This window comes from Oncorhynchus mykiss, chromosome 15, assembly GCF_013265735.2.
Source record: "Oncorhynchus mykiss isolate Arlee chromosome 15, USDA_OmykA_1.1, whole genome shotgun sequence".
NCBI lineage: Eukaryota > Metazoa > Chordata > Actinopteri > Salmoniformes > Salmonidae > Oncorhynchus > Oncorhynchus mykiss.
In genome coordinates this window covers 1,200,575-1,473,002 of record NC_048579.1, presented here as the reverse complement: position 1 = coordinate 1,473,002, position 272,428 = coordinate 1,200,575, and the positions used below count along the sequence as shown (strand labels likewise).

At 45.1% G+C, this 272,428-nt stretch overlaps 4 protein-coding genes across 9 annotated transcripts; 2 read left to right on the top strand and 2 right to left on the bottom strand.

Moving 5' to 3' along the window:
- The first annotated feature begins 449 nt into the window (after positions 1-449).
- Positions 450-40,642, top strand: LOC110489519 (LIM domain and actin-binding protein 1). 3 transcript variants are annotated; one of them, XM_021562232.2, is made up of 10 exons: positions 450-923; positions 1,632-1,812; positions 2,254-2,314; positions 2,415-2,894; positions 14,594-14,675; positions 25,763-25,905; positions 30,005-30,052; positions 38,177-38,307; positions 38,498-38,682; positions 39,786-40,642. In XM_021562232.2, exons 2-9 carry the CDS (start codon positions 1,676-1,678, stop codon positions 38,667-38,669), a joined length of 1,254 nt encoding a protein of 417 aa, XP_021417907.2. In that variant the 5' UTR covers positions 450-923; positions 1,632-1,675; the 3' UTR covers positions 38,670-38,682; positions 39,786-40,642. The 3 variants fall into 3 exon arrangements, with proteins under 3 accessions (XP_021417907.2, XP_021417908.2, XP_036801530.1); XM_021562233.2 differs by having other exon boundaries at positions 1,600-1,812; XM_036945635.1 differs by having other exon boundaries at positions 451-923; positions 1,600-1,812; positions 2,418-2,894.
- Positions 40,643-45,087: 4,445 nt separating this feature from the next.
- Positions 45,088-56,148, bottom strand: myd88 (MYD88 innate immune signal transduction adaptor). Of its 2 annotated transcripts, NM_001124421.1 has the most exon segments (9): positions 45,088-45,393; positions 45,802-46,090; positions 48,470-48,561; positions 50,448-50,628; positions 55,151-55,273; positions 55,600-55,679; positions 55,681-55,690; positions 55,692-55,708; positions 55,710-56,093. In NM_001124421.1, coding segments are annotated over 8 exon segments (849 nt in total). In that variant the 5' UTR covers positions 55,901-56,093; the 3' UTR covers positions 45,088-45,393; positions 45,802-45,935.
- A 12,564-nt stretch (positions 56,149-68,712) lies between these two features.
- map3k22 (mitogen-activated protein kinase kinase kinase 22) lies at positions 68,713-172,363 on the bottom strand. Of its 2 annotated transcripts, none has more exons than XM_036945633.1 (18): positions 172,213-172,363; positions 171,991-172,106; positions 152,202-152,329; positions 151,277-151,395; positions 127,241-127,278; positions 123,472-123,571; positions 119,893-119,997; positions 116,761-116,875; positions 116,457-116,590; positions 109,778-109,851; positions 99,416-99,480; positions 97,345-97,416; positions 88,933-89,100; positions 81,086-81,234; positions 80,853-80,984; positions 76,564-76,693; positions 70,035-70,212; positions 68,713-69,827 (listed from the first exon to the last, which is right to left on the bottom strand). In XM_036945633.1, exons 3-18 carry the CDS (start codon positions 152,218-152,220, stop codon positions 69,599-69,601), a joined length of 1,827 nt encoding a protein of 608 aa, XP_036801528.1. In that variant the 5' UTR covers positions 152,221-152,329; positions 171,991-172,106; positions 172,213-172,363; the 3' UTR covers positions 68,713-69,598. The 2 variants fall into 2 exon arrangements, with proteins under 2 accessions (XP_036801528.1, XP_036801529.1); XM_036945634.1 differs by having other exon boundaries at positions 80,871-80,984.
- Positions 172,364-184,263: 11,900 nt separating this feature from the next.
- Positions 184,264-245,163, top strand: LOC110489513 (1-phosphatidylinositol 4,5-bisphosphate phosphodiesterase delta-1). 2 transcript variants are annotated; one of them, XM_036945631.1, is made up of 15 exons: positions 184,264-184,573; positions 193,572-193,730; positions 208,427-208,655; positions 212,994-213,123; positions 213,336-213,564; positions 215,664-215,865; positions 221,712-221,856; positions 222,358-222,510; positions 226,159-226,326; positions 227,506-227,662; positions 231,159-231,275; positions 238,135-238,313; positions 241,523-241,658; positions 241,921-242,070; positions 242,220-245,163. In XM_036945631.1, the coding sequence occupies exons 1-15, from the start codon at positions 184,543-184,545 to the stop codon at positions 242,309-242,311; spliced, it is 2,277 nt and encodes a 758-aa protein (XP_036801526.1). In that variant the 5' UTR covers positions 184,264-184,542; the 3' UTR covers positions 242,312-245,163. The 2 variants fall into 2 exon arrangements, with proteins under 2 accessions (XP_036801526.1, XP_036801527.1); XM_036945632.1 differs by lacking the exons at positions 184,264-184,573; positions 193,572-193,730; positions 208,427-208,655 and adding an exon at positions 211,435-211,592.
- Positions 245,164-272,428: the final 27,265 nt, after the last annotated feature.

The window sequence follows — 272,428 nt, the reverse complement described above, 5'->3', positions numbered from 1 at the left end:
CTGCACCCCTGTCAGCTGACGATGCCCCTGACCATCTCCTGGATAGTAGAGGTATGGTCTGTTCCTGCACCCCTGTCAGCTGACGATGCCCCTGACCATCTCCTGGATATTAGAGAAATGGTCTGTTCCTGCACCCCTGTCAGCTGACGATGCCCCTGACCATCTCCTGGATATTAGAGAAATGGTCTGTTCCTGGGTCTGTTCTCAATTGATGCACCGGAGCTTGCTGATGCAGTGGCACTAGACTTTGACCCTGATTCATAGTCTGGGTCAGCACAGAGATGAGGCCGTGTGCAGCCAAAACCCACCTTTGAACCAATGGGGACTCATTGTCTTCGCCTCCCTCTAAGCTCCGCCCTTCACGGAAAAATAATGCCAAAACTCCCAATGGAAAAGACTGGCAGTGAAGAGCACATTTAAACCTAACCTCATTCATACCTTCCTGTTCAGAGCAGAGAGAGAGAGAGAGAGAGAGAAGGGCCCAAGGCCGTGACACGGAACTGCCTACTCAGCCGTCCTGCTCACCCTACCTCAGTAACTCTCTGTAACTGTACAGTACAGTGTCCCAATGGGTGCTTAAAACACCTCTCGTTTGAGGACCGGGGTCTCCACAACTCTACTTTTGATACAACATACTATAGTTGATGATAGTACCTGTATCAAGGTGAGAGGATCTTAAAAGAGGAAGCTTCAGGGTATTTTTTATTGCTCACCATCATAGTACATCTGCTATTGGACTGCAGAGATTCCATCTGTGTTGTAAACGTACAGCTATAAACATTCTCTAGTCAGCTGTAATAAGGAAGGACAGAGGACTTTGGTCCGAGACGCTGGTTTGAAGCAGTACGTAACGTGTGTCTTGTGATGAGCTCGACGCTCCTCTGACTGCGACGAGGAGAGACGACCAGCAGACTTCACTAAAGGTAACGGCTAGATTGATAATATATGAAATACAATAACAAATCCTCATTTGAATCAATGGACAAACAACTATCTGCATTTTTGATCTGTTTTGATGACGAAGTGTTTCACTCCGCTGCTGAACTCTGCGAACTCTGCTGTGTGTCTGAATGCGCCTGTCTCTTAATCATTCCAAATCAAGTAAAGTGGAGAGGCATTGTTTGGTCTTTGAGAGTTACATTGTAACATTGTAGTAGTAACAATATCATAGTAGAGTGACAAAATACTGTAATGTATTATATTCACACTGCTCTGGTGAATGGAGACTGATTCCTTCACACTGCTCTGGTGAATGGAGACTGATTCCTTCACACTGCTCTGGTGAATGGAGACTGATTCCTTCACACTGCTCTGGTGAATGGAGACTGATTCCTTCACACTGCTCTGGTGAATGGAGACTGATTCCTTCACACTGCTCTGGTGAATGGAGACTGATTCCTTCACACTGCTCTGGTGAATGGAGACTGATTCCTTCACACTGCTCTGGTGAATGGAGACTGATTCCTTCACACTGCTCTGGTGAATGGAGACTCATTCCTCCACACTGCTCTGGTGAATAGAGACTGATTCTTCTCCTGTGAGACTCTATCCTCAACAATGAGTGCTATCTATGACAGCTGACTCTTCCATGTCAATCAGGTGTTGAGGTTTGATGTCCTGTGTTTTGAGAGGTGCTGTGACATCATTAAGGGGTGCTGTGACATCAATATCGACCATGGAGGGGAGGAGTGTTCTGAGGCGTGCCCAATCTCTACGGAGCGTCTCTATGCGTGACGGAGACAAGCCCACCTGGGCGGAGGCGGGGTTTAGGGACAATATGAAGTCCATCTCCGTATCTCAGATGTTGACCAGGTGAGAGGAACCAGAACCAGAACCTTTACCATTTAACCAATTACAAGCTCCATAGGCACCAGGTTTTAAGTCAATTCCAATTGAAGTCAGTCAATTCAGGAAGTAGACTGAAAATTAATTTTCAGTTCAATGAAAACCTCCTTTTATTTTCAATGACTTCACAATAAACCGAAGGAGGAGAAACTATTCCTTTTATCACTTTCTGAATTTACTGACTTAAATGTAATTGTCTCTGACCCAGCTTTTAACACATGACCAGCTCCATAGGTACAGGGGACAAGCTGGCTTTTCTCAAATCCTAGCCTTAACCATTAGGTGAGGGAAATGCAACACTGGCGTATCAATGTCTGGGGTAAACTTCATCCCACACTGAATTGCTTGAGCATTGCAATGTCTGTTTTGGTGAATATTGATGAAGGATTTGTCTTGTTCACATAACAGATACCAAGCCAGCCCTTCAGTAGAGGTCCCTACCCTGAACCATGTGGAGCACAAGACTGAGGTGAAACATCACACCACATTTCATGTCATCAACTTCTGATTGTCGACTGTCTCAGGATGGACACTAAGCAGCCTCTATCTTCTTCTGATTCTTTCTCCAGCAGATAACCAAGAATCAGACCTCCTACTCAAACGTCCGTGAGAAAACAAAGAGACAACTGTCAGAGAGCGCACAGGAACGCAAGCTGGAGTCCTTGATGAGAAACAACGGAGTGAGAGAGACGACCAGGATCCAGCCCAGTGTGAGAGAGAAGACCCGTGGGTCAACTAGCCTGTTAGGAGAGACGTCCCGGGGGTCGGCCAATCTCTCCCGCAGTAAGTCCATGTCCAGTCTCCCTGGCCCCTCTCCCAGAGTCGACCCGGCCGGGAGTATCGGAGCCCTGAAGGCTCTCTTCGAGTCAAAGGTCACCAAGGAGAAGGTGAAGAGCATCATGGGAGCTGTAGGCCAAGCACCATCACGTCCCAAGATGGCAGCTGCGGCCCCAGCCATCAATGGGTTTGTGGAGGAGAGAAAGGGCCCTATAGAGGAGAAAGCTGTACCTTCACCTGCATCCCCGGCTAGAGAGGAGGTCACTACACAGGTGAGCCAAACAAATCAAAACAATCAAATCACATTTGATTTGTCACATGCGCCGAATACAACAGGTGTAGACAGTTACATGAAATGCTTACTTACGAGCCCTTTCCAAACAATGCAGAGTTAAAAAGTAAGACAAGAACATAAAGAAAATAGTAACAAAATAAAATAACAATAACATGGCTACAGGAAGTACCAGGTAATAACATGGCTACATACAGGAAGTACCAGGTAATAACATGGCTACATACAGGAAGTACCAGGTAATAACATGGCTACATACAGGAAGTACCAGGTAATAACATGGCTACATACAGGAAGTACCAGGTAATAACATGGCTACATACAGGAAGTACCAGGTAATAACATGGTTATATACAGGAAGTACCAGGTAATAACATGGCTATATACAGGGAGTACCAGGTAATAACATGGCTACAGGAAGTACCAGGTAATAACATGGCTACATACAGGAAGTACCAGGTAATAACATGGCTACATACAGGAAGTACCAGGTAATAACATGGCTACAGGAAGTACCAGGTAATAACATGGCTACAGGAAGTACCAGGTAATAACATGGTTATATACAGGAAGTACCAGGTAATAACATGGCTACAGGAAGTACCAGGTAATAACATGGCTACAGGAAGTACCAGGTAATAACATGGTTATATACAGGAAGTACCAGGTAATAACATGGCTACAGGAAGTACCAGGTAATAACATGGTTATATACAGGAAGTACCAGGTAATAACATGGCTACAGGAAGTACCAGGTAATAACATGGTTATATACAGGAAGTACCAGGTAATAACATGGCTACAGGAAGTACCAGGTAATAACATGGTTATATACAGGAAGTACCAGGTAATAACATGGCTACAGGAAGTACCAGGTAATAACATGGCTACATACAGGAAGTACCAGGTAATAACATGGCTATAGTAGGGTAGGTAGTAGGGTAGGTAATATAATGTAGGTAGGGGTAAAGTGACTAGTCAATCAGGATAGATAATAGACAGAGTAGCAGTGTTGGTAGTAAGGTAGGTAGTAGGGTAGGTAATATAATGTAGGTAGGGGTAAAGTGACTAGTCAATCAGGATAGATAATAGACAGAGTAGCAGTGTTGGTAGTAGGGTAGGTAGTAGGGTAGGTAATATAATGTAGGTAGGGGTAAAGTGACTAGTCAATCAGGGTAGATAATAGACAGAGTAGCAGTGTTGGTAGTAGGGTAGGTAGTAGGGTAGGTAATATAATGTAGGTAGGGGTAAAGTGACTAGTCAATCAGGGTAGATAATAGACAGAGTAGCAGTGTTGGTAGTAGGGTAGGTAATATAATGTAGGTAGGGGTAAAGTGACTAGTCAATCAGGGTAGATAATAGACAGAGTAGCAGTGTTGGTAGTAGGTAGGTAATATAATGTAGGTAGGGGTAAAGTGACTAGTCAATCAGGGTAGATAATAGACAGAGTAGCAGTGTTGGTATTAGGGTAGGTAGTAGGGTAGGTAATATAATGTAGGTAGGGGTAAAGTGACTAGTCAATCAGGGTAGATAATAGACAGTAACAGCAGTGTAGGTAGTAGGTAGGTAATATAATGTAGGTAGGGGTAAAGTGACTAGTCAATCAGGGTAGATAATAGACAGAGTAGCAGTGTTGGTAGTAGGGTAGGTAATATAATGTAGGTAGGGGTAAAGTGACTAGTCAATCAGGGTAGATAATAGACAGTAACAGCAGTGTAGGTAGTAGGTAGGTAATATAATGTAGGTAGGGGTAAAGTGACTAGTCAATCAGGATAGATAATAGACAGAGTAGCAGTGGCGTATTTGAAGAGTGTGAAAGTGTGTCTGTGGGTTGCATCTATATCTATGTGTGTGTGTTTTGTATGTGTGAGCGTATATTGTGTGTATGTGTGTGTGAGTGTGTATGTGTGTGTTGGAATGTCAGTGAGGTATGTGTGAGTGTGTGGGTAGAGTCCAGTCAGTGTGTGGGTAGAGTCCAGTCAGTGTGAGTGGGTAGAGTCCAGTCAGTGTGTGTGGGTAGAGTCCAGTCAGTGTGTGTGGGTAGAGTCCAGTCAGTGTGTGTGGGTAGAGTCCAGTCAGTGTGTGGGTAGAGTCCAGTCAGTGTGTGGGTAGAGTCCAGTCAGTGTGTGGGTAGAGTCCAGTCAGTGTGGGTAGAGTCCAGTCAGTGTGTGGGTAGAGTCCAGTCAGTGTGTGTGGGTAGAGTCCAGTCAGTGTGGGTAGAGTCCAGTCAGTGTGCGGGTAGAGTCCAGTCAGTGTGTGTGGGTAGAGTCTAGTCAGTGTGTGGGTAGAGTCCAGTCAGTGTGTGGGTAGAGTCTAGTCAGTGTGTGGGTAGAGTCCAGTCAGTGTGTGGGTAGAGTCCAGTCAGTGTGCGGGTAGAGTCCAGTCAGTGTGTGTGGGTAGAGTCCAGTCAGTGTGTGGGTAGAGTCCAGTCAGTGTGCGGGTAGAGTCCAGTCAGTGTGTGTGGGTAGAGTCTAGTCAGTATGTGGGTAGAGTCCAGTCAGTGTGTGGGTAGAGTCTAGTCAGTGTGTGGGTAGAGTCCAGTCAGTGTGTGGGTAGAGTCCAGTCAGTGTGCGGGTAGAGTCCAGTCAGTGTGTGTGGGTAGAGTCCAGTCAGTGTGTGGGTAGAGTCCAGTCAGTGTGCGGGTAGAGTCCAGTCAGTGTGTGTGGGTAGAGTCTAGTCAGTGTGTGGGTAGAGTCCAGTCAGTATGTGGGTAGAGTCCAGTCAGTGTGCGGGTAGAGTCCAGTCAGTGTGTGTGGGTAGAGTCTAGTCAGTGTGTGGGTAGAGTCCAGTCAGTGTGTGGGTAGAGTCCAGTCAGTGTGAGTGGGTAGAGTCCAGTCAGTGTGTGTGGGTAGAGTCCAGTCAGTGTGTGTGGGTAGAGTCTAGTCAGTGTGTGTGGGTAGAGTCCAGTCAGTGTGTGGGTAGAGTCCAGTCAGTGTGTGGGTAGAGTCCAGTCAGTGTGTGGGTAGAGTCCAGTCAGTGTGGGTAGAGTCCAGTCAGTGTGTGGGTAGAGTCCAGTCAGTGTGTGTGGGTAGAGTCCAGTCAGTGTGGGTAGAGTCCAGTCAGTGTGTGGGTAGAGTCTAGTCAGTGTGTGGGTAGAGTCCAGTCAGTGTGTGTAGGTAGAGTCCAGTCAGTGTGGGTAGAGTCCAGTCAGTGTGTGGGTAGAGTCCAGTCAGTGTGTGTGGGTAGAGTCCAGTCAGTGTGTGTGGGTAGAGTCCAGTCAGTGTGGGTAGAGTCCAGTCAGTGTGGGTAGAGTCCAGTCAGTGTGCGGGTAGAGTCCAGTCATTGTGTGTGGGTAGAGTCCAGTCAGTGTGTGTGGGTAGAGTCCAGTCAGTGTGGGTAGAGTCCAGTCAGTGTGTGGGTAGAGTCCAGTCAGTGTGTGTGGGTAGAGTCCAGTCAGTGTGTGTGGGTAGAGTCCAGTCAGTGTGGGTAGAGTCCAGTCAGTGTGGGTAGAGTCCAGTCAGTGTGCGGGTAGAGTCCAGTCATTGTGTGTGGGTAGAGTCCAGTCAGTGTGTGTGGGTAGAGTCCAGTCAGTGTGGGTAGAGTCCAGTCAGTGTGTGGGTAGAGTCCAGTCAGTGTGTGGGTAGAGTCTAGTCAGTGTGTGGGTAGAGTCCAGTCAGTGTGTGGGTAGAGTCCAGTCAGTGTGTGGGTAGAGTCCAGTCAGTGTGTGGGTAGAGTCCAGTCAGTGTGTGGGTAGAGTCTAGTCAGTGTGTGGGTAGAGTCCAGTCAGTGTGTGGGTAGAGTCCAGTCAGTGTGTGGGTAGAGTCCAGTCAGTGTGTGGGTAGAGGTCAGTCAGTGTGTGGGTAGAGTCCAGTCAGTGTGTGGGTAGAGGTCAGTCAGTGTGTGGGTAGAGTCTAGTCAGTGTGTGGGTAGAGTCCAGTCAGTGTCCAGTCAGTGTGTGAAAGCATACGTTACAGCTAGCTGTAGCTACAAAAATGTACCATGAGTGTACAATGAAAAAATACCATGGCAGGAAATGGCAGGAAAATACCATGGTACTAGCATATGTTTTCTGGTCACTACCATGGCAGGAAAATACCATGGTACTGTTGCAATACCATGGTATTTTTCTGCCATGGTAGTGACCCAAAAACATGATTTTTAAAAATTGTACTAGCTACCGTGGTACAAAAATGTACCATGGTAGTACAATAAAAACAACATGATTTTGTACTAGCAGCATGTAGTGAAACATGTCTTTGTCCCACCTTTAACTATGAGTTAATAGGGTACACTACACTACTAGACCATGTCTGTGTCCCACCTTTAACTATGAGTTAATAGGGTACACTACACTACTAGACCATGTCTGTGTCCCACCTTTAACTATGAGTTAATAGGGTACACTACACTACTAGACCATGTCTGTGTCCCACCTTTAACTATGAGTTAATAGGGTACACTACACTACTAGACCATGTCTGTGTCCCACCTTTAACTATGAGTTAATAGGGTACACTACACTACTAGACCATGTCTGTGTCCCACCTTTAACTATGAGTTAATAGGGTACACTACACTACTAGACCATGTCTGTGTCCCACCTTTAACTATGAGTTAATAGGGTACACTACACTACTAGACCATGTCTGTGTCCCACCTTTAACTATGAGTTAATAGGGTACACTACACTACTAGACCATGTCTGTGTCCCACCTTTAACTATGAGTTAATAGGGTACACTACACTACTAGACCATGTCTGTGTCCCACCTTTAACTATGAGTTAATAGGGTACACTACACTACTAGACCATGTCTGTGTCCCACCTTTAACTATGAGTTAATAGGGTACACTACACTACTAGACCATGTCTGTGTCCCACCTTTAACTATGAGTTAATAGGGTACACTACACTACTAGACCATGTCTGTGTCCCACCTTTAACTATGAGTTAATAGGGTACACTACACTACTAGACCATGTCTGTGTCCCACCTTTAACTATGAGTTAATAGGGTACACTACACTACTAGACCATGTCTGTGTCCCACCTTTAACTATGAGTTAATAGGGTACACTACACTACTAGACCATGTCTGTGTCCCACCTTTAACTATGAGTTAATAGGGTACACTACACTACTAGACCATGTCTGTGTCCCACCTTTAACTATGAGTTAATAGGGTACACTACACTACTAGACCATGTCTGTGTCCCACCTTTAACTATGAGTTAATAGGGTACACTACACTACTAGACCATGTCTGTGTCCCACCTTTAACTATGAGTTAATAGGGTACACTACACTACTAGACCATGTCTGTGTCCCACCTTTAACTATGAGTTAATAAGGTACACTACTAGACCATGTCTATGTCCCACCTTTAACTATGAGTTAATAAGGTACACTACTAGACCATGTCTGTGTCCCACCTTTAACTATGAGTTAATAGGGTACACTACACTACTAGACCATGTCTGTGTCCCACCTTTAACTATGAGTTAATAGGGTACACTACTAGACCATGTCTGTGTCCCACCTTTAACAATGAGTTAATAAGGTACACTACTAGACCATGTCTGTGTCCCACCTTTAACTATGAGTTAATAAGGTACACTACTAGACCATGTCTGTGTCCCACCTTTAACTATGAGTTAATAGGGTACACTACACTACTAGACCATGTCTGTGTCCCACCTTTAACTATGAGTTAATAGGGTACACTACTAGACCATGTCTGTGTCCCACCTTTAACTATGAGTTAATAAGGTACACTACACTACTAGACCATGTCTGTGTCCCACCTTTAACTATGAGTTAATAGGGTACACTACTAGACCATGTCTGTGTCCCACCTTTAACTATGAGTTAATAGGGTACACTACACTACTAGACCATGTCTGTGTCCCACCTTTAACTATGAGTTAATAAGGTACACTACTAGACCATGTCTGTGTCCCACCTTTAACTATGAGTTAATAAGGTACACTACTAGACCATGTCTGTGTCCCACCTTTAACTGTGAGTTAATAAGGTACACTACACTACTAGACCATGTCTGTGTCCCACCTTTAACTATGAGTTAATAGGGTACACTACACTACTAGACCATGTCTGTGTCCCACCTTTAACTATGAGTTAATAGGGTACACTACACTACTAGACCATGTCTGTGTCCCACCTTTAACTATGAGTTAATAGGGTACACTACACTACTAGACCATGTCTGTGTCCCACCTTTAACTATGAGTTAATAGGGTACACTACACTACTAGACCATGTCTGTGTCCCACCTTTAACTATGAGTTAAGAAGGTACACTACACTACTAGACCATGTCTGTGTCCCACCTTTAACTATGAGTTAATAGGGTACACTACACTACTAGACCATGTCTGTGTCCCACCTTTAACTATGAGTTAATAGGGTACACTACACTACTAGACCATGTCTGTGTCCCACCTTTAACTATGAGTTAATAAGGTACACTACACTACTAGACCATGTCTGTGTCCCACCTTTAACTATGAGTTAATAAGGTACACTACTAGACCATGTCTGTGTCCCACCTTTAACTATGAGTTAATAAGGTACACTACTAGACCATGTCTGTGTCCCACCTTTAACTATGAGTTAATAAGGTACACTACACTACTAGACCATGTCTGTGTCCCACCTTTAACTATGAGTTAATAGGGTACACTACACTACTAGACCATGTCTGTGTCCCACCTTTAACTATGAGTTAATAAGGTACACTACACTACTAGACCATGTCTGTGTCCCACCTTTAACTATGAGTTAATAAGGTACACTACACTACTAGACCATGTCTGTGTCCCACCTTTAACTATGAGTTAATAAGGTACACTACACTACTAGACCATGTCTGTGTCCCACCTTTAACTATGAGTTAATAGGGTACACTACACTACTAGACCATGTCTGTGTCCCACCTTTAACTATGAGTTAATAGGGTACACTACACTACTAGACCATGTCTGTGTCCCACCTTTAACTATGAGTTAATAGGGTACACTACACTACTAGGCCATGTCTGTGTCCCACCTTTAACTATGAGTTAATAGGGTACACTACACTACTAGACCATGTCTGTGTCCCACCTTTAACTATGAGTTAATAGGGTACACTACTAGACCATGTCTGTGTCCCACCTTTAACTATGAGTTAATAAGGTACACTACACTACTAGACCATGTCTGTGTCCCACCTTTAACTATGAGTTAATAGGGTACACTACTAGACCATGTCTGTGTCCCACCTTTAACTATGAGTTAATAGGGTACACTACACTACTAGACCATGTCTGTGTCCCACCTTTAACTATGAGTTAATAGGGTACACTACACTACTAGACCATGTCTGTGTCCCACCTTTAACTATGAGTTAATAAGGTACACTACTAGACCATGTCTGTGTCCCACCTTTAACTATGAGTTAATAAGGTACACTACTAGACCATGTCTGTGTCCCACCTTTAACTGTGAGTTAATAAGGTACACTACACTACTAGACCATGTCTGTGTCCCACCTTTAACTATGAGTTAATAGGGTACACTACACTACTAGACCATGTCTGTGTCCCACCTTTAACTATGAGTTAATAGGGTACACTACACTACTAGACCATGTCTGTGTCCCACCTTTAACTATGAGTTAATAGGGTACACTACACTACTAGACCATGTCTGTGTCCCACCTTTAACTATGAGTTAATAGGGTACACTACACTACTAGACCATGTCTGTGTCCCACCTTTAACTATGAGTTAAGAAGGTACACTACACTACTAGACCATGTCTGTGTCCCACCTTTAACTATGAGTTAATAGGGTACACTACACTACTAGACCATGTCTGTGTCCCACCTTTAACTATGAGTTAATAGGGTACACTACACTACTAGACCATGTCTGTGTCCCACCTTTAACTATGAGTTAATAAGGTACACTACTAGACCATGTCTGTGTCCCACCTTTAACTATGAGTTAATAAGGTACACTACTAGACCATGTCTGTGTCCCACCTTTAACTATGAGTTAATAAGGTACACTACACTACTAGACCATGTCTGTGTCCCACCTTTAACTATGAGTTAATAGGGTACACTACACTACTAGACCATGTCTGTGTCCCACCTTTAACTATGAGTTAATAAGGTACACTACACTACTAGACCATGTCTGTGTCCCACCTTTAACTATGAGTTAATAAGGTACACTACACTACTAGACCATGTCTGTGTCCCACCTTTAACTATGAGTTAATAAGGTACACTACACTACTAGACCATGTCTGTGTCCCACCTTTAACTATGAGTTAATAAGGTACACTACACTACTAGACCATGTCTGTGTCCCACCTTTAACTATGAGTTAATAGGGTACACTACACTACTAGACCATGTCTGTGTCCCACCTTTAACTATGAGTTAATAGGGTACACTACACTACTAGACCATGTCTGTGTCCCACCTTTAACTATGAGTTAATAGGGTACACTACACTACTAGGCCATGTCTGTGTCCCACCTTTAACTATGAGTTAATAGGGTACACTACACTACTAGACCATGTCTGTGTCCCACCTTTAACTATGAGTTAATAGGGTACACTACACTACTAGACCATGTCTGTGTCCCACCTTTAACTATGAGTTAATAAGGTACACTACACTACTAGACCATGTCTGTGTCCCACCTTTAACTATGAGTTAATAGGGTACACTACACTACTAGACCATGTCTGTGTCCCACCTTTAACTATGAGTTAATAAGGTACACTACTAGACCATGTCTGTGTCCCACCTTTAACTATGAGTTAATAAGGTACACTACACTACTAGACCATGTCTGTGTCCCACCTTTAACTATGAGTTAATAGGGTACACTACTAGACCATGTCTGTGTCCCACCGTTTGTCAGGTAAAGTGACCAAAAACATAGTAATTTATGGAACTCACAAAATGCAACATGGACTACTAGCTCTGCAATGGAAAAGCGTAGGCCTCGTACCCTCTCAAACACCTTTAACTCTTAGTGAAAAACCACAACAGACATGGTCTAGTAGTGTAGTGTACCCTATTAAACCTTGGGACCTGGATAGGGTATGGTGAGAAGAATGAAGGGAGTCTCTTCAATACAGTTTTCAGTTGTCTCTCTCTAAATCAACTGACTTGGCTACTCATTTACAATTGTAAATAACCAACATACCAAAACACAATGAGTAAAAAGGTATTCATTATCATCTGATCTCATAGATACATTTTCATCATGTAAATTCTCAACATATTATCCCTAAAACAGTTAGTTATAATGTTTACACCGTGTGGGACGTTCCTTGGTCCTGTCGCCATGACTACAACATGCTAGCTTGACTGGAGCTAACTTTAGCTGATGTTAGCTTCTATGCTAACAGACTTTTACATTAACACGTCATAAAAAAAAAAAGAAGATTATATCATTACACTCCACTTAACTTGGTGTCTCCTATCCTCTGCTTTATAATTCGCTCACCGTGATGATGAGGATGAGGATGATGAGGTAAAATTCAGTTGGCTCTCGTTCAACTGACTCACTGACTAGGCAGGTTAGTGTGAGAGTGAGAGTGAGAGTGAGTGAAGCAACCACTAGAGCGAAACAAACGCAACACCCCTTGACTGTAAATACTGTAAATGATTACAACATGCCAGAGATTAAGCTGGCATATATCTGACATTCTCCCACATATAATTAAGCAATAAGACACGAGGGGGTGTGGTGTATGGCCAATATACCACGGCTTCTTATGCACGACGCATCGTGGAGTGCCTGGTCAGCCCTTCATGTTATTATTCTAGTAATCATGTTATTATTCTAGTAATCATGGTATTATTCCAGTAATCATGTTATTATTCTAGTAATCATGTTATTATTCTAGTAATCATGTTATTATTCTAGTAATCATGTTATTATTCCAGTAATCATGGTATTATTGCCCTGCTAGAGCTGCCCCAGTCAACTGTATGTGCTGTTATTGTGAAGTGGAAAAGTCTATGAGCAAAAACAGCTCAGCCGCGAAGTGGTAGGCCACACAAACACACAGAGTGGGACCGCCGAGTACTGAAGCGCATAGCGCATAAAAATCAAGTCCTCGGTTGCAACACTCACTACAGAGTTCCAAACTGCTTCTGGATGCAACTTCAACACAATAACTCTTCGTCGGGAGCTTCATGAAATTAGTTTCCATGGCCGAGCAGGCTCACACAAGCCTAAGATCACAATGAGCAAAGGGATCATGTATGTGGCTGCTAAGAAATGGAGCTGTGTTTGCGTGTGATCAGGGGTGTATTAATTCCGCGGATTCTGTTGAAAAACATTTCTTAAATGGAAGCAAACGGAACCAAACGGGGATAAACATACCTGCATTTGTCCAATAGAAACTCTCGTTTGCGACTTGGATGAATGAAAACACCCTAGATCAACTAGATGCAAGCAAGAGTGTGCAAGGCGGTATTGAATGTGTCACCTTGATTACTAACATTTTTCTCTCGACCTGTGCAAAATAAAATCTAATATAACTCAAACGGAAAGCATTTGCATTTTTGCGCAGTAACAACCTCTTGATGGTTATACGGAAAATTTGAGTATCATGTAGTAGCCTAAACCTATCGATGTTACATTGAGCTGGGTGAATGGAATATGAATGACAGTCATCCAATATGCTGTAATAGAAATAAGGCCATGATCATTAAAACATGTCTCGTCCTCCCTGATCTTAAATGGCACGGTCCGCCACTGGTCTACAGGTGAGTGTGTGGAGGTTAGCCAATCTAAAGGTGCGTGTGTATTGATTAATCACTTTACTGGGTTAATTTGGCTAGCAGAGGACAGGGTCCATGGTATTATTCTAGTAACCATGGTATTATTCTAGTAATCATGGTATTATTCTAGTAACCATGGTATTATTCTAGTAATCATGTTATTATTCTAGTAATCATGGTATTATTCTAGTAATCATGGTATTATTCTAGTAATCATGGTATTATTCCAGTAATCATGGTATTATTCTAGTAACCATGGTATTATTCTAGTAATCATGTTATTATTCTAGTAATCATGGTATTATTCCAGTAATCATGTTATTATTCTAGTAATCATGTTATTATTCCAGTAATCATGGTATTATTCCAGTTACCATTGTATTATTCCAGTAACCATGGTATTATTCCAGTAACCATGGTATTATTCTAGTAATCATGGTATTATTCCAGTAACCATGGTATTATTCTAGTAATCATGGTATTATTCTAGTAATCATGGTATTATTCTAGTAATCATGGTATTATTCCAGTAACCATGGTATTATTCCAGTAACCATGGTATTATTCTAGTAATCATGGTATTATTCCAGTTATCATGATATTATTCCAGTAACCATGGTATTATTCTAGTAATCATGGTATTATTCCAGTAATCATGGTATTATTCCAGTAATCGTGGTATTATTCTAGTAATCATGTTATTATTCAGGTAACCATGGTATTATTCTAGTAATCATGGTATTATTCTAGTAATCATGATATTATTCTAGTAATCATGGTATTATTCTAGTAATCATGGTATTATTCTAGTAACCATGGTATTATTCCAGTAACCATGTTACTGTTCTACTCCTAATATACCGTATCATGTCTGGTGGTTAGCAGTGACATCATACAAACTTTGTCATGTCTGTCCCCCGAGGTTGGGAGAAAGACGCGCTCAGAGAGGAGAAAGACCATCAGTGGTATCAACCTGGAAAAGATATCTACAGCATCTCAGGATGGTGAGTAACTACAGAACTGTCCTAGTCATCACATCACGTGATTACATTTCATCAGCAATGTACAGCAATGTATATATCTCACTCATGTCATACAGACCCCCACAACAGTCAACCTACTGTATCTACACTATATATACACAAAAGTATGTGGACACCCCTTCAAATTACTGGATTCGTCTTTATCAGCCACACCTGTTGCTGACAGGTGTATAACATTGAGCACACAGACATGCAATCTCCATAGGCAAACACTGGCAGGAGAATGGACTTACTGAAGAGCTCAGACTTTCAACAAGTCAGTTTGTCAAATTTCTGCCCTGCTAGAGCTGCCCCAGTCAACTGTATGTGCTGTTATTGTGAAGTGGAAAAGTCTATGAGCAAAAACAGCTCAGCCGCGAAGTGGTAGGCCACACAAACACACAGAGTGGGACCGCCGAGTACTGAAGCGCATAGCGCATAAAAATCAAGTCCTCGGTTGCAACACTCACTACAGAGTTCCAAACTGCTTCTGGATGCAACTTCAACACAATAACTCTTCGTCGGGAGCTTCATGAAATTAGTTTCCATGGCCGAGCAGGCTCACACAGCCTAAGATCACCATACACAATGCCAAGCGTCGGCTGGAGTGGTGTAAAGCTCTCCACCATTGGACTCTGGAGCAGTGGAAACGCGTTCTCTGGAGTGATGAATCACGCTTCACCATCTGGCATTCCGACGGACAAATCTGAGTTTGGTGGATGCCAGGAGAACGCTACCTGCCCAAATGCATAGTGCCGACTGTAAAGTTTGGTGGAGGAGGAATAATGGTCTGGGGCTGTTTTTCATGGTTTGGACCCCTTAGTTCCAGTGAAGGAAAATCAATGCTACAGCATACAATTACATTCTAGACAATTCTGTGTGTTGTGGTAACATTCTGGAGAAGGCCTTGTCTTGTTTCAGCATGACAATGCCCCCGTGCACAAAGTGATGTCCATACAGAAATGGTTTGTTGAGATCGGTGTGGAGGAACTTGACTGGCTTGCACAGAGCCCTGACCTCAACCCCATCGAACACCTTTGTGATGAATTGGAACGCCGACTGCGAGCCAGGCCTAATCGCCCAACATCAGTGCCCGACCTCACTAATGCACTTGTGGCTGAATGGAAGCAAGTCCCTGCAGCAATGTTCCAACATCTAGTGGAAAGCCTTCCCAGAAGAGTGGATGCTGTTATAGCAGCAAAGGGGGACCAACTCCATATTAAAGCCTTCCCAGAAGAGTGGAGGCTGTTATAGCAGCAAAGGGGGACCAACTCCATATTAATGCCTTCCCAGAAGAGTGGAGGCTGTTATAGCAGCAAAAGGGGGACCAACTCCATATTAATGCCCATGATTTTGGAATGAGATGTTTGACAAGCAGGTGTCCACATACTTTTGGACATGTAGTGTATTATAGACTTGACAATAGGTATTGGTGGAAGCTCAGTGTTAAATTCAAATCTCCCTCCATCATATCTAATTCAATGTGACACACATCTCCATACCATCATATCTAATCCAATGTGACACAAATCTCCCTACCATCATATCTAATCCAATGTGACACAAATCTCCATACCATCATATCTAATCCAATGTGACACAAATCTCCCTGACATCATATCTACTGTAATCCAATATGACACAAATCTCCCTACCATCATATCTACTGTAATCCAATATGACACAAATCTCCCTACCATCATATCTACTGTAATCCAATATGACACAAATCTCCATACCATCATATCTAATCCAATGTGACACAAAGCTCTGTCAGGTTGGATGGAGAGCATCGCTTCACAGCTATTTTCAGGTCTCTCCAGAGATGTTAGATCGGGTTCAAGTCCAGGCTCTGGCTGGGCGAAGCTCTTACTCAGAAAGACTGGTGATTCTAACATGTATTAACTCAGGGAATACTTATATAAATTACATATTTTGGTATTTCATTTTAGATACATTTGCAAGAACATCTAAAAACATGTTTTCAACTTGTCATTGAGGGTTATTGTGTGTAGATCGGCAGGGTAGCCTAGTGGTTAGAGCGTTGGACTAGTTACCGGAAGGTTGCAAGTTCAAACACCCCGAGCTGTCTTTCTGCCCCTGAACAAGGCAGTTAACCCACTGTTCCCAGGCCGTCATTGAAAATAAGAATTTGTTCTTAACTGACTTGCCTGGTTAAATAAAGGTAAAATAAAAAAAGATGTGTGAGGGAAAATAAATCAAATCTATTTTTGAATTCAGTCTGTAACACAGTGTGGAATAAATCAAGAGGTACTTTCTGAAGGCACTTCATGTATTTCAGAAACCTATGTGATACTGGCTGAACCAAAGGGTAAACACTGCCTAGAAACCTATGTGATACTGGCTGAACCAAAGGGTAAACACTGCCTAGAAACCTATGTGATACTGGCTGAACCAAAGGGTAAACACTGCCTAGAAACCTATGTGATACTGGCTGAACCAAAGGGTAAACACTGCCTAGAAACCTATGTGATACTGGCTGAACCATTCAAAGGGTAAACACTGCCTAGAAACCTATGTGATACTGTCTGAACCAAATGTGATACTGGCTGAACCAAAGGGTAAACACTGCCTAGAAACCTATGTGATACTGGCTGAACCAAAGGGTAAACACTGCCTAGAAACCTATGTGATACTGGCTGAACCAAAGGGTAAACACTGCCTAGAAACCTATGTGATACTGGCTGAACCAAAGGGTAAACACTGCCTAGAAACCTATGTGATACTGGCTGAACCAAAGGGTAAACACTGCCTAGAAACCTATGTGATACTGGCTGAACCAAAGGGTAAACACTGCCTAGAAAGGCCCTTGTCTGAGAGGCCTCCGTCTCTCTCTTCTCCTCTGTTATCCTATTGGTCTTTATTCCATGTTAATGATGCAGGCTATAACTCTAACTTCAAGATACTATAGCATCAAATCTCATGTTACTGGTCACATACACATGGTTAGCAGATGTTATTGGTCACATACACATGGTTAGCAGATGTTATTGGTCACATACACGTGGTTAGCAGATGTTATTGGTCACATACACATGGTTAGCAGATGTTACTGGTCACATACACATGGTTAGCAGATGTTACTGGTCACATACACATGGTTAGCAGATGTTACTGGTCACATACACATGGTTAGCAGATGTTACTGGTCACATGGTTAGCAGATGTTATTGGTCACATACACATGGTTAGCAGATGTTATTGGTCACATACACATGGTTAGCAGATGTTACTGGTCACATGGTTAGCAGATGTTATTGGTCACATACACATGGTTAGCAGATGTTACTGGTCACATACACATGGTTAGCAGATGTTACTGGTCACATACACATGGTTAGCAGATGTTACTGGTCACATGGTTAGCAGATGTTATTGGTCACATACACATGGTTAGCAGATGTTATTGGTCACATACACATGGTTAGCAGATGTTACTGGTCACATACACATGGTTAGCAGATGTTAATGAGACTGTAGAGAAAAGCTTGTGCTTCTATTTCCGACCGTGCAGTAATATCTAACAAGTAATCTAACAATTTCACAACAACTACCTTATACACACAAATATCCACAAATGTAAAGGATTGAATAGAATATGTACATATAAATATATGGATGAGCGATGGCCGTGCGGTATAAAGTACAGTATATACATATGAGATGTGTAATGTAGGGTTTGTAAACATTATTTAAAGTGGTATTATTTAAAGGGACCAGTGATACATGTATTAAGTCCATGTATTAAAGTGGCTAGAGATTTGAGTCAGTGTGTTGGTAGCAGCCTCTCTATGTTAGTGATGGCTGTTTAACAGAGAGATTTGAGTCAGTGTGTTGGCAGCAGCCTCTCTATGTTAGTGATGGTTGTTTAACAGAGAGATTTGAGTCAGTGTGTTGGCAGCAGCCTCTCTATGTTAGTGATGGTTGTTTAACAGAGAGATTTGAGTCAGTGTGTTGGCAGCAGCCTCTCTATGTTAGTGATGGTTGTTTAACAGAGAGATTTGAGTCAGTGTGTTGGCAGCAGCCTCTCTATGTTAGTGATGGTTGTTTAACAGAGAGATTTGAGTCAGTGTGTTGGCAGCAGCCTCTCTATGTTAGTGATGGTTGTTTAACAGAGAGATTTGAGTCAGTGTGTTGGCAGCAGCCTCTCTATGTTAGTGATGGCTGTTTAACAGAGAGATTTGAGTCAGTGTGTTGGCAGCAGCCTCTCTATGTTAGTGATGGTTGTTTAACAGAGAGATTTGAGTCAGTGTGTTGGCAGCAGCCTCTCTATGTTAGTGATGGCTGTTTAACAGAGAGATTTGAGTCATGTTGGCAGCAGCCTCTCTATGTTAGTGATGGTTGTTTAACAGAGAGATTTGAGTCAGTGTGTTGGCAGCAGCCTCTCTATGTTAGTGATGGTTGTTTAACAGAGAGATTTGAGTCAGTGTGTTGGTAGCAGCCTCTCTATGTTAGTGATGGTTGTTTAACAGAGAGATTTGAGTCAGTGTGTTGGCAGCAGCCTCTCTATGTTAGTGATGGTTGTTTAACAGAGAGATTTGAGTCAGTGTGTTGGCAGCAGCCTCTCTATGTTAGTGATGGCTGTTTAACAGAGAGATTTGAGTCAGTGTGTTGGTAGCAGCCTCTCTATGTTAGTGATGGTTGTTTAACAGAGAGATTTGAGTCAGTGTGTTGGTAGCAGCCTCTCTATGTTAGTGATGGTTGTTTAACAGAGAGATTTGAGTCAGTGTGTTGGCAGCAGCCTCTCTATGTTAGTGATGGCTGTTTAACAGAGAGATTTGAGTCATGTTGGCAGCAGCCTCTCTATGTTAGTGATGGTTGTTTAACAGAGAGATTTGAGTCAGTGTGTTGGCAGCAGCCTCTCTATGTTAGTGATGGCTGTTTAACAGAGAGATTTGAGTCAGTGTGTTGGCAGCAGCCTCTCTATGTTAGTGATGGCTGTTTAACAGAGAGATTTGAGTCATGTTGGCAGCAGCCTCTCTATGTTAGTGATGGCTGTTTAACAGAGAGATTTGAGTCAGTGTGTTGGTAGCAGCCTCTCTATGTTAGTGATGGTTGTTTAACAGAGAGATTTGAGTCAGTGTGTTGGCAGCAGCCTCTCTATGTTAGTGATGGTTGTTTAACAGAGAGATTTGAGTCAGTGTGTTGGCAGCAGCCTCTCTATGTTAGTGATGGCTGTTTAACAGAGAGATTTGAGTCAGTGTGTTGGCAGCAGCCTCTCTATGTTAGTGATGGTTGTTTAACAGAGAGATTTGAGTCAGTGTGTTGGCAGCAGCCTCTCTATGTTAGTGATGGCTGTTTAACAGAGAGATTTGAGTCAGTGTGTTGGCAGCAGCCTCTCTATGTTAGTGATGGTTGTTTAACAGAGAGATTTGAGTCAGTGTGTTGGCAGCAGCCTCTCTATGTTAGTGATGGCTGTTTAACAGAGAGATTTGAGTCAGTGTGTTGGCAGCAGCCTCTCTATGTTAGTGATGGTTGTTTAACAGAGAGATTTGAGTCAGTGTGTTGGCAGCAGCCTCTCTATGTTAGTGATGGCTGTTTAACAGAGAGATTTGAGTCAGTGTGTTGGCAGCAGCCTCTCTATGTTAGTGATGGTTGTTTAACAGAGAGATTTGAGTCAGTGTGTTGGCAGCAGCCTCTCTATGTTAGTGATGGTTGTTTAACAGAGAGATTTGAGTCAGTGTGTTGGTAGCAGCCTCTATGTTAGTGATGGTTGTTTAACAGAGAGATTTGAGTCAGTGTGTTGGCAGCAGCCTCTCTATGTTAGTGATGGTTGTTTAACAGAGAGATTTGAGTCAGTGTGTTGGCAGCAGCCTCTCTATGTTAGTGATGGCTGTTTAACAGAGAGATTTGAGTCAGTGTGTTGGCAGCAGCCTCTCTATGTTAGTGATGGTTGTTTAACAGAGAGATTTGAGTCAGTGTGTTGGCAGCAGCCTCTCTATGTTAGTGATGGTTGTTTAACAGAGAGATTTGAGTCAGTGTGTTGGCAGCAGCCTCTCTATGTTAGTGATGGTTGTTTAACAGAGAGATTTGAGTCAGTGTGTTGGCAGCAGCCTCTCTATGTTAGTGATGGTTGTTTAACAGAGAGATTTGAGTCAGTGTGTTGGCAGCAGCCTCTCTATGTTAGTGATGGCTGTTTAACAGAGAGATTTGAGTCATGTTGGCAGCAGCCTCTCTATGTTAGTGATGGTTGTTTAACAGAGAGATTTGAGTCAGTGTGTTGGCAGCAGCCTCTCTATGTTAGTGATGGCTGTTTAACAGAGAGATTTGAGTCAGTGTGTTGGCAGCAGCCTCTCTATGTTAGTGATGGTTGTTTAACAGAGAGATTTGAGTCAGTGTGTTGGCAGCAGCCTCTCTATGTTAGTGATGGCTGTTTAACAGAGAGATTTGAGTCAGTGTGTTGGCAGCAGCCTCTCTATGTTAGTGATGGTTGTTTAACAGAGAGATTTGAGTCAGTGTGTTGGCAGCAGCCTCTCTATGTTAGTGATGGCTGTTTAACAGAGAGATTTGAGTCAGTGTGTTGGCAGCAGCCTCTCTATGTTAGTGATGGCTGTTTAACAGAGAGATTTGAGTCAGTGTGTTGGCAGCAGCCTCTCTATGTTAGTGATGGTTGTTTAACAGAGAGATTTGAGTCAGTGTGTTGGCAGCAGCCTCTCTATGTTAGTGATGGTTGTTTAACAGAGAGATTTGAGTCAGTGTGTTGGTAGCAGCCTCTCTATGTTAGTGATGGTTGTTTAACAGAGAGATTTGAGTCAGTGTGTTGGCAGCAGCCTCTCTATGTTAGTGATGGCTGTTTAACAGAGAGATTTGAGTCATGTTGGCAGCAGCCTCTCTATGTTAGTGATGGCTGTTTAACAGAGAGATTTGAGTCAGTGTGTTGGCAGCAGCCTCTCTATGTTAGTGATGGCTGTTTAACAGAGAGATTTGAGTCATGTTGGCAGCAGCCTCTCTATGTTAGTGATGGTTGTTTAACAGAGAGATTTGAGTCAGTGTGTTGGCAGCAGCCTCTCTATGTTAGTGATGGTTGTTTAACAGAGAGATTTGAGTCAGTGTGTTGGCAGCAGCCTCTCTATGTTAGTGATGGTTGTTTAACAGAGAGATTTGAGTCAGTGTGTTGGCAGCAGCCTCTCTATGTTAGTGATGGCTGTTTAACAGAGAGATTTGAGTCAGTGTGTTGGCAGCAGCCTCTCTATGTTAGTGATGGTTGTTTAACAGAGAGATTTGAGTCAGTGTGTTGGCAGCAGCCTCTCTATGTTAGTGATGGTTGTTTAACAGAGAGATTTGAGTCAGTGTGTTGGCAGCAGCCTCTCTATGTTAGTGATGGCTGTTTAACAGAGAGATTTGAGTCAGTGTGTTGGCAGCAGCCTCTCTATGTTAGTGATGGTTGTTTAACAGAGAGATTTGAGTCAGTGTGTTGGCAGCAGCCTCTCTATGTTAGTGATGGTTGTTTAACAGAGAGATTTGAGTCAGTGTGTTGGCAGCAGCCTCTCTATGTTAGTGATGGTTGTTTAACAGAGAGATTTGAGTCAGTGTGTTGGTAGCAGCCTCTCTATGTTAGTGATGGCTGTTTAACAGAGAGATTTGAGTCAGTGTGTTGGCAGCAGCCTCTCTATGTTAGTGATGGCTGTTTAACAGAGAGATTTGAGTCAGTGTGTTGGCAGCAGCCTCTCTATGTTAGTGATGGTTGTTTAACAGAGAGATTTGAGTCAGTGTGTTGGCAGCAGCCTCTCTATGTTAGTGATGGTTGTTTAACAGAGAGATTTGAGTCAGTGTGTTTTTAGTGACAGTCAGCTTTGAAATCAGCATATTTTGTGCTATGGTTTGGTTATCACAAATAAAGTACTACAGTACTGAAGTCAGCTGTAAGCTAACACAGAAAGTTAGACTACAATTAAAGCTGGAAGCTTCCGGTTTTGTCTTGCATTGGAAAGTGTTCTAGCCTGTTTTGTGAACAGTAATTAACAGTTCTACATGCTTTGTTGCATTATTCAAGTTTGTTAACTTGTGTACCACATGATTGGGGACTGGGGAGCTAAGGCAGGCCAGACAGCTGCAGCAGTGAAGTAGGTGGAGCAGGCTGTTGGTTCTATAAAGGGCCTGCAGCAGTGAATGAGTAGGTGGAGCAGGCTGTTGGTTCTATAAAGGGCCTGCAGCAGTGAAGTAGGTGGAGCAGGCTGTTGGTTCTATAAAGGGCCTGCAGCAGTGAATGAGTAGGTGGAGCAGGCTGTTGGTTCTATAAAGGGCCTGCAGCAGTGAATGAGTAGGTGGAGCAGGCTGTTGGTTCTATAAAGGGCCTGCAGCAGTGAAGTAGGTGGAGCAGGCTGTTGGTTCTATAAAGGGCCTGCAGCAGTGAATGAGTAGGTGGAGCAGGCTGTTGGTTCTATAAAGGGCCTGCAGCAGTGAAGTAGGTGGAGCAGGCTGTTGGTTCTATAAAGGGCCTGCAGCAGTGAAGTAGGTGGAGCAGGCTGTTGGTTCTATAAAGGGCCTGCAGCAGTGAATGAGTAGGTGGAGCAGGCTGTTGGTTCTATAAAGGGCCTGCAGCAGTGAATGAGTAGGTGGAGCAGGCTGTTGGTTCTATAAAGGGCCTGCAGCAGTGAATGAGTAGGTGGAGCAGGCTGTTGGTTCTATAAAGGGCCTGCAGCAGTGAAGTAGGTGGAGCAGGCTGTTGGTTCTATAAAGGGCCTGCAGCAGTGAATGAGTAGGTGGAGCAGGCTGTTGGTTCTATAAAGGGCCTGCAGCAGTGAATGAGTAGGTGGAGCAGGCTGTTGGTTCTATAAAGGGCCTGCAGCAGTGAAGTAGGTGGAGCAGGCTGTTGGTTCTATAAAGGGCCTGCAGCAGTGAAGTAGGTGGAGCAGGCTGTTGGTTCTATAAAGGGCCTGCAGCAGTGAAGTAGGTGGAGCAGGCTGTTGGTTCTATAAAGGGCCTGCAGCAGTGAATGAGTAGGTGGTAAATCAACATCCCGTGCAGATAACCAGGAGATGGACCAAGGTGGCTTTTTTACTGACTGAACATTTAGGGCCTATATAAGATCTCTGCTTTTTCATTATCAGCTAAGCTCTCAGCAACACAACTTAGAGTGTGCGGTCAACGGTTTTATCATTGCAATAATGAATCGATGTTGAATAAAGGCGATTGTTTGAATAATTGTCCAAGTTTCTCTCAGTACTGAAATTTCCACTACAGCTGATACAGACTTGATCCTCTCAATCACATGAGACACATTTGGCAGAAGTAAAGACACTACAGTATGAAGATAGGCAGAAACTGCTTGTCCAATAGAAATCCCCGATCACACTTGTAGGTGATGTCATGGCGGCGTTGGCTAGCTAAGCTCGTGCGTAGAAACAGGTCATCGGGTCTAACGGTCGTCTCGCGTTCGTGCAGGCCATCAAATCAAAGGCAGTCCGTCGATATAAAGCTGTTTTTGACGAAGATGAAAACGTTGGAGTAATAACACGTTCAACTACTGAAGACATGGGCTCCAATCAGGGCTGTGCCTTTAGATTTGGAGAAAATAAACAACTAAGGAAGAATTCTTCACTTCTCTCATTGACTTCTCAAACTCCAAACCGCTGCCTGGTCTGCTTGGTCTAAGGAAGAATTCTTCACTTCTCTCATTGACTTCTCAAACCCCAAACCGCGGCCTGGTCTGCTTGGTCTAAGGAAGAATTATTCACTTCTCTCATTGACTTCTCAAACCCCAAACCGCTGCCTGGTCTGCTTGGTCTAAGGAAGAATTCTTCACTTCTCTCATTGACTTCTCAAACCCCAAACCGCGGCCTGGTCTGCTTGGTCTGCTTCACAAGCGTTCCCGGAAGTCTCACCATGTTGCTACTCTGGGTTTAGAAATGCTGTGAGTGGACGGAGACGTAATAGGTTAGGGTTACACACAGTACATTAAGATACGCTATCATCACAATGAAGTCGATCCTCGACTTCGGCGATGTCATCTACAAAATAGCTTCCAATACTCTACTCAGCAAACTGGATGCAGTTTATCACAGTGCCATCAGTTTTGTTACTAAAGCACCTTATACCACCCACCACTGCGACCTGTATGCTCTAGTCGGCTGGCCCTCGCTACATATTTGTCGCCAGACCCACTGGCTCCAGGTCATCTACAAGTCCATGCTAGGTAAAGCTCCGCCTTATCTCAGTTCACTGGTCACGATGGCAACACCCACCCGTAGCACGCGCTCCAGCAGGTGTATCTCACTGATCATCCCTAAAGCCAACACCTCATTTGGCCGCCTTTCGTTCCAGTTCTCTGCTGCCTGTGACTGGAACGAATTGCAAAAATCGCTGAAGTTGGAGACTTTTATCTCCCTCACCAACTTCAAACATCTGCTATCTGAGCAGCTAACCGATCGCTGCAGCTGTACATAGTCTATTGGTAAATAGCCCACCCAATTTTACCTACCTCATCCCCATACTGTTTATATTTATTTACTTTTCTGCTCTTTTGCACACCAGTATCTCTACCTGTACATTACCATCTGATCATTTATCACTCCAGTGTTAATCTGCAAAATTTTAATTATTTGCCTACCTCCTCATGCCTTTTGCACACAATGTATATAGACTCTCTCTTTTTTTCTACTGTGTTATTGACTTGTTTATTGTTTACTCCATGTGTAACTCTGTGTTGTTGTCTGTTCACACTGCTATGCTTTATCTTGGCCAGGTCGCAGTTGTAAATGAGAACTTGTTCTCAACTAGCCTACCTGGTTAAATAAAGGTGTTTTCAACTAGCCTACCTGGTTAAATAAAGGTGTTCTCAACTAGCCTACCTGGTTAAATAAAGGTGTTCTCAACTGTCCTACCTGGTTAAATAAAGGTGTTCTCAACTAGCCTACCTGGTTAAATAAAGGTGTTCTCAACTAGCCTACCTGGTTAAATAAAGGTGAAATAAAAAATAAAATAAAAAGTGGGATAAAACTGTGAAATGGTATAAATTTGCTGTGCATCACAGCTAAGAATGTATTGTAAGATATCAATGGGAAAGTGTGTGCAAAAAAAAACTGTTTGTCCCTCTGATATTTCCGTAGTTGACAAGAGGAAGTCGATCTCAGACCTCAGTGACGCCGGTTCCTCCTCCTTCAGCCCAGAGAGGGAGAAACCGTCCGCTTCTGTCTCTGTCAGAGCCATGTCTGCTCTCTATCTGTCCAAGGTAGCAGCTGCAGAGTCAACGGTCAGTACTCCTTCCCTCGCTCCTCTGAGATGTGTCTCATTGGCCCTGGGGTTAGAGGTGTTACAGTATTTTATCTATGAGCTATAGAACTATGTCCATCTTATCTCAAGGATCTATAGATCAGGACTCTCCAACCATGTTCCTGGAGATCTATCGTCCTGTAGGTTTTAACTCCAACCATGTTCCTGGAGATCTACCTTCCTGTAGGTTTTAACTCCAACCATGTTCCTGGAGATCTACCTTCCTATAGGTTTTTAACTCCAACCATGTTCCTGGAGATCTATTGTCCTGTAGGTGAGGTGGAGTGTGCTCTCCAGGAACATGGTTGGAGTTATAACCTACAGGAGGGTAACTTTCCAGGAACAGGAGGAGGGGAGGGCCCTCGGAGTGGAGTGTGGTGTCAGGAAAATAACCTCACACTCAACGTCAACAAAACTAAGGAGATGATTGTGGACTTCAGGAAACAGCAGAGGGAACACCCCCCGATCCACATCGATGGAACAGTAGTGGAGAGGGTAGCAAGTTTTAAGTTCCTCGGCATACACATCACAGACAAACTGAATTGGTCCACTCACACAGACAGCATCGTGAAGAAGGCGCAGCAGCGCCTCTTCAACCTCAGGAGGCTGAAGAAATTCGGCTTGTCACCAAAAGCACTCACAAACTTCTACAGATGCACAATCGAGAGCATCCTGTCGGGCTGTATCACCGCCTGGTACGGCAACTGCTCCGCCCTCAACCGTAAGGCTCTCCAGAGGGTAGTGAGGTCTGCACAACGCATCACCGGGGGCAAACTACCTGCCCTCCAGGACACCTACACCACCCGATGTTACAGGAAGGCCATAAAGATCATCAAGGACATCAACCACCCGAGCCACTGCCTGTTCACCCCGCTATCATCCAGAAGGCGAGGTCAGTACAGGTGCATCAAAGCTGGGACCGAGAGACTGAAAAACAGCTTCTATCTCAAGGCCATCAGACTGTTAAACAGCCACCACTAACATTGAGTGGCTGCTGCCAACACACTGACAATGACACTGACTCACTCCAGCCACTTTAATAATGGGAATTGATAGGAAATGATGTAAATATATCACTAGCCACTTTAAACAACGCTACCTTATATAATGTTACTTACCCTACATTATTCATCTCATATGCATACGTATATACTGTACTCTATATCATCGACTGCATCCTTATGTAATACATGTATCACTAGCCACTTTAACTATGCCACTTTGTTTACATACTCATCTCATATGTATATACTGTACTCGATATCATCTACTGTATCTTGCCTATGCTGCTCTGTACCATCACTCATTCATATATCCTTATGTACATATTCTTTATCCCCTCACACTGTGTACAAGACAGTAGTTTTGGAATTGTTAGTTAGATTACTTGTTGGTTATTACTGCATTGTCGGAACTAGAAGCACAAGCATTTCGCTACACTCACATTAACATCTGCTAACCATGTGTATGTGACAAATAAAATTTCATTTGATTTGATTTGATTTGAACAGGGTTGGAGTTAAAACCTACAGGAGTGTAACTCTCCAGGAACAGGGTTGGAGTTAAAACCTACAGGAGGGTAGATCTCCAGAAACATGGTTGGAGTGTCCTGCCATAGCTCCATGTGTGTCTTCTGTAGGATCTATATACTGTATATATATATCTGTCTTAGACAGTGCTGTACTCTGAGGTCAGAAAACATGAAGACCTCTGGTCTCCACAACACACAGACAACATGAAGGCCTCTGGTCTCCACAACACACAGACAACATGAAGGCCTCTGGTCTCCACAACACACAGACAACATGAAGGCCTCTGGTCTCCACAACACACAGACAACATGAAGGCCTCTGGTCTCCACAACACACAGACAACATGAAGGCCTCTGGTCTCCACAACACACAGACAACATGAAGGCCTCTGGTCTACACAACACACAGACAACATGAAGGCCTCTGGTCTCCACAACACACAGACAACATGAAGGCCTCTGGTCTCCACAACACACAGACAACATGAAGTCCTCTGGTCTCCACAACACACAGACAACATGAAGGCCTCTGGTCTCCACAACACACAGACAACATGAAGGCCTCTGGTCTACACAACACACAGACAACATGAAGTCCTCTGGTCTCCACAACACACAGACAACATGAAGTCCTCTGGTCTCCACAACACACAGACAACATGAAGGCCTCTGGTCTACACAACACACAGACAACATGAAGTCCTCTGGTCTCCACAACACACAGACAACATGAAGTCCTCTGGTCTCCACAACACACAGACAACATGAAGGCCTCTGGTCTCCACAACACACAGACAACATGAAGGCCTCTGGTCTACACAACACACAGACAACATGAAGGCCTCTGGTCTCCACAACACACAGACAACATGAAGTCCTCTGGTCTCCACAACACACAGACAACATGAAGGCCTCTGGTCTACACAACACACAGACAACATGAAGGCCTCTGGTCTACACAACACACAGACAACATGAAGGCCTCTGGTCTACACAACACACAGACAACATGAAGGCCTCTGGTCTACACAACACACAGACAACATGAAGGCCTCTGGTCTCCACAACACACAGACAACATGAAGGCCTCTGGTCTCCACAACACACAGACAACATGAAGGCCTCTGGTCTCCACAACACACAGACAACATGAAGGCCTCTGGTCTACACAACACACAGACAACATGAAGGCCTCTGGTCTACACAACACACAGACAACATGAAGGCCTCTGGTCTACACAACACACAGACAACATGAAGGCCTCTGGTCTACACAACACACAGACAACATGAAGGCCTCTGGTCTACACAACACACAGACAACATGAAGGCCTCTGGTCTCCACAACACACAGACAACATGAAGGCCTCTGGTCTCCACAACACACAGACAACATGAAGGCCTCTGGTCTACACAACACACAGACAACATGAAGGCCTCTGGTCTCCACAACACACAGACAACATGAAGGCCTCTGGTCTCCACAACACACAGACAACATGAAGGCCTCTGGTCTACACAACACACAGACAACATGAAGGCCTCTGGTCTACACAACACACAGACAACATGAAGGCCTCTGGTCTCCACAACACACAGACAACATGAAGGCCTCTGGTCTCCACAACACACAGACAACATGAAGGCCTCTGGTCTCCACAACACACAGACAACATGAAGGCCTCTGGTCTCCACAACACACAGACAACATGAAGGCCTCTGGTCTCCACAACACACAGACAACATGAAGGCCTCTGGTCTCCACAACACACAGACAACATGAAGGCCTCTGGTCTACACAACACACAGACAACATGAAGGCCTCTGGTCTCCACAACACACAGACAACATGAAGGCCTCTGGTCTCCACAACACACAGACAACATGAAGGCCTCTGGTCTCCACAACACACAGACAACATGAAGGCCTCTGGTCTCCACAACACACAGACAACATGAAGTCCTCTGGTCTACACAACACACAGACAACATGAAGTCCTCTGGTCTACACAACACACAGACAACATGAAGGCCTCTGGTCTCCACAACACACAGACAACATGAAGGCCTCTGGTCTCCACAACACACAGACAACATGAAGGCCTCTGGTCTCCACAACACACAGACAACATGAAGGCCTCTGGTCTCCACAACACACAGACAACATGAAGTCCTCTGGTCTCCACAACACACAGACAACATGAAGGCCTCTGGTCTCCACAACACACAGACAACATGAAGGCCTCTGGTCTCCACAACACACAGACAACATGAAGGCCTCTGGTCTCCACAACACACAGACAACATGAAGGCCTCTGGTCTCCACAACACACAGACAACATGAAGTCCTCTGGTCTCCACAACACACAGACAACATGAAGTCCTCTGGTCTCCACAACACACAGACAACATGAAGTCAGATCACTGAGAAGCCAGTCGAAAAATATACAGTACTATAACTGTTATGTAATTATAGTGATTATCCTTACAAATAATAATAATTATATTAGTTTGTCATATTGAACTAATATTATGATGTTTCCCTGCAGGCTCAAGATCCATCCTCTCCAACCAAGAGAGGAGTGAAACCATCCAAGGTAGGCAGAGGAGTCCTGTTGTCCTGTTGTCACAAGGTGCAAGGTGTATTTTAGAAGGATTGTTTGTTTGGCTTGCAGGTAATGTTGTTTTGCTGTTGATTTTGTTGTAATATAATGGTATTTTGTCAAACCATAACCATACAAACACTGAAAAATATGAATAAGCCTGCTTTCACTGAGGAATGTAACTTACGGCACCGATTGTTTTGGAGTTCAGCTAACAGAATGTTTGGAGCTCAGCTAACAGAATGTTTGGAGCTCAGCTAACAGAATGTTTGGAGTTCAGCTAACAGAATGTTTGGAGTTCAGCTAACAGAATGTTTGGAGTTCAGCTAACAGAATGTTTGGAGTTCAACTAACAGAATGTCTGGAGTTTAGCTAACATAATATGACTTGGTTTGTAGAGGCTGTTTGCAAAGAAGTATCTTAGTGACTTGGTTGGAGCTGGGGTTGGAGTTGGGGCTGGAGTTTGGGCAAATGTGAAGAGAACATCAGCTTTGTTTGAGCAGCCATTGGATAGCCAGAACATTCAAGAGGAGAGGGTTAACGGGGCCACGGACAAGGTGGAGAGGGCTGATGCTGCTCATGGGGAACTTAGTGAGTGTGAGGAGGAGGAGTTGGTCACATTGGACGTCCAATCTGCTAAGAGGGTGTTTGAGAGCCAGCAGCACGACACCCTTTTGGCCAGCCGAGATTAACTTGTAGCCCTGAACAAGGTGCTCGTGTCGGAGGACAAGTGAGGAGCAGTTCCTAAGAGAAAACAAGTGTTTGAGAAGAGTAAGACAGTTCAGAGAGTGATCAAAAGCACATTTGTTTTACAAATCTTGATGTGAGTTCTCAATCCGGGGGAGAAGCTCTGGATGCCGGATATAACAATGCACACACTTAGTGAGGTCCATGAAGGGGTCTCCACAGTCAAACACGTCTTTGAGAGAGTCACAGTACGCTTCAACAGCAGACGTTGACATTGAAACTAGTCTAACAAGTCAAAGTGTCAGTGCACTCTATTTGAAAACAGTCCTTTCAGAGAAATGAACATAACAGGATGTCTATCACATCTGTAGGAACCAAAGCCCCAGAATAACCCTTCACCTCAAGGAGACTTAGCTCCAGACAGATGGGTTCAGGAGGAGACGTTGGTGTTAGAGGTTACTGTTAGGAACAGTGCTCAGCTGTTTGACTCTATGCTGTTTAACCTGATCAAGCACCAGAACAGAGTGGAGATAGAGACAGTTACAGAGAGCATCAACAACACAATGAACTCTCTCCATCACTTCAACGTCCTCCACTCCCACGGATCCATCATAGAGGCTAGTGAGACAAGAAGTGGTCAGAAGGCTAGGTATGGGCTGACCTCCGTCCCGAGACCAGAGATAGAACAGGATGAGGTGGCTGAGGGCAGGGTTAAGAACTTTATCCTCCAGCTGTTGCCCCGGGCAACCCTTAAGCGTCAGGTAGCTGGGGAATGTGGAGGTCACCATGGTGACAATACCTGTCTATCAGGTACATCTGGTTTTAAAGATAAAGAGTTCAGAACAACTAACATTCTCCAACTCATTGAGGTCAACAGGACAGCTCTCTGAGGAAAGTAGTAGTTATACAGGAGGATGGTCAGGAATGGGCTGAGGTCACAGTTAACTCCTTGTACAACTACTCTGAAGGAGAGGTGGAGAGGTAACTCCCACCCGCAGGAACAGAGGATGGAGACAAACGTCCTAGACGTAGCTGCAGGAGGAGACAAGAATAAAACAGAGACTAGTGATGTAAGGAGAGGCGATGTGAAGTCAACCGTCAGCCTTGTCTTGGCCACCAGTCAGAACCTCTCAAACCCAGCCTATTACAGACATGAGGTCAAGGGGAATGTCACAGTTATTTAGGAGCTGCATTGAGAAGGGTGATCTGGAGTATTTCAAGAACCTGCACGTCCAGCCAGAGGAGGAGGAGGAACTCCAGAACCAGACAGACATTGTAACGGGTGTCTACACAGAGCCAAAGACACATTATCTTCAACAACAACCAGAGGACCCTATGGAGCAGAATGATCCGGAGTCCCGGTTGATGTGAAGAAACTGAAGAGCATGTTCTCAGCCAACCAGAGCTGTGTCCAACAAAAGAAGCATCCACTTTGCCAAGGACCGGCAGGCCAAAGTACCATACCTGCAGAGAGGAATGGTTTTCCAGGATGCGACATCAACGCACCTAGACACTCACCTGGGCCGGTGAAGAATCAAAGCTTGAGACACTCACCTGGGCCGGTGAAGAATCAAAGCTTGAGACACTCACCTGGGCCGGTGAAGAATCAAAGCTTGAGACACTCACCTGAGCCGGTGAAGAATCAAAGCTTGAGACACTCACCTGAGCCGGTGAAGAATCAGTGCTGTTTTGAATTCAAAGAAAATTGTACCTACACACTGAAGAAGGCAGTAATGCCGAAACGTCTGTGTACCCTATCCCAGATGCACTAAAACATTTAAAACATTAAATAATAAAGTAAGCTTTATGCAACATATTTTTGAGTGCAAACCCATTAGACCTCTTTGAGGGAGATGCTAAGGCGTGATGCTGAAGCCTCAGGTTAAATACATGACCTTTAATGTAGCGTCCCAGAAGACACCTGTCCACCTCGAGAAACAGAAGGAAGAGATCGTTGTGGATCGTAGTGCTGGATGAGGAAGACAGAATCTCAAACCTCCAGGCTGCCATCTACACCCACCAACAAGCCACCATGAAGGCCAAGGCCCTTCAACAGGCAGTAGTTAGAGAAACAGGTAAAAGCTGTTCAACAGGCAGTACCAGAGAAACAGGTCAAAGCTGTTCAACAAGCAGTACCAGAGAAACAGGTCAAAGCTGTTCAACAGGCAGTACTAGAGAAACAGGTCAAAGCTGTTCAACAGGTAGTACCAGAGAAACAGGTCAAAGCTGTTCAACAGGCAGTACTAGAGAAACAGGTCAAAGCTGTTCAACAGGCAGTACCAGAGAAACAGGTCAAAGCTGTTCAACAGGCAGTACTAGAGAAACAGGTCAAAGCTGTTCAACCGGCAGTACTAGAGAAACAGGTCAAAGCTGTTCAACGGGCAGTACCAGAGAAACAGGTCAAAGCTGTTCAACAGGCAGTACCAGAGAAACAGGTCAAAGCTGTTCAACAAGCAGTACCAGAGAAACAGGTCAAAGCTGTTCAACAGGCAGTACTAGAGAAGCAGGTCAAAGCTGTTCAACAGGCAGTACCAGAGAAACAGGTCAAAGCTGTTCAACCGGCAGTACTAGAGAAACAGGTCAAAGCTGTTCAACAGGCAGTACCAGAGAAACAGGACAAAGCTGTTCAACAGGCAGTACCAGAGAAACAGGTCAAAGCTGTTCAACAGGCAGTACCAGAGAAACAGGTCAAAGCTGTTCAACAGGCAGTACTAGAGAAACAGGTCAAAGCTGTTCAACAGGTAGTACCAGATAAACAGGTCAAAGCTGTTCAACAGGCAGTACTAGAGAAACAGGTCAAAGCTGTTCAACAGGCAGTACCAGAGAAACAGGTCAAAGCTGTTCAACCGGCAGTACCAGAGAAACAGGTCAAAGCTGTTCAACAGGCAGTACCAGAGAAACAGGTCAAAGCTGTTCAACAGGCAGTACTAGAGAAACAGGTCAAAGCTGTTCAACAGGTAGTACCAGATAAACAGGTCAAAGCTGTTCAACAGGCAGTACTAGAGAAACAGGTCAAAGCTGTTCAACAGGCAGTACCAGAGAAACAGGTCAAAGCTGTTCAACCGGCAGTACTAGAGAAACAGGTCAAAGCTGTTCAACAGGCAGTACCAGAGAAACAGGTCAAAGCTGTTCAACAGGCAGTACCAGAGAAACAGGTCAAAGCTGTTCAACAGGCAGTACCAGAGAAACAGGTCAAAGCTGTTCAACAGGTGGCACTTCATTTCGATTGAGGAAATGATGACGTCATTTACATATATTTTTGCTCTGCCTTATCTATAACAAAAAACTCACTACAAGTCAGATTTGTGACACTGGGGACATGCCCGACGGCTCTGAGAGGCTACACCAAACGCTACCACGCAGCCGGTGCATAGCAAGGAACAGCCGGCGACCTGCCACTGACAAATGACCCACCATCACCCACCCCCCTGCGCTTCTCTCTCGCTCTTCACATTCAACGAGAGACAGACATGCTACCAGAGGTCTCTTCACAGTCCCCAAGACCAGAACTGACTATGTGAGGCGCACAGTACTACATAGAGCCATGACTACATGGAACTCTATTCCACAGTACTACATAGAGCCATGACTACATGGAACTCTATTCCACAGTACTACATAGAGTCATGACTACATGGAACTCTATTCCACAGTACTACATAGAGCCATGACTACATGGAACTCTATTCCACAGTACTACATAGAGACATGACTACATGGAACTCTATTCCACAGTACTACATAGAGTCATGACTACATGGAACTCTATTCCACAGTACTACATAGAGCCATGACTACATGGAACTCTATTCCACAGTACTACATAGAGACATGACTACATGGAACTCTATTCCACAGTACTACATAGAGCCATGACTACATGGAACTCTATTCCACAGTACTACATAGAGTCATGACTACATGGAACTCTATTCCACAGTACTACATAGAGACATGACTACATGGAACTCTATTCCACAGTACTACATAGAGACATGACTACATGGAACTCTATTCCACAGTACTACATAGAGTCATGACTACATGGAACTCTATTCCTCAGTACTACATAGAGCCATGACTACATGGAACTCTATTCCACAGTACTACATAGAGTCATGACTACATGGAACTCTATTCCACAGTACTACATAGAGACATGACTACATGGAACTCTATTCCACAGTACTACATAGAGCCATGACTACATGGAACTCTATTCCACAGTACTACATAGAGTCATGACTACATGGAACTCTATTCCACAGTACTACATAGAGCCATGACTACATGGAACTCTATTCCACAGTACTACATAGAGCCATGACTACATGGAACTCTATTCCACAGTACTACATAGAGTCATGACTACATGGAACTCTATTCCACAGTACTACATAGAGCCATGACTACATGGAACTCTATTCCACAGTACTACATAGAGCCATGACTACATGGAACTCTATTCCACAGTACTACATAGAGCCATGATTACATGGAACTCTATTCCACAGTACTACATAGAGCCATGACTACATGGAACTCTATTCCACAGTACTACATAGAGCCATGACTACATGGAACTCTATTCCACAGTACTACATAGAGCCATGATTACATGGAACTCTATTCCACAGTACTACATAGAGCCATGACTACATGGAACTCTATTCCACAGTACTACATAGAGCCATGACTACATGGAACTCTATTCCACAGTACTACATAGAGTCATGACTACATGGAACTCTATTCCACAGTACTACATAGAGCCTTGACTACATGGAACTCTATTCCACAGTACTACATAGAGCCATGACTACATGGAACTCTATTCCACAGTACTACATAGAGCCATGACTACATGGAACTCTATTCCACAGTACTACATAGAGCCATGACTACATGGAACTCTATTCCACATCAGGTTACTGATGCAGCAGTAGAATCAGATAAAAAAAACAGATAAAAATACACCTTATGGAGCAGCGGGGACTGTGAAGAGACAAACATAGGACAGACACATGCATACACACACACGATAACGTGCACTATACACACACACGATAACGTGCACTATACACACATACACATGGATTTTGTTTTGTAGTGGTGGAGTTGGGGCCTGAGGGCACACAGTGTGTTGTGAAATCAGAAAATCTATTTGAATGTTCAAAAAATTGCATAACTGCGTTCATTTTGCTGAAACCCATGAAGAGTAGCTGCTGTCTTGGCAGGAACTAATGGGGATCCATAATAAACCCCAGGAAGAGTAGCTGCTGTCTTGGCAGGAACTAATGGGGATCCATAATAAACCCCAGGAAGAGTAGCTGCTGTCTTGGCAGGAACTAATGGGGATCCATAATAAACCCCAGGAAGAGTAGCTGCTGTCTTGGCAGGAACTAATGGGGATCCATAATAAACCCCAGGAAGAGTAGCTGCTGTCTTGGCAGGAACTAATGTGTATCCATAATAAACCCCAGGAAGAGTAGCTGCTGCCTTGGCAGGAACTAATGGGGATCCATAATAAACCCCAGGAAGAGTAGCTGCTGCCTTGGCAGGAACTAATGGGGATCCATAATAAACCCCATGAAGAGTAGCTGCTGCCTTGGCAGGAACTAATGGGGATCCATAATAAACCCCAGGAAGAGTAGCTGCTGCCTTGGCAGGAACTAATGGGGATCCATAATAAACCCCAGGAAGAGTAGCTGCTGCCTTGGCAGGAACTAATGGGGATCCATAATAAACCCCATGAAGAGTAGTTGCTGCCTTGGCAGGAACTAATGGGGATCCACAATAAACCCCATGAAGAGTAGCTACTGCCTTGGCAGGAACTAATGGGGATCCATAATAAACCCCAGGAAGAGTAGCTGCTGCCTTGGCAGGAACTAATGGGGATCCATAATAAACCCCAGGAAGAGTAGCTGCTGCCTTGGCAGGAACTAATGGGGATCCATAATAAACCCCATGAAGAGTAGTTGCTGCCTTGGCAGGAACTAATGGGGATCCACAATAAACCCCATGAAGAGTAGCTACTGCCTTGGCAGGAACTAATGGGGATCCATAATAAACCCCAGGAAGAGTAGCTGCTGCCTTGGCAGGAACTAATGGGGATCCATAATAAACCCCATGAAGAGTAGTTGCTGCCTTGGCAGGAACTAATGGGGATCCACAATAAACCCCATGAAGAGTAGCTACTGCCTTGGCAGGAACTAATGGGGATCCATAATAAACCCCAGGAAGAGTAGCTGCTGCCTTGGCAGGAACTAATGGGGATCCATAATAAACCCTAGGAAGAGTAGCTACTGCCTTGGCAGGAACTAATGGGGATCCATAATAAACCCCAGGAAGAGTAGCTGCTGCCTTGGCAGGAACTAATGGGGTTCCATAATGAATAAAAATATATTATCAAGTGTTTTATTGTATCAGAAAATACCCTAGAATATTTATAATCAGTCAGTAGTGTTGTGATGGTATTGAATCAGTCTGTAGTGTTGTGATGGTATTGAATCAGTCAGTAGTGTTGTGATGGTATTGAATCAGTCAGTAGTGTTGTGATGGTATTGAATCAGTCAGTAGTGTTGTGATGGTATTGAATCAGTCAGTAGTGTTGTGATGGTATTGAATCAGTCAGTAGTGTTGTGATGGTATTGAATCAGTCATTGTCATTGTAAATAAGAAAGTGTTCTTAACTGACTTGCTCAGTTAAATAAAGGTTCAATTAAAAAAACAGAGAACAACTTGTCTTTGATTTGTTTAATTGAAATGCATTTCAATATCATCACAATTTAAAAAAATAACTTTTATGTGTTTCATTTTGATTATTTGAAGTGTGTGATTTAATTAAACATTTGTCTTCTTCTTTTTTTGGAAAGAATTGTAATAAGATGCTGTTGGTCAATTTCTGTCATTATCAACAACAAGCTGGATCGTCTTTGGCCTTATCATGTTGCAACAGGAGTCAGATCTCTATCATGTTGCAACAGGAGTCAGATCTCTATCATGTTGCAACAGGAGTCAGATCTCTATCATGTTGCAACAGGAGTCAGATCTCTATCATGTTGCAACAGGAGTCAGATCTCTATCATGTTGCAACAGGAGTCAGATCTCTAGTCTAAGAAAATATTCATTGTTTTCAGTCTTTGACTTCATCATTAAACAGTTAGCGTCTCTCTAGTTCAACTTGGCATGACAGCTGTTTGCCATGTAATAGCTCATATCTAGAGTTGTAAAATGACACTAACTTTCCCAAAATTATATTGGTTTCCAGAACTCCTGGTTGGAGGATTACAGATTTCTCTGCTTATTCCCTTACGACTCCGGGAATCTTCCAACCAGTATTTCACAAAAACCTGGGAATTTTAGTAAGGTTACCGGAATTTTGCTCCCCTACTCATATTAGTGTTATAACAGCCATCCCTGTCCCTCCAGTTCCTGCCATGTAAACAGGACGTGTGTTCATCCTGTCTGAAGCCAGTCTATCCTATGGAGAAAATGACCGCTGATAAATTCATATTTCACAAGAACTGTTTCTGCTGTAAACACTGTCAGAAGAAGCTCAGGTGAGACAATGAGATCAGATCAACATTGGAAACGAATCAAACATATATCATACACCTTGATTATTCACCCAACCCTCAGTGAATATGAATTCATCACCCACAGTGTGTGTGTGTGTGTGTGTGTGTGTGTGTGTGTGTGTGTGTGTGTGTGTGTGTGTGTGTGTGTGTGTGTGTGTGTGTGTGTGTGTAGCATGCATAGCTATGCTCCGCTGTACGGGGAGTTCTACTGTGTGTTCCACTACCAGCAGCTGTTCAGGAGGAAAGGGAACTATGACGAGGGCTTTGGCCACACCCAACACAAAGACCGCTGGCTGCAGAGAACCAATGAGACGCCGGGGTCTAATAGCGCTGATGTCATATAGAGCTCCCTGATTGGTGAGTTTAGTGTCCACACAGACAGTTTAGTGTCCACGCAGAGTTTAGTGTCCGCGCAGACAGTTTAGTGTCCACGCAGACAGTTTAGTGACCATGCAGACAGTTTAGTGACCACGCAGACAGTTTAGTGACCACGCAGACAGTTTAGTGTCCACGCAGACAGTTTAGTGACCACGCAGACAGTTTAGTGTCCACGCAGACAGTTTAGTGTCCACGCAGACAGTTTAGTGTCCACGCAGACAGTTTAGTGTCCACGCAGACAGTTTAGTGACCACGCAGACAGTTTAGTGTCCACGCAGACAGTTTAGTGACCATGCAGACAGTTTAGTGTCCACGCAGACAGTTTAGTGTCCACGCAGACAGTTTAGTGACCATGCAGACAGTTTAGTGACCACGCAGACAGTTTAGTGACCACGCAGACAGTTTAGTGTCCACGCAGACAGTTTAGTGTCCACGCAGACAGTTTAGTGTCCACGCAGACAGTTTAGAGACCACGCAGACAGTTTAGTGACCACACAGACAGTTTAGTGACCACACAGACAGTTTAGTGACCACGCAGACAGTTTAGTGACCACGCAGACAGTTTAGTGACCACGCAGACAATTTAGTGACCACGCAGACAGTTTAGTGACCACGCAGACAGTTTAATAACCACACAGACAGTTTAGTGACCACACAGACAGTTTAGTGACCACGCAGACAATTTAGTGACCACACAGACAGTTTAGTGACCACGCAGACAGTTTAGTGACCACGTAGACAGTTTAGTGACCACGCAGACAGTTTAGTGACCACGCAGACAGTTTAGTGACCACACAGACAGTTTAGTGACCACGCAGACAGTTTAGTGACCACGTAGACAGTTTAGTGACCACGCAGACAGTTTAGTGACCACGCAGACAGTTTAGTGACCACACAGACAGTTTAGTGACCACGCAGACAGTTTAGTGACCACACAGACAGTTTAATAACCACACAAACACAGTACAAGGTGTTTATCTATCATTTAATGAATGTAAGGTAGTAACGGTATAAAGTGTGGGACAGTTCCATTTTTATGGAGAGGATAACTGGTAAAAGTGTGATGTTTTGTGTGTTCTCAGCTGACGCGGTGACCATGACAACACTGAATCACAGCATCGTTGGAGTCACCTGGGTTATGTACTCCATGTACACACTGTATACACTGAGTCGCTTGACAGTAATCAGCACCAGAGTCCACTTTATGGACACAATTACAGATCAATTATATGATGTTTTATTTCTGAGACAAGATCTCTCCTGATTCTGATTTCATTTTTTCTATTTTAGCAAAATGATTCTGATTTCATTTTTTCTATTTTAGCAAAATGATTCTGATTTCATCTTTTCCATATCAGCAAAATATTGGGAATTTTGGTATCTTAGTAGGATCCCCCGTTAGCTGTTGCAAAAGCAGCAGCTACTCTTCCTGGAGTCCACACAAAACATGACACATAATACAGAACATTAATAGACAAGAACACTCAAGAACAGAACTACATCAATTAAAACATTTGACACGTGGCCTCCATATCAATACATACACAAACTATCTGGGTCCATTAGAGGAGAGGCGTTGTACCAAAGTAACTGGGTCAAATAGAGGAGAGGAGTTGCTTTATCTGTTTATCTGACTGGCATGCATAGTATGTACATCAGCCCTCTGATTACAATGAAGAGCAGTATGTGCCTCTGTTCTGGGCCAGCTGCAGCTTAACTAGGTCTTTCTTAGCAACACTGGACCACACGACTGGACAATAATCAAGATTAGACAAAACTAGATCCTGCAGGACTTGTTTTGTGGAGCACGCTGTCAAAAAAGCAGAGCATATCTTTGTTACAGACAGACCTCTCCCCATTGAATCTATGTGTTTTGACCATGACAGTTTACATTCTAAGGTAACACTAAGTAATTTAGTCTCCTCTACTTGTTCAACAGCCACACCATTCATTACCAGATTCAGCTGAGGTCTAGAACTTAAGGAATGATTTGTACCAAATACAATGCTCTTAGTTTTAGAGATGTTCAGTTCAGGAACAGACTGCAACTCTCTGTTAAGGATTTCAGTGACTTCATTAGCTGTGGTTGCTGATGCGCATATGGTTGAATCATTAGCACACGTGGACACACATGCTTTGTTTAATGCCAGTGGCAGGTCATTGGTAAAAATTTAAAAGAGTAGAGGTCCTAGAAAGCTGCCCTGCGGTACACCACTATTTTTATGTTTGACATTAGAGAAGCTTCCATTAAAGAAAACCACCTGAGTTCTATTAAATAGATAGCTCTGAGACCACAATATGGCAGAGGTTGAAAAGCCATAACACATACTTTTTCTCAACAACAGGTTTTAGTCAATAATGTCAAATGGCTGTACTGAAATCTAAGAGTACAGCTCCCAACTTCTTTCAACCAATCATCAGTCATTAGCGTCAGTGCAGTACATGTTGAGTCCCCTTCTCTATAAGCTGAAAGTCTGCTGTTAATTTCTTTACAGAGAAATAGCATTGTATTTGCTGTAAGACCATTTGTTCCAATAGTTTGATAAGAGCTTATAGGCCTACTGTTAGAACCAGTAACCAATAACTTTGGCTTCCCTCCAGGCCTGAGGACAAAGACTTTCCTCTCATCTCAGATTAGATAAAAAATATGACAGACAGGAGTGGCTATAGAGTTAACTACCATCCCCAGTAGCTTTCCATCGAAGTTGTCAATGCCAGGAGGTTTTCCGTTATTGATCGTTAACAATCATTTTTCCACCTCTCCCACACTAACTTTACAAAATACAAACTTGCAATGGTTTTCTTTCATTTTTTTTATTTTTATGCATGAATATGATGGCTCACTGTTCGTTGTTGGAATTTCCTGCCGAAGTTTGACCACTTTGCCAATGAAGTAATCATTAAAACAATTGGCAACATCAAATGGTGTTGTGATGAATAAGCCATCTGATTTGATGAAAGTTGAATTTGTCTTTCTGCCCATAATTTCATTGACAATTTTTTCCCCATCATTCTTTATTGATTTTGGAGTTGGATTGGAAATGAAGCGGTGATTTATGAAAACAACATGCTGGTGTTGTAACTTTTATTTCTCTTTTTATTTAGAAATGTTAACCGATATCAAAATGTTTTTTTGTGATGTAAATAATGCATCATTTCATAATTCAATTCATATTATTTTTCTTCAAAAATGTCTCTCAAATGATGAAGTTTGAGATCTGAATAACAATCTATTATCTTTATTGTTCCTGTAGTATATCTACACCATAGTACACCCCTTCAAATGAGTGTATTCAGTTATTTCAGCCACACCCATTGCTGAATAAAACCAAGCACACACCCATGCAATCTCCATAGACAAACAGTGGCAGTAGGATGGCCTTACTGAAGAGCTCAGTGACATTCAACTTGGCACCGTCATAGGATGCCACCTTTCAAACAAGTCAGTTTGTCAAATTTCTGCCAAATTTCTACTTCCAGATCAACTGTAATGTCAATGTCATTGTAATAGCCAATTTCTCCCCTTTCCAACAAAATAAATGACATGACCTAAACGCTGCCCGTTTCTGCATAATTCAACAAGGCAATGAGCCCCGTCGGGTCTTTTAAAAAATGGAGGGTGGGGAAGCGAAACTAATGTGTGATAGTGAGAAGGAGAGGAGATGTGGGGGAAAATAGCTTTTTTTCACTCGATCTGTCCAACTTATCACCTTATCGCCTCTAAAATGTAAATAAAACACTATAAAAAGAGTTTATATAACGTGTCATTATATAGCTATTTGAAGGTTTGTGTCGAATTTGAATCGTGTTTTTAGGGCAGTGCTAAAGTGATCTTCAGAAGTAAACAGCGGCTTTGAGAATGATGATCGCTTGCAGTGATGATGCAAAAAGTGACTAGGTATCCCCCCTTACGCCCGTCACTGTCCATGTCTTGTTTTTAAAGGATGAGAGAAGTGCTCCACCTGGTGGAGAGAGATTGTAAGACAGAAATAGTTGCTTTGTGCGTGCTGTACGTTACGACATGACACGTCACGATGTAATGGAGGGTCAGTTTTCTCATCTTTTCTCCAATACTATAGAGCCGTTACCATGTCGATCAACGCTTGTATAGAAACCTAGTTCACGCCCCCGATTTTGAAGTCAACACAGTCGCTACAGTCCCATTAGTTTTCTTTGTAGCCTCGTTTGAATGTCGCGGTTACGCACATTTGTACGGATTGGGGTGAGTTACCTTGCTTGAATCTGCTGGGAGCTAACCAACTAGCTTCAATGGTAGCTAGCTAACATTAGGCTCTAACTAGCAAAGCAAACGGTTCTGGGATACGAATAATAACATCATACACGTATCGTTAGCTAGCTAGCTAACAGTACACTTTAGCTTGAAATGAAACCACTTTCTGTCAAAATTAGAAACGTGTACTGTTGACTAACCCCATTCCGTACAAATTTGCACAACCGCAGCACTCAAATGAGGCTGCAATGAAAACTAATGGGACTGTAGTGACTGTGTCGGCATCAAAATCCAGGGTGTGAACTACATTTCTATTCAAGCCTTGATTGACATGATAATGGACCAATAGTATTGAACATGGAATCATGTAGTAACCAAAACATTATTAAACACATTCAAATACGGTTGAAGTCGGAAGTACATCATATTTTCAAGGTGTAATTCAATCACTCTCCTCTATGTGGTGAAAAACTGTATGAAACTTGGGCAACCTAAATATACAGTTGAAGTCTGAAGTTTACATACACCTTAGCCAAACACATTTAAACTCAGTTTTTCACAATTTCTGACATTTGATTTTAGTAAAAATTCCCTGTCTTAGGTCAGTTAGGATCACCACTTTATTTTAACAATGTGAAATGTTAGAATAATAGTAGAGATAATTATTTATTTCAGCTTTTAATTCTTTCATCACATTCCCAGTGGGTCAGACGTTTACATACACTCAATTAGTATTTGGTAGCATTGCCTTTAAATTGTTTAACTTGGGTCAAACGTTTCGGGTAGCCTTCCACAAGCTTCCCACAATAAGTTGGGTGAATTTTGGCCCATTCCTACTGAAAGAGCTGGTGTAACTGAGTCAGTTTTGTAGGCCTCCTTGCTCGCAAATGCTTTTTCAGTTCTGCCCACAAATTTTCTATAAGATTGAGGTCAGGGCTTTGTGATGGACACTCCAATACCTTGACTTTGTTGTCCTTAAGCCATTTTGCCACAACTTTGGAAGTATGCTTGGGGTCATTGTTCATTTGGAAGAACCATTTGCGACCAAGCTTTAACTTCCTGATTGATGTCTTGAGATACTGCTGGTACTGCTGGACCAGGCCCTACTGTGGTACTGCTGGATCAAGCCCCCCTGTGGTACTGCTGGATCAGGCCCCCCTGTGGTACTGCTGGATCAGGCCCCCCTGTGGTACTGCTGGACCAGGCCCTCCTGTGGTACTGCTGGACCAGGCCCTCCTGTGGTACTGCTGGACCAGGCCCTACTGTGGTACTGCTGGACCAGGCCCTCCTGTGGTACTGCTGGACCAGGCCCTCCTGTGGTACTGCTGGACCAGGCACTACTGAAAGTAACTGCCGGACCAGGCCCTCCTGTGGTACTGCTGGACCAGGCCCTCCTGTGGTACTGCCGGACCAGGCCCTACTGAAAGTAACTGTCATGCCATATAGAAGTAAGTACGCTGGTAGACATTAGGAAGCTTAATAAAGATGTTTTTTAATAGAAAAACAGTGCAGATGAAATGAAGAAACACAAAATATACATCCAGTAGTTACCAGAGAAGGGCGCATGAGTAACCCACTATGAGTCCATTAGGAAATGGACAGTTACATCACTGACAAAGTCCCTTATCACTTCCTGTCCTTCTCCCATTTCTTTACATTTTTTTTACAGTTTCGGTAGATTTTGGTATTGGTGGATTTATACAGCTTTATAAAGTGTGGTGAATGTGCCAGGTGTCAGTCTCTCCGCTCTGTACTGAAACAGGGTGTCAAGACAGGAGGAAGACATGCTGATATCTCTCATCTGAGGAGACAATATGGCCGCCATGACAGGAGGAAGTCACATGCTGATATCTCTCATCTGAGGAGACAACATGGCCACCATGACAGGAGGAAGTCACATGCTGATATCTCTCATCTGAGGAGACAACATGGCCACAATGACAGGAGGAAGTCACATGCTGATATCTCTCATCTGAGGAGACAACATGGCCGCCATGACAGGAGGAAGGAGGATGTGGAAACTAAAGAGCCGGCCCATCAGATAAACAAACAGCTAAATAATTGTAAAATGTGTTGCCAACCATGCAGACATCTGATCTATACAATATTCTTAACAGGTGAACAAATGTAATATAAAAAACCCAGCATTTATTCATTCAGGTTGATATTTGGTCCATATGAGCGATGGGGCTCAGAATAAAATATATTAAAAACATATAAAACGTTTTCGATGGAATGAAATCTCATATTAAACCCAAATCAATATATCAGTAATGAGTGAAGGAGCCATCAGGCTCTCAGTGATGAGGACAAAAGGAGGAGAGCACCCGGGAACTCCATCTGTGGGTTCAGAAAACTGCTACAATACACAAACTGTACAATTCACAAACTGTTCTAACTAAGAAATGAATCAATATAAAATATGAATCAATATAAAATATGAATCAATATAAAATATGAATCAATATAACATATGAATCAATATAAAATACGAATCAATATAAAATATGAATCAATATAAAATATGAATCAATATAACATATGAATCAATATAAAATATGAATCAATATAAAATATGAATCAATATAAAATATGAATCAATATAAAATATGAATCAATATAAAATATGAATCAATATAACATATGAATCAATATAAAATACGAATCAATATAAAATATGAATCAATATAAAATATGAATCAATATAACATATGAATCAATATAAAATATGAATCAATATAAAATATGAATCAATATAACATATGAATCAATATAAAATATGAATCAATATAAAATATGAATCAATATAACATATGAATCAATATAAAATATGAATCAATATAAAATATGAATCAATATAAAATATGTCAACTAAACTGTGGCGATCAACGGTCCCCAGTAAAGTAACAGTACCACCGAGCTGACATGTACTCTTTCTGTTCCCGCTGGAGAGGGGCAGGCCCCCTGTGCTGATTGGTTGCTGTAAGTCTGTACGATCCCTTCAGGGCAGGGAGAGGGCCTTGGCCAGCCGGACCCAGAACCAGGACTGTGTACAGGGTCGTGTGTAGTCACACACCGTCAGGAACCTCAGGATACTGGGGAAAGGTTTTTTCATAGACTTATACTTCACAGGGATCAGTCGCTTGCTCCGGGCACCTGGGAGAGGTTTCAGAGAGGAGATAGATGCAGTTAATATGACACTACAACCTACCATGACATTAATATGACACTACAACCTACCATGACATTAATATGACACTACAACCTACCATGACATTAATATGACACTCCAACCTACCATGACATTAATATGACACTACAACCTACCATGACATTAATATGACACTACAACAACCTACCATGACATTAATATGACACTACAACAACCTACCATGACATTAATATGACACAACAACCTACCATGACATTAATATGACACAACCTACCATGACATTAATATGACACAACAACCTACCATGACATTAATATGACAACAACCTACCATGACATTAATATGACAACAACCTACCATGACGTGAATATGGAGAAAAACAGGAAATGGAAAGAGGTCACAGACGCAGACATGATCTACCACCAGATCTTAAAATACCTACAGAGCAACAACATGTTGGGGTGGCAGCGTAGCCTAGTAGTCAGAGTGTTGGACTAGTAACCAAAAGGTAGTTCAAATCACAGAGACGACAAAGTGAAGTTCTGCCCCTGAACAAGGCAGTTAACCCACTGTTCCCAGGCCTTCATTCTGCCCCTGAACAAGGCAGTTAACCCACTGTTCCTGGGCCTTCATTCTGCTCCTGAACAGGCAGTTAACCCACTGTTCCTGGGCCGTCATTCTGCCCCTGAACAAGGCAGTTAACCCACTGTTCCTGGGCCTTCATTCTGCCCCTGAACAAGGCAGTTAACCCACTGTTCCTGGGTCGTCATTCTGCCCCTGAACAAGGCAGTTAACCCACTGTTCCTGGGCCGTCATTCTGCCCCTGAACAAGGCAGTTAACCCACTGTTCCCAGGCCTTCATTCTGCCCCTGAACAAGGCAGTTAACCCACTGTTCCTGGGCCTTCATTCTGCCCCTGAACAAGGCAGTTAACCCACTGTTCCTGGGCCTTCATTCTGCCCCTGAACAAGGCAGTTAACCCACTGTACCCAGGCCTTCATTCTGCCCCTGAACAGTCAGTTAACCCACTGTTCCTGGGCCGTCATTCTGCCCCTGAACAAGGCAGTTAACCCACTGTTCCTGGGCCTTCATTCTGCCCCTGAACAAGGCAGTTAACCCACTGTTCCTGGGCCTTCATTCTGCCCCTGAACAAGGCAGTTAACCCACTGTTCCTGGGCCTTCATTCTGCCCCTGAACAAGGCAGTTAACCCACTGTTCCCAGGCTGTCATTCTGCCCCTGAACAGGCAGTTAACCCACTGTTCCTGGGCCTTCATTCTGCCCCTGAACAAGGCAGTTAACCCACTGTTCCTGGGCCTTCATTCTGCCCCTGAACAAGGCAGTTAACCCACTGTTCCTGGGCCTTCATTCTGCCCCTGAACAAGGCAGTTAACCCACTGTTCCTGGGCCTTCATTCTGCCCCTGAACAGGGCAGTTAACCCACTGTTCCTGGGCCTTCATTCTGCCCCTGAACAAGGCAGTTAACCCACTGTTCCTGGGCCTTCATTCTGCCCCTGAACAGGGCAGTTAACCCACTGTTCCTGGGCCTTCATTCTGCCCCTGAACAAGGCAGTTAACCCACTGTTCATGGTTTGTCATTCTGCCCCTGAACAAGGCAGTTAACCCACTGTTCCTGGGTCGTCATTCTGCCCCTGAACAAGGCAGTTAACCCACTGTTCCTGGGCCTTCATTCTGCCCCTGAACAAGGCAGTTAACCCACTGTTCCTGGGCCTTCATTCTGCCCCTGAACAGGGCAGTTAACCCACTGTTCCTGGGCCTTCATTCTGCCCCTGAACAAGGCAGTTAACCCACTGTTCCCAGGCTGTCATTCTGCCCCTGAACAGGCAGTTAACCCACTGTTCCTGGGCCTTCATTCTGCCCCTGAACAAGGCAGTTAACCCACTGTTCCTGGGCCTTCATTCTGCCCCTGAATAAGGCAGTTAACCCACTGTTCCTGGGCCTTCATTCTGCCCCTGAACAAGGCAGTTAACCCACTGTTCCTGGGCCTTCATTCTGCCCCTGAACAGGGCAGTTAACCCACTGTTCCTGGGCCTTCATTCTGCCCCTGAACAAGGCAGTTAACCCACTGTTCCTGGGCCTTCATTCTGCCCCTGAACAGGGCAGTTAACCCACTGTTCCTGGGCCTTCATTCTGCCCCTGAACAGGGCAGTTAACCCACTGTTCCTGGGCCTTCATTCTGCCCCTGAACAAGGCAGTTAACCCACTGTTCCTGGGCCGTCATTCTGCCCCTGAACAAGGCAGTTAACCCACTGTTCCTGGGCCGTCATTGAAAATAAGAATTTGTTCTTAACTGACTTGCCTAGTTAAATAAAGGTTAAAAAAATGTTACTGAGTGATAGACTTACCAGGACAGAGACTGAGGGCAAACTTTGTCTGGAAGTCACAGGCATCACTGTCCAGGTACTCATCAGATATCACCACGACCATCCTTTTACACCTACAGATCAACAACATACAGTATTATCCAGCTATAACCACCTACAGATCAACAACATACAGTATTATCCAGCTATAACCACCTACAGATCAACAACATACAGTATTATCCAGCTATAACCACCTACAGATCAACATACAGTATTATCCAGCTATAACCACCTACAGATCAACAACATACAGTATTATCCAGCCATAACCACCTACAGATCAACAACATACAGTATTATCCAGCTATAACCACCTACAGATCAACAACATACAGTATTATCCAGCTATAACCACCTACAGATCAACAACATACAGTATTATCCAGCTATAACCACCTACAGATCAACAACATACAGTATTATCCAGCTATAACCACCTACAGATCAACAACACAGTATTATCCAGCTATAACCACCTACAGATCAACAATGTACAGTATTATCCAGCTATAACCACCTACAGATCAACAACATACAGTATTATCCAGCTATAACCACATACAGATCAACAACATACAGTATTATCCAGCTATAACCACATACAGATCAACAACATACAGTATTATCCAGCTATAACCACATACAGATCAACAACATACAGTATTATCCAGCCATAACCACCTACAGATCAACAACATACAGTATTATCCAGCTATAACCACCTACAGATCAACAACATACAGTATTATCCAGCTATAACCACCTACAGATCAACAACATACAGTATTATCCAGCTATAACCACCTACAGATCAACAATGTACAGTATTATCCAGCCATAACCACCTACAGATCAACAACATACAGTATTATCCAGCCATAACCACCTACAGATCAACAACATACAGTATTATCCAGCTATAACCACCTACAGATCAACAACATACAGTATTATCCAGCTATAACCACCTACAGATCAACAACATACAGTATTATCCAGCTATAACCACCTACAGATCAACAACATACAGTATTATCCAGCCATAACCACCTACAGATCAACAACATACAGTATTATCCAGCCATAACCACCTACAGATCAACAACATACAGTATTATCCAGCCATAACCACCTACAGATCAACAACATACAGTATTATCCAGCCATAACCACCTACAGATCAACAACATACAGTATTATCCAGCTATAACCACCTACAGATCAACAACATACAGTATTATCCAGCCATAACCACCTACAGATCAACAACATACAGTATTATCCAGCTATAACCACCTACAGATCAACAACATACAGTATTATCCAGCTATAACCACCTACAGATCAACAACATACAGTATTATCCAGCTATAACCACCTACAGATCAACAACATACAGTATTATCCAGCCATAACCACCTACAGATCAACAACATACAGTATTATCCAGCCATAACCACATACAGATCAACAACATACAGTATTATCCAGCTATAACCACCTACAGATCAACAACATACAGTATTATCCAGCTATAACCACCTACAGATCAACAACATACAGTATTATCCAGCCATAACCACCTACAGATCAACAACATACAGTATTATCCAGCTATAACCACCTACAGATCAACAACATACAGTATTATCCAGCTATAACCACATACAGATCAACAACATACAGTATTATCCAGCCATAACCACATACAGATCAACAACATACAGTATTATCCAGCTATAACCACCTACAGATCAACAATGTACAGTATTATCCAGCCATAACCACCACTCTCTTAGCTGTAACATGCTCTTGCATAGCAAAACCCGTCTCTTGAGCTAATAAAATTCTGAAAACACGAGGATCAGCCATTAAACAGAAACAGAACACAGCCAATAAGTGGCCGTGGATCTCCAAGACGCCACTGTGGCGTTGCCTAAAGGAGGCCTGAACCTGCCTCTTCTCGATGAGTTCGCTGGTGATGGTCCAGACACATGATCCAGGCAGGACATCCCGGTCAAACACACACAGCTTCAACTTGTGGTCCGTCTGCTCCAACTGCTGGATCATCTCATGGACAAAGTCAAAGTCACTCTGACAGTAGCAGATGAAGGCATCAAACAGCTCTGGTATACCCCCTGGAGAGAGGAGAGAGAAGAGAGGAGAGAGAGGAGAGAGAAGAGAGGAGAGAGAGGAGAGGAGAGAAAAGAGAGAGGAGGGAGAGGAGAGAGAAGAGAGAGAGGAGAGAGAGGAGAGGAGAGAGGAGAGGAGAGAGAGAGGAGAGAGAGGAGAGGGAGAGAGGAGAGAACATTAGGAGACAGAGGAGAGAGGACTCAACCTCAGGAGACAGAGGGGAGAGGACTCAACATCAGGAGACAGAGGAGAGAGGACTCAACATCAGGAGACAGAGGAGAGAGGACTCAACCTCAGGAGACAGAGGAGAGAGGACTCAACCTCAGGAGACAGAGGAGAGAGGTCTCAACATCAGGAGACAGAGGAGAGAGAGGACTCAACATCAGGAGACAGAGGAGAGAGGACTCAACCTCAGGAGACAGAGGAGAGAGGTCTCAACATCAGGAGACAGAGGAGAGAGAGGACTCAACATCAGGAGACAGAGGAGAGAGAGGACTCAACATCAGGAGACAGAGGAGAGAGAGGACTCAACATCAGGAGACAGAGGAGAGAGAGGACTCAACATCAGGAGACAGGAGAGAGAGGACTCAACATCAGGAGACAGAGGAGAGAGAGGACTCAACACCAGGAGAGAGTGGAGAGAGAGGACTCAACACCAGGAGACAGAGGAGAGAGAGGACTCAACATCAGGAGACAGAGGAGAGAGAGGACTCAACATCAGGAGACAGAGGAGAGAGAGGACTCAACATCAGGAGACAGAGGACTCAACACCAGGAGAGAGTGGAGAGAGAGGACTCAACACCAGGAGACAGAGGAGATAGAGGACTCAACATCAGGAGACAGAGGAGAGAGAGGACTCAACATCAGGAGACAGAGGACTCAACATCAGGAGACAGAGGAGAGAGAGGACTCAACATCAGGAGACAGGAGAGAGAGGACTCAACATCAGGAGACAGAGGAGAGAGAGGACTCAACACCAGGAGAGAGTGGAGAGAGAGGACTCAACATCAGGAGACAGAGGAGAGAGAGGACTCAACATCAGGAGACAGAGGAGAGAAAGGACTCAACATCAGGAGACAGAGGAGAGAGAGGACTCAACATCAGGAGACAGAGGACTCAACACCAGGAGAGAGTGGAGAGAGAGGACTCAACACCAGGAGACAGAGGAGATAGAGGACTCAACATCAGGAGACAGAGGAGAGAGAGGACTCAACATCAGGAGACAGAGGAGAGAGAGGACTCAACATCAGTAGAGAGTGGAGAGAGAGGACTCAACACCAGGAGACAGAGGAGAGAGAGGAGAGGAGAGAGAGAGGAGAGAGAGAGAGAGGAGAGAGAAGAGAGAGAAGAGAGAGGAGAGAGAGGAGAGAACATCAGGAGACAGAGGAGAGAGGACTCAACATCAGGAGACAGAGGAGAGAGGACTCAACATCAGGAGACAGAGGGGAGAGGACTCAACATCAGGAGACAGAGGAGAGAGGACTCAACCTCGGGAGACAGAGGGGAGAGCGGACTCAACATCAGAAGACAGAGGAGAGAGAGGACTCAACATCAGTAGAGAGTGGAGAGAGAGGACTCAACACCAGGAGACAGAGGAGAGAGAGGAGAGGAGAGAGAGAGGAGAGAGAAGAGAGAGAGGAGAGAGAAGAGAGAGGAGAGAGAGGAGAGAACATCAGGAGACAGAGGAGAGAGGACTCAACATCAGGAGACAGAGGAGAGAGAGGACTCAACACCAGGAGACAGAGGAGAGAGAGGACTCAACATCAGGAGACAGGAGAGAGGACTCAACATCAGGAGACAGAGGGGAGAGGGGACTCAACATCAGGAGACAGAGGGGAGAGGGGACTCAACATCAGGAGACAAAGGAGAGAGAGGACTCAACATCAGGAGACAGGAGAGAGAGGACTCAACATCAGGAGACAGAGGGGAGAGAGGACTCAACATCAGGAGAGAGTGGAGAGATGACTCAACATCAGGAGACAGAGGAGAGAGGACTCAACATCAGGAGACAGAGGAGGAGAGGACTCAACATCAGGAGACAGAGGAGAGACGACTCAACATCAGGAGACAGAGGAGGAGAGGACTCAACATCAGGAGACAGAGGGGAGAGGGGACTCAACATCAGGAGACAAAAAAGAGAGAGGACTCAACATCAGGAGACAGAGGAGAGAGAGGACTCAACATCAGGAGACAGAGGGGAGAGAGGACTCAACATCAGGAGAGAGTGGAGAGATGACTCAACATCAGGAGACAGAGGAGAGAGGACTCAACATCAGGAGACAGAGGAGGAGAGGACTCAACATCAGGAGACAGAGGAGGAGAGGACTCAACATCAGGAGACAGAGGAGGAGATGACTCAACATCAGGAGACAGAGGAGGAGAGGACTCAACATCAGGAGACAGAAGAGAGAGGACTCAACATCAGGAGACAGAGGAGGAGAGGACTCAACATCAGGAGACAGAGGAGAGATGACTCAACATCAGGAGAGAGAGAGGACTCAACATCAGGAGACAGAGGAGAGAGAGGACTCAACATCAGGAGAGAGTGGAGAGAACATCAGGAGACAGAGGAGGAGAGGACTCAACATGAGGAGACAGAGGAGAGATGACTCAACATCAGGAGACAGAGGAGGAGAGGACTCAACATCAGGATACAGAGGAGAGAGGACTCAACATCAGGAGACAGAGGAGAGAACATCAGGAGACAGTGGAGAGAACATCAGGAGACAGAGGAGAGAACATCAGGAGACAGTGGAGAGAACATCAGGAGACAGAGGAGAGAACAACATCAGGAGACAGAGGAGAGAGAGGACTCAACATCAGGAGACAGAGGAGAGAGAGGACTCAACATCAGGAGACAGAGGAGAGAGGTGACTCAATAGGTAAAAAACTGTCATAAATATTAACATTGGTGCATGATGGCCAGAGACAAGCTGCCACCATTGTATACAGAAGGCTGTTTGCATGTTCAGGGAAGAATATTCCATATGACTATAGTCTATCTACTTCGTAATGTTGTGATAAGCAGAGTTGATATAGTCACCATGCTACTGACCAGTGAATGTGATACTAGTGTTTTTATCATTTAGTTGTGTGGAGCGGCAGGTAGCCTAGAGGTAAAAGAGGAAGGCCAGCAACCAGAGGATTGCCAGTTCAAATCCTGGGTCTGACAGGAAGAATCTGTCGGGCAGTGAGCTAGCAACCATAGGATTGATGGTATCAAATGCTAAATGCCATTGCCTGCCATCGTGCCATTGAGCAAGGCACTAAATCTCCACACAACTACCGCTCCACGGGTGCCCAGTGTGTCTCCAACCTCTGTACAGTATACCTGTCATTCAGACGGGGTTGGCATAAAGTGGAAGTCGAATTTTGATTGGACCTTATTTGACAAATAAAGTAATCTCAACTACAGACCAATAGTGTGTAACACTAGTGTTTATGATTGGATAGTAATGTCCTACAGACCAATAGTGTGTAACACTAGTGTTTATGATTGGATAGTAATGTCCTACAGACCAATAGTGTGTAACACTAGTGTTTATGATTGGATAGTAATGTACTACAGACCAATAGTGTGTAACACTAGTGTTTATGATTGGATAGTAATGTCCTACAGACCAATAGTGTGTAACACTAGTGTTTATGATTGGATAGTAATGTCCTACAGACCAATAGTGTGTAACACTAGTGTTTATGATTGGATAGTAATGTACTACAGACCAATAGTGTGTAACACTAGTGTTTATGATTGGATAGTAATGTCCTACAGACCAATAGTGTGTAACACTAGTGTTTATGATTGGATAGTAATGTCCTACAGACCACTAGTGTTTATGATTGGATAGTAATGTACTACAGACCAATAGTGTGTAACACTAGTGTTTATGATTGGATAGTAATGTACTACAGACCAATAGTGTGTAACACTAGTGTTTATGATTGGATAGTAATGTCCTACAGACCACTAGTGTGTAACACTAGTGTTTATGATTGGATAGTAATGTCCTACAGACCACTAGTGTTTATGATTGGATAGTAATGTACTACAGACCACTAGTGTTTATGATTGGATAGTAATGTACTACAGACCACTAGTGTGTAACACTAGTGTTTATGATTGGATAGTAATGTCCTACAGACCACTAGTGTTTATGATTGGATAGTAATGTACTACAGACCACTAGTGTTTATGATTGGATAGTAATGTCCTACAGACCAATAGTGTGTAACACTAGTGTTTATGATTGGATAGTAATGTCCTACAGACCAATAGTGTGTAACACTAGTGTTTATGATTGGATAGTAATGTACCAATAGTGTGTAACACTAGTGTTTATGATTGGATAGTAATGTACTACAGACCAATAGTGTGTAACACTAGTGTTTATGATTGGATAGTAATGTACCAATAGTGTGTAACACTAGTGTTTATGATTGGATAGTAATGTACTACAGACCAATAGTGTGTAACACTAGTGTTTATGATTGGATAGTAATGTCCTACAGACGTATTTATATTATTACCTTCTGGGTCATCCTCCAGGGTGATGCCTTGTCTCTCCGGGGTTCTGGGAACACAGCTGTCCACCTCAGGAACCTGGACTGGGGGCTCATTCTGTCTCTCTATGTACCTCTTACAGTCCTCCTCTGTACACACACAGAGACACACCCAGACATACCCAGAAATACACACACACGCACGCACACACACACACACACACACACACACACACACACACACACACACACACACACACACACACACACACACACACACACGTCAAGTTACTCAGCAATTATTTCAATATTACGTCATCATAATTCATGACAGTTCAACTAAAGGTTATTTTGTAATTAATGCATAACATGGCTGTAACACATTTCAGAACACACACACACACATACAGGTTTCAGTCATCCTTTATAGATGATTACATGTCATATTATTTAGAAATAAAAAGCAGTTGGTTTACCAATGAGAACTCGGAGATCCTCCACAACGTCCTTTCTGTCCACGTTATCCAGAATTGAAACTAACTTTCCAACTTTGGCTCCGGGACAACGTGCTTGCCAGTCCTCTAGAATCTTCCGTGTTGGGTCCTGGCAATCCTCGTAATTCTTGATCTCTAAATAAGAGAAACCCATGTTTTCTGCGACAGACATCCAGTCTGATGCCACAGTGTTTCTCGGGTTTAAAAACAGTCCCAATCTTTTTCTCACGTTGATATTCAGCGCTCTCAGTGGAATATTCCACAGGTCTAAACTAGCTGACATATTCAAGGAAGTTGTCGTTTCTGGTTCTTCTGAAGGCGTAAATTTATACAAACCGAAACCGCTCCTTATACGAGTCAAATTAAGACATTTGATTTGTCATTTAATCCGAAAGAAACAGATGTGTCCAAACTAGAAGAATTGTTCCGTTTCTGAGGGCTTCGGTGGTTGTGCAAGTTATTGATTGCATGTACTAGAAATGACTGAGGCTTCTGTAGAGGCCTGACCAGGGGGATGGACTAGGGGAGGGACTGGCTGGCCCGGTGCCCCGGATGAGTGGAGATTTCCCTTATGGACCAATGGAATGTTCTAAAATGAACTAAATCTGTTCCTGGGGTACCGGGCCACGCAAAACGAACTTCCCATTGACAGAGAATGAGGAAACGCTTTATCAAGACCTGCTTGCGTCACACACGGAAGAGACATGGTTTATTTACCCAGATTAGAAAAAAATATGTTTTTCCCTGAATTATGGAAATATTGTTGTGTATGATATAGTTATATACAAATTATACAATATAATTAATGGGGGCTGGTGATATATATAAATGACATTTCAGCACAGGTAATGTGCTCGCACCACAGGCCCTGTTACAGCTATTCCCCCTTCCCTCAGTCGCTACATTGGTGGCAGCAGTGGGATAATTCCCTCAGTCGCTACATTGGTGGCAGCAGTGGGATAATCCCCTCAGTTGCTACATTGGTGGCAGCAGTGGGAAAATCCCCTCAGTCGCTACATTGGTGGCAGCAGTGGGATAATCCCCTCAGTCGCTACATTGGTGGCAGCAGTGGGATAATCATCTATAAAATATCCTCCAATACTCTACTCAACAAACTGGATGCAGTCTAGCACAGTGCCATCCGTTTTGTCACCAAAGCCCCATACACTACCCACCATTGCGACCTGTACGCTCTCGTTGGTTGGCGCTCGCTTCATACTCGTCGCCAAGCCCACTGGCTACAGGTTATCTACAAGTCTTTGCTAGGTAAAGCTCTGCCTTATCTCAGCTCAGTGGTCACCATAGCAGCACCCACTCGTAGCACACGCTCCAGCAGGTATATCTCACTGGTCACCCCCAAAGCCAATTCCTCCTTTCGTCGTCTTTCCTTCCAGTTCTCTGCTGCCCATGACTGGAACGAACTGCAAAAATCACTGAAGCTGGAGACTCATATCTCCCTCACTAACTTTAAGCATCAGCTGTCAGAGCAGCTCACAGAACCCTGCACCTGTACATAGCCCATCTGTAAACAGCCCATCTATCCACCTACCTCATCCCCATACTGGTATTTATTTTGCTCCTTTGCACCCCAGTATCTCTACCTGCACATTCATCTTCTGCCGATATACCATTCCAGTGTTTAATTGCTATATTGTAATTACTTCACCACCATGGCCTATTTATTTCCTTATCTTACCTCATTTGCACCCACTGTATATTGACTTTTTGTTTTCTTTTGTTCTACTGTATTATTGACTGTATGTTTTGTTTATTCCATGTGTAACTCTGTGTTGTTGTTTGTGTCGAATTGCTACACTTTATCTTGGCCAGGTCGCAGTTGTAAATGAGAACTTGTTCTCAACTAGCCTACCTGGTTAAATAAAGGTGAAATTAATAAATAAATAAAATCCCCTCAGTCGCTACACTGGTGGCAGCAGTGGGATAATCCTCTCAGTCACTACATTGGTGGCAGCAGTGGGATAATCCTCTCAGTCACTACATTGGTGGCAGCAGTGGGATAATCCCCTCAGTTGCTACATTGGTGGCAGCAGTGGGATAATCCCCTCAGTCGCTACACTGGTGGCAGCAATGGGATAATCCCCTCAGTCGCTACACTGGTGGCAGCAGTGGGATAATCGCCTCAGTCGCTACATTGGTGGCAGCAGTGGGATAATCCCCTCAGTCGCTACACTGGTGGCAGCAGTGGGATAATCCCCTCAGTCGCTACACTGGTGGCAGCAGTGGGATAATCCCCTCAGTCGCTACATTGGTGGCAGCAGTGGGATAATCCCCTCAGTCGCTTCATTGGTGGCAGCAGTGGGATAATCCCCTCAGTCGCTACATTGGTGGCAGCAGTGGGAAAATCCTCTGTGTTCCCTGTTGCATTTAGTCTGAGCATGGGGTGTTTAAACAGTATTTCAGTAGAAAGGTTTCGCTTCCCTATTCTGATAAACAGCCCTGAAATACAGAGCTGGCAGTGGGCCAGCTGTTATCCTTCACTTCCTTCCTCCCTGATAGGAAACATCAAGACACCTTAGAACATGTTACTTATGAACCATGATAATGATATGGCTGCTTTTGTAGAGAGTGAAAACACCAAATACAGCTACTACCTCGATTGGTTTTGCAGTTCTTCTTGACGTATCAGACATGACAAAACACCAACTACAAAATAGTCTTGTGAGTATCTTGGCGTGAAGACTGATCATTCAGACATGTCTATATTACCACATGATACATTCAGCAGTACATGGTCAACACAAACAGTACATGGTCAACACATTCAGCAGTACATGGTCAACACATTCAGCAGTATATGGTCAACACATTCAGCAGTACATGGTCAACACAAACAGTACATGGTCAACACATTCAGCAGTACATGGTCAACACATTCAGCAGTATATGGTCAACACATTCAGCGATATATGGTCAACACATTCAGCGATATATGGTCAACACATTCATCAGTATATGGTCAACACATTCAGCGATATATAGTCAACACATTCATCAGTATATGGTCAACACATTCAGCGATATATGGTCAACACATTCATCGGTATGTGGTAGACACATTCATCAGTATATGGTCAACACATTCAGCGATATATGGTCAACACATTCAGCGATATATGGTCAACACATTCAGCGGTATATGGTCAACACATTCATCAGTATATGGTCAACACATTCAGCGATATATGGTAAACACATTCATCAGTATATGGTCAACACATTCAGCGATATATGGTCAACACATTCATCAGTATATGGTCAACACATTCAGCGATATATGGTCAACACATTCATCAGTATATGGTCAACACATTCATCAGTATATGGTCAACACATTCATCGGTACATGGTCAACACATTCATCGGTACATGGTCAACACATCCATCGGTACATGGTCAACACATTCAGCGGTACATGGTCAACACATTCAGCGGTATATGGTCAACACGTTCATCGGTATATGGTCAACACATTCAGCGGTATATGGTCAACACATTCAGCAGTATATGGTCAACACATTCAGCAGTATATGGTCAAATCAAATCAAATTTATTTATATAGCCCTTCGTACATCAGCTGATATCTCAAAGTGCTGTACAGAAACCCAGCCTAAAACCCCAAACAGCAAGCAATGCAGGTTTAGAAGCACGGTGGATAGGAAAAACTCCCTAGAAAGGCCAAAACCAAGGAAGAAACCTAGAGAGGAACCAGGCTATGTGGGGTGGCCAGTCCTCTTCTGGCTGTGCCGGGTGGAGATTATAACAGAACATGGTCAAGATGTTCAAATGTTCATAAATGACCAGCATGGTCGAATAATAATAAGGCAGAACAGTTGAAACTGGAGCAGCAGCACAGTCAGGTGGACTGGGGACAGCAAGGAGTCATCATGTCAGATATTCCTGACACATTCAGCAGTACATGGTCAACACATTCAGCAGTACATGGTCAACACATTCAGCAGTACATGGCCAACACATTCAGCAGTACATGGTCAACACATTCAGCAGTACATGGTCAACACATTCAGCAGTACATGGTCAACACATTCAGCAGTACATGGTCAACACATTCAGCAGTACATGGTCATAACATTCATCAGTACATGGTCAACACATTCAGCAGTACATGGTCAACACATTCAGCAGTATATGGTCAACACATTCATCAGTACATGGTCAACACATTCAGCAGTACATGGTCAACACATTCAGCAGTACATGGTCAACACATTCAGCAGTATATGGTCAACACATTCAGCAGTACCTTCTCAAAACCAAAATGAACATGTAGAAACAAAAAACATGCCAATAAATAACCAGTTCTCTAAAAGGCAATGCATTTTGGGAAGTTGACCCTCAGACAAGGCCTTAGTGTTTCCAGTTCCCCCTTCTAGTATCAACTAAACTCTCTAACAGGATGACCACACCACACGCGTCGCGTGTGCGAGCATTGCAAAATAAATGTAGAAATCTATATTTTTGTCACGCCAGATTTCCTCCTCTACCTCTGAAGAGGTTTAACAAGGATCGGACCAATATGCAGCGTGGTAGGTGTCCATGGTTTTTAATAAGAAATACAAAAATAATAAAGTGAACTGGCAACGAAACAGTCCCGCGTGGCACAAACACTGACAAAGGAAACAATCACCCACCAAAGTACCCACAGAATATGGCTACCTAAATATGGTTCCCAATCAGAGACAACGATAAATACCTGCCTCTGATTGAGAACCAATCCAGGCAACCATAGACTTACATAAACACCTAGAATGAACACAACCCCATAAATCTACAAAAACCCCTAGACAGTACAAACACCCTAGATGAGACAAAAACCATACATCACCCATGTCACACCCTGGCCTAACCAAAATAATAAAGAAAACAAAGATAACTAAGGCCAGGGCTGCGCCATTTCCGGACGTTATCTATCCCATTATAACGTTATCTATCCCATTATAACGTTATCTTTCCCGTCATAACGTTATCTTTCCCGCCCTAACGTTATCTTTCCCATCATAACGTTATCTTTCCCGTCATAACGTTATCTTTCCCATCATAACGTCATCTTTCCCATCATAACGTCATCTTTCCCATCATAACGTCATCTTTCCCATCATAACGTCATCTTTCCCATTATAACGTCATCTTTCCCATTATAACGATATGAGGTTTACATCTAATTGCTGTATAAGATGAATGAGTGAGGATGATACTGTTTGTAAAATTGTGTAATGTAATTTTGGACTATTTAATGAAGGAAACTCCAATTACCTTTTGAGTTTAACTAAATCAGAGGACTTCAGGATGATTTCAGTTATGGTCGGGCATCCTGGGACAGGCCCTTTTCTGCAACTCCCAAATAAAACCCCAACTTTGAGAAGTTCTCAACAGACCATGTTTCTCTCAATCACGAGAGGACAAAGGTTGCAGACCAGCTTACCTCGATAACGAGAGGGCCAAGGTTTAAGTAGATGGCTGAATCTTTTTACCATACCACGTGGTTCAACTCTTAGACTATCGATACCGACAGAATAAGAACAAGTCTTTGATATTAATTACTAGTCTGCAGCTAGGAATTCGGTATCACTGAACGCAAAAACCGACAACCGCCGACATCTATCCATAACAACATGAATGAATGTCACTCTGAACTACCCATTCTAACCACGGCAGAGAGGACGGACACTCTCCAAAAGAAACAAACTTTTCAACAGAGACCCCGACGACACACTGAGCGTAAATATATATTGATTGCAATTGTTCCTGAATGAGTGAGCTTTCATGTGCAAAGGATTATTATTTCAACACAATTAGCATTGTCTTATCTCAGTCGACCCCCACTTCCCTTTTGTACACCAAGCCGCGATGCCGGTTTATCCCACCAGGGAAACTCCGTTATCATTTCCTTGTAACTATCTACTGTTTGTTTATGCATTTCTGTGAATTACTTAGTTAGTAAATAAATGATTTAAGACAATTGATGTATAGATGACTCATAGTGAAGACTGGGTTCGTGCAGATAACCAACAATTTACAACGTTTGGAATGAGACTAACGTGAGGTAAAGTAAATAATTAATTAATTCGAAGACTAATTGATCAGATATAAAATATCTGAAAGGTTATTTTAGGAAATGTATAACTTTGTAATCTGAATATTTTCCTTGGTGCCCCGACTTCCTAGTTAATTACAGTTACATGATTAATCAGTTTAATCACATAATACTAATTACAGAGAATCTTTGATGAAAAATAAGTCTTCATTTAATGATAGTAAAGAAACGACAACACCACCGTAGTCAAGAAACAAAGGCTATTAGAGGTTAGTGAAAAACACCAATTATTTTATAAAAATGTAGAATGGAGTCAAGTGACAAAGCAAAACGGTAAATGTGTAAAAAAAATAAGCAAAAAAGTCAGACAGACATCTTGGTTTTAGACATTTGACTTATTAACTTATATGTAAAATGTACAAAAGATCAATAACAGGACACGTTTAATTACAGGCTTCTTCATCAAGGGAATTCATTCTAAAGAAGCCCCAATCAAAAGCCTCTCACTGCAGACATACAGTACAGTCCACATATACAGTACAGACATATAGTACAGTCCATATATATACACTGCTCAAAAAAATAAAGGGAACACTTAAACAACACAATGTAACTCCAAGTTAATCACACTTCTGTGAAATCAAACTGTCCACTTAGGAAGCAACACTGATTGACAATACATTTCACATGCTGTTGTGCAAATGGAATAGACAACAGGTGGAAATTATAGGCAATTAGCAAGACACCCCCAATAAAGGACTGGTTCTGCAGGTGGTGACCACAGACAACTTCTCAGTTCCTATGCTTCCTGGCTGATGTTTTGGTCACTTTTGAATGCTGGCGGTGCTTTCACTCTAGTGGTAGCATGAGACGGAGTCTATAACCCACACAAGTGGCTCAGGTAGTGCAGCTCATCCAGGATGGCACATCAATGCGAGATGTGGCAAGAAGGTTTGCTGTGTCTGTCAGCGTAGTGTCCAGAGTATGGAGGCGCTACCAGGAGACAGGCCAGTACATCAGGAGACGTGGAGGAGGCCATAGGAGGGCAACAACCCAGCAGCAGGGCCGCTACCTCCGCCTTTGTGCAAGGAGCAGGAGGAGCACTGCCAGAGCCCTGCAAAGTGACCTCCAGCAGGCCACAAATGTGCATGTGTCTGATCAAACAGTCAGAAACAGACTCCATGAGGGTGGTATGAGGGCTCGACGTCCACAGGTGGGGGTTGTGCTTACAGCCCAACACCGTGCAGGACGTTTGGCATTTGCCAGAGAACACCAAGATTGGCAAATTCGCCACTGGCGCCCTGTGCTCTTCAGTGTGAACCTGCTTTCATTTGTGAGCACGTGACAGACATGACAGAGTCTGGAGACGCCGTGGAGAACGTTCTGCTGCCTGCAACATCCTCCAGCATGACCGGTTTGGCGTGGGTCAGTCATGGTGTGGGGTGGCATTTCTTTGGGGGGTCGCACAGCTCTCCATGTGCTCGCCAGAGGTAGCCTGACTGCCATTAGGTACCGAGATGAGATCCTCAGACCCCTTGTGAGACCATATGCTGGTGCGGTTGGCCCTGGGTTCCTCCTAATGCAAGACAATGCTAGATCTCATGTGGCTGGAATGTGTCAGCAGTTCCTGCAAGAGGAAGGCATTGATGCTATGGACTGGCCCGCCCGTTCCCCAGACCTGAATCCAATTGAGCACATCTGGTACATCATGTCTCGCTCCATCCACCAACAAACATTATATTGCTAGTTATAATCAAGCTCGGATCAAGCTAGTAACCTAGGTCACTTTATATATCTTTCAATATCCCCACACACCTATACTCCCTTCCCCCTCACAGCCCCCCCGCCCTTCCCTTCCCCAATCAACATCTGTTGATGTCTGTCTGTTGCACCACAGACTGTCCAGGAGTTGGCGGATGCTTTAGTCCAGGTCTGGGAGGAGATCCCTCAGGAGACCATCCGCCACCTCATCAGGAGCATGCCCAGGCGTTGTAGGGAGGTCATCACGGCACGTGGAGGCCACACACACTACTGAGCCTCATTTTGACTTGTTTTAAGGACATTACATCAAAGTTGGATCAGCCTGTATTGTGGTTTTCCACTTTCATTTTGAGTGTGACTCCAAATCCAGACTTCCATGGATTGATAAATTTGATTTCTATTGATAAATTGTGTGTGATTTTGTTGTCAGCACATTCAACTATGTAAAGAAAAAAGTATTTAATAAGAATATTTAATTCATTCAGATCTAGGATGTGTTATTTTAGTGTTCCCTTTATTTTTTGAGCAGTGTATATAGTACAGTCCATACATACTGCTCCTTGTCATGAGCCACTGTCTGGATCAGACAATCTCTATAGCATGGGAATCTAACAGGTATAATGAAATGTCATTTCATATAAAAGTGCAATAAAATATGTATTTACAGTACAATAATTTCTTTATTACAGGAGAACGCCAGCAAAGCCAATAATGTGCTCTGTGTACAACACAGCATCTAGACTCTGGCATTGTGCCGTCTGTCTCTCTACAACACAGCATCTAGGCTCTGGCATTGTGCCATCTGTCTCTCTACAACACAGCATCTAGACTCTGGCATTGTGCCATCTGTCTCTCTACAACACAGCATCTAGACTCTGGCATTGGGCAGCACAGGCCTACACTAACCCTACACTAACCCTACATTACATTAGAATGCACATTCCCCACCTATTTAAATGTGTTCCACCATCAGGTCGTTCATTAAATGTGTTCCACAGTCAGGTCGTTCATTAAATGTGTTCCACAGTCAGGTCGTTCATTAAATGTGTTCCACAGTCAGGTCGTTCATTAAATGTGTTCCACAGTCAGGTCATTCATTAAATGTGTTCCACAGTCAGGTCGTTCATTAAATGTGTTCCACAGTCAGGTCATTCATTAAATGTGTTCCACCATCAGGTCATTCATTAAATGTGTTCCACAGTCAGGTCGTTCATTAAATGTGTTCCACAGTCAGGTCGTTCATTAAATGTGTTCCACCATCAGGTCATTCATTAAATGTGTTCCACAGTCAGGTCGTTCATTAAATGTGTTCCACAGTCAGGTCGTTCATTAAATGTGTTCCACAGTCAGGTCGTTCATTAAATGTGTTCCACAGTCAGGTCGTTCATTAAATGTGTTCCACCGTCAGGTCGTTCATTAAATGTGTTCCACAGTCAGGTCGTTCATTAAATGTGTTCCACAGTCAGGTCGTTCATTAAATGTGTTCCACAGTCAGGTCGTTCATTAAATGTGTTCCACAGTCAGGTAAAGTGATTGTTTCCTGAACTAAAAGCAGTGTGAGACAAGGCAGTGGCATGGTGAATACTGTTGATCCATCAGTTTGCTCATAACTTAGTAACACTGTTATAAGGAGAGGGAGGATAGTCCTATAGCTACATGGTGATGCTGCCTGATATAGCAGTCTAGTGAGTGAACCACCCGCCCGCAGTATAGTGAGTGAACCACCCGCCGCAGTCTAGTGAGTGAACCACCCGACGCAGTCTAGTGAATCATGCTGACGACTGAATCATGCAATTCAAGGCAATATGGTGACAGTATTGAATAATGTTTGGTTTGATATGATGCAACGCCTGGACCTGTGGGATGTTGCTGCTCAATCTGAATGTTTTAATAGCTGGTCTGAACAGTCTTTACATCACATTCCCATTAGGTCCCATGCGGTAGCAAGTCTAGCACAGTAGCCTACAGTTTGCACCAAGCTGCCAGTCAACATCTGAGGACAACCTACAGCAGGGCCGTGTCCAGACCTTCCAGGGGGAAGGTGCTCAAAATGAAAAAAAGTACACCAACTTGGGGGCAAGTGGGTTCAGAACAACAACTGCATATAAAAATAATGATTATGCCACCACCCACAAGGGCACTTGGTGAGTGGGAGTGCAAAGGGGTATGTCCTCGGTACAGGGAGACTTCCATCTACAGCAAAGGGGTATGTCCTCGGTACAGGGAGACTTCCATCTACAGCAGAGGGGTAGAGGTCCTCGGTACAGGGAGACTTCCATCTACAGCAGAGGGGTAGAGGTCCTCGGTACAGGGAGACTTCCATCTACAGCAGAGGGGTAGAGGTCCTCGGTACAGGGAGACTTCCATCTACAGCAGAGGGGTAGGTCTTCGGTACAGGGAGACTTCCATCTACAGCAGAGGGGTAGAGGTCCTCGGTACAGGGAGACTTCCATCTACAGCAGAGGGGTAGAGGTCCTCGGTACAGGGAGACTTCCATCTACAGCAGAGGGGTAGGTCCTCGGTACAGGGAGACTTCCATCTACAGCAGAGGGGTAGAGGTCCTCGGTACAGGGAGACTTCCATCTACAGCAGAGGGGTAGAGGTCCTCGGTACAGGGAGACTTCCATCTACAGCAGAGGGGTAGGTCCTCGGTACAGGGAGACTTCCATCTACAGCAGAGGGGTAGGTCCTCGGTACAGGGAGACTTCCATCTACAGCAGAGGGGTAGGTCCTCGGTACAGGGAGACTTTCATCTACAGCAGAGGGGTAGGTCCTCGGTACAGGGAGACTTCCATCTACAGCAGAGGGGTAGGTCCTCGGTACAGGGAGACTTCCATCTACAGCAGAGGGGTAGAGGTCCTCGGTACAGGGAGACTTCCATCTACAGCAGAGGGGTAGAGGTCCTCGGTACAGGGAGACTTCCATCTACGGCAGAGGGGTAGGTCCTCGGTACAGGGAGACTTCCATCTACAGCAGAGGGGTAGGTCCTCGGTACAGGGAGACTTCCATCTACGGCAGAGGGGTAGGTCCTCGGTACAGGGAGACTTCCATCTACAGCAGAGGGGTAGAGGTCCTCGGTACAGGGAGACTTCCATCTACAGCAGAGGGGTAGAGGTCCTCGGTACAGGGAGACTTCCATCTACAGCAGAGGGGTAGAGGTCCTGGAGTGATAAAGTGGCTGAGAAATCCACGTTCTATTTGTGCTAATGTAAAGGACGTCATGCTGCTCCTCGTCCCGACTTGGCCCATACCTGGACTGAACTCGGGACCTCTGCCTTGCTAGCACGCGTGACCGACCGCACTCCTGAAGCATCTTACCAGTCGGCGCCATGTGAAAAGCTAGCTAATCGCTGGTGCAAGTGGGGACAATTCAGGCTGAAGAGTAAGTATCACACATCCACTCGGGTTACACTTACTTTCCACGCATTGTCATTCCAAACAACAGAGTACAGTTGAAGACGAAAGTTTACATCCACTTAGGTTGGAGTCATTAAAACTAGTTTACATCCACTTAGGTTGGAGTCATTAAAACTAGTTTACATCCACTTAGGTTGGAGTCATTAAAACTCGTTTTTCAACCAGTCCACAAATTTCTTGATAAAAAACTATAGTTAGGACATCTACTTTGTGTAATTGTTTACAGACAGACTATTTCACTTATAATTCACTGTATCACAATTCCATTGGGTCAGAAGTTTACATACACTAAGTTGACTGCGTCTTTAAACAGCTTGGAAAATTCCAGAAAATGATGTCATGGCTTTAGAAGCTTCTGACAGGCTAATTGACATCATTTGAGTGTGGATGTATTTCAAGGCCTACTTTCAAACTCAGTGCCTCTTTGCTTTGCTGGTTCATCTTTGGGAGCAATTTCCAAACGTCTGAAGGTACCACGTTCATCTGTACAAACAACAGTACGAAGTTTAAACACCATGGGACCGTCATACCACTCAGGAAGGAGATGCATTCTGTCTCCTAGAGATGAACGTACTTTACAGCAAAGGACCTTGTGAAGATGCTGGAGGAAACAGATACAAAAGTATCTATATCCACAGTAAAACAAGTCCTATATCTACATACCCTGAAAGGCCGCTCCGCAAGGAAGAAGCCACTGCTCTAAAACCGCCATAAAAAAGCCAGACTACAGTTTGCAACTGCACATGGGGACAAAGATCGTACTTTTTGGAGAAATGTCCTCTGGTCTGATAAAATAAAAAGAGAACTGTTTGGCCATAATGACCTTATGTTAGGAGGAAAAAGGGGGAGGTTAGCAAGCTGAAGAACAGCATCATGTTGTGGGGGTGCTTTGCTGCAGGAGGGACGGGTGCACTTCACAAAATAGATGGCATCATGAGGCTGGAAAATTATGTGGATATATTGAAGCAACTTCTCAAGACATCAGTCAGGAAGTTAAAGCTTGGTTGTAAATGGGTCTTCCAAATGGACAATGATCCCAAGCATACTTCCAAAGTTGTGTCAAAATGGCTTAAGGACAACAAAGTCAAGGTATTGGAGTGGCCATCACAAAGCCCTGACCTCAATCCTATAGAAAATTTGTGGGCAGAACCTACAAACTTGACTCAGTCACACCATCTCTGTCAGGAGGAATGGGCCAGAATTCACACAATTTATTGTGGGAAGCTTGTGGAAGGCTACACGAAACATTGGACCCAAGTGAAACAATTTAAAGGCAATGCTACCAAATACTGACTGTATGTAAACTTCTGACCCACTGGGAATGTGAAGAAAGGAATAAAAGCTGAAATAAATCATTCTATTATTCTGACATTTCCCATTCTTAAAATAAATTGTTGATCCTAACTGTCCTAAAACAGGGAATCTTTACCAGGATTAAATGGCAGGAATTGTGAAAAACTGAGTTTAAATGTCTTTGGCTAAGGTGTATGTAAACTTCAGACTTCAACTGTACATGGAGTTGAAAGTTATCACAAAACATGTTCTGGATTTCAGGCTGAGGACTGATTCACTGGCTAAGAAATCCATGTTCTAGATGGGGGAGTTATTTTTGTTTCCAACTCTGGGAAGAACAAGGAGCATTACTGAACTCTCTTCGGACAGTTCTGTGCTGGTGAACAATACACGGGGATAGAACGAAACATGGCACAAACGTGGATTTAAACAGGCTGGTCAGCGTAGGAGAATTGCTTGCTTATACACGGCGAGTAACCATTCACAACAATACAAATGTTTGGTATTTTTCTCCAAACAGTGGAATAAAAAGAAACATTTCTCTCATTATGAAATTATAAAAATGTCAAATATATTTACAGCATCTATTTTTTCCTGTTGATTATCCTGCAATGGGGCACCTACTGAATACATGCTATAAAATGTGCAACAGTCTCTTTCCGAATTAGAAAGAGTGCTAATGTTGTAGAAACAGGGTCATTCTGTAAATGTACACGAATGCTATTTTACAACTCGTCATTCATTGTAAGGCGTTTGGCAATTCAGACAAAACTAAATGTACATATCTCAGGTCAAAGTATAGACATCAACTGTTAAGGTAACTGCAAGTGTTCATCTAGGATGTATTACAAACATTGTTCACAATCCCCTTTGAAGCAGAATATTACTCAAAGACAACAGGGACACTAGATGACTAACTTACAGTCCTGACAGGTGGGATGTATTTTCAGAGTTTGCTCTTAACCTAACAGAATATAGAAGGTGACCACTGATCACAAGACAGACAACATATAGGAGAGATTAGGGCTCAGGTTATGATCAGGTCTGGGGTCAGTTAGCTGGTGAAGGAGAGAGACTGGGGCTCGGGTTATGATCAGGTCTGGGGTCAGTTAGCTGGTGAAGGAGAGAGACTGGGGCTCAGGTTATGATCAGGTCTGGGGCCAGTTAGTTGGTGAAGGAGAGAGACTGGGGCTCAGGTTATGATCAGGTCTGGGGTCAGTTAGCTGGTGAAGGAGAGAGACTGGGGCTCAGGTTATGATCAGGTCTGGGGCCAGTTAGTTGGTGAAGGAGAGAGACTGGGGCTCAGGTTATGATCAGGTCTGGCATCATGGTGCTGGGCCCTGGAGTGGAGTGGTGCTGGGCCCTGGAAGCCTGGAGGACTGGAGCTGTGGAGAGGCCTGGGAGGCAGGGTGGCCCTGGGGGTGTTAGAGGTCAGGGTCAGAACCCCCCTTGGACGAAGGGGTGTGAGAGGAGGTTCTCGGCCGTGGGACGCCACTTCTCCTCTATGAACACCTGGCGCACAAAGTCCCGGGCGGCCTCGGAAACACCCTCAGGGAGGAAGGGCTTGGTGGGCTGCGTGGCTATCTTAAAGATAGCTGCCATGGCCTCGTATTCCGCCCAGGGAGGCTTCTGGGTAAGCATCTCCACCACTGTGCACGCCACAGACCTGACAGACAAAACACTTTATGGAGACAGAACCACTTCATCTAGTACATCAGGAGACAAACATGAGAAATAAATCACCTTTAGTGTATATTCTTAAACAAGGCAAGAAAATCAGGAATTTGTTTCACAATTTGATATCGCAAAATGTTCTTGTAAAAGTGTGAATGGCACTAAAAAACGGACTGCATTATGAGTCTATGCTTTTTACCAGACATCAGCTTTGCGTCCGTATCCTTCTCCGTTGATGACTTCTGGGCTCATCCAGTAAGGTGTGCCGGTGACGGATTTGATGCCAGTTCCTGACATGCAGATGGTCTGGATGCGTTTACTGGCCCCAAAGTCCCCCAGCTTTATGTTGCCAGTGGAGTCTCTCAGGATGTTGGCACCTAGAGGACAACAGAGAGTATGAAGAAAAATACTACCACTATATAATACAACCACTATATATTATAACACTATTATAATACTACCACTATATAATGTAATACTACCACTATATAATGTAATACTACTACTATATTATACTACTATAATACTACCACTATATAATATAATACTACCACTATATAATGACACTATAATACTACCACTAAATAATGTAATACTACTACTATATAATACTACTATAATACTACCACTATATATTAACACTATTATAATACTACCACTATATATTATAACTATTATAATACTACCACTATATATTACAACACTATTATAATACTACCACTATATAATACTACTATAATACTACCACTATATAATAATACTACTACTATATATTATAACACTATTATAATACTACTACTATATAATATTACTATAATACTACCACTATATAATACTACTATAATACTACCGCTATATACTATAATACTACCACTATATACTATAATACTACCACTATATATTATAACACTATTATAATACTACCACTATATCATGTAATACTACTACTATATAATACTACCACCATACAATATAATACTACCACTATATAATATAATTATACTATAATACTAGCACTATATAATACTACTACTTCATAATACAAAATAATACTACCACTCTATAATACTAGCACTATATAATATAATGCTACTACTATAATACCACTATATAATATAATGATACTATAATACTAGCACTATATAATATAATACTACTATGATACTCCCACTATATAATACTACCATAATACTCCCACTATATAATATACTACTACTATAATACTACCACCACATAATATACTGCTGCTATAATACTAGCACTATATACTATAATACTACTACTACTACTATATAATAGTACTATAATACTAGCACTATATAATATAATTATACTATAATACTACCACTATATGATATAATACTACTATATAATAGTACTATAATACTACCCCTATAATACAACCACTAAATAATATAATACTACTACTATATAATACCACTATAATGCTACCACTATATAATACTACCACTATATAATACCACTACTATAAAATACTATAATACTACCACTATATAATATAATACTACTACTATATAATACTACTACAAAGATATAATATAATACTACCGCTATATAATATAATAGTACTATAATACTACCCCTATATAATACTACCACTATATAATGTAATACTACTACTATATAATACTATTATAATACCACCACTATATAATATATTACTACTATAATACCACCACTACATAATATACTACTGCTACTATATAATACTACTATAATACAACCACTATATAATGTAATACTACTACTATATAATACTACTATAATACTACCACTATATAATATATTAATACTATAATACCACCACTACATAATATACTACTGCTACTATATAATACTACTATAATACTACCACGATATAATATACCACTATAATACTACCACTATATAATACAATACTACTACTATATAATACTACTATAATACTACCACTATATAATACAATACTACTACTATATAATACTATATAATACTACTATAATACTATATAGTATATATATGATATAATACCACTACTATATAATACTACTATAATACAACCACCATATAACACTACTACTATATAATACTGCTATACTACTATCACACCATCACACCATAATATAATACTACTATAACACTACCACTATATAATACTACTATAATACTACCACTATATAATATAATACTACTATAATACTACCACTACATAATATACTACTGCTACTATATAATACTACTATAATACTACTAATACTACTATATAATACTACTATAATACTACCACTATATAATATGCTACTGCTATTATATAATACTACTATAATACTACTATAATACCACTATATAATACTACCATATAATACTACCATAATACCACTATATAATACAACTATATAATACAACTATATAATACTACTATATAATACTACTATATAATACTACTATAATACTACTATAATACTACTATATAATACTACCACTATATAATACTACTATAATACTACCACTAGTCTCGTCACACATGGACCATAATATTTCCACACAAATTAGAGAAAGTAGCTAAAAAAAGTGATCTGCCATTGACACTGGTACAGACAGACACACAGACAGAGACAAAGGGACGTATCACGGCTTAGAGGTCCTTCCTGAGGCCTCTCTTTTGCTCATCTCTCAAAACAAATCAAACTTGGTCACATGCGCCGAATACAATAGATGTAGACCTTACCGTGAAATGCTTACTTACAACCAACAATGCAGTTCAAGAAAGATAAAATATTTACCAAATAAACTAAAGTAAAAAATGAAGAGTAACCCAATAAAATAACAATAACGAGACTATATACAGGGGTTACTGGTACCGAGTCAGTGTGCGGTGGTTCAGGTTAGTCGAGGTAATTTGGACATGTAGGTAGGTAGTGACTATGCATAGTTAATAAACAGAGAGTAGCAGCAGTGTACAAAACAAATGGAGGAGGGGGGGGGGTCAATGTAAATAGTACAGTGGTCATTTGATTAGTTGTTCAGCAGTCTTATGGTTTAGGGGTAAAAGCTGTTGAGGAGCCTTTTGGTCCTAGACTTGGTGCTCAGGTACCGCTTGCCGTGCGTTAGCAAAAATAACAGTCTATGACTAGGGTGACTGGAGTCTTTGACCATTTTTAGGGCCTTCCTCTGACACCACCTGGTATAGAGGTCCTAGATGGCAGGAAGCTTGGCCCCAGTGATGTACTGGGCTGTACACACTACCTTCTGTAGTGCCTTACGGTTAGATGACGAGCAGTTGCCATACCAGGCAGTGATGCAACCAGTGCTCTCGATGGTGCAGCTGTATAACTTTTTGAGGATCTGAGGGCCCATGCCAAATCTTTTCAGTCTCCTGAGGGGGAAAAGGTGTAGTCGTGCCCTCTTCACAACTGTCTTGGTGTGTTTGGACCATGTTAGTTTGTTGGTGATGTGGACATTCACTCTCGAACCCCTACACTACAGCCCCGTCAATGAGAATGGGGCAGTGTTCGGTCCTCCTTTTCCTGTAGTCCACAATCATCTCCTTAGTCTTGATCACGTTGAGGGAGAGGTTGTTGTCATGGCACCACATGGCCAGGTCTCGGACCTCCTTCCTATAGGCTGTCTCATCGTTGTCGGTGATCAGGCCTACAGCTGTTGTGTCATCAGCAAACTTAATGATGGTGTTGGAGTCGTGCCTGGCAGTCATCCTTACTCGCACCTCCAGTCCCATACCTCTACCTCCACCTAGTCACATACCTCTTTACCTCCACCTACAGTCACTTACCTCTTTACCTCCCCCTCCAGTTACATACCTCTTTACCTCCACCTACAGCCCCATACCGCCACCTACAGTCACTTACCTCTTTACCTCCCCCTCCAGTTACATACCTCTTTACCTCCACCTACAGTCCCATACCTCTTTACCTCCACCTACAGCCCCATACCGCCACCTACAGTCCCATACCTCTTTACCTCCCCCTACAGTCCCATACCTCTTTACCTTCACCTAGTCACATACCTTTTTACCTCTACCTACAGTCACATACCTCTTTACCTCCACCTACAGTCCCATACCTCTTTACCTCCACCTACAGTCCCATACCTCTTTACCTCCACCTACAGTCACATACCTCTTTACCTCCACCTACAGCCCCATACCTCTTTACCTCCACCTAGTCACACACCTCTTTACCTCCACCTAGTCACAAACCTCTTTACCTCCACCTACAGTCACTTACCTCCACCTACAGTCCCATACCTCTTTACCTCCACCTAGTCACAAACCTCTTTACCTCCACCTAGTCACTTACCTCCACCTACAGTCCCATACCAATTTACCTCCCCCTCCAGTCCCATACCTCTTTACCTCCCCCTACAGTCCCATACCTCTTTACCTTCACCTACAGTCACTTACCTCTTTACCTCCACCTAGTCCCATACCTCTTTACCTCCACCTACAGTCCCATACCTCTTTACCTCCACCTACAGTCACTTACCTCTTTACCTCCACCTAGTCCCATACCTCTTTACCTCCACCTACAGTCCCATACCTCTTTACCTGCACCTCCAGTCCCATACCTCTTTACCTGCACCTACAGTCACTTACCTCCACCTACAGTCCCATACCTCTTTACCTCCACCTAGTCACACACCTCTTTACCTCCACCTACAGTCACTTACCTCTTTACCTCCACCTACAGTCCCATACCTCTCTACCTGCACCTCCAGTCCCATACCACCTACAGTCACATACCTCTTTACCTGCACCTCCAGTCCCATACCACCTACAGTCACATACCTCCACCTACAGTCACATACCTCTTTACCTCCACCTACAGTCCCATACCTCTTTACCTCCACCTACAGTCCCATACCTCTTTACCTCCACCTACAGTCACATACCTCTTTACCTGCACCTCCAGTCCCATACCTCTTTACCTCCACCTGCAGTCACTTACCTCCACCTACAGTCCCATACCTCTACCTCCACCTACAGTCCCATACCTCTTTACCTCCACCTACAGTCCCATACCTCTTTACCTCCACCTACAGTCCCATACCTCTTTACCTCCACCTACAGTCACATACCTCCACCTACAGTCACATACCTCTTTACCTCCACCTACAGTCCCATACCTCCACCTACAGTCCCATACCTCTATACCTCTACCTACAGTCACATACCTCTTTACCTCCACCTACAGTCCCATACCTCTTTACCTCCACGGGGAGTTGAGTGTAGCAGGGTGTTGCGTTCCCTCCAAGAGGCGTAACATAATGGGGGCTCATCCGGGATCATTAAGCCCATCGGACCCTGGTGCTCTGAGCTCTCTGTGATTGGTGATTGAGGTGTGATGGTGGGTTGTGAGTTTGGATGACTTGTTTAGTTTATGTGCGTGTTTAGTAGACTGCAGTGTACAAGATGGCTGCCTCAGCCATCTCCATCTTCATTGAAGCGCCCTCTGTTGATCGGTTGGTGGGGTTGCGTAAAGTAGACCTTTTCATCCCTGAGAAAGCCCTAATGGCTGAGCTTTTGGTGCTAGTCAGGGAGGGTTTAGTGAGAGAACGAATTCTCTTATTGAAAGATGATGAGGGGGAAGTTTCAGGAGAGGAGACGGGTAGACCTCCCGATGCCAAGTCGGAGGACAGGGCGGAGGAAGGGGTTGCTCGTACCCCCTTTATATTGCCCTGACCTTTTATCTTCTGCTTTGGGTCGTTCAGATGGGACCACTAGGCTGAAGGTGAGGCCACCATCCCCAAAATGAAAAGTTTGGGTTTAGTCAAGTCTTTGGCTCGTCTGTTGGACCGAGTTGATTCAACCGAGTTATTGATTCATTTGGGAAACCAGATCCTATCTATGCTCCGTTTATCTCTACCGGTTGTATTTCCTTAACTGGAGAACAAGCTGATCTAAAGCCCATACAAATCTTATGAGACACCAGGTCAGGTAACCAGTTCTTACTAACAATGATGTGCAGTGCCACTCAATACCCAGAGGCTATCCCTCTCCGTACTATAACGGCTAAGATTGTGGTGAAGGCACTAGTGAAGTTCTTCTCTACGTTTGGACTCCCCAAAGTAATCCAAACTGATCAGGGATTCAACTTTGTCAAAACTGTTCTCAAATGTGTTAAAGACATTGTGTATTTCCCATCAGGTCTCCAGCCCGTATCATCCAGAGAGTCAAGGGGCTCTCGAACGCTGGCATCAGACGCTGAAGGCGATGCTACACAAGTACTGCATGGATACCAGTACCGTTGGGACGAGGTCCAGTGCGCCCTGTAACTGGTAAAGTGGAAGCAATTGTTGCTTTTCCTGCTCCCACAACTCGCCGCCAGTTGCGCAAATTCCTGGGGATAGTAAGGTACATTCTGTAAGAATTTCTCGACGGTAGTAGCTCCCCTTTCAACTCTGCTTAGTCCCAAGGTACCATTTAAGCGGTCCCAGGACTGTAACTATGCTTTTGAGGCCGCCAAAGCTCCACTTTGCACAGAGATCCTTAGGCCCATTGGCGTGTCATTGATTTTGTTCAGTATATTCTCCTATGTTGTTGTCTCAGACCGGACAGACCTTCAGGAAGCATTTCACTCACTCTACACCGGTTGTTTAACAATAAAATGGGATATGATTTGACAGATACACACACACCATCCTGTAAGTCCTGACCAGACCGTTGATATCTCTGTTTACGATCATGTTGCTGTGTTTCAATATGACCAGACCTTTGATATCTCTGTGTACGATCATGTTGCTGTGAAGGTAGAAGACTCCCTGGAGGATCTGTCTGGTGTAGCGCCGCGTCACCTTCTCTGTCAGCGCCCCATATGCCTTCAACTGGTCCTTAATGGAACCCTGAAATAGACAGAGAAACTGGTCAGACCAGACGGAGAGACGGGACAGAGATACCGAATAGACAGACAGACGACCACAGACACACAGAGAGACGAGAAAGACACCAGACCGACCGATTGACGGAGAGACCAGACCGACAGAGAGGCCAGACCGACAGAGAGATCAGACCGACAGAGAGATCAGACCGACAGAGAGATCAGACCGACAGAGAGACCAGACCGACAGAGAGACCAGACCGACAGAAAGATCAGACGGACCGACCGACGGGGGGACCAAACCGATCGACGGGGGGACCAAACCGACCGAGGGGGGACCAGACAGGTGACCAGTTAACTTAAACATGTTTTATTATCACAAACACCAGATAGGTGTACTACTACTACTACTACTACGGCTGACCCTGTACAACAACATATTACCCTAGTAGTATGATAGGTGTTGTTCTGCAGGGTCAGTCATAGTAGTATGATAGGTGTTGTTTTACAGGGTCAGTCATAGTAGTATGATAGGTGTTGTTTTACAGGGTCAGTCATAGTAGTATGATAGGTGTTGTTGTACAGGGTCAGTCATAGTAGTATGATAGGTGTTGTTTTACAGGGTCAGTCATAGTAATATGATAGGTGTTGTACAGGGTCAGTCATAGTAGTATGATAGGTGTTGTTTTACAGGGTCAGTCATATTAATATGATAGGTGTTGTACAGGGTCAGTCATAGTAGTATGATAGGTGTTGTTTTACAGGGTCAGTCATAGTAGTATGATAGGTGTTGTTTTACAGGGTCAGTCATAGTAGTATGATAGGTGTTGTTTTACAGGGTCAGTCATAGTAATATGATAGGTGTTGTTTTACAGGGTCAGTCATAGTAATATGATAGGTGTTGTTTTACAGGGTCAGTCATAGTAGTATGATAGGCGTTGTTTTACAGGGTCAGCCATAGTAGTATGATAGGTGTTGTTTACAGGGTCAGTCATAGTAGTATGATAGGTGTTGTTTTACAGGGTCAGTCATAGTAGTATGATAGGTGTTGTTTTACAGGGTCAGTCATAGTAGTATGATAGGTGTTGTTTTACAGGGTCAGTCATAGTAGTATGATAGGTGTTGTTTTACAGGGTCAGTCATAGTAGTATGATAGGTGTTGTTTTACAGGGTCAGTCATAGTAGTATGATAGGTGTTGTTTTACAGGGTCAGTCATAGTAGTATGATAGGTGTTGTTTTACAGGGTCAGTCATAGTAGTATGATAGGTGTTGTTTTACAGGGTCAGCCATAGTAGTATGATAGGTGTTGTTTTACAGGGTCAGTCATAGTAGTATGATAGGTGTTGTTTTACAGGGTCAGTCATAGTAGTATGATAGGTGTTGTTTTACAGGGTCAGTCATAGTAGTATGATAGGTGTTGTTTTACAGGGTCAGTCATAGTAGTATGATAGGTGTTGTTTTACAGGGTCAGTAGTATGATAGGTGTTGTTGTACAGGGCCAGTCATAGTAGTATGATAGGTGTTGTTTTACAGGGTCAGTAGTATGATAGGTGTTGTTTTACAGGGTCAGCCATTTTGTCTGTGCACTGTTTGGACATCAGGGCCCATTTTGAGCAGTTTATTGTTTCAAAACAGAATGCCCTCAGAGGGCTTGCATTCCTTAACACCGTCGCCTGGCAGCATTCCCTTCTCTTCCTGTTTTCAGTCTTCTGAGGGGAAACGAGATCTGCTCAGTCACACCTGTGACGCACAACAGACAGACCCTCACCAGGGAAACCTAGGAGCAGGCCCCTTCCCTCTCTCCCCCCTCTGCTCCGTTCTGCCCCATTCTCCCCCCTCTGCTCCGTTCTGCCCCGTTCTCCCCCTCTGCTCCGTTCTGCCCCGTTCTCCCCCCTCTGCTCCGTTCTGCCCCGTTCTCCCCCCTCTGCTCCGTTCTGCCCCGTTCTCCCCCCTCTGCTCCGTTCTGCCCCGTTCTCCCCCCTCTGCTCCGTTCTGCCCCGTTCTCCCCCTCTGCCCCGTTCTCCCCCTCTGCCCCGTTCTCCCCCTCTGCTCCGTTCTGCCCCGTTCTCCCCCCTCTGCTCCGTTCTGCCCCGTTCTCCCCCCTCTGCTCCGTTCTGCCCCGTTCTCCCCCCTCTGCTCCGTTCTGCCCCGTTCTCCCCCCTCTGCTCCGTTCTGCCCCATTCTCCCCCCTCTGCTCCGTTCTGCCCCATTCTCCCCCCTCTGCTCCGTTCTGCCCCGTTCTCCCCCTCTGCCCCGTTCTCCCCCTCTGCCCCGTTCTCCCCCTCTGCCCCGTTCTCCCCCTCTGCCCCGTTCTCCCCCTCTGCCCCGTTCTCCCCCTCTGCCCCGTTCTCCCCCTCTGCCCCGTTCTCCCCCTCTGCCCCGTTCTCCCCCTCTGCCCCGTTCTCCCCCTCTGCCCCGTTCTCCCCCTCTGCCCCGTTCTCCCCCTCTGCCCCGTTCTCCCCCTCTGCCCCGTTCTCCCCCTCTGCTCCGTTCTGCCCCGTTCTCCCCCTCTGCTCCGTTCTGCCCCGTTCTGCCCCCTCCTCCCCGTTCTGCCCCCTCCTGCTCCGTTCTGCCCCCTCCTGCTCCGTTCTGCCCCCTCCTGCTCCGTTCTGCCCCCTCCTGCTCCGTTCTGCCCCCTCCTGCTCCGTTCTGCCCCCTCCTGCTCCGTTCTGCCCCCTCCTGCTCCGTTCTGTTCCGTTCTGCCCCCTCCTGTTCCGTTCTGCCCCCTCCTGTTCCGTTCTGCCCCCTCCTGTTCCGTTCTGCCCCCTCCTGTTCCGTTCTGCCCCCTCCTGTTCCGTTCTGCCCCCTCCTGTTCCGTTCTGCCCCCTCCTGTTCCGTTCTGCCCCCTCCTGCCCCGTTCTGCTCCGTTCTGCCCCCTCTGCTCCATTCTGCTCCGTTCTCCCCCTTTGCTCCGTTCTCCCTTTCCCCTTCACACTTTTGGTAAAACAGATCAATTACTCCCTGACTGGTGCCAGTCCCCCTCCACCCCTCCATCCCTCCACTCCTTTCAGAGGCTGATAAGATCCAGCAACGTAGCCAGACCTGACACACTGACTTGGCCCCAGGCCACTGACCAACACCCGTCTTCCTCTCTGCCAGCTAACCTCAGAGAAGTATAAACATGTCCCACGACCAGACAATGTGTGACTAAGACACTTAACCTCGACACCGCCTCAGTTACAGCTGGGATATTAATAACAGGGGCCACTAGGGCAGAGAGGACTGGGACAGTATGGGGAGGGGGCAGAGAGGACTGGGACAGTATGGGGAGGGGTAGAAAGGACTGGGGTAGGAAGGACTGGGACTGGGGTAAAGAGGAGGGGGTAGAATGGACTGGGGTAAAGAGGAGGGGGTAGAATGGACTGGGGTAAAGAGGAGGGGGTAGAATAGACTGGGGTAAAGAGGAGGGGGTAGAATGGACTGGGGTAAAGAGGAGGGGGTAGAATGGACTGGGGTAAAGAGGAGGGGGTAGAATGGACTGGGGTAAAGAGGAGGGGGTAGAATGGACTGGGGTAAAGAGGAGGGGGTAGAATGGGCTGGGGTAAAGACGAGGGGGTAGAATGGGCTGGGGTTAAGACGAGGGGGTAGAATGGGCTGGGGTAAAGAGGAGGGGGTAGAATGGGCTGGGGTAAAGAGGAGGGGGTAGAATGGGCTGGGGTAAAGAGGAGGGGGTAGAATGGACTGGGGTAAAGAGGAGGGAGGGTGACTGCTACTCGTTTAGTTCCCTGGTTTCCAGAGAACATGACCTCATAAACCATGGTGTTCTGCTGACAGGAATGACTGGATATGAGAGCTGGTGACACTGCGGTGTGCCGTGGGTTGATTTGGGTTTGGCAGATAAAATGTTCTGTCTGAAGGAAACTCGTCTACTTCTATTGTAGTCAATGTTCAGATGGTAAACCAGTCTGTTATAAAGTCTGGTCATCAGGCTAACAGACACCATCCCTGTCCCCCACCCACCCCAGCTGCCCCCTCACGCGCCCCAGCTGCTTCCCCACACACCCCAGCTGCCCCCCAGCTGCCCCCTACGCGCCCCAGCTGCCCCCCAGCTGCCCCCTACGCGCCCCAGCTGCCCCCTACGCACCCCAGCTGCCCCCTACGCACCCCAGCTGCCCCCTACGCACCCCAGCTGCCCCCTACGCACCCCAGCTGCCCCCTACGCCCCCAGCTGCCCCCTACGCACCCCAGGCATGAACTCAACAAAGATGGTGAGTTTCCTCTTCTCCAGGTCCCTGGAAGACCCGTAGTACTGAACGATCCGCTCATGATGCAGGTTCTTCAACAGCTGGACCTCACACTCCAGAGCATTCACCTCCTACACGGGGGAGAAAAACAGGGAGAGGGGGGGAGAGAGGTAAATCTGTGTTCTCAGGTAGCTCTGTGTTCGGACAGGTAAATCTGATCCCTCCCACTCACCTTGCTGGTTTCCTGACAGTCTGGGTCAAAGGGCACCTGTTTGGCGGCCAGCTCCCGTCCGGTGTCGGCGTCGTAACAGAGGTATACCTCCCCAAACGCCCCACGACCCAGCAGCTTCCCCTGACGCCAGTTCACCGGCGCCTGCGGAGCTATGAGACAGAACACACCACACGTCATAAACTAGGAGAACCCACCCCACGTCATAAACTAGGAGAACCCACCACACGTCATAAACTAGGAGAACCCACCACACGTCATAAACTAGGAGAACCCACCCCACGTCATAAACTAGGAGAACCCACCACACGTCATAAACTAGGAGAACACACCACGTCTCCAACACGTCTCCACATTGCTCGTCTAAATGTCTTAATTCCATTATTTTACTTTTAGATGTGTGTATTGTTGTATATTGTATATAGATATTATTATTTGATGTACCTTTAACCAGGCAAGTCTATGAACAAATTGTTATTTTACAACCCCGGCCAAACCCTCCCCTGACCCAGACAACCCCGGCCAAACCCTCCCCTGACCCGGACAACCCCGGCCAAACCCTCCCCTGACCCGGACAACCCCGGCCAAACCCTCCCCTGACCCGGACAACCCCGGCCAAACCCTCCCCTGACCCGGACAACCCCGGCCAAACCCTCCCCTGACCCGGACAACCCCGGCCAAACCCTCCCCTGACCCGGACAACCCCGGCCAAACCCTCCCCTGACCCGGACAACCCCGGCCAAACCCTCCCCTGACCCGGACAACCCCGGCCAAACCCTCCCCTGACCCGGACAACCCCGGCCAAACCCTCCCCTGACCCGGACAACCCCTCCCCGGCCAATTGTGCGCCGCCGCCTTATGGGACTCCCGATCACGGCCGGTTGTGATACAGTCCGGGATCGAACCAGGGTCTGTAGTGACACCTCTAGTACTGAGATGCAGTGCGTTAGACCGCTGTGCCATTCGTTAGGAACACAAGCATTTCACTACACCCACAATAGCATCTGCTAAACATGAGAGAGCAATCAGATTTGATTTGATTTATGAATAAGAATGCAGACGTGTTTGTGCTGAAGAACACTCTAAAGAGTTGAATTCATTCAGCCGTCTCAAAGTATATCTGAAACTGCACTGTTCACAAGTTCACCACCTTTGCAGTGAAATGCAGTACCGTGCAGTTCATAACGTCACCACTAGATGTCATCATGTGTATTGAGTATATTCCCTAGTCAAAAGTCATGTAAAGAAACATTATGGCAGCCTTGCAATGAGAGCCTGTCATTTTACCCCTTTTAATCCCCATGATATCCATATTGGTTATAGTCTTGTCCTATCACAGCAACTCCCGTCCGAGTTCGGGAGAGGCGAAGGTCGAGAGCTGTGAGTCCTCCGAAACACAACCCTGCCGAGCCGCACTGCTTCTTGACACAATGCCCACTTAACCCGGAATTCAGCCACACCAATGTGTGAGGAAACACCGTCCAACTGGCGAAGGTGTCAGTGACCCAGTACACTATAACTGAACCCAGACTGACTGTGTGTCAGTAACCCAGGACACTATAACTGAACCCAGACTGACTGTGTCAGTAACCCAGTACACTATAACTGAACCCAGACTGACTGTGTGTCAGTAACCCAGTACACTATAACTGAACCCAGACTGACTGTGTGTCAGTAACCCAGTACACTATAACTGGACCCAGACTGACTGTGTGTCAGTAACCCAGGACACTATAACTGAACCCAGACTGACTGTGTGTCAGTAACCCAGTACACTATAACTGAACCCAGACTGACTGTGTGTCAGTAACCCAGTACACTATAACTGAACCCAGACTGACTGTGTCAGTAACCCAGTACACTATAACTGAACCCAGACTGACTGTGTCAGTAACCCAGTACACTATAACTGAACCCAGACTGACTGTGTCAGTAACCCAGTACACTATAACTGAAACCAGACTGACTGTGTGTCAGTAACCCAGGACACTATAACTGAACCCAGACTGACTGTGTCAGTAACCCAGTACACTATAACTGAACCCAGACTTGACTGTGTGTCAGTAACCCAGTACACTATAACTGAACCCAGACTGACTGTGTCAGTAACCCAGTACACTATAACTGAACCCAGACTGACTGTGTCAGTAACCCAGTACACTATAACTGAAACCAGACTGACTGTGTGTCAGTAACCCAGGACACTATAACTGAACCCAGACTGACTGTATTAGACAAACCCCAGAGATGTTCGGACTCTGAGAATATCTCCCAAATCAAACGGCACCATATTCCCCACAGTGCACTACTTTGACCAGAGCCCCAGGGGTGCCATTAGGGATGTATCCTGACTCCTTGTTACCTTCCCTGTGAACAGACTGCATCTAACCCTACTACAGCATCCTGGTTAATCACTACCAGACCAGACTATTGAACTATTAAGAAGGGAATACCAAAAAACAGGAAGTCAAACCACATTCAGTTTATAGTTTCATGTTGCTCAGAGATTTATCGTAAGAGACAGAGTCTAGAGGGCGTCAACAGAGTTCACCTCAGCATCCTCAACATACTGTACTGTAATATAAATTAGTCTAAGTAATCTGTCAGAGAACCAACAGCCATCTCAGAGAACCAACAGCCATCTCAGAGAACCAACAGCCATCTGTCAGAGAACCAACAGCCATCTGTCAGAGAACCAACAGCCATCTGTCAGAGAACCAACAGCCATCTCAGAGAACCAACAGCCATCTCAGAGAACCAACAGCCATCTCAGAGAACCAACAGCCATCTCAGAGAACCAACAGCCATCTCAGAGAACCAACAGCCATCTGTCAGAGAACCAACAGCCATCTGTCAGAGAACCAACAGCCATCTCAGAGAACCAACAGCCATCTCAGAGAACCAACAGCCATCTCAGAGAACCAACAGCCATCTCAGAGAACCAACAGCCATCTGTCAGAGAACCAACAGCCATCTGTCAGAGAACCAACAGCCATCTGTCAGAGAACCAACAGCCATCTCAGAGAACCAACAGCCATCTCAGAGAACCAACAGCCATCTCAGAGAACCAACAGCCATCTCAGAGAACCAACAGCCATCTCAGAGAACCAACAGCCATCTCAGAGAACCAACAGCCATCTCAGAGAACCAACAGCCATCTCAGAGAACCAACAGCCATCTCAGAGAACCAACAGCCATCTCAGAGAACCAACAGCCATCTGTCAGAGAACCAACAGCCATCTGTCAGAGAACCAACAGCCATCTGTCAGAGAACCAACAGCCATCTCAGAGAACCAACAGCCATCTCAGAGAACCAACAGCCATCTCAGAGAACCAACAGCCATCTCAGAGAACCAACAGCCATCTCAGAGAACCAACAGCCATCTGTCAGAGAACCAACAGCCATCTGTCAGAGAACCAACAGCCATCTGTCAGAGAACCAACAGCCATCTCAGAGAACCAACAGCCATCTCAGAGAACCAACAGCCATCTCAGAGAATAAACAGCCATCTGTCAGAGAACCAACAGCCATCTGTCAGAGAACCAACAGCCATCTCAGAGAACCAACAGCCATCTCAGAGAACCAACAGCCATCTCAGAGAACCAACAGCCATCTCAGAGAACCAACAGCCATCTCAGAGAACCAACAGCCATCTCAGAGAACCAACAGCCATCTCAGAGAACCAACAGCCATCTGTCAGAGAACCAACAGCCATCTGTCAGAGAACCAACAGCCATCTCAGAGAACCAACAGCCATCTGTCAGAGAACCAACAGCCATCTGTCAGAGAACCAACAGCCATCTCAGAGAACCAACAGCCATCTCAGAGAACCAACAGCCATCTCAGAGAATAAACAGCCATCTGTCAGAGAACCAACAGCCATCTGTCAGAGAACCAACAGCCATCTCAGAGAACCAACAGCCATCTCAGAGAACCAACAGCCATCTCAGAGAACCAACAGCCATCTCAGAGAACCAACAGCCATCTCAGAGAACCAACAGCCATCTCAGAGAACCAACAGCCATCTCAGAGAACCAACAGCCATCTCAGAGAACCAACAGCCATCTCAGAGAACCAACAGCCATCTCAGAGAACCAACAGCCATCTCAGAGAACCAACAGCCATCTCAGAGAACCAACAGCTATCTCAGAGAACCAACAGCCATCTCAGAGAACCAACAGCCATCTCAGAGAACCAACAGCCATCTCAGAGAACCAACAGCCATCTCAGAGAACCAACAGCCATCTCAGAGAACCAACAGCCATCTCAGAGAACCAACAGCCATCTCAGAGAACCAACAGCCATCTCAGAGAACCAACAGCCATCTCAGAGAACCAACAGCCATCTCAGAGAACCAACAGCCATCTCTATCATAGGAAATTACAGGAAGATGAGTTCACTCTTCTTTGTTGTTGATGAAGAGTTAGATCGTGAGAATGTGAGTGTGTGCTTGCGAACGTGTGTGTGTGTGTGTGTGTATGCGTGGGAAATAACTCAGCGACTGGTAAACAGACCACAGACAAACAGCTGAGCCAGCCTGGTCTCATCCTGGGGTTGCTAATTTACCAGAGTTACTGTAATCTTCAGTCATTTTGGTAATTAACAGAAAATATATGGCAATCTAGTGAAACTTTAGTCATTTATACATGTTTTTATTCATATATAACATACGGCATATAACATGTATATAACATGTTTAGTGTCCATACAGAGTTTGTAACAGACTATTTTCTACAGAGCCACATGGTCTAATGGTGTTATTGTATTTACTGTAACCAGGAGGTGGTTAGAGGACCTGGTATGTCTGAATGTAACCAGGTGGTTAGAGGACCTGGTATGTCTGAATGTAACCAGGAGGTGGTTAGAGGGCCTGGTATGTCTGGTATGTCTGAATGTAACCAGGAGGTGGTTAGAGGACCTGGTATGTCTGAATGTAACCAGGAGGTGGTTAGAGGACCTGGTATGTCTGAATGTAACCAGGAGGTGGTTAGAGGGCCTGGTATGTCTGAATGTAACCAGGAGGTGGTTAGAGGACCTGGTATGTCTGAATGTAACCAGGAGGTGGTTAGAGGACCTGGTATGTCTGAATGTAACCAGGAGGTGGTTAGAGGGCCTGGTATGTTTGGTATGTCTGAATGTAACCAGGAGGTGGTTAGAGGACCTGGTATGTCTGAATGTCACCAGGAGGTGGTTAGATGACCTGGTATGTCTGAATGTCACCAGGAGGTGGTTAGAGGACCTGGTATGTCTGAATGTCACCAGGAGGTGGTTAGAGGACCTGGTATGTCTGAATGTCACCAGGAGGTGGTTAGAGGACCTGGTATGTCTGAATGTCACCAGGAGGTGGTTAGAGGACCTGATATGTTTGGTATGTCTGAATGTAACCAGGTGGTTAGAAGACCTGGTACGTCTGAATGTAACCAGGAAGTGGTTAGAGGGCCTGGTATGTCTGGTATGTCTGAATGTAACCAGGTGGTTAGAGGACCTGGTATGTCTGAATGTCACCAGGAGGTGATTAGAGGACCTGATATGTCTGAATGTAACCAGGAGGTGGTTAGAGGACCTGGTATGTCAGAATGTCACCAGGAGGTGGTTAGAGGACCTGGTATGTCTGAATGTCACCAGGAGGTGGTTAGAGGACCTGGTATGTCTGAATGTCACCAGGAGGTGGTTAGAGGACCTGGTATGTCTGAATGTCACCAGGAGGCGGTTAGCGACCTGGTATGTCTGGTATGTCTGAATGTAACCAGGTGGTTAGAGGACCTGGTATGTCTGAATGTCACCAGGTGGTGGTTAGAGGACCTGGTATGTCTGAATGTCACCAGGAGGTGGTTAGAGGACCTGGTATGTCTGAATGTAAACAGGAGGTGGTTAGAGGGCCTGGTATGTCTGAATGTAACCAGGAGGTGGTCAGAGGACCTGGTATGTCTGAATGTCACCAGGAGGTGGTTAGAGGACCTGGTATGTCTGAATGTAAACAGGAGGTGGTTAGAGGGCCTGGTATGTCTGAATGTAACCAGGAGGTGGTCAGAGGACCTGGTATGTCTGAATGTCACCAGGAGGTGGTTAGAGGACCTGGCATGTCTGAATGTCACCAGGAGGTGGTTAGAGGACCTGGTATGTCTGAATGTAACCAGGAGGTGGTTAGAGGACCTGGTATGTCTGGTATGTCTGAATGTAACCAGGTGGTTAGAGGACCTGGTATGTCTGAATGTCACCAGGAGGTAGTTAGAGGACCTGGTATGTCTGGTATGTCCGAATGTAACCAGGAGGTGGTTAGAGGACCTGGTATGTCTGAATGTAACCAGGAGGTGGTTAGAGGACCTGGTATGTCTGGTATGTAACCAGGAGGTGGTTAGAGGACCTGGTATGTCTGAATGTCACCAGGAGGTAGTTAGAGGACCTGGTATGTCTGGTATGTCTGAATGTAACCAGGAGGTGGTTAGAGGACCTGGTATGTCTGAATGTAACCAGGAGGTTAGAGGGCCTGGTATGTCTGAATGTAACCAGGTGGTTAGAGGACCTGGTATGTCTGAATGTAACCAGGTGGTTAGAGGACCTGGTATGTCTGAATGTCACCAGGAGGTGGTTAGAGGACCTGGTATGTCTGAATGTCACCAGGAGGTGGTTAGAGGACCTGGTATGTCTGAATGTCACCAGGAGGTGGTTAGAGGACCTGGTATGTCTGAATGTAACCAGGAGGTGGTTAGAGGGCCTGGTATGTCTGAATGTAACCAGGAGGTGGTTAGAGGACCTGGTATGTCTGAATGTAACCAGGAGGTGGTTAGAGGACCTGGTATGTCTGAATGTAACCAGGTGGTTAGAGGACCTGGTATGTCTGAATGTAACCAGGTGGTTAGAGGACCTGGTATGTCTGAATGTCACCAGGAGGTGGTTAGAGGACCTGGTATGTCTGAATGTCACCAGGAGGTGGTTAGAGGACCTGGTATGTCTGAATGTCACCAGGAGGTGGTTAGAGGACCTGGTATGTCTGAATGTAACCAGGAGGTGGTTAGAGGGCCTGGTATGTCTGAATGTCACCAGGAGGTGGTTAGAGGACCTGGTATGTCTGAATGTAACCAGGAGGTGGTTAGAGGACCTGGTATGTCTGAATGTAACCAGGAGGTGGTTAGAGGACCTGGTATGTCTGAATGTAACCAGGTGGTTAGAGGACCTGGTATGTCTGAATGTCACCAGGTGGTGGTTAGAGGACCTGGTATGTCTGAATGTAACCAGGTGGTGGTTAGAGGACCTGGTATGTCTGGTATGTCTGAATGTAACCAGGAGGTGGTTAGAGGACCTGGTATGTCTGAATGTAACCAGGTGGTTAGAGGACCTGGTATGTCTGAATGTAACCAGGTGGTTAGAGGACCTGGTATGTCTGAATGTCACCAGGAGGTGGTTAGAGGACCTGGTATGTCTGAATGTAACCAGGAGGTGGTTAGAGGACCTGGTATGTCTGAATGTAACCAGGAGGTGGTTAGAGATTCTGGTATGTCTGAATGTAACCAGGAGGTGGTTAGAGGACCTGGTATGTCTGAATGTCACCAGGTGGTGGTTAGAGGACCTGGTATGTCTGAATGTAACCAGGAGGTGGTTAGAGGACCTGGTATGTCTGAATGTAACCAGGAGGTGGTTAGAGGACCTGGTATGTCTGAACGTCACCAGGAGGTGGTTAGAGGACCTGGTATGTCTGAATGTAACCAGGAGGTGGTTAGAGGACCTGGTATGTCTGAATGTAACCAGGAGGTGGTTAGAGATTCTGGTATGTCTGAATGTAACCAGGTGGTGGTTAGAGGACCTGGTATGTCTGAATGTAACCAGGGGTCTATATTGGGGTGTAACTCACATCTGGGTACTTCCCTGCGGGGGCAGCTCTTCTCTGGGACTCGGCCCAGCGTACGGAGGTCGCTGTACTGTAGAGTGCTGTCTCCGTTGTAACTCCGGGTCTGACTGGATGGAACCAGCTGAAACAGGTTCTCCTGAGGCATGAAGCTCCGAGGGAACGTCCTCCGACCTGGACAAACACACAGTTCTAAGTACGTCAATGGATGTAAAAGCAAGCACACTACCAACTATCTCCCTCTGATGATGAAAGAGATTACGCATATTTTGGACATGTTGGAACTGATGGATATTTGGAGGCTTAAAAACCTTGGAGGCGGCTTAATTAGGAGATGGGAGAGGCTTGCAGTGCGATCTGCGTCACAAATAGAACTGACTTCAATTTTAGCCTTTAGCAACACAGACGCTCGTTGGTGCGCGCAATAATTTAATAATATAGATTTCTAAATGTATTTTGCAATGCCCACAACGCTAGCAGTGTAGTCAGCCTGTTAGGGGAAGTAAGGCCTATCTGAGATATCTACTGCAGCCCTCATCCTCCACGTACAACACCTATTCTGACAGTCACATTCTGTTAAAGGTCCCCAAAGCACACACATCCCTAGGTCGCTCCTCTTTTCAGTTCGCGACTGGAACGAGCTGCAACAAACACTCAGACTGGACAGTTTTATCTCAATCTCTTCATTCAAAGACTCAATTGGCCAATGTACTGCAAATTGAGAAATCATGTGACTAAACGTAATAAAACGAGGAAGAAACTATACTATGAAAAACTTACCACATCTTCAATCTAAACCAACTAGAGAGTGTGTTGCCCTCAGGCCTGGAGTAAAGCTAAAGTCATTATGCTACCTAAGAATAGTAAAGCCCCTTGTACTGGCTCAAATACCTGACCAATCAGCCTGTTACCAACCCTTAAACTTTTTGGGAAAATTATGTTTGACCAGATACAATGCTATTTTACTGTAAACAAATTGGCAACAGAATGTCAGCAGTTGCAGTCAGTTTCAGAACGGGTGGCAAGGAATAAGTTAGGCCTAAATATTTCTAAAACTAAAAGTATTGAATTTGGGACAAATCATTCACTAAATCCTAAACCTCAACTACATCTTGGAATAAATAATATAGAAATTGAGCAAGTTGAGGTGACTAAACTGCTTGGAGTAACCCTGGATTGTAAACATATTGACGCAACAGTAGCTAAGATGGAGAGAAGTCTGTCCATAATAAAGCGCTGCTCTACCTTCTTAACAACACTATCAACAAGGCAGGTCCTACAGGCCCTAGTTTATACCTTCTTAACAACACTATCAACAAGGCAGGTCCTACAGGCCCTAGTTTCTACCTTCTTAACAACACTATCAACAAGGCAGGTCCTACAGGCCCTAGTTTCTACCTTCTTAACAACACTATCAACAAGGCAGGTCCTACAGGCCCTAGTTTCTACCTTCTTAACAACACTATCAACAAGGCAGGTCCTACAGGTCATAGTTTCTACCTTCTTAACAACACTATCAACAAGGCAGGTCCTACAGGCCCTAGTTTCTACCTTCTTAACAACACTATCAACAAGGCAGGTCCTACAGGCCCTAGTTTCTACCTTCTTAACAACACTATCAACAAGGCAGGTCCTACAGACCCTAGTTTCTACCTTCTTAACAACACTATCAACAAGGCAGGTCCTACAGGCCCTAGTTTCTACCTTCTTAACAACACTATCAACAAGGCAGGTCCTACAGGCCCTAGTTTCTACCTTCTTAACAACACTATCAACAAGGCAGGTCCTACAGGCCATAGTTTTGTCGTGTTGTCAGGTGGATGTCGGGAAATTACAATTGCCTCAGAACAGGGCAGCACAGCTGGCACTTAAATGTACACGGAGAGCTAACATTAATAATATACATGTATATCTCCCCAGACACAAAGCGGAGGAGACTTGGATAGTTTCTCTGGACTAAAACCCAACTACGGACAAGCCAGTATGGTTTGGGTCTCTAAAAGATAAACTTTAAATTGGCTTCCCGATTAAATGGGCGGATGGTGAAGTCGATGTGCCTGGTGTACATCATGCCGGAAAACGTTGATAGAAAACTCAGCAAAATAGATATCATTTTTTAACCGTGAACAGGTAAACACATTTCTGGGAACATTACCCTGATTAATTCACAGGTCACATATTTATTCATGGCTCTACCCTGATTAATTCACAGGTCACATATTTATTCATGGCTCTACCCTGATTAATTCACAGGTCACATATTTATTCATGGCTCTACCCTGATTAATTCACAGGTTACATATTTATTCATAGCTCTACCCTGATCAATTCACAGGTCACATATTTATTCATGGCTCTACCCTGATTAATTCACAGGTCACATATTTATTCATGGCTCTACCCTGATTAATTCACAGGTCACATATTTATTCATGGCTCTACCCTGATTAATTCACAGGTCACATATTTATTCATAGCTCTACCCTGATTAATTCACAGGTCACATATTTATTCATGGCTCTACCCTGATTAATTCACAGGTCACATATTTATTCATAGCTCTACCCTGATCAATTCACAGGTCACATATTTATTCATGGCTCTACCCTGATTAATTCACAGGTCACATATTTATTCATGGCTCTACCCTGATTAATTCACAGGTCACATATTTATTCATGGCTCTACCCTGATTAATTCACAGGTCACATATTTATTCATAGCTCTACCCTGATTAATTCACAGGTCACATATTTATTCATGGCTCTACCCTGATTAATTCACAGGTCACATATTTATTCATGGCTCTACCCTGATTAATTCACAGGTCACATATTTATTCATGGCTCTACCCTGATTAATTCACAGGTCACATATTTATTCATGGCTCTACCCTGATTAATTCACAGGTCACATATTTATTCATAGCTCTACCCTGATCAATTCTCTAGTTATATCTCAGGTTACATATTTATTCATGGCTCTACCCTGATCAATTCTCTAGTTATATCTCAGGTTACATATTTATTCATGGCTCTACCCTGATTAATTCTCTAGTTCACTCAGCTTACATATTTATTCATGGCTCTACCCTGATTAATTCTCTAGTTCTCTCAGGTTACATATTTATTCATGGCTCTACCCTGATTAATTCTCGAGTTCTCTCAGGTTACATATTTATTCATGGATCTACCCTGATAAATTCTCGAGTTCTCTCAGGTTACATATTTATTCATGGCTCTACCCTGATTAATTCTCTAGTTCTCTCAGGTTACATATTTATTCATGGCTCTACCCTGATTAATTCGTGGCTCTACCCTGATTAATTCGTAGGTTACATATTTATTCATGGCTCTACCCTGATTAATTCTCTAGTTCTCTCAGGTTACATATTTATTCATGGCTCTACCCTGATTAATTCTCTAGTTCTCTCAGGCTACATATTTATTCATGGCTCTACCCTGATTAATTCTCTAGTTCTCTCAGGTTACATATTTATTCATGGCTCTACCCTGATTAATTCGTGGCTCTACCCTGATTAATTCGTAGGTTACATATTTATTCATGGCTCTACCCTGATTAATTCTCTAGTTCTCTCAGGTTACATATTTATTCATGGCTCTACCCTGATTAATTCTCTAGTTCTCTCAGGTTACATATTTATTCATGGCTCTACCCTGATTAATTCTCGAGTTCTCTCAGGTTACATATTTATTCATGGATCTACCCTGATAAATTCTCGAGTTCTCTCAGGTTACATATTTATTCATGGCTCTACCCTGATTAATTCTCTAGTTCTCTCAGGTTACATATTTATTCATGGCTCTACCCTGATTAATTCGTGGCTCTACCCTGATTAATTCGTAGGTTACATATTTATTCATGGCTCTACCCTGATTAATTCTCTAGTTCTCTCAGGTTACATATTTATTCATGGCTCTACCCTGATTAATTCTCTAGTTCTCTCAGGCTACATATTTATTCATGGCTCTACCCTGATTAATTCTCTAGTTCTCTCAGGTTACATATTTATTCATGGCTCTACCCTGATTAATTCTCTAGTTCTCTCAGGCTACATATTTATTCATGGCTCTACCCTGATTAATTCTCTAGTTCTCTCAGGTTACATATTTATTCATGGCTCTACCCTGATTAATTCGTGGCTCTACCCTGATTAATTCGTAGGTTACATATTTATTCATGGCTCTACCCTGATTAATTCTCTAGTTCTCTCAGGTTACATATTTATTCATGGCTCTACCCTGATTAATTCTCTAGTTCTCTCAGGTTACATATTTATTCATGGCTCTACCCTGATTAATTCTCTAGTTCTCTCAGGTTACATATTTATTCATGGCTCTACCCTGATTAATTCTCTAGTTCTCTCAGGTTACATATTTATTCATGGCTCTACCCTGATTAATTCTCTAGTTCTCTCAGGTTACATATTTATTCATGGCTCTACCCTGATTAATTCTCTAGTTCTCTCAGGTTACATATTTATTCATGGCTCTACCCTGATTAATTCTCTAGTTCTCTCAGGCTACATATTTATTCATGGCTCTACCCTGATTAATTCTCTAGTTCTCTCAGGTTACATATTTATTCATGGCTCTACCCTGATTAATTCTCTAGTTCTCTCAGGTTACATATTTATTCATGGCTCTACCAACTCCAGGAGAATCCTTTTTAAAATCATGCAAGAAAAAAATGGCACTTTATTTGGAATGGCAAACCAGAAAAGGTTCCAAGCATACAGTGCCTTGCGAAAGTATTCGGCCCCCTTGAACTTTGCGACCTTTTGCCACATTTCAGGCTTCAAACATAAAGATATAAAACTGTATTTTTTTGTGAAGAATCAACAACAAGTGGGACACAATCATGAAGTGGAACGACATTTATTGGATATTTCTAACTTTTTTAACAAATCAAAAACTGAAAAATTGGGCGTGCAAAATGATTCAGCCCCCTTAAGTTAATACTTTGTAGCGCCACCTTTTGCTGCGATTACAGCTGTAAGTCGCTTGGGGTATGTCTCTATCAGTTTTGCACATCGAGAGACTGACATTTTTTCCCATTCCTCCTTGCAAAACAGCTCGAGCTCAGTGAGGTTGGATGGAGAGCATTTGTGAACAGCAGTTTTCAGTTCTTTCCACAGATTCTCGATTGGATTCAGGTCTGGACTTTGACTTGGCCATTCTAACACCTGGATATGTTTATTTTTGAACCATTCCATTGTAGATTTTGCTTTATGTTTTGGATCATTGTCTTGTTGGAAGACACATCTCCGTCCCAGTTTCAGGTCTTTTGCAGACTCCATCAGGTTTTCTTCCAGAATGGTCCTGTATTTGGCTCCATCCATCTTCCCATCAATTTTAACCATCTTCCCTGTCCCTGCTGAAGAAAAGCAGGCCCAAACCATGATGCTGCCACCACCATGTTTGACAGTGGGGATGGTGTGTTCAGCTGTGTTGCTTTTACGCCAAACATGACGTTTTGCATTATTGCCAAAAAGTTCAATTTTGGTTTCATCTGACCAGAGCACCTTCTTCCACATGTTTGGTGTGTCTCCCAGGTGGCTTGTGGCAAACTTTAAACAACACTTTTTATGGATATCTTTAAGAAATGGCTTTCTTCTTGCCACTCTTCCATAAAGGCCAGATTTGTGCAATATACGACTGATTGTTGTCCTATGGACAGAGTCTCCCACCACAGCTGTAGATCTCTGCAGTTCATCCAGAGTGATCATGGGCCTCTTGGCTGCATCTCTGATCAGTCTTCTCCTTGTATGAGCTGAAAGTTTAGAGGGACGGCCAGGTCTTGGTAGATTTGCAGTGGTCTGATACTCCTTCCATTTCAATATTATCACTTGCACAGTGCTCCTTGGGATGTTTAAAGCTTGGGAAATCTTTTTGTATCCAAATCCGGCTTTAAACTTCTTCACAACAGTATCTCGGACCTGCCTGGTGTGTTCCTTGTTCTTCATGATGCTCTCTGCGCTTTTAGTGGACCTCTGAGACTATCACAGTGCAGGTGCATTTATACGGAGACTTGATTACACACAGGTGGATTGTATTTATCATCATTAGTCATTTAGGTTAACATTGGATCATTCAGAGATCCTCACTGAACTTCTGGAGAGAGTTTGCTGCACTGAAAGTAAAGGGGCTGAATAATTTTGCACGCCCAATTTTTCAGTTCTTGATTTGTTAAAAAAAGTTTGAAATATCCAATAAATGTCGTTCCACTTCATGATTGTGTCCCACTTGTTGTTGATTCTTCACAAAAAAAATACAGTTTTATGTCTTTATGTTTGAAGCCTGAAATGTGGCAAAAGGTCGCAAAGTTCAAGGGGGCCGAATACTTTCGCAAGGCACTGTATTTAGATAACAAACATACGTTTGGCAGATTAATATTTAATAGTTTTAAGGCATTAAAGCACACTCTTACAATGGAGGTTTTATCTAAATCCAAATGGTTTTCTAGCAAGCTATTAAGAAAATCCCCTCCTATGTTTAAGAGTAGGCTATTTGCCCTTTGGCAGATTAAAAGTTTACCTTTTTGGTGGATTGACAAAGAATCACCTGTGTAAAGTATCCTCCTTTTTAAATGAAGTCAGAGATGGCTACAATTTCAATTTCATCCTCCAGATCTAATATTGCAAATAATATGGCTGAAATCTAATATACTGACAGACACACAGCAAATAATATGGCTGAAATCCAATATACTGATAGAGACAAAACAAAAGGCAGGAAAAAATGTACAAGAAGGGTATAATATTTGTAAACGAGAACGAAAAACGAAAATCCGTTCTATAAATTCTGTTTCCTCTTGGCAGAGTCTGCACAATGCTGACTGTTCAATGCCTCATATATTGAGCATTCTTTTTGTAGCAAGTATCTTATATAACAGCTTCCATTTAAACGGATGGATTGACGTGTCTTTTATATGTCAGTTCATAGACCTGATGCCAAGGTATTGGGACATCAAAGACCTGTCCCCAACTGACTAGGATATTATACAGTATCGCTGTGAAACTGATACATTTTACGATTTTGAAAAAGAAGCAGTATAACTGTTAGTCCAATCAGGGGAGGGGAGACAGGAAGCAGTATAACTATTAGCCTGTTAGTCCAATCAGGGGAGGGTTGCTAGGGGAGGGGAGACAGAAAGCAGTATAACTATTAGCCTGTTAGTCCAATCAGGGGATGGTTGCTAGTGGAGGGGAGACAGAAAGCAGTATAACTATTAGCCTGTTAGTCCAATCAGGGGAGGGTTGCTAGGGGACGGGAAGACAGAAAGCAGTATAACTATTAGCCTGTTAGTCCAATCAGGGGAGGGTTGCTAGGGGAGGGGAGACAGAAAGCAGTATAACTATTAGCCTGTTAGTCCAATCAGGGGAAGGCTAGACAAGAAGCAGTAGAACTATTATCCTGTTAGTCCAATCAGGGGAAGGCTAGACAAGAAGCAGTATAACTATTAGCCTGTTAGTCCAATCAGGGGAGGGTTGCTAGGGGAGGGGAGACAGAAAGCAGTATAACTATTAGCCTGTTAGTCCAATCAGGGGAGGGTTGCTAGGGGAGGGGAGACAGAAAGCAGTATAACTATTAGCCTGTTGGTCCAATCAGGGGAGGGTTGCTAGGGAAGGGGAGACAGGAAGCAGTATAACTATTAGCCTGTTAGTCCAATCAGGGGAAGGCTAGACAAGAAGCAGTATAACTATTAGCCTGTTAGTCCAATCAGGGGAGGGTTGCTAGGGGAGGGGAGACAGAAAGCAGTATAACTATTAGCCTGTTGGTCCAATCAGGGGAGGGTTGCTAGGGGAGGGGAGACAGGAAGCAGTATAACTGTTAGTCTGTTAGTCCAATCAGGGGAAGGCTAGACAAGAAGCAGTATAACTATTAGTCCGTTAGTCCAATCAGGGCAGGGTTGCTAGGGGAGGGGAGACAGAAAGCTGTATAACTAATTGTATTGTTCTGGTGGTGTATACCTAAAGTATGGCTGAAGTGTCCTGTTGTTTATCAGTGTAAAAATCATCCAAAGTCCTAAGAGTTATATGAAGTAGTAAGCCTATATGGATACTAGCACTAGATTTCATCATAACTATTATTGTGCCTGTGTTAGAGGTTGAACTGAAACATATCTTCTATCTGGGAGTGATGGAGCAGCATCGTTCAGGAGAAAGCCCTCTTACTGTGTAACGAAAGAACAGCATTGTTCAGGAGAAAGCCCTCTTACTGTGTAACGATAGAGCAGCATCGTTCAGGAGAAAGCCCTCTTACTGTGTAACGAAAGAACAGCATCGTTCAGGAGAAAGCCCTCTTACTGTGTAACGATAGAGCAGCATCGTTCAGGAGAAGAGCCCTCTTACTGTGTAACGAAAGAACAGCATCGTTCAGGAGAAAGCCCTCTTACCATCGCTGTAGTCTTTGCTGCCATTGGACAAGTGGAATTGACGAGGGAAAGTTCCTCCTTTACTGTGGCGCCCTGCAGGGGGAGCAGAGACAGAGAGTCAGTCAGCCAGCCGGTCAGCCAACCAGTCATGTCCTACTAATGATTAGTTGAAGGCAGGAGGAAGGAGGGAGAACGTATTGCTGAAATAATGTTATGAAGCCTAACATCCCCACATCCTGGAGAGCTGAGATGACAAATCAAATCAAGTTTTATTAGTCACATGTGCCGAATACAACAGGTGTAGTAGACCTCACAGTGAAATGCTGAATACAACAGGTGTAGTAGACCTCACAGTGAAATGCCGAATACAACAGGTGTAGTAGACCTCACAGTGAAATGCTGAATACAACAGGTGTAGTAGACCTCACAGTGAAATGCTGAATACAACAGGTGTAGTAGACCTCACAGTGAAATGCTGAATACAACAGGTGTAGTAGACCTCACAGTGAAATGCTGAATACAACAGGTGTAGTAGACCTCACAGTGAAATGCTGAATACAACAGGTGTAGTAGACCTCACAGTGAAATGCTGAATACAACAGGTGTAGTAGACCTTACAGTGAAATGCTGAATACAACAGGTGTAGTAGACCTTACAGTGAAATGCTGAATACAACAGGTGTAGTAGACCTTACAGTGAAATGCTGAATACAACAGGTGTAGTAGACCTCACAGTGAAATGCTGAATACAACAGGTGTAGTAGACCTCACAGTGAAATGCTGAATACAACAGGTGTAGTAGACCTTACAGTGAAATGCTGAATACAACAGGTGTAGTAGACCTCACAGTGAAATGCTGAATACAACAGGTGTAGTAGACCTCACAGTGAAATGCTGAATACAACAGGTGTAGTAGACCTCACAGTGAAATGCTGAATACAACAGGTGTAGTAGACCTCACAGTGAAATGCTGAATACAACAGGTGTAGAAGACCTTACAGTGAAATGCTGAATAGAGGTAGAGGGGGAGACAAGGGGAAGTAGATGGGGAGACAAGGGGAGGTAGATGGGGAGACAAGGAGATGTAGATGGGGAGACAAGGAGAGGTAGATGGGGAGACAAGGAGAGGTAGATGGGGAGACAAGGAGAGGTAGATGGGGAGACAAGGAGAGGTAGATGGGGAGACAAGGAGAGGTAGATGGGGAGACAAGGAGAGGTAGATGGGGAGACAAGGGGAGGTAGATGGGGAGACAAGGGGAGGTAGATGGGGAGACAAGGAGAGGTAGATGGGGAGACAAGGAGAGGTAGATGGGGAGACAAGGAGAGGAAGATGGGGAGACAAGGAGAGGTAGATGGGGAGACAAGGAGAGGGTAGAGGGGGAGACAAGGAGAGGGTAGAGGGGGAGACAAGGAGAGGGTAGAGGGGGAGACAAGGAGAGGGTAGAGGGGGAGACAAGGGGAGGTAGATGGGGAGACAAGGGGAGGTAGATGGGGAGACACGGGGAAGGTAGAGGGGGAGACACGGGGAAGGTAGAGGGGGAGACAAGGAGAGGTAGATGGGGAGACAAGGGGAGGTAGATGGGGAGACACGGGGAAGGTAGAGGGGGAGACACAGGGAAGGTAGATGGGGAGACACAGGGAAGGTAGATGGGGAGACAAGGGGAGGTAGATGGGGAGACACGGGGAAGGTAGAGGGGGAGACACGGGGAAGGTAGAGGGGGAGACACGGGGAAGGTAGATGGGGAGACAAGGGGAGGTAGATGGGGAGACAAGGGGAGGTAGATGGGGAGACACGGGGAGGTAGATGGGGAGACACGGGGAAGGTAGATGGGGAGACAAGGGGAGGTAGATGGGGAGACAAGGGGAGGTAGATGGGGAGACACGGGGAGGTAGATGGGGAGACACGGGGAGACAAGGAGAGGTAGAGGGGAGGAAGTAGTCTCATTGAGATTAAAAACCTATTTTCCAAGAGAGACTTGGCCAAAATAGCAGCAAACAAAGTGTCAGACATCATTACAACATATAACACAAAGGACCAGAATCCAATAGCCTCCATTTACACATTGAGCAGGAAGGTCAGAATGAACCCATACCTCGGTGTCCTTCATAGTTGAGGCTCAGATAGTTGTTGTCTCGGTTGTTCTGGGAAAAAGGAGGGCTGAGAAAAAAAAGAGAGTAGAGAGAAACAAGAGACAGAAATGAGAGAGAGAGAGAAATGAGAGACAGAGAAATGAGAGAGAGAGAGAAACGAAATTGGTTATGTGAAATTTCCCAGAACATTCATTAGGTCGCAGCAAATGTTCTCATGACAAAAAAAACTGTTGCGCTGATGACTAGAGAATGTTTGTATAACACATTCGCTTGATGTTGCAAAAACGTTTCATAACACTTGTAATCTGTTCTTTAAAAGGTTCCCAGAACGTTTCATAACACTTGTAATCTGTTCTTTAAAAGGTTCCCAGAACGTTTCATAACACTTGTAATCTGCTCTTTAAAAGGTTCCCAGAACGTTTCATAACACTTGTAATCTGTTCTTTAAAAGGTTCCCAGAACGTTTCATAACACTTGTAATCTGCTCTTTAAAAGGTTCCCAGAACGTTTCATAACACTTGTAATCTGTTCTTTAAAAGGTTCCCAGAACGTTTCATAACACTTGTAATCTGCTCTTTAAAAGGTTCCCAGAACGTTTCATAACACTTGTAATCTGCTCTTTAAAAGGTTCCCAGAACATTTCATAACACTTGTAATCTGTTCTTTAAAAGGTTCCCAGAACGTTTCATAACACTTGTAATCTGCTCTTTAAAAGGTTCCCAGAACGTTTCATAACACTTGTAATCTGTTCTTTAAAAGGTTCCCAGAACGTTTCATAACACTTGTAATCTGCTCTTTAAAAGGTTCCCAGAACGTTTCATAACACTTGTAATCTGCTCTTTAAAAGGTTCCCAGAACGTTTCATAACACTTGTAATCTGTTCTTTAAAAGGTTCCCAGAACGTTTCATAACACTTGTAATCTGCTCTTTAAAAGGTTCCCAGAACGTTTCATAACACTTGTAATCTGTTCTTTAAAAGGTTCCCAGAACGTTTCATAACACTTGTAATCTGCTCTTTAAAAGGTTCCCAGAACGTTTCATAACACTTGTAATCTGCTCTTTAAAAGGTTTCCAGAACGTTTCATAACGTGTGTCATGGGTATGGAGGGAGTGTGTTATGGGTATGGAGGGAGTGTGTTATGGGTATGGAGGGAGTGTGTTATGGGTATGGAGGGAGTGTGTTATGGGTATGGAGGGAGTGTGTTATGGGTATGGAGGGAGTGTGTTATGGGTATGGAGGGAGTGTGTTATGGGTATGGAGGGAGTGTGTTATGGGTATGGAGGAAGTGTGTTATGGGTATGGAGGGAGTGTGTTATGGGTATGGAGGGAGTGTGTTATGGGTATGCTGGGAGTGTGCTATGGGGGGAGTGTGCTATGGGGGGAGTGTGTTATGGGTATGGGGGGAGTGTGTTATGGGTATGGAGGGAGTGTGTTATGGGTATGCTGGGAGTGTGTTATGGGTATGCTGGGAGTGTGCTATGGGGGGAGTGTGTTATGGGTATGGGGGGAGTGTGTTATGGGTATGCTGGGAGTGTGTCATGGGTATGGAGGAAGAGTGTTATGGGTATGGAGGGAGTGTGTTATGGGTATGGAGGGAGTGTGTTATGGGTATGGAGGGAGTGTTTTATGGGTATGCTGGGAGTGTGTTATGGGTATGCTGGGAGTGTGTTATGGGTATGGAGGGAGTGTGTTATGGGTATGGAGGGAGTGTGTTATGGGTATGGAGGGAGTGTGTTATGGGTATGCTGGGAGTGTGTTATGGGTATGCTGGGAGTGTGTTATGGGTATGGAGGGAGTGTGTTATGGGTATGCTGGGAGTGTGTTATGGGTATGCTGGGAGTGTGCTATGGGGGGAGTGTGTTATGGGTATGGGGGGAGTGTGTTATGGGTATAGGGGGAGTGTGTTATGGGTATGGAGGGAGTGTTTTATGGGTATGCTGGGAGTGTGTTATGGGTATGCTGGGAGTGTGTTATGGGTATGCTGGGAGTGTGTCATGGGTATGGAGGAAGTGTGTTATGGGTATGGAGGGAGTGTGTTATGGGTATGGAGGGAGTGTGTTATGGGTATGGAGGGAGTGTTTTATGGGTATGCTGGGAGTGTGTTATGGGTATGCTGGGAGTGTGTTATGGGTATGGAGGGAGTGTGTTATGGGTATGGAGGGAGTGTGTTATGGGTATGCTGGGAGTGTGTTATGGGTATGCTGGGAGTGTGTTATGGGTATGGAGGGAGTGTGTTATGGGTATGCTGGGAGTGTGTTATGGGTATGCTGGGAGTGTTATGGGTATGCTGGGAGTGTGTTATGGGTATGGAGGGAGTGTGTTATGGGTATGCTGGGAGTGTGTTATGGGTATGGAGGGAGTGTGTTATGGGTATGCTGGGAGTGTGTTATGGGTATGGAGGGAGTGTGTTGTGGGTATGGAGGGAGTGTGTTGTGGGTATGCTGGGAGTGTGTCATGGGTATGGAGGAAGTGTGTTATGGGTATGGAGGGAGTGTGTTATGGTATGGAGGGAGTGTGTTATGGGTATGGAGGGAGTGTGTTATGGGTATGCTGGGAGTGTGTAATGGGTATGGAGGGAGTGTGTTATGGGTATGGAGGGAGTGTGTTATGGGTATGGAGGGACTGTGTTATGGGTATGGAGGGAGTGTGTTATGGGTATGGAGGAAGTGTGTTATGGGTATGGAGGAAGTGTGTTATGGGTATGGAGGAAGTGTGTTATGGGTATGGATGAAGTGTGTTATGGGTATGGATGAAGTGTGTTATGGGTATGGAGGGAGTGTGTTATGGGTATGGAGGGAGTGTTTTATGGGTATGCTGGGAGTGTGTTATGGGTATGCTGGGAGTGTGTTATGGGTATGGAGGGAGTGTGTTATGGGTATGGAGGGAGTGTGTTATGGGTATGGAGGGAGTGTGTTATGGGTATGCTGGGAGTGTGTTATGGGTATGCTGGGAGTGTGTTATGGGTATGGAGGGAGTGTGTTATGGGTATGCTGGGAGTGTGTTATGGGTATGCTGGGAGTGTGCTATGGGGGGAGTGTGTTATGGGTATGGAGGGAGTGTGTTATGGGTATGGAGGAAGTGTGTTATGGGTATGGAGGAAGTGTGTTATGGGTATGGAGGAAGTGTGTTATGGGTATGGATGAAGTGTGTTATGGGTATGGATGAAGTGTGTTATGGGTATGGAGGGAGTGTGTTATGGGTATGGAGGGAGTGTTTTATGGGTATGCTGGGAGTGTGTTATGGGTATGCTGGGAGTGTGTTATGGGTATGGAGGGAGTGTGTTATGGGTATGGAGGGAGTGTGTTATGGGTATGCTGGGAGTGTGTTATGGGTATGCTGGGAGTGTGTTATGGGTATGGAGGGAGTGTGTTATGGGTATGCTGGGAGTGTGTTATGGGTATGCTGGGAGTGTGCTATGGGGGGAGTGTGTTATGGGTATGGGGGGAGTGTGTTATGGGTATAGGGGGAGTGTGTTATGGGTATGGAGGGAGTGTTTTATGGGTATGCTGGGAGTGTGTTATGGGTATGCTGGGAGTGTGTTATGGGTATGCTGGGAGTGTGTCATGGGTATGGAGGAAGTGTGTTATGGGTATGGAGGGAGTGTGTTATGGGTATGGAGGGAGTGTGTTATGGGTATGGAGGGAGTGTTTTATGGGTATGCTGGGAGTGTGTTATGGGTATGCTGGGAGTGTGTTATGGGTATGGAGGGAGTGTGTTATGGGTATGGAGGGAGTGTGTTATGGGTATGGAGGGAGTGTGTTATGGGTATGCTGGGAGTGTGTTATGGGTATGCTGGGAGTGTGTTATGGGTATGGAGGGAGTGTGTTATGGGTATGCTGGGAGTGTGTTATGGGTATGCTGGGAGTGTTATGGGTATGCTGGGAGTGTGTTATGGGTATGGAGGGAGTGTGTTATGGGTATGCTGGGAGTGTGTTATGGGTATGGAGGGAGTGTGTTATGGGTATGCTGGGAGTGTGTTATGGGTATGGAGGGAGTGTGTTGTGGGTATGGAGGGAGTGTGTTGTGGGTATGCTGGGAGTGTGTTGTGGGTTTGGAGGGAGTGTGTTATGGTATGGAGGGAGTGTGTTATGGGTATGGAGGGAGTGTGTTATGGGTATGGAGGGAGTGTGTTATGGGTATGCTGGGAGTGTGTAATGGGTATGGAGGGAGTGTGTTATGGGTATGGAGGGAGTGTGTTATGGGTATGGAGGGACTGTGTTATGGGTATGGAGGGAGTGTGTTATGGGTATGGAGGAAGTGTGTTATGGGTATGGAGGAAGTGTGTTATGGGTATGGAGGAAATGTGTTATGGGTATGGAGGAAGTGTGTTATGGGTATGGAGGAAGTGTGTTATGGGTATGGAGGAAGTGTGTTATGGGTATGGAGGAAGTGTGTTATGGTATGGAGGAAGTGTGTTATGGTATGGGGGAAGTGTGTTATGGGTATGGAGGGAGTGTGTTATGGGTATGCTGGGAGTGTGTTATGGGTATGCTGGGAGTGTGTTATGGGTATGGAGGGAGTGTGTTATGGGTATGCTGGGAGTGTGTTATGGGTATGCTGGGAGTGTTATGGGTATGCTGGGAGTGTGTTATGGGTATGGAGGGAGTGTGTTATGGGTATGGAGGGAGTGTGTTATGGGTATGCTGGGAGTGTGTTATGGGTATGGAGGGAGTGTGTTGTGGGTATGGAGGGAGTGTGTTGTGGGTATGGAGGGAGTGTGTTGTGGGTATGCTGGGAGTGTGTTGTGGGTATGGAGGGAGTGTGTTATGGGTATGGAGGGAGTGTGTTATGGGTATGGAGGGAGTGTGTTATGGGTATGCTGGGAGTGTGTAATGGGTATGGAGGGAGTGTGTTATGGGTATGGAGGGAGTGTGTTATGGGTATGGAGGGACTGTGTTATGGGTATGGAGGGAGTGTGTTATGGGTATGGAGGAAGTGTGTTATGGGTATGGAGGAAGTGTGTTATGGGTATGGAGGAAGTGTGTTATGGGTATGGAGGAAGTGTGTTATGGGTATGGAGGAAGTGTGTTATGGGTATGGAGGAAGTGTGTTATGGTATGGAGGAAGTGTGTTATGGGTATGGATGAAGTGTGTTATGGTATGGGGGGAGTGTGTTATGGGTATGGAGGGAGTGTGTTATGGGTATGCTGGGAGTGTGTAATGGGTATGGAGGGAGTGTGTTATGGGTATGCTGGGAGGTTGTAATGGGTATGGAGGGAGTGTGTTATGGTATGGAGGGAGTGTGTTATGGGTATGGAGGAAGTGTGTTATGGGTATGGAGGAAGTGTGTTATGGTATGGAGGAAGTGTGTTATGGTATGGGGGAAGTGTGTTATGGTATGGGGGAAGTGTGTTATGGGTATGGAGGGAGTGTGTTATGGGTATGGAGGGAGTGTGTTATGGGTATGGAGGGAGTGTGTTATGGGTATGGAGGGAGTGTGTTATGGGTATGGGGGGGAGTGTGTTATGGGTATGGGGGGGAGTGTGTTATGGGTATGGGGGGAGTGTGTTATGGGTATGCTGGGAGTGTGTTATGGGTATGGAGGAAGTGTGTTATGGGTATGGAGGAAGTGTGTTATGGGTATGGAGGAAGTGTGTTATGGGTATGGAGGAAGTGTGTTATGGGTATGGAGGAAGTGTGTTATGGGTATGGAGGAAGTGTGTTATGGGTATGGAGGAAGTGTGTTATGGGTATGGAGGAAGTGTGTTATGGGTATGGAGGAAGTGTGTTATGGGTATGGAGGGAGTGTGTTATGGGTATGGAGGGAGTGTGTTATGGGTATGGAGGAAGTGTGTTATGGGTATGGAGGAAGTGTGTTATGGGTATGGAGGAAGTGTGTTATGGGTATGGAGGAAGTGTGTTATGGGTATGGAGGAAGTGTGTTATGGGTATGGAGGAAGTGTGTTATGGGTATGGAGGGAGTGTGTTATGGGTATGGAGGAAGTGTGTTATGGGTATGGAGGAAGTGTGTTATGGGTATGGAGGAAGTGTGTTATGGGTATGGAGGAAGTGTGTTATGGGTATGGAGGAAGTGTGTTATGGGTATGGAGGAAGTGTGTTATGGGTATGGAGGAAGTGTGTTATGGGTATGGAGGAAGTGTGTTATGGGTATGGAGGGAGTGTGTTATGGGTATGGAGGGAGTGTGTTATGGGTATGGAGGGAGTGTGTTATGGGTATGGAGGGAGTGTGTTATGGGTATGGAGGGAGTGTGTTATGGGTATGGAGGGAGTGTGTTATGGGTATGGAGGGAGTGTGTTATGGGTATGGAGGGAGTGTGTTATGGGTATGCTTGTAATCGGCAATGACTGGAGAGTTTCAAGATAAAACAAATAAACAAAATAGAGCTAAGCACAGGCAGAGGAAAACCTGGTTCAGTCTGCTTTCCACCAGATACTGAGACATGAAGCACAGGCAACTTGACAGAATGAAGAATTTAGAAAAGAACCAGGGGCAAATATTGTACAGTCCCAGAGTGGAAAACTCTTAGAGACTTACCCAGAAAACTCACAGCTCAAATCGCTGCCCAAGGGGATTCTATAAAGTATTGATTCAGGGGTATAAATACTTATGTAAACTAGATTATTTCTGTATTTTATTTTCAATCAATTTGCATTTTTTTTTTAGAGAAACGAAAAACTTGAAAGCGAGAGAAACGAGAGTGAAGAAAAACGAGAGAGAGAGAAACGTCATTATGGGGTATTGTGTGTAGATAGGTGAGAAGAAAAACAACGTAATCCATTTTAAATTCAGGCTGTAACACAATGTGGAATAAATCAAGAGGTGTGAATACTTTAAAGAAACAGTGCATTTAGAAAGGATTCAGACCTCTTCCCCTTTTTCACATTTTATTACGTTACGGACTTATTCTGAAATGGGTTAAATAAAATAAAATCCTCATCGATCTACAAACAATACCCCATAATGACATCACAATACCCCATAATGACATCACAATACCCCATAATGACATCACAATACCCCATAATGACATCACAATACCCCATAATGACATCACAATACCCCATAATGACATCACAATAACCCATAATGACATCACAATTGGGGCGGCAGGGTAGCCTAGTGGTTAGAGTGTTGGACTAGTAACCGGAAGGTTCTAAAGCTGACAAGTTCTCCGAGCTGACAAGGTACAAATCTGTCGTTCTGCCCCTGAACAGGCAGTTAACCCACTGTTCCCAGGCCGTCATTGAAAATAAGAAATGGTTCTTAACTGACTTGCCTAGTTAAATAAAGGTTAAATAAAAAATAAAAAAATAAAAATACCCCATAATAACAAAGAGAAAACAGGTTAACATTTTTGCAAATGTATTAAAAATAAAAAACAGAAATACCTTATTTACCAATATTCTCTAATCTTGACACTAGGTGCTATACTGTAGACAGCACCAGCCCCTGGAGAGCCCTGCAGTTGCGGACGGTTTAATTGCTGTACCAGGCGGTGATACAGCCCGACAGGATGCTCTCATTGGTTTATCTGTAGAAGTTTGTGAGGATCTTAGGGGCCAAGCTGAATTTCTTAAAGCCTCCTGAGGTTGAAGAGGCGCTGTTGTGCCATCTTCACCATGTCTGTGTGGATGGACCGTTTCAGACTGCCAGTGCAGGTTACCACCTTGTCCAGTATGGCCCTGCTGATGTGGATGGGGTCATGCTCCCTCTGCTCCCTCCTGAAGTCCACGATCAGTTCCTTTATTCTGTTGACGTCAAGGAAGAGGTTATTTTCCAGGCACCACTCCGCCATGCCACTCACCTCCTCCCTGTGGGCCGTCTCGTCGTTGTTGGTAATCAGGCCTACCACTGTAGTGTCGTCCGCAAACTTGATTGAGTTGGAGGCGTGCATGGCCATGCAGCCATGAGTGAACAGGGAGTACAGGAGAGGGCTGAGAACGCACCCTTGTGGGGCCCCAGTGTTGAGGATCAGCGGAGTAGAGATGTTGTTTCCTACCTTCACCACTTGAGGAAGGCCAGTCAGGAGGTTCAGTACCCAGTTGTACAGGGCGGGGTTGAGACCCAGAGTCTCGAGCTTGATGATGAGCTTGAAGGGTACTATGGTGTTAAATGCTGAGCTGTAGTCGATGAACAGCATTCTCACATAGGTATTCCTCTTGTCCAGATGGGTTAGGTCAGTGTGCAGTGTGGTTGCGTCGTCTGTGGACCTATTTGGGCGGTAAGCAAATTGAAGTGGGTCTAGGGTGTCGGGTAGGGTGGAGGTGATATGGTCCTTGACTAGTCTCTCAAAGCACTTCATGATGATGGAAGTGAGTGCTACGGGGCGGTAGTCGTTTAGCTCAGTTACCTTAGCTTTCTTGGGTACAGGAACAATGGTGGACATCTTGAAGCAAGTCGGGACAGCGGACTGGGATAAGGATTGATTGAATATGTCCGTAAACAAGCATCTAACGCTGTGTGTGTGTGTCTGAACCAGTGTGTAGTGAGGCAGACGGCAGGGGAGACCCAGGATGAGAGGGCACGGCGCCCACTGGAGGGGAAAGTTCCAGCAACATATCCTGTCATTGTTCCCCTGTCCACTGTCTAGATAACACTTGTGTAGGTAGAGCCGTTTCCCTCTCTCTCTCTCAGTAACATGCTGACCACACCTCTCTCTCTCTCTCAGTAACATGCTGACCACACCTCTCTCTCAGTAACATGCTGACCACACCTCTCTCTCTCTCTCTCAGTAACATGCTGACCACACCTCTCTCTCAGTAACATGCTGACCACACCTCTCTCTCTCAGTAACATGCTGACCACACCTCTCTCTCAGTAACATGCTGACCACACCTCTCTCTCTCTCTCTCTCAGTAACATGCTGACCACACCTCTCTCTCTCAGTAACATGCTGACCACACCTCTCTCTCTCAGTAACATGCTGACCACACCTCTCTCTCTCAGTAACATGCTGACCACACCTCTCTCTCTCAGTAACATGCTGACCACACCTCTCTCTCTCTCTCTCTCTCTCTCAGTAACATGCTGCCCACACCTCTCTCTCTCTCTCTCAGTAACATGCTGACCACACCGCTCGTGTCCCAAACTTGGTTCTATTTGTGACGCTTGACACACTACCAGTCCTGCCTCTCCCACCTCCTCATTTACTTTTAGGAGCATAGACCCACGGGGGTGATTGAAAGATGAACTGAGGTCCACACTCCAGTCCAGTTGGTGGTGGTAATGCACCTTAAAGTTGGTTGCCAACTGCCAAATAAAGTCAGAAGAAGAAGAAGAAGCCTGAAGGAGGAGAGATTACTAGAAACGAACTCTGTTTACTGTTTTATCTGTTGATTAATTGTAGGAGTAGAGGACCTTGTGCATTTCAGGTAAAATAACAACCCAATGTTTATATCCCAGGACAAATTAGCTAGCAACAGCAACTAGATGGATAAATTGACAAATGTTTAATGCTTTTCGACCTGCCCCTAATGAATATAATTGGTTCAGAGTTCGTTTTGATATTTTAACCTGCATGTCCTGATCGCTTCTGGTGTCGGTTGACAAAATCAACATGCGTACGATGGTGCACGCGGACGAGCGGTCTGGACACTATATAATGGTCAAAGTCAATATTCATATTGTCAGCAGTCTCTCACCTTGAAGGTGACCTCTAAAGCCAAAGCAACAGCTGAACATCACCCACAGACTGGACACGACCGCACCTGGTCGCCCTCCGGTCAGAACCAACTTCAGTTCAAAACAGTTAGTCAACAGGTCAGTCTACTAACCAGTCAGTCAACAGACTCTAGTTAATAGACTGGTCCTGCTCTCTCACTCTGCCCTTTAGAGCTCTTCCTCTCCTTCTCCCCCCCCCTCCTCCTCCTCCTCCTCTCCCCCCCCTCCTCCCCTCCCACCTCCTCCTCCCTACCCCCGCTCCTCCTCCTCTCATCCCCCCCCTCTCCTCCCCTCCCTCCCCCTCTCTCCTCATCCCCCCTCTCTCCTCATCCCCCTCTCTCCTCCCCTCCCTCCCACCCCCCCCCCCCCCTCGCTCCCACCTCCCCCTCCTCTCCCTCCCACCTCCCCCCTCCTCCTCATCCCCCCTCCCACCTCCTCCCCTCTCCCACTCCTCCTCCCTACCCCCTCCTTCTCTCATCCTCCTCTCCCCCTCTCTCTCCTCCCCTCCCTCCCACTCCCTCGCCCACTCCTCCTCCCTACCCCCGCTCCTCCTCCTCCTCTCATCCTCCTCTCCCCCCTCATCCTCCTCTCCCCCCTCATCCTCCTCTCCCCCCTCATCCTCCTCTCCCCCCTCATGTGTTTCTGAACAGTATAATCACTACACACTCCACATTATTGACAACAAACATAACTAATTTACATACATAGATGTTTCATATCGCAGAGAAGTAAGGGTCTCACCTGTCCAATGCTTGGTCTATTGATTGACAGCTGCTGGACAGAGAGTTGCCTGCACTCCCAAAGGGCTCCAGCAACTGAAGAACACAACAGAATAATCACATTGTTAGCCTTACTATGACTGAGACAGAGATGTACGAGGGAACAGAATAATCACATTGTTAGCCTTACTATGCCTGAGACAGAGATGTACGAGGGAACCGACACATTTGACTGAGACAGAGATGTAGGAGGGAACAGAATAATCACATTGTTAGCCTTACTATGACTGAGACAGAGATGTAGGAGGGAACAGAATAATCACATTGTTAGCCTTACTATGCCTGAGACAGAGATGTACGAGGGAACAGACACATTTGACTGAGACAGAGATGTAGGAGGGAACAGAATAATCACATTGTTAGCCTTACTATGACTGAGACAGAGATGTACGAGGGAACAGAATAATCACATTGTTAGCCTTACTATGACTGAGACAGAGATGTACGAGGGAACAGAATAATCACATTGTTAGCCTTACTATGACTGAGACAGAGATGTACGAGGGAACAGACACATTTGACTGAGACAGAGATGTACGAGGGAACAGAATAATCACATTGTTAGCCTTACTATGACTGAGACAGAGATGTACGAGGGAACAGACACATTTGACTGAGACAGAGATGTACGAGGGAACAGAATAATCACATTGTTAGCCTTACTATGACTGAGACAGAGATGTACGAGGGAACAGACACATTTGACTGAGACAGAGATGTACGAGGGAACAGACACATTTGACTGAGACAGATGTACGAGGGAACAGACACATTTGACTGAGACAGAGATGTACGAGGGAACAGACACATTTGACTGAGACAGAGATGTACGAGGAAACAGACACATTTGACTGAGACAGAGATGTACAAGGGAACAGACACAGAGATGTACGAGGAAACAGACACATTTGACTGAGACAGAGATGTACGAGGGAACAGATACATTTGACTGAGACAGAGATGTACGAGGGAACAGACACATTTGACTGAGACAGAGATGTACGAGGGAAGACACACATTTGACTGAGACAGAGATGTACGAGGGAACAGACACATTTGACTGAGACAGAGATGTACAAGGGAACAGACACAGAGATGTACGAGGGAACAGACACATTTGACTGAGACAGAGATGTACAAGGGAACAGACACAGAGATGTACGAGGAAACAGACACATTTGACTGAGACAGAGATGTACAAGGGAACAGACACAGAGATGTACGAGGAAACAGACACATTTGACTGAGACAGAGATGTACAAGGGAACAGACACAGAGATGTACGAGGGAACAGACACATTTGACTGAGACAGAGATGTACGAGGGAACAGACACAGAGATGTACGAGGAAACAGACACATTTGACTGAGACAGAGATGTACAAGGGAACAGACACAGAGATGTACGAGGGAACAGACACATTTGACTGAGACAGAGATGTACGAGGGAACAGACACATTTGACTGAGACAGAGATGTAAGAGGGAACAGACACAGAGATGTACGAGGAAACAGACACATTTGACTGAGACAGAGATGTACAAGGGAACAGACACAGAGATGTACGAGGGAACAGACACATTTGACTGAGACAGAGATGTACGAGGGAAGACACACATTTGACTGAGACAGAGATGTACGAGGGAACAGACACATTTGACTGAGACAGAGATGTAAGAGGGAACAGACACAGAGATGTACGAGGAAACAGACACATTTGACTGAGACAGAGATGTACAAGGGAACAGACACAGAGATGTACGAGGGAACAGACACAGAGATGTACGAGGGAACAGACACATTTGACTGAGACAGAGATGTACAAGGGAACAGACACAGAGATGTACGAGGAAACAGACACATTTGACTGAGACAGAGATGTACAAGGGAACAGACACAGAGATGTACGAGGAAACAGACACATTTGACTGAGACAGAGATGTACAAGGGAACAGACACAGAGATGTACGAGGAAACAGACACATTTGACTGAGACAGAGATGTACGAGGGAACAGACACAGAGATGTACAAGGGAACAGACACAGAGATGTACAAGGGAACAGACACAGAGATGTACAAGGGAACAGACACAGAGATGTACAAGGGAACAGACACAGAGATGTACGAGGGAACAGACACATTTGACTGAGACAGAGATGTACAAGGGAACAGACACAGAGATGTACGAGGGAACAGACACAGAGATGTACAAGGGAACAGACACAGAGATGTACAAGGGAACAGACACAGAGATGTACAAGGGAACAGACACAGAGATGTAAGAGGGAACAGACACAGAGATGTACGAGGAAACAGACACATTTGACTGAGACAGAGATGTACAAGGGAACAGACACAGAGATGTAAGAGGGAACAGACACAGAGATGTACGAGGGAACAGACACATTTGACTGAGACAGAGATGTACGAGGGAACAGACACATTTGACTGAGACAGAGATGTACGAGGGAACAGACACATTTGACTGAGACAGAGATGTACGAGGGAAGACACACATTTGACTGAGACAGAGATGTACGAGGGAACAGACACATTTGACTGAGACAGAGATGTAAGAGGGAACAGACACAGAGATGTACGAGGGAACAGACACATTTGACTGAGACAGAGATGTACGAGGGAACAGACACAGAGATGTACGAGGGAACAGACACATTTGACTGAGACAGAGATGTACGAGGGAACAGACACATTTGACTGAGACAGAGATGTACGAGGGAACAGACACAGAGATGTACGAGGGAACAGACACATTTGACTGAGACAGAGATGTACGAGGGAACAGACACAGAGATGTACGAGGGAACAGACATTTGACTGAGACAGAGATGTACGAGGGAACAGACACATTTGACTGAGACAGAGATGTACAAGGGAACAGACACAGAGATGTACGAGGGAACAGACACAGAGATGTACGAGGGAACAGACACATTTGACTGAGACAGAGATGTACAAGGGAACAGACACAGAGATGTACGAGGGAACAGACACAGAGATGTACGAGGGAACAGACACATTTGACTGAGACAGAGATGTACAAGGGAACAGACACAGAGATGTAAGAGGGAACAGACACAGAGATGTACGAGGAAACAGACACATTTGACTGAGACAGAGATGTACAAGGGAACAGACACAGAGATGTACGAGGAAACAGACACATTTGACTGAGACAGAGATGTACGAGGAAACAGACACATTTGACTGAGACAGAGATGTACGAGGAAACAGACACATTTGACTGAGACAGAGATGTACGAGGGAACAGACACAGAGATGTACAAGGGAACAGACACAGAGATGTACGAGGGAACAGACACAGAGATGTACGAGGGAACAGACACATTTGACTGAGACAGAGATGTACGAGGGAACAGACACAGAGATGTACGAGGGAACAGACACATTTGACTGAGACAGAGATGTACAAGGGAACAGACACAGAGATGTACGAGGGAACAGACACATTTGACTGAGACAGAGATGTACAAGGGAACAGACACAGAGATGTACGAGGGAACAGACACATTTGACTGAGACAGAGATGTACAAGGGAACAGACACAGAGATGTAAGAGGGAACAGACACAGAGATGTACGAGGAAACAGACACATTTGACTGAGACAGAGATGTACAAGGGAACAGACACAGAGATGTACGAGGAAACAGACACATTTGACTGAGACAGAGATGTACAAGGGAACAGACACAGAGATGTACGAGGGAACAGACACATTTGACTGAGACAGAGATGTACAAGGGAACAGACACAGAGATGTACGAGGGAACAGACACAGAGATGTACGAGGAAACAGACACATTTGACTGAGACAGAGATGTACAAGGGAACAGACACAGAGATGTACGAGGAAACAGACACATTTGACTGAGACAGAGATGTACAAGGGAACAGACACAGAGATGTACGAGGGAACAGACACATTTGACTGAGACAGAGATGTACAAGGGAACAGACACAGAGATGTACGAGGAAACAGACACATTTGACTGAGACAGAGATGTACGAGGGAACAGACACAGAGATGTACGAGGAAACAGACACATTTGACTGAGGATGAGAGAAGGTCAGGGACAGAGAGAGAAGATAACATATACACAGGGTACCAGTACTGAGTAATGAGTAATGATAACTAGGTTATATACACAGGGTACCAGTACTGAGTAATGATAACTAGACTATATACACAGGGTACCAGTACTGAGTAATGAGTAATGATAACAAGGTTAAATACACAGGGTACCAGTACTGAGTAATGATAACTAGGTTATATACACAGGGTACCAGTACTGAGTAATGATAACTAGGCTATATACACAGGGTACCAGTACTGAGTAATGATAACTAGACTATATACACAGGGTACCAGTACTGAGTAATGAGTAATGATAACTAGACTATATACACAGGGTACCAGTACTGAGTAATGATAACTAGACTATATACACAGGGTACCAGTACTGAGTAATGATAACTAGACTATATACACAGGGTACCAGTACTGAGTAATGAGTAATGATAACAAGGTTAAATACACAGGGTACCAGTACTGAGTAATGATAACTAGGTTATATACACAGGGTACCAGTACTGAGTAATGATAACTAGACTATATACACAGGGTACCAGTACTGAGTAATGAGTAATGATAACAAGGTTAAATACACAGGGTACCAGTACTGAGTAATGATAACTAGGTTATATACACAGGGTACCAGTAATGAGTAATGATAACTAGGTTATATACACAGGATACCAGTACTGAGTAATGATAACTAGGTTATATACACAGGGTACCAGTACTGAGTAATGATAACTAGGTTATATACACAGGGTACCAGTACTGAGTAATGATAACTAGACTATATACACAGGGTACCAGTACTGAGTAATGATAACTAGGTTATATACACAGGGTACCAGTACCGAGTAATGATAACTAGGTTATATACACAGGGTACCAGTACCGAGTAATGATAACTAGGTTATATACACAGGGTACCAGTACCGAGTAATGATAACTAGGTTATATACACAGGGTACCAGTACTGAGTAATGATAACTAGGTTATATACACAGGGTACCAGTACTGAGTGGAGGTGCAGGGGTATGAGGTCGTTGAGGTAGATGTGTACGTATAACCGATGTGACCGATAATAAACAGTAGCAGCAGCGTTGTCCTGTCCTTCTTCACAACTGTGTTGGTGGGAGTGGACAATGATAGATCTTTAATGATGTGGACACCGAGGAACTTGAAGCTCCCTACCCATCCACTACAGCACCCATCGATGTGGATGGCCCTCCGTTTCCTGTAGTTCACAATCATCTCCTTTGTCTTGATCATGTTGAAGGGAAAGGTTGTTCTCCTGGCATCACACTGCCAGGTCTCTGACCTCTCCTTATAGGCTGTGTCATTGTTGTTGGTGATCAGGCCTACCACCAGGTCTCTGACCTCTCCTTATAGGCTGTATCATTGTTGTCGTGATCAGGCCTACCACCAGGTCTCTGACCTCCTCCCTGTAGGCTGTGTCATTGTTGTCGGTGATCAGGCCTATCACCAGGTCTCTGACCTCTCCTTATAGGCTGTATCATTGTTGTCGGTGATCAGGCCTATCACCAGGTCTCTGACCTCTCCTTATAGGCTGTATCATTGTTGTCGGTGATCAGGCCTATCACCAGGTCTCTAACCTCCTCCCTGTAGGCTGTCGGTGATCAAGCCTATCACCAGTGTCGGCGGCAATCTTAATGATGGTGTTGGAGTCGTGCATGGCCACACAGTCATGGGTGAACAGGGAGTACAAGAAGGGACTAAGAACGCACCCCTGGGGGGCCCCTTGTGATGAGCATCAGCGTTGTGGACCCAGGGTGGCTAGGATGATGGTGTTGATGTGAGCCATGACCAGCCTTTCAAAGCCCTTCATGACTACAGAGTGCTACTGAACTATAATTCAGGCAGGTTACCTTGGCATCCTTTTGGCACAGGGATGGTGCTCTGCTTGAAACATGTTGGTATTACAGACTGGGTCAGGGAGAGGTTGAAAATGTCAGAGAAGACATTGCCAGCTGGTCAGCGTATACTCTGAGTATGAGTCCAGGTAATCCGTCTGGCCCTGAGGCCTTGTGAATGTTGAACTGTTTAAAAGTCCTACTCATATCGGCAACGGAGAGTGTGATCACACCGTCGTCTGGAACAGCTGGTGCTCTCATGCATGGTTAAGTGTTGTTTGCCTCAAAGTGAGCATAGAAGGCATTTAGCTTGTCTGGTAGGCTCACGTCACTGAGCAGCTCACGAATGAGAGAGTACTACGTTGTCTCTTACCTTCTGATGCAGACCCTCAGGTATAAACTGTCCCTTAGTGACAGAGACAGAATAGTATATTGTCTCTGATCCTTCTGATCCAGGCCCTCAGGTATAAACTGTCCCTTAGTGACAGAGACAGAATAGTATATTGTCTCTGATCCTTCTGATGCAGACCCTCAGGTATAAACTGTCCCTTAGTGACAGAGACAGAATAGTATGTTGTCTCTGATCCTTCTGATCCAGGCCCTCAGGTATAAACTGTCCCTTAGTGACAGAGAATAGTATATTGTCTCTTACCTTCTGATCCAGACCCTCAGGTATAAACTCTCCCTCTGTGTGAATAGAGGTGAAGGAGCCCTGCCTGGCAATCTGCTGCTGCTCCTCTGGGACCGAGCCTGGAGGGGGGGACCTACGACCTGCATGGAGAGAACCTGGAGGGGGGAGGTGGATGTCAGCACAGGAAGTCATTCCTATAGGAGGTGGATGTGAGTACAGGAAGTCACAGAAATTGAGTGTAACGCTGCCTTGCTTGGCACCGAAAGTGTACAGAGCAGGGTAGTGCGAGGTGTGTGTGTGTGTGTGTGTGTGTGTATTGACTAACCTGTGGAGTGTTTTCGGACCCTCTCTGAGCTCTTGAGTATACAACCCTTCAGATCCCCTAGAGAACGGGACGACCTAAGCTCGCTCTGTTTGTCCCTACTGCCCACCTGTAGGAACTAGACACACAGGAAGTGGACGGGAGAGGAAGTGAAGAAGGACAGCTAAGGAAGTAACTGTTGTCAGTTAGTTCATCTCTGTGCACATCACAACAGATAACGTTGGGCTGGGCAATAAGGCCAAAACTTCATATCACAATATTTTTCACATTTGACGGTATATGTGATGGCAATTTATGTTTAAAATATATAGGTAAAAAAATAAATAACCAAGATATTTATCCTCTGAAGAGGGGGGGGGGAGTGGTGATGGGGTTAATATAAATGAATAATACAAGTAGTAAATCTGCTTTCTGAGTAGTTCATGACCTTAGGGTGGCAACACAAACATTATAAGTGATTTCAATGAGACTTTCTCCATGTCTACTGTTCAATCCACTCCACACTAAAATTATTTTCTCCACTTTTATTATTTCCACGTTGTGCCAAGCAGCATAATATATATTTATTGGACCTTTATTTAACTATATGGGCAAACACATCGAGGCCTAGTTAACTGAACTGTTGGAATCAAGGAAATCTGCTGATTATTCTCATTCTATAGTGGGAATGTAGTGGCTGCACTATATTACAAACTCTGCCTTCCCGGCAGGACCGGACAGCAAAGCAAGGGCACTAATAGGTCTACCGCTGGCTAATCGGATGGCTGAGACGACCGTGTCTGCAGAAACGTAGCAGGTGTAAAAGAAATCTACAACCATGACTAGAGAGAGACTGTCAAAGAACACAGCCTAGTTAATACAACGTTTAAAACCATGACTAGAGAGAGACTGTCAAAGAACACAGCCTAGTTAATACTGTGAGATTTCACAACGTTTAAACACAGCCAAGAGATGCTGTTTTTATGAGTGACTTCATGTTTAAAACTTCTCATGGCTGGGGGGCAGTATTGAGTAGCTTGGATGAATAAGGTGCCCAAAGTAAACGGCCTGCTGCTCGCAAAAACCTGAGGAGAAATCAAAACAGGAAGTGAGAAATCTGAGCTTTGTATGTCAGTCTGCTGCTCTCTCTCTCTCCGCTGAGACTGACCTGCAGTCTGCTGAGACTGACCCGCAGTCTGCTGAGACTGACCCGCAGTCTGCTGAGACTGACCCGCAGTCTGCTGAGACTGACCCGCAGTCTGCTGCTCTCTCTTTCCGCTGAGACTGACCCGCAGTTTGCTGAGACTGACCCTCAGTCTGCTGCTCTCTCCCTCTGCTGAGACTGTCCCTCAGTCTGCTGCTCTCTCCCTCTGCTGAGACTGACCCGCAGTCTGCTGAGACTGACCCGCAGTCTGCTGCTCTCTCTTTCCGCTGAGACTGACCCGGAGTTTGCTGAGACTGACCCTCAGTCTGCTGCTCTCTCCCTCTGCTGAGACTGACCCTCAGTCTGCTGCCCTCTCCCTCTGCTGAGACTGACCCTCAGTCTGCTGCCCTCTCCCTCTGCTGAGACTGACCCTCAGTCTGCTGCCCTCTCCCTCTGCTGAGACTGACCCTCAGTCTGCTGCCCTCTCCCTCTGCTGAGACTGACCCTCAGTCTGCTGCCCTCTCCCTCTGCTGAGACTGACCCTCAGTCTGCTGCCCTCTCCCTCTGCTGAGACTGACCCTCAGTCTGCTGCCCTCTCCCTCTGCTGAGACTGACCCTCAGTCTGCTGCCCTCTCCCTCTGCTGAGACTGACCCTCAGTCTGCTGCCCTCTCCCTCTGCTGAGACTGACCCTCAGTCTGCTGCCCTCTCCCTCTGCTGAGACGGACCCTCAGTCTGCTGCTCTCTCCCTCTGCTGAGACTGACCCTCAGTCTGCTGAGACTGACCATCAGTCTGCTGCCCTCTCCCTCTGCTGAGACTGACCCTCAGTCTGCTGAGACTGACCCTCAGTCTGCTGAGACTGACCCTCAGTCTGCTGCCCTCTCCCTCTGCTGAGACTGACCCTCAGTCTGCTGAGACTGACCATCAGTCTGCTGCCCTCTCCCTCTGCTGAGACTGACCCTCAGTCTGCTGAGACTGACCCTCAGTCTGCTGAGACTGACCCTCAGTCTGCTGCCCTCTCCCTCTGCTGAGACTGACCATCAGTCTGCTGAGACTGACCCTCAGTCTGCTGAGACTGACCATCAGTCTGCTGCCCTCTCCCTCTGCTGAGACGGACCCTCAGTCTGCTGAGACTGACCCTCAGTCTGCTGCCCTCTCCCTCTGCTGAGACGGACCCTCAGTCTGCTGAGACTGACCATCAGTCTGCTGCCCTCTCCCTCTGCTGAGACTGACCATCAGATGCAGCCCAGTATAATAAAAAGTAAATTATGTAAATGTCTGCTCACTCAGCCTCACAAGTAATACAACAACTTATCTATTACTGGTGTGATCATATAGTCCACCTCAAATGTTTAAATGGTATGAACAACAATGTTTGGCAGGGCAATTCAAGCAAAGCCAATATGCAGTGATAATGTATTGGGCCTATAGTTTACTGCACAAACCTCATTGCTACAGAACTGTTTTTAATTGGTTAATGTTGCAAAGGCGTACGTTTTTAAGTCATGTTAAAAAACAATCTGAGCGGTAGATCTCGTCCTGCATTTTGACTGAGTGACCTTGACTCAGGTCGGTGACCACTGCTCTGTCCATGTAATCACAATAATACACATTAGAGCATTTCTCACACCAAATTATAACACACAAATCATGGAGGTAAAACAGTGTAGAGAAGAGGGGTGTTATTTATTATTATTTATTTTTTTTACATTTTACCCCTTTTTCTCCCCAATTTCGTGGTTTCCAATTGTTGTAGTAGCTACTATCTTGTCTCATCGCTACAACTCCCGTACGGGCTCGGGAGAGACGAAGGTTGAAAGTCATGCGTCCTCTGATACACAACCCAACCAAGCCGCTGCTTCTTTAACACAGCGCCATCCAACCCGGAAGCCAGCCGCACCAATGTGTCGGAGGAAACAAATCGTTTGTAGAGGCTTCGTATTTGTTGCATGTATACTATATGCTTGAACAATGTCTTCTAAGGCGTGTGTGTGTGTGAATGTGTAAACTCACGTGGTTGTTCTTGGGAGTTTTCAGCAGTAGTCTGAGCAGGCTGCTAGAGCCCACGTTGAGCACCGCTCTGTCTAGATCCTCCTGGCTCTTTAGAGGAACCAGACGCTGCAGGGAGACATTTATATAACATTATAGTCTTATCCAGATCCACCAACCGTTATTAAGTCAGAGACAAGACACCAACCGTTATTAAGTCAGAGACAAGACACCAACCGTTATTAAGTCAGAGACAAGACACCAACCGTTATTAAGTCAGAGACAAGACACCAACCGTTATTAAGTCAGAGACAAGACACCAACCGTTATTAAGTCAGAGACAAGACACCAACCGTTATTAAGTCAGAGACAAGACACCAACCGTTATTAAGTCAGAGACAAGACACCAACCGTTATTAAGTCAGAGACAAGACACCAACCGTTATTAAGTCAGAGACAAGACACCAACCGTTATTAAGTCAGAGACAAGACACCAACCGTTAAGTCAGAGACAAGACACCAACCGTTAAGTCAGAGACAAGACACCAACCACGATCAAGTCAGAGACAAGACACCACCCGTTATTAAGTCAGAGACAAGACACCACCCGTTATTAAGTCAGAGACAAGACACCACCCGTTATTAAGTCAGAGACAAGACACCAACCGTTATTAAGTCAGAGACAAGACACCAACCGTTATTAAGTCAGAGACAAGACACCAACCACGATCACGTCAGAGACAAGACACCAACCGTGATCACGTCAGAGACAAGACACCAACCGTTATTAAGTCAGAGACAAGACACCAAATGTTAAGTCAGAGACAAGACACCAACCGTTAAGTCAGAGACAAGACACCAACCGTTATTAAGTCAGAGACAAGACACCAACCGTTATTAAGTAAGAGACAAGACACCAACCGTTATTAAGTCAGAGACAAGACACCAACCGTTATTAAGTCAGAGACAAGACACCAACCGTTATTAAGTAAGAGACAAGACACCAACCGTTATTAAGTCAGAGACAAGACACCAACCGTTAAGTCAGAGACAAGACACCAACCGTGATCACGTCAGAGACAAGACACCAACCGTTATTAAGTCAGAGACAAGACACCAACCGTTATTAAGTCAGAGACAAGACACCAACCACGATCACGTCAGAGACAAGACACCAACCACGATCACGTCAGAGACAAGACACCAACCGTTATTAAGTCAGAGACAAGACACCACCCGTTATTAAGTCAGAGACAAGACACCAACCGTTATTAAGTCAGAGACAAGACACCAACCGTTATTAAGTCAGAGACAAGACACCAACCGTTATTAAGTCAGAGACAAGACACCAACCACGATCACGTCAGAGACAAGACACCAACCGTGATCACGTCAGAGACAAGACACCAACCGTTATTAAGTAAGAGACAAGACACCAACCATTATTAAGTCAGAGACAAGACACCAACCGTTATTAAGTAAGAGACAAGACACCAACCGTTATTAAGTAAGAGACAAGACACCAACCGTTATTAAGTCAGAGACAAGACACCAACCGTTATTAAGTCAGAGACAAGACACCAACCGTTAAGTCAGAGACAAGACACCAACCGTTAAGTCAGAGACAAGACACCAACCGTTAAGTCAGAGACAAGACACCAACCGTTATTAAGTCAGAGACAAGACACCAACCGTTAAGTCAGAGACAAGACACCAACCGTTAAGTCAGAGACAAGACACCAACCGTTATTAAGTCAGAGACAAGACACCAACCGTTATTAAGTCAGAGACAAGACACCAACCGTTATTAAGTCAGAGACAAGACACCAACCGTTATTAAGTCAGAGACAAGACACCAACCGTTATTAAGTCAGAGACAAGACACCAACCGTTATTAAGTCAGAGACAAGACACCAACCGTTAAGTCAGAGACAAGACACCAACCGTTAAGTCAGAGACAAGACACCAACCACGATCACGTCAGAGACAAGACACCAACCGTGATCACGTCAGAGACAAGACACCAACCGTTATTAAGTCAGAGACAAGACACCAAATGTTAAGTCAGAGACAAGACACCAACCGTTAAGTCAGAGACAAGACACCAACCGTTATTAAGTCAGAGACAAGACACCAACCGTTATTAAGTAAGAGACAAGACACCAACCGTTATTAAGTCAGAGACAAGACACCAACCGTGATCACGTCAGAGACAAAACACCAACCATTATTAAGTAAGAGACAAGACACCAACCGTTATTAAGTCAGAGACAAGACACCAACCGTTATTAAGTCAGAGACAAGACACCAAATGCGATCACGTCAGAGACAAGACACCAACCGTGATCACGTCAGAGACAAGACACCAACCGTGATCACGTCAGAGACAAAACACCAACCATTATTAAGTAAGAGACAAAGTCCTTAGTCATTCTGAGACAAGGTGCTTTCATCATCTTGTCATGTCGTGTTGTGACATGACACCATTATGTCATGTTGTGGTGTGACACCATTATGTCATGTTGTGGTGTGACGTGACACCATTTTGTCATGTTGTGGTGTGACACCATTATGTCATGTTGTGGTGTGACGTGACACCATTTTGTCATGTTGTGGTGTGACGTGACAAAATTACATCATGCTGTGGCGTGACACCATTATGTCATGTTGTGGTGTGACGTGACACCATTTTGTCATGTTGTGGTGTGACGTGACACCATTATGTCATGTTGTGGTGTGACACCATTATGTCATGTTGTGGTGTGACACCATTATGTCATGTTGTGGTGTGACACCATTATGTCATGTTGTGGTGTGACACCATTATGTCATGTTGTGGTGTGACACCATTATGTCATGCTGTGGTGTGACACCATTATGTCATGCTGTGGTGTGCCGTGACACCATTATGTCATGCTGTGGTGTGCCGTGACACCATTATGTCATGCTGTGGTGTGCCGTGACACCATTATGTCATGTTGTGGTGTGACACCATTATGTCATGTTGTGGTGTGACACCATTATGTCATGTTGTGGTGTGACACCATTATGTCATGTTGTGGTGTGACACCATTATGTCATGTTGTGGTGTGACACCATTATGTCATGTTGTGGTGTGACACCATTATGTCATGTTGTGGTGTGACACCATTATGTCATGCTGTGGTGTGCCGTGACACCATTATGTCATGCTGTGGTGTGCCGTGACACCATTATGTCATGTTGTGGTGTGACGTGACACCCTTATGTCATGTTGTGGTGTGACGTGACACCATTATGTCATGTTGTGGTGTGACGTGACACCATTATGTCATGCTGTGGTGTGACGTGACACTATTATGTCATGCTGTGGTGTGACACCATTATGTCATGTTGTGGTGTGACGTGACACCATTATGTCATGTTGTGGTGTGACGTGACACCATTATGTCATGCTGTGGTGTGACGTGACACCATTACGTCATGTGGTGTGACGTGACACCATTACGTTGTGTGGTGTGATGTGACACCATTACGTCGTGTGGTGTGATGTGACACCATTACGTTGTGTGGTGTGATGTGATAGTGTTCTGTTGTGTTATTGTGTTGTGTTATCTGGTCTACCTCTTTGTCTGTGTAGAAGAGGTCCATCTGTTGTCCAAAGGCCTCTGTGACCTTCTGGAGCAGCTCCTTGATTTTCAGAGGTCGCTGGAACGGGATGATGCTGCGGAACAGAGGATAGAGGTCATCCTGAAGGTTGAGACAGAGACCCCGGCACAGAGACCCCGGCACAGAGTCCCCGGCACAGAGACCCCGGCACAGAGACCACGGCACAGAGACCACGGCACAGAGACCACGGCACAGAGACCCCGGCACAGAGACCCCGGCACAGAGACCCCGGCACAGAGTCCCCGGCACAGAGTCCCCGGCACAGAGTCCCCGGCACAGAGACCCCGGCACAGAGTCCCCGGCACAGAGACCACGGCACAGAGACCCCGGCACAGAGACCCCGGCACAGAGACCCCGGCACAGAGACCCCGGCACAGAGACCCCGGCACAGAGACCCCGGCACAGAGACCCCGACACAGAGTCCCCGGCACAGAGACCCCGGCACAGAGACCCCGGCACAGAGTCCCCGGCACAGAGACCCCGGCACAGAGACCCCGGCACAGAGACCACGGCACAGAGAGGATCTGTCAGAGGGTTAACATTCTGTTTCCAACTCCACACTCTTTAGTCAGTCATCTCTGATGTTGTGATGGTAACATACTGCTACAGGTGAGAGGCAGTGTCTGTTTGTCTACTGCTTCACGTCACTTGTTCCGCCACAATTACTGTATAACAATGTCCTACCATTAGGACTGCCACAATTACCGTATAACAATGTCCTACCATTAAGACTGCCACAATTACCGTATAACAATGTCCTACCATTAGGACTGCCACAATTACCGTATAACAATGTCCTACCATTAGGACTGCCACAATTACCGTATAACAATGTCCTACCATTAGGACTGCCACAATTACTGTATAACAATGTCCTACCATTAGGACTGCCACAATTACTGTATAACAATGTCCTACCATTAGGACTGCCACAATTACTGTATAACAATGTCCTACCATTAGGACTGCCACAATTACTGTATAACAATGTCCTACCATTAGGACTGCCACAATTACCGTATAACAATGTCCTACCATTAGGACTGCCACAATTACCGTATAACAATGTCCTACCATTAGGACTGCCACAATTACCGTATAACAATGTCCTACCATCAGGACTGCCACAATTACCGTATAACAATGTCCTACCATCAGGACTGCCACAATTACTGTATAACAATGTCCTACCATCAGGACTGCCACAATTACTGTATAACAATGTCCTACCATTAGGACTGCCACAATTACCGTATAACAATGTCCTACCATTAGGACTGCCACAATTACCGTATAACAATGTCCTACCATTAGGACTGCCACAATTACCGTATAACAATGTCCTACCATTAGGACTGCCACAATTACCGTATAACAATGTCCTACCATTAGGACTGCCACAATTACCGTATAACAATGTCCTACCATTAGGACTGCCACAATTACCGTATAACAATGTCCTACCATCAGGACTGCCACAATTACCGTATAACAATGTCCTACCATCAGGACTGCCACAATTACTGTATAACAATGTCCTACCATTAGGACTGACACAATTACTATATAACAATGTCCTACCATTAGGACTGCCACAATTACTGTATAACAATGTCCTACCATTAGGACTGCCACAATTACCGTATAACAATGTCCTACCATTAGTAGGGTAGGAAACAACACTGTCGTGAGGCTCTATGGGGCAGGAAACAACGCTGTCGTGAGGCTCTATGGGGCAGGAAACAACACTGTCATGAGGCTCTATGGGGCAGGAAACAACACTGTCGTGAGGCTATATGGGGCAGGAAACAACGCTGTCGTGAGGCTCTATGGAGTAGGACACTGTCGTGAGGCTCTATGGGGCAGGAAACAACACTGTCGTGAGGCTCTATGGGGCAGGAAACAACACTGTCGTGAGGCTCTATGGGGCAGGAAACAACACTGTCGTGAGGCTATATGGGGCAGGAAACAACGCTGTCGTGAGGCTCTATGGAGTAGGACACTGTCGTGAGGCTCTATGGGGCAGGAAACAACACTGTCGTGAGGCTCTATGGGGTAGGACGCTGTCGTGAGGCTCTATGGGGTAGGAACCAACACTGTCGTGAGGCTCTATGGGGCAGGAAACAACACTGTCGTGAGGCTCTATGGGGCAGGAAACAACACTGTCGTGAGGCTCTATGGGGCAGGAAACAACACTGTCGTGAGGCTCTATGGGGCAGGAAACAACACTGTCGTGAGGCTCTATGGGGCAGGAAACAACACTGTCGTGAGGCTCTATGGGGCAGGAAACAACACTGTCGTGAGGCTCTATGGGGCAGGAAACAACACTGTCGTGAGGCTCTATGGGGCAGGAAACAACACTGTCGTGAGGCTCTATGGGGCAGGAAACAACACTGTCGTGAGGCTCTATGGGGCAGGAAACAACACTGTCGTGAGGCTCTATGGGGCAGGAAACAACACTGTCGTGAGGTTCTATGGGGCAGGAAACAACGCTGTCGTGAGGCTCTATGGGGCAGGAAACAACACTGTCGTGAGGCTCTATGGGGCAGGAAACAACACTGTCGTGAGGCTATATGGGGCAGGAAACAACGCTGTCGTGAGGCTCTATGGAGTAGGACACTGTCGTGAGGCTCTATGGGGCAGGAAACAACACTGTCGTGAGGCTCTATGGGGCAGGAAACAACACTGTCGTGAGGCTCTATGGGGCAGGAAACAACACTGTCGTGAGGCTATATGGGGTAGGAAACAACGCTGTCGTGAGGCTCTATGGAGTAGGACACTGTCGTGAGGCTCTATGGGGCAGGAAACAACACTGTCGTGAGGCTCTATGGGGTAGGACGCTGTCGTGAGGCTCTATGGGGTAGGAACCAACACTGTCGTGAGGCTCTATGGGGCAGGAAACAACACTGTCGTGAGGCTCTATGGGGCAGGAAACAACACTGTCGTGAGGCTCTATGGGGCAGGAAACAACACTGTCGTGAGGCTCTATGGGGCAGGAAACAACACTGTCGTGAGGCTCTATGGGGCAGGAAACAACACTGTCGTGAGGCTCTATGGGGCAGGAAACAACACTGTCGTGAGGCTCTATGGGGTAGGAAACAACACTGTCGTGAGGCTCTATGGGGCAGGAAACAACACTGTCGTGAGGCTCTATGGGGCAGGAAACAACACTGTCGTGAGGCTCTATGGGGCAGGAAACAACACTGTCGTGAGGCTCTATGGGGCAGGAAACAACACTGTCTTCCCCTCCCTGGACATGAGAACTCAGTCATGATATAACACAACACCCCGCTTCTCCCCCTCCCTGGACATGAGAACTCAATCATGATATAACACAACACCCCCCTTCTCCCCCTCCCTGGACATGAGAACTCAGTCATGATATAACACAACACCCCCCTTCTCCCCCTCCCTGGACATGAGAACTCAGTCATGATATAACACAACACCCCCCTTCTCCCCCTCCCTGGACATGAGAACTCAGTCATGATATAACACAACACCTCCCTTTTCCCCCTCCCTGGACATGAGAACTCAGTCATGATATAACACAACACCCCCCCTTCTCCCCCTCCCTGGACATGAGAACTCAGTCATGAGATAACACAACACCCCCCTTCTCCCCCTCCCTGGACATGAGAACTCAGTCATGATATAACACAACACCCCCCTTCTCCCCCTCCCTGGAAAGAGAAGTAGAAAAACAGTGGAAGTTGCAACTCACCGTTTCTCTCTCTCATGCTCCAGCTTGACTCTTAAATCCTGTTGAAAGGAAAAATGGCAACAGAGAGGATTATAAAGGTTGGAAAGATCAAGTGAAAGAGATGTGATGGTGTCTGTGTTGATTATCCCGGGACAGAGACATAAAGTGGGAGTAATATAATACTTAATTTATTTGTCCGTTTGCACGGATACTGTTCATTGTTTTCCCTGTCACAATACCCAACCGGACAGCCACCAGGCTGGGAACAGAGCTGCACAGCAGCCCTGAAATACTGAGGGGTTAGTGCCTTGCTCAAGGGCACACCGAGGTGAGTTATTGAACCAAATGGATGTTATTAACTATGATGATATTATTACTGACCTTCTGTTGTTCACAGTTGATTACTACTTTACAAAGAAAGCCTATTACCCAATAACAGTCTCAGCCGGGGATATATAGGAAATATCAGGAAACATTTGTTATATAAAAAACGATGTATATTTAACCCCTTATTTTTGGCACTAAACAGTCTAAGCCAGGGAGGGGGGGGGGGGGGGTATATGGAATTGTTTTAAGGTCATACCAAGGATCATTTTCCTATTTGAACTTGAATTTTAAGACCCTTTAAAAAGGAAGTTTGTTCTGAAGTGTCTGTCCAATATCTGAAAGATATCAGAAAGACCAGGAAACAGTTGTTATTTCCATCGGATGTATTTCGGCACTAAACAGTCTTCATATACTGTATACTTCCATACATTTTTTAAACTGCTACAGGGGGATTGCAAGGAGATCAATATGTCCGTGTTCGTGAGAGGCTCACCTTTCCACAGAGGGTTCATTCATATTAAGGCGAAGGCCAAAGTGATCGGCTGCTACAGACAATTTTGATTTTCGGGATGTCTCATAGTCTGATAAATCCCGCTCTAGATATGTCTCATAGTCTGATAAATCCCGCTCTAGATATGTCTCATGGTCTGATAAATCCCGCTCTAGATATTTCTCATGGTCTGATAAATCCCGCTCCAGATATGTCTCATGGTCTGATAAATCCCGCTCCAGATATGTCTCATGGTCTGATAAATCCCGCTCTAGATATGTCTCATGGTCTGATAAATCCCGCTCTAGATGTCTCATAGTCTGATAAATCCCGCTCCAGATATGTCTCATGGTCTGATAAATCCCGCTCTAGATATGTCTCATGGTCTGATAAATCCCGCTCTAGATATGTCTCATGGTCTGATAAATCCCACTCTAGATATGTCTCATGGTCTGATAAATCCCGCTGTAGATATGTCTCATAGTCTGATAAATCCCGCTCTAGATATGTCTCATAGTCTGATAAATCCCGCTCCAGATATGTCTCATGGTCTGATAAATCCCGCTCCAGATATGTCTCATGGTCTGATAAATCCCGCTCCAGATATGTCACTTCTCACTGCGGTTGCAGAAGCGCCACATCGGCGGATTGAAAGAATCCAGTGTACAAAAACACCTCCAGCTTCAACTGACAGATTTTATGGAGATTGTTTTATTATGCTAATTAGATTTTCACGAGGGAGGGACCTCAACTCTAGTTAAAGTACTACCGCTGCCCTCATTAATACTACTACCACCACCCTCATTAATACTACTACCACCACCCCCATTAATACTACTACTACACCCCTCATTAATACTACTACTACCACCACCACCCTCATTAATACTACTACTACCACCCCCATTAATACAACTACCACCACCCCCATTAATACTACTACTACTACCACCCTCATTAATACTACTACCACCACCCCCATTAATACTACTACCGCCACCCCCATTAATACTACTACCACCACCCCCATTAATACTACTGCTACACCCCTCATTGATACTACTACTACTACTACTACTACTACTACTACTACTACCACCACCACCACCCCATTAATACTACTACCACCACCCCCATTAATACTACTACTACCACCGCCACCCCCATTAATACTACTACCACCACCCCCATTAATAATACTACCACCACCCCCATTAATAATACTACCACCACCCCCATTAATAATACTACCACCACCCCCATTAATACTACTACTACCGCCTACATTAATACTACTACTACTACCACCCTCAACATTGATGGGTCTTAGGGTAGGGCAGGGACAGGTTTGGTTAGAGGATAAAGAGTAGGATAGAGGCTAGGGTCCTAGGGTAGGGGATGGGGTTGGGTAGAGGCTAGGATAGGATAGGGGATGGGGTTGGGTAGAGGCTTGGGTCTTAGGGTAGGGGGGTGGGGTTGGGTAGAGGCTAGGATAGGGGATGGGGTTGGGTAGAGGCTAGGATAGGGCCTAGGTTAGAGGCTAGGGTAGAGGATAGAGGCTGGGATCGAAAGGTAGGGGATGGGGTTGGGTAGGGGATAGAGGCTAGGGTCTTAGGGTAGGGACTAGGGTCGAGCATAGGTTAGGGGCAAGGGGCTAGGGTGGGGACTAAGGCAGAGTCTAGGGTAGGGCCTAAGGCAGGGTCTAAGAGAGGGACAAGGTCTAGGGTAGGGCCTAAGGTAGGGGCAGGGTCTAGGGGCAGGGTCTAGGGTAGGGGCAGGATCTAGGGTAGGGCCTAAGGTAGGGGCAAGGTCTAGGGTAGGGCCTAAGGTAGGGGCAGGGTCTAGGGTAGGGCCTAAGGTAGGGGCAGGGTCTAGGGTAGGGCCTAAGGTAGGGGCAGGGTCTAGGGTAGGGCCTAAGGTAGGGGCAGGGTCTAGGGTAGGGCCTAAGGTAGGGGCAGGGTCTAGGGTAGGGCCTAAGGTAGGGGCAGGGTCTAGGGTAGGGCCTAAGGTAGGGGCAGGGTCTAGGGTAGGGCCTAAGGTAGGGGCAGGGTATAGGGTAGGGCCAACAGTAGGGGCAGGGTCTAGGGTAGGGCCTAAGGTAGGGGCAGGGTCGAGGGTATGGCCTAAGGCAGGGAATAGGGTCTAGGGTAGGGCCTAAGGTAGGGGCAGGGTCTAAGGTAGGGCCTAAGGCATGGTCTAGGGTAGGGCCTAAGGTAGGGGAAGGGTCTAGGGTAGGGCCTAAGCCAGGGTCTAGGGTAGGGCTTAAGGTAGGGGCAGGGTCTAGGCTAGGGCCTAAGGCAGGGTCTAGGCTAGGGCCTAAGGCAGGGTCTAGGCTAGGGCCTAAGGCAGGGTCTACCTAGGGCCTAAGGCAGGGTCTAGGCTAGTGCCTAAGGCAGGGTCTAGGGTAGGGCCTAAGGCAGGGTCTAGAGTAGGGCCTAAGGCAGGGACAGGGTCTAGGGTAGGGCCTAAGGCAGGGTCTAGGGTAGGGCCAGGGTCTAGTGTAGGGCCTAAGGCAGGGTCTAGGGTAGGGCTTAAGGTAGGGGCATGGTCTAGGGTAGGGCCTAAGGTAGGGGAAGGGTCTAGGGTAGGGCCTAAGGCAGGGTCGAAGGTATGGCCTAAGGTAGGGGCTAGGGTCTGGGGTAGGGCCTAAGGTAGGGGCAGGGTCTAAGGTAGGGCCTAAGGCAGGGTCGAGGGTATGGCCTAAGGTAGGGGCAGGGTCTAGGGTAGGGCCTAAGGTAGGGGCAGGTTCTAGGGTAGGGCCTAATGCAGGGACTAGGGTAGGGCCTAAGGCAGGGTCTAGGGTAGGGCCTAAGGCAGGGTCTAGGGTGGGGCCTAAGGCAGGGTCTAGGGTAGGGCCTAAGGTAGGGGCAGGGTCTAGGGTAGGGCCTAAGGCAGGGTCTAGGGTAGGAACTAAGGTAGGGGCAGGGTCTAGGGTAGGGCCTAATTCAGGGTCTAGGGTAGGGCCTAAGGTAGGGGCAGGGTCTAGGGTGGGGCCTATGGTAGGGGCAGGGTCTAGGGTAGGGCCTAAAGCAGGGCCTAGGGTAGGGCCTAAGGCAGGGCCTAGGGTAGGGCCTAAGGCAGGGTCTAGGGTAGGGCCTAAGGCAGGGTCTAGGGTAGGGACTAAGGTAGGGGCAGGGTCTAGGGTAGGGCCTAGGGTAGGGCTTAAGGTAGGGGCAGGGTCTAGGGTGGGGCCTAAGGCAGGGTCTAGGGTAGGCCCTAAGGCAGGGTCTAGGGTAGGGCCTAAGGCAGGGTCTAGGGTAGGGCCTAAGGCAGGGTCTAGGGTAGGGACTAAGGCAGGGTCTAGGGTAGGGCCTAAGGTAGGGGCAGGGTCTAGGGTGGGGACTAAGGTAGGGTCTAGGGTAGGGCTTAAGGTAGGGGCAGGGTCTAGGGTGGGACTTACGGTAGGGGCAGGGTCTAGGTTAGGGCCTAAGGCAGGGTCTAGGGTAGGGCCTAAGGTAGGGGCAGGGTCTAGGGTGGGGCCTAAGGTAGGGTCTAGGCTAGGGCCTAAGGCAGGGTCTAGGCTAGGGCCTAAGGCAGGGTCTACCTAGGGCCTAAGGCAGGGTCTAGGCTAGTGCCTAAGGCAGGGTCTAGGGTAGGGCCTAAGGCAGGGTCTAGGGTGGGGCCTAAGGCAGGGTCTAGGATAGGGCCTAAGGCAGGGTCTAGGGTAGGGCCTAAGGTAGGGGCAGGGTCTAGGGTAGGGCCTAAGGCAGGGTCTAGGGTAGGGCCTAAGGCAGGGTCTAGGATAGGGCCTAAGGCAGGGTCTAGGGTAGGGCCTAAGGTAGGGGCAGGGTTTAGGGTAGGGCCTAAGGTAGGGGAAGGGTCTTGGGTAGAGCCTAAGGGAGGGGCAGGGTCTAGGGTGGGGCCTAAGGCAGGGTCTAGGGTAGGGGCAGGGTCTAGGGTAGGGCCTAAGGTAGGGGCAGGGTCTAGGGTGGGGCTTACGGTAGAGGCAGGGTCTAGGGTAGGGCCTAAGGTAGGGGCAGGGTCTAGGTAGGGCCTAAGGCAGGGTCTAGGGTAGGGCCTAAGGCAGGGTCTAGGGTAGGGCCTAAGGCAGGGTCTAGGGTAGGGCCTAAGGTAGGGTCTAGGGTAGGGCCTAAGGCAGGGTCTAGGGTAGGGCCTAATGCAGGGTCTAGGGTAGGGCCTAAGGTAGGGGCAGGGTCTAGGGTAGGGCCTAAGGTAGGGGCAGGGTCTAGGGTGGGGCCTAAGGTAGGGGCAGGGTCTAGGGTGGGGCCTAAGGCAGGGTCTAGGGTAGGGCCTAAGGCAGGGTCTAGGGTAGGGCCTAAGGCAGGGTCTAGGGTAGGGCCTAAGGCAGGGTCTAGGGTAGGGCCTAATGCAGGGTCTAGGGTAGGGCCTAAGGCAGGGTCTAGGGTAGGGCCTAAGGCAGGGTCTAGGGTAGGGCCTAAGGCAGGGTCTAGGGTAGGGCCTAAGGCAGGGTCTAGGGTAGGGCCTAAGGTAGGGGAAGGGTCTAGGGTAGGGCCTAAGGCAGGGTCTAGGGTAGGGCCTAAGGCAGGGTCTAGGACAGGGCCTAAGGTAGGGGCAGGGTTTAGGGTAGGGCCTAAGGTAGGGGCAGGGTCTTGGGTAGGGCCTAAGGGAGGGGCAGGGTCTAGGGTGGGGCCTAAGGCAGGGTCTAGGGTAGGGGCAGGGTCTAGGGTAGGGCCTAAGGTAGGGGCAGGGTCTAGGGTAGGGCCTAAGGCAGGGTCTAGGGTAGGGCCAGGGTCTAGTGTAGGGCCTAAGGCAGGGTCTAGGATAGGGCTTAAGGTAGGGGCTAGGGTCTAGGGTAGGGCCTAAGGTAGGGGCAGGGTCTAAGGTAGGGCCAAAGGCAGGGTCAAGGGTATGGCCTAAGGTAGGGGCAGGGTCTAGGGTAGGGCCTAAGGTAGGGGCAGGGTCTAGGGTAGGGCCTAAGGTAGGGGCAGGGTCTAGGGTAGGGCCTAAGGTAGGGGCAGGGTCTAGGGTAGGGCCTAAGGTAGGGGCAGGGTCTAGGGTAGGGCCGAAGGCAGGGTCTAGGGTAGGGCCAGGGTCTAGTGTAGGGCCTAAGGCAGGGTCTAGGGTAGGGCTTAAGGTAGGGTCTAGGGTCTAGGGTAGGGTCTAAGGTAGGGGCAGGGTCTAAGGTAGGGCCTAAGGCAGGGTCGAGGGTATGGCCTAAGGTAGGGGCAGGGTCTAGGGTAGGGCCTAAGGCAGGGACAGGGTCTAGGGTAGGGCCTAAGGCATGGTCTAGGGTAGGGCCAGGGTCTAGTGTAGGGCCAAAGGCAGGGTCTAGGGTAGGGCTTAAGGTAGGGGCATGGTCTAGGGTAGGGCCTAAGGTAGGGGAAGGGTCTAGGGTAGGGCCTAAGGCAGGGTCGAGGGTATGGCCTAAGGTAGGGGCTAGGGTCTAGGGTAGGGCCTAAGGTAGGGGCAGGGTCTAGGGTGGGGCCTAAGGTAGGGGCAGGGTCTAGGGTGGGGCCTAAGGTAGGGGCAAGGTCTAGGGTGGGGCCTAAGGTAGGGGCAGGGTCTAGGGTGGGGCCTAAGGCAGGGACTAGGATAGGGCCTAAGGCAGGGTCTAGGGTAGGGCCTAGGGTAGGGGCAGGGTCTAGGGTAGGGCCTAAGGCAGGGTCTAGGGTAGGGCCTAAGGCAGGGTCTAGGATAGGGCCTAAGGCAGGGTCTAGGGTAGGGACTAAGGCAGGGTCTAGGGTAGGGACTAAGGCAGGGTCTAGGGTAGGGCCTAAGGCAGGGTCTAGGATAGGGCCTAAGACAGGGTCTAGGGTAGGGCCTAAGGTAGGGGCAGGGTTGAGGGTAGGGCCTAAGGTAGGGGCAGGGTCTTGGGTAGGGCCTAAGGGAGGGGCAGGGTCTAGGGTGGGGCCTAAGGCAGGTTCTAGGGTAGGAGCAGGGTCTAGGATAGGGCCTAAGGGAGGGGCAGGGTCTAGGGTAGGGCCTAAGGGAGGGGCAGGGTCTAGGGTAGGGACTAAGGAAGGGTCTAGGGTAGGGCCTAAGGCAGGGTCTAGGGTAGGGCCTAAGGTAGTGGCAGGGTCTAGGGTAGGGCCTAAGCCAGGGTCTAGGGTAGGGCTTAAGGTAGGGGCAGGGTCTAGGCTAGGGCCTAAGGCAGGGTCTAGGCTAGGGCCTAAGGCAGGGTCTAGGCTAGGGCCTAAGGCAGGGTCTAGGCTAGGGCCTAAGGCAGGGTCTAGGCTAGGGCCTAAGGCAGGGTCTAGGCTAGTGCCTAAGGCAGGGTCTAGGGTAGGGCCTAAGGCAGGGTCTAGAGTAGGGACTAAGGCAGGGACAGGGTCTAGGGTAGGGCCTAAGGCAGGATCTAGGGTAGGGCCAGGGTCTAGTGTAGGGCCTAAGGCAGGGTCTAGGGTAGGGCTTAAGGTAGGGGCATGGTCTAGGGTAGGGCCTAAGGTAGGGGCATGGTCTAGGGTAGGGCCTAAGGTAGGGGAAGGGTCTAGGGTAGGGCCTAAGGCAGGGTCAAGGGTATGGCCTAAGGTAGGGGCTAGGGTCTAGGGTAGGGCCTAAGGTAGGGGCAGGGTCTAGGGTGGGGCCTAAGGTAGGGGCAGGGTCTAGGGTGGGTCCTAAGGTAGGGGCAGGGTCTAGGGTAGGACCTAAGGCAGGGTCTAGGGTAGGGCCTAAGGCAGGGTCTAGGATAGGGCCTAAGGCAGGGTCTAGGGTAGGGCCTAAGGTAGGGGCAGGGTCTAGGGTAGGGCCTAAGGCAGGGTCTAGGGTAGGGCCTAAGGCAGGGTCTAGGATAGGGCCTAAGGCAGGGTCTAGGGTAGGGCCTAAGGTAGGGGCAGGGTTTAGGGTAGGGCCTAAGGTAGGGGCAGGGTCTTGGGTAGAGCCTAAGGGAGGGGCAGGGTCTAGGGTGGGGCCTAAGGCAGGGTCTAGGGTAGGGGCAGGGTCTAGGGTAGGGCCTAAGGTAGGGGCAGGGTCTAGGGTAGGGCCTAAGGCAGGGTCTAGGGTAGGGCCTAAGGTAGGGGCAGGGTCTAGGTAGGGCCTAAGGCAGGGTCTAGGGTAGGGCCTAAGGCAGGGTCTAGGGTAGGGCCTAAGGCAGGGTCTAGGGTAGGGCCTAAGGTAGGGGCAGGGTCTAGGGTAGGGCCTAATGCAGGGTCTAGGGTAGGGCCTAATGCAGGGTCTAGGGTAGGGCCTAATGCAGGGTCTAGGGTAGGGCCTAAGGCAGGGTCTAGGGTAGGGCCTAAGGCAGGGTCTAGGGTAGGGCCTAAGGCAGGGTCTAGGGTAGGGCCTAAGGCAGGGTCTAGGGTAGGGCCTAAGGCAGGGTCTAGGGTAGGGCCTAAGGCAGGGTCTAGGGTAGGGCCTAAGGCAGGGTCTAGGGTAGGGCCTAAGGCAGGGTCTAGGGTAGGGCCTAAGGCAGGGTCTAGGGTAGGGCCTAAGGCAGGGTCTAGGGTAGGGCCTAAGGCAGGGTCTAGGGTAGGGCCTAAGGTAGGGGAAGGGTCTAGGGTAGGGCCTAAGGCAGGGTCTAGGGTAGGGCCTAAGGCAGGGTCTAGGACAGGGCCTAAGGTAGGGGCAGGGTTTAGGGTAGGGCCTAAGGGAGGGGCAGGGTCTAGGGTGGGGCCTAAGGCAGGGTCTAGGGTAGGGGCAGGGTCTAGGGTAGGGCCTAAGGTAGGGGCAGGGTCTAGGGTAGGGCCTAAGGCAGGGTCTAGGGTAGGGCCAGGGTCTAGTGTAGGGCCTAAGGCAGGGTCTAGGGTAGGGCTTAAGGTAGGGGCTAGGGTCTAGGGTAGGGCCTAAGGTAGGGGCAGGGTCTAAGGTAGGGCCAAAGGCAGGGTCAAGGGTATGGCCTAAGGTAGGGGCAGGGTCTAGGGTAGGGCCTAAGGTAGGGGCAGGGTCTAGGGTAGGGCCTAAGGTAGGGGCAGGGTCTAGGGTAGGGCCTAAGGTAGGGGCAGGGTCTAGGGTAGGGCCTAAGGTAGGGGCAGGGTCTAGGGTAGGGCCGAAGGCAGGGTCTAGGGTAGGGCCAGGGTCTAGTGTAGGGCCTAAGGCAGGGTCTAGGGTAGGGCTTAAGGTAGGGGCTAGGGTCTAGGGTAGGGCCTAAGGTAGGGGCAGGGTCTAAGGTAGGGCCTAAGGCAGGGTCGAGGGTATGGCCTAAGGTAGGGGCAGGGTCTAGGGTAGGGCCTAAGGCAGGGACAGGGTCTAGGGTAGGGCCTAAGGCAGGGTCTAGGGTAGGGCCAGGGTCTAGTGTAGGGCCTAAGGCAGGGTCTAGGGTAGGGCTTAAGGTAGGGGCATGGTCTAGGGTAGGGCCTAAGGTAGGGGAAGGGTCTAGGGTAGGGCCTAAGGCAGGGTCGAGGGTATGGCCTAAGGTAGGGGCTAGGGTCTAGGGTAGGGCCTAAGGTAGGGGCAGGGTCTAGGGTGGGGCCTAAGGTAGGGGCAGGGTCTAGGGTGGGGCCTAAGGTAGGGGCAGGGTCTAGGGTGGGGCCTAAGGTAGGGGCAGGGTCTAGGGTGGGGCCTAAGGCAGGGACTAGGATAGGGCCTAAGGCAGGGTCTAGGGTAGGGCCTAGGGTAGGGGCAGGGTCTAGGGTAGGGCCTAAGGCAGGGTCTAGGGTAGGGCCTAAGGCAGGGTCTAGGATAGGGCCTAAGGCAGGGTCTAGGGTAGGGCCTAAGGTAGGGGCAGGGTTTAGGGTAGGGCCTAAGGTAGGGGCAGGGTCTTGGGTAGAGCCTAAGGGAGGGGCAGGGTCTAGGGTGGGGCCTAAGGCAGGGTCTAGGGTAGGGGCAGGGTCTAGGGTAGGGCCTAAGGTAGGGGCAGGGTCTAGGGTAGGGCCAGGGTCTAGTGTAGGGTCTAGGGTAGAGCCTAAGGGAGGGGCAGGGTCTAGGGTGGGGCCTAAGGCAGGGTCTAGGGTAGGGGCAGGGTCTACGGTAGGGCCTAAGGTAGGGGCAGGGTCTAGGGTAGGGCCAGGGTCTAGTGTAGGGTCTAGGGTAGGGCTTAAGGTAGGGGCTAGGGTCTAGGGTAGGGCCTAAGGTAGGGGCAGGGTCTAAGGTAGGGCCAAAGGCAGGGTCGAGGGTATGGCCTAAGGTAGGGGCAGGGTCTAGGGTAGGGCCTAAGGTAGGGGCAGGGTCTAGGGTAGGGCCTAAGGTAGGGGCAGGGTCTAGGGTAGGGCCTAAGGCAGGGTCTAGGGTAGGGCCAGGGTCTAGTGTAGGGCCTAAGGCAGGGTCTAGGGTAGGGCTTAAGGTAGGGGCTAGGGTCTAGGGTAGGGCCTAAGGTAGGGGCAGGGTCTAAGGTAGGGCCTAAGGCAGGGTCGAGGGTATGGCCTAAGGTAGGGGCAGGGTCTAGGGTAGGGCCTAAGGTAGGGGCAGGGTCTAGGGTAGGGCCTAATGCAGGGTCTAGGGTAGGGCCTAAGGCAGGGTCTAGGGTGGGAACTAAGGTAGGGGCAGGGTCTAGGGTGGGGCCTAAGGCAGGGTCTAGGGTAGGGCCTAGGGTAGGGGCAGGGTCTAGGGTAGGGCCTAGGGTAGGGGCAGGGTCTAGGGTAGGGCCTAAGGCAGGGTCTAGGGTAGGGCCTAAGGTAGGGGCAGGGTCTAGGGTAGGGCCTAATTCAGGGTCTAGGGTAGGGCCTAAGGTAGGGGCAGGGTCTAGGGTGGGGCCTATGGTAGGGGCAGGGTCTAGGGTAGGGCCTAAGGCAGGGCCTAGGGTAGGGCCTAAGGCAGGGCCTAGGGTAGGGCCTAAGGCAGGGTCTAGGGTAGGGCCTAAGGTAGGGGCAGGGTCTAGGGTGGGGCCTAAGGCAGGGTCTAGGGTAGGCCCTAAGGCAGGGTCTAGGGTAGGGCCTAAGGCAGGGTTTAGGGTAGGGCCTAAGGCAGGGTCTAGGGTAGGGCCTAAGGTAGGGGCAGGGTCTAGGGTGGGGCTTACGGTAGGGGCAGGGTCTAGGGTAGGGCCTAAGGCAGGGTCTAGGGTAGGGCCTAAGGTAGGGGCAGGGTCTACGGTGGGGCCTAAGGTAGGGTCTAGGGTAGGGCTTAAGGTAGGGGCAGGGACTAGGGTGGGGCCTAAGGCAGGGTCTAGGGTAGGCCCTAAGGCAGGGTCTAGGGTAGGGCCTAAGGCAGGGTCTAGGGTAGGGCCTAAGGTAGGGGCAGGGTCTAGGGTGGGGCTTACGGTAGAGGCAGGGTCTAGGGTAGGGCCTAAGGCAGGGTCTAGGGTAGGGCCTAAGGTAGGGGCATGGTCTACGGTGGGGCCTAAGGTAGGGTCTAGGGTAGGGCTTAAGGTAGGGGCAGGGACTAGGATGGGGCCTAAGGCAGGGTCTAGGGTAGGCCCTAAGGCAGGGTCTAGGGTAGGGCCTAAGGCAGGGTCTAGGGTAGGGCCTAAGGTAGGGGCAGGGTCTAGGGTGGGGCTTACGGTAGAGGCAGGGTCTAGGGTAGGGCCTAAGGCAGGGTCTAGGGTAGGGCCTAAGGTAGGGGCAGGGTCTAGGTAGGGCCTAAGGCAGGGTCTAGGGTAGGGCCTAAGGCAGGGTCTAGGTTAGGGCCTAAGGCAGGGTCTAGGGTAGGGCCTATGGTAGGGGCAGGGTCTAGGGTAGGGCCTAATGCAGGGTCTAGGGTAGGGCCAGGGTCTAGGGTAGGGCCTAAGGTAGGGGCAGGGTCTAGGGTGGGGCCTAAGGTAGGGGCAGGGTCTAGGGTGGGGCCTAAGGCAGGGTTTAGGGTAGGGCCTAAGGCAGGGTCTAGGGTAGGGCCTAAGGCAGGGTCTAGGGTAGGGCCTAAGGCAGGGTCTAGGGTAGGGCCTAAGGCAGGGTCTAGGGTAGGGCCTAAGGCAGGGTCTAGGGTAGGGCCTAAGGCAGGGTCTAGGGTGGGGCCTAAGGTAGGGGCAGGGTCTAGGGTGGGGCCTAAGGCAGGGTCTAGGGTAGGGCCTAACGTAGGGGCAGGGTCTAGGGTAGGGCCTAAGGCAGGGTCTAGGGTAGGGCCTAAGGTAGGGGCAGGGTCTAGGGTAGGGCCTAATTCAGGGTCTAGGGTAGGGCCTAAGGTAGGGGCAGGGTCTAGGGTGGGGTCTATGGTAGGGGCAGGGTCTAGGGTAGGGCCTAAGGCAGGGCCTAGGGTACGGCCTAAGGCAGGGCCTAGGGTAGGGCCTAAGGCAGGGTCTAGGGTAGGGCCTAAGGTAGGGGCAGGGTCTAGGGTAGGGCCTAGGGTAGGGCCTAAGGTAGGGGCAGGGTCTAGGGTGGGGCCTAAGGCAGGGTCTAGGGTAGGCCCTAAGGCAGGGTCTAGGGTAGGGCCTAAGGCAGGGTCAAGGGTAGGGCCTAAGGCAGGGTCTAGGGTAGGGCCTAAGGTAGGGGCAGGGTCTAGGGTAAGGCTTAAGGTAGGGGCAGGGTCTAGGGTGGGGCCTAAGGCAGGGTCTAGGGTAGGCCCTAAGGCAGGGTCTAGGGTAGGGCCTAAGGTAGGGGCAGGGTCTAGGGTGGGGCTTACGGTAGGGGCAGGGTCTAGGGTAGGGCCTAAGGGCAGGGTCTAGGGTAGGGCCTAGGGGCAGGGTCTAGGGTAGGGCCTAGGGGCAGGGTCTAGGGTAGGGCCTAGGGGCAGGGTCTAGGGTAGGGCCTAAGGCAGGGTCTAGGGTAGGGCCTAAGGCAGGGTTTAGGGTAGGGCCTAAGGTAGGGGCAGGGTCTACGGTGGGGCCTAAGGTAGGGTCTAGGGTAGGGCTTAAGGTAGGGGCAGGGACTAGGGTGGGGCCTAAGGCAGGGTCTAGGGTAGGCCCTAAGGCAGGGTCTAGGGTAGGGCCTAAGGCAGGGTCTAGGGTAGGGCCTAAGGTAGGGGCAGGGTCTAGGGTGGGGCTTACGGTAGAGGCAGGGTCTAGGGTAGGGCCTAAGGCAGGGTCTAGGGTAGGGCCTAAGGTAGGGGCAGGGTCTAGGGTAGGGCCTAAGGCAGGGTCTAGGGTAGGGCCTAAGGCAGGGTCTAGGGTAGGGCCTAAGGTAGGGGCAGGGTCTAGGGTAGGGCCTAATGCAGGGTCTAGGGTAGGGCCTAAGGTAGGGGCAGGGTCTAGGGTAGGGCCTAAGGTAGGGGCAGGGTCTAGGGTGGGGCCTAAGGCAGGGTCTAGGGTGGGGCCTAAGGCAGGGTCTAGGGTAGGGCCTAAGGCAGGGTCTAGGGTAGGGCCTAAGGCAGGGTCTAGGGTAGGGCCTAAGGCAGGGTCTAGGGTAGGGCCTAAGGCAGGGTCTAGGGTAGGGCCTAAGGCAGGGTCTAGGGTAGGGCCTAAGGCAGGGTCTAGGGTAGGGCCTAAGGCAGGGTCTAGGGTAGGGCCTAAGGCAGGGTCTAGGGTAGGGCCTAAGGCAGGGTCTAGGATAGGGCCTAAGGCAGGGTCTAGGGTAGGGCCTAAGGCAGGGTCTAGGGTAAGGCCTAAGGCAGGGTCTAGGGTAGGGCCTAAGGCAGGGTAAGGCAGGGTCTAGGGTAGGGCCTAAGGTAGGGGCAGGGTCTAGGGTGGGGCCTATGGTAGGGGCAGGGTCTAGGGTAGGGCCTAAGGCAGGGTCTAGGGTAGGGCCTAAGGCAGGGTCTAGGGTAGGGCCTAAGGCAGGGTCTAGGGTAGGGCCAGGGTCTAGTGTAGGGCCTAAGGCAGGGTCTAGGGTAGGGCTTAAGGTAGGGGCTAAGGTCTAGGGTAGGGCCTAAGGTAGGGGCAGGGTCTAAGGTAGGGCTTAAGGCAGGGTCGAGGGTATGGCCTAAGGTAGGGGCAGGGTCTAGGGTAGGGCCAGGGTCTAGGGTAGGGCCTAATGCAGGGTCTAGGGTAGGGCCTAAGGCAGGGTCTAGGGTGGGGCCTAAGGTAGGGGCAGGGTCTAGGGAGGGGGCTATGGTAGGGGCAGGGTCTAGGGTAGGGCCTAAGGCAGGGCCTAGGGTACGGCCTAAGGCAGGGCCTAGGGTAGGGCCTAAGGCAGGGTCTAGGGTAGGGCCTAAGGCAGGGTCTAGGGTAGGGCCTAAGGTAGGGGCAGGGTCTAGGGTAGGGCCTAGGGTAGGGCTTAAGGTAGGGGCAGGGTCTAGGGTGGGGCCTAAGGCAGGGTCTAGGGTAGGACCTAAGGCAGGGTCTAGGGTAGGGCCTAAGGCAGGGTCTAGGGTAGGGCCTAAGGCAGGGTCTAGGGTAGGGCCTAAGGTAGGGGCAGGGTCTAGGGTAGGGCTTAAGGTAGGGGCAGGGTCTAGGGTGGGGCCTAAGGCAGGGTCTAGGGTAGGCCCTAAGGCAGGGTCTAGGGTAGGGCCTAAGGTAGGGGCAGGGTCTAGGGTGGGGCTTACGGTAGGGGCAGGGTCTAGGGTAGGGCCTAAGGGCAGGGTCTAGGGTAGGGCCTAGGGGCAGGGTCTAGGGTAGGGCCTAGGGGCAGGGTCTAGGGTAGGGCCTAAGGCAGGGTCTAGGGTAGGGCCTAAGGCAGGGTTTAGGGTAGGGCCTAAGGTAGGGGCAGGGTCTACGGTGGGGCCTAAGGTAGGGTCTAGGGTAGGGCTTAAGGTAGGGGCAGGGACTAGGGTGGGGCCTAAGGCAGGGTCTAGGGTAGGCCTAAGGCAGGGTCTAGGGTAGGGCCTAAGGCAGGGTCTAGGGTAGGGCCTAAGGTAGGGGCAGGGTCTAGGGTGGGGCTTACGGTAGAGGCAGGGTCTAGGGTAGGGCCTAAGGCAGGGTCTAGGGTAGGGCCTAAGGTAGGGGCAGGGTCTAGGGTAGGGCCTAAGGCAGGGTCTAGGGTAGGGCCTAAGGCAGGGTCTAGGGTAGGGCCTAAGGCAGGGTCTAGGGTAGGGCCTACGGTAGGGGCAGGGTCTAGGGTAGGGCCTAATGCAGGGTCTAGGGTAGGGCCTAAGGTAGGGGCAGGGTCTAGGGTAGGGCCTAAGGTAGGGGCAGGGTCTAGGGTGGGGCCTAAGGTAGGGGCAGGGTCTAGGGTGGGGCCTAAGGCAGGGTCTAGGGTAGGGCCTAAGGCAGGGTCTAGGGTAGGGCCTAAGGCAGGGTCTAGGGTAGGGCCTAAGGCAGGGTCTAGGGTAGGGCCTAAGGCAGGGTCTAGGGTAGGGCCTAAGGCAGGGTCTAGGGTAGGGCCTAAGGCAGGGTCTAGGGTAGGGCCTAAGGCAGGGTCTAGGGTAGGGCCTAAGGCAGGGTCTAGGGTAAGGCCTAAGGCAGGGTCTAGGGTAGGGCCTAAGGCAGGGTCTAGGGTAGGGCCTAAGGCAGGGTAAGGCAGGGTCTAGGGTAGGGCCTAAGGTAGGGGCAGGGTCTAGGGTGGGGCCTATGGTAGGGGCAGGGTCTAGGGTAGGGCCTAAGGCAGGGTCTAGGGTAGGGCCTAAGGCAGGGTCTAGGGTAGGGCCTAAGGCAGGGTCTAGGGTAGGGCCAGGGTCTAGTGTAGGGCCTAAGGCAGGGTCTAGGGTAGGGCTTAAGGTAGGGGCTAAGGTCTAGGGTAGGGCCTAAGGTAGGGGCAGGGTCTAAGGTAGGGCTTAAGGCAGGGTCGAGGGTATGGCCTAAGGTAGGGGCAGGGTCTAGGGTAGGGCCTAAGGTAGGGGCAGGGTCTAGGGTAGGGCCTAATGCAGGGTCTAGGGTAGGGCATAAGGCAGGGTCTAGGGTGGGGCCTAAGGTAGGGGCAGGGTCTAGGGTGGGGCCTAAGGCAGGGTCTAGGGTAGGGCCTAAGGTAGGGGCAGGGTCTAGGGTAGGGCCTAAGGCAGGGTCTAGGGTAGGGCCTAAGGTAGGGGCAGGGTCTAGGGTAGGGCCTAATTCAGGGTCTAGGGTAGGGCCTAAGGTAGGGGCAAGGTCTAGGGTGGGGGCTATGGTAGGGGCAGGGCCTAGGGTAGGGCCTAAGGCAGGGCCTAGGGTAGGGCCTAAGGCAGGGTCTAGGGTAGGGCCTAAGGTAGGGGTAGGGTCTAGGGTGGGGCTTACGGTAGAGGCAGGGTCTAGGGTAGGGCCTAAGGCAGGGTCTAGGGTAGGGCCTAAGGTAGGGGCAGGGTCTAGGGTAGGGCCTAAGGCAGGGTCTAGGGTAGGGCCTAAGGCAGGGTCTAGGGTAGGGCCTACGGTAGGGGCAGGGTCTAGGGTAGGGCCTAATGCAGGGTCTAGGGTAGGGCCTAAGGTAGGGGCAGGGTCTAGGGTAGGGCCTAAGGTAGGGGCAGGGTCTAGGGTGGGGCCTAAGGTAGGGGCAGGGTCTAGGGTGGGGCCTAAGGCAGGGTCTAGGGTAGGGCCTAAGGCAGGGTCTAGGGTAGGGCCTAAGGCAGGGTCTAGGGTAGGGCCTAAGGCAGGGTCTAGGGTAGGGCCTAAGGCAGGGTCTAGGGTAGGGCCTAAGGCAGGGTCTAGGGTAGGGCCTAAGGCAGGGTCTAGGGTAGGGCCTAAGGCAGGGTCTAGGGTAGGGCCTAAGGCAGGGTCTAGGGTAGGGCCTAAGGCAGGGTCTAGGGTAGGGCCTAAGGCAGGGTCTAGGGTAGGGCCTAAGGCAGGGTCTAGGGTAAGGCCTAAGGCAGGGTCTAGGGTAGGGCCTAAGGCAGGGTCTAGGGTAGGGCCTAAGGCAGGGTAAGGCAGGGTCTAGGGTAGGGCCTAAGGTAGGGGCAGGGTCTAGGGTGGGGCCTATGGTAGGGGCAGGGTCTAGGGTAGGGCCTAAGGCAGGGTCTAGGGTAGGGCCAGGGTCTAGTGTAGGGCCTAAGGCAGGGTCTAGGGTAGGGCTTAAGGTAGGGGCTAAGGTCTAGGGTAGGGCCTAAGGTAGGGGCAGGGTCTAAGGTAGGGCTTAAGGCAGGGTCGAGGGTATGGCCTAAGGTAGGGGCAGGGTCTAGGGTAGGGCCTAAGGTAGGGGCAGGGTCTAGGGTAGGGCCTAATGCAGGGTCTAGGGTAGGGCCTAAGGCAGGGTCTAGGGTGGGGCCTAAGGTAGGGGCAGGGTCTAGGGTGGGGCCTAAGGCAGGGTCTAGGGTAGGGCCTAAGGTAGGGGCAGGGTCTAGGGTAGGGCCTAAGGCAGGGTCTAGGGTAGGGCCTAAGGTAGGGGCAGGGTCTAGGGTAGGGCCTAATTCAGGGTCTAGGGTAGGGCCTAAGGTAGGGGCAAGGTCTAGGGTGGGGGCTATGGTAGGGGCAGGGCCTAGGGTAGGGCCTAAGGCAGGGCCTAGGGTAGGGCCTAGGGCAGGGCCTAGGGTAGGGCCTAAGGCAGGGTCTAGGGTAGGGCCTAAAGGAAGGGTCTAGGGTAGGGCCTAAGGCAGGGTCTAGGGTAGGGCCTAAGGCAGGGTCTAGGGTAGGGCCTAAGGCAGGGTCTAGGGTAGGGCCTAAGGCAGGGTCTAGGGTAAGGCCTAAGGCAGGGTCTAGGGTAGGGCCTAAGGCAGGGTCTAGGGTAGGGCCTAAGGCAGGGTCTAGGGTAGGGCCTAAGGTAGGGGCAGGGTCTAGGGTGGGGCCTATGGTAGGGGCAGGGTCTAGGGTAGGGCCAAAGGCAGGGTCTAGGGTAGGGCCTAAGGCAGGGTCTAGGGTAGGGCCTAAGGCAGGGTCTAGGGTAGGGCCAGGGTCTAGTGTAGGGCCTAAGGCAGGGTCTAGGGTAGGGCTTAAGGTAGGGGCTAGGGTCTAGGGTAGGGCCTAAGGTAGGGGCAGGGTCTAAGGTAGGGCCTAAGGCAGGGTCGAGGGTATGGCCTAAGGTAGGGGCAGGGTCTAGGGTAGGGCCTAAGGTAGGGGCAGGGTCTAGGGTAGGGCCTAATGCAGGGTCTAGGGTAGGGCCTAAGGCAGGGTCTAGGGTGGGGCCTAAGGTAGGGGCAGGGTCTAGGGTGGGGCCTAAGGCAGGGTCTAGGGTAGGGCCTAAGGTAGGGGCAGGGTCTAGGGTAGGGCCTAAGGCAGGGTCTAGGGTAGGGCCTAAGGTAGGGGCAGGGTCTAGGGTAGGGCCTAATTCAGGGTCTAGGGTAGGGCCTAAGGTAGGGGCAGGGTCTAGGGTGGGGGCTATGGTAGGGGCAGGGTCTAGGGTAGGGCCTAAGGCAGGGCCTAGGGTACGGCCTAAGGCAGGGCCTAGGGTAGGGCCTAAGGCAGGGTCTAGGGTAGGGCCTAAGGCAGGGTCTAGGGTAGGGCCTAAGGCAGGGGCAGGGTCTAGGGTAGGGCCTAGGGTAGGGCTTAAGGTAGGGGCAGGGTCTAGGGTGGGGCCTAAGGCAGGGTCTAGGGTAGGCCCTAAGGCAGGGTCTAGGGTAGGGCCTAAGGCAGGGTCTAGGGTAGGGCCTAAGGCAGGGTCTAGGGTAGGGCCTAAGGCAGGGTCTAGGGTAGGGCCTAAGGTAGGGGCAGGGTCTAGGGTGGGGCCTAAGGTAGGGTCTAGGGTAGGGCTTAAGGTAGGGGCAGGGTCTAGGGTGGGGCCTAAGGCAGGGTCTAGGGTAGGCCCTAAGGCAGGGTCTAGGGTAGGGCCTAAGGCAGGGTCTAGGGTAGGGCCTAAGGTAGGGGCAGGGTCTAGGGTGGGGCTTACGGTAGGGGCAGGGTCTAGGGTAGGGCCTAAGGGCAGGGTCTAGGGTAGGGCCTAAGGCAGGGTCTAGGGTAGGGCCTAAGGCAGGGGCAGGGTCTAGGGTAGGGCCTAGGGTAGGGCTTAAGGTAGGGGCAGGGTCTAGGGTGGGGCCTAAGGCAGGGTCTAGGGTAGGCCCTAAGGCAGGGTCTAGGGTAGGGCCTAAGGCAGGGTCTAGGGTAGGGCCTAAGGCAGGGTCTAGGGTAGGGCCTAAGGTAGGGGCAGGGTCTAGGGTGGGGCCTAAGGTAGGGTCTAGGGTAGGGCTTAAGGTAGGGGCAGGGTCTAGGGTGGGGCCTAAGGCAGGGTCTAGGGTAGGCCCTAAGGCAGGGTCTAGGGTAGGGCCTAAGGCAGGGTCTAGGGTAGGGCCTAAGGTAGGGGCAGGGTCTAGGGTGGGGCTTACGGTAGGGGCAGGGTCTAGGGTAGGGCCTAAGGGCAGGGTCTAGGGTAGGGCCTAGGAGCAGGGTCTAGGGTAGGGCCTAGGGGCAGGGTCTAGGGTAGGGCCTAGGGGCAGGGTCTAGGGTAGGGCCTAGGGGCAGGGTCTAGGGTAGGGCCTAGGGCAGGGTCTAGGGCAGGGCCTAAGGCAGGGTCTAGGGCAGGGCCTAAGGCAGGATCTAGGGTAGTGCCTAAGGCAGGGTCTAGGGTAGGACCTAAGGTAGGGGCAGGGTCTAGGGTAGGGGCCTAAGGCAGGGTTTAGGGTAGGGCCTAAGGTAGGGGCAGGGTCTAGGGTAGGGCCTAAGGGAGGGGCAGGGTCTAGGGTGGGGCCTAAGGGAGGGTCTAGGGTAGGGGCAGGGTCTAGGATAGGGCCTAAGGGAGGGGCAGGGTCTAGGGTAGGGCCTAAGGGAGGGGCAGGGTCTAGGGTAGGGACTAAGGCAGGGTCTAGGGTAAGGCCTAAGGCAGGGTCTAGGGTAGGGCTTAAGGTAAGGGCAGGGTCTAGGGTAGGGCCTAAGGCAGGGTCTAGGGTTGGGCCTAAGGTAGTGGCAGGGTCTAGGGTAGGGCCTAAGCCAGGGTCTAGGGTAGGGCTTAAGGTAGGGGCAGGGTCTAGGCTAGGGCCTAAGGCAGGGTCTAGGCTAGGGCCTAAGGCAGGGTCTAGGCTAGGGCCTAAGGCAGGGTCTAGGCTAGGGCCTAAGGCAGGGACTAGGCTAGGGCCTAAGGCAGGGTCTAGGGTAGGGCCTAAGGCAGGGACAGGGTCTAGGGTAGGGCCTAAGGCTGGGTCGAGGGTATGGCCTAAGGTAGGGGCAGGGTCTAGGGTAGGGCCTAAGGTAGGGGCAGGGTCTAGGGTAGGGCCTAATGCAGGGTCTAGGGTAGGGCCTAAGGCAGGGTCTAGGGTGGGGCCTAAGGTAGGGGCAGGGTCTAGGGTGGGGCCTAAGGCAGGGTCTAGGGTAGGGCCTAAGGTAGGGGCAGGGTCTAGGGTAGGGCCTAAGGCAGGGTCTAGGGTAGGGCCTAAGGCAGGGGCAGGGTCTAGGGTAGGGCCTAATTCAGGGTCTAGGGTAGGGCCTAAGGTGGGGCAGGGTCTAGGGTGGGGCCTAAGGTAGGGGCAGGGTCTAGGGTAGGGCCTAAGGCAGGGCCTAGGGTAGGGCCTAAGGCAGGGCCTAGGGTAGGGCCTAAGGCAGGGTCTAGGGTAGGGCCTAAGGCAGGGTCTAGGGTAGGGCCTAACGTAGGGGCAGGGTCTAGGGTAGGGCCTAAGGCAGGGTCTAGGGTAGGGCTTAAGGTAGGGGCAGGGTCTAGGGTGGGGCCTAAGGCAGGGTCTAGGGTAGGCCCTAAGGCAGGGTCTAGGGTAGGGCCTAAGGCAGGGTCTAGGGTAGGGCCTAAGGTAGGGGCAGGGTCTAGGGTGGGGCTTACGGTAGGGGCAGGGTCTAGGGTAGGGCCTAAGGGCAGGGTCTAGGGTAGGGCCTAGGGGCAGGGTCTAGGGTAGGGCCTAGGGGCAGGGTCTAGGGTAGGGCCTAGGGGCAGGGTCTAGGGTAGGGCCTAGGGGCAGGGTCTAGGGTAGGGCCTAGGGGCAGGGTCTAGGGTAGGGTCTAGGGCAGGGCCTAAGGCAGGGTCTAGGGCAGGGCCTAAGGCAGGATCTAGGGTAGTGTCTAAGGCAGGGTCTAGGGTAGGACCTAAGGTAGGGGCAGGGTCTAGGGTAGGATCTAAGGTAGGGGCAGGGTCTAGGGTAGGGGCCTAAGGCAGGGTTTAGGGTAGGGCCTAAGGTAGGGGCAGGGTCTAGGGTAGGGCCTAAGGGAGGGGCAGGGTCTAGGGTGGGGCCTAAGGCAGGGTCTAGGGTAGGGGCAGGGTCTAGGATAGGGCCTAAGGGAGGGGCAGGGTCTAGGGTAGGGCCTAAGGGAGGGGCAGGGTCTAGGGTAGGGACTAAGGCAGGGTCTAGGGTAAGGCCTAAGGCAGGGTCTAGGGTAGGGCGTAAGGTAGGGGCAGGGTCTAGGGTAGGGCCTAAGGCAGGGTCTAGGGTTGGGCCTAAGGTAGTGGCAGGGTCTAGGGTAGGGCCTAAGCCAGGGTCTAGGGTAGGGCTTAAGGTAGGGGCAGGGTCTAGGCTAGGGCCTAAGGTAGGGTCTAGGCTAGGGCCTAAGGCAGGGTCTAGGCTAGGGCCTAAGGCAGGGTCTAGGCTAGGGCCTAAGGCAGGGACTAGGCTAGGGCCTAAGGCAGGGTCTAGGGTAGGGCCTAAGGCAGGGACAGGGTCTAGGGTAGGGCCTAAGGCAGGGTCGAGGGTATGGCCTAAGGTAGGGGCAGGGTCTAGGGTAGGGCCTAAGGTAGGGGCAGGGTCTAGGGTAGGGCCTAATGCAGGGTCTAGGGTAGGGCCTAAGGCAGGGTCTAGGGTGGGGCCTAAGGTAGGGGCAGGGTCTAGGGTGGGGCCTAAGGCAGGGTCTAGGGTAGGGCCTAAGGTAGGGGCAGGGTCTAGGGTAGGGCCTAAGGCAGGGTCTAGGGTAGGGCCTAAGGCAGGGGCAGGGTCTAGGGTAGGGCCTAATTCAGGGTCTAGGGTAGGGCCTAAGGTGGGGCAGGGTCTAGGGTGGGGCCTAAGGTAGGGGCAGGGTCTAGGGTAGGGCCTAAGGCAGGGCCTAGGGTAGGGCCTAAGGCAGGGCCTAGGGTAGGGCCTAAGGCAGGGTCTAGGGTAGGGCCTAAGGCAGGGTCTAGGGTAGGGCCTAACGTAGGGGCAGGGTCTAGGGTAGGGCCTAAGGCAGGGTCTAGGGTAGGGCTTAAGGTAGGGGCAGGGTCTAGGGTGGGGCCTAAGGCAGGGTCTAGGGTAGGCCCTAAGGCAGGGTCTAGGGTAGGGCCTAAGGCAGGGTCTAGGGTAGGGCCTAAGGTAGGGGCAGGGTCTAGGGTGGGGCTTACGGTAGGGGCAGGGTCTAGGGTAGGGCCTAAGGCAGGGTCTAGGGTAGGGACTAAGGTAGGGGCAGGGTCTAGGGTGGGGCCTAAGGTAGGGTCTAGGGTAGGGCTTAAGGTAGGGGCAGGGTCTAGGGTGGGGCCTAAGGCAGGGTCTAGGGTAGGCCCTAAGGCAGGGTCTAGGGTAGGGCCTAAGGCAGGGTCTAGGGTAGGGCCTAAGGTAGGGGCAGGGTCTAGGGTAGGGCCTAAGGCAGGGTCTAGGGTAGGGCCTAAGGCAGGGTCTAGGGTAGGGCCTAAGGCAGGGTCTAGGGTAGGGCCTAAGGCAGGGTCTAGGGTAGGGCCTAAGGTAAGGGCAGGGTCTAGGGTAGGGCTTAAGGCAGGGACAGGGTCTAGGGTAGGGCCTAAGGCAGGGTCTAGGGTAGGGCCAGGGTCTAGTGTAGGGCCTAAGGCAGGGTCTAGGGTAGGGCTTAAGGTAGGGGCATGGTCTAGGGTAGGGCCTAAGGTAGGGGAAGGGTCTAGGGTAGGGCCTAAGGCAGGGTCGAGGGTATGGCCTAAGGTAGGGGCTAGGGTCTAGGGTAGGGCCTAAGGTAGGGGCAGGGTCTAGGATAGGGCCTAAGGCAGGGTCTAGGGTAGGGCTTAAGGCAGGGACAGGGTCTAGGGTAGGGCCTAAGGCAGGGTCTAGGGTAGGGCCAGGGTCTAGTGTAGGGCCTAAGGCAGGGTCTAGGGTAGGGCTTAAGGTAGGGGCATGGTCTAGGGTAGGGCCTAAGGTAGGGGAAGGGTCTAGGGTAGGGCCTAAGGCAGGGTCGAGGGTATGGCCTAAGGTAGGGGCTAGGGTCTAGGGTAGGGCCTAAGGTAGGGGCAGGGTCTAAGGTAGGGCCTAAGGCAGGGTCGAGGGTATGGCCTAAGGTAGGGGCAGGGTCTAGGGTAGGGCCTAAGGTAGGGGCAGGGTCTAGGGTAGGGCCTAATGCAGGGTCTAGGGTAGGGCCTAAGGCAGGGTCTAGGGTGGGGCCTAAGGTAGGGGCAGGGTCTAGGGTGGGGCCTAAGGCAGGGTCTAGGGTAGGGCCTAAGGTAGGGGCAGGGTCTAGGGTAGGGCCTAAGGCAGGGTCTAGGGTAGGGCCTAAGGTAGGGGCAGGGTCTAGGGTAGGGCCTAATTCAGGGTCTAGGGTAGGGCCTAAGGTAGGGGCAGGGTCTAGGGTGGGGCCTAAGGTAGGGGCAGGGTCTAGGGTAGGGCCTAAGGCAGGGCCTAGGGTAGGGCCTAAGGCAGGGTCTAGGGTAGGGCCTAAGGCAGGGTCTAGGGTAGGGCCTAAGGTAGGGGCAGGGTCTAGGGTAGGGCCTAAGGCAGGGTCTAGGGTAGGGCTTAAGGTAGGGGCAGGGTCTAGAGTGGGGCCTAAGGCAGGGTCTAGGGTAGGCCCTAAGGCAGGGTCTAGGGTAGGGCCTAAGGCAGGGTCTAGGGTAGGGCCTAAGGTAGGGGCAGGGTCTAGGGTGGGGCTTACGGTAGGGGCAGGGTCTAGGGTAGGGCCTAAGGCAGGGTCTAGGGTAGGGCCTAAGGTAGGGGCAGGGTCTAGGGTGGGGCCTAAGGTAGGGTCTAGGGTAGGGCTTAAGGTAGGGGCAGGGTCTAGGGTGGGGCCTAAGGCAGGGTCTAGGGTAGGCCCTAAGGCAGGGTCTAGGGTAGGGCCTAAGGCAGGGTCTAGGGTAGGGCCTAAGGTAGGGGCAGGGTCTAGGGTGGGGCTTACGGTAGGGGCAGGGTCTAGGGTAGGGCCTAAGGCAGGGTCTAAGGTAGGGCCTAAGGTAGGGGCAGGGTCTAGGGTAGGGCCTAAGGCAGGGTCTAGGGTAGGGCCTAAGGCAGGGTCTAGGGTAGGGCCTAAGGCAGGGTCTAGGGTAGGGCCTAAGGCAGAGTCTAGGGTAGGACCTAAGGCAGGGTCTAGGGTAGGGCCTAAGGTAGGGGCAGGGTCTAGGGTAGGGCCTAATGCAGGGTCTAGGGTAGGGCCTAAGGCAGGGTCTAGGGTAGGGCCTAAGGTAGGGGCAGGGTCTAGGGTGGGGCATAAGGTAGGGGCAGGGTCTAGGGTAGGGCCTAAGGCAGGGTCTAGGGTAGGGCCTAAGGTAGGGGCAGGGTCTAGGGTGGGGCTTACGGTAGGGGCAGGGTCTAGGGTAGGGCCTAAGGCAGGGTCTAAGGTAGGGCCTAAGGTAGGGGCAGGGTCTAGGGTAGGGCCTAAGGCAGGGTCTAGGGTAGGGCCTAAGGCAGGGTCTAGGGTAGGGCCTAAGGCAGGGTCTAGGGTAGGGCCTAAGGCAGAGTCTAGGGTAGGACCTAAGGCAGGGTCTAGGGTAGGGCCTAAGGTAGGGGCAGGGTCTAGGGTAGGGCCTAATGCAGGGTCTAGGGTAGGGCCTAAGGCAGGGTCTAGGGTAGGGCCTAAGGTAGGGGCAGGGTCTAGGGTGGGGCATAAGGTAGGGGCAGGGTCTAGGGTAGGGCCTAAGGCAGGGTCTAGGGTAGGGCCTAAGGCAGGGTCTAGGGTGGGGCCTAAGGCAGGGTCTAGGCTAGGGCCTAAGGCAGGGTCTAGGGTAGGGCCTAAGGCAGAGTATAGGGTAGGGCCTAAGGCAGGGTCTAGGGTAGGGCCTAAGGTAGGGGCGTAAGATATGTACCTGTTTGTACAGCAAGGTCCTGGGCTTGGGTTTGTGGCTACTGCTGTCGTGTTGCTGGGCGTAGCAGCGACCCAGAGCTGCCAGGTCCTTCATGATGGAGTTCAGCGCCTCCTCGTCATCTAGAGGAACACAGGGAGACAGAGAAATGTTACAAACAACGCTCTACTACAAAGTCACATCAATTAGGGAACAAATAGACAGACAGACATGTTATAGAGATGTCCTACATACAGTTGAAGTCAGAAGTTTACATACACTTTGTCTTGTTAACATACTATGGTTTTGGCAAGTCGGTTAGGACATCTACTTTGTGCATGACACAAGTAATTTTTACAACAATTGTTTACAGACAGACTATTTCACTTATAATTCACTGTATCACAATTCCAGTGGGTCAGAAGTTTACATACACTAAGTTGACTGTGCCTTTAAAGAGCTTGGAAAATTCCAGAAAATGATGTCATGGCTTTAGAAGCTTCTGACAGGCTAATTGACATCATTTGAGTCAATTGGAGGTGCACCTGTGGATGTATTTCAAGGCCTACCTTCAAACTCAGGTACAAAAGTATCTATTTCCACAGTAAAACGAGTCCTATATCGAAAGTACCTGAAAGGCCGCTCAGCAAGGAAGAAGCCACTGCTCCAAAACCGCCATAAAAAAGCCAGACTACGGTTTGCAACTGCACATGGGGACAAAGACTGTACTTTTTGGAGAAATGTCCTCTGGTCTGATGAAACTTTTTGGCCATAATGACCATCGTTATGTTTAGAGGAAAAAGGGGGAGGCTTGCAAGCCGAAGAACACCATCCCAACCATGAAGCACAGACGTGTTTGTGTTGAGTGCGTGTGCTGCTGCATGGGATAACATGGGAAACAGGCTGAGTGTGTGTGTGCTGTAGGACATGTTGTTGTCATGCTACTCACCCATGTTTACTGTCATCATCAGGAAGTGATCTTGTTGAATTTCGTGCTCAACTCCTCCGGTCGGCTCCGAGCTCAACTCCTCCGGTCGGCTCCGAGCTCAACTCCTCCGGTCGGGTAAAGTCTTCACCCTGAGAGAAAGGACAAACCCACAGGTGTAAAGTACATGGACCACATTACAATACAAGGGTCTTTATCAATAGGATGCTCATCTCATGTCCTCTATCGATGTTCTTCAGCCCTACACTGTGTTACTAGTCGTCAGGCACTTCCATCCCTACAGGGATAACACGTCGTGGTCGAGCTGGACAATACGTCCACGGTGGCAGACATCGACCACCAAGGAGGAATACACTCCTGTCAACTTCACTTGCTACGGAGCAGCGATCAGAGGTCTCTCAGAGGTACACCTGCCAGGCAGACTGAACCGAGATGCGGATTTACTGTCGCGAGGGAACCCTCTGCCAGGGGTGTGGCGATTTCATCCCGAAATCGTCGAGGTGATGTGGGGGCGTTGACATGACCCCCCCCTCCTCCTTACTAGACATGACCCCCCCCCCCCTCCTCCTCTGGACCAGACATGACCCCCCTCCTCTGGACCAGACATGACCCCCCCCCCCCTCCCCTCCTCCTTACCAGACATGACCCCCCCCCCCTCCCCTCCTCCTTACCAGACATGACCCCCCCCCCCCTCCCCTCCTCCTTACCAGACATGACCCCCCCTCTCCTCCCTCCTTACCAGACATGCCCCCCCCTCTCCTCCCTCCTTACCAGACATGCCCCCCTCTCCTCCCTCCTTACCAGACATGCCCCCCTCTCCTCCCTCCTTACCAGACATGCCCCCCTCTCCTCCCTCCTTACCAGACATGCCCCCCTCTCCTCCCTCCTTACCAGACATGCCCCCCTCTCCTCCCTCCTTACCAGACATGCCCCCCTCTCCTCCCTCCTTACCAGACATGCCCCCCTCTCCTCCCTCCTTACCAGACATGCCCCCCTCTCCTCCCTCCTTACCAGACATGCCCCCCTCTCCTCCCTCCTTACCAGACATGCCCCCCTCTCCTCCCTCCTTACCAGACATGCCCCTCCTCCTTCTCCTTACCAGACATGCCCCTCCTCCTTACCAGACATGCTCCTCCTCCTTACCAGACATGCCCCTCCTCCTTACCAGACATGCTCCTCCTCATTACCAGACATGACCCCCCCCCCTCCTCCTTACCAGACATGCACCCCCCCTCCTTACCAGACATGACCCCCCTCCTCCTCATTACCAGACATGCCCCCCCCCCTCCTTACCAGACATGACCCCCCTCCTCCTCATTACCAGACATGCCCCTCCTCCTTACCAGACATGCCCCCCCTCCTCCTTACCAGACATGCCTCCCCCCTCCTCCTTACCAGACATGCCCCTCCTCCTTACCAGACATGCCCCTCCTCCTTACCAGACATGCCCCTCCTCCTTACCAGACATGCCCCTCCTCCTTACCAGACATGCCCCTCCTCCTTACCAGACATGCCCCTCCTCCTTACCAGACATGCCCCTCCTCCTTACCAGACATGCCCCTCCTCCTTACCAGAGATGACCCCCCTCCTCCTCATTACCAGACATGCTCCTCCTCATTACCAGACATGACTCCCCCTCCTCTGGACCAGACATGACCCCCCCCCCCCCCCCTCCTCCTTACCAGACATGCCCCTCCTCCTTACCAGAGATGACCCCCCTCCTCCTCATTACCAGACATGCTCCTCCTCATTACCAGACATGACTCCCCCTCCTCTGGACCAGACATGACCCCCCCCCTCCTCCTCATTACCAGACATGCCCCCTCCCTCCTTACCAGACATGCCTCCCCCCTCCTCCTTACCAGACATGCCTCTCCTCCTTACCAGACATGCCCCCCCCCCCCCCCCCCCCCCTTACCAGACATGCCCCCCCCTCCTTACCAGACATGACCCCCATCCTCCTCATTACCAGACATGCCCCCCCCCTCCTTACCAGACATGCCCCCCCCCCCTCCTTACCAGACATGACCCCCCCCCCTCCCCCCCTCCTTACCAGACATGCCAAACACCTTACCAGACATGCCCCCCCCCTCCTCCTCCTTACCAGACATGCCCCCCCTCCTGCTCCTTACCAGACATTGACCCCCCCCCTCCTCACCAGAAATTTCCCCCCCCCTTACCAGACATTGAACCCCCCTTCCTCCTTACCAGACATGACCCCCCTCCTCCTCCTTACCAGACATGCCCCCCCCCCCTAAAGGGAACACTTAAACAACAACACATGTAACTCCAAGTCAATCACACTTCTGTGAAATCAAACTGTCCACTTAGGAAGCAACACTGATTGACAATAAATTTCACATGCTGTTGTGCAAATGGAATAGACAACAGGTGGAAATTATAGGCAATTAGCAAGACACCCCCAATAAAGGAGTGGTTCTGCAGGTGGTGACCACAGACCACTTCTCAGTTCCTATGCTTCCTGGCTGATGTTTTGGTCACTTTTGAATGCTGGCGGTGCTTTCATTCTAGAGGAAGCATGAGACGGAGTCTACAACATGTAGTGTCCAGAGCATGGAGGCACTACCAGGAGACAGGCCAGTACATCAGGAGACGTGGAGGAGGCCGTAGGAGGGCAACAACCCAGCAGCAGGACCGCTACCTCCGCCTTTGTGCAAGGAGCAGGAGGAGCACTGCCAGAGCCCTGCAAAATGACCTCCAGCAGGCCACAAATGTGAATGTGTCTGCTCAAACGGTCAGAAACAGACTCCATGAGGGTGGAATGAGGGCCCGACGTCCACAGGTGGGGGTTGTGCTTACAGCCCAACACCGTGCAGGACATTTGGCATTTGCCAGAGAACACCAAGATTGGCAAATTCGCCACTGGCGCCCTGTGCTCTTCACAGATGAAAGCAGGTTCACACTGAGCACATGTGACAGACGTGACAGAGTCTGGAGACGCCGTGGAGAACGTTCTGCTGCCTGCAACATCCTCCAGCATGACCGGTTTGGCGGTGGGTCAGTCATGGTGTGGGGTGGTATTTCTTTGGGGGGGCCGCACAGCCCTCCATGTGCTCGCCAGATGTAGCCTGACTGCCATTATGTACCGAGATGAGATCCTCAGACCCCTTGTGAGACCATATGCTGGTGCGGTTGGCCCTGGGTTCCTCCTAATGCAAGACAATGCTAGATCTCATGTGGCTGGAGTGTGTCAGCAGTTCCTGCAAGAGGAAGGAATTGATGCTATGGACTGGCCCGCCCGTTCCCCAGACCTGAATCCAATTGAGCACATCTGGTACATCATGTCTCGCTCCATCCACCAACGCCATGTTGCACCACAGACTGTCCAGGAGTTGGCGGATGCTTTAGTCCAGGTCTGGGAGGAGATCCCTCAGGAGATCATCCGCCACCTTATCAGGAGCATGCCCAGGCGTTGTAGGGAGGTCATACAGGCACGTGGAGGCCACACACACTACTGAGCCTCATTTTGACTTGTTTTAAGGACATTACATCAAAGTTGGATCAGCCTGTAGTGTGGTGTTCCACTTTAATTTTGAGTGCGACTCCAAATCCAGACCTCCATGGGTTGATAAATTTGATTTCCATGGATCATTTTTGTGTGATTTTGTTGTCAGCACATTCAACTATGTAAAGAAAAAATATTTAATAAGAATATTTCATTCATTCAGATCTAGGATGTGTTATTTTAGTGTTCCCTTTATTTTTTTTGAGCAATGTAGTACAGATATATAGTACAGTCCATATATATAGTACAGATATAGTACAGTCCATATATATATAGTACAGTCCATACTATACTATATTGACCAAATACTTATTTTCCACCATAATTTGCAAATAAATTCATTAAAAATCCTACAATGTGATTTTCTGGATTTTTTTTACAGGTCTCTCTCATCTTTTTAAGTGGGAGAACTTGCACAATTGGTGGCTGACTAAATACTTTTTTGCCCCACTGTATATAGTTAACAGATCATGAGGTATAATGACACTGGTGTAATCTGTATTATACATATATATAGTTAACAGATTATAGGGTCTGACAGGAAGCATATGTAGGTCTAGAAGGGTCTAAAATGGCCACTTTCATCAGGATTTAAATGGTTTGTGATACAAGTGTAAAAGGCATTTCAAACATCCTTTACTCCCAATTAAGTTTGTGAGAGAACTGCCAGAACAATCTGAGATACCGAAAATATTTCCATCTCCAGCTGGCGTGGAATCGCCCAGATGTGACGCTAATCTGTATCAGCGTGGGCTTCACTTCCTGGAAGGAGAGCTGGAGAACGTAATGGAATCATTAGTAAGGGGTGTGGTTAGAACTCTGGCTACTCACGACCACCACTACCTCACACACTGACGTATGCCGCTTCCTTCCGCGCTGCACTCCGACAGCCAGGGATGACACCACCACTTGGAATGAGTTGTCATTTGAAGAAAGTGGTTTTGTTACGGGACATGAGAGCCTCTAACAGGACTGACAAAGTAAAAAGTGAATAGATTCACATGGGATTGATCGAGGGGGAATAAAAAGGTTTCACACACACGTCCCTCACATACACAAATGCATGGGCGCACGCATGCGCACGGTGACCAACACACACACGTTCTTTCAGCTCTCTTACATCACTCATTAAATAAACATTTCTTTATCTGTCTCTCAGGGTATTTCCCCACTCCTCTCATCAGAGCAGAACAGTGGAGAGGCAGACAGAGAGGCAGACACACACACACAGAGAGAGAGAGGCAGAGAGAGAGGCACAGAGAGAGAGAGGCACAGAGAGAGAGAGAGGCAGAGACAAAGAGAGAGGCAGAGACAAAGAGAGAGGCAGAGACAAAGAGAGAGGCAGACACACACACAGAGAGAGAGAGAGAGAGAGAGAGAGAGAGAGAGAGAGAGAGAGAGAGAGAGAGAGGCAGAGACAAAGAGAGAGAGAGGCAGAGAGAGAGAGAGAGGCAGAGAGAGAGAGAGAGGCAGACAGAGAGAGAGAGGCAGAGAGAGAGAGAGAGAGAGAGAGAGAGAGAGAGAGAGAGAGAGGCAGAGAGAGAGAGAGAGGCAGAGAGAGAGAGAGGCAGAGAGAGAGAGGCAGAGAGAGAGAGAGAGGCAGAGAGAGAGAGAGGCAGAGAGAGAGAGAGAGGCAGAGAGAGAGAGAGAGGCAGAGAGAGAGAGAGAGGCAGAGAGAGAGAGAGGCAGAGAGAGAGAGAGAGGCAGAGAGAGAGAGAGAGGCAGAGAGAGAGAGGCAGAGAGAGAGAGGCAGAGAGAGAGGCAGAGAGAGAGAGGCAGAGAGAGAGAGGCAGAGAGAGAGAGGCAGAGAGAGAGAGGCAGAGAGAGAGAGAGAGAGAGGCAGAGAGAGAGAGGCAGAGAGAGAGAGGCAGAGAGAGAGAGAAAGCAAGACAAAAAGGCAGAGAGAGATGAGATAGATTGAGAGAGCGACAGAGAAAGAACAAGTTAGTTCTCTCTTTAACTGCATCCCCCACCAGCTCTGAACACCATGACATCATGTTTACATAATTATTCTCAGAAGGAGCCACAAGAAAACATCTCTCCTCCCCTCCTCAGGAACCAAGAAAACATCTCTCCTCCACCAGAGCCAAGACAACACACATCTCTCCCCTCCTCCAGAACCAAGACAACATCTCTCCTCCCCTCTCTACCCTCCTCTCCTCCAGAACCAAGAAAATCTCTCCTCTCCCTCCCCCAGAGCCAAGACAACAGACCTCTCCCCTCCCTCCCCTCCCCTCCTCCAGAACCAAGAAAACATCTCTACTCTCCTCTCCTTCAGAACAAAGAAAACATCTCTCCTCTCCCTGCCCCAGAGCCAAGACAACACACATCTCTCCCCTCCCTCCCTCCCCTCCTCCAGAACCAAGACAACATATCTACTCCCCTCTCTACCCTCCCCTCCTCCAGAACCAAGAAAATCTCTCCTCTCCCTCCCCCAGAGCCAAGACAACACACTTCTCCCCTCCCTGCCCTCCTCCAGAACCAAGAAAACATCTCTACCCTCCCTGCCCTCCTCCAGAACCAAGAAAACATCTCTCCTTCCCTCTCTACTCTCCTTCAGAACCAAGAAAACATCTATCCTCTCCCTCCCCCAGAGCCAAGACAACACATCTCTCCTCCCCTCTCTCCTCTCCTCCAGAACCAAGAAAACATCTCTACCCTCCCTGCCCTCCTCCAGAACCAAGAAAACATCTCTGCCCTCCCTGCCCTCCTCCAGAACCAAGAAAACATCTCTGCCCTCCCTGCCCTCCTCCAGAACCAAGAAAACATCTCTGCCCTCCCTGCCCTCCTCCAGAACCAAGAAAACATCTCTACCCTCCCTGCCCTCCTCCAGAACCAAGAAAACATATCTCCTCCCCGCTCTACCCTCCTCTCCCCCAGAGCCAAGACAACATCTCTACCCTCCTCTCCCCCAGAGCCAAGACAAATCTATTCTGATTATAAAAGTTAACATGTTTGTCACAATTCCAGAACACTCTGTTTCCATTCTCCAATAAGGCAGCCTGCAACACACAAAACACACGTCAACAAACAGACCAGAGAGAGACAGAGAGAGAGAGAGAGAGAGAGACAGAGAGAGAGTTGACGCTAACCAATAAAACCAGGCCTCTTGTTGGGAGTGCCAGAGAGTTTTGCGATGAAGATTACATACAGATGACATAATTGGAAAAACTGGAGACCCACTACCAGTGTATTACAGACTGGAGACCCACTACCAGTGTATTACAGACTGGAGACCCACTACCAGTGTATTACAGACTGGAGACCCACTACCAGTGTATTACAGACTGGAGACCCACTACCAGTGTATTACAGACTGGAGACCCACTACCAGTATATTACAGACTGGAGACCCACTACCAGTATATTACAGACTGGAGACCCACTACCAGTGTATTACAGACTGGAGACCCACTACCAGTGTATTACAGACTGGAGACCCACTACCAGTGTATTACAGACTGGAGACCCACTACCAGTGTATTACAGACTGGAGACCCACTACCAGTGTATTACAGACTGGAGACCCACTACCAGTGTATTACAGACTGGAGACCCACTACCAGTGTATTACAGACTGGAGACCCACTACCAGTGTATTACAGACTGGAGACCCACTACCAGTGTATTACAGACTGGAGACCCACTACCAGTGTATTACAGACTGGAGACCCACTACCAGTGTATTACAGACTGGAGACCCACTACCAGTGTATTACAGACTGGAGACCCACTACCAGTGTATTACAGACTGGAGACCCACTACCAGTGTATTACAGACTGGAGACCCACTACCAGTGTATTACAGACTGGAGACCCACTACCAGTGTATTACAGACTGGAGACCCACTACCAGTGTATTACAGACTGGAGACCCACTACCAGTGTATTACAGACTGGAGACCCACTACCAGTGTATTACAGACTGGAGACCCACTACCAGTGTATTACAGACTGGAGACCCACTACCAGTGTATTACAGACTGGAGACCCACTACCAGTGTATTACAGACTGGAGACCCACTACCAGTGTATTACAGACTGGAGACCCACTACCAGTGTATTACAGACTGGAGACCCACTACCAGTGTATTACAGACTGGAGACCCACTACCAGTGTATTACAGACTGGAGACCCACTACCAGTGTATTACAGACTGGAGACCCACTACCAGTGTATTACAGACTGGAGACCCACTACCAGTGTATTACAGACTGGAGACCCACTACCAGTGTATTACAGACTGGAGACCCACTACCAGTGTATTACAGACTGGAGACCCACTACCAGTGTATTACAGACTGGAGACCCACTACCAGTGTATTACAGACTGGAGACCCACTACCAGTGTATTACAGACTGGAGACCCACTACCAGTGTATTACAGACTGGAGACCCACTACCAGTGTATTACAGACTGGAGACCCACTACCAGTGTATTACAGACTGGAGACCCACTACCAGTGTATTACAGACTGGAGACCCACTACCAGTGTATTACAGACTGGAGACCCACTACCAGTGTATTACAGACTGGAGACCCACTACCAGTGTATTACAGACTGGAGACCCACTACCAGTGTATTACAGACTGGAGACCCACTACCAGTGTATTACAGACTGGAGACCCACTACCAGTGTATTACAGACTGGAGACCCACTACCAGTGTATTACAGACTGGCGACCCACTACCAGTGTATTACAGACTGGAGACCCACTACCAGTGTATTACAGACTGGAGACCCACTACCAGTGTATTACAGACTGGAGACCCACTACCAGTGTATTACAGACTGGAGACCCACTACCGTATTAGAGACCGGAGACCCACTACCAGTGTATTACAGACTGGAGACCCACTACCAGTGTATTACAGACTGGAGACCCACTACCAGTGTATTACAGACTGGAGACCTACTACCAGTGTATTACAGACTGGAGACCCACTACCAGTATATTACAGACTGGAGACCCACTACCAGTGTATTACAGACTGGAGACCCACTACCAGTGTATTACAGACTGGAGACCAACTACCGTATTACAGACTGGAGACCCACTACCAGTGTATTACAGACTGGAGACCCACTACCAGTGTATTACAGACTGGAGACCCACTACCAGTGTATTACAGACTGGAGACCCACTACCGGTGTATTACAGACAGGAGACCCACTACCAGTGTATTACAGACTGGAGACCCACTACCAGTGTATTACAGACTGGAGACCCACTACCAGTGTATTACAGACTGGAGACCCACTACCAGTGTATTACAGACTGGAGACCCACTACCGGTGTATTACAGACTGGAGACCCACTACCAGTGTATTACAGACTGGAGACCCACTACCGGTGTATTACAGACTGGAGACCCACTACCAGTGTATTACAGACTGGAGACCCACTACCAGTGTATTACAGACTGGAGACCCACTACCAGTGTATTACAGACTGGAGACCCACTACCAGTATATTACAGACTGGAGACCCACTACCAGTGTATTACAGACTGGAGACCCACTACCAGTATATTACAGACTGGAGACCCACTACCAGTGTATTACAGACTGGAGACCCACTACCAGTATATTACAGACTGGAGACCCACTACCAGTGTATTACAGACTGGAGACCCACTACCAGTATATTACAGACTGGAGACCCACTACCGTATTAGAGACTGGCGACCCGCTACCGTATTACAGACCGGTGACCAACTAGTGTATTACAGACCGGTGACCAACTAGTGTATTACAGACCGGTGACCAACTAGTGTATTACAGACCGGTGACCAACTAGTGTATTACAGACTGGCGACCCACTACCGTATTAGAGACTGGCGACCCACTACCGTATTACAGACCGGTGACCAACTAGTGTATTACAGACCGGTGACCAACTAGTGTATTACAGACCGGTGACCAACTAGTGTATTACAGACCGGTGACCAACTAGTGTATTACAGACTGGAGACTAAATAGTTTATTAGAGATTGAAATCTAAATACTAAACTAAGTGTCCAAAACATTAGGAACACCTGCTCTTTCCATTACATAGACTGACCAGGTGAATCCAGACTGAACATGTGATGATGTTCCTAATGTTTTGTACGCAGTGTTTAATACTATATTACAAGTATAAATATTAGATGACCAATTCAGTTGTACGGCACAATAGTTAATCTCGCAGCGTTCATACGAAAACATAAAAACTCAGACTGGAGTAAAACCCATCTGTCAAGACGCAGACAGACTAACAAAGGAACCTAGTAGGCTAGCAGATCATCATAGTAACAGACACATTCACAATAATCACACCGACGTTCTCCAGTCAGATACAGTAGAAGATTGATCTGAGAACCCTGATAGAACCCTGCTGTCTACCATCTCTCTGGCTGAGTAGAAACATCTTTCCCCCCTGATAGAACCCTGCTGTCTACCATCTCTCTGGCTGAGTAGAAACATCTTTCCCCTGATAGAACCCTGCTGTCTACCATCTCTCTGGCTGAGTAGAAACATCTTTCCCCCCTGATAGAACCCTGCTGTCTACCATCTCTCTGGCTGAGTAGAAACATCTTTCCCCCCTGATAGAACCCTGCTTGTCTACCATCTCTCTGGCTGAGTAGAAACATCTTTCCCCCCTGATAGAACCCTGCTGTCTACCATCTCTCTGGCTGAGTAGAAACATCTCCCCCTGAGATGAAACTAACAGGCCATCTATAGATTAGAGCTGTTCTTTCCATTACACTAGGATGTTGGTGACATGTTATCACAAACACATTCATTGTGTTATTCCTCCCATATTAAGCTATGCAGAGCAGGACTTGGGTAAATTCCAGGTGACAAGAGATGCTAGTTAGGAACGGCACAGTCTCATGATTCGGTTTATTTTTGAAAGCTTCCTCATGGAAAAACACCCATCTTAGGACAAGTTATCTTCATCCTAGAGTCATTTCAGGAAGGTTAACAGAAATTCAAAAAATAAATATTTGAAAAAAAAGCGCCATATTTTTTCAATGACTTTTCAATAAACTGAAAAGTCAATTTCTGAAGTTTAAATTCAAATCACTTCTTGAATTGACCCTACTGCAGCGGCTTATACGGTCTCATCGCTGCTACTCCCCAACGGGCTCGGGAGAGGCGAAGGTCGAGTGATGCGTCCTCCTAAACATGTCCCTCCTAACCGCGCTTCTTAACACCCGCCAGCTTAACCCGGAAGCCAGCCGCACCAATGTGTCGGAGGAAACACTGTTCAACTGACAACCGGGGTTCAACCTGCAGGCGCACGACCCGCCACAAGGAGTCGCTAGAGCGCGATGAGCCAAGGAAACCCCCCCCTACGGCAAAACCCTCTCCAAACCCAGACGACGCTGGGCCAATTGTGGTACCGCCCTATCGGACCTCCGGTCACCACCGGTTGTGACACAGCCTGAGATCGACCGTGGGTCTGTAGTGACGCCTCAAGCGCTGAGATGCAGTGCCTTAGACCGCTGCACTACTCGGGAGGCCAGGTTGCTCCACTTTTATCAAGGGGCTCAACACGTGTGCCATGAAAACACCCCCCCCCCCTCAAACCAGGTGCCTCCTCCCACCTGATCTTGCCTACTCCCACCTGATCTTGCCTCCTCCCACCTGATCTTGCCTCCTCCCACCTGATCTTGCCTCCTCCCACCTGATCTTGCCTCCTCCTGACTGCCTTACAAGCTTTTTATTTTCATCGTTAGAGCGGCCAGTGGAGTATCTGGCCAACATAACGGATAGTCTGTGGCTCTAGTCTCTGCTGCTGCAGTGAAATTAATTTATAGAACAATGGGTTCCTTGTGGTTAAATGACTCCACAGCTCTCCAAAAGACAAACCTTTTTTAAAAAGTAAAACAGCCTTTTCTAAAGAACGTTATCTACCTTCCTGTTGTTTTCTGTAGCGTTTAATTATTTAAAATCTGTTCCTTTTCCCTCCAACATTCTATTAGGTTTGGCTTTGGACTGAGGGAATGCAAAATCAGAAATGATGTTTGGGGTTTTCAAGCGCAAATGAACGCTGTGACACCACTATTACGTCATGCTGTCATCTAGAGACAAATGGAGCTACCAGCTGCTTTCCTTGAAAAATAGTTGGCAACAGTGACTGAACTCTGCTGTGCTGAACTCTGCTGTGCTGTGCTGAACTCTGCTGTGCTGAGCTGTGCTGTGCTGTGCTGAACTCTGCTGTGCTGTGCTGTGCTGAACTCTGCTGTGCTGTGCTGTGCTGAACTCTGCTGTGCTGTGCTGAACTCTGCTGTGCTGTGCTGAACCCTGCTGTGCTGTGCTGTGCTGAACCCTGCTGTGCTGTGCTGAACTCTGCTGTGCTGTGCTGAACTCTGCTGTGCTGTGCTGAACTCTGCTGTGCTGTGCTGAACTCTGCTGTGCTGTGCTGAACTCTGCTGTGCTGTGCTGAACTCTGCTGTGCTGTGCTGAACTTTGATGTCCAAACTTGTATAACTTAGACATCTATGATTGGATCAGATTTGGTCTGGTCCGGACCAACCAAATGTGGTCATGTTTAGGGGCGGAGCTCATTAAAACAAGCCCGTGTGCAGAATAACACCGAAATTTGCAAAAGGAGGATATTGTATATTTCTACCTTTGTACCTATTTAGGAAGCATCACCACGAGGAGAATGACATTCATATCCATCATTATGTGTTGCTGTGTACTACAGATCAGGGACCCATGATGACATTCATATCCATCATTATGTGTTGCTGTGAACTACAGATCAGGGACCCATGATGACATTCATATCCATCATTATGTGTTGCTGTGAACTACAGATCAGGGACCCATGATGACATTCATATCCATCATTATGTGTTGCTGTGAACTACAGATCAGGGACCCATGATGACATTCATATCCATCATTATGTGTTGCTGTGAACTACAGATCAGGGACCCACGATGACATTCCGTTACCATAATTCCGTTAACGGGTGTAAAATCCACTTCTCTTACTGTAGTTCAGACATCTTTAAATTAATCTTAATTCGCAGCAAATATTTAAACTGGGTTTTTAGAAAACATAGACTGAAATTCTGTTATCAAACTTTGAATTTGCACAGTTCTTCAAGTAAATGCATTCCAGTAAAATGTATTTTAGTAAAATGTTTAAATTGTTAAAAGTCCTCCTTGTGCATGGAGTTGTATAGTTTGTTAAACTTTTAAATCAATGCCTCTTGTTTGGTGTCTCAGCGCAATGCAATTACCGTGGGGGTGGTGTCTGGTCACTAGGGACGAGCAGACTCCGGTGATGTCACCAGAGGAGAGGCTACAGTACCGGGGACACGCAGTAGAACTAAACACTGTTACCACGGAGACAGAAGCCTAAACACTCCAGCTCATGACTATCCTAACTCCTCAGAGGAGAACGCTCTCTTTCTCTTCCTCTGAATCAGATGGTTACTCACGCAGAAGCCACGGGGAGATTGTGGTGAGAGTTCATAGCAAGGCTAAAGAAAACACTGCTGTTCTCCCCCTAGAAAGTTAAGTGTCAGCGTCTCTAGAAAGACTAAATCTATTCAAAGACCCTGGAAATATACTGAAAAAAATAGCAATGCAACATTTAAGATGTCACTGAGTTACAGTTCTTAAGAAAATCTGTTCATTTAAATGCATTGATTAGGCCCTAATCTATGGATTTTACATAACTGGCGATACAGGTATGCACCTTTAAAAAATGGCATTGGCATGGATCAGAAAACCAGTCAGTATCTGGTGTGATCAGAAAACCAGTCAGTATCTGGTGTGACCACCATTTACCTTGTGAAAACCAGTCAGTATCTGGTGTGATCAGAAAACCAGTCAGTATCTGGTGTGATCACCATTTGCCTCATGAAAACCAGTCAGTATCTGGTGTGACCACCATTTACCTCGTGAAAACCAGTCAGTATCTGGTGTGATCACCATTTACCTCGTGAAAACCAGTCAGTATCTGGTGTGATCACCATTTACCTCGTGAAAACCAGTCAGTATCTGGTGTGACCACCATTTGCCTCGTGAAAACCAGTCAGTATCTGGTGTGATCACCATTTACCTTGTGAAAACCAGTCAGTATCTGGTGTGATCACCATTTACCTCGTGAAAACCAGTCAGTATCTGGTGTGATCACCATTTACCTTGTGAAAACCAGTCAGTATCTGGTGTGACCACCATTTGCCTCGTGAAAACCAGTCAGTATCTGGTGTGATCACCATTTACCTCGTGAAAACCAGTCAGTATCTGATGTGACCACCATTTACCTCGTGAAAACCAGTCAGTATCTGGTGTGATCACCATTTGCCTCGTGAAAACCAGTCAGTATCTGGTGTGATCACCATTTGCCTCGTGAAAACCAGTCAGTATCTGGTGTGATCAGAAAACCAGTCAGTATCTGGTGTGACCACCATTTGCCTCGTGAAAACCAGTCAGTATCTGGTGTGATCACCATTTGCCTCGTGAAAACCAGTCAGTATCTGGTGTGATCAGAAAACCAGTCAGTATCTGGTGTGATCAGAAAACCAGTCAGTATCTGGTGTGATCACCATTTGCCTCGTGCAGCGTGACACATCTCCTTCTCATAGAGTTGATCAGGCTGTTGATTGTGGCCTGATGTACCACTCCTCTTCAATGGTTGTGAGAAGTTGCTGGATATTGGAGGGAACTGGAACACGCTGACGTACACGTCAATCCAGAGCATCCCAAACATGCTCAATGGGTGACCTGTCTGAGTATGCAGGCCAGAACTGGGACATTTTCAGCTTCTAGGAATTGTGCCCAGATCCTTGTGACATGGGGCCTTGGATTATTATGCTTAAAAATTAGGTGATGGCAGCGAAAGATTGTTGTGCCAATGGACCTCAAGATCTCGTCATGGTATCCCTGAGCATTCAAATTGTCATCGATAAAATGCGATTGTGTTGTCTGTAGCTTATGCCTGACCATACCATATGGGGTACTCTGTTCACAACGTTGACATCAGCAAACCACACGCCCACACAACGCCATACACATGGTCTGTGGTTGTGAAGCCAGATGGACGTTCTGCCAAATTCTCTAAAACGACATTGGAGCCGGCTAATGGTAGAGAAATGAGCATTAAATTATCTGGCAACAGCTCTGGTGGACATTCCTGCAGTCAGCATGCCAATTGCACACTTCATCAAAACTTAAGACATCTGTGACAAAACTGCACATTTGAGAATGGCCTTTTATAGTCCCCAACACAAGGTGAACCTGTGTAAAGAGCATGCTCTTTAACCAGCTTCTTGATATACCACACCTGTCAGGTGGATGGATTATTTTGGTAAAGGAAAAATGCTCACTAACAGAGGATGTAAACAAATTTGTTTCACGAAATGTTAGACAAATAAGCTTTATGAGCATTTGAAACATTTCTGGGATCTTTTATTTCAGCTCATGAAACATGGGACCAACACTTCACATGTTGCGTTTATATTTTTGTTCAGTATACATGAGGGAAGGGACAACGGAGTCACATCCAGCCATTCATTTAAACAAGAAAAGATGACAAGGTCCTAACTATTAACTAGCCTAGAGCTAGTCTGCCCACCTCACTGAGACGAGGGAGTCTGGAGAACACCATCTCACTGAGACCAGGGAGTCTGGAGAACCCCACCTCACTGAGACCAGGGAGTCTGGAGAACCCCACCTCACTGAGACCAGGGAGTCTGGAGAACCCCACCTCACTGAGACGAGGGAGTCTGGAGAACACCATCTCACTGAGACCAGGGAGTCTGGAGAACCCCACCTCACTGAGACCAGGGAGTCTGGAGAACCCCACCTCACTGAGACCAGGGAGTCTGGAGAACCCCACCTCACTGAGACCAGGGAGTCTGGAGAACCCCACCTCACTGAGACCAGGGAGTCTGGAGAACCCCACCTCACTGAGACCAGGGAGTCTGGAGAACCCCACCTCACTGAGACCAGGGAGTCTGGAGAACCCCACCTCACTGAGACCAGGGAGTCTGGAGAACCCCTCCTCATTGAGACCAGGGAGTCTGGAGAACACCATCTCACTGAGACGAGGGAGTGTGGAGAACCCCACCGAGACCAGGGAGTGTGGAGAACCCCACCGAGACCAGGGAGTGTGGAGAACCCCACCGAGACCAGGGAGTGTGGAGAACCCCACCTCACCGAGACCAGGGAGTCTGGAGAACCCCACCTCACCGAGACCAGGGAGTCTGGAGAACCCCACCTCACCGAGACCAGGGAGTCTGGAGAACCCCACCTCAGAATGCTAGTCTGCCCACCTCACCGAGACCAGGGAGTGTGGAGAACCCCACCGAGACCAGGGAGTGTGGAGAACCCCACCGAGACCAGGGAGTGTGGAGAACCCCACCGAGACCAGGGAGTGTGGAGAACCCCACCGAGACCAGGGAGTGTGGAGAACCCCACCGAGACCAGGGAGTGTGGAGAACCCCACCGAGACCAGGGAGTGTGGAGAACCCCACCCCACCGAGACCAGGGAGTGTGGAGAACCCCACCCCACCGAGACCAGGGAGTGTGGAGAACCCCACCGAGACCAGGGAGTCTGGAGAACCCCACCGAGACCAGGGAGTCTGGAGAACCCCACCGAGACCAGGGAGTCTGGAGAACCCCACCTCAGAATGCTAGTCTGCCCACCTCACCGAGACCAGGGAGTCTGGAGAACCCCACCTCACCGAGACCAGGGAGTCTGGAGAACCCCACCTCACTGAGACCAGGGAGTCTGGAGAACCCCACCTCACTGAGACCAGGGAGTCTGGAGAACCCCACCTCACTGAGACCAGGGAGTCTGGAGAACCCCACCTCACTGAGACCAGGGAGTCTGGAGAACCCCACCTCACTGAGACCAGGGAGTCTGGAGAACCCCACCTCACTGAGACCAGGGAGTCTGGAGAACCCCACCTCACTGAGACCAGGGAGTCTGGAGAACCCCACCTCATAATGCTAGTCTGCCCTCCTCACTGAGACCAGGGAGTCTGGAGAACCCCACCTCACTGAGACCAGGGAGTCTGGAGAACCCCACCTCACTGAGACCAGGGAGTCTGGAGAAACCCCACCTCAGAATCTTTCATTAACAGTATAAAGCTGGACTTGGTCGAGGTGTGGCCTGCTCGGAGACTCTGTAGAGGTCAGAGGGTAGGGGACTGTCCTCATCCATCAAAACAGCACTAGAAACCTCTGTTTACATCTCTGTCCTAGTGTGTAATTGCAGACCTACCACTGTTATCAGCTAAATGAACTGTTTTGGTTGACATGTCACTTGACTGAGGCGGTTTGACAGTTCAACTCTCCATCCTGGACAGTTAACCAGCATCACTACTCTGGCTCTTGTTTTTTATTTAACTAGACAAGTCAGTCTTCAACAGATCGCTGTCCGCACCCTCCCGCCCGACTAACATCAATACTCTGGACGGTTCTGACTTATATGTGGCCAACAACAAATACCTAGGTATCTGGTTAGACTGTAAACTCTCCTTCCAGACTCACATTAAGCATCTCCAATCCAAAATTAAATACATGATTCCATATGTGTTATGTCATAGTTTGATGTCTTCACTATTATTCTACAATGTAGAAAATAGTAAAAATAAAGAAAAACCCTTGAATGAGTAGACGTGTCCAAACTTTGGACTGGTCCTGTATAATCATCTATAGGCCAGGCTCACAGTCCATACAGAGACACAGTAGGAAAAGGGTTAGACAGTTCTCAGTGAGGAGAGGAGACAGTAGGAAAAGGGTTAGACAGTTCTCAGTGAGGAGAGGAGTCAGTAGGAAAAGGGTTAGACAGTTCTCAGTAAGGAGAGGAGTCAGTAGGAAAAGGGTTAGACAGTTCTCAGTGAGGAGAGGAGTAAGTAGGAAAAGGGTTAGACAGTTCTCAGTGAGGAGAGGAGTCAGTAGGAAAAGGGTTAGACAGTTCTCAGTGAGGAGAGGAGTCAGTAGGAAAAGGGTTAGACAGTTCTCAGTGAGGAGAGGAGTCAGTAGGAAAAGGGTTAGACAGTTCTCAGTGAGGAGAGGAGACAGTAGGAAAAGGGTTAGACAGTTCTCAGTGAGGAGAGGAGTCAGTAGGAAAAGGGTTAGACAGTTCTCAGTGAGGAGAGGAGTCAGTAGGAAAAGGGTTAGACAGTTCTCAGTGAGGAGAGGAGTCAGTAGGAAAAGGGTTAGACAGTTCTCAGTGAGGAGAGGAGTCAGTAGGAAAAGGGTTAGACAGTTCTCAGTGAGGAGAGGAGTCAGTAGGAAAAGGGTTAGACAGTTCTCAGTGAGGAGAGGAGACAGTAGGAAAAGGGTTAGACAGTTCTCAGTGAGGAGAGGAGACAGTAGGAAAAGGGTTAGACAGTTCTCAGTGAGGAGAGGAGTCAGTAGGAAAAGGGTTAGACAGTTCTCAGTGAGGAGAGGAGACAGTAGGAAAAGGGTTAGACAGTTCTCAGTGAGGAGAGGAGTCAGTAGGAAAAGGGTTAGACAGTTCTCAGTGAGGAGAGGAGACAGTAGGAAAAGGGTTAGACAGTTCTCAGTGAGGAGAGGAGACAGTAGGAAAAGGGTTAGACAGTTCTCAGTAAGGAGAGGAGTCAGTAGGAAAAGGGTTAGACAGTTCTCAGTAAGGAGAGGAGTCAGTAGGAAAAGGGTTAGACAGTTCTCAGTGAGGAGAGGAGTCAGTAGGAAAAGGGTTAGACAGTTCTCAGTAAGGAGAGGAGTCAGTAGGAAAAGGGTTAGACAGTTCTCAGTAAGGAGAGGAGTCAGTAGGAAAAGGGTTAGACAGTTCTCAGTGAGGAGAGGAGTCAGTAGGAAAAGGGTTAGACAGTTCTCAGTGAGGAGAGGAGACAGTAGGAAAAGGGTTAGACAGTTCTCAGTGAGGAGAGGAGACAGTAGGAAAAGGGTTAGACAGTTCTCAGTAAGGAGAGGAGTCAGTAGGAAAAGGGTTAGACAGTTCTCAGTGAGGAGAGGAGACAGTAGGAAAAGGGTTAGACAGTTCTCAGTGAGGAGAGGAGTCAGTAGGAAAAGGGTTAGACAGTTCTCAGTGAGGAGTCAGTAGGAAAAGGGTTAGACAGTTCTCAGTGAGGAGAGGAGTCAGTAGGAAAAGGGTTAGACAGTTCTCAGTGAGGAGAGGAGACAGTAGGAAAAGGGTTAGACAGTTCTCAGTGAGGAGTCAGTAGGAAAAGGGTTAGACAGTTCTCAGTGAGGAGAGGAGTCAGTAGGAAAAGGGTTAGACAGTTCTCAGTGAGGAGAGGAGTCAGTAGGAAAAGGGTTAGACAGTTCTCAGTAAGGAGAGGAGACAGTAGGAAAAGGGTTAGACAGTTCTCAGTAAGGAGAGGAGTCAGTAGGAAAAGGGTTAGACAGTTCTCAGTAAGGAGAGGAGTCAGTAGGAAAAGGGTTAGACAGTTCTCAGTGAGGAGAGGAGTCAGTAGGAAAAGGGTTAGACAGTTCTCAGTGAGGAGTCAGTAGGAAAAGGGTTAGACAGTTCTCAGTGAGGAGAGGAGACAGTAGGAAAAGGGTTAGACAGTTCTCAGTGAGGAGAGGAGTCAGTAGGAAAAGGGTTAGACAGTTCTCAGTGAGGAGAGGAGTCAGTAGGAAAAGGGTTAGACAGTTCTCAGTGAGGAGTCAGTAGGAAAAGGGTTAGACAGTTCTCAGTGAGGAGAGGAGACAGTAGGAAAAGGGTTAGACAGTTCTCAGTGAGGAGAGGAGTCAGTAGGAAAAGGGTTAGACAGTTCTCAGTGAGGAGAGGAGTCAGTAGGAAAAGGGTTAGACAGTTCTCAGTGAGGAGTCAGTAGGAAAAGGGTTAGACAGAAGAGAAGAGTTGGAACATTTAAAATATATATATATATATATATATATATATATATATATATATATATATATATATATATATATATATATATATATATATATATATATATATATAACCCCACAGGGCAGGTGTTGGTTGGGGAACACAGCAGCCAATGACAACAGTCAACTGGTCCGTGGCTTGTGGAGGAGAGGTGAGGGAGGTGAGGTGAGGGAGGTGAGGTGAGGGAGGTGAGGTGAGGGAGGTGAGGTGAGGGAGGTGAGGTGAGGGAGGTGAGGTGAGGGAGGTGAGGTGAGGGAGGTGAGGTGAGGGAGGTGAGGTGAGGGAGGTGAGGTGAGGGCAATCTGACCCTAAAAAGTAGGAGGGTTGATTTCCATCCAGACTTACTAAACAAATAGGCGACATGAAAGATGGATATTGCAGACTGCCAAAGGCTACAGTTTTTATTCAGCATGAATGCTCACCTTGTTACCCGGGTGTCTTCATTCTTCTGAAAACACTTCATGAGGATTATCGATCGTATCGAATAAACCATTGCTGTTACAAACCACCATGGACAGACAGGAAGAATGGCGAAAACCTGCAGAGAGAAGAAGACCCAAACCCTAAACAGTTACATCCGGAAGCTGCGCTCAGTTCATGTACAGTTAACGAATAAAACTGCAAAACAAAAAGCTTCTATTCACCCTGGTAAAACGTTTAAATATAATGTGCTCTCTCCCAGGTAAATAAATAATCCACTGGTGACCTCTGAACGTCCCTCGAAAGCTTCAAAAGATCAGCTCTCTTTGAGAAGAAAGTTTCTATATCTCCCCGCTTGTCTTCTCTTCTTCTTCTACTTTTTTAAAGCTTTTATTTGGCGGACTACATCCGAAACGGTGTATTGCCGCCACCTACTGGATGGGGTAAAAACAGAACTCTTGTGTTCTCTTCCCTTTCTCACAACACAGAGCAGCAAGTCGTGCCGCATTCACATGCTAGTTGGAACTAGGACATTAGGAAAATTCCGACTTGCTGATTCGTTAAACGGTTTCCGTAATGAATACACCCCTGATGTCCGCAAGAACATGAATGGGTAATGACGACGTGGATGGATCCCCTTTGAGGACAAAATCCACAAACTGTGGTATCTGCTGCCCTCCATTGAATGCATGGCATGGGGCCCCAGACAGAGTAAAGACAGACACACATTTTAATTCAAGTTTAAGTTTAGACTAACAAGTCATTTGATCACTTTCTATTATTAATTTGAAATGCTATAAATTATTGGCCCATTTACATTTGGGACTGATCAAATCTAATTATATTTGTCACATGAGCGGAATACAACAGGTGTAGGTAGACCTTACAGTGAAATGCTGAATACAACAGGTGTAGTAGACCTTACAGTGAAATGCTGAATACAACAGGTGTAGTAGACCTTACAGTGAAATGCTGAATACAACAGGTGTAGTAGACCTTACAGTGAAATGCTGAATACAACAGGTGTAGTAGACCTTACAGTGAAATGCTGAATACTACAGGTGTAGTAGACCTCACAGTGAAATTATGAATACAACAGGTGTAGCAGACCTCACAGTGAAATTATGAAAACAACAGGTGTAGTAGACCTCACAGTGAAATGCTGTATACAACAGGTGTAGTAGACCTCACAGTGAAATGTTGAATACAACAGGTGTAGTAGACCTCACAGTGAAATGCTGAATAAAACAAGTGTAGTAGACCTCACAGTGAAATGCTGAATACAACAGGTGTAGTAGACCTCACAGTGAAATGCTGAATACAACAGGTGTAGTAGACCTCACAGTGAAATGCTGAATACAACAGGTGTAGTAGACCTTACAGTGAAATACTGAATACAACAGGTGTAGTAGACCTTGCAGTGAAATGCTTACTTACAAGCCCTTAACACACAATGTGGTTAAGAAAATAGAGTTAAGAAAATGTAAATAACCTAAAGTACAAAATAAAATAGCAACAATAAAATAACATTTTTTTTTTCTGTTATTTTACCAGGTAAATTGACTGAGAACACATTCTCATTTGCAGCAATGACCTGGGGAACAGTTACAGAGGAGAAGAGGGGGATGAATGAGTCAATTGTAAACTGGGGATTATTAGGTGACAGTGATGGTTTGAGGGCCAGATTGGGAATTTATCCAGGACACCAGGGTTAACACCCCCTACTCTTACGATAAGTGCCATGGGATCTTTAATGACCTCAGAGAGTCAGGACACCCGTTTAACGTCCCATCTGAAAAACGGCACCCTACACAGGGCAATCACTGCCCTGGGGAATTGGGATATTTTTTTTAGACCAGAGGAAAGAGTGCCTCCTACTGCCCCTCCAACACCACTTCCAGCAGCATCTGGTCTCTCATCTCCCGACTGAACAGAACCAACCCTGCTTAGCTTCAGAAGCAAGCCAGCAGTAGTATGCAGGGTGGTATGCTGCTGGTTTAGGGTGGTATGCAGGGTGGTATGCTGCTGGCTTAGGGTGGTATGCAGGGTGGTATGCTGCTGGCCAAATAACATGGCTATGTACTGGTGATATAGTACCGAGTCAATGTGCGGGGGAACAGGTTAGTTGAGGTAATGGAGGTAATATGTTAATGTGGGTAGGGGTAAAGTGACTATGTAAATAGTCTGGGTAGCCATTTGATTAGCTGTTCAGCAGTCTTATGGCTTGGGGGTAGAAGCTGTTAAGGACCCTTTTGGACCTAGACTTGGCACTCCGGTACCGCTTGCCGCTAGGTACCGCTAGTCTACAGTCTATGACTAGGGTGGCTGGAGTCTTTGGCAATTGTTAGGGCCTTCCTCTGACACCAGGTGGATGGATTATCTTGGCAAATTAGAAATTCTCACTGACAGGGACGTAAACAAATTTTGTGCGCAACATTTGAGAGAAATAGGTTTGTGTGTGTATACAACATTTCTGGGATCTTTAATTTCAGCACTTGAAACATGGGACCATCACTTTATATGGTTAGGCTTTTATATTTTGGTTCAGTGTATATCTAGGCCTAAATCTATTATTACATATATAATCTATATATATATATTATGTCTATTTCATACAATGTCTTTACGGTTCTCTACACACACATAGTCTAATCCGGGGCTGTAGAGAAGACACACATCTTCTAATCCAGGGCTGTATAGAAGACACACATCGTCTAATCCAGGGCTGTAGAGAAGACACACATCTTCTAATCCAGGGCTGTAGAGAAGACACATATTGTCTAATCCAGGGCTGGAGAGAAGACACACATCGTCATTGGAAAATGAAATAATGATTGTTAATTAGCCAAAGGATGCACAGCAGACTAAAAGGTAAAAAAGTCCATGATGTGTCTTTGACAAGCTACAGCATGCTACTACAGCATGCTACTAGAGCATGCTACTACTCAAACAACCCTGTTACTGCACACCTGAGCTAGAATTCCTTATAATCAAGTGCCGGCCATTTTACCGACAAGAATTCAGAATTCAGTTGTCTTGTTATGGCTTGGGGGCAGTATTTTGACATCTGGATGAAAAGCGTGCCCAAAGTAAACTGCCTGTTACTCAGGCCCAGAAGCTTGGATATACAATTGGTAGATTTGGATAGAAAACACTCTAAAGTTTCCAAAACTGTTAAAATAATGTCTGTGAGTATAAAATAACTGAAATGGCAAAAACCTGAGTAAAATCCATCCAGGAAGTGGGATATTTTTGATGTGTGTAGTTTTCAATTGAATGCGTATACAGTGTGTGTTGAGTTAGGACCCAGATTGCAGTTCCTAGGGCTTCCACTAGATGTCAACAGCCTTTAGACATTGTTTCAGGCTTGTTTTCTGAAGAATTAGGAAGAATGAGACCATTTTCTAAGTGGACTGTAGAATGAACCAGAGCTACAGTGGGGCAAAAAAGTATTTAGTCAGCCACCAATTGTGCAAGTTCTCCCACTTAAAAAGATGAGAGAGGCCTGTAATGTTCATCATAGGTACACTTCAACTATGACAGACAAAATTAGGGGAACAAATCCAGAAAATCACATTGTACGATTTTTTATGAATTTATTTGCAAATTATGGTGGAAAATAAGTATTTGGTCACCTACAAACAAGCAAGATTTCTGGCTCTCACAGACCTGTAACTTCTTCTTTAAGAGGCTCCTCTGTCCTCCACTCGTTACCTGTATTAATGGCACCTGTTTGAACTTGTTATTAGTATAAAATACACCTGTCCACAACCTCAAACAGTCACACTCCAAACTCCACTATGGCCAAGACCAAAGAGCTGTCAAAGGACACCAGAAACAAAATTGTAGACCTGCACCAGGCTGGGAAGACTGAATCTGCAATAGGTAAGCAGCTTGGTTTGAAGAAATCAACTGTGGGAGCAATTATTAGGAAATGGAAGACATACAAGACCACTGATAATCTCCCTCGATCTATGGCTCCACGCAAGATCTGACCCCGTGGGGTCAAAATGATCACAAGAGGGCCTCCCGGGTGGCGCAGTGGTTAAGGGCGCTGTACTGCAGCGCCAGCTGTGCCATCAGAGTCCTGGGTTCGCGCCCAGGCTCTGTCGTAACCGGACGCGACCGGGAGGTCCGTGGGGCGACGCACAATTGGCCTAGCGTCGCCCGGGTTAGGGAGGGCTTGGTCGGTAGGGGTGTCCTTGTCTCATCGCGCACCAGCGACTCCTGTGGTGGGCTGGGCGCAGTGTACGCTAGCCAAGGTGGCCAGGTGCACGGTGTTTCCTCCGGCGCATTGGTGCGGCTGGCTTCCGAGTTGGATGTGTGCTGTGTTAAAGAAGCAGCGGCTTGGTTGGTTGTGTATCGGAGGACGCATGACTTTCAACCTTCGTCTCTCCCGAGCCCGTACGGGAGTTGTAGCGATGAGACAAGATAGTAGCTACTACACAATTGATTGGATACTACGAAATTGGGGAGAAAAAAGGGGTAAAATTAAAAAAAAATAAAAAAAATAAATAAATAAATAAATAAAAAAAAATGATCACAAGAACGGTGAGCAAAAATCCCAGAACCACACGGGGGGACCTAGTGAATGACCTGGGACCAAAGTAACAAAGCCTACCATCAGTAACACACTACGGAAAAACAGCCCCAAAGCATGATGTTTCCACCCCCATGCTTCACAGTAGGAAGGGACCAAATGCTCTCTAGCAAACTTCAGACGTGCCTGGACATGTACAGGCTTAAGCAGGGGCACGTCTGAAGTTTGCTAGAGAGCATTTGCTAGAGAGTTTGCTAGAGAGCTAGAGAGCCTTCCTACTGTGAAGCATGGGGGTGGAAACATCATGCTTTGGGGCTGTTTTTCTGCAAAGGGACCAGAACGACTGATCCGTGTAAAGGAAAGAATGAATGGGGCCATGTATCGTGAGATTTTGAGTGAAAACCTCCTTCCATCAGCAAGGGCATTGAAGATGAAACGTGGCTGGGTCTTTCAGCATGACAATGATCCCAAATACACCGCCCGGGCAACGAAGGAGTGGCTTCGTAAGAAGCATTTAAAGGTCCTGGAGTGGCCTAGCCAGTGTCCAGATCTCAACCCCATAGAAAATCTTTGGAGGGAGTTGAAAGTCCGTGTTGCCCAGCAACAGCCCCAAAACATCACTGCTCTAGAGGAGATCTGCATGGAGGAATGGGCCAAAATACCAGCAACAGTGTGTGAAGACTTACAGAAAACGTTTGACCTCTGTCATTGCCAAGAAAGGGTATATAACAATGTATTGAGATAAACTTTTGTTATTGACCAAATACTTATTTTCCACCATAATTTGCAAATAAATTCATTAAAAATCCTACTATGTGATTTTCTGGATTTTTTTTCTAATTTTGTCTGTCATAGTTGAAGTGTTCCTATGATGAATATTACAGGCCTCTCTCATCTTTTTAAGTGGGAGAACTTGCACAATTGGTGGCTGACTAAATACTTTTTTTGTCCCACTGTAGTTTGCAGATGAGTGTGTAGATGACCTACCATGGTTTAGGTGTAGTGAACAGGTAGGTGACCCACCATGGTCCAGGTGTAGTGAACAGGTAGGTGACCCACCATGGTTCAGGTGTAGTGAACAGGTAGGTGACCCACCATGGTTCAGGTGTAGTGAACAGGTAGGTGACCCACCATGGTTCAGGTGTAGTGAACAGGTAGGTGACCCACCATGGTCCAGGTGTAGTGAACAGGTAGGTGACCCACCATGGTTCAGGTGTAGTGAACAGGTAGGTGACCCACCATGGTTCAGGTGTAGTGAACAGGTAGGTGACCCACCATGGTTCAGGTGTTGTGAACAGGTAGGTGACCCACCATGGTTCAGGTGTAGTGAACAGGTAGGTGACCCACCATGGTCCAGGTGTAGTGAACAGGTAGGTGACCCACCATGGTTCAGGTGTAGTGAACAGGTAGGTGACCCACCATGGTTCAGGTGTAGTGAACAGGTAGGTGACCCACCATGGTTCAGGTGTTGTGAACAGGTAGGTGACCCACCATGGTTCAGGTGTAGTGAACAGGTAGATGATGATTTATTTATAAAGCCCTTCTTACATCAGCTGTTATCACAAAGTGCTGTACAGAAACCCAGCCTAAAACCCCAAACAGCAAGCAATGCAGGTGTAGAAGCACTGTGGCTCAGAAAAACTCCCTATAACCAAAACCTAGGAAGAAACCTAGAGAGGAACCACTCTGTGAGGGGTGGCCAGTCCTCTTCTGGCTGTGCCGGGTGGAGATTATAACAGAACATGGCCAAGATGTTCAAATGTTCATAGATGACCAGCAGGGTCAAATAATAATACTCACAGTAGTTGTCGAGGGTGCAACATATCCGCATCTCAGGAGTAAACGTCAGTTGGCTTTTCATAGCCGATCATTGAGAAAATCTCTACCGCTCCTGCTGTCTCTAGAGAGTTGAAAACAGCAGGTCTGGGACAGGTAGCACGTCCGGTGAACAGGTCAGGGTTCCATAGCCGCAGGCAGAACAGTTGAAACTGGAGCAGCAGCACGGCCAGGTGGACTGGGGATAGCAAGGAGTCATCATGCCAGGTAGTCCTGAGGCATGGTCCTAGGGCTCAGGTCCCCCGAGAGAGAGAGAGAGAGAGAGAGAGAGAGAGAGAGAGAGAGAGAGAAAGAAAGAAAGAAAGAAAGAAAGAAAGAAAGAAAGAAAGAAAGAAAGAAAGAAAGAAAGAAAGAAAGAAAGAAAGAAGGAAAGAATTAGAGCATACTTAAATTCACACAGGACAAAACTACTGCAGCATAAATACTGGAGGCTGAGACAGGAGGGGTCAGGAGACACTGTAGCCCCATCCGATGACACCCCCGGACAGGGCCAAACAGGAAGGATATAACCCCACCCACTTTGCCAAAGCACAGACAAATGACTACAGACAGACAGACTGCAGGTCCTCTCCTCAGGCTCCTGACTGCCTGTCCTCTCCCCAGACTTCAGACTGCCTGTTCTCCCCAGACTTCAGACTGCCTGTTCTCTCCCCAGGCTCCAGACTGCCTGTCCTCTCCTCAGGCTCCAAACTGCCTGTCCTCTCCTCAGGCTCCAGACTGCCTGTTCTCTCCTCAGGCTCCAGACTGCCTGTCCTCTCCCCAGACTTCAGACTGCCTGTTCTCTCCCCAGGCTCCAGACTGCCTGTTCTCTCCCCAGGCTCCAGACTGCCTGTCCTCTCCCCAGGCTTCAGACTGCCTGTTCTCTCCCCGTCAACGAGTGTCTGCGTAGCCAGGCGCTAAAATAGAACTTGAACTCTCATATCTCCTCATTGGTTTTTAGGAGCACTGATGAACTGAGGTCCACACTCCAGTCCAGTTGGTGGTGGTAATGCACCTTAAAGTTGGTTGCCAACCACCTTTAAAGTCCAAAGAAGAAGAAGAAGCCTGAAGGAGGAGAGATTACTAGAAACAAACTCTGTTTACTGTTTTATCTGTTGATTAATTGTAGGAGTAGAGGACCTTGTGCATTTCAGGTAAAATAACAACCCAATGTTTATATCCCAGGACAAATTAGCTAGCAACAGCAACTAGATGGATAAATTGACAAATGTTTAATGCTTTTGGACCTGCCCCTAATGAATATAATTGGTTCAGAGTTCGTTTTGATATTTTAACCTGCATGTCCTGATCGCTTCTGGTGTCGGTTGACAAAATCAACATTAAAAAAACATTAAAAAATCAACACTATATAATGGTCAAAGTCAATATTCATATTGTCAGCAGTCTCTCACCTTGAAGGTGACCTCTAAAGCCGAAGCAACAGCTGAACATCACCCACAGACTGGACACGACCGCACCTGGTCGCCCTCCGGTCAGAACCAACTTCAGTTCAAAAAACTTGTTCACCTCTTGACCACAAACAGACTGTCAACCAGTCAGTCAACCTTGCAGTCTAACCAGTCAGTCAACAGAGCAGTCTAACCAGTCAGTCAACAGAGCAGTCTAACAGTCAGTCAACCTTGCAGTCTAACCAGTCAGTCAACAGTGCAGTCTAACCAGTCAGTCAACAGAGCAGTCTAACAGTCAGTCAACCTTGCAGTCTAACCAGTCAGCCAACAGTGCAGTCTAACCAGTCAGTCAACAGAGCAGTCTAACAGTCAGTCAACAGAGCAGTCTAACCAGTCAGTCAACCTTGCAGTCTAACCAGTCAGCCAACAGTGCAGTCTAACAGTCAGTCAACAGAGCAGTCTACTAACCAGTCAGTCAACAGAGCAGTTTACTAACCAGTCAGTCAACAGTGCAGTCTAACCAGTCAGTCAACAGAGCAGTCTAACCAGTCAGTCAACAGAGCAGTCTAACCAGTCAGTCAACAGAGCAGTCTAACCAGTCAGTCAACAGAGCAGTCTAACCAGTCAGTCAACAGTGCAGTCTAACCAGTCAGCCAACAGTGCAGTCTAACAGTCAGTCAACAGTGCAGTCTAACAGTCAGTCAACAGTGCAGTCTAACCAGTCAGTCAACAGAGCAGTCTAACCAGTCAGTCAACAGAGCAGTCTAACCAGTCAGTCAACAGTGCAGTCTAACCAGTCAGTCAACAGTGCAGTCTAACCAGTCAGCCAACAGTGCAGTCTAACAGTCAGTCAACAGAGCAGTCTACTAACCAGTCAGTCAACAGAGCAGTCTAACCAGTCAGTCAACAGAGCAGTCTAACCAGTCAGTCAACAGAGCAGTCTAACCAGTCAGTCAACAGAGCAGTCTAACCAGTCAGTCAACAGTGCAGTCTAACCAGTCAGTCAACAGTGCAGTCTAACCAGTCAGCCAACAGTGCAGTCTAACAGTCAGTCAACAGAGCAGTCTACTAACCAGTCAGTCAACAGAGCAGTTTACTAACCAGTCAGTCAACAGAGCAGTCTAACCAGTCAGCCAACAGTGCAGTCTAACAGTCAGTCAACAGAGCAGTCTAACCAGTCAGTCAACAGAGCAGTCTAACCAGTCAGTCAACAGTGCAGTCTACTAACCAGTCAGTCAACAGAGCAGTTTACTAACATGGTTCATTTCAAATGTTGGTAATGTTCTAAGGAATGTTCTTCCCGAACATGCCTTCCCGAACATGCCTTCCCGAACATATCTTCCTGAACATGCCTTCCCGAACATGCCTTCCCGAACATGCCTTCCCGAACATGCCTTCCCGAACATGCCTTCCCGAAAATGCCTTCCCGAACATGCCTTTCCGAACATGCCTTCCTGAACATGCCTTCCCGAACATGTGAACTTTCATGTGCCTTAATAACAAACCAGGTGTGAAAGTAGCACCTTACTCTTCTGTTTCAGGCAGCCAGGTAACTATAGAAAAGGTCTGGGTTTCTTTCCAAACATCTTTCATCGTTCAGCCACAAGGATGTCAATAATGTGTTTAATAAATGTGCACAAAAAAATGAAATACTGTTGCTGTCATATGTGGCAGTCATTTGCCAACCTAGTAAGTCCAGTGCCACTGATCAGGCAATCTATTTGCTTGACTAAAAGTGCAGGAATTTTGCAGGAATCAACTATTGTAGAATCAAGACATACTTGAGAGCATGTTCTCTGCAGCTGTTGTGGTTTCCAACATGATCCAGCACGCCTACTACACGGGTAACAGTTCTGGCATTCTGACCTACTCATACTCTAGCACTAACCCTAACTCTAACCCTAACCCTAACCCTAACCCTAACCCTGATTAAACACTGGGCCTCTTAACACTAACCCTAACCCTAACCCTAACCTCTAACCCTACTACACAGGTAACAGTTCTGGCACTCTGACCTACTCATACTCTAGCACTAACCCTAAACCTAACCCTAACCCTAACCTCTAACCTCTAACCCTACTACACGGGTAACAGTTCTGGCTCTCTGACCTACTCATACTCTAGCTGCCACCCCTATGATTAAACACTGGGCCTCTTACTTCACAATAGGACAGTGTGTCATTAACCGTTTATGAACATTGGGACTTCATGAAAATTAAAGCTCTTTAGGCTACATAGTTTATAGGCTACTGTGAGAGGAGTGCAGTGCAGCACCTAAAGCATTTTTGGTGTGTCTAAAACAGGGTGTGTCAGACACGTGTCACAGACTTTCAGAGCGCTTTCTATTGTGACTGTTGTGAAACAGCTTTTCCTCGACAGAGGAGGGTAGGTGGAGGATGTGCGTGACAAACAGCTCAGCCAGGCTGGTCTCAAAGGCTAGTCGTAACATAGTAAACAAAAATCAGGGACACTGAAATTAGTATAATAGGTTATGTTTAGTATGGTTACATAAGACTGAAGGTTGATTAAGGAAAAATGAAAAGGGGGTGACTAGCAATCCAAAGGTTGTGTGTTTGAATCTCATCACCGACAACTATAGCATTTGATCTGATTAACAACTTTACAGCTACTTAGCATGATAGCTAACCCCTCCCCTAGCCATAAACCTTCCCCTAACCATAACCCTTTAACCTAACTCCTAACCCTAACCCTAACCCTTCCCCTAACCTTAACCCTTTAACCCTTCCCCTAACCTTAACCCTTTAACCCTTCCCCTAACCCTAACCCTTTAACCTAACTCCTAACCTTAACCCTTTAACCCTTCCCCTAACCCTAACCCTTTAATCTAACTCCTAACCCTAACCCTAACCCTAACTCCTAACCTTAACCCTTTAACCCTTCCCCTAACCCTAACCCTTTAATCTAACTCCTAACCCTAACCCTAACCCTAACCCTAACCTTAACCTTAACCCTTCCCCTAACCCTTCCCCTAACCCTAACCCTTTAACCCTTCCCCTAACCTTAACCCTTTAACCCTTCCCCGAACCCTAACCCTTTAATCTAACTCCTAACCCTAACCCGAACCCTTTAACCTAACTCCTAACCCTAACCTTAACCCTTTAACCTAACTCCTAACCCTAACGTTAACCCTACCCCTAACCTTAACCCTACCCCTAACCTTAACCCTACCCCTAACCTTAACCCTCCCAACCCTACCCCTAACCCCAAATCACTGCAGCCGAGACATGCCTGCCTTGTCATTTGACTGCAGCTGAGACATGCATGCCTTGTCATTTGACTGTAGCTGAGACATGCATGCCTTGTCATTTGACTGTAGCTGAGACATGCATGCCTTGTCATTTGACTGTAGCTGAGACATGCATGCCTTGTCATTTGACTGTAGCTGAGACATGCATGCCTTGTCATTTGACTGTAGCTGAGACATGCATGCCTTGTCATTTGACTGTAGCTGAGACATGCATGCCTTGTCATTTGACTGTAGCTGAGACATGCCTTGTCATTTGACTGCAGCTGAGACATGCATGCCTTGTCATTTGACTGCAGCTGAGACATGCATGCCTTGTCATTTGACTGCAGCTGAGACATGCATGCCTTGTCATTTGACTGCAGCTGAGACATGCCTTGTCATTTGACTGTAGCTGAGACATGCATGCCTTGTCATTTGACTATAGCTGAGACATGCCTTGTCATTTGACTGCAGCTGAGACATGCCTTGTCATTTGACTGTAGCTGAGACATGCATGCCTTGTCATTTGACTGCAGCTGAGACATGCCTTGTCATTTGACTGCAGCTGAGACATGCATGCCTTGTCATTTGACTGTAGCTGAGACATGCATGCCTTGTCATTTGACTGTAGCTGAGACATGCCTTGTCATTTGACTGCAGCTGAGACATGCCTTGTCATTTGACTGCAGCTGGAGTCTGATGGACGAGGTATGACGTGAAACACCTGCTGTTGTTAGCTGTTGCTTTAGCACATACTTCTGCTCAGTTTGACTGAGTATGTAACCATGGTGACTCAGTATGTAACCATGGTGACTCAGTATGTAACCAAGGTGACCCAGTATGTAACCAAGGTGACTTAGTATGTAACCATGGTGACTCAGTATGTAACCAAGGTGACTCAGTAACCATGGTGCTGGATTACATCCACTCTGTCAGACAGACCAGACCTACAGGTTAAGACCACAGTCTTTTCCGTAAGACTGGCTTGTTTTAATAAGTGATAAAATAGTATTCATTCTCCATCATTACAAGTATTTAAAACGGATACATTTGGGAAATAAACATATACTGTATTTTACTGCATTAAGCTAGTATTCATGACCTCCAACAGCTCAGCCAATCAGCATTGTCAGACACACAGAGAAACTAAACATATGAATGGGACAACATATCAGAATGTCCCCAATGTCAGGAACTCCATGTAGAGGGTGTGGACCAGGCTGCAGAGTCAATAAGAGGACCCGTCAGACCGGTGTGGCTGTGATGTTGGTGTGGACTGACTGCGCGGCAGGTCAGGGCGCATGCTTGGTATTGGCTGTAGGCTACTGACAGCGCTGCTTGGTATTGGCTGTAGGCTACTGACAGCGCTACGCACTGTCTGAATCTCATCAGCAGCCTGAAGTTTGTAGCGGACTGATGGTGCGAGACCTGCTTTTTATAACCGCTTTGCTATTCGCATTTATCCATAGAGACCCTTAGACTTGAGCGTTTGCTGGGGGGAGTTTACGCACCTGCAACTTTGGACTGATCTGGTCAATTTGGGATGGAATCGAACGGTAAAGCAGAAAAACATGGTAAGTTGAACTGTAGATATATGGAATATGGTGTGAAATCTGTTCATATTGTTGAGAACCTTCACAATCTGTTAGGTGCGACTTCCATGCATGATCATTCGGCACCTCTTTGAGTGGATAGCATGACTCAAGTGCGCAATTTCAAACCATTTTTTTTAAAGAAATGTTTTTATGATCTACTTGTACCAAGGTAACATCCGTTTTGATTCCATTCCTCAATAGGCATTGTGATCATGCTTGAGTGGTAATGTGATTTGTTTGACTGTCTGAGATGGTTGTCCAGTGTCCTGTCTCTAGGGCACGTAACATTCTGTCTGAAAGTCATTATTGTAAGTATAAACAGAGGAAATGCTTTCTCCCGTGGGATGAACAATGTGCCTTATTATACAAAATGTTGGTGTGCAGCCAGATCAGATATTAGTGTCTGGAGGCAGGTAGAAAGGGGAGGAGACATCCCTGGAGCCAACTCCTTCCTTCACACCTTCACTTTCCTTTACCCCCGCCTTAGTTACCTGATCACCCAATCACGTCACTGTACCATCAAAAGGATAGTTTACCTGTTCCATAGGTAGCCTGTCTATCCCAGTTAGCAATCAGGTGGATTTAATGTGAAAATTATAGCTGTATAGATTTAACGGAAGTTAAATGCTGTTGGCCTCACCAGTATAAGATAATAGCTTGTTTCCTCTTGGCTCTACACTGATTTGATGCACTCTCATTCATATAGGGGCCCAGACACGGCCCCTATAACTGACTAGGATGTTAGCCTAGACACGGCCCCTATAACTGACTAGGATGTTAGCCTAGACACGGCCCCTATAACTGACTAGGATGTTAGCCTAGATACGGCCCCTTTAACTGACTAGCATTTATATGATTATGTGAAGGATAAGTAGTAAAGGGTAACTAATGAACAGGGATATATAGTAGATGGAAGATGCTATCCGGCATTCACAGCCAAACATTATGGACCTGAAAAATATTTAGACTGTAGGAGAGAGTGGTGTAAGTTGAGATTAATTTTTTTACATTCAGCATCAATTCTTCAAGGGAAATATAGTACTCTTTCTAACAAAGATATCTACATATATTTCAGGATGTTGTGTATCTGTCACGCCCTGACCGTAGATTGCTTTGTATATTTCTATTTTTTGTTTGGTCAGGGTGTGATGTGGGTGGGTATTCTATGTTGTATGTCTAGGTGTTGTGTTTCTATGTTTAGGCCTGGTATGGTTCCCAATCAGAGGCAGCTGGTTATCGTTGTCTCTGATTGAGAACCATACTTAGGCAGCCTGGTTTCACCCTTGAGTTGTGGGTAGTTGTTTTCTGTTTTGTACCTGACAGAACTGTTGCGGTTTGTTCTACTTTTGTTTCAGTGTTCCGGTTATAATAAACAACATGGACACTTACCATGCTGCGCATTGGTCCGATATTTCCTACTCCTCCTCAGAAGAGGAGGAGAATCGTTACAGGATGTTGTGTATCCCTGGAAATAATCAGATTTCATGCAAACAGTTTAGAAAACTGCTTGTCTAAAAAAAGAGCTCTCTTGTTACAACGTACCCGGGTATGGGAATACTGAAACAAGATGTCGTACACGCTGATCCAGAGCATCCCAAACATGCTCAATGGGTGACATGTCTGGTGAGTATGCAGGCCATGGAAGAACTGGGACATTTTCAGCTTCCGGGAATTGTGTACAGATCCTTGTGACATGGGGCCGTGCGTTATCATGCTGAAACATGAGGTGATGGAGTTGGATGAATGGCAGGCACGACAATGGGCCTCAGGATCTCGTCACGGTATCTCTGTGCATTCAAATTGCCATCGATAAAAATAAAATTGTGTTCATTGTCCGTAGCTTATGCCTGCCCATACCATAACCCCACCGCCACGATGGGGCACTCTGTTCACAACAGTACCATAACCCCACCGCCACGATGGGGCACTCTGTTCACAACAGTACCATAACCCCACCGCCACGATGGGGCACTCTGTTCACAACAGTACCATAACCCCACCGCCACCATGGGGCACTCTGTTCACAACAGTACCATAACCCCACCTCCACGATGGGGCACTCTGTTCACAACAGTACCATAACCCCACCGCCACGATGGGGCACTCTGTTCACAACAGTACCAGTACCACCAGCCTTTTATTGTCCCCAGCACAAGGTGTACCTGTGTTATGATCATGCTGTTTAATCAGCTTCTAGACATGCCACACCTGTGAGAAATGCTCACTAACAGGAATGTAAACAAATTTGTGTACAAAATATGAGAGAAACTTTTTGTTGCATCTTTCAGACACGGTCAGATACAACAAATGTAAAAGAAAACATTCTGCCAACCAAAATCATTTGATCAAGTTCACCTTGCTTTGAGGTCAGAGTTCAGGACAGATAACAGGAAACATGGGTATGTATGGCCGGTACCAGGTTAATGAATCTGAATCTTTTGGTCTTTTCAGAACCTCTGTAAGTACAGAGGTGGTACTAATTCATGACACTTCTACCCTCCTCTAGAAGCCTTGTAAGGAAACGGTGATCAACCCGTCTCTCAATAACAATGTCTTTAGACTGTTGCGTTGATGGTGGAAAACGTACACAGTTGTCATACTTGAGAAAAGTAAAGATACACTACAAAGTATGTGGACACCTGCTTGTCAAACATCTTATTCCAAAATCATGGGCATTAATATGGAGTTGGTCTCCCTTTGCTGCTATAACACAGCCTCCTCTCTTCTGGGAAGGCTTTAATATGGAGTTGGTCCCCCCTTTGCTGCTATAACACAGCCTCCTCTCTTCTGGGAAGGCTTTAATATGGAGTTGGTCCACCCTTTGCTGCTATAATAGCCTCCACTCTTCTGGGAAGGCATTCATATCGAGTTTGTCTCCTTTTGCTGCTATAACAGCCTCCACTCTTCTGGGAAGGCATTAATATGGAGTTGGTCTCCCTTTGCTGCTATAACACAGCCTCCTCTCTTCTGGGAAGGCTTTAAAATGGAGTTGGTCCACCCTTTGCTGCTATAACAGCCTCCACTCTTCTGGGAAGGCTTTCCACTAGATGTTGGAACATTGCTGCAGGGACTTGCTTCCATTCAGCCACAAGAGCATTAGTGAGGTTGGGCACTGATGTTGGGCGATTAGGCCTGGCTTGCAGTCTGTGTTCCAATTAATCCCAAAGGGGTTCGATGGGGTTGAGGTCAGGTCTCTGTGCAGGCCAGTCAGGTTCTTCCACACCAATGTCGACAAACCATTTCTGTATGGACCTCGCTTTTGTGCACGGGGGTGTTGTCATGCTGAAACAGGAAAGGGCCTTCTCCAAACTGTTGCCACAAAGTTTGAAGCACAGAATTGTATAGGATGTCATTGTGTGCTGTAGCGTTAAGATTTCCCTTTACTGGAACTACGGAGCCTAGCCCGAACCATGAAAAACAGCCTCAGACCATTATTCCTTATCCACAAAAACTTTACAGTTGGCACTATGCATTCGGGCTGGTAGCGTTCTCCTGGTATCTGACAAACCCAGATTCATCCGTCGGACAGCCAGATGGTGAAGCTTGATTCATCACTTCAGAGTCCAATGACGGCAAGCTTTACACCACCAGCTGACGAATGGCATTACTCATGGTGATCTTAGGCTTGTGTGCGGCTGCTCGGCCATGGAAACCCATTTCATGAAGCTCCCGATAAAGAGTTATTGTGCTGACGTTGCTTCCAGACGCAGTTTGGAACTCAGTAGTGAATGCTGATACCGAGGACATTTTTATGCACTACAGCAGTCTGCAGTTCCGTTCTGTGAGCTTGTGTGGCCTACCACTTTGCGGCTGAGCCGTTGTTGCTCCAATACTTCCACTTCATAATAACAACACTTGCAGTTGACCGGGGAAGATCTAGAAGGGCAGACATTTGATGAACTGACTTGTTGGAAAGGGAGCGTCCTATGACGGTGCCACGTTGACAGTTACTGAGCTCTTCAGTATGGACCATTCTACTGCCAATGTTTGTGTATGGAGATTGAATGGCTGTGTGCTCGATTTGTATAAATCTGTCAAAAACGGGTGTGGCTGAAATAGCCAAATACATTCATTTACTTCTGTGTACCTTAATATTAAATATTTATTTGATTTATTTAACCTTTATTTAACTAGGCAAGTCAGTTAAAAACAAATTATTATTTACAATTACTGCCTACCAAAAGGCAAAAGGCCTCCTGCGGGGCGGGGTGTCCATGATTGAGTCTTTGAATGAATAGATTGAGATAAAACTGTCCAGTTTGAGTGTTTGTTTGCAGCTCGTTCTAGTCGCTAGCTGCAGCGAACTGAAAAGAGGAGCGACCCAGGGATGTGTGTGCTTTGGGTACCATTAACAGAATGTGACAGGCAGAACGGGTGTTGCCTGTGTCACAGATTCGTCAAGTACTTGTTTGGGTTTGGCCGAGTCCTGAGAAGGTGACAACTGCTGGGTCAGGGTGTCACCCAGTAACCGTTCTGGACCAATCACAACTGCTGGGTCAGGGTGTCACCCAGTAACAGTTCTGGACCAATCACAACTGCTGGGTCAGGGTGTCACCCAGTAATAGTTCTAGACCAATCACAACTGCTGGGTCTGGGTGTCACCCAGTAATAGTTCTAGACCAATCACTACTGCTGGGTCAGGGTGTCACCCAGTAATAGATCTGGACCAATATCATTATGGAGTATTGTGTCTTCATTGGGTATTGAGTCATTATGGGGTATTGAGTCACTATGGGGTTTTGTGTCACTATGGGGTTTTGTGTCACTATGGGGTTTTGTGTCACTATGGGGTATTGTGTCATTATGGGGTTTTGTGTCATGGGGTATTGTGTCATTATGGGGTTTTGTGTCACTATGGGGTTTTGTGTCACTATGGGGTTTTGTGTCACTATGGGGTTTTGTGTTACTATGGGGTATTGTGTAATTATGGGGTTTTGTGTCATGGGGTATTGTGTCATTATGGGGTTTTGTGTCACTATGGGGTTTTGTGTCACTATGGGGTTTTGTGTCACTATGGGGTTTTGTGTCACTATGGGGTATTGTGTCATTATGGGGTTTTGTGTCACTATGGGGGTTTGTGTCACTATGGGGTATTGTGTAATTATGGGGTTTTGTGTCACTATGGGGTTTTGTGTCACTATGGGGTATTGTGTAATTATGGGGTTTTGTGTTACTATGGGGTTTTGTGTCACTATGGGGTTTTGTGTCACTATGGGGTTTTGTGTTACTATGGGGGTTTGTGTTACTATGGGGTTTTGTGTAATTATGGGGTTTTGTGTCACTATGGGGTTTTGTGTTACTATGGGGTATTGTGTCATTATGGGGTTTTGTGTCACTATGGGGTATTGTGTCATTATGGGGTTTTGTGTTACTATGGGGTTTTGTGTCACTATGGGGTATTGTGTCACTATGGGGTTTTGTGTCACTATGGGGGTTTGTGTTACTATGGGGTATTGTGTAATTATGGGGTTTTGTGTCATGGGGTATTGTGTCATTATGGGGTTTTGTGTCACTATGGGGTATTGTGTCATTATGGGGTTTTCTGTTACTATGGGGTTTTGAGTCACTATGGGGTATTGTGTAATTATGGGGTTTTGTGTCACTATGGGGTTTTGTGTCACTATGGGGTTTTGTGTCACTATGGGGTATTGTGTCATTATGGGGTTTTGTGTCACTATGGGGTTTTGTGTCACTATGGGGTATTGTGTCATTATGGGGTTTTGTGTCACTATGGGGTTTTGTGTTACTATGGGGGTTTGTGTTACTATGGGGTATTGTGTAATTATGGGGTTTTGTGTCACTATGGGGTTTTGTGTTACTATGGGGTATTGTGTCATTATGGGGTTTTGTGTCACTATGGGGTATTGTGTCATTATGGGGTTTTGTGTTACTATGGGGGTTTGTGTTACTATGGGGTTTTGTGTCACTATGGGGTTTTGTGTCACTATGGGGGTTTGTGTCACTATGGGGTTTTGTGTTACTATGGGGTATTGTGTAATTATGGGGTTTTGTGTCATGGGGTATTGTGTCATTATGGGGTTTTGTGTCACTATGGGGTATTGTGTCATTATGGGGTTTTCTGTTACTATGGGGTTTTGAGTCACTATGGGGTTTTCTGTTACTATGGGGGTTTGTGTCACTATGGGTTTTGTGTTACTATGGGGTTTTGTGTTACTATGGGTTTTGTGTTACTATGGGGTATTGTGTCATTATGGGGTTTTGTGTCACTATGGGGTATTGTGTCATTATGGGGTTTTCTGTTACTATGGGGTTTTGAGTCACTATGGGGTTTTCTGTTACTATGGGGTTTTGTGTCACTATGGGGTTTTGTGTCATTATGGGGTTTTGTGTTACTATGGGGTTTTGTGTCACTATGGGGTTTTGTGTCATAGGGTATTGTGTAATTATGGGGTTTTGTGTTACTATGGGGTTTTGTGTCACTATGGGGTTTTGTGTCATAGGGTATTGTGGGGCGGCAGGGTAGCCTAGTGGTTAGAGCGTTGGACTAGTAACCGGAAGGTTGTGAGTTCAAACCCCCGAGCTGACAAGGTACAAATCTGTCGTTCTGCCCCTGAACAGGCAATTAACCCACTGTTCCCAGGCCGTCATTGAAAATAAGAATTTGTTCTTAACTGACTTGCCTGGTTAAATAAAGGTAAAAAAAAAAAAAAAAAAAAAAAAATTGTGTAATTATGGGGTATTGTGTCATTATGGGGTTTTGAGTCACTATGGGGTTTTGTGTTACCATGGGGTTTTGTGTTACTATGGGGTTTTGTGTTACTATGGGGTTTTGTGTTACTATGGGGTTTTGTGTTACTATGGGGTATTGTGTAATTATGGGGTTTTGTGTCATGGGGTATTGTGTCATTATTGGGTTTTGAGTCACTATGGGGTATTGTGTCATTATGGGGTTTTGTGTCATTATGGGGTTTTCTGTTACTATGGGGTTTTGTGTTACTATGGGGTTTTGTGTTACTATGGGGTTTTGTGTCACTATGGGGTATTGTGTCACTATGGGGTTTTGTGTTACTATGGGGTTTTCTGTTACTATGGGGTATTGTGTAATTATGGGGTTTTGTGTCATGGGGTTTTGTGTTACTATGGGGTTTTGTGTCACTATGGGGTTTTGTGTTACTATGGGGTTTTGTGTTACTATGGGGTTTTGTGTCACTATGGGGTTTTGTGTTACTATGGGGTTTTGAGTCACTATGGGGGTTTGTGTCACTATGGGGTTTTGTGACACTATGGGGTATTGTGTCATTATGGGGTTTTGTGTCATGGGGTATTGTGTCATTATGGGGTTTTGAGTCACTATGGGGTTTTGTGTTACTATGGGGTTTTGTGTTACTATGGGGGTTTGTGTCACTATGGGGTTTTGTGACACTATGGGGGTTTGTGTCACTATGGGGGTTTGTGTCACTATGGGGGTTTGTGTCACTATGGGGGTTTGTGTCACTATGGGGTTTTGAGTCACTATGGGGTTTTCTGTTACTATGGGGTTTTGTGTCACTATGGGGTTTTGTGTCACTATGGGGTTTTGTGTCACTATGGGGTTTTGTGTCACTATGGGGGTTTGTGTCACCATGGGGTTTTCTGTTACTATGGGGTTTTGTGTCACTATGGGGTTTTGTGTCACTATGGGGGTTTGTGTCACCATGGGGTTTTCTGTTACTATGGGGCATTGAGTCACTAGGTTTGAATCACATTTGAAAAATGACAGTTAGCTTCTGTCCTCGCTATACACTTTAGATAGAACACAAGTACGAATTTTGAAACACAGGCAAAGACTGAATCACACAATATTAGCTTATCTAAGCTCATGTTTTGTGTTGATAATGGTATGGGTCAGAAGTGAGCAGTCCTGTGATCAAACAAGTCAACAACAACAGAGCTACTGAGTGAATTCAGGCTACGGTCCAAAACCCTACAGAGGCAGTCTGAAGCACTCAGCTATTTCCCAGTGCCCAGCCTTCCTCCTCCTCTCGGAATTCCTGCCAGCTAGATTCATAAACAGCCTCTGTCAGTCTGTTGCGGGACCTTGTAAAAATGTCTACAATGTTGTTGTTGTGCCCACGCCCCAGGAGTGGCGAGCACTGACAGGGTGGTTCTGAATGTGGACCACCCGGTCCAGCCCAAGCTAGCCCAGGCCAGTCCAGCCTAGTCCAGCCCAGTCTAGTCCCGCCCAGGCCAGTTCAGCCTAGTCCAGCCTAGTCCAGCCCAGTCCAGCCTAGTCCAGCCCAGTCCAGTCTAGCCTAGTCCAGCCTAGTTCAGCCTAGTTCAGCCCAGTCCAGCCCAGTCCAGCCTAGTCCAGTCCAGCCTAGTGCCTAGTCCAGTCCAGCCCAGCCCAGTCCAGCCCAGTCCAGCCCAGCCCAGTCCAGCCTAGTCCAGCCTAGTCCAGCCCAGTCCAGTCGAGTCCAGCCCAGCCCAGTCCAGCCTAGCCCAGTCTAGCCCAGCCCAGTCCAGTCCAGCCTAGTCCAGCCCAGCCCGCTGACTGCTGCCTCTAACTCCTGCTGCTCGTTGTACTACTACATCTTTCATTTTCATAGTCTATCTTGAGTGGTAGTGAGGAAAATATTTGGGGTGGAGGGGTCCTTTTGCTTTCACTTCCTGTCTGACTCGACTGACCTGGAATATTTGTCTCAGATGTTCTACACAGGATGCTTTGCAGAAGCGTGGTTGCAACCACGAACATGCACACACGCAAACACATGCAAGCAATACACGTACACACACGGGTTGTAAGCAGCCACTGGTGAGATCATCGAGCTTCATCTGACCATGTGAAAGCTCTGATGGAAAATCTGCAGCTTTTACAGTATACACCCTTCACCACAATTCCAACACCACACTGCTCCATCCCAACACATGAATACCTAAGGGCTTCCTTTATTACCATTCCAGATGGGTTTACCATGGTTACGGTAGTTGTGAAGAGTCCATCTGTCTGTGACATCTGACCTCTGTGTGACCCCACTAGGGTTAGAGAGAGATGCGGACCTCCAGTTGTTGCTGGTGGGGGGAGAGCTGCTGAAGGTAAGGTCCTCCTCCTGGAAGAAGAACCGCTTCTACAAGCTGCAGGAGGACTGTACAACCATGTGGCACGAGTCACACAGGACATTCAAGCGCAACCAGACCTGTGAGTACTGCTACTATATCAGAGTAACCAGACCTGTGAGTACTGCTACTATATCAGAGTAACCAGACCTGTGAGTACTGCTACTATATCAGAGCAACCAGACCTGTGAGTACTGCTACTATATCAGAGTAACCAGACCTGTGAGTACAGCCACTATGTCAGAGTAACCAGACCTGTGAGTACTGCTACTGTATCCGAGCAACCAGACCTGTGAGTACTGCTACCCTATCAGAGTAACCAGACCTGTGAGTAGTTCTACTGTATCATTAACCTAACGTAGTAGGCGTAGAAAGATGCCTGAGCAAGTTAGGTTGATGTTAGCGGATGTTAGCGTTTTATGGCGACTCTGCATAGGCTTCTGTACCATACACCTGTACCATTCATCTACATCAACATCTACATCAGAATTAACGTTGAAGGGCCCAACACATTTCCCTCCATTCTGATGTGAAACAACATATCCTCTGTTGTAGTGGGCCAGTTCCAATGTAAACAGGTTGTAATGTGTTAGGGTAGGAACCATGAGTTTTAGTTGTAGTCACGATATGGTTACCTAGAACTAAAAACATAGTTGTGTTTTGGGGGTTTTACCTATTTATTATTAAGTTACTTCCGGTTATCTTCTAAATTACCCACAATGCACTATGTCTCAACGTCATATGGAGAATCTACTCTGCGTTAGCTAGCGCAACCAGGATAATGTTGGCCACTAGCCATGCAGACCGAGTGTTGGCAGTGGTGAGCTATAATCCACCTATCACGAGGAGGTGTGATGTAAACAACCAATCAGATTCCGCATGATCTCCGTGAAGTAGGCTACCACAGTTTTTCAACCTTGGCTTAGTACTAGTGCACTACAGTAGCTGACTGACAGTGCTGTTGTGATCATTTTCATCTGTCTGGACCCTTCCTCCTATCACTGTCTTCAGGAAACTATACGTATGTCGGAAGTCACGACTTCACAGGAGAACTGTTTGAACTTAAAAAATATATATTTTATCAAAATGAGTTTTTTGGGCAGAAATGCCTTTTCGAACATGTTAACTTTCATGTGGCTTAATAACAATCTGTAAATACGAATGACATTGCTAAATGAAAAGCCTTGTTGGTTAACCCACAGAAAAAGTGAGCAACCTTCCCACTAGTCATGATTGCCTGAGATAACGAGTGGGCTGGACATTTTTATTTATTTTTACCTTTATTTAACCAGGCAAGTCAGTTAAGAACAAATGCTTATTTTCAATGACAGCCTAGGAACAGTGGGTTAACTGCATGTTCAGGGGCAGAACAAAATATTTGTACCTTGTCAGCTCAGGGGTTTGAACTGGCAACCTTCCGGTTACTAGTCCAACGCTCTAACCACTAGGCTACCCTGCCGCCCCACATGCTGAGACAGGAGTTTGGATTGGTCTGCCATATTGAAGGCTTCTGCCTATTTGAGCTGGTCAGTCTGTCTTGGTTATCCTGTCGAACGCGGTTTTAAAAGTGTATTGTGTATTTGAGCTGCATAGGTGTTGCTCTTCACTTTCTGGAGGATCAAGTTTGGCCTGTGTTAACTGCATATATTGGTAAGATTATTTGATAACTGGTTAGATGACATTATGTCTTTCCAAAACGTTGGTTTACTTAAATGTAGCTGTAAGCTAGGTTTTGACAGCAACTGGCTGACTCATGCAGTGCTAATGTAACGTTAGCAGGCTAGTAGGACTAACATTAACAGGATAGTAGGGCTAACGTTAGCAGCCTAGTTGGCTAGCAACCTTGCAAGTTGAATTGTAAATATACATTCATAAAGTATTTGCTTGTAAATTGTCAGAAAATGTAATTGAAACCAGTGGTCATGAGTGCAAACAATTTGATTTATTTTATACATTTGAAGTTATTTCTGTTGGACATGATAGAGAATAGTGTCACATCTGCTCCTGCAACGCCCTCTACGGCTCGTCTTGTGTCTTCTTGACCTGCCGTCACCCCACCGGGACTCTCTCCCTCCCCCTCTCTCGCTCTGTTTGTATGTGTGTGATTGTGTGGGCGGAGACAGGTGTGCTGGAGTCAGAGCAGATCCCTAGCTGCAACCTGTTCCATAATCCATAACCAAGACCTCTACAAATACTCAGCCCTGCCTCTTCCACTCTGCCATATCGTAATCTCTGCTCAGTCAGTCTACGTTTCTAGTCGTTTGTTACTATTCAGATCCTGTTATCCTGTTGTGCCTGTTTTCCTTGCCTGACGCTGTTTTCCTCTCCGCTACAGTTCTGCCCTCTCTGATTCTGGTCCCTGTCTCCAGTCCCATGTCTCGTCATCCTGCTACTCTATCCTGGATTCCCCACTCTACTGCTCCCTTGGATTCCCCTCCGGACCTGCTTACCCTGTCTCAACCCCTTTCGCTCCAGCCTCCATCTCCCCCTTGTTTTTCAGTAAATATCTTGGTTACTTCATCCCAGTCTCCTCGTCTGGGTCTACTCTTGGGTTCCCATGTTCCACTCCGCGTAATAGTACGATCTGGCCAAAGAGATGAACCAAGCAGACTCTACAACTCTCCACCAAACCCTCGTCGGCCAAGGCGCCCTGCTCGAGCAACATGACCGAACCCTGAAGACCCTTCTGGAGCACATCAAGGAGTTTTCCATCAATGAGATTTCACAGAGCCTGCATGACCTACAGGGCTGACCCTTTGCCCAGAGCTCACAATCAGTTCCAAGCCCTTCTCCGAGAGCAGTTTTTTCCGATTCCCAAGTGTTACGATGGCAACCTCGAATCTTGCAGAGCCTTTTTAGTACAATGTTCACAAGTATTTGAGCAACAGCCCTACTCTTATGCTAGCGAACGGGCCAATATTTCCTTTCTGATTGGCTGCCTCCATGGAGCAGCGCTTTCCTGGGCCACAGTGGTGTTGGAGAGACAGTCCCCCATCTGCTTCTCCTTCTTCAGATTCACGGAGGAGATGAAGAAAGTCTTCGACCACCCGGTCTGCTGTAAGGATGCCGCTAAACGCCTCCTGTCCCTCCGCCAAGGCTCCCATAGTGTTGCTGAGATGGCATGTGAGGGTGTGTCACCGCTGAGAGCGGCTGGAATGAGGAGCTTCAAGGAGCATTCCGGAACACGCTCACTGAGACCATCAAGGACGAGTTGGTGTCCAGGGATGAGCCTGATGGACTTGATGAACTCTCGCTATCCACATCGAAAACCGTCTCTGTGAGCGTCGGGTGGAGAGGGTAGGTAGGGTTGCATGTCCCATAACATCTGCTTCAGTGCCTTGTCCTCCTTCTCTCACTGCATCTCATCCCCAGGCTCGTCCAGATCCTGAACCCATGCAGCTCGGCCGGGCCCGTCTCTCTCCAGAGGAGAGGCAATGACGAATCGGCGCTAGGAGCTGCCTATACTGTGGCCAGGTTGGTCACTTTGTCTCCACTTGTTCCCTGCGTCCAGCAAAAGAGGGGGCTTGGCAGTAGTGGGGAATATACTGTTGAGCCAAATCGCCTGCCCATCTTCCCCCAGACCCCTGCTTGAAGGCAACCTTGTGTGGCAGAGCAAGGATTTTCCTCTGTCTGCTCTCATCAATTCGAGTGCCGACGAGAGCTTCCTGGACCGAGGTTTCGTTACCCAGTTGGGCCTGGACTCTGTTCCACTCGATTCACCCCTCGATGCCAATGCTCTCAATGGACAGCTCCTCTCCCGTGTCTTTGAGAGAACCGTCCTTGTCATCCCGCATCTCTCTGGAAATCACCAGGAAAAGATTCCTTTCCACATAATCGACTGTCCTTACTCTCCCCTAGTTCTTGGCCATCCATGGTTAAAGCTACACAACCCATAGATTGACTGGACCACCAGAAAGGTAACCACATGGAGTTTGTTATGTCACTCTAATTGTTTGCATTCTGCCCTTCCCCCAGACTAGTCTGTGCCCCAGTTCATTCCAGAGCCTCCAGACCTGTCATCAGTTCCACCCGAGTATCACAATCTAGTTCCTGTGTTCAGCAAGCATCACGCCCTGTCGCTGTCGCCTCATCGGCCGTACGACTGAGCCCTTGACCTCCAGCCTGGAGCTCCTCTCCCCAGTAGTCGGTTGTTTAACCTCTCTCGTCCCGAGCAAGAGGCTATGGAGAGGTATGTCCAGGATTCTCTGGCTGCAGGACGCCATCTTCCTCCCCGGTTTGTGCTGGGTTTTTCTTTGTGAAGAAGGATGGGTCACTGAGGCCATGCATAGACTTCCGTGGGCTGAATAACATCACTGTTAATAACAAGTACCCCTTGCCACTCAGCAGCTCTGCTTTTGACCCCCTCCATGGTGCCACGGTGTTTACCAAACTCGACCTCCGGAATGCCTACCACCTTGTCCGCATAAGAGAGGGGGACGAGTGTAAGACTGCGTTCAACACACCACTTGGTCACTTTGAATATTTGGTCATGCCTTTTGGTCTTTCTAACGCCCCTGCTGTTTTCCAGAACCTAGTCAATGACGTGCTGAGGGATGTGATTGGACGCTTCGTTTTAATCTATTTAAATTACATCGTGATTTTTCCCAAGGACCCTGAGGCTCACCAGCAACACGTTTGCCAAGTTCTTCAACGGCTGTTGGAGAATAATCTTTTTGTTAAAGCTGAAAAATGTGAGTTCCATGCTGCCTCAGTGTCTTTCCTGGGTTATATTATTACACAGGGACAGTTAAGTATGGACCCCGCCAAGGTCAAGGCATTCAGAGTGGCCTGTGCCTTCCAACCTGAAGCAACTACAGCGTTTCCTGGGGTTTGCACATTTTTAGACGTTTCATCCGCAACTACTGCCATCTGGTAGCACCTCTCACCACTCCGTTCCACTGGCAGAGGCAGCATTCCTGGAACTCAAGCGTCGCTTCACCTCCGGTCCTTAGCCTGCCCCAGGACTCCAGTTCATCATGGAGGTGGACGCCTCTGACACTGGGGGTAGGTGCTGTTCTGTCTCAACGTTCCCCCTCTGATCAGAAGGTCCACCAATGTGCATTCTTTGCCCGCAAGCTCTCAGCTGCAGAGAGGGAACTCCTGGCCGTTAAGCTGGCTCTGGAGGAATGGCATCACTGGCTGGGGGCTCTGTAAGCCCCTTCATCGTGTGGACTGGCCATATAAACCTGTCCCACATCCAGACTGCCAAATGCCTGAACTCCTGGCAAGCCAGGTGGGCCTTGTCCTTCAGTAGATTCAATTTCCTACTCATTTATCACCCCGGTTCGAAGAATACCAAGCCTGATGCCCTCTCTCGCCAGTTCACAACCAACAACACAGGTACCGAGCCAAAAGCCATTGTGCCATCCACCGGCATCGTTGCTGCCGTCACCTGGGAGATCGAGTCCCGTATCCACCAAGCTCAGCAGAACCTGCCTGACCTGGGTAACGGTCCTTCTGAGCTCTACCACCTACTCCGTCTGTCTGAGTTCTACCACCTACTCTGTCTGTCCGAGTTCTACCACCTGCTCCGTCTGTCCGAGTTCTACCACCTGCTCCGTCTGTCCGAGTTCTACCACCTACTCCGTCTGTCCGAGTTCTACCACCTACTCCGTCTGTCTGAGTTCTACCACCTACTCCGTCTGTCCGAGTTCTACCACCTACTCCGTCTGTCCGAGTTCTACCACCTGCTCCGTCTGTCCGAGTTCTACCACCTACTCCGTCTGTCTGAGTTCTACCACCTACTCCGTCTGTCCGAGTTCTACCACCTACTCCGTCTGTCCGAGTCCCACCACCTACTCCGTCTGTCCGAGTTCTACCACCTACTCCGCCTGTCTGAGTTCTACCTCCTACTCTGTATTTCTGAGCTCTACCACCTGCTCCGTCTGTCTGAGTTCTACCACCTACTCTGTATTTCTGAGCTCTACCACCTACTCCGTCTGTCTGAGTTCTACCACCTGCTCCGTCTGTCTGAGCTCTACCACCTACTCCGTCTGTCCGAGTTCTACCACCTACTCCGTCTGTCTGAGCTCTACCTCCTACTCTGTATTTCTGAGCTCTACCACCTGCTCCGTCTGTCTGAGTTCTACCACCTACAGTCTATTGTGTCTCCCAGCCCTGCATCTCACTACTGGTCAACCTGGGTTTTGGGAGGCAGTGGAATGTAAACTAAAACATCTCACAGATAGTCAAGAGAGAAATAACAAGAAGTGAATTCTGACCCACACATCGCTTCCTTTTGAACTGTCCAGACTGGTGTGTGTCCATTCCATCCCTGGCTTCCTATCAGACATCTCCTGGCACAGGACTGGCCATGTGTGTCAGCTCCAGGACCCAGCCTCCTCCACTCCCCTTCCTCTCCTTTTTGTAGTTTCTTCCTGTGGTCTTGATTGAGACAGGTTTACCAACGAGCTCTCATGTGTTTAGTCGAAGGAGAAGAGAACGTGGGAGGGTGTAACGAGTGCGCTGATAGTCGGGAAGCAAGTTCAGGGAGTGACTGTTTTAATAAATAAAATAAACAATGAACACGAAACACAAACAACACACCGACATGAAACAGAGTCAAGAACCAAGGGGAGTGACAGATATAGGGAAGATAATCAAGGAGCTGATGGAGTCCAGGTGAGTGTCATGAGGCGCTGGTGACAGGTATGCGGGATAATCAGCAGCCTGATGAACTAGAGGCCGGAGATGGAGAGTACGTGACAGAGGGTGATACTTTGTGTTTAGTAAAGACTTTCTCCCCAGGGAATAAACTCTGTTCTGTAACGTCAACACCCTGTCCCCAGGGAATAATGTAAAAGAGATAACCTGTTTTACCTGGTAATGTATACTGTACATATTTGACACTACAGCAGACTAAAGCCATATCTATCCACACTAAAACATCACCACTCCCTCTGTCTCATAGGGCAGTGTTTTGTTTACAATGCCTTTCCTGTGTTTACTGTCCACACCCTAACTGTGTGTGGGGGAGGGAGGGAGGGAGGGAGGGAGGGAGGGAGGGAGGGAGGGAGGGAGGGAGGGAGGGAGGGAGGGAGGGAGGGAGAGAGGGGGAGAGAAAGAGAGAGAGAGAGAGAGAGAGGTGTAGTAAGTTTTGAGTAACAGCCCAGGTCATATGAGGTAGAGTCTGTGCGAGGTAGAGTCTGTGCGAGGTAGAGTTTGTGCATTTCTCAGGCTACTGTGATCCCATGTAGCTCAATAGGTAGAGCATTGCGCTTGCAGAGTCAGGATTGTGGGTTTGATTCCCATGGAGGACCAGTATTAACAAGTAGGAGAATGTCTGTCTACTAGAACTGTATGTCGGTTACTGTTAACTCAGGGCTCCAGTCACTGAGAGGGGACCAGACCTAGTACTGTACTGTAGGTTACTGAGAGGGGACCAGACCTAGTACTGTACTGTAGGTTACTGAGAGAGGACCAGACCTAGTACTGTACTGTAGGTCACTGAGAGGAGACCAGACCTAGTACTGTACTGTAGGTCACTGAGAGGGGACCAGACCTAGTACTGTACTGTAGGTCACTGAGAGGGGACCAGACCTAGTACTGTACTGTAGGTTACTGTTAAGTCAGGTCTCCAGTCATTGAGAGGAGACCAGACCTAGTACTGTACTGTAGGTTACTGAGAGGAGACCAGACCTAGTACTGTACTGTAGGTCACTGAGAGGAGACCAGACCTATTCCTGTACTGTAGGACACTGAGAGGAGACCAGACCTAGTACTGTACTGTAGGTTACTGAGAGGAGACCAGACCTAGTACTGTACTGTAGGTCACTGAGAGGGGACCAGACCTAGTACTGTACTGTAGGTCACTGAGAGGGGACCAGACCTAGTACTGTACTGTAGGTTACTGTTAAGTCAGGTCTCCAGTCAATGAGAGGAGACCAGACCTAGTACTGTACTGTAGGTTACTGAGAGGAGACCAGACCTAGTACTGTACTGTAGGACACTGAGAGGAGACCAGACCTAGTACTGTACTGTAGGTCACTGAGAGGAGACCAGACCTAGTACTGTACTGTAGGTCACTGAGAGGGGACCAGACCTAGTACTGTACTGTAGGTTACTGTTAACTCAGGTCTCCAGTCAATGAGAGGAGACCAGACCTAGTACTGTACTGTAGGTTACTGAGAGGAGACCAGACCTAGTACTGTACTGTAGGTTACTGAGAGGAGACCAGACCTAGTACTGTACTGTAGGTCACTGAGAGAGGACCAGACCTAGTACTGTACTGTAGGTTACTGAGAGGGGACCAGACCTAGTACTGTACTGTAGGTCACTGAGAGGAGACCAGACCTAGTACTGTACTGTAGGTCACTGAGAGGAGACCAGACCTAGTACTGTACTGTAGGTCACTGAGAGGGGACCAGACCTAGTACTGTACTGTAGGTTACTGTTAACTCAGGTCTCCAGTCAATGAGAGGAGACCAGACCTAGTACTGTACTGTAGGTTACTGAGAGGAGACCAGACCTAGTACTGTACTGTAGGTCACTGAGAGGGGACCAGACCTAGTACTGTACTGTAGGTCACTGAGAGGGGACCAGACCTAGTACTGTACTGTAGGTTACTGTTAACTCAGGTCTCCAGTCAATGAGAGGAGACCAGACCTAGTACTGTACTGTAGGTTACTGAGAGGAGACCAGACCTAGTACTGTACTGTAGGTTACTGAGAGGAGACCAGACCTAGTACTGTACTGTAGGTCACTGAGAGGGGACCAGACCTAGTACTGTACTGTATGTCACTGAGAGGGGACCAGACCTAGTACTGTACTGTAGGTCACTGAGAGGAGACCAGACCTAGTACTGTAATATAGGTTACAGAACAGAGGAAGCTGTTATGCAACAAGCTTTCACAGGCTCACTGCAGAGTTAGACTTTTATCCACATTTCCCCAAATGTCAAACTTCAAAGTGTTTTTGACATCTTGGTTTTGGGTTGCAGCTCTGTATCGTTTCATTCCAAGTTAACGGTTCAGTTAAGGTACTCGGGAGGTAGTGGTTAATGTTTGGGGTAGGGTTACAAATGGCTAAGGTTTGGCATTGGGTTAAGGTGGGTTAAGGTTTGGGATTGGGTTATGAATGGTTAAGGTGGGTTAAGGTTTGGGATAGGGTTATGAATGGTTAAGGTGAGGGTTAAGGTTTGGTACTGGGTTATGAATGGTTAAGGTGAGGGTTAAGGTTTGGCATTGGGTTATGAATGGTTAAGGTGGGTTAAGGTTTGGGATAGGGTTATGAATGGTTAAGGTTTGGCATTGGGTTATGAATGGTTAAGGTGGGTTAAGGTTTGGGATAGGGTTATGAATGGTTAAGGTGAGGGTTAAGGTTTGGCATTGGGTTATGAATGGTTAAGGTGAGGGATAGGGTTATGCATGGTTAAGGTTTGGGATTGGGTTATGAATGGTTAAGGTTTGGGATTGGGTTATGAATGGTTAAGGTGAGGGATAGGGTTATGAATGGTTAAGGTGAGGGATAGGGTTATGAATGGTTAAGGTGAGGGTTAAGGTTTGGCAAACACACAACCTTTGATCCAGAGTCATGGGATTACACCTTTCCACCATTCCCGTCCCTAGCAAAACCCAAGCCTTGTTGATAGTAATAGCACTCGCTGTTGCCCCTAGTGGACGGATTTGAAGGCATTTCCCGAAGTCCTCAGGACATGGATAGACATCCAATTTCAAAGTCAATCTTGGTTTATTGTCCTTAAACTGGCTTATGGTCCTTATACTGGTTTATGGTCCTTATACTGGTTTATGGTCTTTATACTGGTTTATAGTCCTTATACTGGTTTATGGTCCTTATACTGGTTTATGGTCCTTACACTGGTTTATGGTCTTTATACTGGTTTATGGTCCTTATACTGGTTTATGGTCCTTATACTGGTTTATGGTCCTTACACTGGTTTATGGTCTTTATACTGGTTTATGGTCCTTATACTGGTGTATGGTCCTTATACTGGTTTATGGTCTTTACACTGGTTTATGGTCTTTACACTGGTTTATGGTCTTTACACTGGTTTATGGTCTTTACATTGGTTTATGGTCTTTACACTGGTTTGTGGTCTTTACATTGGTTTATGGTCTTTACACTGGTTTATGGTCTTTACATTGGTTTATGGTCTTTACATTGGTTTATGGTCTTTACACTGGTTTATGGTCTTTACATTGGTTTATGGTCTTTACACTGGTTTATGGTCTTTATTCTGGTTTATGGTCTTTATTCTGGTTTATCGTCCTTACACTGGTTTATGGTCTTTATTCTGGTTTATGGTCTTTATTCTGGTTTATGGTCTTTATTCTGGTTTATGGTCTTTATTCTGGTTTATGGTCTTTATTCTGGTTTATGGTCCTTACACTGGTTTATGGTCTTTACACTGGTTTATGGTCTTTATTCTGGTTTATCGTCCTTACACTGGTTTATGGTCCTTACACTGGTTTATGGTCCTTACACTGGTTTATGGTCCTTACACTGGTTTATGGTCTTCATTCTGGTTTATGGTCTTTATTCTGGTTTATGGTCTTTATTCTGGTTTATGGTCCTTACACTGGTTTATGGTCCTTACTCCGGTTTATGGTCCTTACTCCTCTATTATGACATCTCTCTTCAAGGAGCTTTCTGCTATAATATGATTCATCTTAACTTCTCCTTGAACGAGGCTCTGCAAACACAATGCTTCGTGATGATGAGTCTTGAAAGACCGTCATTGGTGGTAAAGGAAGTTTTCATTTGATGCTCGCACATCTGTCTTTCATGTTTTTACTTAATCAGACTGTTATAATCCTGCTTGGAAATTTTACAAAAAAATAACTCTAATTCCTATTGGCAGCATGTTGCTGCTTGTAATCGTCATATCATTGTAATTATCATAGTTTTAGAAGTATTAATCGCACAGAGATCTACTTCTATCCATCAATCATCCACCAGACTGAGCCTAGCTAAAAGGCTAAAGAAAAACTCTAAGGGGAAGTTTACATAGTAAACATATTGGTTTGGGTTCCAGTCCCGTCCTCCATTTATCTGCACCACAGAGTGTTGGATGTTGTCGTTCCACAGAAAGACTTGAGAAATAACAAGGGAGTGAATGTGGTCAGGACCACACAATGTCCTCATTCTCTCCCTGAACTTCATCTGGTATTTAAGGAATGTGTGCGTGACGACTTGGACACTGTTCTGTTTCTCAAATGGAAATAAGCAACAACTGCTGGTCCAAATACAAAGTACCGTATAATCTCCGGCCTACAATATTCTGTTTTCTGTGAGTGTGTGTTTGTGTGTGCGGGTATTCAGACCCTTTGATTTGGGACTCAAAATTGAGCTCAGGTGCATCCTGTTTCCAGTGATCATACTTGATATGTTTCTACAAGTTGATTGTGGTCCACTTGTGATAAATTCAATTGATTGGACATGATTTGGTTATAATTTCTATATAAAAGATACCACAGCTGACAGTGCATGTCAGAGCAAAAACCAAGCCATGAGCTTGAAGGACATTTCTGTAGAGCTCCGAGACAGGATTGTGTCGAGGCACAGATCTGGGGAAGGGTACCAAAAAATGTCTGCAGCATTGAAGGTCCCCAAGAACACAGTGGCCTCCATCATTCTTAAATGGAAGAAGTTTGGAACCACCAAGACTCTTCCTAGAGCTGGCCGCCCGGCCAAACTGAGCAATCGGGGGAGAAGGGCTTTGGTCTGGGAGGTTACCAAGAACCCGATGGTCACTCTGACAGTTTTCTATGGGGATGTTTTTCAGCCGCAGGTACTGGGAGACTAGTCAGGATTAAAAGATGAACAGAGCAAAGTACAGAGAGGTCCTTGATGCTCCAGAGCGCTCATGACCTCAGACTGAGGCGAAGGTTCCCCTCCAACAGGACAACGACCCTAAGCACACAGCCAAGACAATGCAGATGTGGCTTCGGGACAAGACTCTGAATGTCTTTGAGTGGCCCAGCCAGAGCCCAGACTTGAACCCAATCCAACATCTCTGGAGAGACCTGAAAATAGCTGTGGCGACACTCCCCAACTCTCCAAATACAGGTGTGCCAAGCTTGTAGCGTCCTACCCAAGAAGAATCGAGACTGTAATCGCTGTTTCAACAAAGTACTGAGTAAAGGGTCTGACTAATTCTGCAAATGTGATATAAGTATTTATTTTGCTTTGTCATTATGGGGTATTGTACGTAGAGTGATGAGGAATAAAAATCTATTGAATCCATTGAATACTTACTGAATACTTTTCGAATGCACATATATATATATATATATATATATATATGAATGATACAAAGAGTCCTTCTTTGCTGATGTGAAGAAGAAACTGAATGAAAGAGTCCATGTCAACATGAAACTGAGTGACTCACTAAATCAAGGATTTGGATCTAAATGAATAACTACCAACATTCTTTCTGATAGTCTTTAATAAAGACATGTTCTGGTTGTCCTGACCTGGACACCATATACAGTATTATAATAACACATTATTCTTTCTGATAGTCTTTAATAAAGGCATGTTCTGGTTGTCCTGACCTGGACACCATGTACAGTATTATAATAACACATTATTCTTTCTGATAGTCTTTAATAAAGACATGTTCTGGTTGTCCTGACCTGGACACCATATACAGTATTATAATAACACATTATTCTTTCTGATAGTCTTTAATAAAGACATGTTCTGGTTGTCCTGACCTGGACACCATATACAGTATTATAATAACACATTATTCTTTCTGATAGTCTTTAATAAAGACATGTTCTGGTTGTCCTGACCTGGACACCATATACAGTATTATAATAACACATTATTCTTTCTGATAGTCTTTAATAAAGACATGTTCTGGTTGTCCTGACCTGGACACCATATACAGTATTATAATAACACATTATTCTTTCTGATAGTCTTTAATAAAGACATGTTCTGGTTGTCCTGACCTGGACACCATATACAGTATTATAATAACACATTATTCTTTCTGATAGTCTTTAATAAAGACATGTTCTGGTTGTCCTGACCTGGACACCATATACAGTATTATAATAACACATTATTCTTTCTGATAGTCTTGAATAAAGAAATGTTTTGACCAAGTTAATCTGCTCATGTTGTGTGTGTTCCATTATTTGTGACATTGTGGTTAAAATAAAGAATGTAAATGAAATAAATCATTTTCATAATGAATAATAACCTTTTCAGTTTTCCTTATTTTATTTTTTTGAACAAATTGATGTGATATTTTTAAACAATACAAAACATGACAAAAAATGACAACAACATCACCCTGCCCAGACCCACCTGCTCACACCCCCATCTTCATCAACTACATCACTCTGTCCAGACCCACCTGCTCACACCCCCATCTTCATCAACTACATCACTCTTTCCAGACCCACCTCACACCCCCATCAACTACATTACTCTGTCCAGACCCACCTGTTACACCCCCATCTTCATCAACTACATCACTCTGTCCAGACCCACCTGCTCAACACCTCAACAGCCATAACACATATGTTTTTTCAACAACAGGTTATGGTCATTAATATCAAAGGCTGCACTGAAATCTAACAGTACAGTTCCCACAATCTTGTTATTATTATTTGAATTCAACCAATCATCCGTAATTTGTGTCAGTGCAGTACATGTTGAGTGCCCTTCTCTATAAGCACGCTGAACATCTGTTGTTAATTTGTTTACAGAGAAATAACATTGTATTTGGTAAAAACACACATTTTTTCCAACCGCTTGCTAAGGGCTGGCAGCAAGCTGATTGGTCGGCTGTTAGAACCAGTAAAGGCTGCTTTACCACTTATAGGTAGAGGAATGACTTTGGCTTCCCTCCAGACCTGAGGACAAAAACTTTCCTCTAGACTCAGATTAAAATCATGACAGATAGGAGTGGCAATAGAGTCAGCTACCATCCTCAGTAGCTTTCCATCTAAGTTGTCAATGCCAGGAGGTTTGATCGATGATAATCATTTTTCCACCTCTCCCTCACTAACTTTACATAATTCAATGGTTTTCTTTCATTATTAGTTATTTTATGCATGAATATGATGGCTCACTGTTTGTTGTTGGCATTTCCTGCCTAAGTTTGACCACTTTGCCAATGAAGTAATCATTAAAATAACTGGGAACATCAAATGGTTTTGTGATGAATAAGTCGTCTGATTTGGATGAAAGATGGAGTTGAATGTCTTTCTGCCCATCATTTCATTTACAGTACTCCAACGTTGTTTCCATCATTCTTTATATCATTATATCATAATACAGTTTCTTCTTCTTTGTGTTAAATTGTTGAGTTCACGCACACCAGGGACTAAGTCTGACTGACCAGTAGACACCAGGGACTAAGTCTGATTGACAGGCTCCTCCAGTCAGTTACACAGGTTGGGATGTATAGGAACAGAAACTGGGAACGAAGTGTGTAGACAGTCAGATGACTGTTGGGTGCTGTGAGTGGGTGAAAGGCACACTGAGACAGAGAGGTTTCCTGCATACCCTCCTCTATCACCCTGTCCTGTCCTATCAAACCCACCCTCTCCTGTATGTTTCTATCTGGGGTAGATGTGATGAAGACATGATTGGGACAAGCCCTGGTGATGTCTCCATGGTGACAGCCATGTCATCACACAGTTTCCAGCCTGGACCTTGAGGCTTTTTGGTTTTAAACAAGAAACGATCAATAAACTATCAAATCTCAGCAGCCATGAAACCAAGAATGCGGTCAGACTTCAGGACCAGGATTTATAAACAATTCTAACTTCAATCCCCTTCTTGTCTCTCCTCCAGTCTCCATTGACGAGATAGAATCTGTGCGTAAGGGCCGTCAGTCGGAGGGTCTTCAGAAGCACACAGAGGCCCACGTTGAGGACCGCTGTTTCTCCATTATCTTTAAGGGCCGCAGGAGGAACCTGGACCTGATAGCTACCTCGGCAGAGGAGGCTCGGCAGTGGGTCAATGGTCTGGAGAAGATCATCTCTAACATGAAGAAACTCAACAGCCAGCAGACGAGCGAGCAGTATCCTCTTTTGTTAATCTGCTTTGCAGTTCACAACTAAAACATTGTTTAGTTACTTGGGGTTACAAATCAGAAAATAGTTGTCCAGCCTATTCAGTATTGTGGATTCCCATCTATAATGTGTATAGGTCAACAAGCTCCGAGCAACTGGTTGCTAGCAATTGTTATATGTTATTCTTCAATAACTCCAAAGCAAATCAGGTGGAGAAAAATAGGTTTATTTGAGAAGGACAAATCAAAGGGGGTGACACTCTAGACCCAAACTGTTACAGACCTATACCCATCCTGCCTTGCCTTTCTAAGGTCTTCAAAAGCCAAGTTAATAAACAGATCGCTGACCATTTCGGGTCGCACCGTCCCTTCTCCGCTGTGCAATCCGGTTTCGGAGCTGGTCCCAGGTGCACCTCGGCCACGCTCAAGGTACTAAACGATATCATAACCGCCATCGATAAAAGACAATACTGTGCAGCCGTCTTCATCGACCTGGCCAAGGCATTCAACTCTGTCAATCACCACATTCTTATTGGCAGTCTCAATAGCCTTGGTTTCTCAAATGACTGCCTCGCCTGGTTCACCAACTACTTCGCAGACAGAGTTCAGTGTGACAAATCGGAGGGCCTGTTGTCCAGACCTCTGGCAGTCTCTATGTGGATACCACAGGGTTCAATTCTCGAGCCGACTCTTTTCTCTGTACATATCTACGATGTCGCTCTTGCTGCAGGTGATTCCCTGATCCACCTCTACGCAGACGACACCATTCTGTATACATCTGGCCCTTCCTTGGACACTGTGTTAAAACCTCTTTGGGGTAGGTGGCGTCCCACCTGGCCAACATCCAGTGAAATTGCAGAGCGCAAAATTCAAAATACAAATTTTGTAATATTAAACATTCATGAAAATACAAGTGTACAGTGTATTTACAAGATACATCACAAATGGTAATTTTGTTTGATAAAGTCCCTCTTTATATCCCAAAAAAGTCAGTGTAGTTGGCGCGCTTGATTCAGTAATCCACCGGTTTCCCTCGTTCAAAATGCAGACAAAGGAATCCCAATAAACTTTGTCCAAACAAGTCAAACAACATTTCTAATCAATCCCCAGGTATGTAAATAAATGATTCAATTTAAGACGGAGAATAGTATGTTCATTACCGGAGATAAATAACTATGCTAATTCAAACAATAGAAATCTCATAATTATAATTCCCCAAACATACAAGTATTATACAAGTATTATACACCATTTTAAATATAAACTTCTTGTTAATCCAGCCACAGTTGTCTGATTTGAAAAAGGCTTTACGGCGAAAGCACACCATGCGATTATGCTAGGTCAGCGCCTAGTCACAGAAAACCATACAGCCATTTTCCAACCAAGGAGACGTGTCACAAAAGTCAGAAATAGCGTTAAAAATAATCACTAACCTTTGATTATCTTCACCGGATGGCACTCCCAGGTCTCCATGTTAGACAACAAATGTGTGTTTTGTTCGATAAAGTTTATCTTTATGCCCAAAAACCTCATTTGTAGTTTACTTTGGGCACCTTAGTCATCCAAACTTCCGAATACTGCCCCCTACTCCGAAGAAGTTTTAACTAACCTCGAAATTAGCTTCAATGCCATACACCACTCCTTCCGTGGCCTCCAAACGCTAGTAAATCCAAATGCATGCTTTTCAACCGTTCGCTCCCCGCACCCGCCTGCCCGACTAGCATCACTACCCTGGACGGTTCTGACCTAGAATATGTGGACAACTATGAATACCTAGGTGTCTGGCTAGACTGTAAACTCTCCTTCCAGACTCATATGTAACATCTCCAATCCAATCGGCTTTCTATTTCGCAACAAAGCCTCCTTCACTCACGCCGCCAAACTTGCCCTAGTTAAACTGACTATCCTACCGATCCTCGACTACGGCGATGTCATCTACAAAATAGCTTCCAATACTCTGCTCAGCGGGCTGGATGCGGTCTATCACAGTGGCATCTGTTTTGTTACCAAAGCCCCTTATACCACCCACCACCTGTATGCTCTAGACGGCTGGCTCTCGCTACATATTCGTCGCCAGACCCACTGGCTCCAGGTCATCTATAAGTCTATGCTAGGTGGAGCTCTGCCTTGTCTCAGCTCACTGGTCACGATAACAACACCCACCCACGCGCTCCAGCGAGTATATCTCACTGGTCATCCCCAGGGCCGACACCTCCTTTGGTCGCCTTTCCTTCCAGTTCTCTGCTGCCAGTGACTGGAACAGATTGCAAAAATCGCTGAAGCTGGAGACTTACATTTCCCTCACTAACTTTAAACATCAGCTATCTGAGCAGCTAACTGACCACTGCAGCTGTACATAGCCCATCTGTAAATAGCCAACCCAATCTATCTACCTCATCCCCATATTGTTTTTATTTACTTTTCTGCTCTTTTGCACACCTGTATCTCTACTTGTACATCATCATCTGCTAATCTATCACTCCAGTGTTAATCTGCTAAATTGTAATTACTTCGCCACTATGGCCTATTTGTTGCCTTACCTCCTCACGCCATTTGCACACACTGTATATAGACTTTCGTTTTTTCTATTGTGTTATTGACTGTACGCTTGTTTATTCCATGTGTAACTCTGTATTGTTGTTTGTGTCGCACTGCTTTGCTTTATCTTGGCCAGGTCGCAGTTGTAAATGATAACTTCTTCTCAACTGGCCTACCTGGTTAAATAAAGGTGTTCTCAACTAGCCTACCTGGTTAAATAAAGGTGAAATAAATGTAATAAAAAATTAAAAAACTGTTATGCTGGGATGATCAGATGTTCAGTCCCCGGTCCTCAGCTTTTCCCCACCGAATAAAAGAACAGGATGCCATTTATAACCCCCCACCCTAACCTGGGATTGACCAATCAGAAGTCCTTGCAGTACAACTTGGCTAATGGCCAAATAACAAGTATCCTGCCCCAGACTCAATGTACAGACCAATGACAACGTGTCCCACGTCGCTCTGAGTTTAGGAGTGTCATTCCACAGATTCTGAACAGATGCTGAACTGAAACCCAACTCTTATTTACAATTCGCTATTGACCATTAGTACTCTATTGACCATTAGTACTCTATTGACCATTAGTACTCTATTGACCATTAGTACTCTATTGACCATTAGTACTCTATTGACCATTAGTACTCTAGTACTCTATTGACCATTAGTACTCTATTGACCATTAGTACTCTATTGACCATTAGTACTCTAGTACTCTATTGACCATTAGTACTCTATTGACCATTAGTACTCTATTGACCATTAGTACTCTATTGACCATTAGTACTCTAGTACTCTATTGACCATTAGTACTCTATTGACCATTAGTACTCTATTGACCATTAGTACTCTATTGACCATTAGTACTCTAGTACTCTATTGACCATTAGTACTCTATTGACCATTAGTACTCTAGTACTCTATTGACCATTAGTACTCTAGTACTCTATTGACCATTAGTACTCTATTGACCATTAGTACTCTATTGACCATTAGTACTCTATTGACCATTAGTACTCTATTGACCATTAGTACTCTAGTACTCTATTGACCATTAGTACTCTAGTACTCTATTGACCATTAGTACTCTAGTACTCTATTGACCATTAGTACTCTATTGACCATTAGTACTCTATTGACCATTAGTACTCTATTGACCATTAGTACTCTATTGACCATTAGTACTCTAGTACTCTATTGACCATTAGTACTCTATTGACCATTAGTACTCTAGTACTCTATTGACCATTAGTACTCTAGTACTCTATTGACCATTAGTACTCTATTGACCATTAGTACTCTATTGACCATTAGTACTCTATTGACCATTAGTACTCTATTGACCATTAGTACTCTAGTACTCTATTGACCATTAGTACTCTAGTACTCTATTGACCATTAGTACTCTAGTACTCTATTGACCATTAGTACTCTAGTACTCTATTGACCATTAGTACTCTATTGACCATTAGTACTCTATTGACCATTAGTACTCTAGTACTCTATTGCCCATTAGTACTCTAGTACTCTATTGACCATTAGTACTCTATTGACCATTGGTACTCTAGTACTCTATTGACCATTAGTACTCTATTGACCATTAGTACTCTATTGACCATTAGTACTCTATTGACCATTAGTACTCTATTGACCATTAGTACTCTATTGACCATTAGTACTCTATTGACCATTAGTACTCTATTGACCATTAGTACTCTAGTATTTAGTCCTCTCTTCCTCTGCGTTGTATATTTATCTTCGACATATTCCTACATGGTGAATGATTGATCCTTAAATCTGGGCGTATTAAAGCTGGATCTTCAACTGTATGAGGAAAGCAGACAAGAACAAGGACAACAAGATGACCCTGAAGGAGCTGAAACACTTCCTCCGCCAGATCAATATCGAGGTGGACGACATGTACGCTGAAGTGCTGTTTGCAGTGAGTGGACAGCTACAGTTGGTCAATAACTTACACGGATGGTGTTATAGACTCTGTACAGGCAGCTCCTAATGAAGTTCTGTCATGTTCCTGTATGTATATGGGTTTCATTTAATGTTATGCTGTGTCTCAAAGCATTTTATTTTGTCTGAGGAGGAACTCAATGTACTGTATCTCGTTAGTACTGTTTTGTTAATGATCTTGTCCTACAGAAATGTGACAAGTCTAACTCGGGCTCCCTGGAAGGTCCTGAGATCAAACACTTCTATGACCTGCTGATATACCGCGAGGAGATCGATGTGATCTATGGAAAGTACGCCACTACGGGGGAGCAGATGAGTGTCAAAGACCTGCTCAACTTCCTGCTGAACGAGCAGCGTGAGGTGGCCACAATGGAGGACGCTGTAAGACTCATAGAGAGATACGAGCTGGACGATTCAGGTGAGAGATGCTCTAGTTCTGACTCAATACGAGCTGTATCACTCAGGTGAGGAGAGATGCTCTAGTTCTGACTTAATATGATCTGAATGACTCAGGTGAGGAGAGATGCTCTAGTTCTGACTCAATATGATCTGGATGACTCAGGTGAGGAGAGATGCTTTAGTTCTGACTCAATATGATCTGGATGACTCAGGTGAGGAGAGATGCTCTAGTCACTATATAAGGGAGTATGTACACTGAGTGTACAAAACATTAAGAACATCCATGACAGACTGACCAGGTGAATCCAGGTGAAAACTATGATCCCTTAGTGATGTCACATGTTAAATCCACTTCAATCAGTGTAGATGAAGGGGAGGAGACAGGTTAAAGAAGGATTTTTAAGCCTTGAGACAATTGAGACATGGATTGTGTATGTGTGCCATTCAGAAGGTGAATGTGCAAGACCAGTTTGAGTGTGTCAAGAATTGCAATGCTGCTCGGTTTTTCACACTGTAAAGTTTCCCATATCTATCAAGAATGGTTCACCACCCTAAGGGCATCCAGCCAATTTGACACAACTGTGGGAAGCATTGGAGTCAACATCAACAACAACAACATTGTCCCTGTGGAATGCTTTCCACACCTTGTAGACTTCATACCCTGACACATTTAGGCTGTTCTGGGGGCAAAAGGGGGTACAACTCAATATTAGGAAGATGTTCCTAATGTTTTGTACACTCATTTTACTGTACGTAAGAATGCAGTATTCAATGGCAGCATACAGTTTTATGGTATTCTATGAATGTGCTAAAATACTTTGTGTATTTCTGAGGCACCTTTCCATTATAGGATAAATTATATACATTGCCTTCACAAAGTATTCATTCCTCGACTTGATTAAATTTATATATTTTTCTCACCCATTTACACACAATACCACATAATGACAAAGTGAAAACAGGTTTTTCATTTTTTTTTAGCAGATTTATTTAAAATGAAATACAGAAATGTTTTATTTACATAAGTATTCACACCCCTGAGTCAAAACATGTTAGAATCACCTTTGACAGCTATTACAGCTGTGAATCTTTCTGGGTAAGTCTCTAAGATTTCCACACCTGGATTGTGCAACATTTCCCCATTATTATTCTCAAAATTCTTCAAGCTCCATCAAATTGGTTGTTGATCATTGATAGAAAGTGGCTATAAATGAATAAAAACAAAAGCTTGCCTTGATTTGGAAAGTATAGCCAGTTAGCTAACATGGCATCCCTCTCTGCTTGAGTAGGCTAAAAGTGAAGGAAAAAAATCTCTCTCTCTCTCTCTCTCTCTCTCTCTCTCTCTTTCTCTCTCTCTCTGTCTCTCTCTCTCTCTCTGTCTCTCTCTGTCTCTCTCTGTCTCTCTCTCTCTCTCGCTCTCTCTCAGAGGAGGACGGAAACTAGCTGTCTTCCGGCCTCATGGTGAAATCCCTGAGCAGTTTCCTTCCTCTCTGGCAACTGAGTTAGGAAGGATGCCTGTATCTTTGTAGTGATGGGGTTTATTGATACACCATCCAGTGTAATTAATAACTTCACCATGCTCAAAGGGATATTCAATGTCTGCTTTTTTATTTTTACCCATCTACCAATAGGTGCCCTTCTTTGCGAGGCATTGGAAATCCTTGCTGGTCTTTGTGGTTGTATCTGTATTAAATTCACGGCTCGACTGAGGGACCTTACAGATCATTGTTTGTGTGGGGTACAGAGATGAGGTAGTCATTCAAAAATCATGTTAAACACTATTATTACATATGTGACTTGTTAATTTAAGGAATGTTTTACTCCTGAATATATTTAGGCTTGCCATAACAAAGGGGTTGAATACCTACTGATTCAAGACATTTCAGCTTTTCATTTTTTATGATTTATTTGTATTTTTAGAAAAGCATAATTAAACTTTGACATTATGGGGTATTGTGTGTTGGCCAGTGACAAAATAAATCTGAATTTAATCAATTTTCAATTCAGGCTGTAACACAACAAAATGTGTCAAGGGGTGTGAATACTTTCTGAAGGCACTGTATATCTGGGGGGGCTATTTCACAAGGCCCAATCGCCTAACTCATTCTGCCCCCCCAGCAAAGCAGAAGAATCATATGACCAAAGATGGCTTCCTGATGTACCTGCACCAGGAGGAGGGGTCTATCTTCAACCCCGCCCACAAGGAGGTGTTCCAGGATATGAGCCAGCCAATCAACCACTACTTCATCAGCTCCTCCCACAACACCTACCTGATGGAAGACCAGCTCAAAGGCCACAGCAGCACAGAGGCCTATATCAAGTAACCATGACAACCTCTAATTTAAACTAACCATACCTTACTACCTCTAATCTAAAACTAACCTTACTACCCAGCTGCACCGAGGCCTACATTTAAACCCCAAAGCATTTTGATTTCAAATACTTCTAGTACACTAAACTCAAAGTCAATGTTAAGTGGTACTGACTCAAAATTAAATGAGAAGTCACATCAACTCTATAAATTATGATAAATTATCATAACTATAAGTTATGATAACAAATTCACTTTTTCCCCCAGCATGCTCTACTGCAGGTTGATTTTTTTGAATAATTTTTAATATCTGTATTTTTGAATGTACTTTGAGTGCAGTGGCAGTCGGTGCCATTTCAGATGAGGGAGGATGATACATGTTTTAATGAGCATGGCCTTATTTCTATTACAGCATATTGGATGACTGTCATTCATATTCCATTCACCCAGTTCAATGTTACATCAATAGGTTAAGAATACAACATGATACTCAAATTTTCCCTCTACCCATCATGAGGTTGCTGCAACCTTCCTATGAATGAAAGTTTACAACGTAGAGAATTTTGAGTAGTCACGTTGACAGAGAGCGACACATTCAGTACCGCCTTGCATCTACTCACCACATGTTACGCACTGCAGTGCTAGCTATCTGTAGCTTATGCTTTCAGTACTAGATTCATTCTCTGATATTTTGATTGGGTGGACAACATGTCAGTTCATGATGCAAGAGGTCTGATAGCTTCCGGAGGACATCTTCCAACCTGTCATAATTACTGTATAAGTCTATGGAAGGGGGAGAGAACCATGAGCCTCCTAGGTTCGGTATTGAAGTCAATGTACCCAAAGGAGGATAGAATCTAGCTGTCCTCCGGCTAAATCATGGTGCTGCCCTACAGGGTGCTGCTGAGGCAGTGTTTTAATCAATTATTTGGTCAATCAATTATTTGGTGACATACACTACCGTTCAAAAGTTTGGGGTCACTTAGAAATGTCTTTGTTTTTGAAAGACACATTTCTGGTCCATTAAAATAACATCAAATTGAACGGTAGAGCATTTAGTATAGTTTTATCTAAAAAAGGATAACTTTAATGTTTCACTATTTGTATTTTTCTGAAATTCACTGAGGAGGATGGTCCTCCCCTTCCTCCTCTGGGGAGCCTCCACTGATTGAGTAGTCGTTTGATTCAGGTTATGATAAATAACATAACTTTAAACAGAAAACAAAAGTTTGTTTTTTCAATCAACAAAAAAAAAACACATTCCACCCTCACAGATGTGGCAGACATAAATATAATGAATTAAAATATTAAACAAAACAAATCACACATTTGCAGCAGCACTATATGTGATCTGATCATGTTAGCTGTTTCCAGCTTTAGCTGAGACAACAAGCAAAGCACATGTTTTACAGCACTTTACACAACATGTAAAGTTGGAAAGTATTCAGACCCCTTCACTTTTTCCACATTTTGTTATGTTACAGGCTTATTCTAAAAGTGATTAAGTTGTTTGTGTATCCTCATGAATCTACACATAATACCCCATAATGACATCACAATACCCCATAATCACAAAGCAAAAACTGTTATTGTTTTTTTGCGAGTTTATAAATAAATAAAAAACAGAAATATGACATAAGTATTCAGACCCTTTACTCAGTACTTTGTTGAAGCACCTTTGGCAGCGATTACAGCCTTGAGTCTTCTTGGGTATGACGCTACAAACGTGGCACACCTGTATTTGGGGATTTACTTCCATTCTTCTCTGCAGATCCTCTCAAGCTCTGTCAGGTTGGATGGAGAGTGTCGCTGCACAGCTATTTTCAGGTCTCTCCAGAGATGTTCGATTGAGTTCTAGTCTAGGGCTCTGGCTGGGCCACTCAAGGACATTCAGAGACTTGTCCCGAAGCCACTCTTGCGTTGTCTTGGCTGCGTGCTTAAGGTCGTCGTCCTGTTGGAAGGTGAACCTTCACCCCAGTCTGAGGTCATGAGCGCTCTGGAGCAGGTTTTCATCAAGGATCTCTCTGTACTTTGCTCTGTTCATATTTTGCTCGATCTGGACTATCCTCCCTGTCGCTGAAAAACTTCCCCACAGCATGATGCTGCCACCACCATGCTTCACCATAGGGATAGTATTGGCCAGGTGATGAGCGGTGCCTGGTTTTCGACAGAGGATGAGGTTGGCAGTTGTTGGCCCTTGGGAAGGGACGGGTCCTCATGCTCCTGGCTAATGGCGCTAGCTTTTTCTGAAGCTAGCTGTTTCTTGGGGACTTTTCTATGGCTATTGCTCAAGTCCGGGTAAAAATGTCACGTCACCTTTTTTTAGCCTACATGTTTTTTTTGTATAATGGGGTTTAACTTGAAGTGGAGGTAAGATTAACAATTGGAAATGACTTGTGCAGAGCTCTCAGTTCATGCGGCCATCTCGTTCAAACTTTACGTGATCCCATAACATAGATATTTTCTGAAATAATCCAATAATTTAGTTAGATTTTCTGCACCCGTTACTGAAATGGTTGTCCTAGTTGAAATGGCTTAGGCATTCTCCTCTCACTGTTCCTGACCTGAACTTGGGGAAAGTTCCATATATGTTGCAATCCTACCAACCCTACTAAACCCTACTAAACCCAACTAAACCCTACTAAACCCAACTAAACCCTACTAAACCCTACTAAACCCAACTAAACCCTACTAATACCTACTAAACCCTACTCGCAGGCCTGATGTGGCCTGTACAGGGTTGTAAAGGGAGGGTATATTACTAGAAACGTTTGATGTTTACCAGTATACTACCAGTATGTTTGTATGTTGAAGGATTTTATGTAATCTTTCACAAGACATTTAGTGGCCCTTTGGGGTTCTTCAGATTATTACATGTGTCTGGAGGCCTTACTCAAAATGTTAAAACTGACACAACTCAAATCTGGAGCCCCTACAGGGTCCCAGTGACTATCGGCTTGAGTAATGACTACAGAATCACTTTAAGTAACTGTACTCTGATATATTTAGTGCAACAGGTTTCCTCAAAAGTTTTGAGTAATGACAGCACATTGGGGTGTGCTGTGTACATTAATACATACATATTACAACATATTGCATACAGTACGTAAACATATTACTACATACAACCTTTATTAATAAACACAAAATAAATAAAATAAAAAAATAAAATGTTTTACCCCTTTTTCTCCCCCATTTCCGATTGGTAGTTACTGTCTTGTTCCATCGCTGCAACTCCCGTACGGACTCGGGAGAAGCGAATGTCGAGAGCCGTGCATCCTCCGAAACTCAACCCAGCCAATCCGCACTGCTTCTTGACACAATGCCCGCTTATCCCAAGAAGCCAGCCGCACCAATGTGCCGGAGGAAACACCGTACAACTGGCGACCATGTCAGCATGCACGCGCCTACCACAGAGTCGCTAGCGCACGATAGGACAAGGAAATCTCTCCAAACTCTCTCCTAACCCGGACAACGCTGGACCAATTGTGCGCCGCCTCATGGGTCTCCCAGTCACGGCCAGCTGTGACACAGCCTGGGATTGAACCCGGGTGTGCGATGCAGTGCCTTAGACCGCTGCACCACTCGGGAGACCCCTGCAAATGGATTTTAACAAACAATTGGTCTCTCAAAAAAATGCAGCCCTTCATTGAATTTATGAATCCCGATGTGGCCCTCGAGCCAAAAAGTAAACATTTGTTACAGTGTCTATGTAGTTGCAAATAGCAATATTCTTCAAGTATGTCTACTTCACCATCTGCCCATTTTATTGGTAAACTACAAGAAAGTGTAAACACTGTGTGTTTTAATGATCCATCAAGTAATATGGTTGTCATAATTAGGTTTTAGTCCAGAGAGGCTAGAACAGTGACTAAGATCTTCAATGAGACCGTGTAGGGATCCAGATTGCGGACTTAAGAAAAAACTAGAGTCATCAACACTTTAGTTATTATCCCATGGATTTCTACCCCTTAATTTTGATTATATATTGTTTTACATTTACCCTATGGGACTCCCAATCACGGCCTGATGTGATTCAGCCTGGATTCAAACCAGAGACTGCAGTGATGCCTCTTGTACTGAGATGTAGGGCCTTAGACCGCTGCGGCACCCAATTGCCTAAGGCTGGATGTTCTTGTTGGATCTCATTTTAATAGCTAGCATTTCAATGGCCATAATAATTAGATATGGAGACAACAGACAGCCTTGTTTATTCCTCTTAAAGGCTCAAAACCTTCTGAGAAGTAACCATTATTTACTATTTTGGGGTTCTGTACAAAATCTTAACCCATAGTATAAGAGATTCACCGAAATTAAAATATCCAGGCATTTATATATACATTCTAGACGTACTTTATCAAACGCCAAAATCAGCTAGACGAGTAGATGTAATACTAAATACAGATACAGTACTAGATACAGTAAATATAGTACTAGATACAGTAGATCCACATACGGCCGTGATTGGGAGTCCCATAGGGCATCACACAATTGGCCCAGCGTCGTCTGGGTTTGGCAGGGGTAGGCCGTCATTGTAAATAAGAATTTGCTCTTAACTTGCTTGCCTAATTAAATAAAGTCCACCTGTGCAATCTAAGTGTCACATGATCTGTCACATGATCTCAGTATGTATACACCTCTTCTGAAAGGCCCCAGAGTCTGCAACACCATTAAGCAAGGGGCACCACCAAGCAAGCGGCACCATGAAGACCAAGGAGCTCTCCAAACAGGTCAAGGACTAAGTTGTGGAGAAGTACAGTTCAGGGTTGGGTTATAAAAAATTATCAGAAACTTTGAACATCCCACGAGCACCGTTAAATCCATTATTAGAAAATGGAAAGAATATGGCACGGCAACAAACCTGCCAAGAGAGGGCCTCCCACCAAAACTCACAGACCAGTCAAGGAGGGCATTAATCAGAGAGGCAACAAAGAGACCAAAGATAACCCTGAAGGAGCTGCAAAGCTCCACATCGGAGATCGGAGTATCTGTCCATAGGACCACTTTAAGCCGTACACTCCACAGAGCTGAACTTTACGGACGAATGGTCAGAAAAAAAGCCATTGCTTAAAGAAAAAAATAAGCAAACATGTTTGGTGTTCACCAAAAGGCATTAGGGAGACTCGTCAAACATCTGGTCAGATGAGACTAAAAATGAGATTTTTGGCCCTCAAGGAAAACGCTATGTCTGGCGTAAACCCAACACCTCTCATCACTTCGAGAACACATCCCCACAGAGATTTGAGGCTGGGACGGAGGTTCACCTTCCAGCAGGACAATGACCCGAAGCATACTGCTAAAGCAACACTTGAGTGGTTTAAGGAGAAACATTTAAATGTCTTGGAATGGAACAGACCTCAATCCAATTGAGAATCTGTGGTATGACTTAAAGATTGGTGTACACTAGCAGAACCCATCCAACTAGAAGGAGATGGAGCAGTTTTGCCTTTTAGAATGGGCAAAATTCTCAGTAGCTAGACGTGCCAAGCTTATAGAGACATAACCCAAGAGACGTGCTGCTGTAATTGCTGCAAAAGGTGGCTCTACAAAGTATTGACTTTGGGGGGGGTGAATAATTATGCACGCTCAAGTGTCTTATTTCTTGTTTGTTCCACAATAAAATATATTTTGCATGTTGTGTACATCAAATGATACAACCCCCCCCAAAATCTATTTTAATTCCAGGTTGTAAGGCAACAAAATAGAAAAAATACATTCGCAAGCCACTGCACAGTAGATAAAGTACTAGATAGAGTAAATATAGTACTATATACAGTAGATCTAGTACTAGAAACAGATGAAGTACTATTAGTAGTAGTACTGTATATGTGTGTTGATTGTGTTGTGGTCTTTAGGGCCCTGATGAAGAGTTGTCGCTGTGTGGAGTTAGACTGTTGGGACGGGGCCCATGGAGAGCCAATCATCTACCATGGCCACACCCTCACCTCCAAGGTCCTGTTTAAAGACGTCATCAAGGCCATCAAGGAGTATGCCTTCAAGGTAACCTTAACCCTAACTCATCAAGGAGTACTCCTTCAAGATCAGTATAACCCCTAACCCATGACCTCTAACCGTAACCCCTGACTCTAAGCCATTAAGGAGCACACCGTCAAGGTCAGTCTAACCCTGACCCTAAAGTTAACCCCTAACCCTAACTCATCAAGGAGTACTCCTTCAAGATCAGTATAACCCCTAACCCATGACCTCTAACCGTAACCCCTGACTCTAAGCCATTAAGGAGCACACCGTCAAGGTCAGTCTAACCCTGACTCTAAAGTTAACCCCTAACCCTAACTCATCAAGGAGTACTCCTTCAAGATCAGTATAACCCCTAACCCATGACCTTTAACCGTAACCCCTGACCCTGACCCTAACCTTAACCCCTAACTCTAACCCATCAAGGAGTACGCCTTCAAGGTTTCACCATGAAGTCAAACCGGCCCTGTGATGACCAGTAGAGATTGCCATGACTGCTAATGTTATGTTGTTGTCCTCCCCCAGACATCAGAATACCCAGTGATCCTGTCACTGGAGAACCACTGTACACTGGAGCAGCAGAAACTGATGGCCAAGCACATGATCTCCATCCTGGGCAGCGCCCTGCTCACCTCCCCCCTGGAGGACCAGATGCCCACTGCCTTCCCCTCACCCCAGGTCAGAGACTAACAGATAATCCATCCACCCATCCACCCACCCACCCACCCACCCATCCATCCATCCATCCATCCATCAGTCAATTCATCCACCTACCCACCCATCAACCCACCAATCCATCCATCCATCCATCCATCAATCAATCAATTAATCCACCTACCCACTCATCAACCCACCAATCCATCCCATCCATCAGTCAATTCATCCACCTACCCACCCATCAACCCACCAATCCATCCATCCATCAGTCAATTCATCCACCTACACACCCATCAACCCACTAATCCATCCATCCATCAGTCAATTCATCCACCTACCCACCCACCCACCCATCAATCAATTCATCCACCCATCCACCCATCAAATCACCCATCAATCAACTGATCCACCCACCCATCAATCAATTAATCCACCACCCACCCATCAATCAATCAATTAATCTACCCACCCATCAACCCACCCATCAATCAATTCATCCACCCACCCATCAACCCACCAATCCATCCATCCAATCGTATTTGTTTTTCAACCCTCAGTGTTTAAAGCCTGGAGCTTCATAACCACATACCCAGTATTTGAAATATGAACGCTAAGAGGCAAGCCTAAACAAGTTGTGGATGTTAGACAGATGAAAGGCTCTAAGTCAGTACTGAGAATGTGAAGGAAGAACAATAACATCTTGTTTGACTGAGTGGGATAGGATTGGGGTTTTACGAGAAGGAATGTGATTTCCCTGCTAACAGTATCTGTCTGTTAGAGCCTGTCTGTCTATAGGGCTAACAGTATCTATCTGTTAGAGCCTGTCTGTCTATAGGGCTAACAGTATCTGTCTGTTAGAGCCTATCTATGAATCTATGTATTTAATTTATTCTATTTAACTAGGGAAGTTAGTTAAGAACAAATTCTTATTTACAATGACGGCCTACCAAAAGGCAGAAGGCCTCCTGCGAGGACAGGGGCTAGGCTTAAAAATAAAAATAAATTAAATTAAATATAGGACAAAACACACATCACAACAAGAGAGACAACACAACACTACATAAAGAGAGACCTTAGACAACAACATAGCAAGGCAGCAACACATGATGAACACAGCATGGTAGCAACACAAAACATGAAACAAACATTATTGGGAACAGACAACAGCACAAGTGCAAGAAGGTAGAGACAACAATACAGCAATACAGCCACAACTGTCAGTAAGAGTGTCCATGATTGAGTCTTTGAATATAGAGATAAAACTGTCCAGTGTGAGTGTTTGTTGCAGCTCGTTCCAATTGCTAGCTGCAGAGAACTGAAAAGAGGAGCGACCCAGGGATGTGTGTGTTTTGGGGACCTTTAACAGAATGTGACTGGCAGAACGGGTGTTGAATGTGGAGGATGAGGGCTGCAGTAGATATCTCAGATAGGGGGGAGTGAGGCCTAAGAGGGTTTTATAAATAAGCATCAACCACTGGGTCTTGCAATGGGTATACAGAGATGACCAGTTTACAGAGGAGTATAGAGTGCAGTGATGTGTCCTATAAAGAGCATTGGTGGAAAATCTGATGGCCTAATGGTAAAGAACATCTATCCACTCGAGAGCACCCTTACCTGCCGATCTATAAATGACGTCTCCGTAATCTAACATGGGTAGGATGGTCATCTGAATCAGGGTTAGTTTGGCAGCTGGGGTGAAAGAGGAATGATTACGATAGAGGAAACCAAGTCTAGATTTAACTTTAGCCTGCAGCTTTGATATGTGCTGAGAGAAGGACAGTGTACACACTAGCCATACTCCAAAGTACTTGTATGAGGTGACTACTTCAAGCTCTAAACCCTCAGAGGTAGTAATCACACTGGTTTGGAGAGGGGCATTCTTCTTACCAAACCACATGACCTTTGTTTTAGGAAGTGTAGTTTAAGACTGTATCATCTGCATATACATGGATGAGAGAGCTTCCTTCTGCCTGAGCTGTATTGTTGATGTAAATTGAGAAGAGCGTGGTGCCTAGGATTGAGCCTTGGGGTACTCCCTTGATGACAGACAGTGGCTGAGACACCAGATGTTATGACTTTATACACTGCACTCTTTGAGAGAGGAAGTTAGCAAACCAGGCCAAAGACCCCTCAGACACCAAAACTCCTTAGCCGGCCCACAAGAATGGAATGGTCTACCGTATCAAAAGCTTTGGCCAAGTCAATAAAAATAGCAGCACAACATTGCTTAGAATCAAGGGCAGTGGTGACATCATTTGACCTATAAGGTTGCAATGACACATCAATAAGCGGAAACCAGATTGCATAAAAGAGAGAATACTATAGACATCAAGAAAGCCAGTCAGTTGATTATTGACAAGTTTTTCCAACACTTTTGATGAACAGGGCAAAATAGAAATAGGCCTTTAACAGTTAGGATCAGCTTGATCTCCCCCTTTAAATAAAGGATGAACCGTGGCTGCCTTCGAAGCAATGGGAACCTCCCCAGAAAGGAGAGACAGGTTAAAACGGTCAGAGATAGGCTTAGTGATGAAAGGGGCAGCAACTTTAAAGAAGAAAGGGTCTAAACCATCTGACCCAAATGTATTATTTTGGGGTCAAGTTTAAGGCGCTCCTTTAGCACCTCAGACTCAGTGACTGCCTGCAGGGAGAACCTTTGTAGCAGGGCGGGGAAAAAGAGGGAGGAGCATCAGGGCTAGTCGAATTAGAAGGTGTGGGAGATGAGGAAATGTTGGACGAGCAAGGAGGCATGGCTGAGTCAAATAGGAATCCTGACTTAATGAAGTGGTGATTAAAGAGCTCAGCCATGTTCTTATTGTCAGTAACAACCACATCATCAAAATTAAGGAACATGGGCAGCTGTGAGGAGGAGGATTTATTATCCAGGTCTTTAACCATTTTCAATAACTTTTTGGGGTTAGATCCACAGAGAGAGAACTGCTCCTTAAAGTAACTAACTTTGGCCTTCCGGAATTGCCTGAGTGCACTTATTTCTCCTTTGCCTGAACAAGAGCCAGTCAGCCTGATTATGCCGAGCCTTTCGCCAAATGGTATTCTTGAGATGGAGTAACTCTAACGGATCACGGTCGAACCTGTTTTTAATTCTCATTTTCTTTATAGGGGCAAAATCATAATCTTTGACAAGGGATCTATACCCTTTTAAAGAGGCCAGACCATGAAGGACATGATAGATCAGGACATTATAGATCAGGACATTATAGACCAGGACATTATAGATCAGGACATTATAGACCAGGACATTATAGATCAGGACATTATAGACCAGGACATTATAGACCAGGACATTATAGATCAGGACATTATAGATCAGGACATTATAGACCAGGACATTATAGATCAGGACATTATAGACCAGGACATTATAGATCAGGACAGTATAGACCAGAACATTATAGATCAGGACATTATAGACCAGGACATTATAGATCAGGACATTATAGATCAGGACATTATAGATCAGGACATTATAGACCAGGACATTATAGATCAGGACATTATAGATCAGGACATTAAAGATCAGGACATTATAGACCAGGACATTATAGATCAGGACATTATAGATCAGTACAATATAGATCAGGACATCAGACTAATTTGATGATCTATAACAGACGCATCTCCGTCAACACAAGGTCTGTCTCTGTGTAGGACTTGAAGGGTCGGTTCATCGTCAAGGGGAAACGTCTGAACAAGCTGGATGCCGTCTTCAGCAATACTAGTCCTGGAGTAGAGGAAGACTGTGTCTCCGAGGAGGACGAGGCTGCAGAGACCAGCAACTCCAAGACAGACTCCAACGGACAGAAGGCCAAAGCCAAGGTATGGTAACACGCTGCTGTGGTGCCAAGGTAGATGGCACCCTATTCCCGAATAGTGCACTACCAGGGCACATAGGACTTTCGTCAAAAGTAGCTCACTATAATAATACATGGGACTTATATAGTGCTTTTCAAGGACCCAAAGTTGCTTTACAATTCTAAAAACAAAAAAACATGGGTCAAAACAAAACATCAGACTATTTAAGACATGAATATAGAGAGGGGTGGACTCAGAGACATCAGACTAAACAAGACATGAATAAAGAGAGGGGTGGACTCAGAGAAGGGTGTATTTCAGTGTATGTGGCGCAGAGGATTGGGTTTAGGATACCAACCCGTCTTTAGGGTAAGGGGCGGGGTTGGGGTTTTCATACAAACCCGGTTTAGGGTAAGGGGCGGGATTGGGGCTAGGATACAAACCCGGTTTAGGGTAAGGGGCGGGGTTGGGGTTTGGATACAAACCCGGTTTAGGGTAAGGGGTGGGATTGGGGCTAGGATACGAACCCGGTTTAGCGTAAGGGGTGGGATTGGGGTTTGGATACAAACCCGGTTTAGGGTAAGGGGTGGGATTGGGGCTAGGATACAAACCCGGTTTAGGGTAAGGGGTGGGATTGGGGTTTGGATACAAACCCGGTTTAGGGTAAGGGGTGGGATTGGGGCTAGGATACAAACCCAGTTTAGGGTAAGGGGCGGGGTTGGGGTTTGGATACAAACCCGGTTTAGGGTAAGGGGTGGGATTGGGGCTAGGATACGAACCCGGTTTAGGGTAAGGGGCGGGATTGGGGCTAGGATACGAACCCGGTTTAGGGTAAGGGGTGGGATTGGGGTTTGGATACAAACCCGGTTTAGGGTAAGGGGCGGGATTGGGGTTTGGATACAAACCCGGTTTAGGGTAAGGGGTGGGATTGGTGTTATTATATGAACCCGGTTTAGGGTAAAGGGCGGGGTTGGGGTGTTGTTTCTGACATAGTCATGCTACTGTGTTGCTTTGCACATACACCCCCAACAGGGACAAGGCATGCTGGATTAGCTGCACAACTGTCCTCAGAACAACTAATGCCATTTCAAATAACAAGCCCTATGCCAAGGAAAACACACATGTGGATACTTTGACAGAAATCCATTTATAACATCTCTATTTCTGTAGATATTATAAACATGATGTCTTATTGCTTTTCAGAAGTCAAAGATCAAGCTAGCCAAGCAGCTGTCTGACCTGGTGATCTACTGTAGGAGTGTCCACTTCTCAGGGTTTGAGCACGCTAAAGACAACCAGGCCTTCTATGAGATGTCCTCCTTTAAAGAGAGCAAGGCTGTTAACCTGGCTGAGACAGCAGGTAAAACCCTCTGTTCTGTTACAGCAAGCCTGAATAACATCAAACCTGAATAAAATCAACCCTGAATATCATCAAGCCTGAATATCATCAAGCCTGAATAACATCAAACCTGAATAACATCAAACCTGAATAACATCAAGCCTGAATAACAGGGCCTGTACAATAGACATGCATTCATTATGCATATTTTAGAAAACAGTTTTCATTATGCATATTCTAGAGAACAGTTTTCATTATGCATATTCTAGAGAACAGCTTTCATTATGCATATTCTAGAGAACAGTTTTCATTATGCATATTCTAGAGAACAGTTTTCATTATGCATATTCTAGAGAACAGCTTTCATTATGCATATTCTAGAGAACAGTTTTCATTATGCATATTCTAGAGAACAGCTTTCATTATGCATATTCTAGAGAACAGCTTTCATTATGCATATTCTAGAGAACAGCTTTCATTATGCATATTCTAGAGAACAGCTTTCATTATGCATATTCTAGAGAACAGCTTTCATTATGCATATTCTAGAGAACAGCTTTCATTATGCATATTCTAGAGAACAGTTTTCATTATGCATATTCTAGAGAACAGTTTTCATTATGCATATTCTAGAGAACAGCTTTCATTATGCATATTCTAGAGAACAGTTTTCATTATGCATATTCTAGAGAACAGCTTTCATTATGCATATTCTAGAGAACAGCTTTCATTATGCATATTCTAGAGAACAGCTTTCATTATGCATATTCTAGAGAACAGCTTTCATTATGCATATTCTAGAGAACAGCTTTCATTATGCATATTCTAGAGAACAGCTTTCATTATGCATATTCTAGAGAACAGTTTTCATTATGCATATTCTAGAGAACAGTTTTCATTATGCATATTCTAGAGAACAGCTTTCATTATGCATATTCTAGAGAACAGTTTTCATTATGCATATTCTAGAGAACAGTTTTCATTATGCATATTCTAGAGAACAGTTTTCATTATGCATATTCTAGAGAACAGCTTTCATTATGCATATTCTAGAGAACAGTTTTCATTATGCATATTCTAGAGAACAGCTTTCATTATGCATATTCTAGAGAACAGCTTTCATTATGCATATTCTAGAGAACAGCTTTCATTATGCATATTCTAGAGAACAGCTTTCATTATGCATATTCTAGAGAACAGTTTTCATTATGCATATTCTAGAGAACAGTTTTCATTATGCATATTCTAGAGAACAGTTTTCATTATGCATATTCTAGAGAACAGTTTTCATTATGCATATTCTAGAGAACAGTTTTCATTATGCATATTCTAGAGAACAGTTTTCATTATGCATATTCTAGAGAACAGCTTTCATTATGCATATTCTAGAGAACAGCTTTCATTATGCATATTCTAGAGAACAGTTTTCATTATGCATATTCTAGAGAACAGTTTTCATTATGCATATTCTAGAGAACAGTTTTCATTATGCATATTCTAGAGAACAGTTTTCATTATGCATATTCTAGAGAACAGTTTTCATTATGCATATTCTAGAGAACAGTTTTCATTATGCATATTCTAGAGAACAGTTTTCATTATGCATATTCTAGAGAACAGTTTTCATTATGCATATTCTAGAGAACAGCTTTCATTATGCATATTCTAGAGAACAGCTTTCATTATGCATATTCTAGAGAACAGCTTTCATTATGCATATTCTAGAGAACAGCTTTCATTATGCATATTCTGGAGAACAGCTTTCATTATGCATATTCTAGAGAACAGCTTTCATTATGCATATTCTAGAGAACAGTTTTCATTATGCATATTCTAGAGAACAGCTTTCATTATGCATATTCTAGAGAACAGCTTTCATTATGCATATTCTAGAGAACAGCTTTCATTATGCATATTCTAGAGAACAGCTTTCATTATGCATATTCTAGAGAACAGCTTTCATTATTCATATTCTAGAGAACAGCTTTCATTATGCATATTCTAGAGAACAGTTTTCATTATGCATATTCTAGAGAACAGTTTTCATTATGCATATTCTAGAGAACAGTTTTCATTATGCATATTCTAGAGAACAGTTTTCATTATGCATATTTTAGAAAACAGTTTTCATTATGCATATTCTAGAGAACAGCTTTCATTATGCATATTCTAGAGAACAGTTTTCATTATGCATATTCTAGAGAACAGCTTTCATTATGCATATTCTAGAGAACAGTTTTCATTATGCATATTCTAGAGAACAGTTTTCATTATGCATATTCTAGAGAACAGTTTTCATTATGCATATTCTAGAGAACAGTTTTCATTATGCATATTTTAGAAAACAGTTTTCATTATGCATATTCTAGAGAACAGCTTTCATTATGCATATTCTAGAGAACAGTTTTCATTATGCATATTCTAGAGAACAGCTTTCATTATGCATATTCTAGAGAACAGTTTTCATTATGCATATTCTAGAGAACAGTTTTCATTATGCATATTCTAGAGAACAGTTTTCATTATGCATATTCTAGAGAACAGTTTTCATTATGCATATTCTAGAGAACAGCTTTCATTATGCATATTCTAGAGAACAGCTTTCATTATGCATATTCTAGAGAACAGTTTTCATTATGCATATTCTAGAGAACAGCTTTCATTATGCATATTCTAGAGAACAGCTTTCATTATGCATATTCTAGAGAACAGTTTTCATTATGCATATTCTAGAGAACAGCTTTCATTATGCATATTCTAGAGAACAGTTTTCATTATGCATATTCTAGAGAACAGCTTTCATTATGCATATTCTAGAGAACAGCTTTCATTATGCATATTCTAGAGAACAGCTTTCATTATGCATATTCTAGAGAACAGCTTTCATTATGCATATTCTAGAGAACAGCTTTCATTATGCATATTCTAGAGAACAGCTTTCATTATGCATATTCTAGAGAACAGCTTTCATTATGCATATTCTAGAGAACAGCTTTCATTATGCATATTCTAGAGAACAGTTTTCATTATGCATATTCTAGAGAACAGCTTTCATTATGCATATTCTAGAGAACAGTTTTCATTATGCATATTCTAGAGAACAGTTTTCATTATGCATATTCTAGAGAACAGTTTTCATTATGCATATTCTAGAGAACAGTTTTCATTATGCATATTCTAGAGAACAGTTTTCATTATGCATATTCTAGAGAACAGGTTTCATTATGCATATTCTAGAGAACAGTTTTCATTATGCATATTCTAGAGAACAGTTTTCATTATGCATATTCTAGAGAACAGCTTTCATTATGCATATTCTAGAGAACAGTTTTCATTATGCATATTCTAGAGAACAGTTTTCATTATGCATATTCTTGAGAACAGTTTTCATTATGCATATTCTAGAGAACAGCTTTCATTATGCATATTCTAGAGAACAGTTTTCATTATGCATATTCTAGAGAACAGTTCTTACAATGATTGCACCACTAACCTGTCTGGTTTACCTCTCTCCAAGTGAACGCCTTTATCCACCACAACATGACCAAGCTGAGCCGTATCTACCCAGCTGGCTCCAGAACAGACTCCTCCAACTACAACCCTGTTCCCCTGTGGAACGCAGGCTGTCAGATAGGTACTGTAGACCTACTAACAGAGTTGGGGAGGCTACTTTCTAAATGCAATCCGTTACAGTTAGCAGTCACATGTTGTAATCAGTGATGTAACTTTTAGATTACCCAAACTAAGTAACGTTACTTTCTCCTTAAGGGTTATTTGCATTTGTATTTATTATGGATCCCCATTAGTTCCTGCCAGCCTACACTTCTTAATTAAATTCAACCATTATTGGGTTAAAATAAGCGTATACAGTCTACAGCGTATACATTTCTTGTTAACAAACTATAGTTTTGGGAAGTTGGTTAGGACATCTACTTTGTGAATGACAAACGTAATTTTTCAGCTTGGAAAATTCCAGAAAATTAGGTAATGGCTTTAGAAGCTTCTGATAGGCTAAATGACATAATTTGAGTCAATTGGATGTGCACCTGTGCATGTATTTCAAGGCCTACCTTCAGACTCAGTGCCTCTTTGCTTGACATCATGGGACAATCTATTTTTTTAGATCTCCACAAGGCTGGTTCATCCTTGGGAGCAATTTCCAAACACCTGAAGGTACCACGTTCATCTGTACAAACAATAGTACACAGGTAAAAACACCATCGGACCATCATACCGCTCAGGAAGGAGACGCGTTCTGTCTCCTAGACATGAACATACCTTGGTGCGATAAGTGCAACTTAATCCCCGAACAACAGCAAAGGATCTTGTGATGATGGTGAGGAAACAGATTAAAAAGTATCTATATCCACAGTAAAACAATGGCACATGGGGACTAAGATCATACTTTTTGGAGAAATGTCCTCTGGTCTGATGAAACTTTTTGGCCATAATGACCATCATTATGTTTAGAGGAAAAAGGGGGAGGCTTGCAAGCCGAAGAACACCATCCCAACCATGAAGCACGGGGTGGCAGCATCATGTTGTGGGGGTGCTTTGCTGCAGGAGGGACTGGTGCACTTCACAAAATAGACAGCATCATGAGGAGGAAAATTAGGTGGATATATTGAAGCAATATCTCAAGTCATCAGTCAGGAAGTTAAAGCTTGGTTGCAAATGGGTCTTCCAAATGGACAATGACCCCAAGCATACTTCCAAAGTTGTTGCAAAATGGCTTAAGGACAACAAAGTCAAGGTATTAGAGTGGCCATCACAAAGCCCTAACCTCAATCCATTAGAAAATTTGTGGGAAGAACAAGCGTGTGCGAGCAAGGAGGCCTACAAACCTGATTCAGTTACACCAGCTCTGTCAGGAGGAATGGGCCAAAATTCACCCCACTTATTGTGGGAAGCTTGTGGAAGGCTACCCGAAACATTTGGCCCAAGTTAAACAATTTAAAGGCAATGCTACCAAATACTAATTGAGTGTATGTAAACTTCTGACCCACTGGGAATGTGATGTAAGAAATAAAAGCTGAAATAAATCATTCTCTCTACTATTATTCTGACATTTCACATTCTTAAAATAAAGTGATGATCCTAACTGACCTAAGACAGGGACTTTTTACTAGGATTAAATGTCAGGAATTGTGAAAAACTGAGTTTAAATGTATTTGGCTACGGTGTATGTGTATGTAAACTTCTGACTTCAACTGTATATGCCCACAGGGAGAAATGATGGAGCCTGTAAGTGTGACATAGACTATTTAAAACAAGTTGTTGTTTCGTTTTGCCTGGAATTAGTTCATAATTATTTGTTCACTTTTTAGGCCTTATCAATAATCAAGTTAATCTTGCTTATTGACAATGGTTGGCATGTCCATGCTCAGCCATAATGCAATTTACAGTAGGCTTATAATGTAAGTTTTACTCCATACATTTTCCTATACATCGTCATTACATTTTCCTATACATCAAAAAGTAGTCATTACATTTCGAATGCATAGAGGAACAGAAAAATAGTCAAATTCGCCGCTTATCAAGAGAACATCCCTGGTCATCTCTACTGCCTCTGATCTGGAGGACTCACTGAACAGAGAACATCCCTAGTCATCCCTACTGCCTGCTCTGGCGGACTCACTAAACAGAGAACATCCCTGGTCATCCCTACTGCCTCTGATCTGGAGGACTCACTGAACAGAGAACATCCCTGGTCATCCATACTGCCTCTGATCTGGAGGACTCACTAAACAGAGAACATCCCTGGTCATCCCTACTGCCTCTGATCTGGAGGACTCACTAAACAGAGAACATCCCTGGTCATCACTACTGCCTCTGATCTGGAGGACTCACTAAACAGAGAACATCCCTGGTCACAGCTACTGCCTCTGATCTGGAAGACTCACTAAACAGAGAACATCCCTGGTCATCCCTACTGCCTCTGATCTGGTGGACTCACTAAACAGAGAACATCCCTGGTCATCCCTACTGCCTCTGATCTGGATGACTCACTAAACAGAGAACATCCCTGGTCGTCCCTACTGCCTCTGACCTGGAGGACTCACTAAACAGAGATCATCCCTGGTCATACCTACTGCCTCTGATCTGGTGGACTCACTAAACAGAGAACATCCCTGGTCATCCCTACTGCATCTGATCTGGAAGACTCACTAAATTGAGAACATCCCTGGTCATCCCTACTGCCTCTGATCTGGTGGACTCACTAAACAGAGAATATCCCTGGTCATCCCTACTGCCTCTGATCTGGAGGACTCACTAAACAGAGAACATCCTTGGTCATCCCTGCTGCCTCTGATCTGGTGGACTCACTAAACAGAGAACATCCCTGGTCGTCCCTACTGCCTCTGATCTGGAGGACTCACTAAACAGAGAACATCCCAGAGAACATCCCTGGAGAGAACATCCCTGGTCCTCCCTACTGCCTCTGATCTAGAGGACTCACTAAACAGAGAACATCCCTGGTCATCCCTACTGCCTCTGATCTGGAGGGCTCACTAAACAGAGAACATCCCTGGTCATCCCTACTGCCTCTGATCTGGAGGACTCCCAAAACAGAGAACATCCCTGGTCATCCCTACTGCCTCTGATCTGGAGGACTCTCTAAACAGAGAACATCCCTGGTCATCCCTACTGCCTCTGATCTGGAGGACTCAATAAGCATCCCTACTGCCTCTGATCTGGAGGACTCACTAAACAGAGAACATCCCTAGTCATCCCTACGGCCTCTGATCTGGAGGACTGAGTAAACAGGGAACATCCCTGGTCATCCCTACTGCCTCTGATCTGGAGGACTCACTAAACAGAGAACATCCCTGGTCATCCCTACTGCCTCTGATCTGGAGGACTCACTAAACAGAGGACATCCCTAGTCATCCCTACTGCCTCTGATCTGGAGGACTCACTTATCAGAGAACATCCCTGGTCATCAATACTGCCTCTGATCTGACGGACTCACTAAACAGCGAACATCCCTGGTCATCCCTACTGCCTCTGATCTGGTGGACTCACTAAACAGAGAACATCCCTGGTCATCTCTACTGCCTCTGATCTGGAGGACTCACTAAATAGAGAACATCCCTGGTCATCCCTACTGCCTCTGATCTGGTGGACTCACTAAACAGAGAACATCCCTGGTCATCCCTACTGTCTCTGATCTGAAGGAATCACTAAACAGAGAACATCCTTGGTCATCCCTACTGCCTCTGATCTGTCAGATCGTTAAAGTAGACCTACTACCATCCCCTCTGCCAGATAGTTCCAGTAGACCTACAACCATCTGTCAGATAGTTACAGTAGACCTACTACCATCCCATCTGTCAGATAGTTACAGTAGACCTACTACCATCTGTCAGATAGTTACAGTAGACCTACTACCATCTGTCAGATAGTTACAGTAGACCTACTACCATCTGTCAGATAGTTACAGTAGACCTACTACCATTCCATCTGCCAGATAGTTACAGTAGACCTACTTCCATCTATCAGATAGTTACAGTAGACCTACTACCATCTGTCAGATAGTTACAGTAGACCTACTACCATCCCATCAGCCAGATAGTTACAGTAGACCTACTACCATCTGTCAGATAGTTACAGTAGAGCTACTACCACCTGTCAGATAGTTAAAGTAGACCTACTACCATCCCATCTGCCAGATAGTCACAGTAGACCTACTACCATCTGTCAGATAGTTACAGTAGACCTACTACCATCTGTCAGATAGTTACAGTAGACCTACTACCATCTGTCAGATAGTTACAGTATACCTACTACCATCTGCCAGAGAGTTACAGTATACCTACTACCATCTGTCAGATAGTTACAGTAGACCTACTACCATCTGTCAGATAGTTACAGTATACCTACTACCATCTGTCAGATAGTTACAGTAGACCTATTACCATCTGTCAGATAGTTACAGTAGACCTACTACCATCTGTCAGATAGTTACAGTAGACCTACTACCATCCCATCTGCCAGATAGTTACAGTAGACCTACTACCATCCCACCTGTCAGATAGTTACAGTAGACCTACTACCATCTGTCAGATAGTTGCAGTAGACCTACTACCATCCCATCTGCCAGATAGTTACAGTAGACCTACTACCATCTGCCAGAGAGTTACAGTATACCTACTACCATCTGTCAGATAGTTACAGTAGACCTACCACCATCCCATATGCCAGATAGTTACAGTAGACCTACTACCATCTGTCAGATAGTTACAGTAGACCTACTACCACCTGTCAGATAGTTACAGTAGACCTACTACCATCCCATCTGCCAGATAGTTACAGTAGACCTACTACCATCTGCCAGATAGTTACAGTAGACCTACTACCATCCCATCTGACAGATAGTTACAGTAGACCTACTACCATCCCACCTGTCAGATAGTTACAGTAGACCTACTACCATCTGTCAGATAGTTGCAGTAGACCTACTACCATCCCATCTGCCAGATAGTTACAGTAGACCTACTACCATCTGTCAGATAATTGCAGTAGACCTACTACCATCCCATCTGCCAGATAGTTACAGTAGACCTACTACCATCTGTCAGCTAGTTATGGTAGACCTATTACCATCCCATCTGCCATTGAGTTACAGTATACCTACTACCATCTGTCAGATAGTTACAGTAGACCTACTACCATCTGTCAGATAGTTACAGTAGACCTACTACCATCTGTCAGATAGCTACAGTAGACCTACTACCATCCTCTCTGCCAGATAGTTCCAGTAGACCTACTACCATCTGTCAGATAGTTACAGTAGACCTACTACCATCTGTCAGATAGTTACAGTAGACCTACTACCACCTGTCAGATAGTTACAGTAGACCTACTACCATCCCATCTGTCAGATAGTTACAGTATACCTACTACCATCTGTCAGATAGTTACAGTAGACCTACTACCATCTGTCAGATAGTTACAGTATACCTACTACCATCTGCCAGAGAGTAACAGTATACCTACTACCATCTGCCAGATAGTTACAGTAGACCTACTACCATCTGTCAGATAGTTACAGTAGACCTACTACCACCTGTCAGATAGTTACAGTAGACCTACTACCATCCCATCTGCCAGATAGTTACAGTAGAACCATCCCATCTGTCATATAGCTTCAGTAGACCTACTACCATCCCATCTGTCAGATAGTTACAGTAGACCTACTACCATCTGTCAGATAGTTACAGTAGACCTACTACCATCTGTCAGATAGTTACAGTAGACCTACTACCATCTGTCAGATAGTTACAGTAGACCTACTACCATCTGTCAGATAGTTACAGTAGACCTACTACCACCTGTCAGATAGTTACAGTAGACCTACTACCATCCCATCTGTCAGATAGTTACAGTATACCTACTACCATCTGTCAGATAGTTACAGTAGACCTACTACCATCTGTCAGATAGTTACAGTAGACCTACTACCATCTGTCAGATAGCTACAGTAGACCTACTACCATCCCATCTGTCAGATAGTTACAGTAGACCTACTACCATCCCATCTGTCAGATAGTTACAGTAGACCTACGACCATCCCGTCTGCCAGATAGTTACAGTAGACCTACTACCATCCCATCTGTCAGATAGTTACAGTATACCTACTACCATCTGTCAGATAGTTACAGTAGACCTACTACCATCTGTCAGATAGTTACAGTAGACCTACTACCATCTGTCAGATAGTTACAGTAGACCTACTACCATCTGTCAGATAGTTACAGTATACCTACTACCATCTGCCAGAGAGTTACAGTATACCTACTACCATCTGTCAGATAGTTACAGTAGACCTACCACCATCCCATCTGCCAGATAGTTACAGTAGACCTACTACCATCTGTCAGATAGTTACATTAGACCTATTACCATCTGTCAGATAGTTACAGTAGACCTACTACCATCTGTCAGATAGTTACAGTAGACCTACTACCACCTGTCAGATAGTTACAGTAGACCTACTACCATCCCATCTGCCAGATAGTTACAGTAGACCTACTACCATCTGCCAGATAGTTACAGTAGACCTACTACCATCCCATCTGCCAGATAGTTACAGTAGACCTACTACCATCCCACCTGTCAGATAGTTACAGTAGACCTACTACCATCTGTCAGATAGTTGCAGTAGACCTACTACCATCCCATCTGCCAGATAGTTACAGTAGACCTACTACCATCTGTCAGATAATTGCAGTAGACCTACTACCATCCCATCTGCCAGATAGTTACAGTAGACCTACTACCATCTCATTTGCCAGATAGTTGCAGTAGACCTACTACCATCTGTCAGATAGGTACTTTCTTGTGAATTAGACTTATATTTACGAATCCTTTGATCATTTTGACATGACCAATGTCTCTACATACTTGTGTCACATTATTCCTCTTTCTCAATAAATGCATGAAAATGCTTTATTGATCGATTCTTTATTGATTATGATTTGTCTCTCCAGTGGCGCTGAACTTCCAGACTCCCTCTAAGGAGATGGACCTGAACCAGGGCCGGTTCCGGTCCAACGGGGTGAGTGGATACTTCCTGAAGCCTGACTTCCAGAGATACCCTGGGACAGAGTTTGACCCAACGACCCTCACCAAGGGACCCTGGCTCAAACGTAAGACCTTCCACATCATGGTGAGTAAGACTTTGCTATATTGTGTTGAATACTATAGTGTTATATATTATAGTGTGTTATATATTATAGTGTTATATATTATAGTGTTATATATTATAGTGTGTTATATATTATAGTGTGTTATATATTATAGTGTGATATATATTATAGTGTTATATATTATAGTGTTATATATTATAGTGTGTTATATATTATAGTGTGTTATATATTATAGTGTGTTATATATTATAGTGTGATATATATTATAGTGTTATATATTATAGTGTTATATATTATAGTGTGTTATATATTATAGTGTGTTATATATTATAGTGTTATATATTATAGTGTGTTATATATTATAGTGTGTTATATATTATACTGTTATATATTAAAGTGTGTTATATAGTATAGTGTTATATATTATAGTGTGTTATATATTATAGTGTGTTATATATTATAGTGTGTTATATATTATAGTGTTATATATTATAGTGTGTTATATATTATAGTGTGTTATATATTATAGTGTTATATATTATAGTGTGTTATATATTATAGTGTTATATATTATAGTGTGTTATATATTATAGTGTGTATATATTATAGTGTGTTATATATTATAGTGTTATATATTATAGTGTGTTATATATTATAGTGTTATATATTATAGTGTGTTATATATTATAGTGTGATATATATTATAGTGTGTTATATATTATACTGTTATATATTAAAGTGTGTTATATAGTATAGTGTGTTATATATTATAGTGTGTTATATATTATAGTGTGTTATATATTATAGTGTGATATATATTATAGTGTGTTATATATTATAGTGTTATATATTATAGTGATATATATTATACTGTGTTATATATTATAGTGTGTTATATATTATAGTGATATATATTATAGTGTGTTATATATTATAGTGATATATATTATAGTGTGTTATATATTATATTGTTATATATTATAGTGTGTTATATATTATAGTGTTATATATTATAGTGTTATATATTATAGTGATATATATTATAGTGTGTTATATATTATATTGTTATATATTATAGTGTGTTATATATTATAGTGTTATATATTATAGTGTGTTATATATTATAGTGTTATATATTATAGTGTGTTATATATTATAGTGTTATATATTATAGTGTGTTATATATTATAGTGTTATATATTATAGTGTGTTATATATTATAGTGTTATATATTATAGTGTGTTATATATTATAGTGTGATATATATTATAGTGTGTTATATATTATAGTGATATATATTATACTGTTATATACTATAGTGTTGTATATTATAGTGTTATATATTATAGTGTGTTATATATTATAGTGTTATATATTATAGTGTGTATATGTTATAGTGTGTGTTATATATTATAGTGTGTTATATATTATAGTGTTATATACTAAGGTGTGTTATATATTATAGTGTGTGTTACATATTATAGTGTTATATATTATAGTGTTATATATTATAGTGTGTTATATATTATAGTGTTATATATTATAGTGTGTATATGTTATAGTGTGTGTTATATATTATAGTGTGTTATATATTATAGTGTTATATATTATAGTGTTATATATTAAAGTGTGTGTTACATATTATAGTGTTATATATTATATTGTGTTAAATATTATTGGGTTATATATTATAGTGTTATATATTATGGTGTTATATATTATAGTGTGTTATATATTATAGTGTTATATAGTATAGTGTGTTATATATTATAGTATGTTATATATTATAGTGTTATATATTATACTGTGTATATAATGGAGTGTTATATATAATAGTGTGTATATAATATATTGTTATATATTATAGTGTTGTATATTATAGTGTGTTATATATTATAGTGTGTATATAATATAGTGTTATATATTATAGTGTTGTATATTATAGTGTGTTATATATTAGTGTTATATATTATAGTGTTATATAGTATCGTGTGTTATATATTATAGTGTTATATATTATAGTGTGTATATAATATAGTGTTATATTTTATCGTGTGTATATAATATAGTGTTATATATTACACTGTAATATATCATAGTGTGTATATAATATAGTGTTATATATAATAGTGTGTATATAATATAGTGTTACATATAATAGTGTGTTATATATTACAGTGTGTATATATTATAGTGCTATATATTATAGTTTTATATATCTTAGTGTGTTATATATTATAGTGTATATATGTTATAGTGTTATATATTATATTGTTATATATTATAGTGTGTTATATACTATAGTGTGTTATATATTATAGTGTGTTATATATTATAGTGTTATATATTATAGTGTGTTATATATTATAGTGTATATATGTTATAGTGCTTTATATTATAGTGTTATAAATGATAGTGTGTATATATTATAGCGTTATATATCATAGTGTGTTATATATTATAGTGTTATATATTATAGTGTTATATATTATAGTGTTATATATTATAGTGTTATATATTATAGTGTTATATATTGTAGTGTGTGTATATTATAGTGTGTATATATTATAGTGTTATATATTATAGTGTTATATATTGTAGTGTGTGTATATTATCGTGTTATACATTATACCGTGTATATATTATAGTGTGTATATATTGTAGTTTGTATATATTATATTGTTATATATTATAGTGTGTATATATTCTATTGAATTGTGATATATATTATGATATTATAGTGTATTATATGAGTGTAACATCACCGAATGTATTACAATAGCTACTTGTTGAACACAGTGAAGACAACTACAGAGATTGATTAATAAATTTGCAATAGATTCATCACATAAATTAGATTAGTTTCTGTCAAGTACGTCTATGTTGTGATATTAATTGTATATTTTATCTAAGAGTCAGAGGTTTTATTGTTGTTACCCACATGACTCCTATTAAACTTTTCTCAGAAGGTATTTTAGTAACACTACTGAGATTAATTGTGTGTCAAACAATAAGACTTGATTGAATTGAGAGTTGAGATGTGATTCATTATCTTGTGTACTGCACTACAGAACATCAAATCAATGCTGCTTTGAATGAGGCTTTCTGTCATAGACCTCAAGTGTGTGTGTGTGTGTGTGTGTGTGTGTGTGTGTGTGTGTGTGTGTGTGTGTGTGTGTGTGTGTGTGTGTGTGTGTGTGTGTGTGTGTATGCCTACGTGTGTCTTCAGGTGATCTCAGCCCAGCAGCTGCCCAAGCTAAACAAGGACAAGTGTAAATCCATTGTGGACCCGCTGGTTAAAGTGGAGATCGATGGTGTTCCAGCTGACACGTGCAGCAAGGAGACACGCTCCATCGAGAACAATGGTGAGAGACACACAACCACACTCACACACACACACACACACAACCACACACAGACACACACAACCACACACACACACACACACACAACCACACACACACACACACTCACATCCACACTCACACACAACTACTCACACTGCAGGTTTTAAAACCTGGTGAGAGGTAGCAGGTTAAATGTGGAATGATGTTCCACTCTGCAAGTTAAATGTGGAATGATGTTCCTCTGTGCAGGTTAAATGTGGAATGATGTTCCTCTCTGCAGGTTTTAACCCCATGTGGAATGAGACGTTCCAGTTTGACATCCAGGTACCAGAGCTTGCCCTGGTCCGCTTCCTGGTTGAAGACTATGACTCCACCTCACAGAACGACCTGATTGGACAGTACTGCCTGCCACTCACCAGTCTACAGAACGGTAATCTCCATCTCTCTCTCTCTCTCTCTCTCTCTCTCTCTCTCTCTCTCTCTCTCTCTCTCTCTCTCTCTCTCTCTCTCTCTCTCTCTCTCTCTCTCTCTCTCTCTCGCCATTGCTGACTTACTCAAACCTCACGTTCTGTTTCCCAGGTTACCGCCACGTCCCTCTTCTCACCAAGCATGGTGATGTCATCCCCTCAGCCGGCTTGTTTGTTCACCTCATGCTGCTGGATGCCAAATAGACCCCGTCCACTTCACACCGACCCCACCAACATCAAACTAACCTCTCCCACATACTACTGACTCCTCCCACATAACACAGACCCCTCCCACACCACTAAGGACTCCTCCGACATTGTAATGTCTCTTCTCACACCAAAAGGACTACTCCCACATCAAACTAACTCCTCCCACACACACGGACCCCTGAAAACGTGTCTTTTTGCATCTGTGCGGTAGGTGGGTCTGACATGCTAAGTTGCTTTTTAAAAGTATTGTATGTGAATGATACAAGCAAGTAAAGGATCCTATTGAAAGTAGGTAGTATGTCCCTAGTCCTATAGAGAGTAGTTAGTATGTTGCTGGCCCATTAGAGGGTAGTTATTATGTTAGGGATCCTATAGAGGGTAGTTCGTATGTTACTGGTCCTATAGGGAGAGGGCCGTTAGTATGTTGCTGGTCCTATAGAGTGTAGTTAGTATGTTGCTGGTCCTATAGAGAGTAGGTAGTATGTTGCTGGTCCTATAGAGAGTAGTTAGTATGTTGCTGGTCCCATAGAGAGTAGTTAGTGTGTTGCTGGTCCTATAGAGAGTAGTTAGTATGTTGTTGGTCCCATAGAGAGTAGTTAGTATGTTGCTGGTCCTATAGAGGGTAGTTAACATGTTGCTGGTCCTATAGAGGGTAGTTAGCATGTTGCTGGTACTATATAGGGTAGTTAACATGTTGCTGGTCCTATAGAGGGTAGTTAGTATGTTGCTGGTCCTATAGAGGGTAGTTAGTATGTTGCTGGTCCTATAGAGAGTAGTTAGTATGTTGCTGGTCCTATAGAGAGTAGTTAGCATGTTGCTGGTACTATATAGGGTAGTTAGTGTGTTGCTGGTCCTATAGAGGGTAGTTAACATGTTGCTGGTCCTATAGATGGTAGTTAACATGTTGCTGGTCCTATAGAGAGTAGTTAACATGTTGCTGGTCCTATAGAGGGTAGTTAGCATGTTGCTGGTACTATAGATGGTAGTTAACATGTTGCTGGTCCTATAGAGGGTAGTTAGCATGTTGCTGGTCCTATAGAGAGTAGTTAACATGTTGCTGGTCCTATAGAGAGTAGTTAACATGTTGCTGGTCCTATAGATGGTAGTTAACATGTTGCTGGTCCTATAGAGAGTAGTTAATATGTTGCTGGTCCTGTAGAGGGTAGTTAACATGTTGCTGGTCCTATAGAGGGTAGTCAACATGTTGCTGGTCCTATAGATGGTAGTTAACATGTTGCTGGTCCTATAGAGGGTAGTTAGCATGTTGCTGGTCCTATAGAGGGTAGTTAACATGTTGCTGGTCCTATAGATGGTAGTTAACATGTTGCTGGTCCTATAGAGGGTAGTTAACATGTTGCTGGTCCTATAGAGAGTAGTTAACATGTTGCTGGTCCTATAGAGGGTAGTTAGCATGTTGCTGGTCCTATAGAGAGTAGTTAACATGTTGCTGGTCCTATAGATGGTAGTTAACATGTTGCTGGTCCTATAGAGAGTAGTTAATATGTTGCTGGTCCTATAGAGGGTAGTTAACATGTTGCTGGTCCTATAGAGGGTAGTTAACATGTTGCTGGTCCTATAGAGGGTAGTTAGCATGTTGCTGGTCCTATAGAGGGTAGTTAACATGTTGCTGGTCCTATAGAGAGTAGTTAACATGTTGCTGGTCCTATAGAGGGTAGTTAACATGTTGCTGGTCCTATAGAGAGTAGTTAACATGTTGCTGGTCCTATAGAGAGTAGTTAACATGTTGCTGGTCCTATAGAGGGTAGTTAGCATGTTGCTGGTCCTATAGAGGGTAGTTAACATGTTGCTGGTCCTATAGAGGGTAGTTAGCATGTTGCTGGTCCTATAGAGGGTAGTTAACATGTTGCTGGTCCTATAGAGGGTAGTTAGCATGTTGCTGGTCCTATAGAGGGTAGTTAATATGTTGCTGGTCCTATAGAGAGTAGTTAACATGTTGCTGGTCCTATAGAGAGTAGTTAACATGTTGCTGGTCCTATAGAGGGTAGTTAGCATGTTGCTGGTCCTATAGAGGGTAGTTAACATGTTGCTGGTCCTATAGAGAGTAGTTAACATGTTGCTGGTCCTATACAGGGTAGTTAGCATGTTGCTGGTCCTATAGAGAGTAGTTAACATGTTGCTGGTCCTATAGAGAGTAGTTAGCATGTTGCTGGTCCTATAGAGGGTAGTTAACATGTTCCTGGTCCTATAGAGAGTAGTTAACATGTTGCTGGTCCTATAGAGAGTAGTTAATATGTTGCTGGTCCTATAGAGGGTAGTTAACATGTTGCTGGTCCTATAGAGGGTAGTTAACATGTTGCTGGTCCTATAGATGGTAGTTAACATGTTGCTGGTCCTATAGAGAGTAGATAACATGTTGCTGGTCCTATAGAGGGTAGTTATCATTCCTCCAGTCATGCGTTGAGGTGAGAGCTGTAGAAGTATTACTGACGTCTACTAGGGCTTTTTAATCAGAGACTAAAGGGAATCAGATACACAAAACTATCTATGGATTGTAAAAAAGAAAAGCATACTTGATGCTTTAAAAATATATGACTAAAACGTTCTTAAAGTTTATCTGTTGTTTATTTTATAGGACAGAAAGTTTTGCTTCCTAACTGTTAGCATGACACAATATCACTGTTTCATTCTGCTGTTATTACATGTTACTTTAACCCTCCTTGTCTCTTCAAACAACGAAAACATTATGGTTCAATTGTACAAACAGCATTGTGTCTTTATAAAATGTGATTTTGTTGCAAATGACAATGTTTAAAAACAAATGTTTTAAATGATTATTCTGCTATCAATAATCAGCCAAATAAACAGCAATGGGCAAATTAGGAATACTTTGTCAGCACACGTCCATATTACATGATAATATTACCTGCTCATTTCATTTCATTTCATTTACTTGGCGACTTCAACCTCCTGACATCTGCCTGCGATTAATTTCTTTCCTCTCTTTGCCTCTTTTGACCTCACCCCTTCTCCCCTCCAACTCACAAGGCAGACAACATGAACAAGGCAGACAACATGAACTCATCTTTACTAAAGGCTGTCACGTGATGGTCACGTGCTGTCACAATCTTCTCTTTCTCTCGTTCTCTCTCTCTCGCTCCCTCTCTCTCTCTCTCTCTCTCTCTCTCTCTCTCTCTCTCGCTCTCTCTCTCCTGCTAAATCCTCCCTCCTGCCTTCTGATTCTGCCTCTTCAACCCTACTCTCCTCCCTTTCTGCATCCTATGACTCGCACTGTTCTCTTTCCTCCCGGCCGGCTCGGCCCTCCCCTCCTGCTCCGTGGCTGAGTGACTCATTGCTAGCTTACAGAACAGGAAAACTAAACATCCAGAGGACCTATCATCCTTTCACTCCATCCTCTTTAGCTTCTCTTCCTCTGTATCCGCTGCTTAAGCCATTTTCTACCACTCTAAATGTCTAGCTTCTCCCTCTAAACCTAGGAAACTATTTTCCACCTTCTCGTCCCTCCTTAATCCTCCACCCCCCCCTCCTCCCTCTCTGCGGACGACTTTGTCAAGCACTTTTAAAGAAGGTTGATGACATCCGCTCTTCATTCACTCAGCCTCACACAGAATTACCCTATGCTTTTACCTCTTTCTACCCTCTCACTCCAGATGAACTCCTGTGACTAGTGAGGTCTGGCCGCCTGATAAGCTGCCCGCTTGACCCCATCCCCTCCTCTGCAGACCATCTCTGGAGACCTTCTCCCATTCCTCTTTTCCCTCATCAACTCATCCCTGACCACTGGCTGCATCCCCTTTGACCTCAAAAATGTCCCTCATCAAGAAACCAACATCTGATCTCATCTGAAGTTAAATTTTACAGACCTGTGTCTCTTCTTTCTTTTCTTTCCAAAACACTTGAGCGTGTTGTCTGACCAACTCAATTGCTATACCTCTCAATCGCTATACCCTCTCTTCTTCTCACTATACACCAAGTCACTCAGCTCTGTCATATCCTCTCATGGTCTCTCCTATCACTGCTATGAGGATGGACCTCTCCTCTTCTCTCTATACACCAAGTCACTCAGCTCCGTCATATCCTCTCATGGTCTCTCCTATCACTGCTATGAGGATGGACCTCTCCTCTTCTCTCTATACACCAAGTCACTCAGCTCCATCATATCCTCACATGGTCTCTCCTATCACTGCTATGCAGATGACATTCAACAGTTTTTCTCCTTACCACCTTCTGACACCCAGGTGGCGACACGCATCTCTGGTGCCTGGCAGATATCTCAGCTTGGATGTCGGCCCACCACCTCAACCTCAACAAGTCGGAACTGCTCTTCCTCCGGGGGAAGACCTGCCCGCTCAAAGACCTCTCCATCACAGTTGACAACTCCACAGTGTCGTCCTCCTAGAGAGCAAAGAAACTTGGCGTGACCCTGGACAACACCCTGTTGTTCTCTGCAAACATGCTCTACAACATCTGTAGAGTACGACCCTACCTCACACAGGAAGAGGAACATCCGTAGAGTAGGACCATACCTCACACAGGAAGAGGAACATCCGTAGAGTACGACCCTACCTCACACAGGAAGAGGAACATCCGTAGAGTACGACCCTACCTCACACAGGAAGAGGAACATCCGTAGAGTAGGACCATACCTCACACAGGAAGAGGAACATTCTTGGGGTACGACCTAACCTCACACAGGAAGAGGAACATCCGTAGAGTACGACCCTACCTCACCAATAACAGGTGCAGTGAGGGAAAAAAGTATTTGATTCCCTGCTGATTTGTACGTTTGCCCACTGACAAAGACATGATCAGTCTATAATTTTAATGGTAGGTTTATTTGAACAGTGAGAGACAGAATAACAACAAAAAAATCCAGAAAAACGCATGTCAAAAAATGTTATAAATTGATTTGTATTTTAGTGAGGGAAATAATTATTTGACCCTTCGACAACACATGCCTTAGTACTTGGTGGCAAAACCCTTGTTTGCAAATCTATTTAAAAATAATAATTGGTATATTATTTACATAAGTATTCAGACCCTTTTCAGACCCTAGTACTTTGTTGAAGCATCTTTGGCAGTGATTACAGCCTCAAGTCTTATTTGGTATGACGCTACCAGCTTGACACACCTGTATTTGGGGAGTTTCTCCCATTCTTCTCTGCAGATCCTCTCAAGCTCTGTCAGGTTGGATGGGGAGCGTCCCTGCACAGCTATTTTCAGGTCTCTCCAGAGATGTTCGATCAGGTTCAAGTCCAGACTCTGGCTGGGCCACAAAAGGACATTCAGAGACCTGTCCCAAAGCCCAATCCTGCGTTGTCTTGGCTGTGTGCTTAGGGTCGTTGCCCTGTTGGAAGGTGAACCTTCGCCCCAGTCTAAGGTCCCGAGTGGTCTGGAGCAGATTTTCATCAATGATCTCTGTACTTTGCTCCATTCATCTTTCCCTCGATCCTGACTAGTCTCCCAGTCCCTGTCACTGAAAAACATCCCCACAGCATGATGCTGCCATCACCATGCTTCATCGTAGGGATGGTGCCAGGATTCCTCCAGACTTGGCGCTTGGCATTCAAGCCAAAGAGTTCAATCTTGGTTTCATCAGACCAGAGAATCTTGTTTCTCATGGACTGAGAGTCAGTTTGACCGGGCGGCCAGCTCTAGGAAGAGTCTTGGTGAGTCTTGGTGGTTCCAAACTTCTTCCATTTATGAATTATGGAGGCCACTGTGTTCTTGGGGACCTTCAATTCTGCAGTCATTTTTTTCTACCCTTCCCCAGATCTACGGAAATGTCCTTCGACGTCATGGTTTGGTTTTTGTTCTGACATGCACTGTCAACTGTGGGAGCTTATATATACGTATATATGTGTATATATTGCATACGTAACATGTGGAAAAAGTCAAGGATGTATTCCGAATGCACTGTAGGGAAAACCACATATCACAGAAAGTACATTCATCATCTTTCATCATCATCTTATAAAAGAAATGCCTTGACTTCTGAATGTGGTTTGTTTTTCTTGTATAGTTTAAGTCGGAAGTTTACATACACCTTAGCCAAATACATTTAAACTCAGTTTTTCACAATTCCTGACATTTAATCCTCGTAAAAAAATCCCTGTTTTAGGCCAGTTAGGATCACCACTTTATTTTAAGAATGTGAAATGTCAGAGTAGTAGAGAGAATGATTTATTTCAGCTTGTATTTCTTACATCACATTCTCAGTGGGTCAGAAGGTTACATACACTCAAATAGTTTTTGCTAGCATTGCCTTTACATTGTTTAACTTGGGACAAACTTTTTGGGTAGCCTTCCACAAGCTTCCCACACGCAATAAGTTGGGTGAATTTTGGCCCAATCCTCCTGACAGAGCTGGTGTAACGGTGTCAGGTTTGTAGGCCTCCTTGCTCCCACACGCTTTTTCAGTTCTGCCCACAAATGTTCTATAGAATTGAGGTCAGGGCTTTGTGATGGCAACTCCAATACCTTGCCTTTGTTGTCGTTAAGCCATTTTGCCACAACTTTGGAAGCATGCTTAGGGTCATTGTCCATTTGGAAGACCTATTTGCGACCAAGCTTTAACTTCCTGACTGATGTCTTGAGATATTGCTTCAATATATCCACCTAACTTTCCTTTCTCATGATGCCATCTATTTTGTGACGTGCACCAGTCCCTCCCGCAACAAAGCACCACCACAACATGATGCTGCTACCCCCGTGCTTCACGGTTGGGATGGTGTTCTTCGGCTTGCAAGCCTCCCTCTTTTTCCTGTGAATGTGTCTTTACCTATTCTAAACCATGTGAATGTGTCTTTACCTATTCTAAACCATGTGAATGTGTCTGTACCTATTCTAAACCATGTGAATGTGTCTTTACTTATTCTAAACCATGTGAATGTGTCTTTACCTATTCTAAACCATGTGGATGTGTCTTTACCTATTCTAAACCATGTGGATGTGTCTGTACCTATTCTAAACCATGTGAATGTGTCTTTACCTATTCTAAACCATGTGAATGTGTCTTTACCTATTCTAAACCATGTGGATGTGTCTGTACCTATTCTAAACCATGTGGATGTGTCTTTACCTATTCTAAACCATGTGAATGTGTCTTTACCTATTCTAAACCATGTGGATGTGTCTGTACCTATTCTAAACCATGTGAATGTGTCTGTACCTATTCTAAACCATGTGTCTGTACATATTCTAAAACATGTGAATGTGTCTTTACCTATTCTAAACCATGTGAATGTGTCTTTACCTATTCTAAACCATGTGAATGTGTCTTTACCTATTCTAAACCATGTGAATGTGTCTGTACCTATTCTAAACCATGTGAATGTGTCTGTACCTATTCTAAACCATGTGTCTTTACCTATTCTAAACCATGTGAATGTGTCTGTACCTATTCTAAACCATGTGAATGTGTCTGTACCTATTCTAAACCATGTGAATGTGTCTGTACCTATTCTAAACCATGTGTCTGTACCTATCCTAAACCATGTGGATGTGTCTTTACCTATTCTAAACCATGTGAATGTGTCTTTACCTATTCTAAACCATGTGGATGTGTCTTTACCTATTCTAAACCATGTGTCTTTACCTATTCTAAACCATGTGAATGTGTCTGTACCTATTCTAAACCATGTGTCTGTACCTATTCTAAAACATGTGAATGTGTCTTTACCTATTCTAAACCATGTGAATGTGTCTTTACCTATTCTAAAACATGTGAATGTGTCTTTACCTATTCTAAACCATGTGAATGTGTCTGTACCTATTCTAAACCATGTGTCTTTACCTATTCTAAACCATGTGAATGTGTCTGTACCTATTCTAAACCATGTGAATGTGTCTGTACCTATTCTAAACCATGTGAATGTGTCTGTACCTATTCTAAACCATGTGAATGTGTCTGTACCTATTCTAAACCATGTGTCTGTACCTATTCTAAACCATGTGAATGTGTCTGTACCTATTCTAAACCATGTGAATGTGTCTTTACCTATTCTAAACCATGTGAATGTGTCTTTACCTATTCTAAACCATGTGGATGTGTCTTTACCTATTCTAAACCATTTGGATGTGTCTTTACCTATTCTAAACCATGTGTCTGTACCTATTCTAAACCATGTGAATGTGTCTTTACCTATTCTAAACCATGTGAATGTGTCTGTACCTATTCTAAACCATGTGAATGTGTCTTTACCTATTCTAAACCATGTGAATGTGTCTGTACCTATTCTAAACCATGTAAATGTGTCTGTACCTATTCTAAACCATGTGAATGTGTCTGTACCTATTCTAAACCATGTGTCTGTACCTATTCTAAACCATGTGAATGTGTCTTTACCTATTCTAAACCATGTGTATGTGTCTTTACCTATTCTAAACCATGTGAATGTGTCTTTACCTATTCTAAACCATGTGAATGTGTCTTTACCTATCCTAAACCATGTGGATGTGTCTTTACCTATTCTCAACCATGTGAATGTGTCTTTACCTATTCTAAACCATGTGGATGTGTCTGTACCTATTCTAAACCATGTGAATGTGTCTGTACCTATTCTAAACCATGTGTCTGTACCTATTCTAAAACATGTGAATGTGTCTTTACCTATTCTAAACCATGTGAATGTGTCTTTACCTATTCTAAACCATGTGAATGTGTCTTTACCTATTCTAAACCATGTGAATGTGTCTGTACCTATTCTAAACCATGTGAATGTGTCTGTACCTATTCTAAACCATGTGTCTTTACCTATTCTAAACCATGTGAATGTGTCTGTACCTATTCTAAACCATGTGAATGTGTCTGTACCTATTCTAAACCATGTGAATGTGTCTGTACCTATTCTAAACCATGTGAATGTGTCTGTACCTATTCTAAACCATGTGTCTGTACCTATTCTAAACCATGTGAATGTGTCTGTACCTATTCTAAACCATGTGAATGTGTCTTTACCTATTCTAAACCATGTGAATGTGTCTTTACCTATCCTAAACCATGTGGATGTGTCTTTACCTATTCTAAACCATGTGAATGTGTCTTTACCTATTCTAAACCATGTGGATGTATCTTTACCTATTCTAAACCATGTGTCTTTACCTATTCTAAACCATGTGAATGTGTCTGTACCTATTCTAAACCATGTGTCTGTACCTATTCTAAAACATGTGAATGTGTCTTTACCTATTCTAAACCATGTGAATGTGTCTTTACCTATTCTAAATCATGTGAATGTGTCTTTACCTATTCTAAACCATGTGAATGTGTCTGTACCTATTCTAAACCATGTGTCTTTACCTATTCTAAACCATGTGAATGTGTCTGTACCTATTCTAAACCATGTGAATGTGTCTGTACCTATTCTAAACCATGTGAATGTGTCTGTACCTATTCTAAACCATGTGAATGTGTCTGTACCTATTCTAAACCATGTGTCTGTACCTATTCTAAACCATGTGAATGTGTCTGTACCTATTCTAAACCATGTGAATGTGTCTTTACCTATTCTAAACCATGTGAATGTGTCTTTACCTATTCTAAACCATGTGGATGTGTCTTTACCTATTCTAAACCATTTGGATGTGTCTTTACCTATTCTAAACCATGTGTCTGTACCTATTCTAAACCATGTGAATGTGTCTTTACCTATTCTAAACCATGTGAATGTGTCTGTACCTATTCTAAACCATGTGAATGTGTCTTTACCTATTCTAAACCATGTGAATGTGTCTGTACCTATTCTAAACCATGTAAATGTGTCTGTACCTATTCTAAACCATGTGAATGTGTCTGTACCTATTCTAAACCATGTGTCTGTACCTATTCTAAACCATGTGAATGTGTCTTTACCTATTCTAAACCATGTGGATGTGTCTTTACCTATTCTAAACCATGTGAATGTGTCTTTACCTATTCTAAACCATGTGAATGTGTCTGTACCTATTCTAAACCATGTGAATGTGTCTGTACCTATTCTAAACCATGTGTCTGTACCTATTCTAAACCATGTGAATGTGTCTGTACCTATTCTAAACCATGTGGATGTGTCTTTACCTATTCTAAACCAAGTGGATGTGTCTTTACCTATTCTAAACCATGTGTCTGTACCTATTCTAAACCATGTGAATGTGTCTGTACCTATTCTAAACCATGTGAATGTGTCTTTACCTATTCTAAACCATGTGAATGTGTCTGTACCTATTCTAAACCATGTAAATGTGTCTGTACCTATTCTAAACCATGTGAATGTGTCTGTACCTATTCTAAACCATGTGTCTGTACCTATTCTAAACCATGTGAATGTGTCTTTACCTATTCTAAACCATGTGAATGTGTCTTTACCTATTCTAAACCATGTGGATGTGTCTTTACCTATTCTAAACCATTTGGATGTGTCTTTACCTATTCTAAACCATGTGAATGTGTCTGTACCTATTCTAAACCATGTGTCTGTACCTATTCTAAACCATGTGAATGTGTCTTTACCTATTCTAAACCATGTGGATGTGTCTTTACCTATTCTAAACCATGTGAATGTGTCTTTACCTATTCTAAACCATGTGAATGTGTCTGTACCTATTCTAAACCATGTGAATGTGTCTGTACCTATTCTAAACCATGTGTCTGTACCTATTCTAAACCATGTGAATGTGTCTGTACCTATTCTAAACCATGTGGATGTGTCTTTACCTATTCTAAACCAAGTGGATGTGTCTTTACCTATTCTAAACCATGTGTCTGTACCTATTCTAAACCATGTGAATGTGTCTGTACCTATTCTAAACCATGTGAATGTGTCTTTACCTATTCTAAACCATGTGAATGTGTCTGTACCTATTCTAAACCATGTAAATGTGTCTGTACCTATTCTAAACCATGTGAATGTGTCTGTACCTATTCTAAACCATGTGTCTGTACCTATTCTAAACCATGTGAATGTGTCTTTACCTATTCTAAACCATGTGAATGTTTCTTTACCTATTCTAAACCATGTGGATGTGTCTTTACCTATTCTAAACCATTTGGATGTGTCTTTACCTATTCTAAACCATGTGAATGTGTCTGTACCTATTCTAAACCATGTGAATGTGTCTGTACCTATTCTAAACCATGTGTCTTTACCTATTCTAAACCATGTGAATGTGTCTTTACCTATTCTAAACTATTTGGATGTGTCTTTACCTATTCTAAACCATGTGTCTGTACCTATTCTAAACCATGTGAATGTGTCTTTACCTATTCTAAACTATGTGAATGTGTCTGTACCTATTCTAAACCATGTGTCTGTACCTATTCTAAACCATGTGAATGTGTCTTTACCTATTCTAAACCATGTGAATGTGTCTTTACCTATTCTAAACCATGTAAATGTGTCTTTACCTATTCTAAACCATGTGAATGTGTCTGTACCTATTCTAAACCATGTGAATGTGTCTTTACCTATTCTAAACCATGTGAATGTGTCTGTACCTATTCTAAACCATGTGTCTGTACCTATTCTAAACCATGTGAATGTGTCTTTACCTATTCTCAACCATGTGAATGTGTCTTTACCTATTCTAAACCATGTGAATGTGTCTTTACCTATTCTAAACCATGTGAATGTGTCTGTACCTATTCTAAACCATGTTTCTGTACCTATTCTAAACCATGTGAATGTGTCTTTACCTATTCTAAACCATGTGAATGTGTATTTACCTATTCTAAACCATTTGGATGTGTCTTTACCTATTCTAAACCATGTGTCTGTACCTATTTTAAACCATGTGAATGTGTCTTTACCTATTCTAAACCATGTGAATGTGTCTGTACCTATTCTAAACCATGTGTCTGTACCTATTCTAAACCATGTGAATGTGTCTGTACCTATTCTAAACCATGTGAATGTGTCTTTACCTATTCTAAGCCATGTGAATGTGTCTGTACCTATTCTAAACCATGTGAATGTGTCTGTACCTATTCTAAACCATGTGTCTGTACCTATTCTAAACCATGTGAATGTGTCTGTACCTATTCTAAACCATGTGGATGTGTCTTTACCTATTCTAAACCAAGTGGATGTGTCTTTACCTATTCTAAACCATGTGTCTGTACCTATTCTAAACCATGTGAATGTGTCTGTACCTATTCTAAACCATGTGAATGTGTCTTTACCTATTCTAAACCATGTGAATGTGTCTGTACCTATTCTAAACCATGTAAATGTGTCTGTACCTATTCTAAACCATGTGAATGTGTCTGTACCTATTCTAAACCATGTGTCTGTACCTATTCTAAACCATGTGAATGTGTCTTTACCTATTCTAAACCATGTGAATGTGTCTTTACCTATTCTAAACCATGTGGATGTGTCTTTACCTATTCTAAACCATTTGGATGTGTCTTTACCTATTCTAAACCATGTGTCTTTACCTATTCTAAACCATGTGAATGTGTCTTTACCTATTCTAAACTATTTGGATGTGTCTTTACCTATTCTAAACCATGTGTCTGTACCTATTCTAAACCATGTGAATGTGTCTTTACCTATTCTAAACCATGTAAATGTGTCTGTACCTATTCTAAACCATGTGAATGTGTCTGTACCTATTCTAAACCATGTGTCTGTACCTATTCTAAACCATGTGAATGTGTCTTTACCTATTCTAAACCATGTGTATGTGTCTGTACCTATTCTAAACCATGTGAATGTGTCTTTACCTATTCTAAACCATGTGAATGTGTCTGTACCTATTCTAAACCATGTGAATGTGTCTTTACCTATTCTAAACCATGTGAATGTGTCTGTACCTATTCTAAACCATGTGTCTGTACCTATTCTAAACCATGTGAATGTGTCTTTACCTATTCTCAACCATGTGAATGTGTCTTTACCTATTCTAAACCATGTGAATGTGTCTTTACCTATTCTAAACCATGTGAATGTGTCTGTACCTATTCTAAACCATGTTTCTGTACCTATTCTAAACCATGTGAATGTGTCTTTACCTATTCTAAACCATGTGAATGTGTATTTACCTATTCTAAACCATGTGAATGTGTCTGTACCTATTCTAAACCATGTGTCTGTACCTATTCTAAACCATGTGAATGTGTCTGTACCTATTCTAAACCATGTGAATGTGTCTTTACCTATTCTAAGCCATGTGAATGTGTCTGTACCTATTCTAAACCATGTGAATGTGTCTGTACCTATTCTAAACCATGTGTCTGTACCTATTCTAAACCATGTGAATGTGTCTGTACCTATTCTAAACCATGTGGATGTGTCTTTACCTATTCTAAACCAAGTGGATGTGTCTTTACCTATTCTAAACCATGTGTCTGTACCTATTCTAAACCATGTGAATGTGTCTGTACCTATTCTAAACCATGTGAATGTGTCTTTACCTATTCTAAACCATGTGAATGTGTCTGTACCTATTCTAAACCATGTAAATGTGTCTGTACCTATTCTAAACCATGTGAATGTGTCTGTACCTATTCTAAACCATGTGTCTGTACCTATTCTAAACCATGTGAATGTGTCTTTACCTATTCTAAACCATGTGAATGTGTCTTTACCTATTCTAAACCATGTGGATGTGTCTTTACCTATTCTAAACTATTTGGATGTGTCTTTACCTATCCTAAACCATGTGGATGTGTCTTTACCTATTCTAAACCATGTGAATGTGTCTTTACCTATTCTAAACCATGTGAATGTGTCTGTACCTATTCTAAACCATGTGAATGTGTCTTTACCTATCCTAAACCATGTGGATGTGTCTTTACCTATTCTAAACCATGTGTCTTTACCTATTCTAAACCATGTGAATGTGTCTTTACCTATTCTAAACCATGTGGATGTGTCTTTACCTATTCTAAACCATGTGTCTTTACCTATTCTAAACCATGTGAATGTGTCTGTACCTATTCTAAACCATGTGTCTGTACCTATTCTAAACCATGTGAATGTGTCTGTACCTATTCTAAACCATGTGTCTGTACCTATTCTAAACCATGTGAATGTGTCTTTACCTATTCTAAACCATGTGAATGTTTCTTTACCTATTCTAAACCATGTGGATGTGTCTTTACCTATTCTAAACCATTTGGATGTGTCTTTACCTATTCTAAACCATGTGTCTTTACCTATTCTAAACCATGTGAATGTGTCTTTACCTATTCTAAACCATGTGGATGTGTCTTTACCTATTCTAAACCATGTGAATGTGTCTTTACCTACTCTAAACTATTTGGATGTGTCTTTACCTATTCTAAACCATGTGTCTGTACCTATTCTAAACCATGTGAATGTGTCTTTACCTATTCTAAACTATGTGAATGTGTCTGTACCTATTCTAAACCATGTGTCTGTACCTATTCTAAACCATGTGAATGTGTCTTTACCTATTCTAAACCATGTGAATGTGTCTTTACCTATTCTAAACCATGTAAATGTGTCTTTACCTATTCTAAACCATGTGAATGTGTCTGTACCTATTCTAAACCATGTGAATGTGTCTTTACCTATTCTAAACCATGTGAATGTGTCTGTACCTATTCTAAACCATGTGTCTGTACCTATTCTAAACCATGTGAATGTGTCTTTACCTATTCTCAACCATGTGAATGTGTCTTTACCTATTCTAAACCATGTGAATGTGTCTTTACCTATTCTAAACCATGTGAATGTGTCTGTACCTATTCTAAACCATGTTTCTGTACCTATTCTAAACCATGTGAATGTGTCTTTACCTATTCTAAACCATGTGAATGTGTATTTACCTATTCTAAACCATTTGGATGTGTCTTTACCTATTCTAAACCATGTGTCTGTACCTATTTTAAACCATGTGAATGTGTCTTTACCTATTCTAAACCATGTGAATGTGTCTGTACCTATTCTAAACCATGTGTCTGTACCTATTCTAAACCATGTGAATGTGTCTGTACCTATTCTAAACCATGTGAATGTGTCTTTACCTATTCTAAGCCATGTGAATGTGTCTGTACCTATTCTAAACCATGTGAATGTGTCTGTACCTATTCTAAACCATGTGTCTGTACCTATTCTAAACCATGTGAATGTGTCTGTACCTATTCTAAACCATGTGGATGTGTCTTTACCTATTCTAAACCAAGTGGATGTGTCTTTACCTATTCTAAACCATGTGTCTGTACCTATTCTAAACCATGTGAATGTGTCTGTACCTATTCTAAACCATGTGAATGTGTCTTTACCTATTCTAAACCATGTGAATGTGTCTGTACCTATTCTAAACCATGTAAATGTGTCTGTACCTATTCTAAACCATGTGAATGTGTCTGTACCTATTCTAAACCATGTGTCTGTACCTATTCTAAACCATGTGAATGTGTCTTTACCTATTCTAAACCATGTGAATGTGTCTTTACCTATTCTAAACCATGTGGATGTGTCTTTACCTATTCTAAACCATTTGGATGTGTCTTTACCTATTCTAAACCATGTGTCTTTACCTATTCTAAACCATGTGAATGTGTCTTTACCTATTCTAAACTATTTGGATGTGTCTTTACCTATTCTAAACCATGTGTCTGTACCTATTCTAAACCATGTGAATGTGTCTTTACCTATTCTAAACTATGTGAATGTGTCTGTACCTATTCTAAACCATGTGTCTGTACCTATTCTAAACCATGTGAATGTGTCTTTACCTATTCTAAACCATGTGAATGTGTCTTTACCTATTCTAAACCATGTAAATGTGTCTTTACCTATTCTAAACCATGTGAATGTGTCTGTACCTATTCTAAACCATGTGAATGTGTCTTTACCTATTCTAAACCATGTGAATGTGTCTGTACCTATTCTAAACCATGTGAATGTGTCTTTACCTATCCTTAACCATGTGGATGTGTCTTTACCTATTCTAAACCATGTGAATGTGTCTTTACCTATTCTAAACCATGTGAATGTGTCTGTACCTATTCTAAACCATGTGAATGTGTCTTTACCTATCCTAAACCATGTGGATGTGTCTTTACCTATTCTAAACCATGTGAATGTGTCTTTACCTATTCTAAACCATGTGGATGTGTCTTTACCTATTCTAAACCATGTGTCTTTACCTATTCTAAACCATGTGAATGTGTCTGTACCTATTCTAAACCATGTGTCTGTACCTATTCTAAAACATGTGAATGTGTCTTTACCTATTCTAAACCATGTGAATGTGTCTTTACCTATTCTAAAACATGTGAATGTGTCTTTACCTATTCTAAACCATGTGAATGTGTCTGTACCTATTCTAAACCATGTGTCTTTACCTATTCTAAACCATGTGAATGTGTCTGTACCTATTCTAAACCATGTGAATGTGTCTGTACCTATTCTAAACCATGTGAATGTGTCTGTACCTATTCTAAACCATGTGTCTGTACCTATTCTAAACCATGTGAATGTGTCTGTACCTATTCTAAACCATGTGAATGTGTCTTTACCTATTCTAAACCATGTGAATGTGTCTTTACCTATTCTAAACCATGTGGATGTGTCTTTACCTATTCTAAACCATGTGTCTGTACCTATTCTAAACCATGTGAATGTGTCTTTACCTATTCTAAACCATGTGAATGTGTCTGTACCTATTCTAAACCATGTGAATGTGTCTTTACCTATTCTAAACCATGTGAATGTGTCTGTACCTATTCTAAACCATGTAAATGTGTCTGTACCTATTCTAAACCATGTGAATGTGTCTGTACCTATTCTAAACCATGTGTCTGTACCTATTCTAAACCATGTGAATGTGTCTTTACCTATTCTAAACCATGTGGATGTGTCTTTACCTATTCTAAACCATGTGAATGTGTCTTTACCTATTCTAAACCATGTGTCTGTACCTATTCTAAACCATGTGAATGTGTCTGTACCTATTCTAAACCATGTGAATGTGTCTTTACCTATTCTAAACCATGTGAATGTGTCTGTACCTATTCTAAACCATGTAAATGTGTCTGTACCTATTCTAAACCATGTGAATGTGTCTGTACCTATTCTAAACCATGTGTCTGTACCTATTCTAAACCATGTGAATGTGTCTTTACCTATTCTAAACCATGTGGATGTGTCTTTACCTATTCTAAACCATTTGGATGTGTCTTTACCTATTCTAAACCATGTGTCTTTACCTATTCTAAACCATGTGAATGTGTCTTTACCTATTCTAAACTATTTGGATGTGTCTTTACCTATTCTAAACCATGTGTCTGTACCTATTCTAAACCATGTGAATGTGTCTTTACCTATTCTAAACTATGTGAATGTGTCTGTACCTATTCTAAACCATGTGTCTGTACCTATTCTAAACCATGTGAATGTGTCTTTACCTATTCTAAACCATGTGAATGTGTCTTTACCTATTCTAAACCATGTAAATGTGTCTTTACCTATTCTAAACCATGTGAATGTGTCTGTACCTATTCTAAACCATGTGAATGTGTCTTTACCTATTCTAAACCATGTGAATGTGTCTGTACCTATTCTAAACCATGTGTCTGTACCTATTCTAAACCATGTGAATGTGTCTTTACCTATTCTCAACCATGTGAATGTGTCTTTACCTATTCTAAACCATGTGAATGTGTCTTTACCTATTCTAAACCATGTGAATGTGTCTGTACCTATTCTAAACCATGTTTCTGTACCTATTCTAAACCATGTGAATGTGTCTTTACCTATTCTAAACCATGTGAATGTGTATTTACCTATTCTAAACCATTTGGATGTGTCTTTACCTATTCTAAACCATGTGTCTGTACCTATTTTAAACCATGTGAATGTGTCTTTACCTATTCTAAACCATGTGAATGTGTCTGTACCTATTCTAAACCATGTGTCTGTACCTATTCTAAGCCATGTGAATGTGTCTGTACCTATTCTAAACCATGTGAATGTGTCTGTACCTATTCTAAACCATGTGTCTGTACCTATTCTAAACCATGTGAATGTGTCTGTACCTATTCTAAACCATGTGAATGTGTCTTTACCTATTCTAAACCATGTGAATGTGTCTGTACCTATTCTAAACCATGTAAATGTGTCTGTACCTATTCTAAACCATGTGAATGTGTCTGTACCTATTCTAAACCATGTGTCTGTACCTATTCTAAACCATGTGAATGTGTCTTTACCTATTCTAAACCATGTGAATGTGTCTTTACCTATTCTAAACCATGTGGATGTGTCTTTACCTATTCTAAACCATTTGGATGTGTCTTTACCTATTCTAAACCATGTGTCTTTACCTATTCTAAACCATGTGAATGTGTCTTTACCTATTCTAAACTATTTGGATGTGTCTTTACCTATTCTAAACCATGTGTCTGTACCTATTCTAAACCATGTGAATGTGTCTTTACCTATTCTAAACTATGTGAATGTGTCTGTACCTATTCTAAACCATGTGTCTGTACCTATTCTAAACCATGTGAATGTGTCTTTACCTATTCTAAACCATGTGAATGTGTCTTTACCTATTCTAAACCATGTAAATGTGTCTTTACCTATTCTAAACCATGTGAATGTGTCTGTACCTATTCTAAACCATGTGAATGTGTCTTTACCTATTCTAAACCATGTGAATGTGTCTGTACCTATTCTAAACCATGTGTCTGTACCTATTCTAAACCATGTGAATGTGTCTTTACCTATTCTCAACCATGTGAATGTGTCTTTACCTATTCTAAACCATGTGAATGTGTCTTTACCTATTCTAAACCATGTGAATGTGTCTGTACCTATTCTAAATCATGTTTCTGTACCTATTCTAAACCATGTGAATGTGTCTTTACCTATTCTAAACCATGTGAATGTGTCTTTACCTATTCTAAACCATGTGAATGTGTCTGTGCCTATTCTAAACCATGTGTCTGTACCTATTCTAAACCATGTGGATGTGTCTTTACCTATTATAAACCATGTGAATGTGTCTTAACCTATTCTAAACCATGTGAATGTGTCTTTACCTATTCTAAACCATGTGAATGTGTCTTTACCTATTCTAAACCATGTGAATGTGTCTGTGCCTATTCTAAACCATGTGTCTGTACCTATTCTAAACCATGTGGATGTGTCTTTACCTATTCTAAACCATGTGAATGTGTCTTTACCTATTCTAAACCATGTGAATGTGTCTTTACCTATTCTAAACCATGTGAATGTGTCTGTACCTATTCTAAACCATGTGGATGTGTCTTTACCTATTCTAAACCATGTGAATGTGTCTTTACCTATTCTAAACCATGTGAATGTGTCTGTACCTATTCTAAACCATGTGAATGTGTCTGTACCTATTCTAAACCATGTGTCTGTACCTATTCTAAACCATGTGAATGTGTCTGTACCTATTCTAAACCATGTGAATGTGTCTGTACCTATTCTAAACCATGTGTCTGTACCTATTCTAAACCATGTGAATGTGTCTTTACCTATTCTCAACCATGTGAATGTGTCTTTACCTATTCTAAACCATGTGAATGTGTCTTTACCTATTCTAAACCATGTGAATGTGTCTGTACCTATTCTAAACCATGTTTCTGTACCTATTCTAAACCATGTGAATGTGTCTTTACCTATTCTAAACCATGTGAATGTGTCTGTACCTATTCTAAACCATGTGTCTGTACCTATTCTAAACCATGTGAATGTGTCTTAACCTATTCTAAACCATGTGGATGTGTCTTTACCTATTCTAAACCATGTGAATGTGTCTTTACCTATTCTAAGCCATGTGAATGTGTCTGTACCTATTCTAAACCATGTGAATGTGTCTGTACCTATTCTAAACCATGTGTCTGTACCTATTCTAAACCATGTGAATGTGTCTGTACCTATTCTAAACCATGTGAATGTGTCTTTACCTATTCTAAACCATGTGAATGTGTCTGTACCTATTCTAAACCATGTAAATGTGTCTGTACCTATTCTAAACCATGTGAATGTGTCTGTACCTATTCTAAACCATGTGTCTGTACCTATTCTAAACCATGTGAATGTGTCTTTACCTATTCTAAACCATGTGAATGTGTCTTTACCTATTCTAAACCATGTGAATGTGTCTTTACCTATTCTAAACCATGTGAATGTGTCTTTACCTATTCTAAACCATGTGGATGTGTCTTTACCTATTCTAAACCATGTGGATGTGTCTTTACCTATTCTAAACCATTTGGATGTGTCTTTACCTATTCTAAACCATGTGTCTTTACCTATTCTAAACCATGTGAATGTGTCTTTACCTATTCTAAACTATGTGAATGTGTCTGTACCTATTCTAAACCATGTGTCTGTACCTATTCTAAACCATGTGAATGTGTCTTTACCTATTCTAAACCATGTGAATGTGTCTTTACCTATTCTAAACCATGTAAATGTGTCTTTACCTATTCTAAACCATGTGAATGTGTCTGTACCTATTCTAAACCATGTGAATGTGTCTTTACCTATTCTAAACCATGTGAATGTGTCTGTACCTATTCTAAACCATGTGTCTGTACCTATTCTAAACCATGTGAATGTGTCTTTACCTATTCTCAACCATGTGAATGTGTCTTTACCTATTCTAAACCATGTGAATGTGTCTTTACCTATTCTAAACCATGTGAATGTGTCTGTACCTATTCTAAACCATGTTTCTGTACCTATTCTAAACCATGTGAATGTGTCTTTACCTATTCTAAACCATGTGAATGTGTCTTTACCTATTCTAAACCATGTGAATGTGTCTGTGCCTATTCTAAACCATGTGAATGTGTCTGTACCTATTCTAAACCATGTGAATGTGTCTGTACCTATTCTAAACCATGTGGATGTGTCTTTACCTATTCTAAACCATGTGAATGTGTCTTTACCTATTCTAAACCATGTGGATGTGTCTTTACCTATTCTAAACCATGTGAATGTGTCTTTACCTATTCTAAACCATGTGAATGTGTCTGTACCTATTCTAAACCATGTGAATGTGTCTGTACCTATTCTAAACCATGTGTCTGTACCTATTCTAAACCATGTGAATGTGTCTGTACCTATTCCAAACCATGTGAATGTGTCTGTACCTATTCTAAACCATGTGAATGTGTCTTTACCTATTCTAAACCATGTGAATGTGTCTGTACCTATTCTAAACTATGTGAATGTGTCTTTACCTATTCTAAACCATGTGTATGTACCTATTCTAAACCATGTGAATGTGTCTTTACCTATTCCAAACCATGTGAATGTGTCTTTACCTATTCTAAACCATGTGAATGTGTCTTTACCTATTCTAAACCATGTGAATGTGTCTGTACCTATTCTAAACCATGTGAATGTGTCTTTACCTATTCTAAACCATGTGAATGTGTCTGTACCTATTCTAAACCATGTGAATGTGTCTGTACCTATTCTAAACCATGTGAATGTGTCTGTACCTATTCTAAACCATGTGTCTGTACCTATTCTAAACCATGTGGATGTGTCTTTACCTATTCTAAACCATGTGAATGTGTCTTAACCTATTCTAAACCATGTGAATGTGTCTTTACCTATTCTAAACCATGTGAATGTGTCTTAACCTATTCTAAACCATGTGGATGTGTCTTTACCTATTCTAAACCACGTGAATGTGTCTTAACGTATTCTAAACCATGTGAATGTGTCTTTACCTATTCTAAACCATGTGAATGTGTCTGTACCTATTCTAAACCATGTGAATGTGTCTTTACCTATCCTAAACCATGTGGATGTGTCTTTACCTATTCTAAACCATGTGAATGTGTCTGTACCTATTCTAAACCATGTGTCTGCACCTATTCTAAACCATGTGAATGTGTCTTTACCTATTCTAAACCATGTGAATGTGTCTGTACCTATTCTAAACCATGTGAATGTGTCTTTACCTATTCTAAACCATGTAAATGTGTCTTTACCTATTCTAAACCATGTGAATGTGTCTTTACCTATTCTAAACCATGTGAATGTGTCTTTACCTATTCTAAACCATGTGAATGTGTCTGTACCTATTCTAAATCATGTTTCTGTACCTATTCTAAACCATGTGAATGTGTCTTTACCTATTCTAAACCATGTGAATGTGTATTTACCTATTCTAAACCATGTGAATGTGTCTTTACCTATTCTAAACCATGTGTATGTACCTATTCTAAACCATGTGAATGTGTCTTTACCTATTCTAAACCATGTGAATGTGTCTTTACCTATTCTAAACCATGTGTATGTACCTATTCTAAACCATGTGAATGTGTCTTTACCTATTCTAAACCATGTGTATGTACCTATTCTAAACCATGTGAATGTGTCTTTACCTATTCTAAACCATGTGAATGTGTCTGTACCTATTCTAAACCATGTGGATGTGTCTTTACCTATTCTAAACCATGTGTATGTACCTATTCTAAACCATGTGAATGTGTCTTTACCTATTCTAAACCATGTGAATGTGTCTGTACCTATTCTAAACCATGTGAATGTGTCTTTACCTATTCTAAACCATGTGAATGTGTCTGTACCTATTCTAAACCATGTGAATGTGTCTTTACCTATTCTAAACCATGTGAATGTGTCTGTACCTATTCTAAACCATGTGTCTGTACCTATTCTAAACCATGTGAATGTGTCTTTACCTATTCTAAACCATGTGAATGTGTCTTTTCCTATTCTAAACCATGTGAATGTGTCTTTACCTATTCTAAACCATGTGAATGTGTCTGTACCTATTCTAAACCATGTGAATGTGTCTTTACCTATTCTAAACCATGTGTCTGTACCTATTCTAAACCATGTGAATGTGTCTGTACCTATTCTAAACCATGTGAATGTGTCTTTACCTATTCTAAACCATGTGAATGTGTCTTTACCTATTCTAAACCATGTGAATGTGTCTGTAACCAATTCTAAACCATGTGTCTGTACCTATTCTAAACCATGTGAATGTGTCTTTACCTATTCTAAACCATGTGAATGTGTCTTTACCTATTCTAAAACATGTGAATGTGTCTTTACCTATTTTAAACCATGTGAATGTGTCTGTACCTATTCTAAACCATGTGTCTGTACCTATTCTAAACCATGTGGATGTGTCTTTACCTATTCTAAACCATGTGAATGTGTCTTTACCTATTCTAAACCATGTGAATGTGTCTGTACCTATTCTAAACCATGTGAATGTGTCTGTACCTATTCTAAACCATGTGAATGTGTCTGTACCTATTCTAAACCATGTGAATGTGTCTTTACCTATTCTAAACCATGTGAATGTGTCTTTACCTATTCTAAACCAAGTGGATGTGTCTTTACCTATTCTAAACCATGTGTCTGTACCTATTCTAAACCATGTGAATGTGTCTGTACCTATTCTAAACCATGTGAATGTGTCTTTACCTATTCTAAACCATGTGAATGTGTCTGTACCTATTCTAAACCATGTAAATGTGTCTGTACCTATTCTAAACCATGTGAATGTGTCTGTACCTATTCTAAACCATGTGAATGTGTCTGTACCTATTCTAAACCATGTGAATGTGTCTGTACCTATTCTAAACCTTGTGAATGTGTCTTTACCTATTCTAAACTATGTGAATGTGTCTTTACCTATTCTAAACCATGTGAATGTGTCTTTACCTATTCAAAAACCATGTGTCTTTACCTATTCTAAACCATGTGAATGTGTCTGTACCTATTCTAAACCATGTGAATGTGTCTTAACGTATTCTAAACCATGTGAATGTGTCTTTACCTATTCTAAACCATGTGAATGTGTCTGTACCTATTCTAAACCATGTGAATGTGTCTTTACCTATTCTAAACCATGTGGATGTGTCTTTACCTATTCTAAACCATGTGAATGTGTCTTTACCTATTCTAAACCATGTGAATGTGTCTTTACCTATCCTAAACCATGTGGATGTGTCTTTTCCTATTCTAAACCATGTGAATGTGTCTGTACCTATTCTAAACCATGTGTCTGCACCTATTCTAAACCATGTGAATGTGTCTTTACCTATTCTAAACCATGTGAATGTGTCTGTACCTATTCTAAACCATGTGTCTGTACCTATTCTAAACCATGTGAATGTGTCTTTACCTATTCTAAACCATGTAAATGTGTCTTTACCTATTCTAAACCATGTGAATGTGTCTGTACCTATTCTAAACCATGTGAATGTGTCTTTACCTATTCTAAACCATGTGAATGTGTCTGTACCTATTCTAAACCATGTGTCTGTACCTATTCTAAACCATGTGAATGTGTCTTTACCTATTCTAAACCATGTGAATGTGTCTTTTCCTATTCTAAACCATGTGAATGTGTCTTTACCTATTCTAAACCATGTGAATGTGTCTGTACCTATTCTAAACCATGTGAATGTGTCTTTACCTATTCTAAACCATGTGTCTGTACCTATTCTAAACCATGTGAATGTGTCTGTACCTATTCTAAACCATGTGAATGTGTCTTTACCTATTCTAAACCATGTGAATGTGTCTTTACCTATTCTAAACCATGTGAATGTGTCTGTACCTATTCTAAACCATGTGTCTGTACCTATTCTAAACCATGTGAATGTGTCTTTACCTATTCTAAACCATGTGAATGTGTCTTTACCTATTCTAAAACATGTGAATGTGTCTTTACCTATTCTAAACCATGTGAATGTGTCTGTACCTATTCTAAACCATGTGTCTGTACCTATTCTAAACCATGTGGATGTGTCTTTACCTATTCTAAACCATGTGAATGTGTCTTTACCTATTCTAAACCATGTGAATGTGTCTGTACCTATTCTAAACCATGTGAATGTGTCTGTACCTATTCTAAACCATGTGAATGTGTCTGTACCTATTCTAAACCATGTGAATGTGTCTTTACCTATTCTAAACCATGTGAATGTGTCTTTACCTATTCTAAACCATGTGGATGTGTCTTTACCTATTCTAAACCAAGTGGATGTGTCTTTACCTATTCTAAACCATGTGTCTGTACCTATTCTAAACCATGTGAATGTGTCTGTACCTATTCTAAACCATGTGAATGTGTCTTTACCTATTCTAAACCATGTGAATGTGTCTGTACCTATTCTAAACCATGTAAATGTGTCTGTACCTATTCTAAACCATGTGAATGTGTCTGTACCTATTCTAAACCATGTGAATGTGTCTTTACCTATTCTAAACCATGTGAATGTGTCTGTACCTATTCTAAACCATGTGAATGTGTCTGTACCTATTCTAAACCATGTGAATGTGTCTGTACCTATTCTAAACCATGTGTCTGTACCTATTCTAAACCATGTGGATGTGTCTTTACCTATTCTAAACCATGTGAATGTGTCTTAACCTATTCTAAACCATGTGAATGTGTCTTTACCTATTCTAAACCATGTGAATGTGTCTTAACCTATTCTAAACCATGTGGATGTGTCTTTACCTATTCTAAACCATGTGAATGTGTCTTAACGTATTCTAAACCATGTGAATGTGTCTTTACCTATTCTAAACCATGTGAATGTGTCTGTACCTATTCTAAACCATGTGAATGTGTCTTTACCTATTCTAAACCATGTGGATGTGTCTTTACCTATTCTAAACCATGTGAATGTGTCTTTACCTATTCTAAACCATGTGAATGTGTCTTTACCTATCCTAAACCATGTGGATGTGTCTTTACCTATTCTAAACCATGTGAATGTGTCTGTACCTATTCTAAACCATGTGTCTGTACCTATTCTAAACCATGTGAATGTGTCTTTACCTATTCTAAACCATGTGGATGTGTCTTTACCTATTCTAAACCATGTGAATGTGTCTGTACCTATTCTAAACCATGTGAATGTGTCTTTACCTATTCTAAACCATGTGAATGTGTCTTAACGTATTCTAAACCATGTGAATGTGTCTTTACCTATTCTAAACCATGTGAATGTGTCTGTACCTATTCTAAACCATGTGAATGTGTCTTAACGTATTCTAAACCATGTGAATGTGTCTTTACCTATTCTAAACCATGTGAATGTGTCTGTACCTATTCTAAACCATGTGGATGTGTCTTTACCTATTCTAAACCATGTGAATGTGTCTTTACCTATTCTAAACCATGTGAATGTGTCTTTACCTATCCTAAACCATGTGGATGTGTCTTTTCCTATTCTAAACCATGTGAATGTGTCTGTACCTATTCTAAACCATGTGTCTGCACCTATTCTAAACCATGTGAATGTGTCTTTACCTATTCTAAACCATGTGAATGTGTCTGTACCTATTCTAAACCATGTGTCTGTACCTATTCTAAACCATGTGAATGTGTCTTTACCTATTCTAAACCATGTAAATGTGTCTGTACCTATTCTAAACCATGTGAATGTGTCTTTACCTATTCTAAACCATGTGAATGTGTCTGTACCTATTCTAAACCATGTGTCTGCACCTATTCTAAACCATGTGAATGTGTCTTTACCTATTCTAAACCATGTGAATGTGTCTGTACCTATTCTAAACCATGTGTCTGTACCTATTCTAAACCATGTGAATGTGTCTTTACCTATTCTAAACCATGTGAATGTGTCTGTACCTATTCTAAACCATGTGAATGTGTCTTTACCTATTCTAAACCATGTGAATGTGTCTGTACCTATTCTAAACCATGTGTCTGTACCTATTCTAAACCATGTGAATGTGTCTTTACCTATTCTAAACCATGTGAATGTGTCTTTTCCTATTCTAAACCATGTGAATGTGTCTTTACCTATTCTAAACCATGTGAATGTGTCTGTACCTATTCTAAACCATGTGAATGTGTCTTTACCTATTCTAAACCATGTGTCTGTACCTATTCTAAACCATGTGAATGTGTCTGTACCTATTCTAAACCATGTGAATGTGTCTTTACCTATTCTAAACCATGTGAATGTGTCTTTACCTATTCTAAACCATGTGAATGTGTCTGTACCTATTCTAAACCATGTGTCTGTACCTATTCTAAACCATGTGAATGTGTCTTTACCTATTCTAAACCATGTGAATGTGTCTTTACCTATTCTAAAACATGTGAATGTGTCTTTACCTATTCTAAACCATGTGAATGTGTCTGTACCTATTCTAAACCATGTGTCTGTACCTATTCTAAACCATGTGGATGTGTCTTTACCTATTCTAAACCATGTGAATGTGTCTTTACCTATTCTAAACCATGTGAATGTGTCTGTACCTATTCTAAACCATGTGAATGTGTCTGTACCTATTCTAAACCATGTGAATGTGTCTTTACCTATTCTAAACCATGTGAATGTGTCTGTACCTATTCTAAACCATGTAAATGTGTCTGTACCTATTCTAAACCATGTGAATGTGTCTGTACCTATTCTAAACCATGTGAATGTGTCTTTACCTATTCTAAACCATGTGAATGTGTCTGTACCTATTCTAAACCATGTGAATGTGTCTGTACCTATTCTAAACCATGTGAATGTGTCTGTACCTATTCTAAACCATGTGTCTGTACCTATTCTAAACCATGTGGATGTGTCTTTACCTATTCTAAACCATGTGAATGTGTCTTAACCTATTCTAAACCATGTGAATGTGTCTTTACCTATTCTAAACCATGTGAATGTGTCTTAACCTATTCTAAACCATGTGGATGTGTCTTTACCTATTCTAAACCATGTGAATGTGTCTTAACGTATTCTAAACCATGTGAATGTGTCTTTACCTATTCTAAACCATGTGAATGTGTCTGTACCTATTCTAAACCATGTGAATGTGTCTTTACCTATTCTAAACCATGTGGATGTGTCTTTACCTATTCTAAACCATGTGAATGTGTCTTTACCTATTCTAAACCATGTGAATGTGTCTTTACCTATCCTAAACCATGTGGATGTGTCTTTACCTATTCTAAACCATGTGAATGTGTCTGTACCTATTCTAAACCATGTGTCTGTACCTATTCTAAACCATGTGAATGTGTCTTTACCTATTCTAAACCATGTGGATGTGTCTTTACCTATTCTAAACCATGTGAATGTGTCTGTACCTATTCTAAACCATGTGAATGTGTCTTTACCTATTCTAAACCATGTGAATGTGTCTGTACCTATTCTAAACCATGTGAATGTGTCTGTACCTATTCTAAACCATGTGAATGTGTCTGTACCTATTCTAAACCATGTGAATGTGTCTGTACCTATTCTAAACCATGTGGATGTGTCTTTACCTATTCTAAACCATGTGAATGTGTCTGTACCTATTCTAAACCATGTGTCTGTACCTATTCTAAACCATGTGAATGTGTCTTAACCTATTCTAAACCATGTGAATGTGTCTTTACCTATTCTAAACCATGTGAATGTGTCTTTACCTATTCTAAACCATGTGGATGTGTCTTTACCTATTCTAAACCATGTGGATGTGTCTTTACCTATTCTAAACCATGTGTCTTTACCTATTCTAAACCATGTGAATGTGTCTGTACCTATTCTAAACCATGTGTCTGTACCTATTCTAAACCATGTGAATGTGTCTTTATCTATTCTAAACCATGTGAATGTGTCTGTACCTATTCTAAACCATGTGAATGTGTCTTTACCTATTCTAAACCATGTGAATGTGTCTTTACCTATTCTAAACCATGTGAATGTGTCTTTACCTATTCTAAACCATGTGAATGTGTCTGTACCTATTCTAAACCATGTGTCTTTACCTATTCTAAACCATGTGAATGTGTCTTTACCTATTCTAAACCATGTGAATTTGTCTTTACCTATTCTAAACCATGTGTCTTTACCTATTCTAAACCATGTGTCTTTACCTATTCTAAACTATGTGAATGTGTCTGTACCTATTCTAAACCATGTGAATGTGTCTTTACTTATTCTAAACCATGTGTCTTTACCTATCCTAAACTATGTAAATGTGTCTTTACCTACTCTAAACCATGTGAAGGGATGACGTGATTAATGGGGAACCAGTTTCTTGTCTCCACGATGTCTGTGCGCCAGTCCCTCCTTCCTTTGGCCTGGGGGGAGATGAGGTTTGAGACAAGATGTGTGTGGTAGTGTCTGGAACCACTGTATGTCATCTCTGATGTTGCACCTATCCTGGGGTAGTGTATGACCTATAGGCTCACTCCCCTCACTGTGATGTGTGTGGTAGTGTCTGGAACCACTGTATGTCATCTCTGATGTTGCACCTATCCTGGGGTAGTGTATGACCTATAGGCTCACTCCCCTCACTGTGATGTGTGTGGTAGTGTCTGGAACCACTGTATGTCCTCTCTGATGTTACACCTATCCTGGGGTAGTGTATGACCTAGAGGCTCTCACTCCCCTCCGTGAAGTTGTCCAGGCGTGTGGTCAAGAAGGGGTTTTACCTGAGATGGGAGTATCTGGAGTTGACAATTGATTTATGCCATAGAATTAATCGGTGTTTCTGTGCTATGAAGTACCAGGGACGAGACCGGACCCTCGTCTTAGGGGCCTGACCTATCTGTCTGCAGGATACTCATTTATCATGAATCAAGTTTCACCTTGTGACCAATTCCATGCATCTGTTGTTTGTCATGAAGACTAAAAGGGAGTATCTTTTCAATAAAATATATTTTGTATTCTTCATATGTCAGAACTACTCTCCACAACAATTGGAAGTGTTGCGCCGACCAGCCTCATCATTATCGAACTATTTGCTCTATCCTTATTAAAACGTTTTGAATAAATTAATATTAATTGATTGACCTCGTCTCTCCTCATTATTGATTAGAATTTCCACGACAACGTACCAAGTAAGCAATGGATCCACTACAAGAGAACAACTCACTTACCAGGCATTGCGCGAGTACCATTCACACAAGGAGACACCAATAAGATCCTCTTCCCTACCTCCAACATGGACAACCCAGCTCGTCTACTGGAGACTTTCAAATCCAACTCCAGAGAAAGAGACTGGTTTGTTCCGTCGATGGCACCACTCATAACAAGCGCATCCCAAGAGGACTGAGAATACAGACAATAGGGGAAAACGACTTCTTTCAGAAACGGGGTGAAATCCTCAACAAATGTTTCTTTAAGATTTAATGCTATTAATCGTTGAACATGTGTCGAAGGAAGTAAAA

Bases quoted from the DNA above. Each gene is read 5' to 3' on its own strand.
- LOC110489519 (XM_021562233.2), top strand. From the start codon at position 1,613: ATGTCCTGTGTTTTGAGAGGTGCTGTGACATCATTAAGGGGTGCTGTG. The intron at 1,813-2,253 runs GTGAGAGGAACC...TTCACATAACAG, and splicing joins GTATCTCAGATGTTGACCAG to ATACCAAGCCAGCCCTTCAG. The intron at 2,895-14,593 runs GTGAGCCAAACA...CTGTCCCCCGAG, and splicing joins GAGAGGAGGTCACTACACAG to GTTGGGAGAAAGACGCGCTC.
- myd88 (XM_036943663.1), bottom strand. From the start codon at position 55,900: ATGTCAGCTAGTTTAGACCTGTGGAATATTCCACTGAGAGCGCTGAAT. The intron at 55,274-55,599 runs GTAAACCAACTG...GTGTGTGTACAG, and splicing joins GGATCTCCGAGTTCTCATTG to AGGAGGACTGTAAGAGGTAC. The intron at 50,629-55,150 runs GTAATAATATAA...TCCTCTCTCCAG, and splicing joins CCTGGAGGATGACCCAGAAG to GGGGTATACCAGAGCTGTTT.
- map3k22 (XM_036945633.1), bottom strand. The intron at 127,279-151,276 runs GTACATATCTTA...TCCTTTCAACAG, and splicing joins GGACCTTGCTGTACAAACAG to GATTTAAGAGTCAAGCTGGA. The intron at 116,591-116,760 runs GTTAGTCAATAC...TCCCCCCTCCAG, and splicing joins GGTCCGAAAACACTCCACAG to GTTCTCTCCATGCAGGTCGT.
- LOC110489513 (XM_036945631.1), top strand. From the start codon at position 184,543: ATGGAATCGAACGGTAAAGCAGAAAAACATG. The intron at 184,574-193,571 runs GTAAGTTGAACT...TGACCCCACTAG, and splicing joins CGGTAAAGCAGAAAAACATG to GGTTAGAGAGAGATGCGGAC. The intron at 222,511-226,158 runs GTCAGAGACTAA...GTCTCTGTGTAG, and splicing joins CTGCCTTCCCCTCACCCCAG to GACTTGAAGGGTCGGTTCAT.